Source organism: Dromiciops gliroides, chromosome 2 (genome assembly GCF_019393635.1).
Source record: "Dromiciops gliroides isolate mDroGli1 chromosome 2, mDroGli1.pri, whole genome shotgun sequence".
Lineage (NCBI taxonomy): Eukaryota > Metazoa > Chordata > Mammalia > Microbiotheria > Microbiotheriidae > Dromiciops > Dromiciops gliroides.
In genome coordinates, this window is record NC_057862.1 from 120596336 (window position 1) to 120884693 (window position 288358).

General features: G+C 39.1%; 2 protein-coding genes and 1 non-coding gene across 3 annotated transcripts in view; 2 read left to right on the forward strand and 1 right to left on the reverse strand.

The window, feature by feature from the left end:
• Window positions 1-5820: 5820 nt before the first annotated feature.
• On the forward strand, window positions 5821-224862 carry RASGRF1 (Ras protein specific guanine nucleotide releasing factor 1). Its single transcript, XM_043981671.1, has 27 exons — window positions 5821-6284; window positions 66657-66763; window positions 82940-83087; window positions 97331-97423; window positions 100761-101014; window positions 122735-122814; window positions 126402-126595; window positions 128118-128227; window positions 136578-136696; window positions 140135-140295; window positions 144232-144295; window positions 148321-148457; window positions 158940-159022; window positions 167488-167736; window positions 173216-173586; window positions 179544-179669; window positions 181486-181656; window positions 186812-186918; window positions 187520-187632; window positions 190912-190972; window positions 196908-197011; window positions 199848-199932; window positions 203334-203531; window positions 210338-210417; window positions 215596-215713; window positions 217110-217178; window positions 221290-224862. Exons 1-27 carry the CDS (start codon window positions 6009-6011, stop codon window positions 221380-221382), a joined length of 3771 nt encoding a protein of 1256 aa, XP_043837606.1. The 5' UTR covers window positions 5821-6008; the 3' UTR covers window positions 221383-224862.
• On the forward strand, window positions 58613-58719 carry LOC122744817. The gene has a single exon (XR_006355160.1). It is a non-coding gene; the product is annotated as a U6 spliceosomal RNA (small nuclear RNA).
• Window positions 224863-278237: 53375 nt separating the features above from the next.
• The window catches only part of LOC122744463 (pro-cathepsin H-like), a 13949-nt gene continuing 3828 nt past the window's right edge, over window positions 278238-288358 (reverse strand). Inside the window, exons 4-6 of the mRNA XM_043989962.1 lie at window positions 286212-286321; window positions 282901-282995; window positions 278238-278869 (exon numbers count right to left, since the gene is read on the reverse strand). Of these exons, the coding sequence (XP_043845897.1) occupies window positions 282942-282995; window positions 286212-286321 (164 nt within the window). The 3' untranslated portion in view covers window positions 278238-278869; window positions 282901-282941. The remainder of the gene's footprint in view (window positions 278870-282900; window positions 282996-286211; window positions 286322-288358) is intronic.

The following is a 288358-nucleotide window of genomic DNA, read 5'->3' on the forward strand; positions in this document are numbered from 1 at the left end:
TTGCATTACAACATAGGGACCAAAACTTAAATTGGATGTCTCAGGAAGCCTCTTGCCTATATCAGCCTGGCAAATCTTAGGGATGCAGATTGCACTAGGTAAAACACTTTCCTAAACTAAGATTTAAGTCATATTTAAAGTCATGCTAGGGAACTTGGGTTTTCCCACTGTGACCCAATCTGTCCAGAAGCTTGCTCCCTTACAGCCCTAAGCCTATTCTCTAATATTAATCACCACACCATAATTATTTCTAACCTTTTTCCTTTCTCTTGTGCATACTTTCTTCAGAAGAGGTTTGCCTAGAAGATACCCAGAATGAATTTGCACACTTCAATAGAACTTTGAGGAGCCTTTGGTGGCTAGTCCATATATGTTTTATCTTGTGCTCAAGGTTGTGCTCAAGATTGAAATTAATCTTTGTCACAAGGACAGATGCATGATAGATGCTTCACCACAATTCCTTCCCAATAAATATTAACATTAGCTGGACCCAGAAAGCCCCCTTATATCTTAAAATAATCCATCTTCCAGCCAATGATCCTCTTCTCATATTTTTGTCAAAGAAATCCTCTAGAATAGCATACAAATTTGGGGCAGCTAGGTGGCACAGTAGATAGAGCACCGGTCCTGGAGTCAGGAGGACCTGAGTTCAAATCTGACCTCAGACACTTGACACTTATTAGCTGTGTGACTCTGGGCAAATCACTTAAGCCTCATTGCCCTGCAAAAAAAATACAAATGCCTCTGTTTTGGTGCAAAACTGGTTTCAGACTACCTTTCCAGGACTATCACACGTTATTCTCTTCATGCACTCTATAGTCTAGCTATAATGGCCTATTGGCTGCTTCCATGTATGCAACACTCTATTAGAATTCCCAAAATCAGATCCAGTGCTATCTCTTACACAAGCCTAATCTTGATCCCAGCAGCAGTTAATGATCTCCCCCCAGAAATCATTTGGTATTTACTTAGTATATAATTTTATATTTATTCACTTATGTTTGTGTGGCTCCTAACTAATGTAAACTCCTCAAGGACATAAACTATTTAATTTTGATCTTCACCTCCTCAGACCCTAGCACAGAGCCTGGCACACAGTAGGTATTTAACAAATACTTGTTGAATGAATAAATGGTGAAAATATAAATCCTTCACATAAAAATGTTGTGGAAGGCAGAATGGTAGAATGGAGAAGAGAGCTGGCTTCTGAGTCAGGAAGGTCTAAATTCAAGTCCAGGCTCTTCCACAAACTGGGTGTGTAACCCTGGACAAGTCCTTTAACCTTTGAGTTCACTTCCTCACATAGTATCATCTAATAGAGTATTAAGGTAGTAGACTATAAATATGGTCTTTCCATTATAGCTAAGAAGACACCAAATCTGTTGTCATTTATGTCTATTTATTATCCCTTTGTCCCCTTATCTTCAAATGTTCCTAGAATTATCTGATTTAGCTAGTTCTCATGCAAGCTTTTCACAGGGTTATTTTGCCTTCCAATGACTTTTTTGTTTTGACAAGTAATATTCCTCATAATTTTCCATCATCCTGTAAAATTTTGAAAATCAGCATGTACTCCAAGCCAATGATATCCTTGGCTGCTGTGTCCATTCTCAGGGAGGAAATTTGGAGCAGAAAATTTGTTTCTGTATGAATTTTGTAACCTTTGGCATTTTTAAATAATTTTTTCAGGTACAAGAGTTTACCACTCTATGTACCAATACTTTTGTTTTCATATTTTAAAATGAATAAGCCTAAATTAATTGGGTAATGACTTGATTTCTTCTTGAGTAATGATTTGATTTCTACCACTAAGATCTGGGGAGTCATAGGAAATAGCTACTCTTAGACATCACCCAAAACAAGCTTCCCAAGAGCCTAAAAACAGTGAGATACTATTTAGAGTGAAGAAGATACTTCAAAAATTCATTTCTGATTCCTTTTTGAAATATCTAATGACAGGAACACATACCTTTCAACCTGGACATTCACATCTATTAACTTCCTCATAATGCTAATGAAACTCAAGAGGCAAAGATATTTCAGAAAAGATCAATCAATGTGTTTTTAAAAATATTCAAGCATTGGGGCAGCTAGATGGTGCAGTGGTTAAAGCGCTGGGCCTGGATTCAGGAGTACCTGAGTTCAAATCCAGCCTCAGACACTTAACACTTACTAGCTGTGTGACCCTGGGCAAGTCACTTAACCCCCATTGCCCCACAAAAAAAAAATATTCAAGCATTTGACTATTGTATGTGATGCTAATGACAGCCATATTAGACTACTACCTTGGAATTCACATTTACTCAAAGTATATAAAACATGTATTCAGTCAATACAGATGTTTGCAACAAGACTGAGGCGACTTGCAAGAACAATTTAATCCTATACCCCTAGACTTGATTTCATTGAAAGGGACCAAGTAAAAACAGAAAATTGCCCCCAAATTTTTCTGTAAATGGAATGTTTGGAGTAAAGTGACACCTCTTTTCTTCTGCCTATGGATATTGTAGAGAGACCTCTATGTGAAAATTCGACTTTTTGTCAAACCCTGATTGCTCAACATCAAACTGATAAGATAATACTGTTTTTCTTTTTTTTTAATGTTAACCCTACAGACTATAACCTATGGTATTAGAATGATATTAACTGAACCTAGAGTTCAGGAAAGAAGTTTTGGGGAAAACACTCTGCATTTAATTTTTTGAAAGAGAAAAACTAACTTTCTGCTCTAGAAAGTATAGTATTAAATCTCATTTTAATTGTCCAAAGATTTTTTTAATGTCATGTTATTATCCAAATGCTTTAAATTTTGGGTTTTGCTATTAATTTGAGCAGTATTGGATAGAAATTTTGTAAATAATACTAGAATAAGTTTGTATATATCCAAATAGGAAATAGCAAGGTATATGAATTCTAGACCTCCTTTTGAAGCAGCACAAGGCTGTAAAATATGGAGCAAATTTTGTCTGGCAACATTCTGGTTCCAGCTGACTAGAAGTCCCTAACTCATAAAGAAAAAGAAATGTGCGGGCAGCTAGGTGGCACAGTGGATAGAGCACTGGCCCCAGATTCAGGAGGACCTGAGCTCAAATCCATTCTCAGACACTTGACACTTACTAGCTGTGTGACCCTAGGCAAGTCACTTCACCCCAATTGCCTCACACAAAAAGAAGAAGAAGAAGAAAAAGAAATGTGAAGTATGGTTCTCTGGCCTAAAGTTTACTTATGCTAGGAGAAATGCGACATCTTGCTACCAACTTATTTGTGCCTCAGGAATTATTATAGTTTCTTATTGGATTTTCATTCTTCTCTGAAACTTCCCTACTACACATAACACACTCTGATAGAAAAAGATTATGATACAGTGTAAAGAACATTAGATGTGTAGTCAGGAGACATCAGTTTGAATACTGGCTCTGTCACTTTTGAGTTATCATCTGCTCCTATGACTTGTGGGACATTTGACAAGTCATGTAACCCCTTTGTGCCTCAGGTCTTCATCTGTAAAAGAAGAACGAGAACTATTTTATGACCTGCCTCACAGAGCTATCATGAAAAAAGTATTTTATAAACATTAAAGCACTCTAAAAATGTGATTTCTAATTCAAAAGCTAGGCTTCTAAATACTCCTTCTTCTGAATAAAAACATGAGAGAAGGAAAATCTGGTTCAGAGTTAAGGATAGTTGCATAAAATTTAGACATGGAAGGAACATTAAAGAGCAACAAGTCTAATCTTGTTTTAGAGATGAGGAAACTGAGTACCAAAGAAGTTTTGGCTTGGCCATGATCACATGCAAAATAAGTATCTGAGTCAGGATTTGAACTCAAGTCCTCTGTATTCAAATGTAATGGCCAAGGAAGTATTGTTTAAACTTCTTCCCCGTTCACATCTTTTAACATCTTTAGTTAAATAAAAATCTTTGACATCTGAGGCACAGAATTGGAGCTTAGACCCGCTAATGGCCTTAGAGAGTACTATAGCAGTGGCATTCTAGTGTATTAGAATGGACAATGAGCAGAAAAAATCATGAAGAGGTTATAACTTTTTCTTTTTAAAAATCCCTTAGAATTTGTCTCATATCCTGGAGCTTTTTGGATCAGATTCTGGTATTACTTTAGAAAGAAAAGTGATTTATATGCCTCTTGTATGTGTACTTCCATTAAGGATAGTGGATGAATTTCTATGGATTCCTATGGATTCCCCAATTATACCCAGGGGGAAATGAAGCTTCATGGTGGGTGGGGGGGACAGAGAAAGAGAAAGGAGCAGTGAGGAGAGACAAGGCAGAGATCAATTCAACCCAGAAATAGTTTCCTTTGGATGGCAATGAGGCAGCCTCCCTTGACTGCAAATAAACCTTGGTCTTTTTGCAACTGATCTGTGAAAATCTGCCTTTCTCGCCAAAGGGAGATCTGCTGCAGAACTACTGTCGCACGTTGTTATTTCTCTGTGTGTGCAGCATGCGGGAAATGTGACGTTCTCTGATAAATTCCTTGTAACTGTGTAGGCGAGGGGATCTAAAAATAAAGAGGGAATATCTATCATTAAGGTATCATTGCGCCATTCCTGCTATTTGAAGTCTAACATATTCCCTGAGCCTTCTGCTTTTTAAGCCTCCTTTCGGCATTTCGGGTGGGTATTTGCAGAAACTCACAGCAGTGGCTCCCAAGCCAGACCTCAGTGTGATTGTAAGGATGAGCTAGCTAATTATGGCAACATTAAAAAAAGGAAAGCCAGCCACTCTAGTGGGCTCCTTGCTTTTCTCAGGTCACTGATGGAGCTATGAATAGGAATTGTCTAAAGAACTGCTGCGACCCTCACCCCCTCACCCTAGTGGATTAGGTGATACCTCTTTTCCTCACATAAATATTGAGGTCCAAAAGACCATTTGAGCTATTTTTTCACACATACCCCCTTCACCTTGAATTTTAAAAAGTACTGGGGAAAAAAACACACGAACCTTGAAGGAAAGAATAAAAACAGAAACTTAACATAAGTGCACTGTGAGCATTGGTCAGGCGCAGAAATATTAAAGTAAAAATTACTCCCAAGGCTGATTATTGAATGGGATTCCATATAGTCCAGTAGTTATGAATTTGAATTTCTTTTTAAATACCCTTTGTAAATTGAGGGGGTGGGGGATGGAGGAGATTATATCTATATACACACATATACATATGCATATATATATATACATACATATGCATATACACATATGCATATACACATATGCATATATACATACATACACATACACATATACCTATACCTATACCTATACCTATACCTATACCTATACCTATACCTATACCTATACCTATACCTATACCTATACATATACATATACATATACATATACATATACATATACATATACATATACATATACATATACACCCAGCTGCTTTTTAATGCATCTCCTTTCTTTACTGTAGAGGCGGTGTGCGTGTGTCTGTCCGTGGTACTGAAACTGGCTCTTCGAGGGATCCACATCACATGACTCTCCCCTTGGCTGGATCCAAAGCTCTAGAATCTATCAGATTTTCCAACCGACTGGAAAGCCTAAGGCAAATTCTCCATTGAACGTGGCTCTGCGGAAGAAATGCTTTGGCTGGGAATATCACATCTGGATTCAGGAAGCTGAGGCAAAGCATTATATCTTGGATTGTAAATATTGGGGTAGGAGAAAAGAAAAGAAGAAAGAAAGGAAAGAGAAGAGAAAGGAGAAAAGAGAAAGGAGGAGAGAGGAGAAAGAAAAGAGAACAGAGAACAGAGGAGAGAGGAGAGGAGAGGAGAGGGGAAGAGAGGGGAGAGAGAGAGGAGAGAGGGAGAGAGGGAGAGAGAGAGAGAGAGAGAGAGAGAGAGAGAGAGAGAGAGAGAGAGAGAGAGAGAGAGAGAGAGGGAGGCGCGGATGGTTAGGCTCCTGCTTGTCAGGTAGTGAGTGTTTTCCTGGGTCCTAGTCTGAGAAAATGTAAGAATCCAGGATCTTGTTGGCTTCCAAACACAATGCAGAAAGGAATACGGTTGAATGATGGTCATGTAACCTACCTGGGGCTGTTGGCAAAGAAAGATGGCACAAGAAGAGGTTATCTGAGCAAGAGAAGCTCAGATAACACAAAATGGCAAACGAAGTGGTTCGCTTTGCTGCAAAACCTTCTCTTCTACTTTGAGAATGACTCCAGTTCCAGACCCTCGGGATTGTACCTGTTGGAGGGCTGCGTGTGTGACCGGGCACCATCTCCCAAGCCATCCCTCTCAGGAAAGGAATCACTGGAGAAACAGGTATAGGAACTCAGGGGTGCAGGGCAGGAGGGGGATGCGGAAAGAGTGGGGATGCGTACCTCTGTGAGGGACCTGAGGGGCTGGCAGTTCCGGAGCACTAGAGCGATTCCATACATATACAAACACGCGCGTCTAATATTACAGGGGCAAAGGTTTCTTTCAAGCGAGGAGGAGCGCCTAAAGCACTTTAACTTTAGCCCCCCTCCCCCAATCGATTGGCTGAAGAAGGCAAGAATCTTCCTCACCTGCCCTACAGCCAGGGAGAAGACAGGTGTTGACTTCTCCACTGGTTCGGGAGGGAAAGAAGTGACACAGGGGTGATACTGCAGGGGACCTCCTAGTCTCTGAGAGGAAAATATTTCTATACCGACTTTTCCTCTCATCCCCCATAACACCGCTGCTAGCGGAGTTAGAAGTGATTTGAAGGGTGGGAGAGGAGAAAGAGCGAAGAAGAGAGGTTAATTTCGCCCCCCCCCCCCTCTTTCCCGGAGCGCAGGAGAGCGGAAGCTGGAAATGCCGAATCTGGACTGTGCCTCTTGCGCAGAGGACTGAGCCTAGAATAGTGCTATTCCCCTCGCCTCCGCTCTCCCACCCCCACCCCCCAATGATACTGCAGCCCAGGTCGGCTGGGCTCCCTAGCCCTCCCAGGCACAGCCCATGATGAAAGGAAGTGCGGGAGAGAGGAGGTGGGCTGGGAGAGGTGGCTGGGGGAGGGGGAGTCCTGGGGAACAGAGAAGGCATCTGATCTAGACGTGGGACTCCGTGCATCCCATGTGTTATATGAAGGGAGCTTTCCCGCCCCTCAGTAAGCTTAAGCAGAAACAAGACTGGGCTACAATAATAGTTCCGGGCAAGGAGTCGGTCTGTAAGGGCCGTTACCCAGAGATGAGCTTTCAAGTCACTAACGCAGCTTGCTAAGGCTAAGCCGCTGAAGCTGGCTCCGCAGGGGGTTCGAGGGTCAGTCCTTTAGGTCCAGGGAAGTTAGGGTGAGCAGTGGACAGTAGCTATCTCCCACCCCCACCTCCATCCTCTGTCTCTCTTCCTACTGAGAAATCAGCGGGCTTTAATTAGTCAGCTCCTTGCTACCCGACAGTGCCCTCAGATGGACAACGCGCCAAAGAAGCTCTGCTGCAGCGGAACCTGCCCGCCGCGGGCACCAACCCCTCCTCCTGCTACCGCTACCGCTACCGCTGCCGCTGCCGCGGCTGCCCTTGCTTTCCCTGAGCTGCATGGTTAATGGACACCACCAGGGCGGGGGATCCGGCGCGAGCGCTCCAGTGGAGCGCGCCAGGCCAAGGGGAGACTCGAACCCTGCACGCACGCGCGCACACACACACACACACACACACACACACACACACACACACACACACACACACACACACACACACCCCTTCCCTTTCTCTTGGCTTCCCCTAGCCACCCCAATTACTCATCCTCTGTCCTCAGTCCTTTATTTGCTAGTAACCTCCCGAAGCTTCAGTTATGGGGGTTGGGTCAGGTTCTATGCAACTGACTGCAAGCACCCCTGCCCTGAAAAACACATCGTGGCTGAAGGTGATTGCTCCTTTCATGTCTCAGATTCACTGGATCATTCCATCATCTGAGTTCTTTCCCCACCTCCGCCTCTGGTTCGTTGACAGGTTATAAGAGAATTCATTATGAGTGTCTAGTTTCCTTGGGACCCCATGTGTTGTTGTTGTTTTCTCCTGGAGCCCTCCCCCCCCCCGCCCTCCGTGGGTATGCCAGTAGGTGATAATTACTCCCTATTCGGACTCAGATGGGGTTAGAGTGAATATCGTGAGGCGGAGGAGAATTCTTTACTTTTACTTCGAGGTGCTATCTGGATCTCTAAAACTATTGGTGTTAGTATTAAATGGTGGGAGGGAGAATGCCAATGAATATTTTTACCCACTCAGTGGATAAGAAATCTCCTCCAATATACACCAGTCTATTGTGTGAATTGATTTGCCTCACAATTAGAAGCTGGAAGGACCCTTAAAGATGACCATTTTCACAAGATAAGACAGTAGCTTGGCATATTGGAAATAGGAATGGAGTTGCTCTCAGTATAAAGTTCAGATCTAGACCTGTGTGGGCTTGGGTAAGTCACTGAACTCTTTGAGCTGCATCTAAAAAATGAGGGAGTTGGACGAAATTAGAGTCCCTTCCAGTTCTAAACGAAGTTAATCTTTATTCTTCCAAATTTATCAACTGAGGCCCAGAAAAGTGAGGTGACTTGGTCTGTGTCACTTAGAAATAATGGTGGAATTGCTCTTAACTGTCTGTCCACTGCTCCAGTCTGGTGTTATTTCCACTAAATCCCACTGATTTGAGCTTAAAAATAGGTGATTCCCCCTTCCCCCCCCAAAAAAAAAGTCCATTCGAAAAGCTTGGTGGTGTTTGTCAAGTATAATGAAGTATCAGGCTGCCTAGAAGGACTTGCTCACTTGATAAGGTTGTGAAAGGAACTGAAAACTAGGAAGGCCTTAAGATATAGCTTTAAAAGATCACTAAAGGGGCAGCTAGGTGTTGCAGTGGATAGAGCAGGGGCCCTGGAGTCAGGAGGACCTAAGTTCAAATCCGGACTCAGACACTGGACACTTACTAGCTGTGTGACACTGGACAAGTCACTTAATCCCAATTGCCTCACAAAAAAAAAAAGCACTAAATTTGGAACTAGGGAAACTGAGTTGAAATACCTGATCTGCCATAAACACTATTGTACCTTAGTTTCCTCATCAGTAAAATTTTATTGTATGATCTCCAAGGTTCTTTCCAGTTCTAGGCCCTATAATTCTATGATCCTAGGATCCTAGACATTGCATATACTTGGATTGTGGTGCCAAAGTACACCTTATTTGCCTCATTAAAGTGCTGGATACTGTTTCTGAAGACATAGTGGAGCAAGACTGGGGTGAATGTACTTATCTCAGAGTGAAACCACAACTGGGGACTTGTGGAATTATCTGTCCTCAGGGAAGACTTGTCAGACACCTGTGGATTGGTCTAGATAGATGAATTCACTCCAAATATCCCAGATCCATGTCCCATAATATCAGGCACTTCTGATTAACCCAAGACAAATGCAGAATGGAAAGCAGGGAAAATGCATGCTGATTGCTTCAAATTGAGCTAAAACCATGATGGTCAAAGACTACAGAGAACTGACTACCTGAAATCTGTTTCCTCCTCAGTAATTTTCCCTGAAAACAAGGCCATGTTAGTCCTTGCCCCTCAATCCCTGTTGCTTACAAGACACTACTCATACTGCTACCTTGGTTTTTAAACCTTCATTTGAATGATAGCCATATAACCTACCTGGGACTGTTAGCAAAGACAAATTTTACAAGAAAAGACCATTTAAACCAGAGGAGTTCAGACAACACAAAATGGAAAATGGAGTGGTTTGCTTTGCTGCAAAATGTGTTCTACTATGAAAATAACCCCGGCTATTTCAATCTTATGCCTCCTGTTAAAAAAACCAAATTGGATTGACTATTTGCAAACCAAATTGCATTCAACAAACATTTATTAAGTACTTACTGTGTATAAGGCACTGTATTAGAGAGGCAGAGACAAAGTCCCTGCCCTCAAGGAGCTAATATTCTCCTCCAATTATCTCTTAGATGATAAATTGACACACAGTTCATCAAGGTGATGCTTAGTCCAGGATATTTAGACCTGGATTTTCCCTCAGTAGGGATGGTCCTCTGTGACAACCTGAAATGTGACACTGTGGCTTTTCAAGAAATTAATAAACAACACTAGTAGAAGAAAATGTAATCCTGAATTGCCATAGAATTCTGAACAAAGAGAGATTGATCATAATCTAACAAAAATCAGTTCAAATTAATACCAAAGGCAGCCTTGAAAGGGGAAAAGTCACAGGGAAAAAAGGGAAAAGCAGTCCCACCCCTCTGCTTTGGTGATTATTTATTACATGAGCCTACCAGTAGGTTCAGTACCAGCTCGCAATGCTGCTCTCCCCATCCTCCAGCCTACCCCTACTGGCTGCCTCTCTCTGTCTTTGTCACTGGGCTCTGGTCCCAAAGCATGGGACCCAAGGCAATCACTGCATAGAGCATTCTCTAGGGACAGTTCTGCTATTAGTGTTCAACTCTCTTTAATGTATTAAACAATAATTCTGAGGTCCCAAAGGGAAAGTTAATTATTCAGTGAAATGAATAACTCAAGCCAGGCAACTAGCATGGAATACTGATTTCACTGGTTTCGCTCTTTATGTGCCTCCAAGGAGGGTGTAGGCCAATGTATAAGAAAATATGTGGGGGCAGCTAGGTGGCTCAGTGGATAGAGCACTGGCCCTGGAGTCAGGAGTACCTGAGTTCAAATCCAGCCTCAGACACTTAACACTTACTAGCTATGTGACCCTGGGCAAATCACTTAACCCCCAATTGCCTCACTAAAAAAGAAAAAAAGTGGCCTGGGAAATTTGAGACACTTATTTGTATGCCTGTATTAGACATAATCATATCTTTGAAATATATTTTTGCATGCAATGCTTTCTTTTTCTCATGTGCAGTTACTTCATCTTGTTTCTGTATTTCTTCCTAAAAAATATCTACTTGTTCCCCTTCCTCATCAGCCTACATAACCTGAAGAGTAGAGACACCAAGTAACTAGGCTACAAATTGACCTTTAACACCACTTCCTGCCACCATATTTGTGACTGCCCAACTTACTCTTTAAAAAAATTTATTTTCAAGTGGTATATAGAATTTACAATCTCAACCTCAAAAGTATAAAAATGATAAAGAGGAGAAAACAATCAACAGAGAGGCTTAAATCTATTGGAGAAAAACAAATGCAAGCTGATGTCATTCTACATAAGAAATTCATGAAAAGTTACATTTAAATCAATCATTTACAAATGGAATAATATTTTAAATACACATCAGGAACTTGCTGTTGGAAGGAATCTTGTGGTGAGACCTTTTGTAAAGCAAAGAATGGTTCTGGTAAGTGAATAATCATTGGAGGTAATAGGGATGGAGCCTATACAACTGTAACAAAAGATAGAGCATTCAACCTACTATGTACTTTTCGGTAACATTTTCTAGCTGTGAAAGGAAGTGTGTGTGTGTGTGTGTGTGTGTGTGTGTGTGTGTGTTTCTGTGTGTCTGTGTGTGTTGAATGGAAAATCCTACCTATAATCAAAGGAATTCAAGTTATGCTAAATATTTTGTTGCTCAGTCAAGTCTGACTCTTCCTGACCCCATTTGGGGTTTTCTTGACAAAGATACTAGAGTGGTTTGCTATTTTCTTCTCCAGCTCATTTTACAAACAAAGAAACTGAAGCAAATAGTATTGAGTGATTTGCCCAGGGTCACACAGTTAGTAAATATCTGAGGCCAGATTTGAATTCAAGATGAGTCTTTCTAACTCCAGATCCAGCACTCTATCCACTGTGCCATTTGGCTGCCCCTTGCTAAACATAAATGTCTTCAACTATGAATAAGGAGGCAGTGGAGACCTTTGAAATATTAGTTCCAGCCAATAATACTAGCATAACCTTACAAGTAGTAAGTACAAGTAGTACCAGATTTTTTTATCATTTCTGTAATAGCCTCCTAAGCTCCTGACTCCATTCACTTCCTGATCTGATCCAGCCTTCATATTAATGCTAAAACAATCTTATGTATAGGTCTGGTCATGTCACCTCTCTGCTCAAAAAACTTCAATAACTCCCTATTACTTACCAAGAAATATTCAAATTCCTTTTCCTGGCATTCCAAGCCCTACCTTTCCAACTTCATTTCATATTACTGCCATTCAGGTTATCAATGTTCTACTCTACTCTCTACCTTCTGACCATATGCTACACTCTCCCACTTCCATGCCTTTACTCATGCTATTTCCCTTGGAGTTCCTGCTATCCTTTTTGCCTGCTGAATTCTTACTCATCTTTTAAAGACAAACTCAAATGTCACCTCCTCCATGAAACTTTCTATGATCTCCCTAGTCATTAATTACTTTCTCCCTTGGATCTCATATAGCACTTTATTTTACAATTATTGAATGAAGTTATCACATGATATTAGGTATTGAAGCTATTTTGTGTTTGTGTTTTATTGCTTTCCCAGACTGTCAGCTTCATGAGAACAGATATTACTATCATGTAAACTATGAATCAATCCCAGTACACATCACAGTGCTCTACAGACAGTAGCACTTTTTAAAAAAAAAATGAATGGATGAATGCATATTATTTCCTCCCTAGATTAATTGAGGGGAGAAGGCATTAACAATAGATGAAACTATGGATAAATTGTTCCTTTTAAGTGTACCCTTTATTTCTGGAAGTTCAGGAGCTTGTATATTTTGAATACCAAAAATCTTAGGGATAAGAGCACTCAATAGTACATCCTACCTTCTGTCTAATGCCATTTCTCCCCAGGTTTGTGGGAGTGTCGAGCTTCTGCCTAAATCAACCTTCAGGCCTCTTTTTCATGCAAGCAGCCAAGAACAGAATTCAGCCCACTGATGTTTATTAAATAGCATCTAAGATACAAAGATGAAAGATACTCTAAGTACATTGCCAATGTCAAAATGTTTTCATGAAGGTTTTTGTCAGAATCAACTAGTTATGATCACAGAGTTTTTAGAGTTAAAAGAGGTATTAAAAGTGACAAATGGGGCAGTTAGATGGCGCAGTGGATAGAACACTGGCCTTGGAGTCAGGAGTACCTGAGTTCAAATCCAGCCTCAGACACTTAACACTTACTAGCTGTGTGACCCTGGGCACGTCACTTAACCCCAGTTGCTTCACTAAAAAAAAAAGTGACAAACACCACCTGCTAACTTTACAGATGAGACTGAGACCAGTAAGGATAAGGGACATACATAGGGTAATAAATGTTAGTACCAGAGCTGGGTCTAGAATTTGACTTTCTTGCCCAGAGCCATTAAAAGGCCAGGAAAACCAAAACTTTTTCTCCAAGGCAATAGGAGCAGATGAAGGCTTTTAGCAGTAGAGATACAACAGAGCTTAACACTTAGCCAAAATAGTTAATATATAGAAAGCACATAGGCTCTCTGAGCTTCTTCCCTACCTTGCCCTGATCCCACCCCTGCCCCCCAAAGGTCTCTATTTCTCCCACCATGAAGTAGCTTCCATCAATCCCCAAATGAGCAAATACTTTGTGCCATTTACTCCTAGTTTGTAGTAATTGACATAAGTGAAAAAATTTTATATACCTTTGCTCTCATAGAAGAGAAAGGAGGCATTTCAATGTAATAGGGAAAGCCTTGTTTTAGCTCTGTGACCCTGGGCAAATCATTTAACCCAGTTTTCCTCAGTTTTCTAATCTGTAAAATAAACTGAAGACAGAACTGGCGAACCAGTCCAACCAGTATCTTTGCCAAGAAAACTACAAAAACAGGGTCATGAAGAGTTGGACATTACTGAAAAGCAACTAATAAGAGCAAAAGCAGTGAGAGACTCTAGTTGGAGTCCTGGCTCTGTCATTTATTTACTATGTGACTTTGGATGCATATTTTCTCTCCTCTAAACCTCAATTTACATTTCTCTAAACTGGGAGGGGGAGAGAATGAGGGAAAAAGAGCTTGGACTATACCTTTCAATTCTAAATAAGTTTGGTTGATAGAATCAATGTGAAAACAATGGCATTTTTAAGGTGCTTGCATAAATCTGATCCCTTGGTTTATTAAGTCCTTGGTATTATTTGGGGGATACCAGTGAACCACTGGTCAACAAGATCACACCACAGTTAGAACCACAGGATTAAATTCAATTTCATAGGTTCAGTCTCCAAAATCAATAGAAATAAAAGTTGAAACATTAGATCGTAAGCAAGTTCCATGTCACAGAAACTGAATTTATACACAACAGCTGGATAAAGTGGTTTTTGGCTGAATCATTTTTCTGCAATCTCATCAAATCTTTTCTTCAGAACTGATCATATTGCCACTGAATTGCTTGGAACTAGAAAACAGCATTCCTCCATCCTATTTGGAATATATTGGTAGTCAGGAAATTCATAGATTTCCAGTCCATATTGACACTATTGACATCAACCTGATTATATTTTCCTCTTATAATGTTGTCTACATTAGGGACATGTTCAAATTGAACTAAGTTTTGGAAAGTAAAAATGGTTCCTAAGGCCAAATAGGACTTTAACACATTTTTAATCTTCTGGCAGTTTTTCAAAGGAGATGACATCTGAGAGTCCTTGATGAAGTTAAGGTTTATAGAAATAAGAAATAAGTAAATGTTCTCTACACGGGGCAAGGGGGCAGGAAGCAGTATGCGAATGAATAGGGTAGAAGTTGGGGAGGGGATGAAATGCCAAGATGGGGAACAGTAGTCCAATCTGGCTGAAATGTATAGTATTTGGAGGGGAGAAATGTGAAATAAAGCTAGACAGATAGACTGAAGCCATACTGTGCAGGCCTCCCCTTAAATGCCAGGCTGAATAGATTGATTTTAGTTTAATCAGGGAATCTTAATCTGATATGTCTGAACTTTTTTTAAACAATATATCTATTTTGGTAACGATTTCAATGTAATTGGTTTCCTTTATAATCCTATTTATTTGTGCATTTAAAAACATTATTCTGAGCAAGCATTAATAGGCTTCACCAGACTGCCAAAGGGATCCAGGACACACACACACACACACACACACACACACACACACACACACACACTTTAAAAACCCCTGATCTAAAAGGAATAGGGAGTCACTAAAATGTATTTGGGCAAGTGGCATGGTACAGAACTCAGCAGCTGAGTGGCGGATGTAGCAGAAAGGAGAGAGAATGGAATGAGGAAGAAATGAAAGGATATTAAAGAAGTGTCACCAATAGAAGTTGCAATGAGAAAATGTAGATTTAATGGAAAGAAAAACTTTCTGGTAATTGGTGTTATCTGAAAATGAAATAGACTGCTTTAGGAGATAGTGGGTTCCCCCTATTGATGTATTTAGGATTCTTTACTTAGATAGGAGTTTGACTAGATCACTCCTAATATGACTACCAGACCAGCATTCTATCCACTGCATCACCTTGCTTCCTATTTCCCAACAAAAATAGAGAAGTTTTAAGAAGAGTTTAAAAGATCAGCAGCTCTATTTTGGACATGTTAATTTTAATATGCCAACAAGACATCCAGGTAGAGATGTTCAACAGACAATTGGCTATGTGTGCCTAGAGTTCAGAACAGAAATAGGGACTATTTATAAATAAGATTTGGTAGTAATCTGTCCATGGGTAGATAGGTGGTGCAGTGAGTAGAGCACTGAGCCTTGAGTCAGAAAGGCCTGAGTTCAAATTTGACCCCAGACACTTTACTTCCTCTGTGACCCTAGGCAAATCACTTAACCTCTGTTTGCCTCAGTTTCCCCATATGTAAAAATAAACCGAAAAAGAAAATGGCAAACCACTCTAGTATCTTTGCCTAGAAAACCCCAAATGAGGTCACAACCAAACACAACTGAAACAACTGAACAACAACAACAAAGTCATCTGTCTAGAAATGACATTTATGTGTATGAAATGAGATGACTAAGGAAGATAGTAAAATAGAAAATAGAAAAGAACCAAGGACAGAGCCTGTGGACTTACATGGACTTACCATATCTGTGGGGTAGGAGAAAGATTATAAACCAGTAAGCTTTTAAAAAGGTGTTAAAACAAATATTAGAAAGAGGGAGGGAAAAGTAGTCTCATAGTAGGCAAGGGAAGAGAGAGTATCTGGAAGAAGGGTTTGTCAATGGTGTCAAGAGCTGCAGAGAGGTCAAGAAGAACAAAGACAGAGAAAAGACCATTATATTTAGCAGTTAAGAGATTGTTGGTAACCTCAGGAAGAGCAATTTCAGTCGAGTGGTATGATTGGAAGTCTGATAGTAAAGAGTTGAGAAGTGAGTGGGTGGTGAAGAAGTGGAATGAATGAGTATAGCTGGCTCTTTCTAGGAGCCTGGTAAAGAAATGGAGGAGAGATGAGGAATGATATCTTGAAAGGTTCTCATGAATGGAAAATAATTTTTTTAAATGAATGAAACTTGGAATGTTTTTAGACACTAATTTAAGAAAAAGTCAAAAGGGGGAAATTGAAGATGGAAAGGCAGGAATCGCCTAGAAGAGATGGAAGGGGAGGAAATCAGGGACACAGGTAGATGGATTCTTAACAAGACCATGAGGTAAAGAACAAAAATGCCAAAACAAGTACAATCTACTAGTTGGCTGATCATTCATGGGAATAAGAATTTAACCATGACAAAGACACCATCGGGGTCTTTTAGCTTCTTTGTCACTTCAATCTCAATTACCTAGAAATTGAGCAGTCCTGTCTAGAAAAATCTCTGAGGTCATCTCATATTTAATCAGTTACTAGGTCCTACTTATTTCATAGCCACAATATCTCTTGCATACTATCCCTCCTCTTCCTTCTCACTCCCACCATATTAGTAAAGTCTTTCATTTCCACCCACTTTAACTACTGTACTTGCCTCTTGCTTCTATTCTCCCTTCAACACCACAATTTAAAACCCATCCTCATACCCTTCCAGAACAGTCTGCTTTATGGCTAAATATGGTTGTCATTCTTTGAACATGCTTGATCCTTCAGTAGGATGTCCAATTCTTTGAGGGTCTGGACTTTGACATTTATATTCTCAATATCTCTCATGGTTCCTGGCACACAGAAAGCGCCTAATAAATACTTGATAATTGCTCAGTTACTCAGAAATCCAGTGGCTCCCTCTTGCTTCCTGAGTAAAATCTGAATTTGTATGCCTAGCATTGCAGATCCTACCCAATCTGACACAATTCCACCTAGCTTTATGTCATATTACTCTCCTTTGGGCATTTTCTATTCTAGCCAAACAGGAAAACAAGAAATACCCTGTACTCTGTATCATGTGAAATTATGTATTAGAGCTGTCTGTGTTTTATACCCCTACAGGAGGGCAAGAATACTGATCAACATGGTTCTCTGCACACAATCGGTACCACAGTGAAAGAAGCCCTGGGGTTCAATTCAGGAAGACTTGAGTTAAAATCTGGCCTCAAGTACTTACTAACTATGGGACCTCAGGGAAGTCACTTAATCTTTCTGCCTCGGTTTCCTCAACCATAAAATAGGGATAATAATGGCACCAACCTCCCAGGGTTGTTGTGTACAGGTAATATTTGTAAAAAGCATTTACCACAGTGCCATGGTAAGTGCTTAATAAAACTATATATTCCCTTAAATATTTCTTCTATTATAGCATAACACCCCCTTTGGGGCTACTTTCCTAATTCCCACTTCTACTGGCTGACTAGATCCTCAGAGGGCATTTGCTATTTCTACCTAAAACCCTAAAGGTCTGAGTTTTTATACTGTCCTTAACAAGTCCCCACCAGTATGTTTCCCATTGATAATCAGCCAGTAGTCTCAATTAGCTTTTAAAAAGGAGTATTTACTAAGTAAGTATAGAAGAATAATTATTACAAAACATTTCTCTCAAACACGGGGGAGATGGAGCACTTTGTGGACATATATAGTCCCTCAAGAGATAGGTCTAAAAATGGTAGTGAGACACCTGTGTAGAGATTACATGTTGCAAAGGAATAGCTTACATTTCCTGGTTTCAAGAAGTCCCTTTCTTCTTTGTTGAGTCCTAATAAGGTTTCATAGCTCTCTGATAGACAATGAGTGCTTTTGTAGGGTCCATAGTTGGGATTTCTCTTTAATGAAAGTGGTCATGATCACTGAAATTGCTACCTTCTTCAGGTGACATCTTTCTAAAATCATCCACAGGCACTACCTCTGTCATTGGCTTTTACCTTTCTGGCAGCCACTCTTCCTAGCTACAACAGGAATTACTACTGATTCCAGTAGCTAGTGGGACCTCTGACAGGATCTTAGGATCTCTTGAACTCTGATGATCGGGGGGGGGGGGGGGATGTGTTGAGGAGGAGAGAAAGAAAAACTCTCTCATCTCCCCAAGAAATTCCCTCTCCAAGACTTGACTAGACTCCATTTACCACTAGACTAGCCTTCTGTTGGACTTTATGATTCTAAATTTGCTTGCTATTTTATATATAAACGCAGGGCTATGTCTGATTCTCTCAATTAATAAAATTTTTCCTATGTAGTGTCATCTTTCTTTAACCAATCACCAGAGCATTTTTCCCCTCTCAAATAGATTAAGAACTTGTTCACACTTACTCTGTCCTTTTGATTAACTGATTGAACTGTCTGGGACTTCCTTGTTCTTTCTTTGTATCCGACTCTTCATGACCCCATTTGGGGTTTTCTTGGCAAAGATACGGGAGTTATTTGCCATTTCCCTCTCCAGCTCATTTTACAGCTGATGAAACTGAGTCAAATAGGATTAAGTGACTTCTTCAGGGTAGCACAGCTAGTATCTAAAGCCAGATTTGAACTCAGGAAGAGGAGTCTTCCTGACTCCAGGCCCAGCACTGTAGCTGTCCCACCTGGGACCTCTGGGAATAGATTAATTGGGTTGCAACCCTATACACGCCCTTACAATTGTATGATACTGTTTTGGAACCAGTTAAATTTTTATTGCAAGGATTTTGCCTCAGAAATTGGTAAATGCTACAATGCAGGGCTTGATTTATCACTTTGCTGATTGTTTAGACTGAGTGTTGAAAAAGTGTTAATGAAGTAGATTAAACTTAAAAGTTTGTCCAGTGGAGAGCTGGTTGTCAAACATTCACCAGAACATCACTGGATACGAGCCAGAAATTATGGAATCCATAAGAAAGAGGTCTTTTGTGACCCAGTAATGCTTCCATTCCCCCCTCTTTTAAATTTTCATTAATTTAGAGCTGGGATGGACCCTCAGAGATCACCTAGGCCAGTGAATGCCCTCATTTTGTAGATGAATAAACCAAGACCCAGAGAAGGTAAATAATTTGCCCCAAAATTACATAAGTCATCACCATTAAGTTGACAACAGGAAAGTCAAGTCATCTCTATTACCTAGCCAAATTCAATCAGGTTGCTTAATCTTTCTAAGATTTCATTTCCTCAACTATAATGGGATTCAAATCCTGATCCAAAGTCCATCTCCAGTAGTCTTTCCACTAGTTTCCAGGCTACTTCCTTATAATTATGAAATATATTGATTCTATAGCATCACTTTGATGACATTCAAGCTATTCACCCAGAAAATTAAGGGAAAATAAACGTATTGGCCAAATTGGTAGTGAAACAATATTGGTGATTCACCTTGACTACAACATGGGCACAGAAATAACCAGAAGCTCCTATTACACTTCCTTTTGCATAGTGGTAAGTTGTCAGCCAGTCACACTGGCCTGTTTTTTTCCAGTCATATATTTTATTTGAACACACCAAACTATATCAATCATATATTTGATTTAAACACATTATGTCCACTCACTAGCACATGTATATAACTATAGCTATAACAACAGCAATAACAAGCTTCTTCCAGTGCTTGTCTTATTTTTTTTAAAAGCTGGTTTTCTGGTGATTAGATTTATCTGGATTTAGCTAATGGTGGCGACTGAACCAAATTAGGGGGACTAATCTTCCTTTAATATAACCTTTCAGGAGAATTCTCTTGGGGCATTCATTAGGCTTGCTATCATGTCATCTGGAGTACAGACAAACTAAGTGGAGAGTGAGTTATACTAAAGATGAAAATACCTCAGTTTCATTGCCATAATGGAGTTAGATTTTGTGTTTTAGTCCCAACCCTACCATTTCCTAGTTGCGGAACCTTGGACCAGTCACCTAACTTCTCCTGGCGACATTTTCCCCATCTGTAAATAGAAGGGATTGGACTAGATGACTGCTAAGGATCCCTCCAGATTTGACATTTAAGATCCTCTTACTTCTAGTTTTGTCTCAAAATGTTTGAGACATTTGTACGACATCTCTGTGTCTGAATCTCCCCATTTGTCCAACGACTACATATTTCCTCTAGCTATTTCAAGGAATAATGTCAGGCTTAATGGCCTGACTTCTATAAAGTGCTTGGAGATTATTAGGAGAAAAAAAAAGACATGAGGTTTTCTTGTAGACTCATTTATCTCCCACATTCTCTGTTCCCAATTTACACATACACACATGAATCATAGAATTTTAGAGTTGTAATATAGAATCATAAGATATCTGCGCTGGAAGGGACATTTAAAGATCACACAGTCCAAAGCTAAGAGTATCAAAGGATCATCCATTTAGGCCTGAAAAGGACCTCTCATTCTTTTTTTAAATCTTAATAGTGTTTTTTTCCAGTTACATGTAAAGATAGTTTTCAACATTTGTTTTTATAAGATTTTGAGCTCCAATTTTTTCTCCCTCCCTCCTTTCCTTCCCCCTACAAGACATCAACCAATCTGATACAGGTTATATATGTACAATCATGTTAAACATATTTCTACATTAGTCATGTTATGAAAGAAAAATCAAAATGAAAGGGAAAAATTTCAAGAAAGAAAAAAAAAGTGAAAATAGTATGGTTCAATCTGTATTCAGATTCCACAGTTCTTTTTCTGGAAGTGGGATAGCATATCCCACTGGATTGTTGTATTTCTAGAAGAGTTAAGTCTATCACAGCTGATCATCACACAATATTGCTGTTACTGTGTACAATGTTCTCCTGGTTCTGCTCATTTCACTAGGCATCAGTCTACTTAAGTCTTCCCAGGTTTTTCTGAAATCTCCCTACACATCCTTTCTTATAGCACAAAAGTATTCCATTACATTAATATACTGCAACTCATTCAGCCATTTCCCCAATTGATGGGCATCCCCTCAATTTCCAATTCTTTGCTACCACAAAAAGAGCTGATATAAATAATTTTATACATGTGGATCCTTTTCCCTTTTTTATGATCTCTTTAGGATACAGACCTAATAATGGTATTGCTGGGGATCTCTCTTTACAAATGAGGAAACAGATTCAGAGGGGGTGAAGTCACTTGGTGAGCAAGGAGCAGAGTCAAGACTAGAATCCAATTCTTCTGACTCTTATTATAATGTTTATTTCATTACAAAAGTCTTTCATTAAATTCACTTGATAAGCATTTATTAAATGCTTGCTTTGTGTCAGATGCTGTGTGAGGCTCTCCAGGAGAATACAACAACAATGAAAGAAACTTTGCCCTCAAAGAGCTTACATTTCAATAAGGGGGAAAAATCACAAACACAAATAAGTACATATAGGTCCCAATTAGTGTAAATAATGAATCCTGTGAAGTGGCCACATGAATTCAAATTCTCACTCTTTGAAGTTACAATTATGGAAAATATAGGAATTGGTTCCAACCTAATGGAAATAGGCAGGGTGAATTGGAAATATTTGATCATTATTTGGTCACTTCTTGGAATTTATTATTCACACTAATTGGTACCTAGCTGTACTGTAAATAGATGTGCAAATATATGTGTGTATGAATTAAATACTAACTGACCTCATAACAATTACTAATCAGAGTTTTAGAGGATTCGTGATGAAACAGGCTACCCACCTCCAGATAAAATAATGTACTCAGAGTGCAGAATGAATCATAATTTTTTTCTGGATGTGGCCAATGCTAGAGTTTGTTTTGCTTGAATTTGGCTATACATGTTTATAACAGGGGGTTGGTTTTTATTGCTTTCACAGTTGTGGGAGGGAATGGAAGAAAAGGTGAATCTTTATTTGAAAAAAATTTAACTTAAAATGTTACTAATTGAAATATTTATTTAAATTTTAATTTCAAAAATTTTAAGCCCTCTGTCCTAGAGGGTTATTAAGAGTAGGATAAGGGGGGCAGCTAGATGGTGCAGTGGATAGAGCACTGGCCCTAGAGCCAGGAGTACCTGAGTTCAAATCCGGCCTCAGACAGTTAACACTTACTAGCTGTGTGACCCTGGGCAAGTCACTTAACCCCAATTGCCTCACTTAAAAAAAAAAAGAAGAAGAAGAAGAAAAGGAGATTTAAAATGCTGGAAAATCAAGTCTCAAAGAGGAGTATAATCCATAAAAGCTGGAGGGAAAGACTCAAAGAAAAAAAAAGAGTAGGATAAGGGGGCAGCTTGGTGGCACAGTGGATAAAGCACTGGCCTTGGATTCAGGAGGACCTGAGTTCAAATCCAACCTCAGACACTTGACACTTAGTAGCTGTATGACACTGGGCAAATCACTTAACCCTCATTGCCCCACCAAAAAAAAAAAACATCCTAAGCCTGGGATTCTTTATAATACATTACATTGTCATAAAACAACTTTCATGAGCATCAAAAGATTCTTGACCTCAAGAGGACTCCCTGGGAAACAGGAGTGGCCAGCTGAAGCAGATGCCCTTGCCCCAAAACAACTCACAGTATTATAACTGAGGAGAAAAAATTAAAAGGAAGGTGACTCTCAATGGAGCTGCTAGTGATGGCACATGGAACACGCCCTGAGAGAGACTATATTTAGATGCAGTCCTTGTCAGGCTTCACCTCAGGCACTTCATACTTCAAAAGTGATATTCAGTAAATTGTCATGGAGAGTGTGTAATGTGAAGTACCTGAGCCAGTGGAGTTCCTCTCAAATTAACAGGAAAAATACTTCAAAGCCAAGAACACAATGGTGATGTAGAAGTTGAATTTGGCATGGCATACCATGATCAGTAGTGTCCAGGTCTTTCCAGATGCCATCATCACCACCAGGGCAGAACTACAGGATCCTCCCTCTCTCCTCACAGGTTAGCCAAGTAGTGTCCCAATCTCAATCTCCCTTCTTCTCTGACACTGATTCATGGCTCATAGTCTTTCATTCAATAATCATTTATTAAGAAACATGACACAGCAGATAGAGATCTGACTTTGGAACTAAGAAGATCTAAGTTGAAGTCCTAATTCTGACACATACTGCCTGTGTGACCCAAGACAAATGACAACTCTCTGAGACTATAAATTGCACACACGATGCCAATCTGCATTGGTATAGTGAGTTCCCTCATCCAGGCATTCCCTATACCCATGAAATCACAGATCCAGTCCCTATCTCTTATGTCTACTGTGTGCAAAGCACACTGCCAAACACTGGAGAGATACTAGTATGGTGGTAGTGATGACTTTTGATAATATAAAATATTAAAGAATAATAGCAAGATATCAATTTGTCATAGGACCATATCTATTAGAATTCAATTAAGAAGATGATAAGGGCTACTAGGTGGCACAGTGGTACAATTCCTGTCCCATACTTGCAGTGTATAATCTGCCCCTTCCTATCAGTTGTTACAGCTTTTTAACCCAGCCCAGCTGCTGCAGGCTACATTTGTTTTGTTACCCCAGTTAACCTCTTGAAACCCAGGCTCCTTCTGGATATTACAGAAACCAATTTGCTCCCATTGTGTGTCCTTCCCTACCCAACATTTCCTATTATTGTTCCTTTCACAGGGTACAAGTCTAAGCCATAATGATGGGTTGCAAGTGCCTTTATGTTCACCACTAAAATTGAATGAGATTTCACAAGATCTCGCCTCTATGTCTTTCTCCTTCTTAAGCCTGAGTTTGGTGGGCAAAGTGGAGAGGAGCTGGGATGTTAATGAGAAAGAACTAGGCTTCCTTTGCTTCCTGCCAGCTATGTCTTCTTCCTCTGACAGCTCAGAGCTTCATCTTATACACCTTGCCATAAAATGGAGATTTTTTTGTACTAATATGACAGTCTCTTTCTACTCTTGACCCATATTTAAGGCAAATAGATATTTGGGCAGTTGGCTATAATTTTTAGTCCCTCATCAAGTAATTTTTAAGAACCTGCTATGTGCAATGTACCATACCTATCTCTGGGGAAAATGTAAGGCTAAATGATACAGTTTTGCCTTCGTTCAAGGAACTTACAAAATATCAGACAATAGAAGACATAAAAGATACGTATAATACAAATTAGAACCTGATGCATAAGGAAAGGCAACAAATGTTGACTAGATGATAGAGTACCAGCCTTGCAGTCTGCAAGATTCAAATTCTGTCTCTGACACATGGCAGCTTTTGTTACCATAGACTTCTCCCAAACCCTAGCCTCTTCCCAACATTGCTGAGGGTATTACCATCCTCCCAATCACCCAGGCTTCCAACCTTCTCACTCACACATCATACATCCAATCCCTTGCAAGATCTTGTGCTTTCTACCTTCACATCTCTTCTATATATCCCTTTCCCTCCACTCACACAATCATGGCCACATCACCTCTCTACTTGCTAATTGCAATAACCTCCTAGTTGGTGTCCCTGATGCAACTATCTCCCCACTCAAGCCCATCCTCCACTCGTATGACAGGAATTTTCTTAAAGCATAAACCTGACCATGTCATTCCTCTACTCAATAAATTTCTGTGTTTCCAAGATAAAACACAAAATCTTTTACTTGGCATTTAAAGTTCTTTAAAACTTGACCCCTTTTCACCTTTCCAGTCTTTTTATACTTCACTCTCATCCATACACTCAATGATGTCATTAGGATCTCAGCTAATTGCAAATAGAAATAATTTCATTCTTTATATTTGTATTCCTACTACTTAGCATGGGGTACCTGGAACAAAGTAGGTGCTTAACAAACTACTGGGTGAATGATTGATTGATCCAGGTATACTGACTTATTTGCTGTTAAACACACACATACACCACTCCATCTCTAGACTGTGCCTTTGCACTGGATATCTCCTAAATTTAGAATGCTAAGTCTACAAGTTTCCCTAATTCTGTAATTCACAAGAACAAACCCCCAACTCTCAAATAGTTTTAGAAAGAAATTTATTATGTACTTTGGTAATTAGGTAGTTTGAGTCAGAAATGAAGTGATTCTTCCCAGTGTAAAGTTGCTATCTGAAAGGGGCTAAAATTCTAGCTAGACTGTCTAAAAATCTGAGTGGTCGCCATAAATTATAAGCTTTAGCAAGAGTTTAGACTTTTAAGTATTTATTAAGGAGCATAATAATTTGGTGAGGAGAGAGAAAGAGGCCAAGATTCCTTCATCTATCTATCTCAGGGAGCCAGCGTCTCCACTTCACTCAAACCGAGGTCCCAAGGAAAAAGAGAGATTGCTCACTCCTTCCCCCTCCCAGAAGCATCTTCTCCAACCAGAAACAGGGCCGCCCACAGACACACAGCTCCAAGCTAATTGGCTGGTAGCTTTGATTGACAGTATCCATGAACAAACATCACTTCCTGATGCCAAGGCCACATGGCCGTGTCATCAGGCCAGAGATCACAAAATGTTCCTCCCATCAGGGGGCGTTATTGCAACTCTCACACCAGATTCTCAAGATTGACATTATACAGGATTTTACCAAATTTTCTTACACAGAAACCCCACATATCCCATGTATACAGTTAAATAATTTTCCCAAGAGGGCAGCCTGACAGCAAGGTAGTTTGAATTAGAAATGAGTAACCATAACCCAAAGCAGAGGCTTGGAGTTGACCCCCTCAGGAGTTCCTGGGTATGGTAACCAAGAATGCATTGGGTGGATCTGTGGAGAAGGGAAATAAGAAATATCTTGTAGTCATCTCTGGCATTCCTAAAGAGTTACTGGTGTTATGGGACATTAAGGGTGGAGAAAATCTTTAATCACATAAGGTTGGATTTAAACAGTTTAATTTTTTTTCCAAACAGTATAATAGATCATTTTTCCCATACTTCCTTGAATTGTCAGATCCAACCCCATTCTCTCTCATTCCTGCTTCTCCCCAGTCCTTTCCATCTTAGATTGCCTTCTGTTTAAACTGTAAAAGTCTTGTAAGTACATAGTTATTTTCACATTGTCTCTCACATTAAAATGTGAGCAGCCTAAAGATGGAGATCTTGGTCTTGCCTTTCTTTGTAGCAACAGTATTTATTTAGCATAGTTCCTGGCACATAGTGAGAGCTCCTTGACTGATTTACTTCTCAATTGACTTTTTTGTGTTTGTTTGTTTGTTTTGTGAGGCAATTGGGGTTAAGTGACTTGTCCAGGGTCACACAGCTAGTAAGTATTAAGTGTCTGAGGTCGGATTTGAACTCAGGTCCTCCTGACTCCAGGGCCGGTGCTCTATCCACTGCACCACCTAGCTGCCCCTGTCAATTGACTCTTGGTGCCTCGAGCAATTCTTTTTTTTTTCTTTTTTGGGGGGTGGGGCGGGAGGCCGCAGAGCTCAGAGCCAAGGGGCAAGAGCAGAGAGAGAGAGTGAGCAATTCTAAAAATACTTTACAAAGGTATCACCAGTCTGCTTCCACAGAGGCACTTCCCCACATGAAATCACAGGCCCAGACACCTCAAAATAAAAGCATGTAAAAGGAACATGTAGATTCTTTCACAGCTATATCTTATTATGATTTCAAAACCATATTTTTGGCTATTTTGATTTTATGTTACCATCACATCTAAATGTTACTCATAAAAGACAACCTTATCACAAGAAGCAAAGTTAAGCAAAACAAAATGACATATTCCTCAGGTCTGATAGCATCTGCCTCATTCCATACCCATAGTTGATCAACTCTCTACAGAGGAGAGGACGATACATTTTATTATCAGTCATATAGAACCAAGACTGATCATTGATTTGACTGGAATTCTGGTGTCTTTTATGCTATTAATCTAATATGCAACTTCTAGAATACTGGAAATAATGCTCATTATAGAAATGGTAAATGACATCTTTTTCCTCCATTCATTCATTCAGTATTTACTAAGTGACTATTTTATTCGAAGGTCTATACTAGGCACTTGGGATAAAATGCAGAATGAAAGAGTTCTCACTATCAAAGAGCTTACAACCCTTTTTTGAGGGAAATAATATGTACATAGAAAAATAAATGTAAAATACATGCAAAGTAATTTCTGGAAGGAAAGACACTAGCAACTGGGGGAATCAAGAGAGCTTTTTGAAGGCAGCAGCACTTGACCTGAGTCTTAAAGGAATCTAGGGATTCTATGAGGTGTAAATGAGGAGAGAATACATTTCAGGCATAGAGGCAATCAGCAAAAAGACACAAATGGGAGATAGAATGGCATTTATAACGAAAGTAAGCATATCAGTTTGACTGGATCACAGAGTGAGAGAAAAAGAAGTACAGTAAGCTGGTAAATGTAGGTTAGAACCAAATTATGAAAGACTTTAAAAGCCAAAGGGAGGCATTTGTATTTTATCCAATAGGCAAAGGTGGAGCTGCTGGAGTTTTTTGAGGAGAGGTGACACTCCCAGATCTGTGCTTTAGGAATGTCACTTTGAGAAAGAAGAGACTGAATCCTGAGAGCCCTAGTAACCAAGGCAAGAGGGGACAACAAAAGCCTGAAAAGGGGCAGTGGCTGTGGGAATAGAAAGAAGAGCATAAATCTAAGATACATTGTGGAAATAGATTCAAGAAGACTTGGCAACTGGTTGCACCTTGATTTTCCAATTAAGATAACTAACTTAAATCTTCTTGATCCAAAGGAACAGAAGTTTTCAGTCACTGAGTAAATTTTGGTGTTTTATGGCCAGCAAGAAAATCTTCCCCCAGAGTCCTGAGGTATCTGATTCAAAGCCCATTTGCATGGGACTCTCTAAATTGGAGAAAATCCAATACTCAGTGCCTGTATGAAGGATGGAGTTGAAGTGGTCTTGGTAGAGGAGAGATCTGTTCTTCTGGTTTCCAGCTTCCATAGAGAGAAGGGAGACATAAACTCTATAAAGAAGCTAACATCTGGAGAAGCCAGCACCTAAAGTATGTTGGCTCCTTCCCAGCATCTTTTACTTCCTTCAGGAATCTGAAAAGAATTTGAAAGCATGTGTCTTCTCTCTCTCTCTCTCTCTTTCTGGAAGTTGGAAACCAGCAGAAGAGATCTCTTTCATCCCAAGCTCATGTCAACTCTGTCCCTCATACAGGTATGGAATATTGAATTTCCACCTATGAGAAGAGTCCTTTGCAAATGGCTTTGGATTACACAAGTGTACTACTTAGCATAGTTACATGTAAATTGCTTTGTTTATCTAAATATTTCTTGGACTTTTGGCCAAACTCAAGATAGTGGAAAAATAGTTGGAAAATAGTGAAATCACATGCACCAAAGTCTCAGAACTTGTCTAGCCTTTGATATGTCCATGTATATAACAAGATAACTGTTTATCCCCTACCCATCCACCCACACATCTGGTTTTCAAGTGGTCCAGCCATCTATCCATTTGCCTTTCAAATGAGATAAGTGTTTTTCAAATATTATTTCATTCTCTTCCATACCACTCTGACAAAACAATGTGTTAGGGCCTTCTGATGCTGAAATCTTGTGATTTTGTGCCATACCCCAAGACTATTCAGATTGTTTCCTTTAAGTATTCTGGGAAATGAAACCTAGGGCAGAAATTCTAGTGCAAGCACCTATTGAAAATTCTGACTTTTTTACTAGACACTTACTAGCTATGTGACCCTGGGCAAACCACTTAACCCTGTTTGCCTCAGTTCCTTCATCTATAAAATGAGCTGGAGAAGGAAATGGCAAAATACTCCAGTATCTTTGCCAAGAAAACCCCAAATGGGATCAAGAAGAGTCAGATGCAACTAAAAAATGACTGAACAGAACAGAATAGATGAAAGAGCCCTAGAAATTTTCAAATGGACCCTCCTCTCTTTTTATAACAAGGGTTCTTAACATACATATATATACACATATGCATACACATATGTATACATATATACAAATGTGTGTATATATATATATAAATAACTATTTCAATATAATTGTTTTCCTTTGTAGCCCTATGTGTTTTATTTTATATATTTAAAAATGTTATTTGGAGCCAGGATCCATAGATACCACGAGATTGCGAGAGGAATCCTTGACATAAAACATGGTTAAGAATTCCTGCTTAAGAATTTTCTTTTTTTTATGGATGTGGAAAAAAATTATAAAATTTATTTTTAGATAATTCTAAAGTGGAACAACCCTAGAACAGCAAAATCATTGCTAAATCTTTAACTAGGATGGGTCAGACCCATAGTCTGTCTCTTGCTACTGAGAGACCTGTTTGAGGAAACATAACAGTTGCCTTCCAGATCAGCCTATCAAGGACAGAGAATGATTCCTTTTCCACAACCATCTCTCTCTCTCTCTCTCTCTCTCTCTCTCTCTCTCACACACACACACACACACACACACACACACACACAAACACACACCATGTCTAATTTTTCCTTAATAACATACCCTACTTCAATCATTCCTGAATTTGTCTAATTGTTATTGTCTCACTAAATCTGTCAACCTTTTCCTTCCCAATTTAATCAGCCAGATGCCTGGTGAGTGTTTCATGCCTAAGGGAGGGATTTAAAACAGGGCTTTAGTTCCCTTATCTCCCCAAGCTCAGCAATTGAGACTGTTTGCTATAAGGTATCATAGCAACAACCAAAACAGCTGCAGCACAGGTGTGATGTTTTGCCATCATTTCATAAATTTAATTTTACAGTTTCAACCTTTAAAAGGAAAGGTTTCAGGTCTCAAAAGCAAAAAACAAATAGGACCACTAAACCTGCAATTTAGGAACAGTGCCACCAGGTGGCAGGAAGATGCCATGATACAAAACCACAAAATCTGTTTTTTGTCTGCTATTCAGCTGGTAGGTCTCTATTTAATTCCTGGTGGATTTATAACCATCAATTTTCCACTCATTTGTCAAAAATATAATTTTTATTAAATGATTTTATCTTGAATGCCATTAGGTAATCATTTTAATATATTTAAAGTAAATTTTTATAGACATCAATGTTTACAAAGCAGGATGCTATATTGACAAGAGCACTGGGCTTAGGATCCATAGTTCTGGTCTCAACTTTCCCACAAACTCATTGTGTGACCTTAAAGACTTCTTCAATCTGGGCCTCAGTTTTCTTATCTAGTGCAGTTCCTTGCTTGTAATAAAACCTTAATTAGGCTCAACTTGAACTGAAATCTATAAAATGAGATCATTAGGCAAGATGATCTTTGAGGTCCCTTCTAGCTCTGATATCTTATGATTCTTCCTTTCTTGTTAACACTTAACGTTCTCTTTGGTAATTCAATCTGAGTCTTGGGCTACAGTCTAGAACTTCTCTTGGAGGCTTAATCTCACTAGCTGAGGGTATAAAGATATTTTCTCTGTGTGTGTGTGTCACGGGGACATCATTTGTGCATCCCATTCTACCCTCAGATTCCCTTTTTCTTTTTTCTATGCCCAAGTAGAAGAGAAAGTGAAGAAGAACAAAACAACCTTTAGCAGAGTTACCACTGGGCACATAAAAATCTTTCCCCAATTGGAAAGAGTAGAAGAAACAACTGTACCTTGTCCTTTTCATCCTCAGGGCAGAACTGGCTATTTTGCATCTCACTCTAATGTTAAACACAAATTCTCACCAACTGATCTCCTATAGCAACTCTTTGGTGATGGCTGACCTATATTCATTAAAGGCTTCATTTAAAGGAACTGTATCATCTACACAAAGGGGATACAGAGAGGCAGCATGGTGTAGTGGCTAGAAGGCAGATCTCACAGTGAGGAAGACTCACTATTCAACTCTGATCTCCGACTTATACTGGCTGTGTTATCTGAGGAAGCCACTTAACTTCTCAGTATGCCCCCAAGAAACTCTCTAAGACTATAAGTGTCAATCTGCATTGGCAAAAGGAGTTTCCTTATCTGGGTGATCCCTATAACAAGGAAATCCCATGTCTAGACCAGGAGGAGAAATCTCATACATATACTAGAACATTTTTAAGAAAATCTCATGCCCAGACCAGAACATTTTTAAGGGATTTTGAATAGACTTTTAAGTTGTTTTTATTACAATGGGACAAGGAAGCAACGAACCCAGAGATTGAATCCACAGAATCAAGGACCTTGGATCTAGACTTTGATCTCTTTTATCAGCTAATTCCTTCCCACTTTTAGAAGACTTTCATAATCAGGGTTGTACAAGTCTTACTGGGGATCATGTAGTTCCCTTGGGGTCCAAGAGAGAACCTAGTCCTACTTCTGACACCATTAGTTTATACCCAACCTTTGTTTTCCTACTCATAGCAGTAAAGATATAAAATAAGGACCTTTGAGATGACCTCATCCAACTTTATTATTTTACTGATAGGAAAACTGAGGCCCAGAGAGGTTAAATGACTTTCCCAAGGTCAGACAGCAAAGTTGGGAGTAGGTCCTCATATTCCAAAACTGTCCCTCTATCCATTGTGCTATATGGCCTCCTCTCTTTACCCAAACATTTGTCCTTCCCACTAAAACTAGGTAGTTTTCTCTAATCCCCAGATTCAGTGAATGACATACTGCTCCCTGGAAGGATAAACTAGATCTTTTGGCATTTGAGTTAGGAGACCTGGGATTGAATCTTAGCTCCAACATGAATTATTTGTATAACATAGGAAAGTCATTTAAATCTACTGAACCTCATTTTCCTCACTGGTCAAATGGAGACAATAATTCCTGGGCTACATACCTACCTCATAAGATTACTATGAATATCACACTTTGTAAATCTTAAAGTGTTTTATAAATGTGAAGTAGTAGGAGGAGGAGCAAGGAAAGAAGAAGGAATTATGGTTGGTCCTTAAATAACAGCTTCTAATTCACTGGCTTTCAAGTCGAGTCTTGGTTCGTTTTACCCCACCCATGTGACACAAAAGCATAAAGTCAAATATGAAAGATAGTTCAAAAGACAAAACATCCTAACTTTTATTTCAAACCATATAACATTACATTTTCACCAAATCAACTAAAATTAATATAATTTAGCATAAAATATTTAATATAAAATTTAATTTAATATAAAATATTTATTAATTACTTACTGAGAAAGTTGCAAAGAAGAAATGACATAGACCTTACCTTCAAAAAGTTTAGAATATATCAAAGGCTAGGAAACAACATGCATGATAACAAATCAAAAGCCACAACCCAGGAGTTAAATAGCAATATGAGACACCATTGCATCTTGTGACCCAAGAAATATCAAAAGGCAGCACATGTTGAGTGATACAGGCAATAAATACCATAGTATAAATTCTGAGAAGGCAAAAATCTCCCTTTGGGTTGAGATGATTCAGGAAGGCTCTGTAGAAAAAGACAGAGTCAAACTTGGCTTTTAAGGACAGGTAGGATTTAAGATTTTTCTCAAACAGCAATTTCCAAACTTCAATTTTCTACCCCACTGGCTATCAAACTAAAATCCATATCCTTCCAATTTGGGACACCTGGATGTCTGCCAAACCCCGGCTTCTATAATGTTTTACAATGACCTTGCATTTACTCGAAATTCAAAGTAACTCCTTACTTGGATTCTATTTCTACTCTATAATCACCTCTATCCTAGAACCCTTTTTGTAAGATTCTTATTTATTAGCTTTCCTGATCTATATATTACACTACTTTAAATAAGAGGAAATAGTCAGCTGTGGCAAAAGCAGCAGAGAGGTGAAGGAGAATGAGGATTTTTAAGAAGTCTTTGATTTGGTCATTAAAAAGTAATAAGGGAGAGAAAGAGTAGACTGAGTAGAACTGTGGAAGCAGAAGCAAAGGATTAAGCAAAGAATGGATAGTCAGGATGTGAGGCCCTCAGCTGAAGAGGACTTTTTTAAAGTATTTAGCAGTGAAAGAGTAGAGGATGATGGTGAATTTAGCTGAATGGGCTAGAAAACTCAAAGGAAGGCTGGGGTAGGGATGGAGGGGGTTAGGAAAACTTGAATATGTTCATATCCATATGGGAAGGTGACAGCAGAAAGGGAGATGGATTGTATATGTGAACGAGCAATAGAGAAGCATCCTTCCTAAAGCATAGGGGAGAGAATGGGATCAAGTACTAAACAGAAGTCTTAGTAAGGAATAGGTATGCCTCTTATGTTTTCCAAGTAAAAAAGGAGAGAATGAATGATGCTCAAAAATCCGCAGTCATGGAGGAGAGGCAACTGGGAGAATTCATATTAGATTGCCTCAGTCTTTGAGTGTAAGCCCCTTGAGGACAGAGGACCTATATCATTTTTTAAATCTCTATCCCTAGTATCTAGCACAGTGCCTTCCACAAAGTAGGTATTTAATAAATACTGAGTTAAATTGAATTTCCTCCCTGAAATAGGAGGTAACATAATCCGCTATTGTATCAGGATGGGTTGGGGATAAGGACAGCAATTGGGAAGGGGATAGTGATGGGGATGGGGGAGAAAAGAAAAGAGTTGGAGCATGCTATGGTAAATGAGTTAAGGAATCAATTAAGTATTGAATAGCAGTTTTGTTGAATTCCAGAGAGGGAGCAATTGAGATTATGCAACATAAATTTGTGGGTGAAATCATCCCAGTCTCATTATTTTCTGCATCAGCACTCAATAGCACTGGAGCAGGAAAAGAGAAACTGGATGGAGAGAGGTGGGAGGAAGAGCTATTCAGAGATAAGGATTTTCAAGTTGGAAATAGTAAAAACTCAGAGGGGCAAAAAATTCTGGAAGGGTCCTGAATGAAACATCAGAGAAGCAAACCATGGGGACCAAGGCTGAATGCAAATATAGGTGGATTCTGCATAAAAAAACAAGTGGGTCAGAAGAACAGAGGTAAAAAGGGCAAGTCAATCTTGTCTCTTTTATTAGCTTGTAAGCTCCTCAGTGGCAGAGTTGACATATTCTACCTTATTTGTACTGTGCACACAGTGAGTACTCAATAAACACTGATCAAGTTTAATCACCAGAAATAAGCCATATGTAAATGCTTAATAAATTGCTTTTACCCTAATTATTATATGCTATGTGACACTGATGATGATTGTCCTGCTCCTCCCGATCCCCACACACCCTTTTCTTTCCCACAAAGTTGAGAAGGGAAGGGTAGGGGACAGAACCAATGAAGCCTAACATGTGCCCAAGGTTAGGAGGCTGGGTTCTCTGCCAGTATAATGGGCAAGGTCATTAAAAGAGTAAATAAACCAGCAAGGGATAAAGCAGGCATGATCCTCCATACAAAGCCAGGGAAAGCCAGGCTGTCAAACAATACAAAACCAGGACCTGGGCCAAAATGGAAGACTAGAAGGTGTAATATGGTGGCATACTAAATACAGGTGTCAAGAAAGGAGAAGCTGTTAGAGATCACAAACCATGGGTCAAAAAACTAAAGTAGGCAAAGAAGGAACACAGAATATCTCTGAGGGGCCTGCTACAGGCAGTGTCCTTGCATGGTAAAGCCCAGAGCATGCTAGTTAGCCCCACCCTCCATACTCCATTCTATCTCTACAGCTGAAGGTAATGCAGTCATAGGCTTACTCACTCTAGTCTCAAGTCAAAAGATGATGCCAAGGTCATCTCAGCATGGTTAGTACAGTAGAAATAGCCCCAGGGTATGAAGTCAGTGCAAATCTTACTTCTACTACTTATCCATTTCCTCAACTATAAAATGAAGGTGGGGTCAAACCAGATGCTCTCTGAGGTCTCCTTGAGTTTTAATTTCCATAATCTGTTTTTTTCTCTGCTCCACCATACCCATGATTCCATAGCCTCTAAAACCTTGCCAGTAGCAGCCCCTTTCCTCATTCCTCCTTTGAATAAGAGGGTATCTGTTGGAATTAGCCACCTTAATCTAGCCATGCAGATTGGTACAGGCCTATAGGCCTAGGACTCTAAGAAAATCAGAAGGCTAAAAATGATTTAGCTCTGAGACAGAAAGAAATGTTTACAAGAATTCTACCTGTGATGCCCATAGCCTTCCCGTCCTTCAGGATGAGGCTGGAACACATCGCTGGGACATCAGTATATGTGAGAAGGCCTAGAGAACATTTTGTGCTCTATTGACTACAGCTGCTGCCTGAAAAAATATTTTGAGACTTATTTCAAGGCTCGTTAGTCCCAAATCTTCCCTTTGAGTCTAAAGAATTAGTGTCATTTGTTTTTTGGACACTTGCCTACTGTAATGAGACTTCAAAAGTACCAACTCTTCCTATAAAGGTCAATCAAATATAGTCTACCTCTGTTGTCTGCCTGGGTATTGTCTATTATTTGGATCATGGCAGGGAAAAGGAAGGAAAGGGGAACCCTCTACTTTTTTGGGGGGGCAATGAGGGTTAAGTGATTTGCCCAGGGTCACTCAGCTAGTAAGTGTCAAGTGTCTGAGGCCGGATTTGAACTCAGGTCCTCCTGAATCCAGGGCCGGTGCTTTATCCACTGCACCACCTAGGTGCCCCAACCCTCTACTTTCAATCTGAGGTTAGTATGATATGTCAGAAATAAGAAACAGGAGACCTAAGTTTGAAGCCCAGCTCTGACATTTATAAACTGTGTGCCTTTGTGCAAGTCATACGTGAACTCTCTGGACTACTCTTTGAGCTTCCTTGTCCAAAAAAATGGAGATAATAATGCTTTGGGAGGTGATGCCATGGCTTGCAGTGAATTGGATTTAAATGAGAGAGAGAGTTGTGCATAGTCACCAACCTCACTCTTTCCTCCAGAGCCATCTGGGTCTAGTGGCAAGATATGTATCAGGACAACTGGAGATGGACCTGGATGTTTAAAACAGTTGTAGTTAAGTGACTTGCCCAGGGTCACACAACCAGTAAGTGAGGTAAGATTTGAACTCAGATCATCCCAACTTCAGGGCTAGTGCTCTATCCACTATGCCACCTTGCTGCCCATATTGGGAGAGAGGGTCTAAGAAAAGCAAGCTGTCCATAACAGATGACTACAGTTTCATGTACGATCTTCTTTTTCTGTTCTATAAGGAATATTACAATGCCTATTTGGGAGGTATTTGTTAAGTTCTGAATAAAAATACATTTTTAAAAGGAAAGTTAAGCTGCAAAAAGGATTGTCATCTTTATTTCTATTCTCCACATCTTATATCCCTACTCTATCAAACAATTATAATATTGATGATAATGGTGATGGTCATGATGGTCATGATGATGGTCATAATAGTCATGTTCATATTGGCCAGAGCCTTCCCCTTCTCCATCACTCGAGCTTTTGATATCCTCCAGGTAATAACTGAAGGTCCCTCTGCCTGCTTCAGCTTAGCTTTGACAGTGCCTCATATTCCAAATTTATGCTATTCTATAGACAGTACTCTTAAGATAATAGCTTATATTTCTGTAGTAAATTCCAGTTTACCAAAGCCTCGTGTAGTGGGTGACAGAGATGGGCCTTGAAGGCATTCTAAGCGATGGAGTTGATGTAATACAAATTAACATATGATAAATGAATGAGCAGATTATAAAATGTTATGAGATAGAGAGCTGATGGTTAAATCAGTTTGTCCTAAATCCACTGGTCCTAGCATAACCCTTGTCTCCATGTGCCAACTACTACCATTACTCTTCTTCCTCTGATCCTTACTCAATGATCTCTTGCCTGATAGAGTCTGTTCTACAATATCATTCTTTTAAGGAAAAGCATTATTATCATCCTTAGAGAATCCATTTCTCTTCAGGAAAAACTTCAGATTTGTTTTAAAGCTTTAATTGTACATCTGTTCTTTTCCTTCCCCTGTGGACTCAGTGGACTCAGGTACTCCCTCCTCCACTTCAGATCCCCTTTTTCCTATTAAAGCCTCATTTCTGTTTCCTTTAGGAACACTCTATTTGTGTCTAACAACCTTGAGTGTGTAGAGACACTTTTAAAGTCCCTTTGCCTTCTCTTTCCAGGAGAGAGATGTTTACATGATCATTTGGCTGTGGAAGAAATACAAATATCACAAAGATACAAGTCATTGCACAATTTCCCCTGTTCTGTATAATAGTCCAAAATTTCAGTATTGTTGTCATGGTATTTTTTTTCAGTTTCTCTAGGTATTTAAAGCTCACTTGGTATTTAGGGATTTACAAAAGCACCTGGTTAAACCTTTTTTTTGTAATAAACATTTTTATTACAAGTTTTGAGTTCCAAATTCTATCCCTCCTTCTCTCCTCGCTCTCCCTTCCCCTCTCCCTTAGGTGGTAAGCCATCAGATGTAGGTTATACACGTACAATTATGTAAAATGTTACCACATTAGTCATTTTGTATAAGAAAATTTTAATGAAAGAAAAAATTAAGGAATGAAAGTGAAAATAGCCTGCTTCAGTCTGTGTTCAATCAATATCAGTTCTTTCTTTGGAGGTGGATAGGATGCTTTATCATTAGTTCTTTGGGATTGTCTTGGATCATTGTGTTGCTGAGAATAGTTAAGTTATTCATAGCTCTTCATCCAACAATATTGTTGTCTTTATGCACAACATTCTCCTGGTTCTGCTCACTTCACTATACATTAGTTCATACACATCTTTCCAGGTCTTACTGAAATCATCCTGCTTGTCATTTCTTATAGCATTACATATTCCATTACAATCATATACCACAGCTTGCTCAGCCATTCCTGAATTGATGGGCATTCCTTTGATTTCCAATTCTTAGCCACCCCAAAAAGAGCTGCTATAATTTTTTTTGTATAAATAGGTCTTTTGGTTAAAACTTTTATAGGTGGGACAGCTAGGTGGTGCAGTGGATGGAGCACTGGCCCTGGAGTCAGGAGTACCTGGGTTCAGGTCCGGCCTCAGACACTTGGCACTTACTGGCTGTGTGACCCTGGGCAAGTCACTTGACCCCAATTGCCTCACTAAAAAAAAAAAAAAAAACTTTTATAGGTAACTATCACATTGTAATAACTTGACAACACCATTCAACTTCCTTTTCTTAGTCTCAACCATTTCACAGCCACACCCATCTCTCCTTCAGCCTTTCAACAACCTCCTTTTTTTTTTTTTTACCAATTTGCCTTATCCATCTATTCACTCTACCAATTCAGTTTCCCTTCTAATTGTTTCACTTGCCTTTTCTAATTTGCCCTACCTTGTCTTGTCAACTACCTTCTTCTTCATAAGTGACTTCAGCTTCTACTTCTAGTCCTTAATCTTCCTTAATCCTTTTATATACTCCTTAATTATCCTTGATCCTGTTTTTCTTTCAGTCTGGAAGTAGAATCTGGGCTGTTGTCTAGGCCTGGAAATTGTTCTCTGAATTTTCCTCCATTATCCCAATTTTTGCCAAATTTCTACCCCTCAACATCAACCTCTGACTTATTTCATAGGCCCAAACTTCTCCAAGTTATCTATAAGATTTTCTTCTCATTTGGCCCAAGTATTTGTACTCCTTCTCTCAGAACCATTTCCAAAGAAAATAGAAATAGAATTTTTAAAATATGGGGGAAGGTTAAGGAGGCAGCCTATGAGTATCTCTTCCTCACTGAGCCCTGGCTTATATGAGTAACCTTTGCATGTCAATCTGCCTAGGGCAGCAATGTGGTAGAGGGAAAGGTGTTGACTCTAGAACTAGAGGACTTGGGTTCAAATCCTGTCTCTGATATTGCTGGTATGATCTTAAACAAGTCACTTACTCTCCAAGGGCTCAGCTTCCTCATCTATAAAATGAGGAGAATAGAATGCTGGCCCTGGAATCAGGAGGACATAAGTTCAAATCCAGCCTCAGATACTTACTACTTGTGTTACCCTGGGCAAGTCACTTAACACCATTTGCCTCTGTTTCCTCATCTGTAAAATGAGCTGGAGAAGGAAATGGTAAACTACTCCAGTATCTTTACCAAGAAAACTTCAAATGGGGTCACAGAATCAGACACGACTAATTGACAAAACAAAAAAATAAATTAAATTAGTTTAGGCCCATCATAGGGGGTAAACCAGCAATTTTAATATTAGTCCAAGAAAAGGATAATTAGGAATGCAATTTCTCATCCCAAGGAAGTCATAATTTGTCTCCCCAAAACATCTAGAAATTATTTGCAGATTACCTTCCATTTTCAACTATTGGCACCACTGCTCTATTCTTTTCATGGGAATAATCAAGAAATATACATTAAGTAAAGCAAATATAGATGAATTCAGTAAAATGCCCCCAGTGGATTCCTCACAGACTATTGACAGATCTCAAAAAACCCACATTGCTTGCAATATCAAAATCCATTAGGCATCCAATGATCCAATATTCAGAAGAGACTTTTAAAAATGCTGGAACGAAAGATAGAAAACCCAACAGTTTAGCTAATGAGAAAGATTTACTAAGAAAAGTGTCCATGAATATATTTCAGAAAGACTAAGACATACCTCCACATGCATGTCTAAGCTCTACAATATCCCACAGTTATTTCACTCTGTTTATAAAGAAAACAAGAGATCATAATAGATGTAAATTTGTGTGTAGCCACATAAGCAGAAGAAATATCATCATGTTCTTTATACAGTTCTAGGAAGCACAGTGAAAGAAGGGTAGCTGAAATTTGTTTGTGGCCTCATGACAAAGAAATCCTCCCTAACCTCATCTTATGCAAGTGGTTGGGAGGTAGAGAGGAGATATGTGGAGGTTGTAGCTTCCAGAAATGATTCTTAACTGAAAGAAGAAAAAAAATGGGAGAGAAGGAAACATAACCTTTTTACCCTTCTATGCCCAGGAGAGCATCTTGCACCTTCCCAAATCCCCATCCCAAGTTAAAAATCAAACCGACTTTATTTATCTGGGCTAAATCCCTCCTACCCCCATCACACTGAACCTCAGATTATAGATACACCACAACCCTTCCAATCCATTTCCTTATCATTAGCAGTGGTTCGCAGATGGTGGAGCAAGACTCCCAATTTCAATGCTGTGAATAAAAGCTTTAATTGCTAAAGATAAATATCTGTTGGACAGAGAAGAAACAAGGTGGGAGTATCAAGGAGATCACAGTGAGTGCAGTCATCAGGCGTCATCATTTCTGTTTGGTGGCAAACAGCCCTGACCTGTGAGCTATGTGACTGGAATGAGCTAATCTTCATCTCCCCAGGACCTTTCTCTTGTAAACCCTCCTTCCCCAAACCAAACCTTCATGATCGGCTGAGATGCCAAAGAAAAAACCAAAATATGGAGCAGTCATCTGATGGTAGCATCAGCTGGAAGATGAAGGACAGAAAATTGTAGCATCTAGAGGCAGAAGGGACCTCACAGGCTATCTGGTCCAACTCCTCTCTCTTTTTTCTTTTTTTTTTTTTTTTGCAGGGCAATGGGGGTTAAGTGACTTGCCCAGGGTCACACAGCTAGTAAGTGTCAAGTGTCTGAGGCTGGATTTGAACTCAGGTACTCCTGAATTCAGGGCCGGTGCTTTATCCACTGCACCACCTAGCCTCCCCCCAACTCCTCTCTTGCATAAATGAGGAAACTGAGGCCCAAGGAGGAAACTGAGGCCTAAAGCCATATAGGTATTAAGTGTCAGAGACAGAATTTGAACAGCTCCTCTAACTTCCACTGTACCACAGTGGAGTTTTGTTTTACTATATTTTGCTTTTTATAGAGGTTGATCTGGGGCTGGTTATGTAGCAATCCCTAGCTCACATACACACATGCACAATCTATGGCTTCTTAGGTCCTCTCATTTTCTTCCCTGAGTCTTGCTCTAAACTGCTTGGAAATAATGACTATGCCTGTACCACAGAAATAGCGAGAGCCCAGGTGAGACAGTGTTTTCCATAAGCTAAGATGGCTGAAAGATGCCAGTCTAAAGTTAACACTCTATCGCTCATGTCTTGGGGCCTTTTTATAAACTCTACATAAATTCATTAAATTGGTGTTTTTTTCTGTGTCATGGAGCAGGCTCCTTCCCCAGCATTCATTCCCATCATGGTGGATTCTGCCATTTGAGTGTTAGGTATGGAAACAGAATACAAGAGTCAGACTCCCAAGCTCATGGAGTAGATCCAGAGACCAGACAGCAGGAAAGTCAACAGTCAAGTGATCAATTGTTCATGAAATTAGGAAGCCCAGGTTAACCAAGGAAGTGAGGAAACTAGGAATACAAAGAAGAACAGACTTGCAGTCTGGAATCTAGGCTATCTAAGGAAGTAGCCAGGGAACTTACAAGGTAGAGTCAAGGACTGACGGTGAAGGCCAACAGCCAAAGGATTGTCTGAACTGGGAGTTGAAGCTCTAAAAAGAACTATACTTGAATGTTTTGACACCTTCTGAAATCCTTCTGTAACCTTGGATACTGAGGTATCCCAGCTCCACCCACCCATTTAGAACACTCACCCCCTTCACATCAACACACATATATCCAATGTTAATTGACTGAGTCAGAGGCCAGGACTATGCCCTCAATTTTTATTGTGGACTCCAGAGTCTGGTCCGCAAAAGCTCAGTCTACGAGTGACATCCAAAAACAAAAAATAAGTACATAGGTAGCATGTTTGGAAATTATTTTCTTTTACATGATAATTTTTGGTATTAAGTCTTGGTTTTTGATCCAGACCTACAAGTTTTTAGGTGCCGGTGATTCCTTCCACCAATGCAGACCCACAACTGATAGCCTTATAAAACTGCCTGAGAACATGGAAACGTTTACAGTTTGCTCAAGGTCATACATCCAGTGAGTGCTAGAGGCAAAATTTAAATAGAGCCCTGACTCTAAGGCCAGCTCTCTACCCACTTTATCAAGAAATTTAAAAGGCCAGAAGTTTATTAACCACATAGATCATTAATAGATTAGAGATCATGACTACAGTTATCCCTTCCACATAAAGACTATCCTCATTGAGGTTTCATTATATGGAGGATTAGCGTAAGAAATTAAATGGGAATTTGGAGGGAGTTTTGCGGAAGCTGCAAGCAACATTTGAAGGCCAGCAGATGACACAGAAAAAGTTTAGAAACACAGAAATGCATAAAATATATGCATAATATTAAATAATATCAACATACTTTATCTTTCAATACCATAATAATTCAGACCATCTCTGGCACGGAGGGAGAGCTAAAAAATTTTTGTAGATTTTCCAGACTTGTGGGAGCACCAGGTCCCTAACTCCCGTGATATGGAAGAAGAGAGGGGGAGGAAGGAAAAGAAAAAAGAAGGGAAGGGGAGGGGAGGGAAAAGGAAAGAAATATCCCTGCCCTCAAGGTGCTAGCAATCTAATATGAAGCCAGGAACTTTACCCTCAGACTTGTCTTAGCACTCCTTATCCTGTACACTGAGCCATCACTGGCACTACTTGACCGACTCTGACTCTGACTCTCTCTCTCGCTCTCTCTTATACACAATAAACTAATTCATTCACCTTACTATTTTTCTCCTCACACTCACAGTCCCATTCTCCACAGCAATTCAGTTCTCCTGTATAACCTCTTTTCACATATGCCTTCCCTAAGTTGCACACCCAAGGGCTTATGTCTACCATTCCTGCCTTTTCTAAGACCAGTTTCAAATATATGTCTTGATACTTCCTAAAAAAAACTATCGGGGGAGGAAAGGAATTAGCTGTTGGGGCATCTGTGTACCTTTTTAGCCTTGGGCTCACAGCTGAACCACCTTTCAAATTCTATCAGAGTTGAGTAGGAAAACTGGGTAAAAGAGCAGAGATTCCTAGTAGGAGGGCAGTGCCTAATTAAGAAGTTAAATGTAAGGAACCCCAAGAAAATGACCACTTCTCTGTCTCAACTTATCATGAAAATGTAATGTGATCAGGGACAGGGTCTGCCATCTCCCTCCCTAACTCAGTAGGAACATTCAGACTGTGGGCTCAAACCAGTATGTTCCTCCATAGCAACAGCAAAAACAACCCATTTCTATGCAGGGATAGAGTGTAAGCAGGTTTCTTACTATAAATACAGATATAGACATCGTGGTACTCTTTGATAGACTGGTGATGATAATAATAGCTAGCATTTATAAAACGATGCTAAAAAATTACACTTTAAGGTTTGCAAAGCATATTACAAATATTTTCTCATTTGGTCTTCAGAATAACCTTAGGAGGGTAAGTAATTTTATCATCCCCATTTTACAGGTAAAGAAATTGAGACAGATACAGGTGAAGGGACTTGCCCAGGGTCACAGAGATAGTGTTTGAAGTCACATTTGAACTCAGGTCTCCCTGTCTCTAGATCTGTGTCACCCAGCTACCTCTAAGTATGCAGTTGTATACTTTAAAAAAAAACAACATAGAAATAAATAGATGTCTACACCTGTTCTCTGGTTAGAAGATTTCATTAAAGGTACCCAGACAGACTCCAACTTCTCTCCCCAGTTTGGGGAAGCACATGGTGAGGCAGAGAAGATAGTAGCCTTAAGAGGGGAATATTATTCACCAAGTAACTGAGGAAGCCAACCAGAGCCAAGAGAAGAAAGAAGAGTAATTGAAGTGAGTTACAAGTGATTGCCCCATGATTCTAGCCAGTGAAGGTACTAATACCTGATCCACTTAAAGAGACAAGAGGGTACTTATCACTAATGATGAGTGTAAGACTAGACATCATTCTGTTGCCTCTGGACAGGGTGAGTTTAGCAGTGGAACAAGAAAGGAAACCTTTTTACCTGCCTTTAATGCAAACGGCCGGAGTAGTTTCTGGAGAACCAACCAATCAATCAGCAGGTATTTATTAAGTACCTACTATGTACCAGGCACTAAGCCAGGCTGCTAGATGCTGAGGACACAAGCATAAATAATGAAACAAACCCTTATATTCTCATGGAGAGAAAACAAGTGCATACATAAAGGCCAATAAATAAAAATGAATGTGATATATTTAAATACAATGTTGTCTTGGAGGAAGGGCCCTAGCAGTTGGGAAGGGCAGGGAATAGGGAGAGGTGGTGAAGAAAGGCTTATGCAAAAGACCCATCCTATATGTTTTGTGTGCCCTGCCTGTGAGCTGACCTAATGGGTAGGAAACCTATAATGCATTTATGTCCCTCCCCTATTCCCAGGCAGTTACAGGTACTATGGCTACATTTGGTACCCATTCTAGAGAAGGGGGTCCACTCAACAGAAGGGAAAGTCTGTGATGACACTGATGATGATACAGATACATCCTAGGCTAAATAACTAAAATCAAAGACTCCATCCCTTTAGGAGCATGCCTGAGTGTCCCAGTTAGAACAATTGAAATACATACTCAAAAGGCCTCATAATAAGGCAACCCCTCTGAATCGACACCAAGGACAGTGCTACTCCACACGTGCTCAAATATTTGATTGGAATAGATTTGGAAGAACAGAATAAGGGACGAACTTCCCCTCAAGATATGTGAGTGACCCACAGTATTTCCTCTTTAACAATGCCAAGGCCACATGCAAAAGGAATGGGTAGGATAGAAGTGGAAGACCAATAAAGGTCAGAATTCCTTTTTTTTCAGTCACCTGCTAGTTGTTTTATAGAACTCACAGTTGACATCTGTCATTTAGAAATTTTTAGGCAGAGCCACATATAAACAAGATGATGGTGATAATGGTGGTAGCGATGGTGATGATGGTGATCATGTATTTGTCCCCCTTTCATTCTTTTCTAATTTGTCCCCAATTACCAGAGGTAGTTAGGTGGCATAGTGGATAAAGTATTGGAATCAAGAAGAACCAAGTCCAAATCTAGCCTCTGTCACTTATTAGCTGTGTAACCCTGGGCAAGTCACTTAAATCCTATTTGCCTCAGTTCCTTCATCTATAAAATGGGGACAATAGTAGTACCAATCTCCCAGGGTTGTTGTAAGGATGAAATGAGATATTTGTAAAGTACTCTTCAAATCTTAAAGTGCTATACAAATGTGAATTAGTAGTAATAGTAGTAGTAGTATTATCATCAACATCATGATGACCATTATTATTGCCACACAGATTTATCCTGCCTGACTAAGCTTGTTGATTTCAGAAAAGGATGCACTAGCATTAAGGCAGAAGCTATATTGAACCCAAAAGCAGCTGCAGAGTATAAAGGCTGCTAAGGAAGAGCAAGGGACTATTACAAATAGAACCTTTTCCTCTATTTTTTCCAATATATTGTTGAGGCAATGACAGCCTCAACAGAACCAGACTTCTTTTTTTCTCTTAAGTCTCATTTTCACAGAGCAGAAGAATTGCATTGGGATATTCTAAAGAGAACAGATTTATCTTTTAACTATTCTCCCCCAAAACTGCATTTTGGTGAGCAATTTTTTCCACTTAATAGTATTTTATTTTTCCCAATTCCATGTAAAGATAGTTTTCAACATTCATTTTTGTAAGATTTTGAGTTCCAAATTCTCCTACCTCCTTCCCTTCCCCCCTCCCCAAGACAGCAAGTAATCTGATATAGGTAATACAGTACAATCATGTTAAACATATTTTCAACATGTCATGCTGTAAATGAAAAATCAGAACAAAAGGGAAAACCCACAAGAAAGAAAAAAAAAACAAAAGTAAAAATAGTATGCCTCTATCTGCATTCAGACTCCAGAGTTCTTCTCTAGATGTAGAAAACATTTCCAATCAGGAGTCTTTTGCAATTGCCTTGGATCATTGTCTTGCTGAGAAGAGCTAAGTCTATCATAAGTAACAAATAAGTGATCATCACGCAATGTTGCTGTTGCTGTGTATAATTTTCTCCTGGTTCTGCTCACTTCACTTAACATCAGTTCATGTAAGTCTTTCCAGGTTTTTCTGAAATCTGCCTGATCCTCATTTCTTATAGCACAATAGTCTTCCATTGCATCCATATACCACAATTTGTTCAGCCATTCCCAAATTGATGGGCATCCCTTCAATTTCCAGTTGTTTCGGGTGAGCAATTCTGGTTTTTTTGGTGAGGTAATTGGGGTTAAGTGACTTGCCCAGGGTCACACAGATAGTAAGTGTCAAGTGTCTGAGGCCACATTTGAACTCAGGTCCTCCTGAATCCACGGCCAGTGCTCTATTCACTGCACCACCTAGCTGCCCTGTTGGTGAGTAATTCTTAAGAGAACTTCAACTTCAATATTTATTAGGCAACTAAATGTCTAAGAAACTTTGCTATGCCCAAGGAATACAAAGATTTTTTAAAAAATGAAACTGACCCTGCCCTCAAAGATCTTATTCCTCTGTTAAAGGGAACTTGAATGGCTTTTGTAGTTTTCCTGAAGCTTAATTCCTTCCCTCTGGCATTACTCCTCAATTTACCCATTCTTTATCTTCTACATAGTTGTTGGAATATTGTCTCTCCTATTAAACTGAGCTTTTTGAGAGCAGGTGCTATCTTTCTTATTTTTCTTGGTATCCTCAGCTCTTAGCCCAGTGTCTGCCACATAATTAATACCCGTTGACAAGTTGACTGATGTTGAATACTGTAAGAGAGAATTTGTTAAGTGTCAAGCAAAAAGTTTAATATTAAATTTTCCTTACGTATTTTTTATATCCATTAACAGACCTGGAAAGGAACATCACCTAGTTCAAACCCTTCATCTTACAGATGATGAAACTAGAACACTAAGAAGCAAAGCGATTTTCTAAGATAACAGTGGATCAAGGGATAGAGCTGAGATTGGGAGCCAGGTCTTCCAAATTCACGTTCAGTGCTCCTTCCAACAGTCCAGTACTTTTGTTGACTCCTCTTTATAACAGGCCCATATTGCATTTGCATCTTTCTTCCAGAACATTGCTCCTGGCACTTCCACTTTTTTCTGACTTCCCAAACCATTTTGCACAGGTCAAGCTATGTCAAGAAGCAATTTGGTGGGGGCAGCTAGGTGGTGCAGTGGATAAAGCACTGGCCCAGCCTCAGACACTTGACACTAGCTGTGTGACCCAGGGCAAGTCACTTAACCCTCATTGCCCCACAAAAAATTTTAAAAATTAAAAAATAAAAAGAAGCAACTTGGTGTAGTGGAGGACTTCTTAGCTTTGTGTCATGGAACCTTTTGGTATTTGGTAAAGACCCCTCCTCAGAAAAAATGTTTTTAAATAATTGAATAAAATTCTAAATTTCAGTGAAAGTTTAACAAAAATAAAGATTTATTTTTCCCATCCAACTTCCCAGACCCCATGAAATCTATCCATGATCCCAAAAGGTTAAGAACCCCTTTCTACTCCATCTCTTGTTTCTGGATATTTTTCTCTGGCTGTGCCCCATGTCTGAAGTACTCTTCTTCCTCATCTCTGCTTCCTGGCTTTCCTGGCCTCCTTCAAGTCCCAACCAAAATCCCACCTTCTAACCAAAGCCTTCCCAAATCCTTCTCAATTCTCATGCTTTCCCTCTGTTAATTATTTCCTACTTGGCCTGTATATGGCTGGTTGGTCCATATTGATGTGCTCATTGTCATCCCATTCATGAGGGACAATCTTTTGCCTTTCTTCATAATCCCAGTGCTTGGCACATTGCGGGGCACATAGTAGTAGGTGCTTAAAAATGTTTATTGGCTGACCAAACCTTATAAAAAGATTGACCATGGATGGTATTGGTTTAAAAATGCTGAATTGATTTCAGGAGTTATTATTTCTTACAGAGCTTCAACCAGGAACTATGATGATATTAGTAAAGGAAGCAGGCAAATGATGACTTACATTACATTATGAAGTCCTGTCTATATCACATTAGAGTATCACAAAAAGGTTGTGACATAAGTAGCCTAAATATTACCATGTTACAGATAAGGAAATTGAGGCTCAGAAAGGTAAAATATGCAGCAGAGCCAAAAATAAAATCCAGGTCTTCTGACATTATTATTATTATTATTATTATTATTATTATTACAGCATGCATATAGTACTTTAAGGCTTCTTGCTGTTGTTCATCCTTCATTGTTGAAGAGAACTAATGATATCAGGAGGGTGATATCTTGACTTGCAAGTGAATTGGATTTTAGCGAGACAGGGCAATGCAAAGTCACCAGCCTCATTCTGTCCTCCAGAGCCATAGGACTCCAGTGGCAAGTCATAGCTCAGGATAACTGGCTTACAAAACATTTAACAAATATTATCTCATTGATCCTCAGAACAACCCTGGGAAGGAAGTGTTATTATTATTTCTTTTTAACAAATGGGGAAACTGAGGCAGATAGGTTTAGTGGTTTGCCCCAGTTCTTTTGTTTTTGTTTTTGTTTTTTGGTGAGGCAATTGGGGTTAAGTGGCTTGCCCAGGGCCACACAGCTAGTAAGTGTTAAGTGTCTGAAACCGGATTTGAACTCAGGTCCTCCTGAATCCAGGGCTAGTGCTTCTAAAGCTGAACCACCTAGCTGCCCCCTTGCCCCAGGTCTTACCAGTATCAAAGGCTGAATCTGAACTGAGGTCTTCCTGACTTCTAAATCCAACTTTCTGTCCACTATGCCACCTCCCTGCTTCTCTCTGCTTCCTCATGTCACCTCTCAGTAGTAATCTCATAACCAACTACTGCCTCTATTCTCCCCTCTTCAGAGCTTGCTGAGGTTTTCATGAAAGAAGACACCAAATTCATCTAATTGAATCATTCCTTACTCTACTCGGTGACATTTTTTTTGGAGAGGGAGTCTCATCTTTCCTAGGCTGGAAGTACAGTGACCACTGGTAAAGTTGACCCCACTACTGATCAGTCAGAGAGCTTTGACATTCTTTATTTCTGACCTGGGTTGGTTTGTCCCTCCTTAGGCTACCTTCATGAAGATCCCCTGAATCCAAGGGCTCATCCTACTGGTGTTGGCCCCAATGCAGACAACTGACCCACATAGCTCAGACCTCCCAAACTGAAATCATTCTAGCCATGTTATTTATGGTATCAAATAACAGCTTGCATTTGTCTATTATTTTGAGATTGCAAAGTGATATATGTATACATATGTATATAAATACAGATAGAGAAAGGATATATGTGCGTATATGTATACATATATACATATATAGAGAGAAAGAGAGGGAGAGAGGGGGCAGGGGGGAGGGAGAAAGAGAGAAAAAACAATTACTACACTGGCTGCCACTACCTGGGAGCCAGGTTTCTTACCTTTCACACCTCCCACAGGGTTCTTCAATACCTTTAAAAAGTGTATCTAATTTCTACCAATGGTTCATCTTCACTGATTGTGTTCCCCTAAATTTAGAGGTTCCTAGTTCCATTTAACCAATAACAGTCAGATTAGCCTTTACAAAGTAATATTTATTTTAAAAATATAGCAAGAAAAAACACAAACAATTCCCCTCCAATACCTGGTTGGGGGGAGGGGCACATAATTGATCCTCTATTTCTTCAGTCTCTGGGGAAAAGAGAGAGATTAGGTTCTCAGTTAACCCAATTACTATAAAGGATAATCCCATCAAATTCCTAGTCCAAGACCCCTGCCAGGAGTTTCCCAAGATCCTCACTTCTCAGGGCTTCCATAATGGGCTGGCAGCAACATCTGCCCTAAAAGCCTTGTTCCAAGGTCCCCACTGGCTCAAGGTCCCAGATCCAGGGCATACACACTCTGAACCCAGAACTGAAAAGGACAAATGAAACATGCCAAAATCCCAGGTCCATTTCTTGGGACCAAAAAGCCTAAAGTGGTGGGGAGAAGGGAAAGGTTTATCTCACGGTACCTATGCTTTGGAAGAATTGACCTCTGCCCCCTGGACACCTCAAAAAAAGAGAGTGAGAGTGTCCTAATCTGGAAGTTTTAAAGATGCAATTCATTGCAGCTACTTGGCCAATGGGCTGCTCTTATCCACACGGTAGGGAAAAACAGAATGTCTTCTCCAAGAAACAAGTCTCTATCATCTCCTACGTGGTTGCCTCAATCTTAGGTGGTCTGGAGAGGAACAAACTCCAGATTAGAGGGGGGGTAGATGATATAGGTGTGTGTATATGTATGTATATGTGTGTATGTTAGCTATTATTATTGATCAAGAAGTAGGTAGATAACATTTATATATCACTTATTATGCACCAGGCCCTGTGCTAAGCACTTTACATTTATTATCTCATTTGATCCTCACAACAGCCCTGAGAGGTAGGTACTATCATCCCCATTTTTCAGTTGAAGAATCTGAGGCAGACAGAAGTGATATGGCTTGCCCAAGGTGACACAGCTAGAACTTGTCTGAATCTTGATTTGAACTCAGGTCTTCCTAACTCCAGGCTGAGCACTCTATCCACTGTACCATCCGACTGCTTTAGTAATTGAGCCTCCAAGAAGAACAGGTCCAATGAGCTCTGCTGAGTGATCTGCCCAGCAGCAACACTGAACCCAGGGGGAGAAGCATGAGTATACCACAAAAAAAGGAAAAGGGCATTGGGTACAGCAGTGCCAGAGGTGAGGTACCTTGGCACCATATATATTTTCTACGTCTATCCCCTTTACTAGAATAGCCTATGCGTGTACCCCCTTCCCACTGATACTCTGTGTAACTGTGGGAGAGTGCACCCCAGATTTATGGGCAGAATATTTTGTTCGCATTGTCTTTATGTCATCTCAATAAATTGCTTTGAGCTACTTGTGTCTATTGGCTGACAATTAAAGGCAAGCACACTAAAGAAGGCTGGTCATCTATAGGTTTCAGTGTATTGTCATAAACGGTTGATATTGATGGGTCTGTGGAGAAGGATCTAGGTAGAAGAAATGCTATTGTTTCTCTCAAGGAACAGGATTATGGACCAGATCTATGATTTCATCAGCATAGGAAACTCACAGATGAAAAGATTTCCTCTACCAAGGGAAGTTATCTTCTCTGTTACTTACGATTCTAGAGCTACCTAGATCACTGAGAAGTTAAGTGACTTACCTAGGATCAAGCATCCAATGTGTTAGAGTGAGGATTTGAACCCAGTTCTTCCTAGTTAAGGTTCTCTTTGCATTATGCTGCATTGCCTATCTTATTTCTCTCAACATTACTAAAACACATGTTGTGGTTGAGACTTTGGAGAAAAGGATGCTACTGACATTTGTTATCAGCATTTTAGCTAACCCTAAACAGTCATTTAAAAGTATTCTTCTTTCCAAACCTTCCCAGAGCCATTTCTCTATCCCTCCCCCACTCTCCTGCACCCTCCTACATAGCTTTGCTCGATTTGTTTGGCACATCTCTCTTTTCTCCTGGCCCTTTAACAGATGAGGATTGGTTTCTGTTGCCCCCATTACATCTGCCAAATTCTCCAACTCCCCCTCCTGTGTGTTCCTTTGACTGGAAGTGTTTCTATGGTTTCCACCCTAGAATGGAAGGGATGTTAGCACTGGGAAGGACCTCAGCATCAACTAGCCCAAACCTCACATTTCCAAATGAAGAAACTGTCAACCAAACAGATAAAGGAACTAGCCCAACATCATATAGTTCATGAGCAGAGCTGGGATTATAACCCAGGATTCTCCTCTATCCTAGGCCTGCATCCATGCTAATCATTGTTGCTGCCTCTCTCCAAACAAATCATATATCTCTTTCTTTTTTGCGTGAGGCAATTGGGGTTAAGTGACTTGCCCAGGGTCACACAGTCAGTAAGTGTCAAATGTCTGAGGCTGGATTTGAACTCAGGTCCTCCTGACTCCAGAGCCGGTGCTCTATCCACTGCACCACCTAGCTGCCCCCATGTATCTCTTTCTTGACAAAATCCAACCCAAATCTGTCAAGCTAAAATTCAAAGTCTACCATCTGATTTCCAAGCTTCACTTATCCCACTATTCTTCTTATCATACTCCACACTCTAGCCATCTAGGACCATCACACCCTGATGTTTCCTAACTCTTAAATCCAGTATTTTCACAGAGAATTACTTCTTTCATCCTCCGATGAATCTGGGATATCATAAATGTGGGTATTCCTTTTAGTCATACAGGTCACACTTCATACATGGCACCCAAGGTGTTGAGGGTCTTCTTCCAGATCTCCTGACATAGCACAATCACTTGGCTTCCTTGTTTGTCAAATGAGTGAATGGGAGTGAGAATCATCTCAAGAGTCCTTTTGAACGTTCAATCCCTGATTCTATAATCATAGTACCTGCTATGTTTGCCCTTTCTAGACAAGCTGATCAATGCTGCGGTTAAAGTCATAAGAGATTAGAAATGACTACCAAGAAAGACTGCCAGTTACAACCCCACTATTCCTGAAGTGGCTGGCTGGTCCCCAACCTCTGCTTTCTCTCCTGTGAGGTATGTCGCAGACCCCATCAATATCCACCCTTTATGACAATCCTCAGGACTCTGTCCCAATGCTAAGGCAGCCTGGTTCTCATGGTTGACCACCCCTGTCATAGCCTAAACCCTCTTTGAACTGACAAAAGGATTCTTATTCAGAAATATAGTGCACTAGATACACTCAGAAGTCTCTCTTTCCAACTCTGAGAATCTAGGATTCTGGGAAGTGGAGAAATGCCTTTAAATGTTCAGGGTAGTTATGGTCCTGAAGTAATTTCTTATTCTTTTCACACCATTCCAGAATATTTTCCTCTTTCTCCCCACCCTTTCTTGACTTGATTCCCTATCTGTGCTTGTGATGAAGCCAGTTAATTTGCCTGTTCTGTTATAAAGGATATGGTTAATTTAAACTCTGTATCTAAAGCAATTTCTAAAGAAGCCAGTTGCTAAGTGGTTGCTAGGGCAAGCTGGCAGGGGCTATTCATTCATTCAATCCTATATAGATTAAGGGAAACAGAAGAGGGAGAAGGTTGTTTATTTCACGTCTAGAGAGATGAAATAAGATTTTATAGAGCACAAGTCGCATATGGCTGGGAGGACCCTAGACCACAAATGTATAATGTTGCCCTATACCAGCTGGATTGAGGGCAGTGTTTGTGCCTCAGGAGAGTCAAATTAGAAGTGGAACAGAGCAAACCCAGAACATAGGTAGAGGAAAAATGAAATAACTGATGGGAGGGAGGGAAAGAAGGAAAAGAGAGGGAGGCAGCAAAAAGATTTTGCTGCCTCAAAAAGGACGAAGGCCTTCTTTCTCATGATTATCTTGGGTAAGCAGTAAAAATGACTACATTCCACTAGGAAGTATTATAGTCAAGCTATCCGAAGGGTTTTGACCACAAAGTAAAACAAGGTGAATCTACAGGGAATCACAGGATCGTTGAATGTCAGAGCTGAAACCCAAAGAATGTATTATTTTCCCAAGGTCCCATAATCACAGAAAAGCAGAACAAGGATTCAAACATAGGTCTTCTAACTGAATCTCATGCTCTTTCTACTATGTAACATTAAAAAGACATATTCCAGCATCTTCATCAAAAGGTCACATTTTTGTTCAAAGGCATGATATAGGAAAGCATGGTAAATTGCTAATCTTCCTATAAGCCTAAAATGCCAGGAACTACCCTTTGAAAAATACCTGGTAAGGGCACAGGTATGTCAGGGAAAGTGCCTAAAAGATTAATTAACCCCACATGTACTGAAACTCCACATCTATGCACTTATCATATAATATCCCATATTATAATTATTTCTATATGTAACATATACAGAATATGGTGCTTAAATGTTTAACACCTAGCTCTCTGGGTAGGGAAAAATGTATTCAGGACATACTTTTAAGTTTAATGGGAATTGCTAACATTTTTCCATTACTCTCTTAACTCTAGACCCTCAGCAACAACAAAATCAATCCCTGATTTGTAACATTTGCAAATTGCCAAGATGTAAATATTCACACTGAAAATTTAACAATCGGCTCTCCTGGTTCCAACACAGTCCTGAATATGACCTTCCTAGGCTATAAGATTCATAAGGACAGAAATCAAAACTTTGAATATTACCCAACATCTCATACAGTTTTCTGCATTAAAAAAAATAATAACTAGCATTTCCATAGTACTTTAAGGTTTATAAAGTGCTATAGAATTTGCAAATTACCTTTGCCAAAATGATTAGTTTTATTGAATTGAATCTAATACACAATTTTTCTTGCTCTTCTAAAATGCTAATGATCCCCCTTCTTAATTTTACCTAAAAACCTATTTACTGGTTAACATTATGCCCCTGCATAATTCTATCCATAGTATTTAATATATAGTCATTGAATGCCAAATATATAAAGAGAAGGGGACAAGTATTTATTAAGTGCCTACTTTGTCATAGACACTGTGCTAAGCACTTAGAAATATTGTCTCATCTCATCCTCACAACAATCCTGGGAGGTAGGTGCTATTATCATTGCCATTTTACAGTCGGGGAAAGTAAAGCAAAGGTTAAGTGACTTGCCCAGAGTCACATAGCTAGTAATTATCTGAGGCCAGATTTGAACTTGAGATTTCCTGACCTCAGGTTTGGGGTTCTATCAACTACACCACCTAGCTGTCTCTAAGACAAAATATTTGGGAAGAAAAAAAGACATATTATTTTCTTTATATCAAAGTGAATTTTTGTATTCATAGGAAAATCTATCTAGAAACTATGTGATGGTGCAGTGGTGATGGTGGTGATGATGATGACGGTACTGGAACTGGTGGTGGTTGAGTTGTTTTACTTGTGTCCAACTCTTCCTGACCCCATTTGGGGTTTTCTTGGCAAGGACACTGGAGTGGTTTGCCTTTTCATTTTCTAACTCATTTTACAGATAAAGAAACAAAGACAAACAGGGTTAATTTTCTTGCCCATGGTCATACAGCTATAAAGTGTGGAGTCTGAGTGAATAGCACATTGGAATTGGAATCAGGAAGACCTGGGTTCAATTGTCCCCACAAATACTAGTTGCATAAACCTGAGCAAATCACTTTAAACCTCAGTTTTGTCATCTATAAAATCATACAGAGATAAAAATAAGACCTACCTCCTAGGACTGTTATAAGGATAAAATAAACTAATGCCAATAAAACATTTTGCAAATTGTAAGGGACAACATAAATGTCTGCTATTATTCTTTTCTTTTTTTTTTTTTTTTTTGGTGAGGCAGTTGGGTTTAAGTGACTTGCCTAGGGTCACACAGCTAGTAAGTGTCAAGTATCTGAGGCTGGATTTGAACTCAGGTCGTCCTGAATCCAGGGCAGGTGCTATATACACTGTGCCACCTAGCTGCCCCTGCTATTATTCTTATTAGTGTTGGCACTACTCAGTTATAGAGAGTTCTAGGAAACATGTTCCACTCTAATGCATCCAAAAGAAAATAGTCTATGTCTTAATTAATTGATTTTTCAACTGGCCTCTTAGCAGGGTGAAAACCCAAGCCCTTTCTTCCCATAGATGTCTGGAGGGAGAGAAATCATAAGAGCTTCCTCTCCCTCTTCCCATCGGTCCTTAACCTCAAGCTTGATGTACTGTTGTGACCTCAGAGAACTGCTTGCCAAGTATTGTTATCTTGCTGAGTCATGTCTCTGTAACTGAACCTCCTCCTCCTCCTCTCTGTGTCTCTTCAAAGGAATTTTTTTCTCCCTCTGCTAAATCTGTTCTATAGCTTTCTTTTGAATCCCATTTGTTAATGAGCAATCTGTACCCTTCACACACGTACACTTTCTCTCAGTCTCTCCTCCCTCACTCTAGCTCTCTCATGATTTCTTTCACTCTCTTCTCTCCCCTCTGCCGTATGAGTTAATACCTCACTTTCCTTCCTTTCTTCTTGGATTTTACCCTTGTTTCTAATTCTCACCAGGGGAGCTAGGTGGCACAGTAGATAGAGTGCTAGGTCTGGAGTCAGGAAAACCTGAGTTCAAATCCAGCCTCAGACACTTACTAGCCATGTGACCCTGGACAAGTCACTTAACCCTGTTTGCCTCAGTTTCCTCAACTGTAAAATGAGCTGGAGGAAAAAAATGGCAAACCACTCTAGTATCTTTGCCAAGAAAACACTAAATGGGGTCATGAAGAGTCAGTAATGACTGAAATGACTGAACAACAACAAGAAGTTGTCACTATTGTTGTAATTGTGGCCCATTGCCTCATGGGAGAAAATATACAGTTATGGATCTGGAGTCCTCAAATAGTATCTCTGGCACCTACTATCCTTGTGACCTTGAAGAAGTCACTTCATTTCCTTTGGGCTGAGTTTCTTCAACTGTAAAATAAGGGGAGTTGGATAAGATGGTCTCAGAGGCTCCCTTCTAACTCTAGAGCTTTGGTCCTACCAAGAGATGGGAATTCTTGAAAAGAGGTAGATAGCAACTCTGCCCAAGGGTCTGGGCAGCCTTGCATGAGTGAGGGAGAAGCCTCCAGGCAAAAGCGAGCTCAGGCTTTCAATTTATGATACTGGTTCTCATCGGAAGACTATAACCAACTTCATCTGGATACCACTACTCACCAGCTTTGCTTCATTTTAAATATATTCATACCCAAATGAAACAGAGAAACTGAAACACAGAGAAAGAGATGCAGAGAGATGGGGGAATACAAAGAAAAGAGTGGAAGAGAGAATAAGAAATAAAAGAGAGAGGAGGAAAAAGGAGAATAAAGAGGAGAGAGAGAGGGGAGTGGGGAAGGGGAGAGACTGAGAGGGAAGAGAAAGGGAGAAGAGAGAGAAGAAAAAGGGCACTTCATAGCTGAAGAAAGGAAAGGTACAGAATGTTCAGGGACTTTCCAAGGGTCACAGAGTGGATAAAGTGGTGTTTAGTCTAATTCTCAGTCCATAACTATGTTCAATCATCTTCTGCTCCCGAAGCTTTGGAGTTAGTGGAAACTGGAGAGTGCTTCGCCCGTCCTCAGATCTCCTGAGTATTATTGCTCAACAGCTGATGGCTTCAAATCAGAACAGATTTGTTCCACCACTTGAAAGTTGGCTTCCTCTCCAAAAGGGTGGGTGAAATGATGTATGTAATTCTCAGGGAACTTAGGGTCTTTTTGTTTTTCAGGACAGAAACATTCAGTGTCTTTTAGAGCTGGTAAAAATGCCTTTTTCCTCTAATAAAGCTGTGCTCTCCTCACCATTCTTGGAGCTTGCCTATGACCTGCATCTGAATCAATTATTAATAGATAGAGGCACCATTTGTAAAGTAAGATAGGGGTGGGGAGGAGGAAGTCATAATGTAATGGAAAGAAAATTAGCCTGGATGTCAGGAAACCCAAGTTATAGTTTTAGCTCTACTTTTTAAGCTATACTTTTCATAGGCAGTTCTCAACTATAAAAACAAGGATGCTGGATTGGATAACATCTTTGTTTAGGCAAGACTTATGATTTATTGGGTATTGAGAGCTCCCAATGAAGAAATTCCTCCCAATGGAGACAAATATTTACTCTGTAATTTATAGAATTTTCTAGGGGTACAGAGAGGGTAAAGGATCTACCCCCCAGTCACACAATGTATGATACTGACTCAAAATAACTCATTTCATTATCTCTATAAATGAACAGAAGTGAGATTGAACCCAGGTCTTCCTGATGCCTAGGTCAGTTCTTTATTCACTAAGCCACCCTGACTCATAGACTAGATAACTCTTTTAGCTCTAAGATTTTCCAGGGATTCTGTACTTGAAGGCCGATTCCTCTGATCATATTTTTGCCAGAACTATTTTAAGATCTCAAATTGAGAAATCACATGAAAAGCCAATTTGGACCTAATTAAAAAATCATAGATTTAGAACTAGAAAGGACCTTAAAGATTAATTTGTCTATCCCCTTTATTTTACAAATTAGGAAACTAAGTCCTAGACTAGAAGTTAAATGACTTACCTAAATTTAAGTAGTAAGGCAGAATCAGAGTTCAAAAACAGAACACCAAATTCAGTGTTCTTTATGTTGTAACATGCTGCCCCACTAAAGTGAAGAACGCCAAAATATTACCATCCTTGTTTAAGGCTGAACATGCTTAGAACCTGCAGGTATCATAGAAATAAAGATAGAAGGAATCTCAAAAGTCATCTAGTCTGACTCTCTCATTCTATAGGTGAAGTTAACAGGGTAGGTAGATTAGGCCAGGGGAGGGACATATAAGACCAGGGTCCAAGTATATAGGCTAGGTTGCTCCACCTGCTTTAGAGAAGAATCTTGCTTTGGAGTGGGGAGAAAAGAGAGAATAGAAATTAGAGGCATGGAAGAAAGAACATTAGATTTGGCATCAGAAGACGTAGGTTCTGAGTTCCAACCCTTCTGCTCACTATCAGTATAATTTGGGGCAATTCATTTAACCTCTCTAGGCCTCAGTTATCTCCTCTAGAAAATGTGGAGGTTAGATTTGTTCATTTTGTTCAGTCATGTCTAACTCTTCATGACTCCGTGGACCATAGCACTTCAGGCCCTTCTATACTACACTATCTCTCAAAGTCTGTCCAAGTTCATGTTCATTGTTTCCATGATAATAACTATCCTTCTCATCCTCTGCTATCCCTTTTTCCTTTTGCCTTCTATTTTCCCCAATATTAGGGTCTTTTCCAAAAAGTCCTGTCTTATTATGGAGCCAAAGTATTTAAGTTTAGGCTTCAGTATTTGACCTACCAGTGGATATCCTAAAGTAATTTCTTTAAGTATTGACTGATTTTTATCTCTTTCCTGTCCAAGGGATTCTCAAAAGCCTTTTCCAGCACCACAATTTGAAAGCATCAATTGAAGCTCAACCTTCTTTATAGTCCAACTCTCACAGCAATACATTGCCACTGGAAAAAATACTAGCCTTGACTATATGGACCTTTGTTGGCAAGGTGATGTCTCTGCATTTTAGTATGCTGTCCAGTTTTTTCACAGCTTTTCTTCCAAGAAGCAAGTGGCTTTTAACTTCATAGCTACAATCACTGCCTGCGATGATCTTTGAGGCCAAGAATACAAAATCTGGTGCTTGCTTCGGCAGCACATATACTCAAATTGAAATGATACAGAGAAGATTAGCATGGCCCCTGTGCAAGGATGACACACAAATTCGTGAAGAATACAAAATCTGACACTGCTTCCATCTCTTCACCCTCTATTTGCCAAGAAATGATGGGACCAGTTGTCAAGATTTTAGGTTTTTTATATTAAATTCCATACCAGTTCCTCTCCTCTTTCACCCTCATCAAGAGGCTGCTTAATTCCTCTTCACTTTCTGCCATCACAGTGGCATCATCTGCATACCTGAGATTGTTGGTATTTTCCCAACAACCTTAATTCCAGCTTTTGATTTATCCAGCCTGACATTTTTCATGATGTACTCTGAATATAAGTTAAATATATAAGGTGACAATACACAGACTTGTCTTACTCCTTTTCCAATCTTAAAACAATCAGTTGTTCCATGTTTGGTTCTAACTGGTTTTTTTTGGCCCACATACAGCTTCCTCAGGAGAAAAGTAAAATTATCTGTTACTCTCATCTCTTTGAGGACTTGCCACACTTCGTTGTGATGCACACAGTCAAAAGCTTTAATGTAGTCATTGAAGCAGAAGGAGACTTTTTTCCTGAAACTTCCTTGGTTTCTTCATAATCCAGTGAATGCTGACAATTTGGTCTCTAGTTCCTCTGCCTCTTTAAGAACCAGCCTGTTCTTCGAGTAATTCTTGATTTACATATTGCTGGAGTCTAATTTGCAGAATCTTAAGCATAACCTTGTTGGCATGTGAAATGAGCACAATTGTTTTGTAATTTGAACATTCCTTGGCATTGCCCTTCTTTAGGATTGGAACATAAACTGATCTTTTCTGATCCAGATTTCTAAGACTCCTTCCAGCTCCAAAACCTAAGAGTAAGTAGGTCTATAAAGTGGGACCCCAACAGGAGGAAATAGGATTCTGAGTTGACAAGGTCAAAAGAGAACATCTAAGCAAATGAAAGACAACCTAAACTTAGTAATTACCTAGCTTAGAATACCCATGGGGTGTGACTATATGAAGACTGGACAAAACCAAGTACAACTTTTGACTCATAATGTTTGCCTAGAAGTCCAAATTGCAGAATCCTACAAACTTACTTTTCTGGTATTTACAATAGGTTCCTAAAAGGAGAATTTGAAGATGCATATATTTGTCAGTTTTAACACTTCTCCCCACCCTTGCCATTTTCTTTTCTCTGTTCCGCCATCTTCTATGAGGGTAATGTGCTAGGAGTTGGGTTCATGATGAAGTTGTTGCATAGTAGAACTGTTCAGGAGATGGAAAATATTGACATTTTCCTCCCTATTCCCAAAAATCATGCAGAGGATAAGTTCTTTCCCCAACCCTGAAGTTTTGGGAAGCCTTATTTCTAAATAATGGATCAGAATCAAGTTTGACAACTATGATCTTTGATGTTAGGGAAAGTGGGGAAGGGGGTGAGGAGGTAGGTTGAGAAGGGGAATGTCATTTAATGGCTATGTTTAGGCTTCATGGAATTCCCTTCTTCTTTCATTTTGTTCTGCTTGATGAGGTAATGTTTCCTAGAGAAAGTATGTTTGAGAGGGTGCTATGATACAGGATGAAAGTATTTCATGAAATACAAGGTAGTCTTTCTTCAAAGAGAGAACACACAGGGAAAAAAAGTCACAGAGTCATAAAAATGTCTGATCAGAAATAGCCTTAGAGATCATCTAGTCTATCTCATTTTGAACATGAGAACAATGAGGATCATGTTAAAGATCACATGACTAAGAAGAACAGTCAGGGGGAGCAGAAGGAATTGAAATAATAATAGCAATAACTAGCATTTACGTAGATTACGTGATTTAAAGTTCACAAAGTTCTTTATAAACATTATCTTATTTTATGAGCAAAACAACCCGGGGAAATAGGTGCTATTATCATGCTCTTTCTACAGAGGAGGAAACTGAGGCATAAAGGCTAAGTGACTCTCCCAGGGCCACTAAGCTAATAAGTGTATGAGTTTAGATTTGAACTCTGATCTTCCTAAATACAAGTCCAATACTCTATCCACTGTACCACACATTGTGCTAGACACTAGGGGCAACTCAGCATTTTCCCAGTGACTTATGGTAGAATCAGTACTTTTTATACACTGTAGGGAGGGAGCAACTGTTGCCCTGGAAACTCTGTCTAGTGGCCCGGCCTCAAGGGAATTTACCCAGACTGCATCAGAGTTCATCCTACTTGATCTGGAATGAAATTTTGGTTTACATGGGGGCATAGTAACTAACCATAACCCAATTACACATCAGCAGCCATTCTATTACCTCGAGACCTTTCAAAGATGAGGACAAGCAGAAATTAGTCAGACACCTGCAAACTGTTGGAGTTTGCAGAGACGGGGTTTTTTTATGTTGCTTCTTTGCCAAGCAGAGGAACTAATAGTCAACTGTGAATACTCCCATTGTTTCCTTATTAGTTCAGTTATTCTGTGTTGTATTTGACATTTCATTACACAGCCCCAGTTATCTGTTTCCTAGGAAACAATCGAAAGACACATGAACAGTAGAAAAACAACCCAAACGCACACACTGGCTTCCACTGTGACTGACAATTAACATGAATACAGTAAATGTCAACAGGAGCTAAATATAGTTTACACACAGTATCCTAGGCTGATGTTGATTGGTGCCTGGGTGCTGAACCATCATGATACAGGGAAGGATTTCTCTGGGCCTTACAATGTAGTCCCAAACCTAAGCTTCAGTTCTATTCTTGTAAGAATGTACTCTGCTAGATCAGAAGCTCCCTGAGGACAGGAAACAGTCTTATCTGAACTTTGCATATTGCCTAGCATCTAGCCCAGTGTTCTGCATATAGGCATTTCATATATGCTTACTGAGTAAAGGACAAAATGGGGGGAGGGGGAGCCAATTGGACAGGTTTGTAGAACTCAATCAGGAACCTGTTTCTTTTCCTCTCTCACTCAGCTATACCCATTAAAGTTCCCTGCCTTCCTTCACTAAAAAAAGAGAAGAAAAATGCATCATTGATCCAGCATTGGTCCATTGATCCATCATTGAAGCATCATACAAATCAATAATGAGCCAAAGAATTGAGGACATTAGAACTGAGAGGGACTTTACAAACCACTTACTTCAAACTCCTCATTTTATAGATTTAAAAAATTTTTTATAGATTTAATAGATTTTAAAAAAACTGATGTCCAGAGAGGAGCGAATTTAATTCCATAAAAATTGTTACTATATGTAAAGTACTGGGCTAGTCACTGGGGATACAAAGGCAAAAAAGAATTTCTGTTTACATTGTGATTGGGGGGAAGGAGGAGATGGAATACTTATAAATATTGGTCCACAAAAGGTAATTTGTGAGGGGGAAAAAACAAATGAACCTAAATATTTAGGAGAAATCGGGTTTGCTCATAGATGTTATCTAAGTTGGGTCTTAAAGAAATCTAAAGAGAAGAGATGAGGAGGATTTCAGGTATTCAGGATAACTTGTCCAAGGGCAAAAAGGTTGGAGATGGAATGTTAAGTTCAGGGATAAGCAAGCTAGCCAGTAGGGAAGAGCAAGCAGGGTAATTTGGCTGCAATCTAGACTGTATGAAAGGAAGCAATTAGTAACAGAAAGACTGGAGTCAGATTGTGAAGAATGTTGAAAGCCAAGCTGAAGAGGTTGTATATTCTCATAGAAGCAAAGGAAAGCCATTGAAGATACTTAACAGGGGTGTGAAATGGTTAGACCTGTGCTTAAAGAAAATTCTTTTAGCAGCTATGTGGAGGCTAGATCTAACAGGGAAGAGACCCAAAGTAGGAAGACTGATTAGAAGTCATTGCCATAATTCAAGCAAAAAATGATGAGGGATTGAACTATGGTGGGGGCTATTTTAATTATATTCAATTCAATAAACATTTATTAAATGCCAACAATCTGCCAAACATTGTGCTAAGTGCAATGGAAAGGAAAGAGATGTTAAATGGCATTGTAGAGGTACAATTGACAAGGCTTGGCAACCACCACAGTCACACAATTAGTTCATAGGATTTTAGGGAAGAGGGGGAAGGAGGTGAGGGAAACCTACCCCTGTGATCTCATCTAGTGTGGTAAACTCCCAGTGTGGAAGTTCCCTCTACCAATGCAGACTGGCAATGCCTTTGTAACCAACCCATTGTCTTAGAGACTTGTCTGGGACATTAAGAGGTTAAGTGGGGCAGCTAGGTGGCACAGTGGATAAAGCACCAGCCCTGGTTCAGGAGGACCTGAGTTCAAATCCGACCTCAGACACTTGACACTTACTAGCTGTGTGACCCTGGGTAAGTCACTTAACCCTCATTGCCCCACAAAAAAAATAAAAAAGGTTAAATGACTTGCCTAATGACCTAACTAGTGTGTATCAAGGACAGGACTTGAACCCAGGTCTTCTTGACCCCCAAATCAGACCTCTATTTACCATTCAAGGCCAGGATACTTCCCTACATAAACTCAGAGGAACATAGATTTCAAGTTGGAAAGATCAGAATCCACATCTCCCAACTCCCAGTACTCCACTATTCCACACTGTTTCTATGGACATTAAACATCCCAGTAATTAAAAGCAGCAAGTTACATATGAAACATTCTCCTTTTTACATGGTATACCCATAAAATGAAGACATTAACTGCTAGTAATTGCGAATTCTGAAATACTGTTCTAGCTACAGGCAGAGTATAATTAAAGAGGGAGGGAGAAGCATTGAACTAGAAATGAAGTCTCAGGTTCTAGTCCAATGTATGTTAATTTCCATAATAATGTTTGCTGCTCCCTACTTTACAAGGAAGAGGTAACATTAGGGAAACTGCTTCAAACTCCTTTAAGTTCATAGTAATACAATAAAGCCTCAGTTAATTGGCACTCAATGAACTGGAGCCCTCTGCTAACAGGAATTGTTGGTCTGTGTCAGAATTTAGTAGAATAATAATGATGGTAACAAATGACATTTGTAAAGCATATTGAAACACTCTTGTTTGAGCCTCACAACAATCCTGTAAAGTAAGTAGTATAGATATTATCACTCCCATCTCACAAGATGAGGAAACTGAGTCTGAGAGCAGTTAAGTGACTTCTCTATGGTCACAGAGCCAGGAAGTATTACATGCAGGATTTGAACCCTCTTCCTCACTCCAGGTCCAACACTCTTAATTACTACACCATTCTGTCTCAAAGCAAAAGATAAGAAATCAAGTTCACCACCAAAAACTGGTTTAGAAAAACACTCAGGGACAGCTAGATGGCGCAGTGGATAGAGCACCAGCCCTAGAGTCAGGAGTACCTGAGTTCAAATCTGGCCTCAGACACTTAACACTTACTAACTGTGTGACCCTGGGCAAGTCACTTAACCCCAATTGCCCCACTAAAAATTAAAAAAAAGAAAAACACTCAGGGTACAGAAAGACATTTTCTGCCTAATACCTTCCATTTTCTACAGCACTTGGAAGCATCCAAGTAATGTAGATATCTATCTTCCTTGGTCTCATTTTAACCCTTCTACTGTCAACCACTTCCAAGTATTACAACTTCAACCAAAAGAAAACTATGAAGAAGATTTAAAGGAAATAACTGCAGATGAACAGGATTGGACAAAGGACCCATTAACCAATCACCCCTGAATCCCAAGGATAGAACCACTAGGCAGACCCAAGAGTTGAAAATAGGTAACTGAAAAGCAGTCGCCACCATTTTAGCAAATAGCAATAGCTTAACCAAGAGGGCTAGACAGACAACATGGAGGAGTAGAAGGAAGACTTGCTGGCTTTAAATATCTAGGCCCTAATTTACCAATGATATTTTATATGTACATGTGGGCATATGCACAATAATTTGAGGAGGAGGGAGACAGCATTAAGGAAGGAGGAAAGGAACAAGCATTTATTAAGTGCATACTTTGTACAAGGCACTATTAAGTGTTTTATTAATATTATCTCGTATAATTCACACAACTACCTCTTGGGGTATTATATTATGCATTTTACAATTGAAGAAACTGAGGCAGATGGAGATTAAGTCACTTGCCCAGGGTCACACAGCTAGTAAGTATCTGACTTCACATTTGAACTTAGGTCTTTCTGACTACAGACCCAATGTTCTATCTACTTTATCTCTTAGCCATGAACCACTGAAGAGATAAGAGATAGCAAATAAATTGAGCCTTAAAGGAAATTAGAGATTCTAACAGGTGTAGATAAGGAGGGAATCCATCTGAATCCAATCAACATTTAAGTGCCTACTATGTGCCAGTCACTGTACTAAGTGGTTGGAATACAGTTAAAAAGAAAAACAGTTCCTGCCCTCAAGGAGCTTACAATCTACAGGGAAAGACAACACATAAAAGGAGACAGGAAAGCACTGGGGGGCAGGTGGAGGAAACATGGGGCACCTGGGGTAGGGGCATCTTGTTCCATGGAGTTGAAACCAGGCAGAACAGCAGATGAAAACTGGAGTGAACTAAGAGTCCAGTTCCTTTCCTCTATAAAGGAAGATACTGGCAGGAGTTTAGTACTCCTTCCTCCAGTCAGAGGGAAAAGGAGGCTGAAGGAGGTGGTGTCAATCAAGGCTTGAGTTAGCAGTATGGTGACAAATTTAGAAGTGATGAGTTTATCTATGCCCAAAAGGCTATAAAACTGTGCATACCCTTTGATCCAGAAATACCACTTCTAGGATTATATCCCAAAGACATCTGAAAAGACAGGGAGAGGAAGATCTATTTATACAAAAATATTTATAGTTTCTCTTTTGGGGGAAGCTAAGAATTGGAAATCATAGGAATGCCCATCAGTTGGGGAATGACTAAACAAGCTGTGGTATAAGCTTGTGATAGGATATTATTGTGCTATAAGAAATGATAAGCAGCATGATTTCAGAAAGGCCTGAAAAGACTTACATGAACTGATGTATAGTGAAGTAAGCAGAACCAGGAGAAAGTTGTTCATAGTGACATCAATATTGTTCAGTGAAGAACTGTGAATGACAACTATTCTCGGCAACACAATGATCCAAGACAATCCCAAAGGACTAATGATATTGATGGAACACAGACTGAAGCAGGCTATTTTTCACTTTCTTTCATTTTTTTCTTTTATTCAAGTTTTCTTATATAAAATTAATAATATGGTAATATTTTACATAATTGCATATGTATAACCTCTGATTGCTTACTTCCACAGAGAGAGTGGAAGAGGGAGGGAGGGATAGAATTTGGAACTCAAATTTTTAAATAAAAATGCTTATTAAACTTTAAAAAAAATAAAGAAATGATAAATTTATCCTGGGATGGATATTTTATTCCTTGAGGTTGAGACAAACCAGAGCAACAGGTGCAAAATAGAGTGCTTTTAGGTATGAGAAATGCCACTGTGGCATTGCCACCTCAGCAAAAGTATGGAGCCAAGCTTGGTGAATGACACATAGTCCAGGAAAGTAGAGTCTACAAAGGTTGTGTAGAGCTAGACTGTGGAGAGCTTTAAATGCCAAGTTGAGGAGTATGTGTTTTATCTTAGAGGCAAGAGAACTCCTACGGTAAAAGAGTAATGGCCCTTCTATTCTTCTGCAAAGTGCCTAGCACAGCAAGGCAAGGGAATGAGCAAACACTCTATGATGAAGATACAGACAATGAAAAGAAGCTAGTTTATAATTAAGTCAAATTTCCAAAATGGAATCCTCCCCACTATAGCTCCCTCCTTTGTTTCCACCATTATACTCTTTTTGAAACATTTGACAGCATTCCCAACCTGCTTGTTTGCAATTTGTTGGTAAGTGTGGCTTTGTGGGTTCTGTTTCCCTCTCACAATGTGTCCTAAGCATCAGTTCCATTACATTTTACAAAACAAGTCCCAAGCAAGAGTTTTAAACTGACAAATAAAACAGAATTCAAATGATCATGCATAATGGATGGGGGCTTAGATAATGTGGCAGTGAGTTCTTTATAAATAGATAGATTGAGAGATAAATAGAAATGCTACTCATGAGGGTAACCAGGTAATCATAAGATCTTTTTATTTCATTTTAACAGCATTATTTCACAGTTAACTTCAACCATGAGAATCAGAAAACCCTAGAGTTGAGAACAGAAGATGCTAAAGACTGTGATGAATGGGTAGCCGCGATAACTCATGCAAGGTAAGCCAAGGAGGATGGAATACTTCTTCCTATCTAGTGATATACGAACTGTCACTGCTCTTCAATATGAAACTGATTTCTTGTCCTTATTGTGCTGTTCATAGAGGGAGTATGCTGTAATGGGCAGAAGGTATGCCTGGAGTCAGAAAGACCTAGGGTCAGTCCCTGCTTCTGACTGCATATTAGTATATAACCACAGACAAATTGTAAACTCTCTGTGCTTCAGGTAACTATCAGGATATTTTGTAGGGACGTCGACTCTTCCTAGACAACTCTACTAGAACCAGTAGGAGAGAAGGCTTGGGGGATGGGGGTGGAAGGATGCTAGCCTAGGACTATAGGTACAAGGATATAAGGCATCCTCTTGAACCTCCCTCTTCCATTCCAGTTTTTTGTGGGAGTTCTCTCTGTCTACCTTCTCCCTCCTCCTCATCCTTTCTTGTCTGTAAAGAAAATTTCTAATAAATTCCTTCCTTGGATTTCCTAATGTCAGTGACTTTCTGTATATTTTATATAAATGAGCCCTTAGACATGTAAATTAGAGTGATGACAAGGATATGCAAGGACACAATTGTATGAAGGGAGGTAGCTAGTTAGTCAGTCAATAAACATTTACTAAGCACCGCACCTACTATGTACCTATCCCTATGCTAAGTTCTGTGGATACAAAGAAAGGCCAAAAAATAGTCCCTGCTCTGAAGGAGTTTACAGTCTAATGGGGATATAACATGAAAGCAATTATGTATAAACAAGATATATACAGTATAAACTGAACTAATCAATGGAGCGAAGCTACTAGAGTTGAGGACTTAAGAAAGACTTCTCATGGAAGGAGGGGTTTCATGGCTAAGATTTGAAGGGAGCCAGGAAGTGAAGAGGAAAAGACAAGGAGAGAGAGTATCCCAAATATGGGGGACAGTGAATGAAAACGTCCAGTCTAAAGATAGAGAGTCTTGTTCGAGAAACAGCAAGGAGGTTAGTGTCACTGGATGGCAAAGGTGTGAGAAGACTAGAAAGGTAGGAAGGAGCCAGTTTGTGAAGGACTTTGAATGTCCCAAAAAGGATTTTATATTTAATCCTGTAGAGCAGGGCTTCTTAAACCTTTTTCCACTCATACCCCTTTTCTCCCAAGAAATTTTTATGTGACTCCATGGATATAGGCATATAAAATAGGTATACATAACCTTTTACTTTTGCCAAATCTTTCATGACCCTCACATCCAACTATATGACCCTATATGGGGTTGTGACCCACAGTTTAAGAATCTTTGCTGTAGATGATAGGGAACCCCTGGAATGTATTAAATAGGGGAGTGACATACTCAGAACTCCACTTTAAGATTAATTTGACAACTGAATGAAGAATGGACTGAAATAGGGAGGGAGGCCAACCAACAGGCTATTGCAATAGTCCAGGCTTGAGGTAATGAAGGCTTGTATCAAGATGGGGGCAGTGTCTGGTTTTGAAATCAGAAGATTTGGGTTCAAATCTCAGATCTGAAACTTATTCATGTAACCTTGGGTTTGACTTATAGGGTCAGAGGACATGGGTTCTAGCCCCAGCCCTGACAATAACCTCAGGAACTGGTAAATCACTATTTGGGCCTTAATTTTCTCCTCTTTAAAATGAGCACTTAGATTAGATAATCTCTAAGGTACAAATGAGAGGTTAGTGAAAGATAGGTTATTTAAAGGTAATGGCTAACATTTAGACAATCCCTTTTATGGCTTACAGAGAGTTTCATAACATTTTTCTCATTTGATGTTTGTGGTAAGTTGCCTAGCACATAGTAGGTACTTGATAGGATTGATTGATTGATTATATGGATTTTCATCCCCCTTTTACATATTAAGAAAGAAATTCAGAGAATCTAAGTAACTTATCCAAAGTAATACAAGCAGTTAATGGCAGGGAAAATGGGAACCCAGCTTCTAAAACTAATTCCAATGGTCTTACCAGACTGGAGAACCCACTGGAAAACTCAGGGGAGTATTACTGTGCTATAAGAAATGATGAGGTTGATGATCTTAGGAAAAATGAATAGACTTGCACAAAATAATGAAGAGAGCCAGGAACAGAAATAAGAGAAGGTGGTATATAGTAATATCAATATTGTTTTAAGAATAACTTAGAGCCAATAAGTCATTTTGACTATTATAATTACCCAAATTAACCACAAAAGACCTATGAAGGAAGATGCTATCTGCATACAGAGAAAGAACTGATAAATAAAAGTATGCGTAGAATGATTTTACATATGTATACATATTTTTGCCTAATGAGACTCATGTCTATAGTAGAGGGGGAAGGGGAAAAAGAAATTTATATGATATCTTTTAAAGGAATAGCAAGTTGTACATAATAGATATGCAGTTTCATGTACAATCATCTTTTTATCATACTATGTTATAGAAATGCTTAATTTATTCCATAAATTTAAAATAAAGAAAAAAATTTAAAGAAAACTCAGGGGAATGATAAGGCTTTGGTATTGTTTGCCTAGGTCATAGAAAGAACTGAAGAAAATAAAAGGGGCCTCATTTCTCAATGGCCTATGTTACTTATAAAAAACTCTAGGGAGGAAAACAGACAACGGGTATTGGCAGAAGAGACTAGAGAGGCTTCTCAGAAAACAAGAAGGGACCTGGTTAAATAACATGAGTGTCCAGTACTGAGGCATCTTTAAGTGAAACAACTCTTGAGTAGAACAAAGTTGGAGTCTGCTCTCTGTGCCTGTGATTAATTACCAGCCTACATACAGTCTCTTCCTTCATAAGTCCTCATGCCTTTAGCAAAGGAATTTTGTGGCACTCAAGATTGATGATCTAATGAGTATGTTATAAATGGTGACTTACTACTGAAAAAGAGGGAACAGAAAGTTCAGATTTAATATTTAGAATAATAGTTCCCAGCTATGGGGAGTAGTATACTTTCTGATGCCTTTGTTCTATTTGCCCCTAAAGATACCATACACGAGCAAAAATTTTGTTATGATTACATTATTTTAAAAGCCTTCCTTTTAACAAAGTTTTATTTGCCCACAGAAAGCATGCTTTGCTTCTCTGTTTAGAAACAATTCTGTAACATAAAGAAGCTTGAAAAATAAATGCTTTTTTGGTGCCTTCCCTTGAAAGACCTTACCTTTAAAGTGAAGGAATTGTACATTTATGAATTAAATGGTAAGAAAAACTCGAGTTCTTTTATCCTGACATCGAATGGCAATGACCCATCAACTCCCTTCCCCATCTCAAACATACCAACCTACCTAACAAGTCTTACCTAAATTCCTAAGCTCTCTACAAGAACAAAGCTTCAGCTTTAAAAGATCCAGGAATTGGGAAAAGGCAAAGGCCAGGAGGGTTGTCAGAAAGGAAAAGAGGGAAAGCTTTCTCTTCCAGATTCAGAAGACTTATTTTCACTTGCCAGTTCTTTAGATAAACTTTCAATGAATCAATCAGTCATTATTCCAGACACTGGTCTGGGCACAAGGGTACATAAACACAGTCCCTGTCCTGAAGGAATTTGCATTCTGCTAAGGGAATAGAAAAGGCACCGAGCAGGGCTGCCAGGGAAGGAAACTTTGACTTAAGCAGTCACAGGAATTTTAAGTGGAACATAGGCCAGCCAATTGTCCTGGCCTTTCTAAGATGATGATGTGGGTGGTGGTAATGATGGTGATGATAATGATAACTAACATTTGCACAAGGCAAATTTTTGTGAAATGCTTTACAACTATTATCTCATTTTATCTTCGCAACAATCCTGGATCCTATAATTATCTCCATTTTACAGATGAAGAAATTGAGTCAGTCAGAAGTTGTGACTTGCCCCAGGTCAGATAACTAATAAATGCCTGAGATGGAATTGAACTCTGGTCTATCCTAACTCCATGTGCAGTGCTCTGTGTACTGCACCACCTAGCTACTTCTAGGGGTTGTATCAATTTGGTTATTAAAAGGAAGAAAAGAGGAGGTAGGAGGAAGTAGTTTCTGCGCAGGATGGTAGGTATTAAGAGCCCAACACCAACCAGGAATGCCTTGGTGTCCTGGTAGTTGGCTGGATGGTCTGGGACCAGCTAGCTATAGAAGGCTGAGGTAAAGCTTGATTCATTCCCTCTGATCCCAGACAGGGAATTGTTTCCAAGGGAAAAAACCCAAACTGAATAGATTAATTGGGTAGGGGCGGGGGTGAATAGGAAGCAAAGTCTGTGAAGTTCTAAATTAGGGATCACTGTTCCTGATAGGAAAGGGAGACAGGACTGATGACAAGACACCTGTGCTGGCTAGGCTGTGGCACTCTGGTGGATGAACTAGAAGCCTAAATGTTCAGCACCTGTCATCTAGGAATTTGGATGAAAATTATGTGGATGGCCCATGGAGTTTATTACATAGGATTTGGGCCTTTCTACCTGAAAGAGAATAAAAATGAATTCCATTTGCTAAGTTGTAAAACTGTCAGTATTTCCATAATATCCCCTTGAAGTTGACTAAAGATACTCTGGGAATGGGTCAGAAATATTTACCAAAACACTGGAAGGATGGACTATTTGGCACAGTTATCCTTTTTGGAAGTGGCCAGCTTCCTATGAAAACAAGGGGAAGATCTCACAGATTCATCTCAGCCTCAAATTACCCAGCAAAATGTAAAGTCTTTGAAGGGAGGGGTTATGTTTTATTTCATCTTTATATCTCCATTACCTAAGTAGTACTTTTTACAAAGTAGGTATTTTATAAATAAATGCATCAATAATCATGTATTAAGATCTGACTATGGACCAAGCACTGGGGATACAAAGACAAAAACAAAACATTTTAAATCCTGAGTTCAAATCTAGCCAAAGGTACTTATTGTCTATGTGACCCTCAATGAGTCATTTAACCACTGTCTGCCTCAGTTACCTCATCTGCAAATTGGGGATAATAAGAGCACCTATCTCCCAAGGTTGCTGTGAGGATCAAATGAGATGTTTATAAAGCACTTTACAAACTTTAAAGAGCTATAAAAATGCTAGGTAAGTGGAGAAATAGTCCCTGCCCTCAAGGAGCTTACATTCAAACATGGGGATGCCCATGTATAGTTATATATAAAATGCATTCAAAACAGATGCAAGATAATCTGGGGAGGAGAGGACAAGAGGAATGGCTATCAGCTGAGAAGACCATGCAAATGTTAGTACTTGAGCCAAATATTGAAAGAAATTATGGGTTTCAAGAGGAGGGTGAGGAGGGAAAGCATTCAAGGAAGAAAGGAAATAAAGGTTTGTGGGTGATTGTTGAATGAGTAAATGAATAATATATGATGTCATATTAAGTCAAGTTAGTCCACCTCCCTGGCCCTCAATTTCTTCGTCTATAAAATGAGAGAATCTGAGGTCCCTTTCAATTTTATGATTCTTTGTTAGAACCAGAAAGGACCTTATAGATAATATAGGACTATAGAATTTAGAGCTGGAATTCAATTCCAAGTTTATTAAATATCTATTATGTAAAAAGCCCTGGAAAGGGTCTTAGAAATTTATAGAGTCTAACATCTTCATTTTACACAGGAAGAAATCAAGGCCACAGAGAAGTGAAATTTTTTGCCATAATAACTGAGTTGGGACTAGAATCCAGACCTCCTGGCTCCTAGTCAAGTGTACTGATCACTAGACCAAAGACCATCTCCCATGACTATGGGAGAAGTGCCAGAAGGAAGGGCAATGGAAGAGCCCCCATGGGATGTCTGGAACAAAGGCAATCATTATGTGCATGGACAAGGACAGAAAGTAGGAGCTGTTTGTACTGTAAAAGCAGGTCCCGAGTGTAATAAGAAACTCCAATCCCAAATCAATACAGAAGCCATAAAACCAGTCTGTAGCCCATGTGTCCTCGAGCCTTGAGCGACACATTTGCAAACTGGCTCTCTTGGGTTCTCTTAATTTATAGTTATGAATACATGCCCAGGAATAGCCCTAAACACATTATTCAGCTTTAGAATTCCTTCTTTTTAAGTTTTACTGATGCCTCTTGTTTCTACAGTATAGCCACTTCCCAATAAAATTCCCTACTTTGAACTCACTCTCGTAACAACAAAAGCAGTGAAATAAAAACAACTGACTGCATTTGGCTGTATATGCCATATTCCATACCTAAAGCTCTCCACTTCTTTACCAAGAGGAAATACAGCCTTGAGATTTTTATATTTTCTCCTTTGAATTCCCAGAAAAAAATTATGTTGATAAATAAGATCTTTATCCAAATAAACCAACAAACATATAATTAATCATTTCTGATTGGTGCCCTCAAACTAAGAACTGTGGGCTTGGATGCAAAATGAGGTGCAAGATTCATTAGCATCCCACTGTCAGTCCAGCTGAGCCTTTCTTTGCTACCTTCAGCAACTTAGTAGTCACTCAAGTGCTACAGTAGGTAACAAGAGGAGGCTATTGCATCTTTAGGTGCCAATGTTATAGAAAAATAAATTATTGGAACTGGAAGGGACCTCAGAAATAATTCATTTGGTCCAACTCCTTCATTTTACAGGCAAGGAAACTGAGTCCCAGAGAAGTAATAAGTGACTTTGTGCAAGTTAGTCATTGGTAGAGTTTGGACTTGAACCCAGCTCCTCAAACCAAGTTCTTCCCATTCTTTCTTAACCTTTCACTAACCCCAGTGCAACCACACAGATCACCCCGCCTTTTCCAAGAGGCCACAAGATGAGAACCAAGAAGCAATTTCTTGCTTAGTTATGCCTGGGCTAGGAAAGTATGAAAGACAATCAAGAACAAACTAATCAAATTACATGGTAAGGATAGCATGTGTAAATGCCTATTTCTATGACACTAATGACAATAATAGAGACAGCACTGATGGTTTGCCCAGGCACTGAAAAGAACACAGTGTTTGAATGGTCTCTCATCAAGTATTTACAGTACTTATTGGGAAGACTGTGTCTCTACATAAAAATGCCTCTGAGGTCATTCATGAGATCCCCAATATTATTCATGTCTAGGCAACACATTTTCAGAAGGGTATTACCAAGTAGTACATTCAAAAGAAGACCAGGACAGTAAGAGTACCTGAAACATTGTTGTAGAAGAAATTATTAAAGGAACTGAGGAAGAAAATGTTTGGTGACTTGACAGGGATCTTCCAACTATTTGAAGGGCATTATATGATAGAAGGCTTAAACTTATTTTATGTGACCCAAAAGGAAAGAAAGAACCAGAGCCAACAGGTGGAAATCATAAGGATGGAAATTTTGGTTCAATATAAGGAATGGCTTCTTAAAAATTAGAGCTGGAGTAGCCAGGTGGCACAGTGGATGGAGCACCGACCCTGGAGTCAGGAGGGCTTGAGTTCAAATCCAGCCTCATACACTTGACACTTACTAGCTGTGTTAACCTGGGCAAGTCACTTAACCCCAACTGCCTCACCAAAAAAAAAGACAGGAAGATAGGGAGAAAGAAAGAGAAAGAGAGAGAGAGAGAGAGAGAGACAGGGAGGGAGGGAGGGAAGGAGGGACGGAGGGAGGGAGGAAGGAAGGAAGGAAGGAAGGAAGGAAGGAAGGAAGGAAGGAAGGAAGGAAGGAAGGAAGGAAGGAAGGAAGGAAGGAAGGAAGGAAGGAAGGAAGGAAGGAAGGAAGGAAGGAAGGAAGAATGAGTCAGAGCTGAAAAATGGAATCAATCAACAAGCATTTATTAAGCATCTGGGATCATTGACCTAGACCAGAAAGAACTTTAAAGGCCATCTAATCTAACCCCTCATTTTACAGATGAGGAAACTGAGTCTCAAGAAGGTTAAGTGACATGCACAGGTTACATAGGTAGACAATATCAACAGATGTGAAGCCTGGTCCTCCCGCTCTATAGCCAGAGTTCTTCCTACTATATTACTTGTGTGCTAGTCACTATGTTACAAGCTGGATCTTGAAGAAGTACAACAAACAGTAAGACAGACCCTGACCTTAAGCAGTTTACATTGTGCTGGAAGGCTACAAATTCACATATAAGCAAACACAAGTTATAAACAAAATGAATACAAAGTAAAGGGACACTAACAATTTCTGCAGGAGGTAGTGAGTTCCCAGTAATTGGGGCTATTCAAGCAGAAGCTGGATGATTTCTGTGTCACCAATGTTGTAGAAGGCATTCATGTGGGGCAGCTAGGTGGCACAGTGGATAGAGCACTGGCTCTGGATTCAGGAGGACCTGAGTTCAGATCTAACCCCAGACATATGACACTTACTAGCTGTGTGACCCTGGGCAAGTCACTTAACCCTCATTGCCCTGTCCCCGCAAAAAAAATAAAATTTAATTTTAAAAAAAGGGCATTCATGATCTGGGTAGGGATTCTCCTCAATGACCTCCAAGGTCCCTTCCCACTCTAGGATTTTGTGACCCAAAAAACTGAATTTGGTGATTGTTTTTCATGGTGACAGCCCTTTAGTAGTGAAATACACTTCTGTCTGAACAGCAAGGAAGAACAATGATCAAGTTAATTCAGGTGACAATTCAATTTAATTGTTTGTTTGTTTAGCTAATAGGCTGTGCCTTCATTATAGTCCATTAGTGGTCATTAATAAAAGAAATAAAACTACATTTGAATTTCACACCAGGAAGTCAAACCCAGACTGTAGTTTCTCATATATAACACCTTTGGTCAGGACTTAAAACATTATTTAAAGCAATTAGCTATTAGCATTGGAAATTAAGAATGAATAGAAAGAAAAGACATGAATTTCCTGATTGTTATTTCCTGTTCTGAGCAGATGCTGTTTACCTTTTAAAGTCTGTTTGCAGCAGGAAAGAATTCATCCACACATATATATGCTCAGACACTATATTTTTTCCACCAGGAAAAAAAAACAAAAAAACATGCTTTCAGAAAAGATGCTGTTACTTTAAGCTTTTGATGTAACTAGCATATTGTCATTAGAATAATAAAACTTCCCAATTGGAAGGGGTCTTAGAAATCAATTAATCCTGTCCTCTCATTTTACAGATAAGGAAACTGACATCCAAAGTAGTTAAATTGTCTAAGTTTAGTTAGGTGATAGAACAGTTGGGATTAGAACCCACATTTCCTGACCCTTGGTCCAGTGAGCTTTCTATCATGTTGTGATTCCTTTACAAGCAAAAATGGATAACCTATATAGCCCAGCATCCCAAGCTTTGGGTGTACATGAGCTGAATCCAATCTAGGGGACAGTCTCCCAAAACAACTCTTTCCTAATATTATCCCCACCCAGAATTGTCATTGAGAAAATCTTAAAATATAGCTTTATCATTCATATCTATATCTCCACAGTTGTGGTTAAAAAGGATCCCTAGCTCTGTGAAACACTTACGGTAATAATGAATTAATTGAGTAGAGGATAAACCTTAATTTTCACAAAGAAAATGCAAAAATCACAAAAAGGATTCATAGACATCAATAAACAATCAACACAATTCTCCCCTCCTGGGAAAGGGGAATAAGCATTAAAGTCGCACCTGCTTTGTGCTGGGCACTGACTGTGCTAAACCCTTTTACAAATATTATTTCATTTGATCCCAATAGCAACCCTGCAAAATAAGAGCAATTACTAATCTCATTTTACAGATGAGTAAACTGAGGCAACCAGAGGCTAAGTCCACACAGCTAGTAAATGCCTGAGGCTAAGTGGTGCAGTGGTTAAAGCACCAGCCCTGGATTCGGGAGGACCTGAGTTCAAATTTGGCCTCAGACACTTGACACTTACTAGCTGTGTGACCTTGGACAAGTCACTTAACCCTCATTGCCCTGCCCCCCCAAATTAAATTAAATTAATTTTTTTTTAATGTCTGAGGATAGATTTCAATTCAGGTCTGTCTTCCTGACTCCAGACTTAGCATCCTATCCATTGCACCACTGGCTGCCTCTGGAGAGTCCCTCCTTTCTCCAGATACCTAGAGTCCCCCTAGAGTGCTTAGCACTATCCTTTGGTTTGGAATCTCCTGAAAGGAGGAAATGAACCTGGGGTTGTTTTGACATTCCAGTGATACTCCACTTTCATCCCTAAGAAATCATGCAGGCATCCAGCCTTGGTATTACCTTGAAGATCTGGACTCTCCTTTTCCCCAGCTGGAAGAAAAATGATTTTGAGATTGCTACAAAAGAAATCCCTTCTCCATCAAATCTACAACATCTAATTAATTCATAGAGAGAGGAATACAAAGTCAAGGTATTTTATTCTTCTTTGTAATAGCTTTAGTCCTTTGCTGTTCCTCCCAGGTCTGGGGGACATGTGCAAGATCATCTTTCTTCAACTAACCAGGAACTCCCCTTTGCTCTCAAGAAGACTGTATCCCAGAACTCGAACTCTACTGGGCTTGTCATTAAAGCATTCTCAAGGCTAGACCTACCTGGGAACTCATCTTTCTCTTGCTAGAAGGCTAGACTCTGGATTAACAATTATGGGGTAAATATTCCCTCCTCTATACAGGAGACTGGAGTTCAGGAATTCTCAATGTTTCTTAGGAAATCTTAAGATCAAGAGCTGTCTTCTTAGGGCTAAGGTGAGCAAGAGTAATATACATGCAACTCCCATTTACCTCTGCCCCAAGGCAGACACCTTTGTAGCTCCTAGAGAAGAAATCTGACCCTGACCCCAAAACCCAGGTCTAGTCTTAGGTTTTTTGCTCTCTCAAGACATCTCCGGAGAAGAGAGGAAAGAAGGAGAAAGAGGGAGCGAGAGGGAGGCCAAACAGGCAAAAAAGCAAAAGATCCAGCAAGTCTGTTGACTCCTCATAGGCCCTACAAAAGAAAAGCTCCTCTTAGTACAATTCATCCAACAATTCACTAACAATAAGAAACCTTCAACAGGAACAAAGTGTTACGTCCACAGCTTCCACAGGGAAATGACATCAAAGTCCCAGAAGAAAGTTCATCACCTGATAATTTAATTATGGGGTTTTTTTTAAATTTGGTTTTGTTTTGGGGTTTGGGTTTTTTGGGTTTTTGCGGGGCAATTGAGGTTAAGTGACTTGCCCAGGATCACACAGCTAGTAAGTGTTAAGTGTCTGAGGCCGGATTTGAACTCAGGTCCTTCTGAAGCCAGGGCCAGTGCTAATTTAATTATGTTAACCACAGAACTTCCCTGATCAACCCCCAATAAATGTCATGATCTTCATAAATTTTCATGTATGGGGGTTAGAATGAGATGAGGGGTTAATTTTGAAAATAATGTTTGTCTAATATTTAGCAGCATTTCCTTTGCAAATAAAGAAAAAGTACTTTGGTAAGAAATTAAGGATTAGCCTAATTTTCAGCAACAAAAGTTTAAAGTTCCTTTTCCCTCAAATAGTATTTTATAATGAGTACTAGTATATGTTGAACTACTTTTAAAAAATATAGCACACTGGGGGGCAGCTAGGTGGCACAGTGGATAAAGCACCAGCCCTGGATTCAGGAGGACTTGAGTTAAAATCTGGCCTCAGACACTTGACACCCACTAGCTGTGTGACCCTGGGCAAGTCACTTAACCCTCATTGCCCCCCCCACACACACACACACACAAAATATAGCACACTGTTGATTTTCCTTCCGGATCCAATTTTTTAAAAACTGGTGTTATACCCTCTCCTACCTCTGCCTTTAGTCATGCTGTTTCCTTCCACAACAAATTCTCCTGCTCTCCTCTCTGCCTTACTCATTCTTTAAGCCTTATCTTACGATGCCTCCAACAAGAAGTCTTCCCTGTCAATTTCAGTCCATGCTTAATGCCACCTTTCTCTAACTGATTTTGTACCTCTTGTCTATACCACATAACTTTGTAGTCCAAAATTTTATTCTCTAACTGTTCATACTGAACAATAAAATGCTTTATTCAATTCTATCTTTTTACTGATTAATATGAGATATGTCTTTTCTCTGCAACCAATGTCTAAGTTCCTTGTAGTTAGGGTCTATGTCTGAAATTTCTTGTAATTCCATCTTCCTACCTAACAGAGTCCTGCAAGCACAGGTTAAACTCAGGAAATACTGCTAGATTGATTAATAATATATTCTCATAATGAAAGCATGTCTGCATTTATCTTGAGAGGTGTTAGCTCCACTAGATCAAAAGTTCTTCATCTTTTTTTCTGTAATTGACCCCTTTGGCAGACTAGTATAGACCCCTTCTCAGAATAATATATTGTAAATTCGTAACACAAAATATATGGGATTACAAAGGAAACCAGTTATATTGAAATACAGTTGTCAAAATAGTTTTCAAAGATAAGTTCATGAATCTAGGATAATAATCTTTGCTTGAGATGGTCTGTCTGTAAGCTCCTTGAAGCCAAGAGTAATGTTTTATTCAGCTTCCTATGCTTCTCAGTACCTAGTAGAAGGCTCCATAGCAGATACTCCAAAAATGTTTGTTAAATTGAATGTTATTGTTTAATTGACTATATAGTACAATAGAAAGATCACCAGCCCGGAATTAGAAGACCTGGATTTGAACCTCACCCCTGAAATATGGCCTGAGGCAAATCAATTGACCACCTTGGGCCTGTTTTCTCATTTATAAAATGAAGGGGTTCGACTAGTTGGCCTTCTAACTCCAGATATATAATTATACAAAAGAGAGATGATCTCTTTCTGAGAACCAAGCAGTCATAGGACTAGACTATTCTAGAGGCCATTCTAGAAGCCATTAACAGTTTCTCCTTAGAAAATTTGGTAATTCCCCACTTTTCAAACATACTAAAGTGAAATTCTATAATGCAGAGAAAGCTTGGGAGCTGTCATCTTTCCACTACTCCTCTTTTCATTCCCTATATGTCAGGTTAGACTCATTCCTCTTGGCCCCAGATAGTAAATCCAAGGAGCAACTGGCATACCTCACAGAGAGGCATATTTTTCTCAATGTTAGGGGTTTAAAAAAGACTCATAATTAGCACTACTTATTTTTTTTTTTGCAGAGCAGTAGGGGTTAAGTGGCTTGCCCAAGGTCACACAGCTAGTAAGTGTAAAGTGTCTGAGACCGGATTTGAACTCAGGTCCTCCTGAATCCAGGAGGTGCTTTATCTACTGCACCACCTAGCTGCCCCCCAATTAGCATTACTTTAAAAATGGGATTTGGACATGTTAAGTTTGAGGTTTCAACAGGACATCAAAATATTTATTGAGTTCAGTCTGTATTCAGCAGAATATTAGAAAGGTGGTATTACAAAATGTTTAAAATACAGACATTAACTACAAGACACTTATAAGTCAGTTGGAGAGACTTATATCCATGAAATTGTGGGTTGCCTCTGGAAGTAAAATATTCCCCATCTCTGCTCATTTCCAAATCTGAGCTAGATGATCATTTTTCAGGATTATGATAGAACAAAGGTTTCAAACACAAAGTCCCAACACTCCTGGATGTCGCCCAAACAAGACTAAAATGTAATTGGAAAATAGTTAACAAAATAAATAAAAAATACAATAAGATACAGATAAGATTACATTTTAAAGCAAAATCAATCTATGACCCTTTGAGGGGGCAGGGGGAGGCAATTGGGGTTAAGTGACTTGCCCAGGGTCACATAGCTAGTAAGTGTCAAGGGTCTGAGGCTGGATTTGAACTCAGGTCCTCTTGAATTCAGGTCCGGTGCTCTATCCACTGTGCAACCTAGCTGCCCCTAATTTATGACCCTTAAGAAATCTTATCCATGATTTACTGGCCATGTTTCTATTTGAATTTAACACCACTATTGTAAAGAAGAATAGGAATAAAGAATAAATAAATAGGAATAAAGAATAGGAATTCAGTTATATGTTGAACATGGTGGCATCTGAGTTCCTTTCAAATTATAGAAGTCTGTGATTCTGTGATTCTGTGACCCAGATGTCCATGAAATCCTTTGGATTCTCCCTTCAAAATCTTTGTTTTCCACCTCATTCCCCTTGTTATCACCCCAGTCCAGACTTTGTCACTTCACACAGAATTCAGATTACTGTGGCAACCTTTTAGCTGTCTTCCTTTATTATAGTCTCTCTCTCTGTCTAGCCTATCCTCTACATGACTGTTAAACTAATCTTCCTTAAATACCATCTTCACCATGTCACTACTCTGCTCCGAGACCTTCGGTGACTTTTTCAACCACCATTATTTGACATAATGGAAAGCATGCTTCGATTGGGAGTCAAGAGACCTGGGTTCTAGTCCTGACTCTACCAATAACTGACAGTGTGGACCTTTAGGCAAGTCATTTTGATTTTTTAGTCCTCAATTTCCTCAAGTACAAAGTGAGGAAGTTCAAACTAGTCCCAACCAATCTTATGAATTCCAAATGCCAACTTTCTGCTGGAAATCCTACCTTGGATGTCCCATTGGCCTCTCAACCTTAACATGTCCAAAAGGAAGTTCATCATCTTTCCCACTAACCCCACCCTCTTCCAAACTTCCCCTCTTTACTGTCATGGGCACCACCGTCCTCCCAGTTGCCCAGATTCATAATCTCATATTAACATTCTCCATCACACCAACCTCTCCCACCAAAGAATTCTCAAGTCTCATTAGTCCTGCCTCCACAATATCTCTCAAATCTGTCCATTCAGGTCATTTGTACATCCATCACCTTAGTTCAGGTCCTTAACACCTCGCAGCACCTATTGCAATACCATCCTTATTGCACAAGAGGTCTGATCCTACACAAAGGATCTGGGCTCAAATCCCAGCTTTGCTACTTGTTACCCATGTGACCTTGGATGAGTCCCTTAACTTTTCTGAGCCTCAGTCTTATCATATGTTAGAAAGTGTTGAACTAAATGGCTTCTAAGGTCTCCTCCAGCCCTGCTTCTAGTCCCTTTACGCTACCATCCATCTTCTAAAATGTCACCAAAATAATCTTTTCTTCCTGGGTCAGTTAATTCTTTACGGTATATATTATATTAATTAATTAATGCTTACTGCCAAAATGGGTGCAATAGCAATTAATATATACGTAGCAATAATTTTAGAAAACCCAGTTTAGCACTCATAATTTTTAAAATGCAGTCTAATTTGGGCAGCTGGGTGGCGCAGTGGATAAAGCACCAGCCCTGTATTCAGGAGGACCTGAGTTCAAATCTGGCCTCAGACACTTGATACTTATTAGCTGTGTGACCCTGGGCAAGTCACTTAACCCTCATTGCCCTGCAAAAAAAAATGCAGTCTAATTTAATCAGTTTCAAGAATCTCAATAATCTAGCCCCTTATTGCCTACCCAACCTTATTCACAACTGCTCCCCAACACGGATCCTTCATTCAGGATACTTGCATTACTGGCTTTTGAATTTACCATGATCACACATATCCTCCTACACATCTTTGCTTATATTGTTTCCTACACCTAAAATATCCTATCTCTTAATCACCCATACAATTTCTACCCATCCATTGTGGTTCAGACTAAGTCCCACTTCTGCAAAGCCTTCCTTGACCACTCCAGCTCTCATCTCCTACTTCTCAGATCTCCTACCTTTGTAATTTATACCATTAAATTATCATTTAATTATATGCTGTCTTTCTCCCTTAACTTTATGTGTGTTACTCTAAACTCTTCAATGTGTTTGCATCTGCCATTGTGCATAGAACAGTGCTGAGGGGCAGCTAGGTGATACAGTGGATAAAGCACTGGTCCTGGAGTTGGGAGGAACTGAATTCAAATCTCACCTCTGACACTTACTAGCTGTGTGACCCTGGGCAAGTCACTTAATCCCAATTGCCTTAAACATCTGAGGCCACCTCCAGTCATCCTGATGTATATCTTGCCACTGGATTTAGATGGGTCTGGAGGAGAGACTTGAAGTTGGTGACCTTGCACAGCCCTCTCTCACTTAAATCCAATTTAGTGCAAGTTGGTATCACCCTGATGTCATAGTTCTCTTCAAGAATGATGGACAGGGGTAGCTAGGTGGCACAGTAGATAAAGCACTGGCCTTGGATTCAGGAGGACCTGAGTTCAAATCTGGCCTCAGACACTTGACACTTACTAGCTGTGTGACCCTGGGCAAGTCACTTAACCCCAATTGCCTCACCAAAATAAAAAAAATGAAGGACAAACAACAACAAACAGTGCTGAACACAAAAAAAGTGTTCAAAAATTCTTGGCTGCTGATTGTTTGGTTGATTGGTTAAGGGGAAAGAGGGAGGATCATGAAGAGTATAGGCAGCATTTTTTTAAATGAAGACATATTTGAAACGCTCATGTCTCTGCATAGTTACAGGAACCTGGCCACAGAGCATGAAGCTTTAATGCAGAAGTATCTCCATTTACTTCAAATTGTGGAAACAGAGAAAACAGTTGCCAAACAGCTGCGACAACAGATCGAAGATGGGGAGATTGAGATTGAACGGCTGAAATCAGAGGTAACCACATTCAGCATGCCATTCTAATCATAATCAGATCAAAGAATGATCTGGTTTCATTTCATCTTTAAGTTACTTTATTTTCATGGACATACAAATCATTGAAATGATTAGGTAATCTCTAATCCATCTTTTTCAGCCTCGTTCAGGAAAACCTTCACCAGAGCTTCTAAGACTCTAATAATATTGGCTTTGAATTTCAGGTCCTTTTATTCCCCATTCCTTCCCTGATGAACATGAAAATGAGCTAACTGACCAGAAGACAGAAAGCAGGAAAAGGAAGGGAACCTGAGAGCACTACATGAACCTCAATCTGGATGATTGAGAAATGAATATTAAAATGACTCTTTGGGCAGGGATGGGTGGAGGTGGTGAGTCTAATCATAGAAAATGAGAGTCGGGGGGCAGCTAGGTGGCACAATGGATAGAGCACCAGCCCTGGAGTCAGGAGGACCTGAGTTCAAGTCTAGCCTCAGACACTTGACACTTACTAGCTATGTGACCTTGGGCAAGTCACTTAACCCTCATTGCTCAACCAAAAAAGAAAATGAGAATCATCTGGAATTCCCAGCAAAAAAAAACTTATAAAGAGACCAAATATTAATTATATTTGCTAGGAGTGAGGGAAGGGAGAAGGGAAAAAAATGGATTGGAAGAAGAGTATGGAGTGCCAAGGACATAAACATATGGAAAAATCAACATGACAGATAACTGTTCAGAAGATTTAATCAGCTGACTACATTTTATATTGTTGTCGCTGCTGTTGAGTCATTTCTGTCATGTCCAACTATTCATGACCCCATTTGGGATTTTCTTGGCAAAGATACTGGAGTGGTTTGTCATTTCCCTCTCCAGCCAATTCTACAGACGAGGAAACATTTTGTGTTATCTAGCCTTTATTAGGAATAATATTAGCTTATAATTGTACAGTGCTTTATGGTTGCAAAGTAATTTATATGCTTTTTCATTGGGCCAAATCTGATTCAGAATGTTTAACGTTTAATGTTTAATATTACAGCTGAAAGACAATGAGGCATAGTAAACAAAGGATCTGCCTTGGAATAAGGAAAAGCTGGGGTCAGTTCCTGCTTATTCCACATACCTGGGCACATCATATAATACTTCCTAAGAAGGCATATTGGTAAAAAGAAGTCTCTTCATTGGAGGTTCTCTCCTAATGAAATCACAGGTTTAGTCTTCATTATTATAGTATTAAATTTCACAACCAGATAATTTCATATAATATAGCGGAAAGAGAAAATTGGACTTTATTTTAAAACTTGCCTCAGAAACTTACTAGCTAGGTGACCCTGGGAAAATTATTTAGCCTTTCTCTGTCCCTCAGTTTCCCCATATATGAAACAATTCATCTATCATCTTAAAATCTTATGAAGGCCCAGGTTTGGCTAATGACTAACTTGGTGGATATTTTACCTCCCCCATCTGAACTTCAGTTTCATGACAGCAGAGGCTGTATTTGTACCCTGAGAGTTTAGCACAGTGCTTCTTACATAATACTAAATGCTTTTTGATTCATTCATTCATCTGTAAAATGAAGCTAAAATATTTTTACTGCCTAACATGGGTTTCTTTTAAAAATAAAATAAGAGGTTGCCATAGTCCTCTATAAATTGTAAAATACTATAAATTGGGGGGGGGCAGCTGAGTGGTGAAGTGGATAAAGCACCAGCCCTGGATTCAGGAGGACCTGAGTTCAAATCTGACCTTAGATACTTGACACTACCTATGTGACCCTGGTCAAGTCACTTAACCCTCATTGCCCTGAAAAAAAAAAATACCATAAATTGTCAGCTATTGTTTACCCATGGAATTTTAATTTTTTCATGGTTTCTAGTGATTTTTTAAATGACTTATCCATTCATGGTTTTCATTTTCCACCTTCATGGTCCTTTTTTTAAAATACTCTTATACCTTGTCTCTAACACAAGGTGAACAAATTGAAGAAAATATCCAGAGAAGAATCTCCTCCTGATGGCTAGACTTCTTTTTTAGCCCTGGAAAAGTGACTTGCCTAAGGTCACACACAAATGTAACTGAATCGGGCCTTACATGTAGGTTTTCTGACTCCATGTCCAATGTTGTTCCCCCCTACAACACATTGATTCTGGTGATACTCTTAAGCAATGCTTTAAATGGCTAATCATATCCTCAAGGTCAAAGTAAAAAATCTTGAGAGCAGCTTTCTCACTATGATATTTATCTCCAACCAATGTAGCTAGGCTTCAGGCAACAGAGGAGAGTGGTGGCAACTGCTTAGTTCCACCAGTCCTCAGAATACACGCTACTGTAAGCTGAAAATTGCTAAACCAAATGGAAAGAGACAAATGAGCAGATGCCATTCAGAATCCATACACTCCATGTAGTATTCAGGGTTGAATATAGCCTGTTTAAAAATAGGAGACTGTTTAATGAAGAGCAGTCTTCCAGCTGTGTGGGCTCAGCATGCTATACATAGCTCCCTTTATTTTAAGGATCTTCTCAGCAGCCTGTATCTCCAATAGCTTAGCCCTTCCTCTCTAAGAAAAAAAATGGATCAAATTTGGTAGGTGTGGGAAATGACATCGAACTTGATGATATGGAGATAACTGTGGTCAGGAAAGTCTCAAGGGTAGCAGATTAATACTGATCAGGCAATCAAAACAAAAAAATCTTATTGTCATACATGGAATCATAGAGGGAATTATAAAAGGGATGAGTGAGAAAATTGAGGCCCATACAGTGCCAAAGGGTATACTCGCTAGCCAATTAATGACAGAGCTAGGGCTAGAACATAGGACCATAGATTCAGAGCTGGAAAGAATTGTAAAGGACATCTAATCCAACCACCTAACTTTTATGACTATAGAAACCAGGAACCAGAGTAGTTAAGTGACTTTCCTAAGGTCACACAAGCAACAAAGGCACAATAAGGAGAAGGAAACATAGACACAAATAACAATAATACAAGTTAATGGTCTGAGTGGTCTCATGAATTCAAGGAAAGGATCATTTCTAGCTGGGGGCAAGTGAGTATGACCAGGGAAAGTTAAATGGAGGAAGCTGTCCCTGATCCAGATCTTGAAGGGAAGGAGGTCAATAGGTGGATATTTAGGGAAATGAGTTCTTTTCAAACTCATGAGATGATGTGGAGAAAGGTACAGAAATAGAAAAAAGGCAAAATGATGTCAATAGTAGGTGGTCTAGTTTAGCTGGAGTTCAAAGAGAAATTTTTATCTAGGAGAAACACCAATGACCAATGACCAATGCTGTAGAACATACTAGAAAGTATGGGTATGAAAATATAGATGAATCCATTCAATTTGAGATCTCTAATGACTAGCTATTGCAATTTACAGAATTGGAAGTCATCCTGGAGAGAACTAGGGAAAAGGATGTAGTGAAGAAAAAAATAAAGAAGTCTATATACCACACTCCATAAGTAAGACAGACAAAGGCTAAATGACTTCTCAGGATCATATAACTACCAAGCATATGATGTAGAATTATGACCAGTGGTATGTGAGTAAATGTTTAACAATCAGCTGAGTAAAAGGGGGAGAAATGTATGCATTATTGACATTTTTACTTTCCTAAGTCTAGACAGTCAACAAGACAATAAATCAAGTCCAGATTTGTAGCATTTGCCAGTTTCTGAAGTATAAAAGCTCACACTGAAAATTTAACAACCAGCTCTCACAAGCCAGTTAGAATTGTTTCTAGCACATTCCTGACTGTAAACCTAATGCTCTATTCACTCCATTGCCTAGCTGCCAGCCTGGTGGTCTCTTTGTGGTTGGAAGAATTGTGTCCCATATATTCATACTAGAAAACTCAAGTCATTCCTTATTATTTTAAGATTCAGAGCAGCTAGGTAGCACAGTGGATAGAACACCAGCCCTGGAGTCAGGAGGACCTGAGTTCAAATTCATCCTCAGACACTAGCTGTATGGCCCTGGGCAAGTCTGATTAACTGATTGCCTCCAAAAAGAACAACAACAAAAAGAGTCAAAAAGTCCTTTGACCCTCTGGTACCTATCTTCATTTCCAAGTCAGCAAAGAATATTCTTAGCCTCCATTTAAGGTCATCTCTAAGAGCACTTCCAGTTCAAAACCAGAGAGGTAGAATTATAGCATGGTGCCATGTATCTTCTCATTCTGATAACCCATTTTAGTACTGCAAGGCTGAATTAACAGATAGATAGACAGCCACTATCCTTTTTGGGGAAGCTGAGGTCAGAAACAAATAGTTATGGTTGGCTTAAATTTATATAGGATGGGGGCAGCTAAGTGGCACAGTGAATAAAGCACCGGCCCTGGATTCAGGAGGACCTGAGTTCAAATCCAGGTTCAGACACTTGACACTTACTAGCTGTGTGACCCTGGGCAAGTCACTTAACCCTCATTGCCCAACCAAAAAAAATTACATAGGATGGAGAGAAATTGATGAGAGGGGATTTTAAAATGAAAAATAAAATTAACCACATAATAGATGAAGGGATCAAGAAGGCAGGTGAAAAATTGGCAACATGGTTGACTCAGATAATGAAAGAAAAGGTAGCAGGAAGTTAAATTAAATCTTTCTCATGAAACAAACTGTTTGCAGAAACAACATGAAATGAGGTGCTTTTTAAGCAAGAGAATTTCAGAGAATTCAGGTAAAAACCCAACTCTCCAAAGGTTGTTCATAGTCTCTAGGGTAGACTGAATTCATAGCCTAATGTTTTCTCAAGACAAGGTATCCTCAAGTGTACCTATCCAAATGGGGAAACACTTTCATAATAATCTCTTGCATTAAGAACTCTATATTAATATGGAAAATGCACTTCCAGACAAAAAGCAATTCTACAACTCATTTTCAAAGGCTTATGAAACTTTCAAAACTGACTTTAAATTAGATCTGACAGAATATAACAAGTGACAGGGGATACATTGAAGATGACCAGAAACTGGGAAGCAGAAAATAAGAGGTTGAATTAAATCAGACACTGGTAACCTGTGTCTGTCTTTGGTGGAGGTGCTGACTTTCTATAAACTATTGCAGAAAGAAATTGACATGGGTGGGGGGCAGCTAAGTGGAGCAGTGGATAAAGCACCAGCCCTGGATTCAGGAGGACCTGAGTTCAAATCTGGCCTCAGACACTTGACACTTACTAGCTGTGTGACCCTGGGCAAGTCACTTAACCCTCATTGCCCCCCCCCCACACACACACACACACTCAGAGAGAGAAGCACCCCTCTCTGCTCACTGGTAATCACTGCTCACCACCACTCTATGCAAGAGTCAGCAGCATCATGGCAGGCAATTAGAAAGAGTACTCAAGAAGAAAAAGAAGAGTAGGGAAAGAAAAAGAAATTGTCTTCAAAGAGGGTGCACCTTGTGAGAAGATGACAGAACAGGAAAACATGGCAGAGAAAGTTCAATAGGTAAAGGGTAACTTTGATCTGTGGGTATTTAAGAACTCATTGAGTAAAGAGTTATGTAGAGAATTGTGCAATTACCGCAAATATCTTCTTTCTGCTCCACTGTAACAGTAGTGTGTGCAGCTACCCACACTATGTAGGGAGCTTAACACTTCTCACCTGGGTGTATAGTCACTTATTCACTCTCTAGTTGGCTTATTCATTCCAACCTATTCTCACTCTAACAGGTCTAAATTCCCAGAGAAAGACCACCACCAGGTGATTACACTAAAGTTCTCTCAGGGTCCTAAGACTAACCCTGTTGAGAGAAAATACACTCACCTACTCTTTACCCTAGCAATTGAGCTCCTACTGATGCATTCCTATTTATACAACTAGCCAGTCATAATATAATGCAGCCAAACACTGTGTGAAATTCACACAGCTATCCATTCACAATTATGACAGATTTAGATCTTAAAAAATAGAAATTTACTTAGCAAAGAGGCAAAGGAAATAGCAACACTGTACGTAGTCATACTTTGAAGTGAATAGATAAATAACATTCATCAGAATCAATATATAAACCTACCCCTCTCCCACCAATGTACTCAATATAAGTGGGGGAGACTGGACAAACATTTTTAGGAACCTAGCAAAAAAGCACATGAGGAGGGGGATGGGGAATCTGTGTGGTTGGGAGTAATTCACAACTCTGAAGTGCAAGTTTTGATATCATTAGTCTATTCAAGAACATGTGCACCATATAAAATTGTTTTTCAGTTTATTACTTCTCTGTTGGTCTTTATTGCTCTTCAGCTAAACAAATCCTCTTCTCTTCAATCCTTGAAGGAAGCATTTACAATTCTTTCAAATTGGAAAGCACCCTTAAAAGGGCATTTAAAAAGTGTTATCTCAATGTAAATAACTGTTCTCTTAAACCTGAAGAACTCCAGAACTCATCAGACCAGACCAGCCAGTTATTCACTCACCTGGATGCTATATTGTCCAATCAGAACAGGGCTCACAGCAACATAGCTCAAGTTCATGCTTTAGAAAGGGCAAACAAATCTAGTTGGCTCACCAAGACACAAGGCAGCAATAAATCCTGTCTTTCCCTCTGCTTTTCCTTCTCAAGGGAAAGGTGGACATAGAGAACAACAGGGACATAAGAGAAATTTCAAATCTCTCCAATTTTAGGAGGCTGAAGGTCTAAGCCAATTAAATTAATCCTCTCTCTCACCAATCAGGAAAGCTTAACTAAAACCTTATGTCAGCTAACTGCTTCTAGCTGCCAACATCTCAGCAGCACAACTTTTCAGCCACCAGCTGAAAAGTCTCTACTACAGATTCTTCTTATCAACAGCCTCTTATAGCTAGACTAGCTTAAATGATAGACTCCTGGTTCTCAGTAACTGATCTTTCCCTTAAAAAGGGAACTCAGCGGGGCAGCTGGGCGGGGCAGCTAGGTGGCACAGTGGATAAAGCACTGGCCCTGGATTCAGGAAGACCTGAGTTCAAATACAGTCTCAGACACTTGACACTAGCTTGTGACCTTGGGCAAGTCATTTAAACCTCATTGCCCTCCCCCCCAAAAAAAGTAGTCACTCAGGGGCAGCTAGGTGGTGCAGGGGATAAAGCATCAGCCCTGGATTCAGGAGGACCTGAGTTCAAATCCAGCCTCAGACACTTGACACTTAATAGCTGTGTGACCCTGGGCAAGTCACTTAACCCTCATTATACTGTCAAAAAAGGAGTCCCTCATCAAATTTCCCCTATGAAATCATCAGTCCTTTTAAAATCATATCTCAGTCTCCAAATGCTTATATGATTTCTCTCTCTTCTTTAAAGTTTTTATGACCTGTGAGTCATAAAACAGTTCCATACAAATGAGCTGAGAGACCATAATGCCCTACACTTTTAAAGTCTTACACATGTCACTCCAACCCAACTTTTGTGACTTTGTGTCTCTTTGACTTACTTTATTTTACTTTTTAATAAATAAAAGGTTTTTTTTCTTTTGCCTCTTGAAACCATCAGACAGTTCACATATAAGCAGGGCATAATTCTATATGCCATTCACAAGGTGATTTCTCTTTATGTTTATGTCTCAGTTCATTTTCCAACCAAAATTGCCCAAATCCCAACTAAAAACTGTTTCTTCAAGCACATTTTAGTAGGTTGTATTAAACTGTTCTTTTCCTACTCCTTTTAGGTGTTGAAATGTTTGTCTATAGCAGGAGCAACCTTCCAAATCCTTTGACAATTGATATAATTCTTTTTTTTTTTACATAAAATACTTTTCCCCCTGTCTTTTTTTTTCTGTTTGTCAAATCTTTATTGGGTAATTGGGGAAAGGTAGGCAGGGTCCAGCTTAGTCCTTCCTCATGGCAGCCAGGACGTTGCTGAGCTCCTCTCTCTTTCTCTTGGCTCAGATGTGAGTTCCCAACCTTTTTAACAATCCCATGGCCCACTTCTCATAAGGAGAAAACCCACACACCTCTCGGATCATATCTCTCACAGACTTGGTGTGTTTGGTCAGGCGCCCATGGCGGCAGCAGTGTCATGGCTTCGAAACAGTTTTGATAACTTTGTGAGGCCCATGGTCATGGGGTAGCAGATGGCCATGGCTTGCAGCATGATTGTAGCCTCAAGGCTCCCCCTGTCTTTTAGACCTAAGCTGCTCCATTTAAATAGAATAGTATCTAAAAGGGACAACAAATCAAAACTGTATTTGAGGTTATACCCACCTCCTGGAGGTAAAGTTCAAAAAGAACACTGTATTAAAATTCAGGAGACCAGTAATCTCATTGTAATTGCCTCACTAACTTGTTTTCAGACCTCGGGTCAGAACAAATGGACAGCAAGGTGGCACAGTGGATATAGCATGTGTCTAGAGTCAAGGAGGACCTAAATTCAAATCTGGTCTCAGAGACTTGCCGTGTGACCCTGGGCAAGTCACTTCACCCTGTTTGCCTCAGTTTCCTCCTCTGCAAAATGAGCTGGAGAAGGAAATGGCCAACCACTCCAGTATCTTTGCAATAAAACCCCAAATGTGGTCACAGAGAGTTGGATATGACTGAACAACAATAAATCAATTCAACAAGCATTTATTAAGCAGTGTCTTTTCCTCAACTGTTAAATCAAGAAGTTGATCTAGGTGGGTTCTAAGGTCCTTTTTAGCTCTCACATTTTGCTACATTTATATTCAATTCAACAAGCATTTCTTATATTCCTTCTGTATGCCAGGCACTGTGCTGGGTGCTAATATAAAGACAAAAATAAAGTATCTGTCCTCAAGGAGCCTGACATCTACTGAAAAGGAAAGGGATAAAGATAAGTAAATACAAAAGACATACACAGTAAATGCAAAGTAATGAGAAGTGGAAAGAGAATATTCCAGGCATGGTATACAGCTTGTGCAAAATCACAGAGTCAGAAAACAGATTGCCGTGCAAGTAGGTCAGTTTGGTTGGAACATAGTAATGTGAAATCTGTATAAAAATATATGTTGGAACCAGGTTGCAAAGGGCTTTAAATGCCAAACAACCAAACAGAGGAGTTGGCATTTTATCCTAGGAGCAGTTGAAGTTTTTTGGCAAGGGGCATGACATGAGCAAATCTGTGCTCTAGGAATGCAACTGGCCCCCTGGGTGGAAGATGGATTGGAGAAAGCCAAGAAGAGAGGTGGGAGGATCATTTAGGAGACTAATGCAATATACTGTGTTAGAGGTAACAAACAAGGTGGAGGCCTAGCTATTTTCTCCAATACTCACAAACTCACAAACCTACCCAAAATAAGAATTATGCATAAAAATGAAGCAACTGAAGCTGTCTCCATGGGCCAAAATGTCGAGAACTTGACCAAGGTGACAACCTGATCAACTAAGAGAAGAAAAGGGTAATCCCTTGTCCCCAACACACTCACTCAGAACTCTCTTCCCCCAAGAATTCCCTTTTCTATGAGGGCAGGAAAATCCAAACCACAAGTTTGTGCTCCAGGATCCATTCATATATTTACTCACTGCTGCTGCAGTTTTTGACAACGAATACTGACCCTGCCCTTACCCAACCATTCTATAGTAATAAGCAGCAAAACTCATCTCTGCATACCTATCCCTTCAGTGCTCTTGCTGAGGCAGCAGGAGGAGAAAAGCCAGACATGTGATGTCTAGGGCAGCAGCACACTGGAACAGTGCTCAGTCAAAAGACTAACAATCAGAAATAATTGGGAATGGTGCCAGCATATATGTGAGCTACAACATGCCTGAAGTAAAAGAGACTGGTATCCAGGTGGGGTAATTTCTTTCCTCCTAGAAGTTACTTGGAGCAGAGACTAAGGCCAGTGAAAAGTGAATTCCCCAAGTGGGAAAAGAATGAGATAGCTTTGAGGTATCACTTCTGGGGACCAGCCATCAAAATGGGAAGAGTCAGAAAATGAGCAATAGGAAAATAAAAGAAAAAAGGACTGAAATTACCAGAGTTCTCAGGAAGAATAAAACCATTGCAAAGCCTCAAACACAAGCAATAAGACAACAAGGGAAGATGTTATTCTTGGCCTATACAACCCTTGACCATAAAAATAACAATTTACATTTATATAATGCTTTATAGATAAATTTTACACACATCTCATTTAAACCTCAAAAATAATCCTGGGGAGTAAACAGGACAGAAATTATCCCTATTTCACAGATAACTAACTTTCCCAAAGCTACACAACTAATAAGTGGCAAAATTAGAACCCAGGTCTCCCAACTTTAGGTCCAGAGCTCTTTCCATTATACCACCTTGGCTCTTATACCAATGGGGTTTCATTATACCTGATTCCTCTTGATGCACTAACATAACTTGTTCACCCAATCTGATATTGAATATGATTTTTAAAAAGGAAAAAATATTATTCTAACTGCTTTGCTTGTGCATTTATCAAAGAAGCTACCCTTACTGCATCCATGTTTCACCAGTAATCGCAGCTGAGTACATGTCTTAAAATTCCCATCTCCAAAAAGGGAGGCAAATGTGTTAAATATATCATATGATTCTTTCATCCCCTGCCCCTCTCTCATCCCAACCCTATCTTTTTTTTTTTTTTTTGGTGAGGCAATTGGGGTTAAGTGACTTGCCCAGGATCACATAGCTAGTAAGTGTCAAGTGTCTGAGGCCAGATTTGAACTCAGGTTCTCCTGACTCCAGGGTCGGTGCTCTATCCACTGTGCCACCTAGCTGCCCCATCCCAACCCTATCTTTTGACTAACACTTTTATTTTTAACTATTTTGTGTATTTTTGCTTTGTCTTCCTAACAAGTTTGTAACTTGAGCTCCATGAAGGCAAGCACTTAGAATTATTTTACATTCTGCATAGCTCCCTGCATACTACAAAGTATTTGGTAACTTTTCTGCTCCCATGCTGTTTGCTGCAAAATGTAGAATTTAAGTTTCTTGAGGGTAGGAATTCTTAGCATAGTGCCTTGCACACAATAGTTATTTTTCATATTTTGTTCATTTGAATAGAATTATTCACACCTTTCCTTAAATCAGGAAGGTCTTCCTTCTACCTTCTGTCTCTATCTCTGCCTATTAAAATCTTACCCATTGGGGCAGCTAGATGGCGCAGTGGATAGAGCACCGGCCCTGGAGCCAGGAGTACCTGAGTTCAAATCCGGCCTCAGACACTTAAAACTTACTAGCTGTGTGACCCTAGGCAAGTCACTTAACCCCAACTGCCTCACTAAAAAAAAAAAAAAAAAAAAAAAAAATCTTACCCATTTTTCAAGGTTCATCTTCCTTGATTCTACCACAACTGGAAATGATCCCTCCCTTCTCAAAATTCTCATATTGTCTTCTTTGCATGTATTATGGATTTACCACTTTCTGTTTTGTATAATAATAATGCCATAACATAGACATAGAAGATAAAGAACTTGTATTGAGATAATGATGCACTAGTGAATGTTTAACAACAGGCTTTTGGGAGGGAGTGATATTGACAATACACCTTTAAATTTAATCTACATTATTAACCTTATCTCCACCATTTTCTTACATCTAATCTAAACAATCAACAAAACATTAATTCAAGATCTGATTTGTAGCGTTTGTTGATTTCCAAGGTTTACCCTATATGAAATGATTCCAGCTCATCCTTTCCAGGAAGACCTGGGTTCAAGCCCCATATCTGATATACAGGCTGTGAGACTTTAGGCAAGTCACTTAACTTCTCAATATTCTATAGTAACTCTCAAAGACTCAAAGTTGCACAAAAGGTACAGAAAAGGTGCTGAGCTGCATCAGTAGAAGTTCCTGATCTAGTAATCCCTGATACCAATGAGACCACAAATCTAGTCCCTATTCCTATTATGTGTGATAGTTATTCACATATTATCCCCTACAGATATTTGTAAGTTCCTATAGGACAAGACCATATTTTACTTATCTTTGTATTTCCTACCACCTGGCACACATACCTTTAATATGTTTCTTGAATTAAATGAATAGTATTACCAATAAAACTTATTATATTGAATTTACAGAAAGAGGAACTGACTCATTGATCTTTATGTAGCATATCAGCTTATCCCCAAAAATCCTTCACCTGAGTGCAAAACTAATGGACCAGATCTCTAACATATTTGTTCTTTGAATATTCTTTACACAGAATTCAGAATATCCAAAAATAGCTATGGTTCTCAGTTTGACATAAACCTGGGCACGGTTGCTTATTTTGTCTTCCAGATGTTTACTAGACTGGCTATACTAAGCCAAATGACTCAGGGCCAAAGAAAACTGAGGGAATTCAACATTTTATTGATGGGTCAAATGTTGATTCCCATGCTTGTATTGTTTCCTTAGAATCATGGTATCGGAGTGATGATATAGTACCCACCCTGCAAAAACCAAAACAAAACAAAAAGAATCATGATATCATGGGGAAAGCAGTGAATAAGTTCCTTTTTCAAGCTGAAAGACTTGCTTTATAGTCTTGAATATGCCACTTAGAAAAGATCCAACCATTCTGGAGAGCAATTTAGAACTATGCCCAAAGGGTTATAGAACTGTGCATGCCCTTTGATCCAGCAATAGCACTGCCAGGTTTATATCCCAAAGACATCCCCAAAAAGAGAAAAAAAATTTTTGTACAACAATATTTCTAGCAGCTCTTTTTGTGGTGGTTAAGAATTGGAAATCAAAGGAATGCCCATCAATTGGGGAATGGCTAAACAAACTGTGGTATATAATGGTCATGGAATATTATTGTGCTATAAGAAATGACAAGCCAGATGATTTCACAAAGCCCTGAAAAGACATGTATGAAATGATGTATTGTGAAGTGAGTAGAACCAAGAGAACATTGTACACAGAGACAGCAATATTGTTTGATGAAGAGCTGTGAATGACTTGACCGTTCTCAACAATACTATGATCCAAGACAACTCCAAAGGACTATTGATGAAACATACTATCCACCTTCAAAGAAAGAACTGATATGGATTGGAACACACTGAAGCATGCTATTTTTCACTTTCATTTTTTCTTTTAATCAAGTTTTCTTGTACGAAATGACAAATTTGGCAATGTCTTACATAATCATGCATGTATAACCCATATCTGATTGTTTGCCACATCAGGGAGGGGGAGGGGAGGGAGGGAAAGAGGGATAAAAATTGGAACCCCAAACTGTAAATAAAAAAGTTTATTATTAAAAAAAATAATATGCCACTTAGCTTTGTGACCTAGGGCAAGTCATTTCCCTGACCAAGGCCCCAGTTTCCAAAAATGAGGGGAGTTAGGGGCAGCTAGGTGGCGCAGTGGATAGAGCACCGGCCCTGAAGTCAGGAGGACCTGAGTTCAAATCCAGCCTCAGACACTTGACACTTACTAGCTGTGTGACCCTGGGCAAGTCACTTAACCCCAACTGCCTCACAAAAAAAATGAGGGGAGTTAGGCTAGATTGGGGTTCTTCACCTTTTGTATATCATGGGCTCCTTTAGCAATCTGGTGAAGCCTATGGGCCCCTTCTCACAGGAATATTTTTAAATTCTTAAAATAAATCATATAAGATTACAAAGGAAACCATGTGCTAAGGAAAATAAAGATAGATTTTTTTCCCATCCAAGCTCATGAACTCCCTAAAATCTCATCACAAAATCCTTTGGGAGTCTGAGCACCCAAGGTTAAAAGCCCCTGGAGTAAGTGATCTATAAGATCCTTTCCAGTCCTAAATCCATAATCCTTACACCTAAAGGTGAATCTATCTGGATCTAATGCCCATGCTTTAAAAGCTATGAAAATTAAGAGATTGTTATTATTAGCAAAAATAATATCTAGCATTCATGTAATGATTTAAGGATTACAAAGCACTTTACATATGTTATCTCATTTGAGAATCACAACTTTGTGAAGTAAGTACTGTTTGCCCAGGGTCATACAGCTAATAGGTTTCTGAGGTCAGGTTAGAAGTCTTCCCAACTACATGTTTTCCACTCTGTCAACTGGACCACCTGCCTGCCTCTGAGTGACTTAAGTCGCTTATCTAAAGTGACCCAGAAAATTAATGTAATGAGAATCTTGATCACCTGACTCCCATGACCGATTACATCTTTCTATCACATCATTACATAATTGAGGACTTTGGGGGCAACTGATACACAATGTTATCAGTCGTGTCATTATGATGACCATAGAAAATTATAGGAAGGGCAGGTAAAAATACTGGAGACCAGAAAGAAAACTTTTACAAGCCTGAAAATCTGGGGTATTAATCTGAGCCAGCTTCTTTGATGACTATACTAATGTCCTTATTAATCACTGATTTCGTGTTCTGTTTTGTTTTGTTTTTGTAGATTGCTTCCTTGCTCAAGGACAATGACCGAATTCAATCAACCCAAACTGTCACACCCAATGATGAAGACAGTGACATCAAGAAAATCAAAAAGGTTTATGCAGTTTTTCTTTATTTTTAACATCTTTTGAAGCTTACAATCCCAGTAGTGCCTAGAGTCCTCTCATCCCCTAGTGCCTTATTACATCTCCAGAGACGCACCTCTCCCCTCCAGGAAAACAAAAAACATATACTCTCATCTCTTTCAAAATTCTCCCTTTGGGGGCAGCTAGGTGGCACAATGGAGAAAGCACTGGCCCTGGATTCAGGAGGACGTAAGTTCAAATCCAGCCTCAGACACTTGACACTTACTAGCTGTGTGACACCAGACAAGTCACTTAACCCCTCATTGCCCCACCCAAAATGCTCCCTTTGGTTCCCAGCAGTTGGATAAGTTTTCAAAAACCATAAAATCATAGAAGCAGAATCATACCTTGCATTTCTTTTTTATTAATACATATTACACTTCTCTTCACCTCCAACCCAATTTTTAAAAAATACAACCTTGGGGCAGCTAGATGGCGCAGTGGATAGAGCACTGGCCCTGGAATCAGGAGTACCTGAGTTCAAATCCGGCCTCAGACACTTAACACTTAACTAGCTGTGTGACCCTGGGCAAGTCACTTAACCCCAATTGCCTCACTAAAAGAAAAAAAAATACAACCTTCATAACAAATAAGCACATCAAATAACATGTTTGACATATCCAAAAACATATATCTTACTCTGTACCTTGAATCCATCCTCTTTCAGTCAGGATTTGGGTAGTTTATAAAGTGCTTTCCTCACAAGTCAATAGTACAATCATCATTAACCACAGTTTTACAGATAAAAAAAATTTAATTGACTTCCCCAGGAGCATACAGGAATAAGTGGCTGACCTAGGATTCAAATGTAGGTCTTCTGACAAATCCATTGTTCCCTGATGTTATGTTCCTCTTTGAGAATGAAGGACAAACAACAACAAATTTCTCCATCACAGTCATTACCAGCTTTAAGAGGCAGCTAGGTGGCACAGTGGATAGAGCACTAGCCCTGAAGTTGGGAGGATCTGAGTTCAAATCTTACCTCAGACATTTACTAACTGTGTAACACTGGGCTAGTCACCCCCAAACATCTGGAGCCATCTCCAGTCATCCTGATATCTAGATATTTTAGATAGATAGATAGATAGATAGATAGATAGATAGATAGATAGATAGATAGATAGATAGATAGATAGATAGATAGATAGATAGATAGATAGATATTGCCCCACTGGACCCAGATGGCTCTGGAGGAGAAAGTAAAGTTGGTGACCTTGCACAGCCCTCCCTCACTTAAATCCAATTCAATGAAAGTCATGACACCACCCCAATGTCATGGTACTCTTTGAGAATGAAGGAAAAACAACAACAAGCCAGCCTTAGAGATTATCTAACACAATCCTCTCATTTAACTATTGAGGAAACTGAGGCTCAAGAAGTAAAGTGACTAGTCTAGGATCAAACAGCTAACTTCTTTTATACAAACCACATTTCACTCTGATTGAGTTGGTGTGACACTGATACATGATAGACTCAGAAAAGAATAGAGTCAGTAAATCCTCAAAACAAGAGAGTATTTCTTTACCCGATGACTGAGGGAATTTTTTTCCAATTGTCTCCTGGCATTTTTTCTACTTTGGAATGGGTGAAATGAGGAAGTGTACCAGTGATGAGCCCATAGAGATTTAGAGCCCATCGGTATTTTAGAGTATTATCATAGTAGTATGGAAAAGTGGAAAGAACCCTAGGTTTAGAGACAGGTAACCATTGTTCAAATCTCATCTCTGACAATTTTACTACCTGTCGTATCTGAAGCAAGTCATTTAACTTCTCTGGGCCTCAGTTTCCTTATCTATAAAATGAAGGAGTTGGACAAGAGGGTCTCTGAGGTCCTTTCTGGCTCTAATGATTATAGGAATATTCCTGAACTGCTTTTTAGAGGTCTTTTCCATACTGGGAAAAATATACTCCTTTGGAGAGGTCAGAGTACATATTCGTCCATATACTAGAACTGAGAGGAATTTCAGTAATGTCGCTGCGATGTTTTCATTTTACAGATGGAAGGAAATCTAAGTCCAGAGACAGGTGAAGTGACTTGGCTGAGGTTGTTCAGTGAACTAGTGGCAGTTATCATTCAGTCATTTTTGAGCAGTGTCATCACCCTATTTGGGGCTTTCTTGGCAAAGATACTGGAGTAATTTGCCATTTTCTTCTCCAGCTCATTTTACGGATGAAGAAAATGAGGCAAACAAGGTGAAGTGACTTGCCCAGGGTCACATAGCTAGTAAAGTGTCTGAGGCCAGATTTGAACTGAGGAAGAGGCATCTCCCTTCCTCTAGGTCCAGCACTGAGTGAAAGAGCTAAGGCTAAAAATCTAGCTGCTCTGATTCTTAGTGCAGGATTCTTTCTGCTTTGCCACCGAAGTATATAAAAACAGGGGTGGGTAGGGGGTGCGGGGTAGACATTCTTCAAACGTTCCTGTATATGAATTAATTTTTTCCCTGGTTCTTGCTAAAATTAGCCGGCAGAAAGGAATCAGACGACAGACATCTGAGTTAAATATTCCTGCTCATTTCCCTGTAGAATCAGTAAGCAGAAGTTCAAGATATGCATGTACTCAATTTCATCTGAGGAGTCCCACGGATGAGATTAAGGCAATCTGCCTCATCTATTCTAATTGGATAAATCCTCATCATCATGATGAATATTAATTACAATCTTCTGGGTCTTTGAGACTCTCACCCTATTTTTCACTACTCCCCTTCAAATGCTTCTTGTTGCAGTCAGAATGGGCCACCCCCCAATCTTATTCTACATATCCATGTCTGCTACATATTCCCTTTTCAACTCCACCTGTTTAAAACAATTTTGGTCAAGGAAGTCCTAGCTCTGGTGCCCTCTTCCTCCATGATGCCTTCTCTGATTCCCTTGTCCAAAAGTGGTGTCTTCTACCTCAAATATTCCTCAGTCTGGATCTTTCTTTTCTCCCATCACAGTCTATCATACTTATCATACTTGTCCTAATTTATCATACTTATCTGTGTATATGTTGTACCTCCTTTATTAGATTATAAATTCCTTAAGAGTGGAGACTCATTTTTTGCGGGGAGGGGGGACAATGAGGGTTAAGTGACTTGCCCAGGGTCACACCACTAGTGTCAAGTGTCCGAGGCCAGTGCTCTATCCACCGCACCACCTAGCTGTCATTTTTTTTTAATTTTTGTTGTTGTTTTTTTAAATTCTCAGCACCCAGCAGAATGCCTGCATGTATTTGGCACTGAATGTTTGTTGAGTGAACAAAATGTAGTGCCATCTTTCTATATACATAATAGAGTAGGGAAAAAAATAAAACCTTCTTTTTCACAGGTGCAAAGCTTTTTGCGGGGCTGGCTCTGCCGGAGAAAATGGAAGACCATTATTCAGGATTATATCCGGTCACCTCATGCTGACAGCATGCGGAAAAGAAACCAAGTGGTATTTAGCATGCTCGAGGCAGAAGCTGAATATGTCCAGCAACTGCACATCTTAGTCAATAACTTCCTCCGTCCCTTGAGGATGGCTGCCAGCTCCAAAAAGCCTCCTATTACCCATGATGATGTCAGCAGCATCTTCCTAAATAGGTGAGTGTTCTTTTTGGAGGGAGAAGCTTTCAGCAAAGAGCTCCTGGTTTTTTTCCAACCAACAACTGCAGTAAAATGGTAGGCATTCAGAGGACTTTGCTGAAATATGCTTTTTCACTACAGAATTTTTTTTAAAATAAAGAGTTGGTTAAAGCAGAGAGATCATATAAACAAGGTTACCAGTAAGAGGGAGGACCGCTTGAGCTAATCAGGAAAACAAATCATTTAATTAGCTAACATTGAATACAAACAACTAGGAATGGCTCCTATCTATTTGTGAAAGTCTAACGCTATGCCCTATGTGTATTTAGAAATAATAAAACTGTGTTGATCAAATATTCCATAATTCAGGCTTTTCAGTTCAAACTGACCCTTCTTAAAGTTATGAATTATTGTTCCATCATACTGCATGATCATGGTTCTTCCCCTACCTGCCTGTTTCCCCTCCATCTCCTTCCATTACTGCTATTCTGTCTCCCAGTAAATATGAGGGCACTCCAAGATCTGCCCTCGGCCCTCTTCTCTCCTCTCTCCACACTCTCACTTGGTGATTTCATCAACTCCAATAGCTTCAATTATTACCTTCATACAGATCACTTTAAAATTTGTATCTCCAGCATAACCTTCAGCACCACATTTCCAATTATCTTGTTGTACATTTCTACCTGAATATTCCAGTCTAAAACTAACCAACTCATCTTCTTCCCTTTACTTAACTCTTCTACTTTGTTTCTATCTATTTAATGGTACTTATCATATACTACTTTGTATTATACTTATTCTATAGATGGCTTATGTCTCATATTAAATGATAAGCACTCTGAGTTAAATATTCATCTTTGTATACCCCACAGTGCCTATAACAGGACCTTTTATATATGACAGTCAATGAATTTTTGTGTGAATGAATGAACAAATCCATACCATGCCTATAGATAGGATTTCAATACAGTGGGATCTCATGAGAGTGTACCACTACTATTTGGTGTGGGTGCAAAGCAAGGGGAGATAGGAGAAAGGAGAAAAATATGCCTGAATATAGTTATGCATATGTATATACAGCTATGTATGTACTGTAATGGTGCTCTTCCAATATATTTTCATAAAGTTTCATGAGTGATGACATATGCTCTGAAAGGCATTGGCAAAGTCAAATTTGTTGGAGCGTCTTACTAAAGGTAAAACACTCAGGTGGCCACCACGTAAGGCTCAACCCACTTCAAACAGCCAGAAATCACAAAGAAGGGCATTGTACCCAGTCAATACCACAGTGCAGACCAAGCTGACTAATGATTGTCATCCAAGTACCTAGGATGCCCACAGCAGCAGTGAGGAACTGCTCTCCCTGGCAAAGGGAGATATTTTAGGACCAGAAAAATCTGATATATGATCATCATATACATACATATACATACACACACATGTGTGCATACATATAATATACATATGCACTTATATATACATAAACATACTTATATATACACAAACATATTTCTATATACATACACTGTGTTCCTATATATGTATATTTATATCTACTTATATATTTCTATATACATACATATACACATACATGCATATATACATATGTGTCTATACACACACACTAAGCTGACTCCTGTCCTGTTCCCACCAGCATGAACCTGAACATGCTTCAGAAAATCAGTACAGTTCACATATCAACCTGTAGGATAAGTTGACGAAGAAATAAAGGAAACAAGCACCCTTCATATTATAACACAATAATGTAATGTAATGCTACAAAAATTGATTAAGTGCATAATTTGTATAGGAGCCGGGTACAGTACTAAGTTTGACTAAGATGTAGTTCTAAGGAGTTTATTATCAAATAGGAGGAAGGACGAATATGAAAACGGCATAAACCACACATTACAAAATGAATGTTTCAGAGAGCTACAAAATAAAGGGGTGCGTGAAATCTGTAGGGGAAGGCCAGGACTAACCAGGGGAATCAGGTAAAGAATTCTAGAGGAGAAAGTGTCTGAGCTGAACTTTATATGATGGAAAGGAATTCCAACGAATAAAAAAGTAGAGGATGATACCCAAGTATAATGAGGAGCCTGACCAAAGGCTAGAAGACAGGAGAGAGTAGGACACATTCAACAGAATGTTATCTGGTTTGGTTGAAGCATTAAATGAATGGAAGGAAATCATATGAGATAAGACTGATAAAGTCGGAGGGGTTGCCAGGTTAGGAAGAGCTATGAATATCAAGTTGAGTTGAAACTTTACTTGGTAGTTTACTCTTTAGCTTTTTGCACAAACCTGGATTTAGTAAGATTTTAAAGGATTTGGATGCTATAGGAAAAAATGTAAAAGGCAGGTAAATAAAGGGTGAAAAAGAAAAGGACTATGAAATTGGAAACTTCTTGGTATGTGTTTTTTTTTCCTTTAGAGTATTGCTTTACCTAACCAAAGATGAAATACCTTTGATGTTCAGGCAGGACAAAGGGTAAACTAATTTTAAGTTGGCATATGGTGAATGGGCTCTTCTCTAATCTTAGCCTTTATTCAGAGAAAACTTCCTTTAGGAAATCCAGATGGATTTAAGAACAGTCAGTTTCACCTTGGACTTTTCTTCCCAACCTGTTATAAAAAGTTACATATGGCTTTTGTCTAGTCTCAGAGATCTCCAGGAAAGGGGTTCCAGGTCCTTTCCTCACAAGCTGTGGGCCAGATTCAGTAAAGAAATAAGAAGGTGTAGTGTTCTGGGCTCAAATAGGTCAGATTAGTAGTATTTCCTAAATGCTGCTTTGTCATGGTTCAGTTCTCAAAGTGCTACTTGTCACTACAGGGAGTGGGAGGTGAAGGGGGCAATCAGCCAAGAGTTATAAGTTCCTTCAGAGTCATCCCCATAAGAGCACAGAGAGTGAGGAAATCTAAAAGAATAGGCCTGGGGGGTCATACCATGACCCTGTTTTTGGTAGCTCCACATTCATATCTAGCTGTTCTATCCTCCACCTCATTAACACTTTCCCTCTCCCATCATCATTCATTTTCCTCCTTAAATAACTTTATTTATGCCTTTCTAAACACCAAAATTATTTTCCCCATATATCCCCCATTGAAACCCCTCTTGCAATTAAGAAATGTATAAAGCAAAACCCAACTCATAAAGCAAATGCCTCTGAAAATATATGCAACATTCTTCATCCACCTCTTAGCAAGAGGGAAGAGGCATGTTTTCTCCTCTTTTCTCTGGAGCCAAAATGGGTTGTTGAACTTCATCTGAATTCAACAGGATTTTAGTACTGTTTTTGTTTATATCACGGTAGTAATTGTGCATTCTCTTGGTTCCATTTGTTACATACTCTGTATCAGTTTATACAAGTCTTCTATGATTATCTGAATTCCTTACAGTTGTCATTTTTACGTGCAATACCATTCCATTCTATTTCTATGCTATGGTGTGTTTAGTCATGTTCCACTCATTGGGTTTTGTTTATAGTTTTTTGTTTCCACAGAAAAGTGCTGTAATGAATGGTGTTATATATGGGACCATTCTTTTTGTTTATTAACGTCCTTAGGTCATATGCCCAGTGTGGGATAGATGAGTTAAAGGGCATGAACAGTTTTGTGACTTTTCTTACATAATTCTAAAGCTGATTTTATACCACATTTTATACCACATTAGGAAAATAGTCATTATAATTAACCATTTAAACATCAAAAACCATGCAATTATATCAACAGTTAGGGAATCATTCCATAAAATACAGCATCCATTTATTTGAAAAACCCAAAAGAACAGAGGCAAGGAGATATTATCATTTCATTTTGATAGTAGACAGCCGATACACACCAGCTTCCTCATTCCTGAATCAATCCCTTTTTTTCCTGTTATGTTGTAGGGTCTACTTAATTTGGGACATCTATAGATCTCTTCTGTACCAGACTAGAGTACACATGATACCACTCTAATTAGAGCATCCAACAGATAGTCCCCAAAGTCCTTAGTTTATCCTGGCATTTTTAGGGTCTCTTGGACAGGGTCTAAGAATTCTCTATGGTGCAGAAGAAGAAAGATCCCTGGGAGACTCAAGAAACCCAAGTTCTAACCTGAGGTCTACCACAAATTCTGCCATTTGACTTCTCTGGACCTCAGGGTCACATTATAAAAAGGAGTAAGACAAGATGATAACAAAGGCCCTTTCCCATTCTGATGGTCAATAATTTAAACATAAGAACCACAAGGAACCTGAAAATCCAGCTAATTATTAAGACTCATTTTTGTACCCATAGTTCAATTCCCCTTCCATTTCCCATATAAGATAATAGAAAGTACTTTTGCTGCAGGGCCAAGGAATCTGCCATGTTTGTTCATTTGTGCATAAGATATAGTAACATATTTCATAGATATACATACATGTATGTGTATTTATACACATGTATGTGTATACATGTGTGTATATAGTATACACATGGACATGTGTGTATGTGTATATTGTATATTGTGTATGTGTGTATATTGTATATGTATGTGTGTATATATATATATACATATATGTTTACATATATTCTACCTCGAAGATATATAGAAACACCTCTGACTCTGTCAAGGATGAATATCTTGTGTAATGCTTGCCCCAGTCCCAAGACAAAGAAAATTTACACTATAGTCACACATGTGTGGTAACATTCTCTGTCTTTGTGTGCCTAAAGAAACTAAGAGGGTGAGAACTATTGTGCCTAGTTAACATCATAGACAGCTTGTGAATAGAACTTCTCATGGGAACCAAGGATTTTCCCAATATGGTAGTATTACTGAAAGCTCCCTCTGTCAGTATCAAAATTCCCAATCAGGATAAGATTTGACAAGCATTTATTAAGCGCCCGTTATATGCCAGGAACAATGAATGAATGAATGAATGAATGAATGTGCAAAGTACTCTGCTGAGGACTGGGGATATGAAAGGAGCTCTCATTCTAATGGGGGAGACAACCCATATAGAAGTTTCAGCTGCAAGTCAGATGGAAAAATCTCATGGCCAATGATCAAAGAGGGAAAGCAGATGTAATGCCTTCTTTTTCACGTTATTTTCACTGACAAGATGAGATCATTTCTGATGTTGAACCATTTGGCAGTGCCAAGGACTTTTGTGGCAAGAACTTTTTTTTCTAGGTCTTTAGTAGATGCAGCTGAAGTACCTGTAGGAGCAATTGCCAGGCTTCTTCACCATAGGATGACATCTGAGAGCACTAGGCTGGAAGCATTGTGATTCCCGAAGCTCTCGGGTCAGGGTCCTGGGCTGCTCCTATCAGAGTCTGTGGGGGATGGTGATCAAGTTCATCGTGGTGGTGGTGGTGGTGGTTTGTCTTGTCTGGCACAGGCTGCCTCCTGTCTCTCCCTCAGATTGTCTTGCTGCTTCAGCTCATCTGGATTACCTGTGTGTGCCGGACACTGTTGTGTGTGGCAGTTGGTTGGTAGTTGGTAGGAATGGCTGGCCCTTTCTCCACAGGAGTTGTTTCCCCAAATGATGGCTGTGATGATGGCTGTGAGGGTTGAGCTACAATCAGGACCTGTGGTTAGGGGATGCTGTCCCTTCCCAGGGCTCCTATGCCTATCTGCCTGTTGGTGGCAGCACTACATGAGAGGCATATAAAGTCAAAAATGAAAGTCTCTGCCCTCAAGCCACTTACATGTGGGTACAGCAGGGGACAAGGGGAAAAAAAACATATACAGAGGTAAGTATAAGCTAAGTAAAAAGTAAATACATATCCAAGGCCATCTCCAGTTGTCCTGATATATATCAGGGGCAGCTAGGTGGTGCAGTGGATAAAGCCCTGGATCCTGGAGGATCTGAGTTCAAATCCGACCTCAGACACTTGACATTTACTAACTATGTGACCCTGGGCAAGTACCTTAACCCTCATTGCCCTGAAAAAAAAGTAAATACAAAGTAATTTTGGAGTGGGATGTTGGAGAACATTTACAACTGGTGCAAACAGGAAAGACTTTGTGTGAGGAGTAATTCATGAGCTGAGCCTCCCAGCATTCCAAGGATTCTACGAGGCAGAGGTGATAAAGGAGAGCATTCCAGTGATGAGGAACAGTCTGCCCAAAGCCAAGGAAGAAGAAAAGGATATGTCAAATACAGGGATCAGTAAATTGACTCAGATGACTAGAGCATAAGAGGGTGATAGGATAGGAAGTAATATAAATCAGCCTAGAAAGCTGGGTTGGAACCAGGTTGTGAAGGGCTTAAAATGTCAAACAAAGGAGCGTGTATTCTATCATAGAGACAATAGGTAGCCACAGAAGCTTCTTAAGGAGAGGAATAACACTTTTTAAAACTCTAATTGTTGTTTTTCTTAACCACATTGAGGCAAAATTTAACTCTTTGCAACTTCTCCCCTATAAGCAGAACACCCCCTCCCCAAAATCATGGCTTCACAGCCAACCAGTCCTACAAGAGTACACCAAATATCCCCTATGAGGAGTTGTTCCTACCTTCACCATAATAAGGGTCACTCTACCCCCCACTCCCAGCATGGGATCTGATTCAGACCAGAAAATATAAGGAGACTGCTAAATCTCCTGCTCCTGGCTGCTTTCCTTTAGTTACTTCTCCTTTCATCCAGAGAGTGCTGTTTCTGTTGCTATGGTTACAGATCTCCTCTCTAATACTGAAGTTGCCAGGCCTGGCTTTAATTTATGGACAAACAGACTTCCTACAGGGCATTGCAGGCTAATGGAGAGAACCCTGGACTAAGAATTAACAGAAGTGATTTCTATTTCTAGCCCTGCTGCCTATTTGCTATGGGGCCTTCCTTGGTTAAAAGAGTTAACCTTTCTGGGTCTGTCTCCCGATCTCTAGAATGGGAATAAGAATTCCTATTTCTGTGCCTGCATGAGGTGTCGAAAGATGAATGTTACAATGTCTATAAACTCTCTGATCTCTGCAGGAAAAGATATTAACCTAATTTAATGCTATTGGCCTCATTGAATATAATCTGGCTTTCACAATCACCTGCCCAAATCTTCTAGATTGGTTAGCCCAATTTACAAAGATGTAAAAGGTAAAGCAAAAAAAAAAAAATCCAAACCTAAGGAAGGTTCAAAAACCAATGAAAACACAAAATTACCTCTTCTCTCCTTCTCTTGATACCATCACTTGTAGCTAAGGACACAAAATTGAGCCCTGACTAATGAGTCGAAATGTTTTGTTTCTCTTTAATGTGTGATATCAGAACTATGTTTATCACTTCAGTAATCGGGCCCTGGGCCAAGTTACAAATATTGATCATACCTTGTATTCCTCAAGAAAACAACTTCATAAGGAACCCTGGTGGCATCTACAGGATGAATCTGTGGCCAAACCAAAGAAGAAGAATTGTACCACAGGCCTTAAAGGAGTAGTTTAGATGTTCTCCTAGTAATCAATGAAGTGGGTTAACTTAGGAAGCCAACCCTTGGGTCTTTGTGATGGACTGTGTTGAGGGCAGAGTTTGAGTGTTCAATGGCAGTGTTAGACATAAAGCCATTAATGGTATGTTGGAGGGTGAGAGAGAATGTGGTCTGTTATATTTGAGAAGTATTACATTCAAGGGTGGGTTCCTGGACAATTGGAGGGGACGTTGGAGTATAACCTCATCATTGTAGTATTGGAATCGGCCTTAGAGTAGACCAAAATTTGTGGGAATATGGAGTAGTGAAGGAGGGCAGCTTGTGAAGACAGGCACCCCCAGACTTTGCATCCAGCCAACAAGATGGAACCCATAATGACTCCTCCCCCCTACCCCTAGAACAATTGTAGGCATCTTGGGACAATGATAAAGGAGTTCTGACAGATGGTACTTCTGAGTGGCAGGTTTCTGATCCCCACCAGTCTCCACTTTGCATCCAGCCAACAAGATGGAACCCATAATGACTCCTCCCCCCTACCCCTAGAACAATAGTAGGCATCTTGGGACAATGATAAAGGAGTTCTGACAGATGGTACTTCTGAGTGGCAGGTTTCTGATCCCCACCAGTCTCCACGTGGGAAAAGAGATCACCCCTAGTAGGCCAGTGGTGGAGGGAGGAGTGCAAGTGAACCTAGAGCCAGGACACTAGAAAGTAAACGGATACTGCAAATTGCTTGAGGCAGAGTTGCCTTGATCCTTACCGGGAGGCCAATTGTGCCAGTGGAACTCCATGGAACTGTCTGGGGAGAAACTTCCTAGGGTGAGACTTTTTAAGCGTCCGAGATTTCTATGAGAAAGGCTAGTTTAAGAGCAAGATGAAGGCGAAACTTCGTGGTCAGACACTACTCTTTCCTTCCACTTGCCTTTGAAAAATGTGAACAGACACACAGGCCCCTGGCTGTTCTCCCAATTGGCCACAAAACGAGTCCATGTCCACCTTGAAAGTGGTCAGGGATGTTGTCCTTGATGGCTTTGGGGAGGCTATATTCATGGAGACTGTGCTACACAATAGATGTCGGTCAGGTATTCTCTACACAGGAGGGTAGACTGCTGGGATTAGGTTTCAAAGGGTAATATTTAACTGACTACCCCTACTGGAGGTGTAAAATGGTTTACAACCCACTTTCATATTTTCACTCCGAGTTCAGTCTAAAATAACCACATTCAGAAACCTTTGCCTCTCTTCTCTGCCAGCATTATTTCATACAGATACATAAATGTTCAAAGTAGAAAAGCGCTTCAGAAGCTGCCTAGTCCAACCTATGCCTGAGCAAGAATTCTCTCTACAATATACCTGGAAGGCAGTCATTGAACTTCTGATTGAAGACACTGAGTGAGAGAGAACCTACTTTCTCAAGGCAGCTTATTCCAGTTTTGAAGAGTTCTCATCACTGGGAAGTTTCATCCTTGTTGCCATTGTTGTTCAGGCATTTTAGTTGTGTCTGACTCTTTGTGACCCCATTTGGGGCTTTCTTGGCAAAGGTAGTGTAGTGATTTGTCTTTTCCTTCTCCAGCTCATTTACAGATGTGGAAATTGAGGCAAACAGGGTTAAGTGACTTGCCCAGGGTCGCACAGTGACCTGAAGTGTCTGAAGTCAGATTCAAACTCAGAAAAAGGAGTCTTCTTGACCCCAGGCCCAGCACTCTGTGCATTGAGCCACCTAGTGGTCCATTTAGTCCTTACATCTATCTTAAATCTGCCTTTCTGTGACTTTCTCCCCATTGCCCTCCATTCTTTCCTTCTTGGTCCCAAATCTAATCCTCTGTCCACTTGACAGGGCTTCAGGTACTTAAAGGCAGCTATCATATAAGCCCAAAGTCTTCATTTCTCCAGGCTGTCCCAAGCCTGGAATCAGGAAGACTCATCTTCCTGAGTTCAAATCCAAACTCAGATATTTACTAGTTGTGTGACTCTGAGCAAGTCACTTCACCCTGTCTGCTTTGTTTTCCTCTACTGTAAAATAAACTGAAAAAGGAAATGGCAAACCACTCCAGTATCTTTGCCAAGAAAATCCCAAATGGGGTCACAAAGAGTCAAACATGACTGAACAACAAGAAAGGCTCTTCATTATCCTGGTTGGCCTCCTTCAACTTATCTGTGCCTTTTCTAAAACATGGTGCCCAGAACCAAACAAAATATTTCAAATGTGGTCTGGTTAGGGCAGATTACAGTGTGATTATCACCTCCCTCTTTCTAAATACTATAGCTAGGTCCCAATTAGTATGAATATCAATCCCCTGAAGTAGAAGCATTATTTGAATTTGCATTCTATATTTCTACTGAGCTATAGCTAATTATCATATTTTACCTTATTATGTCTTCAAATAGTGCAAAGTTAAATACATGTGACCATCTCAGGAGATTCATTATCTGTACTAATGGGGACTTAGCTGTATTCTTCTCTCAATGCAGCATAAGATTGCATTGGCTTCTCAAGTTGCCATATTGCCCTGTTCATTCAACCTGGCAGTTCACTAAGGCTACCAGATCTTTCAGACAAACTCCAACCAGATGAACTAGCCATGCCTTCTTGCCTTCCCTATTTTGTGCTTATCAAGTTGATTTTTATCCTAATTATGAGACAAATTCTATAGTTATCTTTATTATATTTTATCCTATTAAAGACTACTGAGGTATTCTTCTATCTTGATTCTTCAAAACAGTGTATTTATTAGCTTTCTTTTCTCTCTCTTCCAACTTTGTGTCATATATACATTTAATGTAAATTTTCATCTATGGTTTCATTAAAGTCATTGATAAAAAATATTAAATAATTCAGGACTAAGAACCCATCTTGAGCATTCCACTAGTGACCTCCTTCTAAGTTTGACATGGAACCATTTCTGTTATCTTCTAGCCTACATTTCTCCATCTTATTCATAAACATAACATGAGGTATTGTATCAAATGCTTAGTTAAAATCTAAGCAAACTTAATGCAGAAATATGTTTAATGTTTTATATATATATATATATATATATATATATATATATATATATATATATATATAACCTATATCAGATTACCTGCTGTCTAGGGGAGTGGGGAAGGGAGAGGAGGGAGAAAAATTTGAAATTGGAAATCTTATCTAAACAAATGTTGAAAACTAAAATAAATAAATTTTTTAATTTAAAAAAGTAAAAAAAAAAATCTAAGCAAACTATATTTAAGCATTCCCTTGATCTAACAGTCTAGTGACTGTATCTTGAGAAAGGCATACAGACACTATGGCATCTTTGTGTCCTTTTCCATCCTTCACCATTCATTAACCCTTCCTTTAAATAATACATTCTAGAATTTCACACCAAATTGAAGTCAAGCTTACTGAGATATAATTTACAAACTCCATTCTCCTTCCAGAATGGAGTACTGCACCAAGAGTCAGGAATACCCAAGTTCAAATCTGGCCTCAGAAACTTACTAGCTGTGTAACCTTGAGCAAGTTACTTAACTGCCTCAATCTGCCTCAGTCTTCTTATCTGTAAAATTAGGGTAATAATAACACCCACTTCCCAAAGCTGTTGTAAGGATAAAATGTAAAGCACTTTGCAAATCTTAAATATATGTTAGTTATTACTATCCTTTTTATTTTTTTAATTGGTACTTTTGCCCTTCCCTAGTCCTAAAACATCCCATTCCCTATGACCAATCAATAAACAAGCACTGTTCTAAGGGCTGGCGATACAAGAAAGAACAGTCCCTGTCCTCAAGAAGCATACATTCTAATGTGGGAGACAATAAATGTGTGTATATACATACATACACATATACACACACATATATATACCCATTTACATAATATACAATGTATATACACATACTGTTTCCCCCATTATAATGTGTCTATTTATGTGTGTATGTATACACATATGTGTATCTGTGTGTATGTAAATATAAATATATATCAACACATGCAAAATAAATGCAGGGCAGATGGCACCAAGAAGGGTACTAGCAGCTAGGGAGATAAGGGATGGTCTCAAGCAGGAGGTAGCATAATCCAAGTCTTAAGAAAGCCAGGTTATGAACTGGAAATCAAAGGGATGCCCAACAACTGGGGAATGGGAAAAAAGCTGTGGTATATGATTGTAGTGGAATATTATTGTTTTATAAGAAATGACAAGCAGAATGATTTCAGAAAAACCTGAAAAGAGTTATATGAACTGATGTATAGTGAAGTAAGCAGAACCAGAACATTGTACACAGTAACAGCAATATTGTTTGATGAAAAACTGTGAATGATTCAGCTATTCTCAGCAATAAAATGATCCAAGACAATACCAAAGGACTAATGATAAAGCATTCCATCCACCTCCAGAGAAATATATTGATAGAAAACAGACCAAAGCATGCTATTTTTCACTTTCTTTCATTTTTTCCTTTTATTTGAGTCTTCTTGTACAAAATGACTGATATGGAAATGTTTTACATTATTTCAAAAGAAGAAAGAAAGAAAGCCAGAAATCCTTTCAAATATCACAGAAAACAGCTTAACAAACATACCAGGCAGTACTTTCACATTCCCAGGCTAAAATTTCTCAAATCTCATAACCAAATTCATCAAGGTGTGCTCTTACTATCTCCCTACCTACTTGGTATTTCAATTTTATTAGCCATTTTTGTTCTATTCTTTCCCATCCAGAGATGGTTCTACTTGGTAGGAAAAAAAAGAAGCAAAGTTGTGCAATTAAAACTTAACTAAGTTCTAGGCTAATTGAATGCTAAATTATAAATAACTCATATTAGCTGTGTAAAAATGGCCTGCACTAATCACCTTAAAGTCTAAAAGCAAGTTATGGTCAATCTCTAATTATAGTGATAACTAAGACATTAAACAGTAGAATTAGAGTCCAAAAATCTATGCACAGCCTAGAAAGAAATTTAACAGTGATAAACTCCTGCATTTAGGTTTGAATATTCAATTATACAAATGAAGAATGAAAGAGATTTGACTTAAATAGCCATTTGTAAGTTTTTTAAATATAGGTAGTTAATTTAGCTGTAAACTCAATACATTTCAGTAATATAATGTGGCTATCCCAAAATACTATTTACTAGACTTAAGCTTTGTTAACAAGGTATAGTATCCAGAAAATATGAGACAATAACTCTTCTGTACTTCACACTGGCCAGACCTCATCTGGAGAATTGTGTTCTGTTCTAGGCATCATATTTTGAAAGGAATTGACAACCTAGATCATGTCCAAGATGGTTAAGGAACTGGAAACCATGGGTTTTTCTCGGAAACACCTGAGGACAAACCCAGGGCCAATGAATAGAAATTATAAGAAATGGATAGTGCAGGGTCAGCTAGGTGGCACAGTGGATGAAGCACCGGCCCTGGAGTTGGGAGGACCTGAGTTCAAATCTAGCCTCGGACACTTGACACTTACTAGCTGTGTGACCCTGGACAAGTCACTTAACCCCCATTGCCCTGCAAAAAAAAAAAAAAGAATGGCTAATGCAGTTTGAACTTTCCAACAATCTGAGCTTCCCCCAAATGAATTAAGACTTACTGAGGTGATCAAAGCTCTATCACTGGAAGGGCAGAGGATAGATCATCTTGCATCAATTATTTTAAAGAAACCTGGGAAGGCTAACATGAACTAATGCAAAGTGAAGTAAGCAGAACTGGGAGAACATTGTACACAATATTAGCAACATTGTACAATGATCAAATACGCACAATTTTACCTCTTCTCAATAATCCAATAAGCTAAGCCAACTCCAGAGGTCTCATAATGGGAAATGTTATCCACATCCAGTGAAAGAACTGATGGAGTCTGAATGCAAATTGAAGCATACTGTTTTTACTTTGGTTTTTTGGTGGTTCTTTTCTTTTGCCCTTTTTCCTCTTTTACATCATCACTAATATGAAAATATGTTCTACATGATTGCGCATATATAACCTGTGTTAAATTACTTACTGTCCTAGGGATGGGGTGGTAAGGGAGGGAGGGAGATAATTTGGAACTAATTTTTTTAAAAATGAATGTTAAAAATTGTCTTTACACGTAATTGGAAGAGATCCCTGTATGTGGTAGAAGTTTGAACTAAAAAATGCCAAAAGTTCCAACCAACTCTACAATGCAATTCTCTGATTTGATTTAAATTAAGTGAATTTAAATCACTACACTGAGAAAAACATTCAATTTCATCATTTTAACCAACAAAAGTGTGTTTATCTGACATAGTATAGAAGACAGAGAGCCAATCTTGAGTCAATATGACCAGGGGGCAAGTCTCTGCCTCTGACACATGATGGCAGTGTGGCCTTGCACAGGACACATTTGCAGAGTCAGGGCTAAGCTGTCACTGGTAGAGTTCCCTCATACTTAATTCCTTCCTTTGATGAAGTCACAGATATGGTTTCAAAATAAAAAGTACAAGGGACTAGAGATCCAAAAATAAAACTAAAAAATAGCCCCTTCCCTCAAGTAGCTTATAAACCTGTTGGAGATATGCTCATTATACTGGGCTAGCCTGGTCCTCCTACAGCAGACACCATCTTTGGGCAGCACTATACACAAAGTCTTGAGATTAGTAGAACCTGACAGAGCTTGTATCTCACTAGCATTTCCTTTGAGAATCAGGGGTCCAAGCCATGGTGTACCATCAGAGTAAGATCTTCAGGAAGCTTTAACATTGTGGAAATTACAGTTATCTCCAGCTTCATACATTTAAAGAATCATAAAATTTAGCCCCAGAAAGGACCCTAATGATCACATAATCCAGAGATGTCAAACATGCAACCCAGAACACTTCTGGGGGCTGTCCAAACCATATTAAAATGTAATTGGGAGGGGCAGCTAGGTGGCGCAGTGGATAGAGCATCGGCCCTGGAGTCAGGAGGACCTGAGTTCAAATCCAGCCTCAGACACTTAACACTTACTAGCTGTGTGACCCTGGGCAAGTCACTTAACCCCAACTGCCTCAAAAAAAGAAAATGTAATTGGGAGGGGGCAGCTAGGTGACACAGTGGATAAAACACCAGCCCTGGATTCAGGAGGACCTGAGTTCAGGTCCAGCCCCAGACACTTGACACTTACTAGCTGTGTGACCTTGGGCAAGTCACTCAACCCTCATTGCCCCACCAAAAACAAAAAACAAAAAAATGTAATTGGGAAATATTTAACAAAATAGATCAAATTTAAATGGAATATAAATATTTTCAGTATATGGTTTTTTAAGTCAATATGTGACCAGCAGAGATCTTTATGTACAGTTTAGAGACTACCATTTCTATTTTAGTTTGAGATCAGTGATCTAACCCAACCCCCATTTTACTGATGAGAAAACTGAGTTCCACAGAGATGAGTGACATACTCAAAATCATGGGTTACTCATTTTTTTTTCTAAATGTATTTCCAGAATGTATTTTACCACAAATAAAAGTTCATTTAAATCCCCCAAATTTAGCAACTTGAAATGTTTAAATTTTTTATTAAATATATTCATTCTGGGGCAACTAAGTAGTGGAGTGGATAAAGCACTGGCCCTGGATTCAGGAGGACCTGAGTTCAAAGCCGGCCTCAGACACTTGACACTTAACTAGCTGTGGGACCCTGGGCAAGTCACTTAACTCTCATTGCCCTGCAAAAAAAACAAACAAACAAACAAACATATTCATTCCCCTTTCTCTCCCTCCACATACACACACACACACAAACTTCTATCTCCTCATCCTTAGAGGATAACCAAAGAAACTGGATGCCTGGCAGGGGTGTGGTGAACCTAGACTGTTTGGACAAGCTGGGCAAATCACTAGTGACCAAAATAAGCACAAAAATGGCACAGGCTTTAGAAGTCCTTGGCAGTGTCCCATGGATGTGCATGCTGGGCTGCACCAATGATTAGTGAGATCAACACTTAGTAACCTGTTTGACCTCAGACAAGCAATTTAACCTCTCTATGCCTCACTATTCCCAGCTTCAAAATAGACATAAAAATACCTGCTCTACCTATCTCAAAGCAATAAGATGGAGAGATAGAACTGAATGTGCTTTTAAAGGATAAATGCTACATAAATAAAAGAGTCAGTAGAAGAAAAAAACAGATCATGAGTCAGGAAATCTGGGAGAAAAGAAGGAGGAGGTAGTCACTAGTGTCATATTTTGTACCCTGCAATTTTTTTTTTGGTGGGGCAATGGGGGTTAAGTGACTTGCCTAGGGTCACACAGCTAGTAAGTGTCAAGTGTCTGAGGCTGGATTTGAACTCAGCTACTCCTGAATCCAGGGCCAGTGCTTTATCCACTGTGCCACCTAGCTGCCCCACTAGTGTCATATTTTGGAGAGGCTTTTCTCCCTGTTTCCCATAGTAATTAATTCTTGGTTCTGACACTTAACTAGTTCTGTGATTTTATGCAAGTCACATCATTTCTCTAGACCTCAGCTAGCTTATCTGTGAAATGCAGGGATTTGAATTCTTCATAAGAGGTCCTCTTAGTGTTGACATACTTACTATAAAGTGTGATCACTAATAATGTGACCAACAATAACTTCCCAAAGTGAGCTCCCATGGAGTGGGCTCTAGTGATCCTTGGAGAAGAAATGCAGCTTCTTCCCTACAAATAATAATTATTAAAGAGGGGAATTGGAGACTCTGATGATGCCTCTAAGGCCAATAGCAAAAAGTAGTAAAACATAACCACCTGCTCTCAACAGAGGATGAAAAAGAGTATTTCTTGTATTCTAGTCCTTGCTGTAACAAGGGTGAAGTCAAAGCCCCAGAGGCCTACAGCTCTTAATAAAAATAACAGCATGCTATTAAGTAAAAATGTGTTAGCTAATTACTAGTACCCTGACACAAGCCACAGTAGTCATATGGGCATTTAGAATTAAGTAGGCTGACAAGTCTTATTAAAAACAAATTGCTAAGATGGTCCACAGGCGAAGGCCGAGCAAAATAATTAAATACCAAATTGTTCCTTTTTCTTGCTAAAAATAGAAGAACAATTTGAATTTTTGTTTCATTTTGCCCTAAGTGTCAAAGTAGTAGATCACCTTGCTGCCAGTATTCTTCATTCCCAGTGCTTGTGACTACAATAGTTAAACAGCACTAGACTTGGAAGCAACAGACCTGGGTTCAAGTCCTTGGTTCTACCACTTACGAAATGACCTTAGGGAAAACAATTTGCTTCTCTGAGGTTCAGTTTCAACATCTGTGCATCTGGGTCATTACAAGTCGTCCTGAATTTTGTCTTGCCACTGGACTTTGATGAGACTGGAAGAGAGGATGAGGCTGATGACTTGGTGCTATTCTGCTTCACTTAAATCCAATTCATGTGCAAGTCAACACATCCCCCATCTTTGAAAATGAAGGACCAAAAACAACAGCAACAATAAGATGAGACTAACATTTGTATTATCTGGTTCACAGAATTGTTATGAAGAAAATGTCTTGTAATTTATAAAGCGTTGTATAAATATTATTAAGCTCTAGATGTGAACTAGTATTCAAAATACTAATAACATTATGAGCCAAGAGTATGGTGGATATATGGCACTGGACTTAGAATTTAAAAGATCAGGGTTCAAATTCTGTCACAGATACCAGCCGAGTAACCTTAGGCAAGTCATTTAACCTCTCCTGGCCTCAGCTCCCTCATCTGTAAAATGAGGGAGCTAGATCCAATGACCTGTCAGGCCTCTTGAGCTCTAAATCTATGATCAGATCAGAAAGACCAAAAGCAGGCAGTCAGGCAAAACGCATTTAGTAAGGGCTTACTAAGAGCCATGGGCTGTGCCAAGTACTGGAAAATCAAGTACAAGCAAGACTAAAGATAATCCCTGCCCTCAAGGATCTTGCATTCTAATGGCAGAAGACAACACATAAAAAGAGAGCTGAAATGGATGAGAGGGTGGTATGGCCTTCATAGAGGCCTTGTGGCTAAGTTTGAATAATCAGAGAAGACTGGTCTGGAACCCTTCCCCAAAATGAAGGTTCCAGGAAAAATTCGCCCATCAGAAAAGGGACCCACAGGAGCAGAGTTAGACAGCTGAGGTATGATGGCTAAGTCTGAACTATTGGGGGTGAGTGGTATAGGACCCTTCTCTAAAATGGAGATTATGAGAAGAACTCAGCAATGGGAGAAGGACCCTTTTAGTACAGAGCCAGAAGGCAGTTGAGCCATGGTGACTAAATCCAAACAAAATGTAACATTGTTAATAACTGACACCTCTATAAAAATAATGCTAATTCATATTTATAGAGAGCTTACTATTTAGTACTTAATAAATGCTTGTGATAGGTTGGTTCATGTATTATCCCTATTATGTAATTATTATATAAATATGAATTGTTATCTTAATAACAATGCACTTTTAAATGTTTTTTATCTGAATCTGTGATTTCATTGGTGTGGGGATAATTCTGGTATGAAAATTCTTCCAATATAAATTAGCAGTTCGTGTATAATATCGTCTTAGAGCATTGTTTGTGAAATTGAAAGATTGTCATTTACCCAGGACTACTCAACTCATTTTGTGTCATAGGTAGGAATTGAAGTCCTAACTTCCTAACTCCAAAACCACCTCTCTATCCACTGTGACACACTGCTTCTTAACAATGTGAATTATTAATATCAGTAGTGGTTTTAATAATATCAATAAGTATTAGTAATACTGATTCACATTTATGTGAGTAAATGACCATATGATCAGCAAAGACTGTGTTTCTCTCCCACTCCCAGCCCCACAAGGTACCAATTTCCTGGCATCTACTAAACTAAAAAGGATTTGAGCCTAGATTTGGTATAAAAATAATGATAAATAATTCCTAAAATTTTACTGAAGAGTAGAATCCAATCTGGTAAAGAACTCATTTTGACAGTCTCCTTTAAAACATTTAATTCTTTACTGAATAATATGCATCTATGTAGATGTAGGTCCTAGGGTCAAAGATCAGCCAACAAGACTTTAATAACAATGCATTGGAATAAGATCCTAATTTCTTTCTTGGCATTCAGTCTCTTGGCATCTTTTTCTAGTCCTGAACAGGTGCCAAACTGATATACCAAAGCACAGGTCTTATTCCTCCATTCAAGAAGTTTCCATGGCTCCCTATTACTTCTATGAAACGATTCAAACTCCTCTCTGTGTTCTATCAATATCAGTTCTTTGTTTGGAGGTGGATAGTATGCTTCACTAATAGTCCTTTGGGATTGTTTTGGATCAATATATTGCTGAGAATAGTTAAGTCATTCACAGTTCTTCATTGAACAATATTGCTGTCTCTATGCACAACATTCTCTTGGTTCTGCTCGCTTCACTATACATAAGTTCATACAGGTCTTCCCAGGTCTTTCTGAAATCATCCTGCTTGAAATTTCTTATAACACAATAATATTCCATCACAATCATATAGCACAGCTTGTTTAGCCATTTCCCAATTGATAGGCATTCCTTCAATTTCCAATTCTAAGCCACTACCAAAAAAGCTGCTATATTGTTGTACAGATTGTTTATTTACTCTTTTTTGGGACGTCTTTGGGATATAATCCTGGCAGTAATATTGCTGGATCAAAGGGCATGCCCTCAAACTCCTCTCTGGCATTTAAAGTCCTTCATAATCTGCCTGTTCTCCATCTTTCCTGGCTACTCCCTCTCACACACTCTACACCTCAGCCAAACTGACCTACTCGTTCCCAGAACATGACTTGCTATCTCTTGCCTCCAAGCTTTGTAAAGGCTGTCCTGTCCCCTCTGCTAAGAATGCTCTTCCTCCTCACATCTCCCACATGGAATCCCTAAGTCCCTTTAATATTCAACTGAAGGGCTATCTCCTTCTAGAGGCCTTTTCTGGTTTCTCCGCTTCTTAATGCCTTTCTCTTAAATAACTTGGGATTATTTTCATATATACCCTATATTTATTTATCTGTGGATCTATAGTATTTCCCCAGTAGAATGTAAACTCCTAGTGGTCAGGGATTTGATTTGGTCTTTATATCTCCAACAAATAGTATAGTGCCCAGCACATAGTAGAGTCTAGGTAAGTGCTTGTTGACTGACTGATTCTGGGATTGATTGAAAAACAGCCCAGTGTGAACAAATACATGATATAGCCTTCAGCAGGTCAGTAGGTTAGAAGAACAACTCCTACAGAAATAGTCATCATAATCTTCAGTAACCATATCCAAAAGCAGCCTAGAACACAACTACAATAATGCCTTCTTCCTTACACCTTCTGCTTTGGGTCTGTGTCCTCAAATGAGTACCTAATCAAAACTCCAAGTACTCTGGTATTAGGGACATACTGGGGCATCACTTCATCATCAACAAACATTGAACAAGCACCCACTATGTTCAAGGTGCTGCACTAATGGACTTGGGAAGGTACACCATCATCATCATCACCAGCATCACTACCACCATCACCATTATTATCATCACCATCACATCATCATTATCCGCATCACCACCACCACCACCACTGTCATCATAGCTACCATTAACATTGAGCTTAAAGTTTACAAAGTGCGGGGCACCTAGGTGGCGCAGTGGATAGAGCACCGGCCCTGGAGTCAGGAGTACCTGAGTTCAAATCCGGCCTCAGATGCTTAACACTTACTAGCTGTGTGACCCTGGGCAAGTCACTTAACCCCAATTGCCTCACTAAAAAAAAAAAAAGTTTACAAAGTGTTTTACATATATTATCTCATTTCAGCCTTATACCAACCCCAAAAGTAGGTACTATTATTACTCCCATCTTGCAGTGAGAAAACTAAAACTCAAAGATGTCACTTGCCCATTGTTGAACAGCTAGTAAGTGTCTGAGGCAGCATCTGAACTCAGGGTTTCCTGATTCAAAGGCCAAGTTCTATCCGCTATGTCACCTAGAAATATTAAACACAGCTCTTACTCTCAGAGAGCTTATAGTCTCACAAATAGATGGTCTTTGAGGGTTTTGTGATTAGTTATGCCTATGGCTATGCTGTAATGGAGTTGGATACCACAATCGCTCACCCCAAAGGTGAGCGTCTGTGGGTGCTATATCTATAGTTTGTCTCAAAGGACTTCTGAAGCCTCTAAACGGTTCTTAAAAAAAGAGGAGGGATCCAAATTCTACTAAATCCTATGCTATAGAAAAGACTCTAATCATGAGGTTTCAGTGACTTCTTAGTGTCTCGTCAAAAGAATCACTTTAGGGGGAAGCTAGGTGGTATAGTGGATAAAGCACTGGTCCTGGAGTCAGGAGGACCTCAGTTCAAATACAGCCTCAGACACTTGACACTTACTAGCTGTGTGACCCCAGGCAAGTCACTTAACCCTAATTGCCCCACACACAAAAAAAGGATCACTTTAAGGGACAGAAGAGCTCTGGAGGCAGTGATGTGTAATAGAAAAAAATAGACCTGGAATCAAGAAAGAATTGGGTTAGAATCCCAGTTCTGACACCACTCAGCTGTTTGAAACCAAGCCAGGTCATTAATCTCTCTAAACTTCAATGTTGTCATCTGTAAACTGGGGATAAAAAATACTTGCCCTGCCTACCTCAGGGTTGTTGCAGTGAAGGTATTTTGTAAGCCTCCAAGTGCCAGAATGTGAGTTGTTGTTATTCCTTTTCCCTCCTTATAGATGAGAATAAGCAAACACTGGTTCTTAGCATACATAAATCGTTCATATAAATGAACAAAGGCTCAGATTTTTAAAAATTAGATGAGGCCCAAAGGATGTTAGGCGGTAGCCAACCCACAAAGGGCAGTAACCCCAGCTGCCTATTACTGATTCCTTCCTGTCACCTTTACAAAGCAGCTTGGGAAGGCACATTGGGTGCATGTGAAACAAACAGAGGTTAATGTTCTTGCTAGCAGCTGATAATGCATGGGGTACGGAAGGAGAGAGTGGGTGTACAAGGAGAGAGGGTGGAGTTGCCAAGGAGGACGGGGGCAGTACAAATAGGGGCAGCTGGTGAACATGTTCTTCAGTTCAGAGATTTATGAACATCCAGCAATAAACGCTGTGGTACCAAGAATTCTGGGTAACTGAAAATGAAAATATCTGTTCCACGAGAGGAGTTTAGGAAAGAAGAAATAAGTTGTTTTAGATGTGAAGGTGATCAGGGCATGTTTGCTGTTCTGTCTCTCCTTCCCAGAAAAAAATAAATAAATACTATCAGAAAGAGCCCTTCCCCAGCTAACTTTCCCCTAGAGAGTCCTCTGAAAGACAGGGATTTTTTTTCTTTCTTTTTTCTTTTCTGTGCTCTGGGGATCACATCAAAGAACAGAAAATATGTCTTTGCTTTGTTCTGCTTCCAGTGGAAACCCACCTTAATCATGTGCTTTATTTTTCAGTGAAACAATCATGTTCTTGCATCAGATTTTTTACCAAGGCCTCAAAGCCCGGATATCTAGCTGGCCAACATTAGTGCTTGGTGAGTAACGATGAACATTTGGAAATTAGGCATTTGACTAATTTCATAACATTCTTCATTAAAGGCCACATTTCAGAGGGCCTATTGGCCCTGCCTTTGCAGGCCTGACTGGCTTTCACCTCACATGATTACACACACCACCAAGTAGAATTCCCTCTGGTAAATGTTCTGATGTGTCATCTGGACTCGTGGCTGAAATGAGTTAGTTTTTAATACCAAGCGAATTACCCCAGTGAGGTTTGAGAGGCTTTATTGTTGTTCTTAATTCAAAGACTAGTTTGAAGTGATTAAACTATATATATATATATAAGCTACTTCAAAGCTAAACCTTTTTCTAGTTAAATATTTGGTGTTTCTTTAAAAAAGAAAAGAAAACTCCAAAATAGTAAGGGAACAAGTGAATGAGTGGCCACAATGTACATATACCTCTGCAGCAGGGTTGGACTATAAACTAAAGGACAGATGTTCCTGCCTTCTGAAATTCACAAGCAGATAAATCCAGGACTGGACTGAATCACAGAGCCTGAAGAAATTTCAGAGATTATCCAGCTCACCTCACTCCACCACCACCACCCTCATTTTATAGATAAGGAAACTGAACATGGTTAAAGGTAAAGCAACCTTTAAGGTCATACAGGTAGTAAGCATATAGCAGAATTGAGACTTTTAAACCCAGTTCTACTGACTCTAAACCCAGTATTTTTTCCATTAAACCACACTTTCTTTCTCCCCATACAACATACTGACTCAATAAGCTGGAGCTTTTTTGACATCCCCAAAGAGGCAAAGACTTATCAGTACATGCCGCCAAAACAGCTGGATATGAATCAAAGTCCACTGCTGTTAGAGAAGGGAAAAGGGTCATCTAACAGTGAGCTCAATCACAAGGCAGCTAACATCTGAGAAGTCACATATCCTCAAAAATTGATTATGCAGAATCTAGGAACAAAGGCAGGGACTGCTGAGTGTCAGCAGTCATGCCAGTCTTTGCAATTCATTTTAATAGCATGCTGCCACCATTTTAAGTAAGAAAACATATCCCTAAGCCATGCCACCCCCATACCTTTAATGTGCCATGGCAGGGTGGGGGGCGGGGAGGAGTACGGTGCAGGAGGAGTGGTAGGCAAATAGTTCTAGAATACCAAGCCATTTTAGTACCAAACGTCTTTGTATCTTCTCAAAGGTGTTGACTATGGATTCCTAAGAAAGTTTCTTACTACTTTCGATTCTCTTTTTCAACTCGTATTTTTTTTAGCATCCTAGCTACTTAAGTTTCCATTATCTCCCTCTTTTAACTTGCATGAGGGAGGAACTTCCAGGTTAGTGGTAGGGACAAGAGGTGTAGAAAGGCATCTAGTACAGGGGAAAGCCATGGTGCAGTAGATAGAGTACCAGGCCTGGAGTCAGGAAGACCTGAGTTCAAATCCAGCCTCAGACACTTACTAGCTGTATGACCCTGGGCAAGTCACTTAACCTTATTTGCCTCACTTTCCTCATCTGTAAAATGAACTGAAGAAGAAAATGGCGAACCATTCTAGTATCTTGGCCAAGAAAACCCCAAATGGGGCCTTGAAGAGTTGGATACAACTGAAGAAAAACACAGGGGAAAGAGCATTTGCTCTGAAGTGAGAGGAACAGAGTTCAAATTCTGCCTTTGTCACCTTCTACCTGTTGGTTATTAGACAAGTCATTTAACCTGTCTATGTCATAGTTTCCTAATCTGTCAAATGAGGGGAATGGACCCATTTGGCCTCTAAGGCCCCTGCCAGTCCTAACCCTATGATATTACCATGTTGTATCAGGCTATTCTCTTTTTTTCCTCCTTCCCACCCACAAGGAAGAACACAAAACATCTTTATACTTGGAAAACTTGGAAATGCAGAGATCTTTTTTTTCCCCCAGAGAGTAATTTTTTTCTAAAAGAAGAAAGAACTTCTCCCTAAGAGCTAAAGGCTAGGTGCTATCCAGATGTTGCTTGAATATTACATCCAATAGCACTTCTTTGCAAAGTTGAGGTTGTCCCTGGCAACCCACTACTTTGGCAAGCTATCAATGATAGAAGTTGCCTTCTCTTTCCAAGCTTCAAGTTGCAGGTTCAAACTCATGTTAGGACAAAACTTCCTCCCCACCCCGCTTCACCCCAACAAAACATTTGAAAAAGAACTAAGCAAAACTTTAATGGATAGATTTAAAAGAATTTCACAAGAATCCCAGAGTGGCTGATCACATGGAGTTTCAGGCACATTAAAGCTATAAACAGGCAAGCTGAGAAGTAGGAACAAGGCATGGTTAAACATGTTTGTCTGAAACATGTCTAAACATGTTTGTCATTGGGTAAATTTGTTTGTATGAAAAAGATCTAGGGGTTTTAACAGAATTCAAGCTTAATAAGTGTTAATAATGTGATGAGGCAACCAGAAAAGCTATTGTGATTTTGGGCTGCATTGGAAGACATAGCTTCCAGATGCCAATCTCTCTCTATTCTGCCATTGTCAGACTTCATCTGGAATATTGTTTTGTATTTTGAGAACCATAGTTTAAGAAGGATTCTGATAAGCTGGAGAACTTTCTGAGGAGGGCTACCAGGATAGGCAAGAGCTTTGAGTCCAGGCCAGAAGATGACTGAAGGAACTGAGCATTTGGGGCCTGTAGATGAGAAGACCCAGGGACACAGGAAAGCTGTCTTCAGTTGTGGGAAGGTGGTCATGAAGAAGACTGATTAGACTTCTTGTGTTGGGTTCCAGAAGGCAGAAACAGGAGCAATGAGTAAAAGGTGTAAGGAAGCCATAATTTAGATTTGATCTCAGGAAGAACTTCCTAACAGTTAGAACTATTTAAATGGTATGGGCTGCCTTGAGAGTGGGTGGGCTCTTCCTCCTTGGTGGCCTTCAGACAGAAGTGGAATGGCTCACTTGTCAAGTGTGTGGAAGTAGAGATTCCTTTTAGAGACGGGTTTGAGGCAATGGCCTCTGAGGTCCCTTCTGACTCTTCAGTTCTGTGATTCCACAAACTATCTGAGTGATCATGAACAAATCATTTCAACTCTCTGGGTCTTAGTTTCCTCATCTGTAAAATATGAAGATTGCACTAGATCAACACTTCTCAAATTTTGTAGTCTTAGGGCCTTTTAATGCTTTAAAAAATTATTGAGGATCCCAAAAAGCTTTTGTTTTATGGGTAATATCTACTGGTGTTCACCACAACAGAAATTAAAACATCTTAGTATTTTTATGAAATTCTGACCTCACAGACCGCCCCAAAAGGGTCTCATGGACCCCCAACAGTCTCTGGACCACACATTGAGAACCACTCCACTGGCTGATGACCAAGGTCCCTTCCTGCTTTTAAATACTGTGATTATAATATGCCTTTAATTTGGAACTTCTGAAGAAGGTTGTGATTTATTTGGCCGTGGAGAGAAAGATGTTTCAGAGCTAATGCTCCAAGTTTTAGTTCCATAAGAAGCCCCCACACAAAATAAATGGGTAATCTTGGCAAGTCCTAGAATCAAAAAAGGATAAATGCTTGAAACAGAAAAGAGAACAACTGAACCAAATCATGAGTTTCATTCTACCTATTTCTTCCAGCTGACCTATTTGACATACTGCTGCCTATGCTGAATATCTACCAGGAGTTTGTGAGAAACCATCAATACAGCTTGCAGATCCTAGCTCACTGCAAACAGAACAGGGACTTTGACAAACTCCTAAAGCATTATGAGGCAAAGCCAGATTGTGAAGAGAGAACTCTGGAGACCTTTCTCACTTATCCTATGTTTCAGGTACTGTGGTCTTTTAGGATACACAATAAGGGATTGTCCTTAAAGGGGGAAAAAATTCAGTAAAGCTCTCATTCTTTAGTAATATAGAGCTGATTTATCTTTGTATCCCTTGTGCCCAGAATTTAAAGGATGCTGAATGAATGAATGTGTATAAAGAAGGAATCAGTAACAAAACTAATTAAATATTAATAAATCTAATTATGGTACAATAGGGACTCCCTGAGTTATGAACACCAGACCTATGCCTGAAAACAAGCATACCAACAGCTAGCTGCTCCAGTTACCCATCCTAAGACTATTCTTACCCAAACTCACTTTACATAGCAACCAGGTGGTCTTTTTACAATTGCACCATCTGATGGCTCTTTCTCCATTGAATGTCCATTCTCTCTCTCCCTCCCTCCCTTCCCATCCCTCTCCTCTCCTCTCCTCTTCTCCTTCTCTCTCTCTCTCTCTCTCTCTCTCTCTCTCCAATGTTTCTCAAAGGATATGCTTCAGTATATTAATATGCCATGAGTGTGCTGCAAAATTTTGGATGTGATGTTATTGAAGAGTTTTGAAATTATCATTGTGTTTAAAAATAAATTTTACTTAACCAGCAATAAATTTCGTTTAATATAATTTACTGACTCAGCATACATAGTATGTTATTAGAGTATTCACCAAACAAAACTTGCCTATCACATATATGCACTGATCTCAAAACACAACACAGACCTTGATCTGGCAAACAACAAAAACAGCTGCACTCACTGAATAGAAATTACACCAATCTCGGGGCTCTTCCATAGAATTGCTACATTAAACATTCAGTGTGCTGTGATTTCTCACAGCCGATAATACTGTTCCATGAGCAAAAAATAATTCTGAAAACCACTGCTCTTGAGACTCCAAGAAGGTCTTGATCTACCTATTCCTCTTCCTCTAGTTAAATCTGCTTTTCCTCAAGTCCAATTCAGTTTTTATCACTTTCCTGCTTTAATTACCAGATTGTTTTCTGCTCATTTTCATTTTTAAAAAGTCTAATATTTACATAAATGATAACATTGTTTTGGGGGGTAAATGTTCCCTGAGTTCCAAATAAGGAAAACAACTTGGTAACACAAAGCTTTTGTAAATCAGGGACTGCCAATGGAACAGTCTCAGTTTTTCAGTCCCTTCTCTTAGTAGCATGTTTTATTTTGGTTTTAGAAAAGGGGCCCAAACAGAGGATTGCTCTTAAAAGCAAACCTGGTGCCAATTTCCTTCTAACAGTTAGAACCATGCAACAATGATACAATCTGTCTTGATAGATAGTGAGCTCCCCACCCCCCATCACTTAAAGTAACCCAACTGCCTCTCAGGGATGTTGTAGATGAGATTGCTGCAATTGCTCAATGACCTCCAATACCTCTTCGGCTCTAAAGAGTCTTTGATTCTATGGTTACTCCCTGGGACCCTAACTCCTTTCAGAGCCTCAACTAATATGTCTGTGATTGCCCCGCAGCCAGGCTACCCTTCTTTGACTGTCTACTCTTTGTAGATTCCCAGGTATATTCTGACATTACATGAACTTCTGGCACACACACCCCATGAGCATGTGGAGCGCAACAGTTTGGATTATGCAAAATCAAAACTAGAGGAATTGTCCAGGTAAGAAGTCTCTACTCTTGTCTTACCATAGTCCCAAATAGTAGTAGTCAGGGGTTCTTAATGTGAGGTTCAGGAACTTATTTGTTTCAATATTTAGACAACTGAATTTTTCCTTTCTCGTCTTATATATTTTATTTTATGCATTTGAAAGACATTCTGATAAGGCATAGGTTTATCAAGCTGCCAAAAGGTTCCAGCACACACATACACAAAGATTAAGAATCTTTTCTAGAGGATGCTGAATCTGAGTCAATCAGTAGTTACTAAATGCCTTTAGGGTATATAACCTTATATTCTATGTACAGGAAGAAATTGAGTGACCAACTGGAGTTGCCGTGGTCTAGGCTTCCAGGTTCAGAAAATCATTCCTGGCAATTTGCCAAAACTGACCAGAATCATTTACAGAACAGTTCCAATTAATTAAATAATAATGGTGGATTCCATTCAGTTCAAGAAACAGTAATTAAACACCTACTCTATTCCAGGAGGCATGTGCAAAACAAAAGGGATATAGAGACCAAAAAAAAAAAAAAAGGGAAAACAGTTCCCACTCTCAAAGAACTTATGCTGTGCTGAAGGAAAACAACAGGTACCATTAAATACAAATCAGTGAATAAATACAAAATAAATGCAAGGTCTAGACAATCAGGAAAGATCTCATGTAGGAGTTGGCCTGTGAGCTCAGTGTTGAAGGGAGGTAAGGATTCTCCAAACTGGAGGTGAGGAGGGGAAACATTTTAGGCAAGGAGAAGTGGGATATGGATTTATCTGGAAAAAAGCAAATAGGTCAATTTGGCTAGAAATAGAATATATAACAGGGCAGCTAGGTGGCACTGTGGATAGAGCACTGGGCCTGGAGCCAGGAAGATACCTCCTGAATTCAAATCCAGGCTCAGACACTTATTCACTGTGTGACCCTGGGCAAGTGACTTAACCCTGTTTGTCTCACTTTCCTCATCTATAAAATGGGTTGGAGAAAGAAATGGCAAATCACTCCAGTATCTTTGCAGAGAAAACCCCAAATAAGGTCAGAAAGGGGCACGATTGAAAAACTGAACGATGACAAAAGAATATATAACAAGGAATATTGTGATGAATGATGCATGAGGGAAAAATTCCTTTCTTGTAGTCAGAATACTTGGGATTGCTATCAAAGGTACCCCTTTCACTAAATTAAGGTACATGGGAAACTGAATCGAACAGAAAGTTGATTGTTGAATGTTGAATCAGAGCAAGGGAGCTAGATAGTTGAAAAGAAAATTTCACCCAATCTTATAGAACCTAGAGTCACACCTGCTCCATTATGGAGCACTCTCCTCCTGTGACAAGATATCCTTCTCCTACTTACCTCTTGGCTTTGTTTCTGGCAGTGCCCATGCAGGCCACCATTCTTCTGACATGACAAAATTCCTTCAGCAATGGTAAAATGATCGTTAGATCCCAGAACTCCCCTCCACACTCTCTCAGCCTGACTCATTTTAGACAAGTAACATGCACTTCTAGAATGGGTGATCGATTGGGTTAGGGTTACAGACTGTGGACTTTAAACAGAGACAAGTGTATTGGTCCGACTGAGAATCAAATTGTCAACCTTGGCTCTTAAGTGTGGCTCTTTGATGAAGCTGAAGTTCTTCCATTATTTAACTGTGTGACCTTGGTATACCACCACTTAGAAGCACAAAGTCACAATGTTAGAATTGGGAAGAACCTGAGAGATTATCTCACCCAACCTCGTTATTTCAAAGATGAGAAAATCAAGGCCCAGGGAATAAAATCAGCTTGCCCAAAGTCACAACTAAACTAGTTGGCTGGCTGGTGACAAAGCCTAGAATAGTAAACAGGTCTCCCAATTGCCAGCCCATAGCTATGTTAATTTCCTACATTATTGTCAAAGGAAGGTAGTAATAATAACTATTATGTCCATTCCTCTCTCCTTCTCAGTAATAATATAATGCATAAGGAGACATTAGCTAAGCTAGGGGAAAAAAACAGCTACACAGATTGTTGTTTTTATTGTTATTCCTTTAAACCTTCCAAGGAGATGTAATTTTATCCATGTGGGCACTTTCCTCCTACAATGTAGATTACGACTGTCCTATGTCACAGAAGACAATCTTTGATCTTTGGGAGGGCTGAGGCCAAAAGAGTTAGGTGGCACAGTGGATAGAGCACTGGCCCTGGAGTCAGGAGGACCTGACATTTACTGGCTGTGTGGCCCTGAGCAAGTCACTTAACTCCAATTACCTTAAACATCCGGGGCCATCTCTGTCATCCTGATCTATATCTTGCCACTAGAACTAGATGGCTCTGGAGGAGAGAGAGGTTGGTGACCTTGAACAGCCTTTCCTCACTTATATCCACTTCAGCGATGTCACTGTCCTCTTCCAGAACATGGCCAAAAGAGCTAATCACTTGGTAACCCATCTTCTGATGCTGAGCCTCTCTTAATTTGACTAAACCGGTCCTTGGACAATAGGCTCATAAAGGCCTTTGGAACTTGGAAGATTCTGCTAGAGATTATGGTCTGCCAACATAGTATTTCAGGATTAGGCCACAAAGATGCATCACAGGAAGAATTTGGTGAAGGAGCATCATCACCATCATCATTATATGAAAATGGCAAGAAGAAGAAGAAAGAAGAAGAAGAAGTGACACATAGGTTTTCAAAGCATGTTTCATGCATTATGAGATAATATTTATAAAGCATTTATCAAAGTGCCTGGCACATAGTAGATGCTTAATAAATACTCATTTAGAAATTATCTCATTTGATCCTAATAATAACCTGGTAAGTTATATCCATTTTATAGATGAGGAGAATAAAGTTAAGCTCAGAGAAATTAAATGACTTGACCAGCATCACACAGCTAGGAAGGACCTGAGGTTGGGAATGAATTTCAGTTAAAGTAGTTTCAGTTCTTTGAAAGAAAGGGGTTGGGGGCAGCTAGATGGCACAGTGGATAAAGCACCAGCCCTGGATTCAGGAGAACCTGAGTTCAAATCTGACTTCAGACACTTGACACTAGCTGTGTGACCCTGGGCAAGTCACTTAACCCTCATTGCCCTGCAAAAGAAAGAAAGAAAGAAAGAAAGAAAGAAAGAAAGAAAGAAAGAAAGAAAGAAAGAAAGAAAGAAAGAAAGAAAGAAAGAAAGAAAGAAAGAAAGAAAGAAAGAAAGAAAGAAGAAAGAAAGAAAGAAAGAGGTAAATACAAACTATAACTCCCTTCCTCTGAGAAAAATCTCACCAAGAACTTAGGGAGTGTTAAGGGCTAAAATTCTAGCTAAACTGTCTAAAATATCTAATGAGTGGTCGCCAATAAATTATAAGCTTTAGCAAGAGTTAGACTTTTAAGCATTTATTAAGGAGAATAAGAATTTGGTAAAGAGAGAGAGAAAGGCCTAGATTCCTATCTATTAAAGGGAGAGCACATTTCTAGCTCCCCTCTCCACCAGCGTCTTCAGGAAAAAGAGCGAGACCTCCTTCCTCCTCCCACTAGCCCGCGTCACTTCCTGACGCCAAAGAAAAGACTCCTGGTCTTGCCCTCAAAGACCTTCGCTTCATGGGCGGAACTCTTCTACAGTAAGTCTCCAGCAGGTGGCATCATTCCAATCGTTACAGGAGGTCATGACGGCCTTAGTCTGATAAAAAAGATGGATTTGAGCTGTGTGTTGTTATTTAGTCATTTCAGTCATGTAGGACTCTGTGACCCCCATTTGGGGTTTTCTTAGCAAAGATACTGGAGCAGGTTGCCATTTCCTTCTCCAGCCCATTTTATTGATGAGGAAACTGAGGCAAATAAGGTTAAGTGACTTGCCCAAGATCTCGCAGCTAGTAAGTGTCTAAGGCTGGATTTGAACTCAGGAAGATGAGTCTTCCTGACTCCAGGCCCAGCACTCTAACCACTGTACCACCTAGCTGCCCATTTGAGCTTTGTACAGATAACACAGAGCCTGATTAGTGTTGAGACTTGAGACTAAACTTGAGGGATGCATATAAAATTTGGATGTCTATTGAAAGTTTGGAATCAAATTGAGCAGTGAAAAGAGGAGAATGGAATGAAAGTAGGTCTGAAAACCCTGGTTCAAATATTACCTTAGGCACTTCCCAACTCCTGATCTAAGGCCTCTTGCCACACTGCTTCCATTATGTTGAACACATCACATACACACCAATAAGCAAAACTACTGTCTCCATTAGCATATTATTATATCACTGGAAAAAAAGGACAAATCACTTCATTTCTCCTGACCTCCATTTCTTCCATTTGAAAAGTTTACACATCCAAATAAATGTTGTCTGGGGCAGCTAGGTGGCACAGTGGATAAAGCACTGGCCCTGGATTCAAGAAGGACTTGAGTTCAAATATGACCTCAGACACTTGACACTTACTAGCTATATGACCCTGGGCAAGTCACTTAACCCTCATTGTCAGTACAGGGGCATGGGGAACCTTGACAAACTGGAGCAAGTGCAGAGAAGGACAACCAGGATAGTGAAAAGACTGGAGCTCATGCCATTCAAGGGCCAATTTCAGAGAATTGAGGATGTTTACCCTGCAGAAGAGAAGATATAGCTGCGAGTATCTGAAGTCCTGCCATGTAGACGAGGTATTAGATGTGCTCTGCTTAGTCTGAGCAGGCAGAACTAGAATAAATGGGTGGGAGTTACAGAGAAGCAGATTTAGGTTCTCGGAAAGGCAATGCTTCCTAATAATTAGAGCTGACCCAAAGCAAACCAGGCTGCCTACAGAGGTAATAGGTTTCCCTTCCCTGGAGTTGTTCAAACAGATTTTCGAGGACCATTTGTCAGGGATGCTGTAGGAGGCTATACAGGCACAGAATAGATGAAGTGGCTCCAAGGCCCCTTCCCACCGTGAGATTCTTCGATGCCACCCTCCCCATGAAAGATATCCGGTGAAATACACTACTGGCTCAGAAGGCACTTTCAAAAGAGGTATCTGAAAAGCAATGTCAATATCTTTGGAATAAATGTACAACCTCCCAAGGGGATTACTTGGATCAATTTTTCACTTAGGGAAAAAAGAAAAGCATTCTGGTGGGTTTGTCTAAAAATTAGTCTAATCGTGTCATTGTGCATAAGCCAAGATGAATGTATAATTCCTAATTTAGGATGTCATCTTTTTCTTTCCAATTAGTAAAATGTCTAACTTGACTAAATCTTTCACTGTTAGTCACCATGCCCAACCCCATGTGCTACAGCAGACCAAGATGGTCATATGGACTAAAAGTCGGGAAAAACAAAGTGAAGCCCTCCTCAGACCATATGCTTTTAGCCATCTGCTGAAAAGATCATCTTTCTTGAGGCAGCATGGTTCAGTGGAAAGGGTTCAGAACTTTCCTGATGAACTTGGAGTCATGGGATCTGAGTTCAAATCCCAATCCTGTCACTTACTAGCCGAGTGACTTTGGGCAAGTTGTTTTACACCTCAGGGTGTTCATCTGAAAAAAGAGGGGGCTGGACTACTTGGTCTCTGATACCTCTTCTAACTCATGATACTGTAATATGAGATCACTTTGGGGGGAAGTTACTAAAGAGAAGGGACTGCAGATTTTCAAACAAACAAAAGAAGGCATATTGGGTAGATAGTCTATGCTAAGCATAGCACAGTACCTTACAGAGCTGGCCCAAGGTCAAAACATAAAGTAATTAGACTTCCAGAGCCTTGAACTCCCCCCATAAGGAACATTCCTCCTATCTCCATGGTAAATCCCATCCCCTGGCCTTCCCTATCAAAACCCATAATCAAGAAAGGATTTGTTAGTTGTATGACCTTCTCCCTCCCTTCTGGGTCTCATTTTCCTCATCTGTCAAATGAGGGGGCTGAACTAATTGGTCTCGGAGGTGTTTACAACTCTAAAAGATTCTTGGCTGGACTCATTTACACTTAAGTATAAATGGTTGGTAAGGCTTAATGTGCACTTTCAAGCATCATTAAGCAGGTGGGGTGGCTTGGGGACAAGCGGAGGGGTGAATTTTCTAGGACCCTGAAACCACCCATTCCTCAAGTTTCTGCAGGACACTTGGAATCCAAATATGGGGTCCCAGAAAAGATGTTGCCTCTAGCAGCTGTTCAAAGCAGCTGGAGGAAGCCACCTTGTGGAACAAAGGAGAAACTGCAGCTGTCAACAGCAGGGTGCTAATGCACCTATTTTCAGCTGCGGCATCTGTCTCTGTGACTGGCGTTTGTGACTAGCTCCCCAGGCTGTGCAGCTGTCAGCTCCAGGAAATCTAAATCAGTCTGCTCCGGAGCCGGCTGCCTTTACAGGAGCTCAAGAAAGAAATGGGGCTGAAAGTGAGACTCTTGCCACAGGATTTCTGATGCAATCGCTCTGTCTCTCTGCAGCAAAGAGACTGCACCAAATTATCTGGCTCCCCTCGGGGGAATCCTTTAGACTTCTGAATCTGTAACTAGTCGCCGCAGTCCATTAAATCTGGCAGATAAGCTAACCCAAATGTCTACCAGGTCGAGAGGGATTTTTACTTCTGAAAATGGATCTCTCCTCACGCATCTCCTTTGACAGGATCTTGTAGTGAGCTGACCATAGCATCCCGGGATAGGCCTACCCTCTGAGAGCAAGCAGGCATTTTTCCCACTTAGCCTGGGAGAGGGGGGGAGAGGAACTGGGTCCTTTTTCTACTTTAATTTGAATCCTTTAAATATTCTTGATTTTGTTGGGGATGGGGGTGGGAGCAATAGTTAAGGAGGAAGAAGGAGATTTTAGAGGTGAGAAAGGGAGAAATGATCCATGCAAAACTGTAAAGCAGACCAAGTTGTGGTAGAAATAGTAGTGGTGACCCTTGGGCAAATCATCACACCACGGTTTCCTCATCTGTGAAATGGGAACTGGAACAAGATTTCTAAAACCCTGTCCAGCTTTAACATTCTGTAACTTCTGTTTGCCTTCAAATCCCTCATTCTCCCCCTCTTAAAACCACCTCAGGCATTAGGCATACACCCTCTGCCCTGTTCATCTCTTTCTAAAGCAAACATGACTTGATAAAAACAGAAATGAATTCACATTATTTGGGACTTAATACCTTCCCCTTTCCAAAATTATTGGCATTTCTTTAAAAGGATACCCACAAGGGCAGCTAGGTGGCACAGTGGATAGAGCACGGGCCCTGGATTCAGAAAGACCTGAGTTCAAATTTGACCTCAGACAATTAACACTTACTAGCTGTGTGACCTGGGCAAATCACTTAACCCCAATTGCCTCACAAAAAAAAAAAAAAAGGATACCCACAGAAGGACATGGTAGAATTATCAGTATTGTAGAATCATGGATTCAGAGCTTGAATGGACTTCAGGGGTTCACCCTCTCATCAGTCGGGGAAAGAATATTGGCCAAAAAATTTAGATTATATTCCATAGGAAAAGAGTAATTGAAAACTTTCAATCAACAGGGTAACACAATTTTTAAAAACAGCCCTGAACAATTCAACTGACAGTCTTGTTTAGGATTTCAGAATAAGAAAAGGATTGTGTAGGGGGAAAAGTGAAGGCCGAGAGACCACTATCACAATAGGTCATGAAAGTCTGAACTAGATGGTCACAGTGGGAATTGAGATAAGAAAATGGATTGGATATATAATATTTACAAATCAATATAAGGTCAATTCTAAACATCTCACCGATATTCCTGTCTCTTTGAGAGGGTCTCTCTTTTTCTCAAATGTCTTTTTGAAGGTTATTGCAACACCCGCAGGGAGGAGACATTTTTGCTAAGGGGATTGGCTTAGCACCCCGCCACTAGTACCACATAGGCCGCCATGAAATGTAGCATCAACTCTACTGAAAACCACACACACACTTAAAAACTATGTATTTCTCTCCCCCTCACTATATACGATTCTTTATTCCCAAAACTTTTTTTTTTAGGATCATACCTTCAAGAACTTAACACAATGTTAGAGATCATCTCATCCAACCACTCATTTTATTTTATTTATTTATTTTTAGTGAGGCAATTGGGGTTAAGTGACTTGCCCAGGGTCACACAGCCAGTAAGTGTTAAGTGTCTGAGGCCGGATTTGAACCCAGGTACTCCTGACTCCAGGGCCGGTGTTCTATCCACTGTGCCACCTAGCTGCCCCCCAACCACTCATTTTAAAGATAAGGAAACTGAGTCCCAAGGTAACAGCTACTAAGGGGCAGAGCTGGAATTTGAAGCTAGTTCCTCTGCGTTATTTCTGCTACACCAGGATGCATTTGAAGATTTCCTAGGTTTTGCTGTTTGCGTTTCTTGCCCAGTCAAAGACACAGTGTTATATCCTCCTAAGAAAATGAGGACACCCTTGGGTTGACTGCTCTCTCTTCTGTTTCTAAAGAATAATGCACGACGAAGTGAGTGAAACTGAGAACATTCGGAAAAACCTGGCAATTGAAAGAATGATCATAGAAGGGTGTGAAATTCTCCTGGACACCAGCCAAACTTTTGTGAGACAAGGTATAGCACACATACATATGACATGCTCCTATCACGTGGATAAACCAACAGTTTGTTTTGCCACGATACATCAAAACCTTTTCTTGTGTTTTTCTATCATTATGGGCATAAAATTGCAGTACTATGTATATATATATATATATATATATATATATATATATATATATATATATATATATATATATGTGTGTGTGTGTGTGTGTGTGTGTGTGTGTGCGTGTGTGTGTATATATATATATATATATGTACATATATATATATATATATATATACCATTTTCACAGTTTCCTTCTCTCCAGATGTAAACATAATTATATACAGATGGCCTCAGTTACTCTATTGTGTGATATAGTAAACATTGGTGCTTTCATGTTTGTTTGATTTTTTAACACAAAGGATATCAATTTCATGTAACTGATTTAATCTCAGACATCCTAGATACTAGAGACAGAAAATAGCTCTTGAACCATTTCTTCTTACATCTGCTTAGAAAGTATCTCCTAACGACCAAACCAATATTAACCCATACACTTTATTCTCACTGGTGGGAAGCTTTTCCAGCCACTCAAATCTTCAAGATCTCTTGAAGAGAAAAAGACAAGGTGGAGAAGGGCAGTGTCAAAGATGTGTCTTCACAGAGTAGAAGGACAGAGATCCTTTTCCCCTTTATCTGAGGTGACTGAAGATCACACTGAAGGTGTCAATCACATGTTTAAGGATCAGAGATATATACAGAATCCCTTCACCTAGAAACAGCAAGTTGATGACCTGGCCAAAGTGGTTTTGACCCATGACCATGTCCCAAATGGATTGTGTGCAGAAACAAGTACTTTTACAAGTGGTCCAAGAATATGTGTCATTTAAGGCACGTGCTGAGAGATTACCACAGTCTTTTATAACAACCTTGGGCAGCAGATCTCACTGTAGGCTGCCCTCTGTTACACCCACTGTTATTTCTCATTTATATTTTTCCTGCCCGTTGCTTTCTCAGTCAGATAGGAAATAGTCTATGCAAAGGTATAGCCAGCCTGCTCTTGTCTCCCTGGGGAAGCTGATCCCCAGTGGCTTAGCTCTGAAGTGATAGGATGGGGTAGGCATGTGTGGAGGTAGGAAAGCATCCCTGCCACATGCTCAAGAATATTGTGTGTAGGCAGGGCAGGGGCTTCCCAGGGAGAGGCACCTGCCACCCTGGAGAGCTTGCTCCATGCCAGCAGGCCCTCTCTATAGCATCAGAAGCTGAATTTGTCGATGTTTCCTCCTTCCTAGTCACTAATTTGGTTCTATCCAAAGATAGAAAGATGATACATACATACATGCATGCGTGCATAAATATGAATATATATACATAAATAGATGATATATACATATATAGATATAAATACATAAATTATACATACATAGATATATAAATGAAAGATACATGCATATATACAGAGGCATATAGATAAATAGATGATAGATAGGTACGTGATATAGATACGTTGATGATAGATAGATAGATAGATAGATAGATAGATAGATAGATAGATAGATAGATAGATAGATAGATAGATGGAACGTTAATAAGTGTACTAGGCACCGTGCTAAGTACAATCCAGGCCCAGATCTACAGAGAGGCCCAAGTAGCCTTACTCTAGTTTCTGTTATCTGGATTGGGCTGAAATCTTCTCTACACTGGAGAACCCCAACTCTCCAGTGCAGCCATGTTGCTGCAAGGGTCAGATTATGGGAAAGCAAACTTAAGAGTTTCTGGTGAAAACCTAGACTTCCTTAGGGTAGAACAGTGTTTACACTTCCTGTCTGCATCTCAGAATCAATTCAGCTCTAATGTTAAGGGAATAGAATGTCCAACACCCTGAAGTCTAACTTCTTTGAGCTATCTTCATGTAGAACAATTCTCTTTGAAAAAATTTCTGTTGCTCTATACAATTGACATTTTCCTGTTAAAAAAATGTTTCTGCCCTCTCTTCCTGCCAAATTCATGATTTCAGAATTTCACATGCCTCCCAAATGCATATATACAGTTCAATTCGTCAAACATTTATCAGGTACATATTACAAGTCATGGTTGGTGTTAGGCACTAGGGATACAAAGATTGACGTGGGCCAAGAGAACTATAATATATGGCAGAACATGATAAGCACCCAAAAGAGGTACAAAATGCTATAGGAGTTAGAGGAGGGAAGGATGACTTCTCACTAGAGTGATCAAAGAAGACCTTGCAGAGAAGATAGCATTTCATCTGGATCCTGAAAAATGGGTAGGAAAAAAGAGGGAAGGGAACAAGCATTTATATAGTGCCTACTTTGTGCCAGCCATTGTATTAGGTGCTTTTTATAACTATTATCTCATTTGGGTAGAAAACAGAGCCAGGAGGTGGGGGGTGGGAATGGGGAAAGGCCGTTTCAAGCAGAGGGAGTCACACATATAAGGGCACAGCAAGTAGTCTCACTTGATTCTATCAGTCAGTAAATATGCATTAATTAAGTGCTTATTATATTCCAGATACAAAGGCAAAAATAAACCCCTGTACTGAAGGAGTTTACATTCTAATGAGGGAAGCAACATGTAAATAACTAGATATATACAAGATAGAGACAGAATAGATGAAATTTAATCCGAGAGGGGAAAGTACTAGCAGCTAGGGAAACCAGGAAAGGCCTCCTACAGAAGGTTCAACTTGAGCTGAGTCTTGAAGGAAGCCAGGCAAACCAAGAGTCAGTGATAGGGGGAAAGAATATTCCAGGCTGGGGGATAGCCAGCCTAGAGAAGCTGCAAGGCTAGCAGAGTGAGATCACAGAGTGTGTGGAGGGGTGTCAAGTATAAGACTGGAAAGGTAGGAAGGGTCCCGGTTTACAAAGAGCATTAGATGCTAAACAGAGGAATTTAGATTTGATCCTAGAGGTAATAGAGAGCCAGAGTATCTCAATGATGAGGTCATACCTCACTTCTCCCTTGAGCATGGTTGGCTGGTCTATACCTCAGAGCAAGGTGTTACATCCACGGCATGTCCTTTCAGGATGGGAAAAGTCCTTACTGTGTGAGAGGGCCCTCTTTTTCTGTGGCCTGTTTGGGCTTTCTTCTGCCCTCATGCTCTCTTGCCCAACCCTGTTCCTTTCTTACATTCTCCTTGAAGGTTGTGAATTAATTGACTAAAAAACTGGTAACCCCCCCTTCTAATAGTCAGAACTTTGGAATAAAAAAGGCATTCTAAATATACAATACTCTCCTGGGGAGATCTGTAGGAAGTACCGGGAGATTCTCAGCTTCCTGCTGGAGGTATTATAAAAGTGGAATTTCTTCTGCTGGAAAACAGAACTATTTTTCCCATGACCACTCTCTCAAAATCTAATCCCATATGTTTGCCATAAAAAATAGTCTCAGAGTAGGCAGGATGATGCTAAAGGAATCGCAACGCATTTCTCTTCTCTTAATAGGTTCCCTCATCCAGGTGCCTATGTCTGAAAAAGGAAAAATCACAAGGGGCCGCCTGGGGTCACTGTCCTTAAAGAAAGAGGGAGAGAGACAATGCTTTCTGTTTTCTAAGCACTTGATTATCTGCACTAGAGGCTCTGGTGGGAAGCTGCATTTGACAAAGGTAAGACTGAGGGGGGTGGGAGCTGGAAGCTGAGAGGTGGGATCTGTCTCACCTGAAGGACTCAATACCAAAGAGAACACAAGCAGGGATGTGCCTGATAACATCAATACCATAACATTCCCGAGGTTAGATCAAATGAAGACTGAACGGAAGCTTCACCCACACAGACAGCGCATCCTGTTCCAATCTTCCTGAACAGCTAGCCTCCTGATTGAGCTTCTATTTGGGAGGATAAGAGAAACGATAGGAGCAATCATTCGGGAACTGCTATAGTGGATTTTAAAATAAGGACATGGGGTGTGTGTCATGAATCATTGCTGTGTATGTACAGGCCAGAGCTGCCCAGAATAAGTCAGTGATAGAACAGGAATCTATCTACTGAATCAATAGCTTTATGAGAAATAGGTCCCTCTTCTAGGTTCTTTCTTCATGCCTGGTGCAATATTGGAATAGACCCATATTACTCTTATCTTTCTTCCAAGAGATCCATCCCTATACCTGCTTAATTCCTGCTCTCTGAAGGAATTTTTTTCTAACGAGGCTCCAGAGAAAATGTGGGATTTAATGGTGTTGCCCGGCCCTTCCTTCTTGTATGTTGTGTCACCTGATTCCTCTTCCATCTCTCTCTTTTTAGCAATGTAACTGCTTGTCTGAACTTTCCATCAGCCTCAGGCCATCCAGTAATGATTTGGGCTGCTCCAGTGCCTTTGCTGGCTGGCTTGAGGCTGATTGACAACTCCAACAGCCAGTGGAGGATGCAAGATATGCAGTCCTACTAGAGGACAAGCATGGGGGATGGGGCAGGAGTCCAGCTAGATCTGGGTGTCAGCAATGAAGAACAAGAATGAATATGAGGTGTCAGGAGAGGTCTGTGCTGTGACCCTATACACTTTCCCCAAGAATTCTGCTCCATTTTATTTAACCTGTTATTTAATTCTACTTTTACAAGCCTGAGGGTTTGGGGTTTTTTTGGTGAATAAATAGCCATACCACAAAACTATCTTTTGACTCAAGAGAAAATTCCCTCTCTCTTTTGTTTGACAGTGAAATGACAAATTTTCACTGGCACACCTTGGTCAAAAACTTTACTAGAAGGATAGAAAGCTGTTTAATTGGATTTCATTTTTAAACACAACACAATCTCCAGTCCCTTCCTTGGGCTTCCACTTGGGGAATAAGAAGGTTGGCTTAATTGAGCCAGAATCTCAGTGGAGCAGCTCATTACTGTCACTAAATTACTGGTCTGAAATATCATGCATTATATGGCAGAGAGCCATTGGTTCGAGCAACTAACTACAGGGATTTTGCTGCTCATATTAATTTATGAACAAATTAGCTTATTAGTTGCATGAGGGAAATTAACAATTTCCAAATATCAAATTATCTATTTTCAACAAATCTGAGCATGAAATGAACATCAAGGAAATTTTTCATGGTTTATTGGCTTTTGAATTTTAATTACTTAAGATCTGTCATGGATGTTACACAGAAGTTTCCTCCATTGGGAGGAAGGTTGTATGAGGTGACCCCTAAGATCCCTTCCTACTTGGAGTCTATAATTCCATAATTTTTCTTGGCTATTTCTTAAAATACAGTAGAGCCTCTACTGCATATGACAAGGCTCATTATTACTTGGCTTTCTACATAAAAGTCAATCTCTAGCTCCCTAAATGTAATAGCTTATTAAAATAAGCCTTTCAGAAGTAAGTAGGAATGAAAATCTTAAATTTTTTAAAAATTGCAAAGATGAAAATATAATAATAATAATAAATAACCATAATAGCAGGCATTGGTGTGACACTTCAAGGTTCAAAAAGCACTTCATATATCCATTTGAACCTTGCAACACCCCTGTGAAGTAAATACTACTGGCGATATCTCCATTTTATAAATGGAATAGAAGATAATGGAATGGAAAAGGATTCATTAAGTGCTTATTATTACCCAAAGACTGTGCTTAGTGCTGGGAATACAAATTTAAAAGTAAGCCAGGCTCTGCTCTCAAAGAACTCACATTCTAATGGGAGAAAACAACACACAGGAGAGTTAAGCAGCATGATTGATGGAAAGGCTTGGTGGTCCTTAGGAAGTTGGACTAGAAGTGTGGTAGGAAGGATTCCATCCTCTTTGGTCTAACTTCAAGTGAGCAAACTGAGGTTCAGAGAGTCTGTGACTTGCCCAAGATCACACAACTAGTAAGTATGTAAGGTAGGATCTAAACTCAGGTCTTTTTTTTCTTTTTGGTGGGGCAATGAGGGTTAAGTGACTTGCCTAGGGTCACACACCTAGTAAATGTCAAGTGTCTGAGGCTGGGTTTGAACTCAGGTCCTCCTGAATCCAGGGCTGGTGCTTTATCCACTGCGCCACCTAGCTGCCTCCTAAACTCAAGTCTCATAATTTTATGAGCAGTGTGCTATTAATTACAGCGCTCTCTCGCTCTCTCTGTGTCTCTGTCTCTGTCTCTGTCTCTCCATATATATGTATATGTACATATACATACATACATATGTATGTGTATACTTCTCTCTTATAACATGGAAAGCCTGTGACATGAGTGATACTTTTTTTTGACACTGGCATTTAAAAAAGAATTGTTAGCTGCAAAAATTCTACTCTGATACTTCAGCATGTCTTAGAAGTAATAATTTGTCTTCAAAGTCTACACCAGCAAAGCATATATACTCTGTCAGATGTTACCAAACTAAAAAAGCTTAAAGTTTGTCCTCAATTTGATCTGAATTATTGTGAATAATTAATCCCATGAACTAGTCACATATATTTGAATTCACACTATTTGAATAACTATATAAACTATGGACATTGCTTCCAAACCAATGGAAATATACCATTTGAAATCAAATTATGAGGCCACTTTAGGGGGATTCGTTATTTGCACTAATTAGGGCATAGCTATACCTGTCACCCAAGAACCAACCTAGCTAAATACAGAGAGCCTCATGATGAAAAGACTGACCATCAAGTAGTTATTTGGGGAGAAGGAAGCACAGCAACTCATGAACTGATTTACTGGACTAAGTATGGCAGTATTTCCATCTGAATAGGTGGTGAACAGGTGTAAGGCATATCCATATTGATGAAAACTTGGGTTTTCTAAAGTAGAAAGGGAAATTTAGTCATAGAGCTGCAAGGGACTTCAAAACCTATCAGCAGCAGCCTAGACTTGTATATGTAAACATGACACAGGACCCTCTTTACTTGGTTTCAGTATGTATCACATTTCTGTTTTAGTTATTGTCGAAATTAGTTTTATTTGTTTAAATCTATTAAATGGTGGATCTATAAAGATACAAGCTATTAGGATAATATCATAAGGTAAGCAACTGAAAGAAAACTGGGAGATCATCTAGTTCAACCACGTATTTTAGGCATAAGGAAAGCAACACTCAGAGGAAGAGAAGTGATCTTTCCAATATCACAAAACTAGTTAGGGTCAATTAAGTGGTGCAATGGATAGAGCACTTTCCCTGGAGTCAAGAGGACCTGAGTTCAAATCTCATCTGAGACACTTACTAGCTGTGTGACCCTGGGCAAGTCACTTAACCCCAATTGCCAATCTCCGGTCATCCTGATATATATCTTGCTACTGGACCCATATGGTTCTGGAGGAGAAAGTGAGGTTAATGACTTTGCACAGCCCTCCCTCACTTAAATCCAATTCAGTGCAACTCATGACATCACCCTAATGTCATGGTCCTGTTTGAGAACAAAGGACAAATAACAGCAACAGTTGGGGATGTGCTCGTGGCTTCAACTCAGATTTCCAAAATCCTCATTCAGCATCAGTTTTACTACATCATACTACCTCAGATACAAGATGCAAAAGGCATTTCACCAGATATTCCCCCAAAAAATTGAAAACTAGAAAATGACATATTGAAACTCAAGATTCAAATTAATCCACATGCTGTTTTTCAGAATGGAGTGATCTCACTCATTGATTGTACCTTGATGGAAGAACAAGAAAGTACAGATGAGGAAAGTAAGTATTTCACATTTCTTCCAAAATAACTAACCTCACAGTTTATAGCCCAAGATAGGAGGCTGCTCAGTTTGAAGCAGGTAATGGTTTTTGGTGTCTATAGAACAAAAAAAGTTGAAAAGCACACCTCTCCCTGGCAGTAGAAGCCTAAATTTAGAGCTGGAAATGAGTTGAGGGATCATGCAGCTCAGACCCCCATATTTTACAGGTTAAGTGACCTGCCCAAGGTCATTAGGGTCAGAGTTAAGATTGGAACTTAGATTCTGACTCCTCTGCACACAGCGACTTACCATATAGAGACAGAGATCTAATTTGTTTAAAAAGTGATCCAGGCTCTCTATCATAACAGTGATCAAAGGGATCAAAGAACTCAAGACACTGTTATCTATTCCAAATAAAATATAAAATCCTGAAACGCATGAACTATTTCTTTTTTTTTCATTGTACCCCAGTGCTTAAAACACAGTAGATGTCTAATAAATGTCTAATAAATTCAATTTAATTTGAAGGGACAGAAAGAATAAATATTCTTACCTCTCTTCCCCTCTTTTTTACAGATTAGGAAATGGAGGTACAGTACCTAGGTCCCAAGTTTGTCTTCCTGCATCCTAAATTAGTTTGGAGGGACCCAGATCATATATAACCATGGTCATGTGCCCATAATCCCAAGTCACAGAGAGGGAGTTAATGCTGACCCTCTTAGCTATGGTGAAAAGCCTTCCAGGAAATTTCTATTCTCCCTTCCCCAGCTGGTGAAGTCCTAGCTAAAAACTCCATCAGAAGGAAGCACAGATAATACAGGACCTCCCCTAGATTAGAACATTGCAGTTTGAAAAGAGGAGCTCAGGCAGGCAAGGTAGGGCTACACCTTATGTCCATCAAGGGTATTAGTCTTATTAGTGTATTCATAGATGCGGTACTTTAATTTCTGCAGTTCCTTCCCCAAAGCAACTCCCATTGGAGTTCACGCTATTCTTTCATTTGTTTTAATAGCCAAAGTGTTCATAGCAATTTCTAGATTCATAAACATGAATTCCTTAGCTTCTGTGTCTATCACTTCATATGAGCCAGTGCTTCTTTCTGGACATCTTCTAATGAAGAGGGAGGATATGCCAAAAGGAATCTATTTGGACTTTGTGGAAATTGTGGCACAGAAATGGGAGCTTTTGTTTTCCTAAATGTCCTAGTCTTTTAGAGAAAGTGGAACCAAATGTCAGTCAAGGAATGTTCGTTCTTCTTATAAAACCAAAGGCTGCTAAGAGTACAGTCCATTGTCATCTTGCCCTGGGCATGTAACCACAGATTACTACACAGTTCATTACCATCTTTTAGACTTGTTGTATTTGAATTCAGAGGATGGAACTAGGAGTCATTGGTAAAGTTACAAATAGGTCAGTTTGAGATTAAAATCAACAAAAAATTCCTAACAAAGCTATCCAAAAATGGAATGAGCTACCTTGGGGGCAGCTAGGTGGTGCAGTGGATAGAGCACTGGCCCTGGAGGCAGGAGCACCTGAGTTCAAATCTGGACTCAGACACTTGACACTTACTAGCTGTGTGACCCTGGGCAAGTCACTTACCCCAATTGCCTCCCCCACCCCACCCCCCCAAAAAACACAAAGAATTCAGAAGAAAAAGAAAAGAAAAGAAGAAGAGGCTGGGTGATTATATTTTAAGAATGTCATAGTAAAGATTTTCAGATGGGGGCTAAACTAGGTGACCATTGAGACTACTTCCAACTCTAAATCCTGCAATTCTGGGATTTTACTGAATGCAGTTTTTGTGTTATAGAGATGAAAGCTAGACCTGGGATTTCACTGGTATAAGTAATTCCCAGGTGAGAAAATTCCTTCTACTAAAACAAATCAACACCTCCTTTAAAACTTATAATCATAGAGAGTTGGCTAAAGCACTGAGAAATTAGCACAGAGCTCTGTGCTCAGGGTCACAGAATCAGGATGTGTCAAAGGTGGTACTTGAACCCAGATCTTCCTGGCTTTGAGACCAGTTCTCTATCCTGTACAACACTGTGCCTCTTGTTTGTGATATGAACACTGTTTCTCTATACTCTGGACATAGCTATCACAACATTTATGTGCTTGTATAAGAAATAGTCTCTCAATCCACAGTCTCTCCACAATCTTTAACCTTCCTGCCAATTTGATGTGGAGCAAGTTGCTTTACCACTCAAATGGTTTGAAGGGAGGTATGTTACACTAGAAGGGCAAGTGGGTGGTACAGCAGATAGATCACTAGGCCTAGAATAAGGAAAACCTGAGTTCAAATCCAGCCTCAGACACTTACTAGCTGTGTGACCCTGGGCAAGTCACTTAAACCTGTTTGCCTCAGTTTCATCTGTAAAAAAATGATTTGGAGAAGGAAATGGCAAACCACTCCATTATCTTTGCCAAGAAAACCTCAAATGGCATCACAAAGAGTCAGACGTATCTGAAAAATTACTAAACAACACTGACATGCATTGGTGAAGAGATTTCCCAAACTAGGATCTCTATATACCAATGGAATCATGGTATCCAGATGAAAACCAAAAAAAAAAGTTCCCCCTTCTTAGAATGGAAGAATGGAAGAACTGAAAGAGACTTACATGAAACCTTCTGGTCCGACCTCTTCCTTTCATAAATAAGGAAGTTGAAGCCCAGAAAGATAAAATGACTGCCCAAGATCACCCAGCTGGTGAGTGGTGGAGCCAATACTAGAACCCAAGGTCTCCTGCCATCATTATGTACTAGACAAAATAATAATGGTCCCTTTTGTGATGCCTTCATCTCACGAAGCTGGGCACTCAAGAATGTAGGAATAGTTTCAGGTATTTAATAAGATAAGAATGCTGTGGATTTAGTTTCCCTTCAAAGAGCTTGAAATTTTACAACATTCCAGACAAAACCACAAAAAAGCAGACATTCTGACATCTATCAAACTGCCCTTTGGTTTCGGAGGAAGCATTTAAGGCTTAAGGAGGGAGGGCAGATGAGGCAAAGGGAGGTGTGTATATGTGTGTGAAGAAGGGAAACAGGGAGATAAAGAAATAGAGACAGATGTGAGAGGAGAGATGAAGGAGGAAAAGACATGGGTGGGGAGATAAGGGAGAAAGAAAACAAGTGACAGAAACTGAGAGGAGAGAAAGGGCAGGGAGTGAGAGAGAAAAGAAGACCAGAGAAGAGAAGGGAAAGAGGAAGGAAAGACAAAGGAAGGCAGAGAAAAAATGAGAGAGGGGAAAAGATGAGAGACAAAGAGAAAGTGGAGGAGATGGGGGAGAAAGACAGAAAGAGAAAAAGAAATAGAAGGAAAGAGACAGAGATAGAGAGACAGAAAGAGAACTGTAAATAAAATGAACAAATTCAAAACAAATTTCCAAGTTCTGGATGGCCTTTACACAAATGTACAGGCCAAGATCCTGGTCACACTTCCCAGGGTACACCATTTCATCTCCACACTTTATATGCCTTTTCACGGGTAGACTCCCAGGCCTGGAATGTGCTTCCTCTTCATCTCTGTCTCACAGAATTCTTGCCTTTCTTCAAAGACCAATTAGGTGCCCCTCTTGTAGTAGTCCTTTGCTGCTCTCCCCCAATTGTTAGTTCTCCTTCCCATTTGAAAATGGTTTATGTGTATTACTTGGTATATATCTTCTATTTACTTATGTGCATGATGTATATAACAATAAAATATAAGCTGCAAGGTAGTTTTTCTCTTTGTATCCTAGCACCTAGCACAGCACCTTACACATAAGAGATACTTAATATATTTGTTGAGTTGAATTGAATAGATTTGATTTTATTGATTTTATTTGCCCCTTTCCTGCCTGTAAAATAAGTGATTCCCCAACTTAGAGATGACTCAGGAAAAATAATAAGTAGTCATACTTGCTATAAAACTGCTGTGTACAATGTTTAAGCTAATGTATCTAAAATTTTAGTTGTTATGTTATTTAAAAAAGCATTCTAGCAAAGAGAGGAGGGAAAGAAAATATGTTCTTTAAGAATGATCTCTTTTGAATTCTAAAGATAAAACCTCTGGACAAGATATAGATCATTTGGATTTTAAGATTGTGGTGGAGCCTAAAGATTCTCCATCTTTCACTGTCATCCTTGTGGCCTCCTCCAGACAAGAGAAAGCTGCCTGGACAAGTGACATTAGTCAGGTAAGAAGAAATCTGAGCAGAAAGTGTAACTTCCTCTGAAGGGCTCAAGGATTTGGTTTTCCTGGATGTGGATAATGGGAGGGTTTTACCAATTTACCCTGTAGCTAATTGCAAAAAGTGGAAGAGCAAACAATGTCTAACAGGGCAGATAGAGATGGAAATATTGACAAGCTCTGTGGATCCTCATGAAGAGATAAGCTCCCCTATCCTATATGTATACATGAAATATTAACCAATGGAAACCCTTCCTAAGAGAAAACAATCAAGCAAAATAACCGAAAATATGAATTCCCAATAATGGAGGCAAATTAGTCTGAACAAGTTACTTAAAGGATCAAAAAATCTATCATGAAACTCAAGAAGCCCCCAACATAAACTACCTGAAGATACAATTTAGCCTTGGAGGCAGGTAGGTGGTTCAGTGGATACAGGGCTGAGCTTGGAATCAGGAAGACCTGAGTTTAACTCCAGCCTCAGACACTTACTAGCTGTATGATCCTGAGCAAGTCATTTAACCTCTGTTTGCCTTAATACACTGGAGAAGGAAATGGCCAACCACTCTAGTATCTTTGGAAGAAAATCCCATAGATGGCATTGGTTGTTCTTTGGTCCATGAGATCATGAAGAAACAGATAGGACTGAACTACTGAATAAGAAGGATTTAGCTGTAGTCTTAAGAATTTACCAAATTAAAGTATAATTTAGAAAAACTGGAACTTTTATGTCATACAAAATTCCTGACAAAATATTGAGTCATTTATTCATCAGAATGAACCAGCATTTTCGAAATAGACTCTAAACCACATACAACTAGAGCTAGAAGATTGTGTGGAAGCTAAATCTGAAAAGATGTGGAACAGATGTAACAACTACCTGAGAAGCCCTGCCAGATTTGATTCACAAAAGGGTCAATTGACTTTGCTTAGTTCAGTGCCACAGAAGGCATCTCTATTCCTTAAGAAATGTATGCTCTCAAGAGAGACCAGGCAGGAAAGTATGGATGGATTGATGCAAATCCATCACCACTATTGTAAAAACAACCCAAAGCATAAGCCTTTTGGGTCAGTGTTACTAATTAATCAAGAAACATTAAGGCCTACTATGTTCCAAAAAGAACATTATCACATTTACTTGAGAAGATAAAGAGTTAATCATTATTTGAAGGATCACACATTCCTGAAAGGCTAGAGAGGAAAAAAATGAATGACTTTGTTAAGCAAGGTAGGTTATTATTAAAGCATTCTATTCAAATTTGTACCTGGCTGCCTGCCTGGTGGCCTACCTGCCATTAAGTGTTACAGACATCTGGTGGAATTTATCCAGTTGGTGTTGATATAGATGACACCCTTGTAGCTGCATAGCAACATATTTAAAAGAAGCCAGATTCCCACAGAGAAAAAACAGAGTTCAGGACCAGAAGTCAATGTGGTTGTCAGTTCTATACTTATAGTGCCTTACATGTAGCAGTTGCTTAAACAAATAAATGTTTGTTAAATTGAATTCTCAATTTCCTCTTGGGAGTTGGGGACAGATTAAGGAAGATGGGAAAGGATGTTGGGAAAAGAGAGACAGTTGAAGTATTTGATTAGCTAAACTATAGTTATAATATCCTTGTATAAATTGCTATATATCTACATCTATATAGAGATTTAGACACAGACAAATTTATGCATATATATATATGTAAAAAATATGACCCATATGTGGCTTTATAGATGATATATTCACCCATTTCATGCAGAGTGTAAGTTCCTTGAGGATAGGGAGGTTTGGGTTGGGGATGGGTTCTGTCCCCAGAACCTAGTACAGTACACATAGTAGATACTTAATAAGTGTTTATTAAATTCAACTTTTAGTTGCTGCAAACTTAACTGGGAATTCTATGAACTGTCAGCCTGACAAATTTTCAAGCATTTAGCAGTAGCAATTGACTTTACAGTAATCCTCTCAGAGTAACCAAAACCTAAAACCTTTGCCATTTTGCCACCTGATTTTAAATAGCTAGTTCCTAAATTCTAGCCATTAACCCTTTCCCTTACTCATATACAAGTGAGAGCCAATGAGTCAAAATTCTACATTACAGTAATTGTAAATTGTAAAACAGAGCTTAGAAACGCTAATAAATATGAACAGTTGTTCAAATTTCTTTGTGTCCATTCTGTGGTGGAGCCAAGAACAGCATGTGTTTATAAGGAAACATATCTGGCCAATGTTATTGAACCACCTCCTCCTGGTACCTGAGCCTGACTCTCTGCCTGTAGGTGTATCTCCCTAGGAAGCTATAGATTTGTCCTTTCAAGCCTGCTTAGTATTTTTGTTAGACCTCTTAATTTGGATCATTAGATACTAATGAGTAAAGTCAGATAAGAGAATCAATCCCCATAAAAGGAAAAAATTCTTCCAGGATAGGAATGTAAATGTGATTCCAAAAAAAAAAGTTTTATTCCTAGCATTTATTTAATCTTGTCTATGTTGTTGATTTTAAATGTTGATACTTTGATGAATCCCTTATCCTAATCTTGTGAGTGTGCTCCCTCTATCAACACAGATTAGAACTCATTTACATTTCTACCATATTCTTATTCCTCCTATAAACCAAAGTCTACTGACCTCCTAAATGTCATCTAGAGTGCCAAGCATTCCATTCAGCATAGAACACTATGATACACAGAGTAGTAGTACATTAAAACCTGGAGCACTTAATGGGATGGTTGAGTAGGCATTTCCTATTCTCCTCAGTTTCCATTTTCCACTCAACTCCCTCAAGGCTCATGTCTTCTAGAAAGCCAAGTCATGCCTTGGGCTCATTCTCCTGCAAGAGTTCTTCTCTAGGTCTTTCAGATGCCAGATCCATTACTCTATCCACTGTATCACTAAGATGCTTAATATTGCTACTAATAATAATACTAATAGTGTTAATATGATGCTTTAAGATTTGCAAAGAGCTTTGTGTATATTAATTCATTTAAGCTTTATCTTTCCCCTGACCCAGTATCCATGAGGTATAATAAAAAGAGCATTCACAAAAGGGTCAATTAACTCTGCTTAGTGCAGTGCCACAGAAGGCACCTCTATTTCTTTTTCTTTTCTTTTCTTTTTTTTATTTTGGTTGGGGCAATAAGGGTTAAGTGACTTGCCCAAAGTCACACAGCTAGTAAGTGTCAAGTGTCTGAGACCAGATTTGAGCTCAAGTCCTCCTGAATCCAGGGCCGGTGCTTTATCCGCTGTGCCACCTTCTCTATTTCTTAACAAATGTATGCTCTCATGAGGCCAAGCAGGAAAATCCTGGTGGATTGGTACAAATCCATCACCACTACTGTAAAAACAACCCAAAGCATAAGCCTTTTGGGTCAATATCACTAATTAATCAAGAAGCATTAAGCCCTACTGTGTTTCAGAAAGCACATTATTAGATTTGCTCTTAATTCCTATGTGTACTTGGGCAACTCATTTAATCTTTCTTTTCTTTTCTTTTTTTGGTGAGGCAGTTGGGGTTAAGTGACTTGCCCAGAGTCACACAGCTAGTATGTGTCAAGTGTCTGAGGTCGGATTTGAACTCAGGTCCTCCTGAATCCAGGGCCGGCAACTCTATCCACTGTGCCACCCAGCTGCCCCTCATTTAATCTTTCTAAACCTCAGTTTCCTCATTGGTAAAATAAAAAGGTTAATCTAGATGCTATCTAAGGCCCCTTCCATCTCTAAATCCCATGTATCCAGGAACATTTGGTCCAGACAAGCTCTCAGTCTGGACTGCGTAGCACCAGTTATCCCTCACCAGCCTGAGGCTGTTCTGGATACAAATAGTACCCAGGATGTCATTACAATATGTTACCTCTCCCAAATTATTAAGCACATTGAGTTACAGCCAAGCTGACCAATATGCTTTTCCAATGACTCTAGCTTATTAAGTGTTTCAAATTACTGTCTAATCAATTCAGCTGTCATGTACCCCAGACAAATTCAATTGATGACCAATCAGTGGTGATTGACCCTATTGGCCAAATATGCTCTATTACAATATCTAATGTCTTTGGGTTCTTAGTCTCCTAGATCTGCTCTGAGAAAAAAATAGAGAGATAGAGATAGATAGATATCGAGAGAAAGAAAGAGAGAGAGAGAGAGAGAGAGAGAGAGAGAGAGAGAGAGAGAGAGAGAGAGAGAGAGAGAGAGAGAGAGAGAGATTGAGACATTTATCTCTATCTATCTCTATCTCTATATTTTTTCTCAGGGCAGTACTAGGAAACTTAGAACCCAATGACATTAGATATTGTAATAGAACATGTTTGGCCAATATGGTCAACTGCCATCTGTACCAGCATAAGACATTTTCTACCTCCCGCTGCCAGCCCATTATCCCAGCTGGGATGGGGAGGATCTCTATTGCAAAGAAAAGCAACCCTCCCTTCGACTGGAAGCCTTCTATCTTCTGCTGGGTCTCTCCTTTAAAGGCAAAGGAGTAAGAGTAACATCCTCCACTCAATGATGAACATTCTCACACCTAGTCACACCTAGGCATACTCTTCACATCCCAGTGATTCTGAACACCTATAGATCATCATCCAAACCCCTCTCCACACCCCATTCCACTTGATTCCTCATTCCCATCCACCCCAGCCCTACCAATCCCAAAATTTCATTCTAACTCCACCCAACCCATTCACAGTGCCCTCTGTTCCATAGTCAACAAACTTCCCTTCATCTTTTTTTTTTTTTTTGGTAAGGCAATTGGGGTTAAGTGACTTGCCCAGGGTCACACAGCTAGTAAGTGTTAAGTGTCTGAAGCCGGATTTGAACTCAGGTACTCCTGAATCCAGGGCCGGTGCTTTATCCACTGCGCCACCTAGCCACCCCTTTTTTAAATTTTTTTTAAACTTCCCTTCATCTTAAACTTTTCCTCTCCCGTTCCTTCCATCTGCTAGCTATTACTAAAACCTGGCTTTCCCTTGATGACATAGCTTCCCTAGCCACCCCTTCCAGTACTGGATATACCTTCTCTCATTCTCCCTCAACTCATTGGTCAAGGCAGGGGAGTTGGAATACTCTTTGCTGCCCTTGATTCATCTCCAAGTTCTTTCCCTTCCTCCATCATTCAGTAAATTCTCTCCCTTTGATGTCCATGCTATTTATATCTACTACCTAATCAAAATCTTGGTAGCTGTGGTCTACAAACCCCAAGGTCACTCCCCTTCCTTCCTCAATAAGTGTGATACCTGGCTTACAATTTCTCTGTCTTTCCCAATTCCTGCCCTCATCATTGGAAACTTCAACATACATATTGATTCTCCCTAAAATACCCTCACCACTCAGTTCTTCAGCCTACTCATTTCCCATGAGCTACTCCTCCACCCAGCCTCAGTCATACCCACCCACAAATATACCACCTCCATATTCAGGAATTCTGAAATCCTTTTATTCCACCATAATCCATTGGCTTTTCACCCTCTGCCTTCTCTTCCATCATCCTATTCTTCATTTGCACTGTGACTCTAATCCCTTGACCCCTCAGTTCTCTCTTAGGCCATCTCCTCTGTACTAGCTACTCTTTCCTCTTCTCCCCATCTTGACTCCTTGGTAAACCAATTCAACCCTATACTGTCTTCCTCCACTGAATCTCTTGCCCCCTTAACATATTACCAATTACATTCAGACAAGCTTCAATCCTGGATCACTCCCACCCTTTGTTGTCTTTACACCTACATAAGTGCTTCTGAATAAAGGTGGAGAAAAATCACACAACCATTCTGACTGGGTACAATATAAATTTATGTTACATAACCTCAACTGGGCCTTCACAGCTGCTACATAATTCTACTATACCTCTCTTATCAACTCACTATCTCACTATTCACAACAACTTTTCCAAAACCTTTTCATCCCTCCTCAAACTTCTCATGGCTCCCCCTCCCCAACTCTCACAACTGAGAATCTTGCCTCATATTTTACAGGGAGAAAAATTAAGCCATTCATTCTGAGCTCCTCTTTTCCCCTCTTCCTTGTCTCCTATCACTCAAGTGCTTTCTATGGCTTTCTCCTCCTTCACTCCTGTTTCACATGATGAAGCGGCCTTACTCCTTACAGAGGCCAACCCTGCTATTTGTTCAAGTGATCTTATTCCATCCTATATCCTTCAAGAGATTGACCCTTCCATCATCCCCACTCTTTTACTTGTTTTCAATCTCTCCCTCTCTACTGATTCATTTCCCACTGCCTACAAACATGCCCATGTCTCCCCTATCCTGAAAAAACCCCTCATTTGATCCTTCCATCCCTGCTAATTATCTTCCTACATCTCTTCTGCACTTTTTAGCTAAACTCCTTGAAAAGGCTGTCTACAATAGGTGCCTCCACTTTCTCTCCTCTCACTCTCTTCTTAACAGCCTGAAATCTGATTTCTGATAATATCATTCTATGGAAATTGCTCTTTCTAAAGTTATTAATGACCTCTTAGTTACCAAATCCAAAAGCCTTTTCTCAATCCTTATCCTCCTCAGTCCTTTTCTCTCTCAGCCTTTGACACTGTTGATCACTCTCTTCTCGTTAATACTCTCTTCTCTCAAGATGTTCAGGTCCCATTCTCTCCTGGTTTTCCTCCTACCTCTCTGATCACTCCTTCTCTGTCTCCTTTACTAAATCCTCATACATATCACACCCTCTCACTGTAGGTGTCCCTCAAGGTTCTGTCTTGGGCCCTCTTCTCTCCTCCCTCTATACTACTTCCCTCATCAGTTCTTATGGATTTAATAACTATCTCTGTGCTGAAGATTCTCAAATCTACCTATCCTGCCCCAATCTCTCTGCTGACCTCCAATTTCACATTTCCAGCTGCCTTTAAGACATATCAAACTGGATGTCCAGTAGACATCTTAAACTCAGTATGTCCAAACTGAACTCATTATCTTTCCCCCTAAACTCTCCCCTCCTCCTATCTTCCCTATGACTACAAAAGGCAACACCATCCTCCCAGTCCCTCAGGTTCACAACCTAGGAGTCATCCTGGATTCCTCATTGTCTCTCTCTCACACACACACCCCTACCCCATATCAAAGCTATTGCCAAAGCCTGCCCATTTCCCCTTTGCATCATCTCTTGAATATAGCCCCATTCTCTCCTCTGACACCACCACCACTCTACTGTGGGCTCTGATCACCTCACTCCTTGATCACAAGAGCTGACTGGTGGGTTTGCCTGCCTCGAGTCTCTCCCCATTCCAATCCATTCTCCATTTAGCCGCTAAAGTAATTTTCCTAAAACACAGGTCTGATCTTGTCACCCTCCTGCCCAACAAACTCCAATGGCTTCCTATTGCCCTAGGAGCAAATACACAGTGTTCTATTTGGCATTCAAAAGCCTTCATAATCTACCCCCTCCTATCTTTCCATTCTTCTTAGCCCTTACTCCCCTACACTTACTCTTTTTTTTTTTTCAGTAAGGCAATTGGGGTTAAGTGACTTGCCCAGGGTCACACAGCTAGTAAGTGTCAAGTGTCTGAGGCCGGATTTGAACTCAGGTCCTCCTGAATCCAGGGCCAGTGCTCTATCCACTGCGCCATCTAGCTGCCCCCCTACACTTACTCTTCAATCCAGTGACACTGGCTTCCTGGCTGCTCTATGAACAAGACACTCTACCTCTTGGTCCTGCATATCTTCTCTGGCTGTCCCCCATGCCTGGAATGTTCTCCCTCCCCAACGCCAACTACTGACCTCCATGGCTTCCTCTAAGTCCCAACTAAAATTCTATCTTCTACAGGAGGTCTTTTCCTCCTGTAGAAGGTCTAACCTCCTCTTAATTCCAGGTCTTTCCTTCTTTTAATTATTTCCTATTTAGGGCAGCTGGGTAAGGACCTGAGTTCAAATCCAGCCTCAGACACTTGACACTTACTAGCTGTGTGATCCTGGGCAAGTTACTTAACCCTCATTGCCCTATTGCCCTGACCCCCCCAAAAAAACAAACAAACAAATTATTTCCTATTTATCCTGTGTATAGCTTGCTTTGTATATATTTATCTATGTTGTCTCCCCATTACACTGTAAACTTCTTGAGGGGAGGAACTGTCTTTTTAACCTCTTTTCATATCCCCAGCACTTAGCACAGAGTCTGGCACAAAGCAAGAGCTTAATAAATGTTTATGGATAAAGTGAGAAATCTCAAAAGACTCCTTTGCAGCATCTGATGGAATCATAGACTGTTAGAAGTAAAAGAGGCGGGGCAGCTAGGTGGCACAGTAGATAGAGCACTGGCCCTGGAGCCAGGAGTACCTGAGTTCAAATCTGGCCTCAGACACTTAACACTTACTAGCTGTGTGACCCTGGGCAAGTCACTTAACCCCAATTGCCTCACTAAAAAAAGAAGAAGAAGAAGAAGAAGAAGAAGAAGAAGAAGAAGAAGAAGAAGAAGAAGAAGAAGAAGAAGAAGTAGCAGAGGCTTTCAAATACATTTAGTTCAGTTGCCCAAAGTAATTTACGAGACTGGGGAGTGGGGGGGAATGAGGAAACTGAGGACCAGGGAAGGGAGGTTAGTATCAAAGAAGCAAGAATGTGCAATTTCCATTTTGCTCTGCTGATTTTAAGCACTGAGCCCTTAAAACCTAGCTAAGTAAATTCTGTTTTTCAGTTACTCATGAACAAGTGAGCACCAAGGTGAGTTAGATACAGAGCTGAGGAAATCCTAAGATACTGGATTCCCGGTTCAGGGTTCTTTCCATGACACCAGGCTGATTCTATGTTGATTATTCATATCACTGCTTGATTCAAACTTTTGGAACTAGATAAGGACCTTGGCTAGTCTCACTCTCTTTTCTTTTTTAACCTTGTGAGGCCATAATGTCTTTTTTAACAATGAGAGAACTTGAAAAGTCTTTGATTCTGTAGTCAACTCTTATTTTTCGAATACTGTTTAAAATAAGTAAGTCAAAAGGTAAGGCTTACAAAATCTTCCCTATAAAGACTTTTTTTGCCATGCATTTGATTTACATTTTGCCTATGTTCATTGAATTGTGACGTATATGAACAAAGGTTAACTTTGCACATTCCAATAATTAAAATCTTCATAATTCTTTCTAATATTACTAATATCTCTTCTCATTGCCCTTTCTTCCACAGTTTAAAAATAATCTGTATACTTTTAATCTTTTCAATCCTTTAACTTTCCCTTTATTTATTCCCTTTCACACTTCCTACAATATGTTCCAAAACTTTTCTTCTCTCCTCAAACCACTTCTATCTCTCCCATTAATCCAAAGGCTCTTAACCTTTTTTGTGTGTCATGGATCCTTTTGGTAGTATAGTAAAGCATATAAGCCCTTACATACCTATTATTACTAACATTCATAATTGAAGGAAATATTAAATTTTAAGTTAAAGATCCTTCAAAATGAAGATGTCATTTTTCAAACAACACTTCCAAAAGAGAATTCATTATGTCTGCCCCTAAACATACCTTTTCCTAACTTCTCTATTTCTGTCAAGGATATCACTACCCTTCTAGTTTATCACCCAGGTTTGCTAATTTGTAGTAATTCTCAACTCTTTACTCTCACTTACCCTCTCTATTCAGTCAGTTACAAAGTCTTATAAATTCTACCTCCATGATATCTCTCACATCTGTCCCTTTGTCTCTACTCACATGGCTACAGTCATAGTTTCAGCTCTCATCACTTTTTACATGGATATTAAAAGCCTTCTAACTGATTTCCATGATTGCATTCTGTCCCTTTCCAATCCAAATAACTAGCAAATTGATATTTCTAAAGCATAAGTCTGATCATGTCATTCCCTTGTCCAAGATACTTCAATGTTTCCCTTTTACCTATAGGATAAAATAAAAATTCCTCAATTTGGCATTTAAAGCTCTTTAGTCTGGCTTCTTACTTCCTCAACAGACTGATTTCACATTATTCCTCTCATATCACTGTGTTCCAAGCAAACTGGCCTATTTGCTTCCCCTCGTATATAGCATTCTATCTCCCACCTTTGCCCAAGATGTCCCCTTAGGCCTGTAATCTACTCACTCTTCACCTCTACTTCTTAGAATTCCTCCATCCTGGGGCAGCTAGTGGATAAAGCATCAGCCCTGAATTCAGGAGGACCCGAGTTCAAATCCACCCTCAGACACTTGACACTTTCTAGCTGTGTGACCCTGGGCAAGTCACTTAACCCCAATTGCCTCACTAAAAAAAAAAAAAAAAAAAAAGAGTCCCTATGGTGCCATCTACTGCACAAAATTCTTGCTGATACCCCCAGTGGTTTGTGTCCTCCCATCTCTCCCCTAAATTACCTTGCACTTACTTTGTATTTATTTGTGTACATATTGTACCCTCAGTAGAAGGTAAGATCCTTGAGGGCAGGGAGGTGGGTTTTTTTAATGTCCCCATTTCTTAGCACAGTACCTTGAACTTAATAGATGCTTAATAAATGCTTGTTGAATTTAATTGATCATTTGGTTAGAAAAGTATTTGATATGTAACACTTTATTCTCTGTTTCTAGTGTGTAGATAATATTAGATGCAATGGCCTCATGATGAATGCATTTGAAGAAAATTCCAAAGTCACTGTCCCTCAAATGATCAAGTAAGTGATTTTTTTAATTACCAGAATTTTCTGAGACAACATTTAAGAAAGTGGTTAAGAATCTAACCATAGGCACTGAGAACCAAACCATTCATTAGTACATGGGTGAGTTTTATAGAGTTCAAAAGTTCCCTTGGGTTTCAACTTCTGTACTTTGCTTCAGTTTCATCATAATTAAACACAAATAGACTTTAGTTAGAAAAATTTCTACCTTTCCAGTTTCTGAAGACATGGTATTTGGAATGTAGGCTATGTTTTCCAGGACCCATAGAAAACCATATCAGAAACCTATAGGAAGCTCAAGAATAATAAATAAATAATAAAATGAATGAATGAATGAATGAATCACAGTTTCCACCCAGCATACTTAAATACTTCTCATTCTCTGTAATCACCTTCCATGCCCACATATGGTCTTAGTCACCCATGACAAGCAAGAACCATAAAATAGGCACCAGGGACCCACCCAAGGAAAAAGATCACGGGCTGGTGCTCCTATCTTGAATTAACTTCCCTGGATTCTTGACCTCTGTTTTCTTTGACTTTTTGATGATTTTTTTTTCTGCCTTAACAATCTTCTGACTCCCAGAATTTCCATTTGCTCCTGACCAAATAAGCTATTCATTTATTACTCAGTCTGGTTCCCAGATTCAGAATTTGCTTTATATCCCTAGCCCATTAATCTCAGACCCTGATATTTGTCCAGATCATTTTCAGGTTTGTCAACCATGAGAATAGCCATAACCTGCTGTCTTTCATACAAAACAACTAGTATCTGACACCATATTATGAACATAAAAACTTTGTTGAACCAAGTGTGGGTAAAAATGAACCTTGCCCCCTCCTCACTTTCCAGTCTGAGGAAAGATCAGGATCAAATGCCAAGTGAAGGCTCACATCAATTTTTATTTTTAATCACTTAAGTCCTTCATATAGTCTAGTTATTTTGGTATCTAAAGTCCATACAATGAACTTCTTTCTAGGCAAGATACATTATAATATGGTCCTTCTAATGTCTTATGCAGGTCCAATGAAAGACACATATTATAGAAAATTCTACGCTCTGGTGGTTTGCATTCTAGTAAGGTTCCAGATTATGTGAGTATAAGCATTTGGCCAAGCATAGTTCTACAGATTAACCTAATTTAGTGGGCCAAGGACCTAAAAGAAATATGGGCTATGTAACAATTGGAATGATGCCACCTGCTGGAGACTTACTGTAGAAAAGTTCCGCCATGAAAGGAAGGTCTTTGAGGGCAAGAACATGCATCTTTTCTTTGGCGTCAGGAAGTGACGTTTGTTAGCGGGAGGAAGAAGGAAGAGCTGGGCGTTCTGACTGGGGCATTTCCTGAGGACTCTGGCGGAGAAGGGAGCTAGAAATGCGCTCTCCCTTTAATAGATAGGAATCTAGGCCTTTCTCTCTCTCTTTACCAAATTCTTATTCTCCTTAATAAATGCTCAAAAGCTTAACTCTTGCTAAAGCTTATAATTTATTGGCGACCACTCATTAGATATTTTAGACAGACTAGCTAGAATTTTAGCCCTTAACAGTTACTAGAAAGTATTTTTTAACAACAACAACAATAACAAAAACCCATTACCTCACTGAAAATTTATTTTTTCTACTACTGCTTATTCTCTTCAAAATAACATGGTTAAAGTTCCACTAATAATGACTACTAACAAAGTCTGTTAGTAAATTTATGGACTCATGAGGTTGTTGTTTTTTAATTTTCTATAAGACTGAGCTAGAGATTTCCTCAGCTTTGTAGAAGGCACAGCTTTGAGGGCATCTTAAGACATTGGACTAAGTAATTTCTAAATTCCTCCAACTCTGAGATTACTGGCCCTTCACAAATGTTAATTTATCTCTCAAATGCCGGCTGACTTTTTACAAAGGCAGCCTTCAGAAATAAAAATATGCATTGTTCAACTATTAGTGATGTCTGATTATAATTTGATAATAACATAGTGATTGTTAGTGGAATCTACTAATTTTTATAAGTATTACATGGCCCAGTGGGTCTAATGGCAGCATGAGTAGCAAGACACCCCATGAATCAAAGAAATATAAAATCATCCATGAAAAAGAACAAGTCCTAAAGTCATGATTCTGATTGGAAGACAAAAAATGACTGTATAATGCTATAAAGTAGAGGAGAGAGTCTGATTGACACCAGGGTGCATGAGTCCTTGATTAATTTGACGTTTCCCAATCAACTTGATAGGAAACCAATACCACACCAAAGGGTAAGGACTTTTATCTAGCAACATCTTAAAAACATCTCCCAAGGAAGCAGACATGTGGCTGACACTCCTAAGAGGAAATAGGAAACTTTTTTTCTAATTTTTTAATTTCTTCTAACTGCCTCCAAAATGACTGAGAATTAGGGTTGGAAGAGCAGTTTATCCCCCATGGTCTCCGAAAGTAAGTTGATTGCCTCTTTGTCTGTGTCTGTGTCTGCTTCAATCTCTCTCTCTCTCTCTCCATATATATATATATATATATATATATATATATATATATATATATATATATATATATATACACACACACATACATATATACATACATGTATATACATATGTGTGTATTTCTGTCATTCTATATATATACATATATACACATATACATATATATATATATATATCTGTCTGTGTGTGTCTGTTTTTCCTTGAATCCCAATTCTTGAACTCCCAAACTTAGGGCTACCCAGTAGGAAACTCTCAAGGCTGGGCAACCCAGGAAATTTCCCTTCTTTGGATAGAAAGATAGATTCCAAAATCACAATGGTGGGGCAGCTAGGTGGTGCAGTGGATAGAGCACTGGCCCTGGAGTCAGGAGGACCTGAGTTCAAGTCCAGCCTCAGACACTTGACACTTACTAGCTGTGTGACCCTGGGCAAGTCACTTAACCCCAATTGCCTCACCAAAAAAAAAAAATCACAATGGCTAGGAAATTCAGAATTCCCCCTCCTTTACATAGAAGGTTAGGGTTCAGGAACTATGTCCTTGAACTCCTCTCTAAGACTATGTAGAAGCACACATCCTCTATTGCCATGTGATTCTGCCACAAATCAATATCATCTGCTTCTGGGTGGAGGGTGGAAAAAATACACCACCCTTCCACCCCCACTCCAAATTAAGGGGTCAGTCTTCTGTGTCCCTGTCTGGAATTTCACAAGAGAGAGAGAGAGAGAGAGAGAAGAAATGAAAATAAAGAAATGCAATCAGATCACTTTTATAGGGTATAGTCTGTTCTTCCCACAGGGTCTGCCCCTGCCTTATTCTCATTCACCCACATCTTGGAAGCATCTGCAGTTAATGAGAACCAATCAGGGAAGTTCCCCCCTGTCCTCCCAGCATGATGCCAGTGCTCATGCCTACCTCCATAAGATGTGCCCTTTGGATGCTTTCAGACAAAGATCCATGCTCTTGGGAAACTCATAAAATTGATCGAGAATTCCCCTGCTCAAACACCATTATACTTATAAAAGAAGAAAGTAGAAGCACCAGCCAAAGGGTAATATGGCTTTGTCTTTGCACTGTGAACTGAGGTATAGTGCCATAAGCCTCAGGTCTCATGAAGCATTTGACCAGAATCTCCCTAACAAATAAAGATACCCCATTGCCTAATTTGTGGGACTTCAAGGAGATGCTAATCCTGGCTTCTTTCCACAGAAGGCCCCTCTTCTTCCCAAAACCTGCTCTGGGAGTAAAAGTAGGGGAAGAGGAGTGAGCTTTGAAACACAAAAGATTACCTCGGCAATCTGAAAGAGCCCAAGCCATACCTGAGAGAAAATTCCAGCACCTAATCTCAGTCCTCAGGAAAAGGGAAAGATCCATAAAATCACAACATGTTTGGAGTTCATGGGAATTTCAAAGATCATCTAGTGTTGAAGTTTTTTTTAACCTGGAATCCATGGACCACCAAGGGGTCTTTGGATAGATGTCAGGTGGTGGGTGAACTTAGATGGGGGGAAAAATCACACTTTTATTTTGTCTCCTCAGTGAAATTTAGCATTTCTTTCCATTATGAATGTAGGCAAAAAACATAAACCTGAGGAGAGATCCACAAGCTTCACCAGGGTGCATGACCCAAACAAAAGTTTAAGGACCTCTGATCTAGTTTAACCACACCATATTATAGAGGAGTAAACTTAGGTCTAGAGAAATGAAAGTCACAAGACACAGAACCAACATTAGACCCCAAGTCTCCCGACTGCCCCCACACACACACTCCAGCACACAGAAGACTAAGGAAGGAGAATTCTCCTCTGAATTTCAATGTTTTAAGTACTTCTCACAGCCCTTCTGAAGCAAAAGTAAATCCCCCTTTCTTGAACAGAAACCACTAGAAAAGCAATCCACAGAGTCTGCATCACTAAGTTATAAAATATTTAATAGGACTAAGAAGAGAAATACAAACACTCATTTGTAATTATGAATTTCTTACATAATCATCATCTAATCTCCCAAATTTCCAAACTCCACGTTAAAAGCAACATTAAATAGTGCAATAAAATCTTTGGGCACGATTCCAGGATTTGGGAAGAAAGGACCCTTTCCGTCCAATACTGTCTGTCCCCCCACCCCCCCCACTCCCCACCATGCCTGTGTGATTCCTGAGTCCTACAACTTCTCCAAGCTCCCATTTCTTCCTTAGGTAGAAAAAAAAGAGGGGTGGTAAGGGGAAGGAAGAAAGGGGAGATTAGGTATACTAGGTACTCTTTAAAGGCCCTTCCAGCCTCAACATTCTACTTGCTGAGAGCTAATGTGGTCTAACCTCAGAGTTGGAAGAACCTGGCTTCAGTCTTGCCTTTACTGTATACTAGCTGTATGACCACAGGCATTTAAACCTCTCAGGGCCCCAGGCAACTGTCTAAGACTGTAATCTACCCACGAGGTGCAAACCTGAACGGGAAAAGGAAGCTCTTCACCACAAGCTTCTTACACTAATTAAATTATAGACCTTTTTTTAAAAAGTACTATATTTTATCTCTGGGTACCTTGAAACTCTTCCAACCTATTCCTCTCACACTCTAACCCTCACATGAGCCTGATTCAGACAAGAAATACACCAGAGAGGATTTTCTTGGTAACTCTTTTGTTACTTATGTCTAACTATGGGTAAAATTCTATGTCCTAATTTGTGAGATCTCCAGGTAATCCAGCTTCTCTCCACAGATGGTCCCTTACTCCCCCCACTTCTTCCCAAATCCTGTCCTGGGAATAGGGAAGAGAGGAAGGAAAGGGAGACCGATCTTGTATTTTGTCCATGAGAGTATAATGTCCTTTCAGACTGCAATCTACCTTGGTCAGACTTGTGACATCCAGACTTTAGTGTTCTCTTATAAGCACGACATTAAGAAAGATATTGCCACAGATTAGTGCCAGGAGTGGTTGAAAAAAACTGGGGTTGATAAGACTGGTGAAAAGAAAATGTATATCTAGGGCAAACACACACACACATCTGTTTGACCCTCAAAACAGTCACCCCCAGGTTAAAGGTATTGATTGTTTCTTTACACTTAGAAAGAACATGATCACTGTCTTTTAAGTATTTCATTCTGTCAACTAGATGGAACTGGCTTCTGGCCTGTGAATGACCAGAGCTGAACAGAGCAGGCTAGAGGCAGGAGAGTCAAGAATCAAAGAGAAGTTTTATTTTCAGAGTGAGGAAAAAGGCTTGCAAACAAGGAGGAGCTAGAGACGCATGTGCCAGGGCCCCTGCCTCTAGTGGGGGGGACCCAAGGTATTTGGGGGAGATCTCAATACTTATACTAGAGGCTGCCCAGTGAGTTGTAGCCCTGACAATGAAGGAGCAGCAAGCGTGGGACAAGTTTAATTCACTGCAGGACTTTTCAAGTTTGACCTATTCTTGTCCAGCTCAGAAAACACCTGGTGAATTGTGCGGTTTTGCTGGCAGGTCAGATCATCCAGAGGGTTATGGCAAAGGATTTTTGTCTTGTCAAGTTCAGGACATGGCTTTCTTGCCGGGTCTTAGCTCTGAAAAACAGGGGGTCTAAGTTTTATTTTGTCAATTCATTCAGCAAGCATTTTCTTTTATTGGCCAAACTTTGTGCTAGGTGTTGGAAATGAAAAGACAAAGTGAAAGTCTCTGCCATCAACTTGAACAAAAATAAGTAAATACAAAATATAGAAATGGGATAAAGATTATATGTGCATATGCATGTGTGTATGTATATGTATATGTGTATGTATGTGTGTATACATGTATATATGGGGCCTCTAGACGACTTGGTGGATAGAGCACTGATCCCATAGTCAGGAAGATCTAAGGTCAAATCCAGCCTCAGACACTGACCAGCTATATGACTTTGGGCAAGTCACTTAACCTCTATTTGCCTATGAAACAGCAAGGTGGTTCAGTGGATAGAGTGCTTGGCCTGGAGTCAGGAAGACCTAAATTCAAATCCAGCCTCAAACACTTATATGAAGCTGGGCAAGTTACCTCTCTTTATCTTAAGCCACTAGAGAAAGAAATGGTAAATCACTAAAGTACCTTTGCCAAGAAAATCCCATAGAGAATATAGTTCAAGGGGTCACGAAGAGTCAGGCATAACTAAACAACTGAATAAGTATGTATGTATGTATACATGGATGTGTTTACACACATGTATGTGGATACATGTATCCCTGGGAGTACATAACTCCCATAGCTGCGAGTTTCATAGTTAGAGAGACAGATGTGTATAAATATATATAGAGAGAGATATATATATACATCTATTAATAGATATACATATATAAAACTCCCAGGTAAAGAAACTCCCTCTACCAATTGTGGTAGCTACTTTCTATGCAACTTCTCATCTTAGACAGGTGCCTATAGAAAGATTAAGTGATTTTCCCAGCCATTATGTATCAGGAGAGGAACTTGAATTCAGTTCTCCTAGGCTCTGAGACTGGCTTTCACTGCACCATGCAGCCTGCAAAATATAAATCAAATTGGGGCAGCTAGGTGGCACAGTGGATAGAGCACTGACCCTGGATTCAGGAGGACCTGAGTTAAAATCAGGCTTCAGACACTTGACACTTACTAGCTGTGTGACCCTGGGCAAGTGACTTAACCCCAATTGCCTCACCAAAAATAAATAAATAAATAATCAAGTACAAAGTAATTTGGAAAGGTTGCCATATAGAAAAGGAAATAAGCGTATTTTGAGTTGACCAGATGGCATAAAAGAGATTTCAGGATTGAGCAGGAGATAGAGGATGACCTCTGAAGCCCTTCCCAACCCTAATATTCTATAATCCCTTGACATTTCAATATTCCTGGAACTGATGGGCTAGAACAGGACTTCTATACAAAATTTATCTTGGAGAACCAGAATTTACCACTTATGGGACTACCAAATGAGAAAGGTTTTTCATGCTATAAGCACGAACATTCCCATGTATCCAGTACAGAAAGGGAATAAGTAAAGCTGAAATAAGAAAAGAAAAATTGGGTCTCCCATATAAGCCCAAACTGGTCTATTCATTGTCCCTCAAACACACCTGTTCTTGCTTCCATTCTTGTGTTCATGTGATCCCACTGAGACAAAATATCCTCCATTTCTTCTTGGCTTAAACAAATCCTATAAAGCTAGGAGTCATCGCCTCAATGGAAATTCTTATAGCTGCTCTAGTTCTACATTCCTCATTGAATCATAAAGTCGCAGACTATTCAAGCTGCAAGATCTTCGGAGATCATTTACTCCAACTCCATCATTTCACAGATGAGGAAAATCACCCAAGACTCGGTAGCAGGACAAAAACTAGAAACCAAGTCTTTGATTTTCCAGACCAATGATTTTTTTACTATACTGCATAGAGCTAGTTCAGCAACAGCAGTATTAAAATATAGTCAGTATGGAAGTAATATTTTAAACAGAATAAATGTTTTTAATATAACTGTTTTAACATTATGGTCTCATCTTGTTTACCTTGTCTTCTTATGACTAACATATTATCTGTTCATGTGTACGTATCTTGTCCCCCCACCTAGGGTGAAGGCAAGGATTAGGTCATATTTTTTTGTATCCCTCTTAGCACCCAGCACATCCTTGGTATTCAATATATTTTATGAAAATGGAAGCAAATACAAAACCATCTTGGCCATCAGCAGCTCTCCAAAGGAATGAGAGGTGTTCCACATAACTTCCTTAAAGTGAGCCACTCACCTACTTTAACTGAGTGAATTCTTCAAATGAGGAAAAATAAATTCTGATTTATTTCCTCTTAATACTTATACCACTTAAGGGAGGAACAGCTGGGGTGAAAGAAAAAGTGGGAGGGCTACTTTGAGTTTAGTGTTTTGCTCTTTTACAAGGTTAATGTATAATTCAAGGAAACCCTGACTCATGAGACTCTTCCCTTTATCCCTTCATCTTTCTAAAACTGCCCATGTTGTCTAAGTGAGGCTTGAGGTCACATTCTCTCTCTGTCTTTCCCTACAGGTCAGATGCCTCCCTGTATTGTGATGATGTCGACATCAGATTCAGCAAAACCATGAACTCCTGTAAAGTCCTGCAGATCCGCTATGCTAGCGTGGGGCGACTTCTGGAAAGGCTCACAGACCTGAGGTTCCTGAGCATAGATTTCCTCAACACATTCTTGCATTCCTACCGGGTGTTCACAACAGCTGTGGTGGTTCTGGATAAGCTCATCACGATTTATAAGAAACCTATCAGTGCAATACCTGCAAGGTAAGGCTAGAGAGGTCAATGTTTACACCTCTGGATCCATGGCCATTGTTACCAGCTACTAGGACTCAACCATAGCCCATCCTTCCAAATCTGGATGATGAGTATATACTAATCTCTTTCATTGGTAGCTTCATTTCTGCTTTGATTCATGCGTCACCCTGTCAATTTTAATGCCAGTAGACCCTCTGGGTTTTATATTAATTATATTTTTTAAATCATGAGATTCCATTAGTATGTGTTACATAATTTTTAAAATCAGGGATCAACAAAAGATGAATGAAACTTATTTTTTCCTTTATGATCATAGGTTTAGGGTTGAAAGTTCACTTAAAGATCATCTAGTCTAAACCCTTCATTCTATGAGTGGTATGCAGCAGAAAAGAATTTAAACCTGTCTTCCAAATCCAGTGGATCAACTTTTAGAGTTAAATTAATAATTTTTATGAGGACCCAGAATTCCTTTTTTCTCATAAGTCAGAGACCCACAGAGTTAGAAGGAATTGTAGCATCACTGATCTAGAGAAAGAATGGACTTCCAAGGTCAGATGGTTCAACCTCCTCATTTTATAGATGAGGAACTCAAAACCCAGGGAAGTTAAATGACTTGCCCAAGCTCACACAGGTAGTAAGTGTTAGAGGCAGGACTTGAACCCAGGTCAAGGAATCTGGGTTTTCCTCCAATGTTTTCCACTGTACCACATCGCTCACCGAGGTCATCATTCCCCAAAATTGGTCCTTTTAGAACTAATGAGGAAACCAGTAGCCTAGCTTTTCATTAGCCTGAAGACATTTTTATTATGTGTTTTAGCAGTGTCAATCAATCAATAAGCATTTATTAAGCACTTACTATGTGCCAGGTGCTGTGCCCCACTGATTATGCAGTTTGCCCATGATCAGAAAGCCAGGATCATAGTGATGTCAGACCCTATGCTAGGACCCTGATCACTCCAAATACAATGTTCTTGATATAAAACAAATGGGTAGAAAGATTGACTTAATCATATCTTGTTCTAGAAATTGCTTTTCTGACATTCTAAGATTGAAGCCAGGCAAGTGAAAAGATCACTAAAACAAAACCTATACTTAAGTAAATAAAAAACTAGTAAAGGTCCCAGAGAACAGATAATGAAACATACCTCCACCTTCATGAGAAAAGGGATGGGACCTAGTAGGACAAAATATTTTATACATTGTCAGAAGCTGTCACTGTATCTGATTTTTTACCTAATTGGGTTTTGGTTTTTTTGTCACAAGGAAGGGTTCAATCTGGAAGGGCGGGGTAGAGTGAAATACCAATAGGGGCTGGGCCTGTGATTTCATAGGTAATTCTCAGGTAAGGAAACTCATTCTACCAATTCAGGTCAGCACATTCTCTGAAATTTATCAGTTTTGAGAGTTGCCTAGAGCACTAAGAGGTTAAGTGATTTGCCTGGGTCACACATCCAGAATAAGGTACAGGAATGACTTGGACTTAGGTCTTCTTGGCTTTGAGGCTGATTCTCTATCCCCTGTGCCATGCTCCCTTTCATAGAGTGAAATAACCATGACATAAAGATAGAAAAAATCAACAAAAAAAATTTCCTATAGCCAGATTTCTTTTAAGCCTTGGAATCTTTGCACTGGGTTCGTCTACAGAGCTACTCTAAGCAAAATGTGTATACTTAGATACCAGGGCCTTGCTAAAATACAAAGAAAAAGAGTGTGAAATTTAATATAACATGAGTCCTACATAAGGACTATGTTAAAATTTAATCTTAGCTGGACATGATGACACACACCTGTAATACCTACTCCTTCAAACCCCCTGCTACTGAGAAGGCCGAGGCTGGTATATCTCTCGAGCCTAGGCGTTGTAAGCTTCAATGGGCTATGGCTAAGTTCAACCAGTGTCAATACTAGGTTGAGTATTAATATGGTGAGCCTCTTGGAGTAGGAGGGTATAGCCACTGTGTTGCCTAAGGAAGGGTAAATCTGCCAAGGTCAGAAATAGAGCTGGTCAAAGCTCCCAGGATCAGAGTGGTATCAGGTCTATATATCTAGTCTGAATAAAATAGGGAAACCTAGTCTTCATTTGTTTTTCATTTAAAAACATTGTCAAGTGTAATCTTCACTGGAATGGAGCTCCTGTTGGCCTATTAAAATTGGGATGCCCAGGAACCTAGCCTGCAGTCAGATTTCCCAGCTATATAATGCCTTTTTGGCTGAGCTAGGACTTAGGAATACAACAATAAAGAACTTTCTTATTGTACTCATAGGAGGTAAGAGAATGGCAAAAATACTCATAAAGAGGAATAAAGATGGAACATTCTATTTGTCTGCCTCTATTTACCCCCATGATCATGCCTGCTATATCCATACCTCCCACTATCACTTCTTCATGCACCACATAGTCAGTGCCCAAGCTCTCTCTTCTGTTTCCCTTTCTAATGAACCCTACCCAATAAAAAAAATTACTGACCTCAATACCTTTACTTGAATACTTTGGAAATGGTCGTTTCTCAAGTGAAGCATGTTTTCAACTAAAGATTTCACTTGGCAGAAGTTGTGTCAGACAAGGAGAAAAAGATTCTTAAGTGCTTTCTTTTACATGCTAGGTTGCACCTCCATAGGGCAGCTAATACATTATCTTGTGGAACCCCACTCCATCTGACAAGTGTCAGGAAATGAAATTTCAACTACCCAAGCAAAACTTGACAAAGAAACACTTCTTCCACCTCAGCAGCCCCTAGAAACATCCTCACTGTGTACCCTGCAAGGAAGGGAGTGACTCCTTCTCTCAGGCTTCAAGAGAGCAGAAGCAGTTTGAATAACAACCATTAAACCCAAAGTGGTCCTAAATCTCTCTTGGCTTCATATTTACATTGCATGACTGGAAGTATGGGCCATTGGGAGAACAAAGATGCATGGGCTTTTAAACCTCTTCTCCCACTTCCTATCCTCCCTCAACTACCCCCACTCTCCACATGACCTCTTGGTCCCAGGCCCAAAGCCCAAAAGAAGACATTGGAGAGATGGGAAGGGTGTATATGATAAGTGTTGGAAGATATAGTCAATAGAGATATAATAGGTTCAGGGTCTGTGTGTGCAGACCCCCATTGGTCAAAGAGAACAATTAGTTTGTTAGTTATGGCAATGTGCAAGATGACAACTTGCAAAGATAGAGACATTATGCTAGGCGAATTATGAGATTATGTAAGAAAAGTGAAGAGACTAAAGGAGACATGGATGTTCCATAAGTGTTTCCAGTCTGTTCAACACATTTTGAAGTAGAGTCTTTTCGATTGGCTGCAGAGGCTTTCAAAAAGGCTTGTATGGTGCATGTGCAAGACTCCTATCACATAGGTAAATTTGACCAGACAGTTCAGGCCAAGCCTGTACAATGCTATACAATTGGTGAGAGGTCTGATCTCTCAATACTTCAGTGATCAGTTTATCTGAAGGTAAGCAGAGCCTGGTAAAATTCACACTACTAATACTAACACAAGATTAGATTGGTTGAACTAGAAAGCTGCTTTAATAGTTTGTAATAAGAAATAGTGATAATAATTTGTAATGAAAATTATAGCACTGAAAATAAAAAGAAAATTATAGCACTGACTGACCAATATTTGTGTTGGTCAATCAGTGCTTTCTGTTCCTCGTAGGTAAACCTACTTTTGAACTCAAAATGAGATCAGAAGATTGCTTTACTAAATATTTAATTATCTCAACTGTAAAATGAAAAGATTTGGCTAAACATTACTCAACAAATACTGATTTATGAAGTGTCTATTATGGACCAGGCACTATTGGGTGCTGGAAATACAGTTCCAAAAATTATATAACTCACACTCTCAAAGAGCTTCCATTCTGTCAGAGAAACAACAAGTACATATATGAGCAAAGACAGAATAAATGCAAAGCAGTTAAACATAAGATAATTAGGGAGAAAGGCAAAAGGGGATCAGGAAAAACTATGTGTAGAAAGTTAGGGAGTCTGGAGGGCAGCTAGGTGGCACAGTGCATAAAACATCAGCCCTGAATTCAAGAGGACCTGAGTTCAAATCCAACCTCAGACACTAGACACTTACTAGCTGTGTGAATCTAGGCAACCCTCAATGCAAAAACAAAAATAAAAACAACAAAAAAAAGAAAGTTAGGGAGTCTACAAAGTAGAAATAAGAAGAAAGGCATGTGGGCAAACCTATACAAAGGCACAGAAATAAATGAAAGAACGTTGAGGGGGCAGCTAGGTGGCAGAGTGGATAAAGCACAGGCCCTGGATTCAGGAGGACCTGATTTCAAACCCGGCCTCAGACACTTGACACTTACTAGCTGTGTTACCCTGGGCAAGTCACTTAACCCTCATTGCCCCGCCAAAAAAAGAAAGAATGTTGAATGTGAGGAACACAGAGAAGGCCAGTATTACTAGGCTATAGGGTATAGAAGAGGACATGGGAAAAGACAGATTGGGAACAAGTTTTAAAGAGCTTAAAATGCCAGACAGAGGAGTGCACATTTTATCCTAGAGACAATTGGAAACCATTGGAGCTTATTGAGTAGAGAACTGTGCTTTTAAGAAAAAAAGTCATTTGGGGAGCTATATGGAGGATGGACTGGAGTGGGAAAAGAGAAGGCAAGAAGAACAAGTCATAAACCATCACAATAGTCTAGGGGAGAGGCGATGAAGGCCTGAACTAAGGTGACGGCTATTCGAGTAGAGAGACAAGAACCTAAGTGAGAGATACTGTGACGATAGAAACATGATCTGATAACAGATTATATGTGGGGTGACTGTGAGGGAAGAGTTGAGAATGCCTCTGATGTTGTGAGTCTGACGAGGAGGTTGAAGGTACCCTTGACAATAATTTTAAAGAAAGGAGAATTTGAGGGGAAAGATAACCAATTCTGTTTTGGACATGCTGAGTTTGTGATACCTGTGGGACATCTAGTTCGTGATATCCAAAATCGGCCAGTGATGTGAGATTCAAGCTCCTGAGAGAATGAGATTGGATACGTGGATCTGGGACTCATTTGAACAGAGGTGATAATTAAACCTTTTGGAGTTGATGGGGTCACTGAAAGAGAGTTTACATAGAGAGGCACCAGGGGTTATACAGAGAGTGAAGAAGTGCCTTGGTGTACATTCACAGTAAAGGAGTGTGATATGAATCATGATCCAGCAAAGGAGACCTAATAAAGAGGGAGGCATCAGATAGGTGCAAGGAGAACCAGGAAGGAGTAGCGTTATAAAAAGCCAGAGAAGAGGTCCCAATCTCTGAACTTCTCTGAGTCCCAATTTCCTCATCTATGAAATGATCATATTAATGCTCACACTGCCTTGCAGAGTTGTTGTAAGGCACATGCTTAATGATAGGATATATGGATATGAGCTATTGGCAAGGAATATGTGGCTTTTGGGAGCCAAAACAAAAGAATAGAAAAAAAGAATCTGACATTCTTTATGGCAGAAAGAGAATAAGTTTTTGTTTCCCAACAGGTCACTGGAGCTCTTATTTGCCAGCGGCCAAAACAACAAGCTTCTGTATGGTGAACCTCCTAAGTCCCCAAGAGCTAATCGCAAGTTCTCCTCCCCACCACCTCTGTCCATTACCAAGTCATCTTCACCAAGTAGAAGAAGAAAGCTTTCCTTAAACATCCCCATCATCACTGGAGGGAAGGCCTTGGATCTGGCTGCTTTAAGCTGTTCTTCAAATGGCTATGCAAGCATGTATTCTTCTATGTCACCCTTTAGTAAGACCACGCTGGACATCAGCAAATTATATGTATCCAGTAACTTTCCGAATAAGATACCTGATGAAGGTGAAGGTACAGCTGAAAAAATAGAAGACTCAAGTCCCAACAAACAAAGTAAGTTGTTTGTTGTTGTTGCTGTTGTTGTTTTAAGAGACTAGGTCTGGAGGGGCAGCTAGGTGGCACAGTGGATAGAGCACCAGCCCTGGAGTCAGGAGGACCTGAGATCAAATCCGGCCTCAGATGCTTGACACTCACTAGCTGTGTGACCCTGGGCAAGTCACTTAACCCCAATTGCCTCACCAAAAATAAATAAATAAATAAATAAATAAATAAATAAATAAATAAATAAATAAATAAATAAATAAATAAGTAAGTAAGTAAATAAATAAATAAATAAATAAATAAATAAATAAATAAATAAATAAATAAATAAATAAATAAATAAATAAATAGAAAGAGACTAGGTCTGCCTATCTCACCCAGGCTGGAAATTCAGGAGCTTATTCATTGGCCCAATCCCATTACTGTTTGACCTATTTCCTACCTGGCCTGGTTCACCCATCCTTGGGAACCTGGTGGGACTATCATATTTCTGAACATAATTTAGACACTTGGTTGGCATAGCCCTATACAGCTCAGCACTTCAAGGTTCAGGAGATCCACCAGTCTCAGCCTCCCTAGAACCAGGGTTTCCAGGCATATACCACCATATCCAGCTGCACAGTGGTTAGGTATCATAACCTGAATCATAAACAAAACCATGATCTGAGCAGAGATCAAGAACAGATAGAGTTGTGAGTTTCAGAAGAAATATGTAGGATTCATCTTAAAAGTGGAATCCAAAAAAGTACAGGTTGCGTGGACTTAACCAAAAGATTCAGTCAATCCAATTTACAATAAGCAGGGCACAAGTAAGAAGGACTGATATTTGGAAGAATTCTGCCCCTCTCAGGGCAGTCTTCATGAGTCAAAGCTGACCTTAGAATAGCCAAATCTTTTGGTCCCAATCCAATTTTCCCTCATTCTTGTAGACTTAATCAGTGTCATTTTGCTTCAGCAATCCATAAATTTCAACCACATTGGACTTCCCAAACATAATCATAAAACTGACAAACAGAAAACAATTTGTGGGTGAAGAAGAAAGATGTAGGTGAGAGGCGTGGGGGAGGCAAAGAGCATGTATTATGTAAAAGAATCGGGGGAAGCCACCAACAGCAGTGGCACTGAGAACCATGAGTGACGAGAGAAAGCAGATGAATCATAGTACAGAGCTTTGCGGAGGCCAGAAGGCAGATCTACCCCCACAGGGTTGGTATTATACAACATGACTAAATAAGGAATTAAAGGAAATTGACCACAAATAGGTATCCTTGGGGAAATAGAAAGCCAAACACATCACTATCCATCTGCAGCGTGCCCTGTTTTTCCCCACTATAACTAAATGGGTACATGGTTTTAAACCAAAGTAAAAATAAGTTTTCCATATATATCAGCAGAGTTCACTGTCAGAGATTTGCCTAAGCACTGGGAGACTCCCGGAAGCTAACCTAGAAGTCATTTAATGGCATCTCAGTTCTAGGTTCTGTCTCAGAACTCTCTTCTGCTTGCCCATATGACTCACTATTCAAATTGAAAGACCACTACCCAGTTCAACCAAAAATAACTGGTACCTTATTATACTATACCCCCCTCCCAAATTGAGTCATAACATAAAGCATGACACCAATAACAATTAGGGGTTTTAAAAAAGATATTTCTTGTCTAAATTGCTAATAGGCATTCCCTTTTGTTTCTGATATCTGGGTCTATAATTGAAACAGAGGTCTTGAACCAAAGATAACCAAGTTATCTGCTTTATGTGATATTTCTCTTAAGACAAGGTCATTTGGAGAAATCATCCTCTAGGTCAGCCCTATGTGATGATTAAAAATATGATAGACGTAGTTTCTGGGTAATTTAATCATTTTACTAATAGACCATCAAGTTATTAATAAAAGGAGGTCTATTGGCTGTCTCTCTTAGACCAAAGACCCCTAATAGCAGTGGTTCCTCAGTTTATATACCTGTCTAACTGTAGGAGGTCCATCACATAGCAATAAAATCCAATTGCTTAATAACAATCAAACCTAATCGGTTGACATGATTGGAAGTGGGTTATATTAAAATGAAGTCCAGGAGCAGCTAGGTGGCGCAGTGGATAAAGCACCGGCCCTGGATTCAAGAGGACCTGAGTTCAAATCCAGCCTCAGATACTTGACATTTACTAGCTGTGTGACCCTGGGCAAGTCACTTAACCCTCATTGTTCTGAAAAAAAGAAAGGAAGGAAGGAAGGAAGGAAGAAAGGAAGGAAGGAAGGAAGGAAGGAAGGAAGGAAGGAAGGAAGGAAGGAAGGAAGGAAGGAAGGAAGGAAGGAAGGAAGGAAGGAAGGAAGGAAGGAAGGAAGAAATGAGATAAGGAGAAAAACATAGGGTCACCATGCACAATTGTTCTCATTTAATTCAAAAAACATTCATTAAGGGGGCAGCTAGGTGGTGCAGTGGATAAAGCATCGGCCCTGGATTCAGGAGGATCTGAGTTCAAAGCCAGCCTCAGACACACTTACTAGTTGTGTGACCTTGGGCAAGTCACTTAACCCTCATTGCCCCACAAAAAAAAAAAAAAACAATTCTAAAAAAACATTCATTAAGTTTCTGCTTTGTGTAAGGCATTACATTGGGCTCCATAGATAGAAGGACAAAAATGAAAAATAGTCCTTATTCTCAAGGGGTTTACATTCTACTGAGAAGTAAATTAATTTGAGTCTAGCCCTTTACCTGTGGCCTTGAAAAAAATAGGCCTAACAAAAGTCAGGCAGAAGACCTAAAGAAACTACTACATTATGAATCTCCTTTCTCTATTATCTTTGTTCTCTTTGTGGGTTGTCTTTCATTCATTCATTCAGTATCCTACTGAAGTCAAAAAATTCTGAGTGTGTTTACTGCAAATATACTTTTATAGCCTACTGACTTAAGAATGCAAATGACTAGGATAAAAAATATTTGGGGGGTCAAATTTGTCTTTTCCTTGAAAAAATTATTTATAATGTTTTACGACATTCTAATAACTGTATATGGTAGCATTCAATTCAGCATAAGCCTACTATATGCAAGGCACTGTTCTAGGTACTAGGGAATACAAAGACACAAAGTTAATAATTCCTGCCATCAAGGCATTCTACTAGGAAGAATACTATATGTACCCAGACAAGTATAGCATAAGGAAGGCATGATGCAGGAGTAAATGAAAGATCCAGATAAGGTATTCTAGGAATATTTACAGGAGCACTTTTAGCTGGGGGAATCTGGGAGGGCTTACACATAGGAGGTAGCACCTGAGCTATGAGCACCTTGAAAAAAAGACAAGAATTCTGAAAGGTTGAGATGAGGAGCAAGTGGATTCCAGGCATGGAAAAAAATCATACTATGTGAAGTCAACAGAGGCAAACAATTGTCTGTTGAGTACGGAAAACATCTAGTAGTCTAGTTCTGTTCAGAAAACAGGAAATGTTTTGATAGCAATGGAAACCCAGCTTCTGAACATGGACTCCAAGAAAACTATCTGCCCTAGGGACAAAACATAACAGAAGTTTAATAGCAATGAAAATTCAAAGAGCAGTACATTGTTTGCACTCATTGACAAGGTTCTTATCTGAACCCATCTGGATTCTTTTCTAGCACCATAACTTATTTCCTTCATGTTTCTCAGGAAATAATATTCCTGCCCCAACAGATGTTAGATAGATGTTATAGATAGATAGATAGACAGACAAAGCATTTATTAAGTATTTGCTATATGCAAGTCATTATGCTAAATTCTGAAGATATAGATACAAGCAAGGAAGCAAGCCAGTTCCTGCCCTCAAGAAGCTTACATTCTAATGAGGAAAAACAACACATAAAATAGAGTGGGAAAGGGAGGTGAGGCATCTGGTACAGAGGTGAAAAAGAAATTGAGAGAGTGGAGATAAGAGTGAGAAACTAAAATCAGATGAGTTATGAGTTGCCCATTTCAAATATTTTCAAACCAATTACCAATAAATGGTCAAGATGTCTCAATTTTGCCCAGTTATTACATTTAGGAATTTATTTCTTATGGATAGTTATTGTTTTTATATTTTAAAAAAATGAAGAGGGGCTCTCAGGATATTTTACTCAGAAGACCAAGGAATTTAAATTTATCACGTTTGATTCAATTCAGTCATTTTAACAACCAAAATACCATACCCTTACAACACTAACTAACGGAATCAACCCTAAAATCAGTGACACCAAATCAGGATGCCTAGATTAAAGTAGTTCCTGTAAAGACTTTTGAACAAATAGTATAAATGATTATAATTTGTTATAACGGCTATGAAAAGTAGCCTGAAAATTAATTAGACCAGACATTTAAAAAATCATTTGGGCAAGTAAAAATTCTGTTTTAATTTTCATACAACACTTCCAGCTACATGTCTTCAGGGTACTAAAATCCCCTTACAAGACCATATGATTCTAGGCCTCTTCTAATACATTACTTAGTTCACTAGACCAGAAATTCCCAAGCTTTCTTGGTTCATATCACCTTAGACTTAAGAGTCTTGGTCATTTGGGGGGGTGTGGCAGGGAGCAGGGCAATGAGGGTTAAGTGACTTGCCCAGGGTCATACAGCTAGTAAGTGTCAAGTCCTCTACGGCGGAATTTGAGAGGTCTTCCTGAATCCAGGGCTGATGCTTTATCCACTGCGCCACCTAGCTGCCCTTCTTGGTCATTTTTCACTGTGCCCTAGACCCAGTGAAATACCTAACAATTCTGTTCATTAAATAGGTTGAAATTTTTCAATAGCCCACAGCACCCCTATGAGTTCTCTGGATTGTGAACAGTTTAGGAACCACAGTATTAGACCATTCTTAATTCTTTCTATTTTGAGGCCCCAGATTCTGAATAACATCCATGAGCATAAGCTCAAGACCATTGTGTAGGCTGGGAGCAGGCAGAGCAACAGGAAAGCTCCCCCCAGCCCACTACATGCTGCACTTCTGCTTTAATTATTCTTGATAACTAGGTGCTAATCACTTTTGCTTCTACATCACTGAAGGATTGCATGTGCTTTCAGCACCCTCTATATTCCACATCCTGGTTCAAAATTCTAGTCAGTTGGGGCAGCTAGGTGGCACAGTGGATAGAGCACCAGCCCTGGAGTCAGGAGTACCTGAGTTCAAATACAACCTCAGACACTTAACACTTACTAGCTGTGTGACCCTGGGCAAGTCACTTAACCCCAATTGCCTCACTTAAAAAAAATTCTAATCAGTCACTGCATCCTAGTTATGATTCTAATACCTACTATGGTGAATGAACCACATACGTAGTAGATGATTTGTGGTGGGTTTTTCTTAAAAGTCAGTCACCATGGTAACTATCCACAAAATTATGGCTATTAATTGTTCAGATACAATGTACAGAATCACTAAAAGGGAGGCAAGAATTTCATCTGATAGAAGACATAATATTAATTCTCCTGGAATGATTATAGATGATAGAAAATTTAAATTTTATGACTTTTCAAGCTACAGGAATAAATTTGCTTTTCTGAAAGGAAGAGACCCACTTTGTGGGTCATGAAGATACCCTGAGTACACTGCAACAGGCTTGGTTTCTTGATCCCTCAAGCTATGTATCTTCCATATTCCTGGACTAGATACCCACTTCCCAGTGTATACCTTAAAGGTCAGTCATCATGCCACACGTACTTTTGAAAAAGTACAAGTGCTAGGGGCTATTTAAAATTTTCAACTTATTTACTGAATAGAACTGTTAGGTATTTCATTGGGTCTAAGGCACAGTGAAAAAAATGACCAAGACTCTTACTTCTAAGGTGCTATGAATCAAGAAAGCTTGGGAATTTCTGGTCTGGTGAACTAAGGTGCATTAGAAGAGGCCTAGAATCATATGGTATTGTAAGGGGAGGTCAGTACCCTTAAGATATGTAGCTGGAAATGTTGTATGAAAATTAAAACAACAAAAAAAACCATTCTTTTGTTTTCTCCTAGGCTCAGAAGTCTCAGTAAGAGAGGAGTCTGATAACGATCAAAACCAGAGTGATGATGCAGACACAGAGACTTCACCAACTAAGTCTCCAACTACTCCAAAATCGATCAAAAGCAAAAATGCTTCAGGTATCATTTGCTGCAAGTCAAAAATGAAAATACATTTGAAATGGTTCAATTAAATTAATAGATGGTGAGATTTTATTAGCAATAAAATTAGGGCTTCTTTATTCTTTGTTTATCTGCTAATGAAGGAGTTGGACTGCTTGGCCTCTGGCGCCTTTCATCTCCAAATTTATAATCCTATGATCATTGATGTTTTAAGACTGGATTCATGAAGGCAATTGCCATCCCGTGATGCCACTGTGAAAGACAATATTTGGTCATCCTACTGTAATATTTCTTGTATTTTTACAAGTGTAAAATCATAAATCTAATCCATCCTGGGCAAATGAACAAGTTTGCCCAATGTTAGAGATCCCAAATGATGTTAAACAGTGTCATAGGTTGAAAAGAACTTTGAGAAGTCCTCTAGACTATTGTTTATAAAATTCACAATACTTTGTGGGTCATGAAGGTACCCTAAATACATTGCAACAGGCTTGGTTTCTTGGTTCCTCAACCTATGTAGCTGCCATATTCCTGGACTGGATACCCAGTGTCCAGTCTGTACCCTAAAGGTCGGTCATCAATCATGTCACATGTACTTTTGAAAAAGTACAAGGAAACAGAGTCATTAAGGTTGGCAGGGACAGGGCAGAGGATAACTAAAAAACCTTTTCAAGCTGCAATATGAATTTCCAAAATATAAAATCATTCCCAAGAGGAAAAGAAGATTGTATAAAATGGAACTTCATAAATAAACTATAAAAGATTCATGTCAAAGTCACTGGTATTTTGGACAGAAAGAGTGAGTTGATTTACAGTACCTAAAGGGGCTTATTTTCCAAGTGTCATAGTGAAAGGGTTATACTTTAAAATGTGACAGGGTTAGCCTACAGCTTCCCAAAGTAAGAATTCCAGATTTAGAACTAGAAGGTACCTTAAAGATCTTATCTAGTTTAACTCCCTCACTTTACATCTGAAGAAACTGAGCCCAAGAGAAGCCATCACTTGAATGAGTTCACATAACCAGTTACTGACATAAATAAGATTCAAAGCCCAGTCTTCTGATTTCAAAACCTGCCTTCTTTCCACTACACCATATTGAACAATCACATCACCATAAAATATTCATGAAGAACTGATTCTGCAATAATTCTGGCTGGCTCAGGTCTTTCCATCCACCTGCATCTACCACTTTTGCACCCCCAGGTATTCCTATACATTTAAAGGTGGATTTCGCAACAGAAAATATTGAGAAACAATATTATATCCTCTCCTACCTTCAAATAAGGGTCTATCATACCCACCCCAGAGCCATATTAAGTCTAAAAAAAAAGAAAGTCAGATAAGTGATTAAAAGACATCTTCATAAATATCTTTCTATTGCATAAGAGTGACAGCCAATCATTTTACATCTCTTCTAATGCAAGAACAAAAGGGAATGGATTTATTTTACTGTGATAGTAACTGAATTTATACCTTTAAAATCCCCAACTAAAGACTATATTATTCCCCATAAAGACTGTATTAGGAAGATTAAAAGGTGCCTTTCCCAATTATAAGTCTCTAATCTTAAAAGAAACACCCAGATAACCAGACTGTCTTAGATACCACATCATACTGTATTGACTTTTGAAGCTGTTCCCAGGCCTGACATAGTTTTCTCAAAGCTAAAGGGTAAAGGGGCTACTTTTGACCCTTTTCAGTAAAATGACCAGACCCTAGAATATTAAAGCTGGCAGGGACCATATAATCCGACCCACTCATTTTGCAGATGTGGAAACTAGACCAAAGAGTTAAAGGTGAACTAATGGTTTGCTTTGTTCTTTCTCACCACCAGAATTTTCACTATTTTCTTATAATAATGGAGTTGTGATGACTTCTTGTCGAGAACTGGACAATAACCGGAGTGCCCTCTCAGCTGCCTCAGCTTTTGCCATAGCAACTGCTGGAGCCAATGAGGGCACACCGAACAAAGAGAAGTACAGAAGGATGTCATTAGCAAGTGCAGGTATGTGGGATCATTTTCAGAGTCCTCTGGTAAATCAATCTCTCCAGGTTCAACTCCCCACAGATCCCCAAACCATATGATAATCCTATGACAGAGGTTTGGTCCCTCCTTAACATCATCTCCAAGTCCCACCAAAGGCTAAGAGTCTCAAAGACAAGAGAGTTTCTAAGAAGAGAGGGTGTAGTCAAAGGGTGGCCAAGGGGAAGAGTACATTTGGAAGTATTACCTTAAGGGTACTTAGGGAACAGCCTGAGATTTTTTTCTCCTTGTAAGGCCATCATCTTCAACAAAAATAAGCTGACCAAGAAAGAGTAAGTTCCCTTCCCTTCATAGACAAAAACAATATTCAGGTCTCTGGACAGTTTGTCCAATGTATGAACCTTAAACTTGGAAAGCCATGGTCTTTTTCTGTCAACTTGCGGTTTTCTTTGAAAGGGCCCCAGAGGGAGGGGGGCACAGTCCTTGATGCCATCACCATGCATCAAGAGCTCATGAGCCCTAGCACAAAGGTTAGTGTGTATAATAGGTACTTAATAAATGTCTGCTGAGTTGACTCAAAACTAGCTTTCTGAAAAGTCTAGTAATATAGGAAGCCTTGGGCCCAGCTTAAACCCAAGGCTTAGGTGACAGATATGTCTAAAGGAAGCAGTTTATACTTTCAAGTTCAAACCACAATGTGGCAATCATGTCACAGCTGGGTTAGATTTGAAGGCCATCTCTCTACTACTACATATACCAGCACTTATCTCAGTATTCTAAGGAGCACTTATTTTTTCAGAATAGTTGTAGTGACCCTCTCCAAGCTTAGTTCTCTTGGTCCGCTGATGACAGATGTCACAGGCCAAACTCAAAGCTTTGATAGCTAGCAAGGATCTGTCAGAGCATGCCCTCTGTGACATGGCTTTGGAGAATCTGAGAGGACCCCTTGAACTGAATGGAGATGAATCTCCATAGCCTGGTGAGCCATCAGATTAGTATTTTAGTGGGAAGAGACATGAATACAACTAATTAAAATTTTATAAAATAATATTAATCGGTTTTCTTTGTTTTGTTATTTAGTTATTTTGATTCATGTCTGATTCTTCATGGGCAGCGAGGTGGCGAAGTGGATAGAGCACTGGCCCTGGAATCAGGAGGACCTGAGTTCAAATCCAGCCTCGGACATTTGACACTTGCTAGCTATGAAACCCTGGGCAAGTCACTTAACCCTGATTTCCTCAAACCTCTGGGACCACCTCCAATCATCCTGATGTATAGATTGCCACTGGACCCAGATGTCTTTGGAAGAGAGAGTGAGACTGGTGACTTTGCACAGCCCTCCCTCACTTAAATCCAATTCCCTGTAAGTCATGACATCACCTCCTGATGTCGTGGTTCTCTTCAAAAACAAAGGACAAACAACAACAACAACAACTCTTTGTGACCCCATTTGGAGGTTTTTATCAAAGATACTGGAGTGATTTGCAATTTCCTTTTCCAGCTCATTTTACAGATGAAGAAATTGAGACAAACAGGGTTAAGTGACTTGTTCAGGGTCACATAGCTAATAAGTATCTGAGCCCACATTTGAACTCAGGTCTTCCTGATTCCATGTCTGGTACTCTATCCACTGTAAACGACCAATGAACTAGCCAAGTGTTTGTTTGAAGGAACTGGACAATGTTAGTGTTGGGTTGGGTTTTTTTGTGGGGGGAGGTCATGGAGGCCAGGGGAAAAGCACTAGCAAGAAGAGGGTTGACATTGTATAGAAAGTCCAAATGGTGTCCATGGAGAAAATCTTCACACTACCTTTAAGCATGGAGAAGATGGAAGAAAGGAGACCTCAAGAGTTCAGGAGAAGAAAAATGTATCCAGAGAGAAAAAGTGAAAGCACTATCTCTGTCTGAAGTTTCCCAGAGTCGAAGTGCTTTTCTACTGTTTCACTGCCTCAACTTTTTCTCTCTCCAGGCCACTTCATTTTTACCTCAGTTGCATAATAGAAAATGAAACCTTCACATGCAGGTGGAGGGCAATATGAATAGGAGGAAAGAGGAGAGTTTGTGGTCCAGGAGATGGTTGGTCATGTACTCAGAACAAGAAATAACAAAAAATGAAAACTCAGGAAAGTTTTGTACTGATATTTACAAACTATTAAAAGATCCAAAGCATATTCGCCCTAATTCATTTCAATTAGGGAGAATGCAGAAGATTTAGATAAGAATCACACAGGCCTGAGAAGGTATGCCTCAAGCTGTCCCTGTATGCATTAGCCTACTAAAATGTATGTGTCCATCCTTGTATATCTGTTATATATTTTATCATTTTAGAAAACATTCCAACTGTAGCCATAGGAGAGAGAAGCTACCTATCCCAAAAGGCCATGCTGAAGGTGATCTTTGTATGGAAAGACATTATTTGTGTATCTTTCTGAGCATGCTTTTGGTTTCCCCAGTTACCTCTCCCCTCTGCTACATTTCATACTTTGATCTCATCAGTGGGAGTCCAAGTAAAAAGTACAATTGGATTTGCAACCAAGTCCTCTACCTCCAAATCCAGTGTTCTTCCCACAACACCATGCTGCTCCTTCATCTCCTTAACTTTTCCTGTGGGAATTACTAAGTCAATCGCTTTTCAGTGGTCATGGAACTCAGTGAAAGGAACTTGTGGCATTTCAGTGAAATTCATTTAGAGGAAATATCTATTCATTTGGAAAATGTGTAAGGTCTTCTCTGTAGCAGCGGTGACCATCTTTAGATGTCAAAAATCTCCATATTTTAAACCTTTATTATAGCTGTGAATACCTTTGGAGAGTATTTTTCTCCATGTTTTATATTTACTTAATACTACAAGAGAACTGTGGGATAGAGTTATTTCTGCAGTTATATGTATCAAAGAATCTTATATGATCTTAATGGGAAACGCCTTGTTGGGGAAAAAAAGGTCACTAACACTATATTTTGTTTTACAAGTGGTGCATTGTTTTTGTTTTGTCTTAGTCATCAAAATACAATCAACAGCAACATTTTGTACTCTCCACATTTTTTCAGTACATTTTGTGGCTGTGAAGAGAAACTGTGCTGTCATCTAGGAAATCATCTAAGAAAGTCTATACACATTCCTTTCTCCTATTTTCATCAAGGAATCCTTTGCTATATGCATAGAACACTCATAAATACTTTATAAAGATGAGGAAGTAGATATATGACTCAATAGCTACTAATGTGTACTTGCTCACATTTTTAGTACTCAAGGGCCTAAATTTTTCCACTGTTTTTCATTCTCCCACTATGTCTTGTATATAGTAGGGGACTAATCACTCTATGTTGAATTGTGAATTTTGCAATATTTCTTTTAGATATCCTGAAAATCGATCCATAAGTATCACCTTCATATTGTGCTTCATTTTTATATATTTAATTGGTTCATCCACTTTTTCCCACCTCATTTTCTTGAACTCTATTTCTGCTTTCTATTATAGCATACCAGGTACAATGATGATAAGAGTCTAAATCTGTCCATTCCATTCTCAATGATAAGACTAGATCACCATAGAAATGCTGGCATAATTCCTTCATTTCACCTCTATTTGTTGTATTTCCACTTTTATCTAGAATTTCTCTAGGGATGACCTAATTTAGTTTTCTATTAGTTAAACTCTAAGAAAGGTGATTATCAGAATAAATTCTTTCCTTTTATTCATTTCCTATTTTTCAAAGTTAGCCCTTTATTTAAATAGGTCAAGTTGGACTTGTCATATTTGAATGCAATATTCTCTCATCTTTAGCCTTTTTCCTAATTTTATGTTAATTTTTGCCTTTACTTTGACAAGGTGATGATTTGATTACAGTCAGCTGATTCTGAAGTACTCCCAAGTCAGTCATCTATCATTGTTGACTATTAAGATATGATTACTTTTATTTTCTTCTATAATTTTTTTCAGTAATCAGTACCTTTTAGCTCTCTTCCCAAAGAGAGTATTCATGACATATAATCATGCAGACTTTGAATAATGTATCATCTTTTGGCCTCTTTCATATCTTAATACTGAGCCATATTTTCCAATATATTTTTGCCATCTTCCCCTGTGCCTGCCTTCTCACTGAAGTCACCAAGTATCTAGATATGTGTTAACTTGATTTGGAGACTTTTATCAAGTTCTTTGTATATTTCCTCTAGTCTTCATTCTCTGTGACAGCTGCTGGCACATAAATTGCAATTATCTTCATGGGTTCCCTTGCCTTCATGAATGCAAGGTGAGAGGAACAGATGTTCCATGAAATAATGTTTATTGTTACCCTTGGATGCACAAAGTGAAACCAATTCTATCAACTTCTTTGTTCTTCTCTCCAAGAAGAAACTGTGAGCCATCCTTCCATTTAAAAGCAATTTCTTCATGTCTTCTGGTTGCATTCATAAGAAAAATGTAATTTAGTATATTTAGGGATGCACCATCTCAGTGGGCATTGTACAAGGTTCTCACAAAGTTCTAAGACTTTTTTGGTGTTTGAGTACCAAATGTAAGTGATCTAAAAACTGTGATTCTTCTGCCTGGTTTTCTACAGAAATGAGAGGACTTTCCAAAGCATTAAGAACCATTTTTTATGCTTTCATGGCCAGACAACTCATTACCTATTTGCCAACCTGTGGGTGATGAACTCTTTGATACTTAGCTACAGTGGGTCCTATAGGAGCAACCAGAGTCTGTTGGCAGGTCTATTATACTCAAGGCTTTTCCAGCTTGATAGCACCTGCCAAAGCTTGCATCCCATGGGCACATACCTTGAGAGACTAGGGTCATCTCAAAACCATAATGATGTTACTAGAGTAGTACCTTGTTGAGGAACCATTATAAACCTGAGGGAAATTCTTTTACCCTAACAGAAGAACCTGAGTGTATGAAATGGTCATTGGGTGGACACACCAGAGTATGTTGACTGTTCTAACTGCTCAGGGCTCTCAAAATGCCTATTTAGCGTAAAAATCACAGAATAGACTTAGAAAGCCACAGAGGTGGTAGAAACAGATTGGAAGTATCATCTAAATCTAAGCACCAGGAATATGGTGTTAGATTCAAGATGTGGGCTGAGTTGTTGTCCGCCACCTCCATTTCCAACTTTATCCATCAAAAACATCTTAAAATAATTTTTCTCCACTCTATTGGTCACCAACATTTTAGGTTTCCCCCCTGACCAAAGGAATGGAGATAAAGAATTTGTGATAAGGAGAGCTGCAACCAACCGAGTATTGAATGTCCTTCGACACTGGGTCTCAAAGCATTCTCAGGTAAGCCTTTTTCTTCCATGAAGCCAAAATGCTTAGTGATGTGCTGAGGCCAGGTTACAGCTGGGAAGAATTAAGCATCATCAAGTAATCAGACATTATCTGAAATATTTGTCAACAGATCTACATCAAACAATCTATGACCATCAGTATTAAAGAAAGGGACATGAGAATTTGATGGTTTTATTTTTGTTTAGGAAAAAGGAGTATAATAAGAAAAATAAACAATTGCAATTATAGAAAATAACAAGGCCAAACCATGTTTCTACTGACCCCACACCTGTAGCAGTAGTGAAGAGAGAGTTTTCTCCTTCTTAGAGCCCCAGAGGGTAGGGCTAGAAGGCAAGTGTTGTACAAAGCAATAATTATTTGGTATTTCATTTATACTGTGCACCTCTTATAAGAAATAAGAATATGATTTCTATGTCTTCTTCCCCATTAATCCAATAGCATTAGTGATGGATCTACAAAGAAAGACCAGGAGTCTTCCCTGTCCTATGCAATAACCAGTAGATGACATTTCTACCTTTCCTTCATGCTATAATTTTGTATTCCAATTAATCCTATTTTTTTAATAATTTTTCACTTTAAATATTCTTGGCAGGATTTTGAAACCAACGATGAACTAAAATTTAAAGTTATTAGCTTTCTGGAAGAAGTCATTCATGACCCTGAACTTTTGACCCAAGAAAGAAAAGCAGCTGCCAATATTATAAGGTAACATTTTATGAGCCCACTTTAGCAGGTCCCTGAGCACTTTTGAGTTCAAGATTCTGGACTCCTGTTTCAGATGAAACAGGTGAAGAGCCCTTTTCTAGAACTAAGAATGTTTTTGTGGTTGGTACACATATTTCTGCTAGCCTGAAGATGGGTCTCCATTGGATTCAAGTTGGTGGGGGGGGGGGGGTCTTGAGGATCTGAATTCCACTTGGGTGAGTAGCCATCCATTAGCATCTTCATATCTATATGAGATATGCTCTGTGCTCCTGGCCTGAGAGGGTTACCATGGCCCTTCTTTATTCCTTCACATTTATCAGTTCTCTCCCATAATCACAGAATCTCAAGGTTGGAAAGAATTTCAGAGTCCAACCCACACCTGGACAAGAATCCTTCTATAAAATCCCCAACAAGCAGTCATCAATCCTTTGCCTACAGACATCTAGTGAACCTCCTAAGGCCATGTATTTTACTTTTGGATAGCTCCAGTTCTTCTTTTCAATGTAGGGAGATTTTAGATTTTCTCTAGAAAGAAAGATTTGTTTCAATTGAGTCATTTAAGCCAATATCTGGGTGACTTATAGGAAATATTAGTTCAATTCCATCATTGTCCAGGTGTCTTTCCTCCATAATTATAATTATCATTAAAGGAAATATAAATTTAAATGGTCACAAGGGCAAGTTTTTAAATTGCAATGAAAGGAAATCAGTTAAAGAAACATCTTTCTGGAAACTTCTGGAAGCTAAAGGTCAGAGAAGACCTTTAAGAGATGAAAGTAAAGTCATAATTAACCATGATAGTGGATTGCTCATTTTCTCTTTCTAAAGTTGGAATAGATACATTAACCTTTCATTTCTCCTTTTTTCAACCTTGAATCAACTCTACACAGTAACAATTCATGGGGCCTTTCCTCCACAGCATTCCAATACACAATTCTTAACTTACCAAAGAAACCATTGTAGCTCAAATTGTCAACAGGATGCTAAAAAAAATAGCTCTGTTTCCTCAGTATTTATTCAATGTTGAGAGAGACAGAATCAGAGAGACAGAGACAGGGAGAGAGAGGAGAAGAGAGGAGAAGGAGGGAGTGAGGAGTAGAAAAGACAGGAGAAGAGAGAGAGAAAAGGGGAAGCAAAGGCTCCTTAACTACTATTACTTCTTTTCACTTCTACATTTCTTCAACAACTGGTCTCTGTCAAGAGGTTTCATTTCCTCACCACTCATTCTCCTCTATCTGGCATCTGCCTCCAACACTCTACTGAAACTATTCTTTCCAAAGTTACTAAATCTTCTAATCTCCAACTCTAATAGTCATTTTTCAGTCCTCATTCTCCATGACTTCTCCATGGCATTGTATAGTATTAAATGCCTCCTTCTTCTTAAACCTTAAAACTCATTTGGTTTCCATTACACCAAAATATTCTTGCTCTCCTCCTACTTTTCTGACCCATCTTGTCTCTCTTACTGGTTCCTCTTCCTCCTCTTTATCCCTAATTATGAATTTAACTGTAAGTTTAATCTTTGACTTTCTCTTCTTATTTACCTACTTCACAATATCATTGTGAGGTAAGTCCTTCAACGACTAAGGCATTATACTATTATTATGAGTATACTTGCTTCTTTCATGGTTTCAACTACCTCCTCTATGATAATTACTCCTAAACCTGTATCTCCAACAGCAAACATTCAACTGACGTATTCCCAACTAACTACCTACAGCATATTTCCACATGTTCAATCATCTCAAACTTAGTGTTTGAAACCTAATTCATCATTGTCCTCCCCACTCAAATTCCATTCCCAACTTCTCCATTTCTAACAATAGCCACGGAATTCTTCAAAGCTAGAAACCTTCATAATCCCAGCCAATCACTTACTACTGTACTAAGTGGCACAGTGGATAGAGTGCTGGGTCTGTAGATAGGAAGCCCTGAGTTAAATTCCAGTTTCAGATACTTACTAGCTGTGTGACCCTGGACAAGTCATTTAACCTTTCTGTGCCTCGGTTTCATCATTTGTAAAATGGGGATAATAATAGCACCTGCTTCCCAGGGTTATTTTGAGGATCAAATAAAATAATACTCATAAAATGCTTAACACAGTGCCTGGCACATAGCAGGCACTTAAATGTTTATTACTTCCTGCCCACTTCCCTTTATTTCTTTTTTTGGTGAGGCAGTTGGGGTTAAGTGACTTGCCTAGGGTCACACAGCTAGTAAGTGTCTGAGGCCAGATTTGAACTCAGGCCCTCCTGACTCCAGGGCCAGTGCTCTATCCACTGTGCCACCTAGCTGCCCTCCCTTCCCTTTTAATTCTCTCTCGTTGTCTTTAGATGCTTCTCTGCCTCTTCATTTCCATTGTCACCATCCTAGTCCAAACTTTCATCATCTTATACCTGATTTACTGTTCCCATCTCCTAACCATTTTCCTTCCAGTCTCCATCCCCTCCTCCTCCAATGCATGTATATTGCACATTGCTACCTGGGAAACCTTTCCAAAACACCATTTTAATCATGTCACTATCATGCTCAAAAACACACATTGACTCCCTTTTGCCTGTTGAATGAAGTCCCAAGTCTTCTGCCCAACTTTCAAGTCTCTCCCTTATCTGATGACATCATTATCTGTCCAACCTTATTCCCCTTTCCTTCACATACAGTCTAGTCCCCTATTTTCCCTTTAAGGGTTTGGTTTTTTTCCCCTCTTTCTAAAACATTCTCCCAATTCTTCTCTGCCTATCTCAATCCTAACTATTCTTCAAAACCCACCTCTTCCATGAAAATTCCAGCAATCACAATTTCCTTTCTCTAAAATTCACTCGTGCCATTTTATAGCAGAATTTAGTGCTTTATTGGGGGCAGCTAGGTGATGCAGTGGACAGAGCACTGGCCCTGGATTCAGGAGGACCTGAGTTCAAATCCGGCCTCAGACACTTAACACTTACTAGCTGTGTGACCCTGGGCAAGTCACTTAACCCTAATTGCCTCAGCAAAAAAAAAAAAAAAAAAAAAAAAAAAAAGAATTTAGTGCTTTACTGAAGTCTATATTACTTTACTACTTGTTTTACATGTTTGTTTATTCTATTTATGTAGATTATGAACCCTGTGGACAGAAGCCATATTTTAGACTTCTTTTGCACAATGCTAAGCCCACCCTTGGGTGCTCAATAAATATTTGCTTTTATTTATTTGATTGGCTGATTGATTGATTAGAAGAAGATAGCTTTTCTAAAAGTACCTCATAATCATCTGGTTTCATTTTACTTTTTCATACCCTAGGACTTTGACACAGGAAGACCCAGGGGACAACCAGATTACACTGGAGGAGATCGTACAGATGGTAAATCCTCTTTTTGTAATAAATTGATACTGCTCGGAAGTTTCCCTTCACCTTCCTCTATGTCTTCTTTTACCCACCCCAATTTCCCCATAATAATTCTGGAGTTGGACCTCAGTGTTAGGAGACAGACCCAGGCTTAGGCATAATTACAAAATAAGAAATTTATCTTCCACAAATGTACTATTTCCACCTCCTCTTTCTTTTTCCCTTCCTCCCCTTTCAGCAACCCTTTACTACTCGGAAGGCCAGTGCTCTTGTGTTGTTCCCATCTGGCCTGTCAGGAAGAAAAGAAATCTTATAAATCCTGTTATTACTCCTGAGAACTGGAATAGGGAGAGCGTAATGCTTAACCCAAAGGAATGAATTACTAATGATAAGATTTTAGATCTCAGTAGGAGAGATTATTTTGAGAAATTCTTTAACTATTTTCTACCTATAGTTTATGATAATCTGTCTCAGATTAAATCACTAGGCAACTATCTAGCCTAGTTCACTCACGTCCAACTCTTCACATCCTCATTGGGGATTTTTCTTGGCAAAGATACTGGAGTAGTTTGCCATTTCCTTCTACAGCTCATTTTACAGATGAGGAAACTGAGACAAACAGGGTTAAGTGTCTTAGCCATGGTCACACAGCTAGTAAGTATCAGAGGCCAGATTTGAACTCAGGAAGAGGAGTCTTTCTGACTTCAAGTCCAGTGCTCTATTCATTGCACTACCTGGCTGTCCTTTTCCTAGAAATAGAATTTATCAATAGGACAGATAATAAATCAGTAGGAAGCATGAAGAGTTGGGCCCAATTGAACTCCATTTTCCAAGATGGCAAAATTATCTTGTCTATTAAAGCTAGTTACTATAAGGATATATAATTTGTCATGTTATACATGGATCTAGCCCCCTCCATCTTTCCTCTCCTCACTTCTATTTTGCCACAAACAATCCCAATGGTACAATGCTAAACAATGGTACTATGCTAAACAGTTTCCCTGAGACTCTAAACTGTATTGGAGTGTACTTGACAGGTTATTTTAACACAAACCAGACACATGAACCATATTGTGCTCATTCACCCCTGCCCTAGCCAAGATTATAAGTTTTAAGTTCCAAATCTGTTTTGCCTTATATTTTTTTTTGAGATTGGGGCTCCCTTCTCACCCAGAGTAGGAGTACAGCAACCACTCTATCCCAATTCTGATTGGTACACTACCTTTGCCCAGCTCTGTTTTCCCTACCTGAATCTGGTTTTTCCCCTCCTTAGGAAATCTAGTGACTCTCCTGCTCTCTGGGACTTGCCATACCCAATAATTCTTCTTAGTCTAGAAAGGAAACTTCTATATATCCAGGGTCAGGACTGAGAAAATAAAAACATTCTGTTCCATCTGGGCTTGGGAAAAGGTACAAAGTTTTCCCCCCAGTAGCCAAAAGGCCAATTTTTAAGACATTCCAATATGAGAATTTAAGTCTGAGACTCAGCTTTACCTCATCATATTCAACTCTGACAAGAAATCACCATTGATTTTGCAGCCAAGCCCCCTACACTTGTAGCAGAAGATTTACCCTGAATGTGTTACCCCCTCAGTTTTAAAAAGCTTCTTGTTCCTATTGGTCTGCTAGAACAGAATGTTTGCCAGAGGTCATGATGCTTCAATGGTCACTAAAGCAGTGTTCACTCAAGAAAGTAACAGAAATTCCCATAATTTGAGTCCATAAATAATCTGTTGGGATAGGATCGAATTTTGAGATTACCTCTTAAATTCTGTTTTTCCCTCATCAGTTTGCATAAATTAACTCTCACCGAGTCTTAAAATCATCTTTCTTTACAACTATCATAAATGAATTAGAAATTACCATTGAAATGCAATAGAATTACTTAAAGATAGCATAAATTCTTCCTCATTAAATAAGAGGAGGTTCTTGCCTCTTTTTAAAGATAACCTCCTTCCCTCAGAACACTCACAAATAAGGTTTCTTTTATTTGTGAGTTGGGGTCCCCTATTCATATTCATATCCACATCTCAGTTCTCTAAAGGCAGATCACAAGAGAGTCAACCTACTGTACAATCTTTATGACTGACCAGAGCATTTGCTTTGCACCTCTGCTTCCCCTCCTTTCTTCTCCACCTGATGACCTGCTTCAGCTGACTTAGGACAGAGGACCCTATGAAACCAAGGGGCCACTTAGAACTCTCTCCTGTTTTATGGCTTCATCTGCCTCAGTCTTAAATACTCTTTTGTTTTGAATAGCATCATTACTTCTTCTTCAGTTTTGTCTTTTGATAGTTTCCCAAGCCACCTGTCTGAGGAGATGGGTTTTAGTAATGTAGTATGTGGGGACTACAATGAGCTGTTTGTTTCATTTTCAGTAGCTCTGGGGTTGGACCAGATATGTTGTTTGAATAATGGTAGAAGAGGCTTCCAATAATCCAGACTTGACATTTGAATTATTACCCCCTACATCCTACACCCAGTCATTAGTCATCACATTACCTAACTAATTTCAGGACATTTTATACAACCTTTAGAAAAGTTGGACAGAACCAAACAATAATCATGGTCAACAGCATTCATCCTCACAACTGCCCTATATGAGCACTAGGGGCATTCAAGATATGTTAAGTACAAAAAATTGAAGTCTAACTCCATTACTGTTATTAACTGGCCTTTTTAAAATATGGTATCATCTATCCTGTACACAGCACCTTTTGGTAACCAGTAATTCCATGTTAAAGAACAGTCACTATCCATTTGTGAGATTGTTAGTATTTGTCTATACAATAAATATGAAAGGCAGTGTCTATAGTGAGTGGATAAACAGCCAGTCTTACAGTCAAACTTCAATTCAAATCTCCACCTCTGAAAACTATAAGTCTGGGACAAAGGTGAGGAATGGGGAGGGGCGTTGTTGGAACAGGACAGGACTCTTATCTATACCTGTGTTTATAACCTTGTCTATACCTGTGCCAACTGTGACAAATAAAAAACCCAAGAGACAGAGTTTCTGGGTAATTAATAATCAATGTATTGGGGGCAGCTAGGTGGTGCAGTGGATAGAGCACCATCCCTGGAGTCAGGAGTACCTGAGTTCAAATCCGGCCTCAGACACTTGACACTTGCTAGCTGTGTGACCCTGGGCAAGTCACTTAATCCCCATTGCCCCGTAAAAAAAAAATCAATGTAATAATTAGGCTAGTTAATAATCAATAAATTGATAGTCAGTAGTTTCTCTCAGGAACCAAAGACCCCAAATGGAGATTCTGAATGCCTTAAATATTTAAGGAATCCCCCCCCCCCAAACAGGAGGAATCAACCTTGATTGGTGGACATTTAAATAAGATGGTGGGCTAAAAATCTTCAACTCCTGCTGAGAACATGGCTTGATCGTGAGACTTAGCCACCTCCAGCAATCTGGACAGGGGAATCCATCTCCACTCAGACCACTCTGGTCAGTTTTCTCCTTCAGGAGTTGGGTCACCCTAAATCCCAATGGAGGGATACAATTTGATAAGGGCAAGAATGCACCTAGACTGGATTCTATTTACACTCTAAACAGAAGTAAGGTCTCCTAGTTGGGTATGGTCCTGCCTAAGATGGAGGAGGATGTATCCTGAGGACAAGAGCAATCTCCTCCATCAGCCATGTCCTTCAGAGACTTCCTGACTGACAAACAGGGGTTGGTCTCTGAATGAGGAAATAGATTAAATAAAAACTTTATCCTAATTCAATAATTGGTTGTTAATATAATAGGGAAATAATAATTTCCCTCACTACCTAATGACACCAAACTGTTTTTAGCAGAAACAAACACAGTCACGCTAGTTATTTGCTGTCACCTAGATCAAAAAGCAGTTTGACTATATTTTTCATCTTTAATAAATATAGGTGGGACATAGGTACCATGGACATTAAAGGAATAAGTACAAAATAAAGCTACTATACAATGCCTGTGTCTTAAACCAAACAGTGAATACTGTTTGGAAAGTATGAATAACTGTGAGAGGTGCTCAGTTTATGGACAAACAAGCTTTTTCCCCAGGTGGGGAAAAAGGCAATGGAGCTGAACAATACCTTCTTTTACAACCATTGTGTGGGAAAGGAACTGGGAAGTCAGAAGACTGATTCTGGTCCTGATTCTGCCATGAACTCACTATGAAGTCATTTTTCATCATTCTCAGCCTCAGTTTTCTCATCTGTAAAATAATGTGATTGGACTTGGTAATATCTAAGGACTCTTTCTGTTCTAATTTGTTTCTGATACATCTAGGTAGTGGTATAATTGAGAGGGAATGCATAAGAATATAATGAAGATTCTGAGCCCTTCGTTATGCAAATAATTTTAGATAATTTAGTCAATAACAATACAATTTGCAATCACAGGTTAAACAGTTTTCATTCCCAAAGCTATTTCTGTGTGATTTAGACATCTGAAAGGAATTGACTAAAAAAAGTTTACTTTCTTATGGAAGAGATATTTTAGAATTTTATGTTGATTTCTCTGTGCTGGATCTCATTCATCACATTGACTAATCCCACACAGAGTCCAGGCCAAAGAGGGTTCCCTGTAGATGTTCCTGATTGCAGATGGCATTTTTTCTGATTGCACCAAGACTCAGAACATTGCAGAGCCTCCTAAAAGATAGCTTGTATGTGAACCACTCAAAGGAGTTTGGCCTATTCATCCACTCTGGAAAGATTAAGAGGATGAACGTTGCCTATAGCCCACATTTCATGATGCATTTAGATGAACCCTAGGGGCAGCTAGATGATGTAGTGGGTAGAGCACTGGGCCTGGAGTCAAGAAGACCCAAATTGAAATCTGGCCTCAGACTTTTTTACTGGCTGTGTGATCCTGGGCAAGTCATTTAACCTTTTTTTTAACCTCCTTTTCTCAATGAGGACAGTGGGGGGGGGGGCGGGATTTAGGATGATAATCACATATAACTCCCAGGGTTATTATGAGGACCAAATGAGATAATATCTGTAAAGCACTTAGCACAGTGGCTAGCACATAGTAGGTGTTATCAAAATGTTAGCTGTTGTTTCTTGTTATTGTTGTCATCATCATCACGCAGAAGGACACTGAGCTGGACCTAGAGTTGAACAGGAAGAGGAGAGAGGGCTAGATTGCTTTTAGGAAATTGAAAAATCTTTTACTGACCCCAAGTTTCTCATGGAAGCAAAGGCCCATCTTTTTAAAAATTAACATTTTAGGGGCAGCTAGATGGCACAGTGGATAAAACACTGGTCCTAGATTCAGGAGGACCTGAGTTCAAATTCAGAAAGAAAGAAAGAAAGAAAGAAAGAAAGAAAGAAAGAAAGAAAGAAAGAAAGAAAGAAAGAAGAAAGAGAAGGAAGGAAGGAAGGAAGGAAGGAAGGAAGGAAGGAAGGAAGGAAGGAAGGAAGGAAGGAAGGAAGGAAGGAAGGAAGGAAGGAAGGAAGGAAGGAAGGAAGGAAGGAAGGAAGGAAGGAAGGAAGAAAAGAATAAGGACTAGAAAAGAGAAATCTTTCCACCTGAGCCTCAATATCATTGCTTCTTCATTTTTATCATTTTGTCTGGAATCACTTAAAAATATTACTTTATGAATCCATTTTAATTTGAATCTAGAAAGGGAGTTAAGTACAGGTAGAAAAAGGTATTTTTAGGTAAGGTCTTGATGGATTGAAATACATTTTTAAATTAAATCTCATTTGTGTCTTTACCCACCAAGGGTATATCACCCAAATCCTTTCCCCATTTACCCACCAAAGAAAAGTAATTCCCTATGTGAGTCCTTCAAATACTTAAGGACAGCTATCATTTTGCCCTCCTCAAGATGTTCCCCAACTATCAATGAATGGTCTTTGTAAAAAATCGCATCCAGAACTGAACACAATATGCCTTATATGTCAAAATGCCTTATATGTCATTGCATTAAACTGACCGTTGACTTTCATTTAGGCTGAAGGAGTGAAAGCAGAACCCTTTGAAAACCACTCTGCTTTGGAAATAGCTGAACAGCTGACTCTACTAGACCACCTGGTCTTTAAGAAGATTCCATATGAGTAAGTAGCTATAATTTTCCTTGGGAGTGCTTTTGTTCCCCTTTCACATGTTGGTTTTGGAAGTTTTCCAGTGAATATAAAGAAATACAAGATCAATTTTCTAAAGCAACAGAAAGACATTCCATTGTGATTTTTAAAAATTATACATGCTATAGCTTAAAAATAGAAATATTGGGGGAGCTCTGACTTCTACCAAACTTACCAAAAGTTCACACACACACACACACATACACATTTACTGCTTGTCTCCTTTCCCCAAATGATTACTACTCCTTCTTATATCTATACTTCCCCCACCCTAGATTCCTGGATTCTAGGTGTTGAGTGAGGGGTGGGACAATTTGTGGGGATTCCCATCCCCATCCCCACAGTTTGAGGTGGTTTTCCACTAGCAGGAAATGGAAGGTAATAGCAAGTGGCCCGCCCAGAGATATTCTATAGCCATCCTCCATGGTCCAAGCATTTGCTACCAATTGTTACAAAGGGCATTTTTCTCAACACCTCTACCTTTCAGCTGTTCCCTCAGAGGGCTAATGCTCTAAATCTCTGAACCTGGTTCTACTGTTTCAATAACTGCTAAGATCAGAGAAGTAAAGCAAGGTTTAGCTGTTGTCAGACAGAGCCCTCACATCTCATAGTTGACAGCATAAACCCCATATTCCAAACCCAGAATCATAGAAAGTCTCTAAACTGGCCAAACTATATTGTACACCAGTGATGTCAAACTCAAATAGAAATGGGGGGAGGGGGGCAGCACTGAGCCATACTGTAGATTGCATATTGGCTAAGTATTAAAATGTAATAGTATTCATGTTTTATTATACTTTTATTTGTTTTGTTAAATATTTCCCAATTACATTTTAATCTGGTTCGGATAGCACTCTGTGCCACAAGCAGTCTATGCATCAGGTATATTTGACAATTGCTCTATACTATCCACTCACCACCTTTCCAACAAATGAGTAGCCTGTGGCCCTTTTGATGCAATGTATCTACACTCCAGAGATTTCACAGACATAAGGAAGCAGAAAAACATGGGTTTTCTTAACTATTTCCTATCTAGTTTCAATCTTAGACATATTATGTGGTAACTCCTATCCGCTTGTCTTCTTTACGGAGAGAAAACATTTTTCATCCAGGTCTCATTTGTGATGGTCTTTCTTACCCATATCGAGTTGGCCTGGTGATTCCAATGCCCAATACAGAACCACTAATTCTAGACTCCCTTAACTAATAGTTATGTCCCAAGAAAGGAAACAAACACAAAAAGTGTGTATGTGAACCAATCTGAGGTAAATCTAGTAGAAATAGCGGGAACCCCAAAATAGTTCTAACCCTAAACTATGAGATGTATAATTATCCTGACAAACCACATCACTCTTTTCAGCTCACAGCTGGAATGCATGTTATTGAATTTCTTGAAAAGTAAACATTGATATAGCTTAAGGAAGGCCCTACCCTTCTAAATTTAATTATAAGGAATTTTAAGGAATCAAAAAGATAAGTTCCTTGATATGAGGGTAAAGTATTAAACTGTTTATTCTGTTATTAGCATAAAGTTAAGGTTTGGAAATTTAGTTGTGGTTTTTTCTAGTTTGGGGGGTATTTTAGTTTCCGTTAGTTTGGGGAATTTTTTGTTTAATATGGGTCAGGATTCTTTGATCTTTTCTATAACATGTAATTTTTTTTTGGTCTAAACCAGAATTCATTAGTGAAGGGAACTTATCCACCAATGAAGGTCATCAACTTGTGCAATTTATAATTGTAAAGAGTCATCTGGTACACAGAGAAGATTAGTAGTGTCTTGCCCTGGGTTAGACAACCATTGTGTTTCAGAGGGACTTAAGGGCAGGTCCTCTTGAACTCTTTGCTAGGAGCACTGCCTCTCACAGATGCCTTTTTTAAAGAAGAGTTTTATCTTCCTTCCTCACTCAGCAAAGTCTTTTAGGAAACACTAATTTGATTCCACAGAGATTATAGTATGAGGTGGATTCAAATGAGATAATGTATTTTTTAAAAAACCACTTTGCAAACCTTAAAATACTATATTGTGGGGCAGCTAGGTGGCACAGTAGATAGAGAACTGGCCCTGGAGTCAAGAGTACCTGAGTTCAAATTCGGCCTCAGACACTTACTAGCTGTGTGACCCTGGGCTAGTCACTTAACCCTCATTGCCCAAAAGAAAGAAAGAAAGGAAGGAAGAAGATGTATTGAAGAAGTTAAAGATTATCTACTTAAGGGATATAAGACAACTGTTTGTATTTTCAAAACTTACCATGAAGACAAATCAGGCATGACTTGAGTTCTTAAATAGGATTAGGGCCTGGAAATTAGAAGACACAGATGGCACTTCTGGCCCTACTTTTCTGAGCCCCTCAGTTTCTTCATCTATACAATGGCTGCCATGAAGGCCCCTTCCAACTATAATATTCTAGGCTCTTCTGTGAAGTTATTCATCTAATTGACTTTATATGCTTATTTTACTTAGGAATTTATTTTATTCCCATTTTCCTATTTTGATTTAACAGATGATCACAGTACTCTGTGCCCCAGGCTCCCGGGTAAACAAATAGCTATTTGGCTAGGCTGATGTCAAATGTAAACTTTATCTACAAGAAAACACCAAATATGGGGTCTGAAACAGCACTGGGCATTTCTGCATAGGAAAATATGGGTTTCAAGGAAATCCCAAGGAGCCATGTTTAATTATAAGCAGTGCTGTACTTTCCCTTTATGTTGTATATATATGTGTGTCTAGGCTGTCTATGTATGCAGTCACCAAGTTCAGTATGAGCAAATGTCATTTATCCTTAACCTTTATCTTTGTCATTCTCAGAGAGTTTTTTGGACAAGGCTGGATGAAGGTTGAGAAGAATGAAAGGACTCCTTACATCATGAAAACCACCAAGCATTTTAACGATGTAAGTATAGGATTGGTGGCAACTCTCTACTCTGTGTTCTCCTTTCTTATAAACCTATGTTTTTTGTTAGAAATTTGACTGGGAGTTTCCTTTGGAGTTTCCTCCCAAATCCTTAAAATTAATGAAGCAAAGATTTATGCCTCCTTTGTCCATCTACATTGAATCCAGAAAGTGTGGCCCTATTGGCTATGTTACATCACTTAAAACAGTTGGCTAAAGGTAAAGTAATAGAAGTCCCATAATCGATTGACCTATTATGTCATTAGAAAGATTCAACTTTAGAAAATGTCAGATTTTTTTCTTCCCATATACACACTTCTGTGTAATTTTGGGGGGTCAGGACAATGAGGGTTAAGTGACTTGCCCAGGGTCACACAGCTAGTAAGTGTCAAGTGTCTGAGGTTGGATTTGAACTCAAGTCCTCCTGAATCCAGGGCCAGTGCTTTATCCACTACACCACTTAACTGCCCCCCATATACACACTTCTAAGAAATCTTGGCCTCCTGGAATTTATATTACAAAAGTAAGATCTCTAGGTAAATATTTAAAACATCAAAAATTTCTTTAACAATTTGGAAGGAAGAAAACAAGTATTTATTAAGCATTTACTATGTGCCAGGCACTGGCTAAACAGGTAAAGTGCTAAACACTTTACAACTATTATCTCCTTTAATACTCACAACAACCCTAAGAGGTAGGTGCTATTAATATCTCCATTTTAGAGTTAAGGAAACTGAGGCAGACAGAAGTTAAGTGAATAGTGTCTAAGGTTAGATTTGAACTCAGATCTTCCTGATTCTGGGCCTAGTACTCCACCACTGAACCACCCAACTGCCTCATCTGATTACATAAGAAAAGCTTAGGTTCAATTCCTTGGCAGGTACAATGGACAGAAAAATAAGATGCTATATCAAGTACTTTTTTGACATGACAAAGAGTTAAACATTTTTATAGTATGTAGAAGTTTTCTCCATTTTTTCCATTCTGCTTGCTTGACACTGCTAAATGAATGAATGAATGAATGAATGAATGAATGAATGAATGAATGAATGAATGAAGCATTTATTAAGTGCTTGTTGTGTGCAAAGCACTGTGCTAAATGCTAGAGATACAAACAGAAACTTCTCAAGGAGGTCACATTCTAATGAGGAGACAACACATTTGGAAGGTTTCAGCTGCAAGTCAGAAGGGAAAGTCTCACACAAAGCAGATGTTAGTTCCTCCTCCTTAATGTCATTATTAAATATCACTATTCCCAGGGTTCTTGGGTTCAGCATCCTGGGCTGAACCCAAACGAGTCTTGGGGAAGATAGCAATCAAGCTTGTCATAGCAGTTTGACTAGCACCTGCTGTCTCCTCTCTCCTTCAGGGTACCTTGCCATTTCAGCTAAGCTGGCTTACCTGTCCTGTGTGTGGCACTGGGTTGCCATTTGGTAGGGTAGGCATTGATTTCCTGTAATATGGCTATGAAGGCTAGCCTGAAAGCATGCATGTTGATCTGAGGGAACTGCTACTCAAGGATTCCTATGTTTTTCTATCTGCCTGTTGTTAGTAGTTGGTCAGCAATTGTTATTGGTGGTGATGAAAAAGATGGGGCTCCTCTCCACAATGATTTCCTTCCTCATTGATGGCTGTGAGGGCTGGGCTTTTAGCAGGTCTCGTGGCTGAAGACTCTTGGGTCTTGTGCTGAAGCAAGCAAGATCTGAAGGAAGATGGTATTCAAGGTGGTGATGATAGTTTGACTTGCTTAGCATTTTCTGCCTCCTGCTTCTCCAGGGTTCCTTGCTGAGTCAGTCAGGTTGGCTTTCCTATCCAGAAAGTAAATAAGGACGTATTATAAAGACTTTTCACCCCTTCATACCTGTCCATACTTCAATTTCCACCAATGTCTATACAGTGAAGCCAAAAGCATATGCATGTGATTTCATTGATGGCACTGGACCATAAGATCCATTCTCCATTAACATATGGCGGGTTTTTTGTTTGTTTGTTTTTTTGGTGAGGCAATTGGGGTTAAGTGACTTGCCCAGGGCCACGCAGCTAGTAAGTGTCAAGTGTCTGAGGCTGGATTTGAACTCAGGTCCTCCTAACTCCAGTGCTGGTGCTTTATCCACTGCAACACCTAGCTGCCCCTCCATTAACATGAAACATGCAAAAACTAGAACTGCCTTCATTCAGAGGTGCCAGATGCCAGAGTTCACAATGGCTCTGTTGCATTGAGTCTTCATTTTACTGATAAGAAATCCCTTCAAAAAGGTGTTTCAGGAAAAATAAGTCACTGATGATGAGAACCAGGAGCTACCATCAACACTGCTCTTGTTATATCAATATATAAATGTCAGTAATAGAAACACACTGGTTATTGGAGTGGCCATTCCTTGACCTCTGAAATAGAAAATGGTTTATTTCCTGTAGCTCCCTCCCCAAGGAGCCATGTTTAATAATAAGCAGGGCTGTATTTTTCCCTTTACTTGGTGCCTACATATGCAGCCTCCAATTCGGCTAGCACCCAGTATTGTCACCATCCACAACAAAGAATCTCATATTTGGAAGAAGCTTCAGAAGTTGTCTAATCCAACTCATGCCTGAAAAGGAATCCCTTCCATAGAAGATGTGATCATTGTTCATCCACCCTCTTTTTGAAGACCTCCAGTGAGGGAAGATCTCTGACTCTTAAAGGCAGCCCATTCTACTTTGGGACAGTTCTAATTGTTTGGAACTTTTTTTCCTTATCAAATTTAAATCTACCTCTCTAAAACTTCCACCTACTGTTTCATTTCTGGGGGGCCAAGCAGAAAAGTCTAATCCCTATTCTATACATATACCTTTCAGATGCTTAAAGATAGTCATCACATCCCCACATTTTACCATGAGTTTAAAAAAAGATAGCTTGGGATGATCATACAAAACAATTCCTCATTTTTTCAAATTTTCTTTTTAGAAATTCCCCTGGTATTTTTAAGTGCTTGTTTACTGACAAACTAATTGATAAATATGAAAGTGGAGAAATTTAAAGCAAAATTATTGACAGCTCATTTAAAACATTAGAAAAACATTTTTTGCCATGTCAATGGGAAAAAACAATTTAATTATAAAAAATTTAAATTACACAAAACTGGTATTGTAGGAAGAATAATGGACTGAGTAAGAGACAAAAGATTCGGGGTCTAGTCTCAGGTCTGCTACTTATTTGCTAGAGGAGCTCAGGGAAATCATTTAATCTGTGTGGCCACAGTTTTCTCAACTGCCAAGTGAGGAAGATGGACTAGAATGATCTTTAAAGATCCCTTTCAGCTCCACAAACTTAAAATTATAAGAAATTTTTATCTCTTTTACTTTATTGAAATGATACTTCTGGGTTTGTTTGCTTGTTTGTTTGTTTGTTTGTTTGTTTCCCAAAGATCAGTAACCTGATAGCTTCAGAAATCCTCCGAAGTGAGGATGTCAATGCCCGAGTTAGTGCCATTGAAAAGTGGGTGGCAGTGGCTGACATCTGCCGATGCCTACACAATTACAATGCTGTGCTAGAAATCACCTCCTCCATGAACCGCAGCGCAATCTTCAGACTGAAGAAAACATGGCTGAAAGTCTCCAAACAGGTATGATGAGGTTGTTCTATTATCTTTGCAGAGTTGGATTTAATGGTAATGACAGAAGTCTAAAGCTCTGTACATTATTTGCTATGTAATTTTGAATATAGGCCTACCCCAAATATAAGCTACTTCCCAAAAATGAGATTTACATTAAAGGGAAAATAACATACAGGTTTATAGACCATCATAGACTATCCTCAAGTCAGATTTAGACAATATTGGAAGAAGTGATAGCTACTGAATAGCAATAGCATTATGTCTTTGTAAACCAAGAAGAAAGAGGCAATTTTGTAGGAGAAAACAATTTATTCATGTGAAATGAAATATCATTTCCTAGACATAAAGTGACAACTCCCTGGAATTAGTACCTGAGACAGGTGTCACCTGAAATAAGTAATACAGTTCATACAGATGAGCACTTGACTTCCCCTGATATTTTATTTCCCATAGGTCTGCCCATTCTGCTAACACTACAACATTTATACAGTGCCACTAAATAAATTATTTTTCCCAACATGCCTCTAAAGTGAGATGATAGTATAACAATTTTTCTGCTACATAAGACAATGCATTGAGAATGGAAGGAATTTCTGGAGGGTAACATACCAGATCAGCAAGAGCTGGTGCTAGATTCTAAATATCATTTATTTAGATCTTTAGTTTCCTCTCCTAATTCATCTTTGCAACAAAGGACTTTGCCCTGAACCTAGGGTGAACTTTTCTAGGAGTTAGATGGGAGTCAAACTGCAGTGATCCTTTGAGATTCCAAACTCTATTAATAAACTATTAACCAGGGACAGCCAATGGTAAGGTTTCTTTGATAGCCACTTGGTAAAGGACTTAAATTCAGGGAGGATTTTTATTCACTTAGGTCACAAATATTAAATCTACCTTCAGTGTAAAGAATTTGAACCAGAATTTCCAATGAAAAGGGGCACTGAAAGAGGACTGTCCTTAAAATCTGAAAGACTCTAGTTCTGCCTCTGCCACACATGGGTGATATGGCCTTGGATAAGTCACTTAACCTTTTAGTGCTCCCCAGGCAACTTTGTAAAACTAAGTTGCCAGTCTGTATCAGCAGAGGACATTCCTTACTGGTATCTCCCTTATACCAATGAAATCACAAGTCTGGCTTAAAAAAAGAAATGCATGGATAGATAGATAGATAGATAGATAGATAGATAGATAGATAGATAGATAGATAGATAGATAGATAGATAGATTAGATAGATAGATTAGATAGATATGTATGTATGAATTATTACATAAATACATTACAGATATACACATATGTGGAATCTATATGCATATCTATATGTATATATAAGGAAGTGGGACCTGGGGAAGAAAACTGCCCATATTATGAAGGTGTTACCTTGGCTATTTCAGCTCATTCATGTGCCTTTAATAAATGATAACTTTCAGCACATGGAAGTGACTTGTGTAAATGAATGTATATTTCCAAAATGAGCAGTTTAATGCCATCCCTATGGGAAGATCAGTCCCATTAACAACTAAAACTCTATCATATATTTGCCTATATTGTTTCTTTGGTCAGAGGGAAGGAAGAACAATTCATTTTCCCTGTAGGACGCTTTATTGAGGTCATTTGGTTGAAACAAAAATAGCTATATCATTTCTAAGACTTTTTCTTCATATCTACCAGGTATGAAAGGCTGGTAGTGGTCCTCACCACTGTACAGGTGAGGATGCTGAGAGATATAAAGCAAGTTACAATTTCTAAGGGCAAAAAACTTAAGGTAGAATTCATGGCCCCTTGGTTTCTGATCCAATGTTCTATTTTCACAAATACACTGTGCCACACCATAATGAAACACTATAGGAGTCAAAATAACTCACCTTGACAAGGCATTTTAATGTTTACAAAAACACTTTCCTCATAACAATGGGTTAGGTAGTATAAGTATCACATTTTTCAGATAAGGAAACCGAGGTTCTTACTGATTAAGTGACTTGCCCATGATCACACAGCCAGTGTCTGAGGTAGGATTTGAACATAGGTCTCCTAATTCCAGGTTAGGCCAGCATACAGCCCACTATGCTACACTGTCTCATCAAACTCATGCTATTACAATTCTACTACATACCATTTATTAACAATTGCCTTTGAATCACAGTGAGGTGAATGTTACTGCCTTTTGAAACATTGGGAAGTCATGGTACAGAAATATTATATTTGAGGATTTTTGGTTGAGTAGCTCTGCAAGATCAAGAATGATAAAGCCTGAAATTTCTTCCGTTCCTAGCTCAAAAAGTTCTGACTCCTTTTAATGAATGACAGAAGGTGCTATCTATGGGATCTGTCATTGTTCTCAGCTTGAGTTTTACCCATGGGATCAGAATGTTATTCTTAAAGTTAGCCACCATGACCCAGGTGACTATACTGCAAGTTGGCCAAATAATGTAACCCCCAGCATTACTTGAAGTGGGACTTCAAGAACATTTCAAGGCATTTAGACCTTACTACAAAGAACTAAAAACCTCATCGACTCAGCATTGTTCTTATTCTAGTATCTTGATGTCTTCCATTCTCTTTGAATATTGCAGTTGGAAATTAAACAAATTTCAGTGACCATAGCTGCTACACTTCTGCATGAAGTACGTGCTGGGGCCTCATTACCGGAAACTTGTCCTGGACTTCTGTAGTTAGTTAGGGCCTGAAATTGAATCCAGCCCACTACTTCAAGGTAGAATGGATCACTTTAGGATTTTGCAGTCCTTTGGTTTGAAGTGGAACATGTGCCTCCAGAATATCAGATGTCAGTATATCTCCACGTTGGGTCTCTAGATAAGGCAACATGCTGCCCAAGTAGCAGAATGGGATACTACCTCATCACTAAGGTTTGCCAAAGACTTGTGGATACACTCTTGCCTCTTTCTAGTTAGGTGTTCTTCAAAGTTAACAGAGTCTGCAGCAATCTGCCAACACTGAAAAAAAATCATCCGTTATCAGCTTCAGGTCTTTTGTGGGTAATCCTCTGTCAAAGCTAAACCAATCATATGTAATATTTCTAAATCATTCTCTCTAGGATTTGAAGGGGATAGGTTTGATGGCAACCTGTCAAAGTCAATAAATTTCCTAGAGGATCTGAAAAATAGACACTAACGATAGCATATATCTTCATTTTATCCTTTAGCACATAGGTGCATAGAAAAGATAAGGCCTGGATATATAGTAGGCTAAGTCCTAGAAAAAATTGTGAGTAAGCCAAAGTTATCTCAGGAAGAACAGCCTCCTTTTCTTTCCCACTTTTCTCCTATTTCCTGCCCTAAATCCACCTTGGTGTCTCTCATAGTCTAGATCCCCTTCTTCCTATCAAAACTTGATCTAAGGAAGGCTTTATAAGTTGATTAATACTGAGGAACAAGTGACTGATACGGTTAAATATCTCTTGTGTCCTGGAAAGAGAAGGGGAGAGGATATCATCTCTGATAGCGGACACATCTGTGTAAACCAAGTGAAGAGATTCTAACTGTAGAATTTCAGAGATCAGATAAGTAGAGTGTGGAGTAGGAAGACAGAGTTTCTTATTCCTTGAAATCATGCCATGAAGGAGGTTCCCTCTTATTTACTCCTGATTCCCCATGTGCCCTGAATCTCTTTCCCTATAATACTCTGATGCCTACAAGCTAGCACAATTACCAAAATGGTTAGTGGACAAAACTCTTTTGGTTTAACCAAAAGGGAGAAGACTGGGGTCCCGCTGCCAAATGTTTTCAACTCCTTCAGGTTACTTTGGAGCATCTAAGGACAATCAGTAGCCTTCATTTACAAAAATAGGTCCATTTGTTGGGTACTACATAAATGTGCATGAACTGTTAGGTTAAAAATTTGTGACTCGCTTGCAGAACTGTATTATCTCGACATGGCCTATGTCTAAATGGAGCAATTATGGATTACCCCATTTATATAGTGCCTACTATGTGCCAAGAACTGTGCTAAGCACTTTTATTTTTATGAATATTTTCTCATTTGACACTTGTAACAACAACCCTTGGAAGTGGGTACCATTATTATTCCCACTCATAGATGAAGAAAATGAGGCGGAGGTTAAACCCAAGGTCACGTAGCTATTAAGTGTTTGAGGCCATATTTGAACTTAGGTCTTCCTAACTCCAAACCCAGCACACTATCTACTGCCCTACCCAGCTACCTGTTAATTAGAGTTTCTCACCCTGGCCCAGAAGAAATAAAGAAAGCAAAATGCTACCAGTACCAATATAACTAACTCCTCTGGTTTCTAATAATAATAATAACTAGCATTTATATAACACTTAAAAATTTGTAAAGCACTTTACAATTATTGTCTCGTTTTATCTTCTCAACCACCCTGCGAAGTAGGTGCTACTATTAGTCCCATTTTACAAATGAGGAAACTGAGGCAAATGTAAATCTAGTGACTTGCCAGGATCACAGTTAGTATATGTTTGAAGCTGGATTTGAACTCAAGTCTTCCTGACTCCAAGCCCAGCACTCTACCTACCACACTACCTAGCTAATCTCTGGGCAGAAGAATGTGTGAAATTATTGTGAATCCAGAGAATACTGTCCACATCCTCCCAAAATGCAAGTTGGTAGTAATGATGCTGTTCCAACAGTTTTCTTGTACTTGCCATGTTCAAACCAGATCATCCGTGGGTGGTGGCTTGCAATTCTTGGAGTATTCACATATTAATAAAGAATTTTACAACCAAGAAACCAAATCGAGTCAAAAGAAAGGCAAAATCCTATGTAGATGCCAGCCATGGGAAGTAGATACCTACCCTAAAGTCACCAGGATCTGTGTGAATTCCTGAGTTTGTATCCTATCCAGATCAAAGAAGACAGCTAGGAAGAAAGTAGGTATTCAGGGGAGAGAAAATTTTTGGTTAATTCACTGACCACTTTTCCTGGATAGGACTAGAATATTGATTTTATTAAAACATGAATTTATACCTACATCGGAAGCCTTCTTCCAAAATGTGAATATACCAGAACCAATGGCATAGCTAGAAATCAAAAATCAGATTAAGTATTCACAGCCCCCTTTTCCTCTTCCCTTTTGATACAAAGGAAGAAAAAAGACAGCTACTGGCAGGAAGCATCTCCATTATGCTGATTTTAGCATGTTTTCCATTGCTTTCTTCCCTTTCTCTGTGCAGGCCAGAACCATAGGAATAATACTATATTTTTCAGAAAAGGTAACAAATTTAAAGGGGCTAGATAACACTGTCAATGTTCCTTACTAGTTTGGGGCTACACCTTATCATGGGATATTATACTTGGAAAGGAAGCTAGTTCAGATCTTCTTTAAGATCTTCCCTTCATCTTTGTGAAACAGCTAAATGACAGGGTCTCCTAATTCCTTCACCACTGAAGAATTACCATGAAGCTGCATTGATTTCCACTTCAACTAGACCTTGAAATCAGATTGTAATTTCCTGTGGGAAGATTTTTCCAATAAAGACTTGGGCTAAATCTCAGTGTGCAGCCAACCAGAGCCAATGTCCTTGTGAGACACAAGAGACCACACTGAAATTTCCTAAGCTGAAGAATGTTGCTGGACTGCTATTTGTGTTATTATTTAGCTTGTAACTTTTCGGTCTGAAACCTATAATTTGGGGCCTGGAAGGGATCTTGGAGATTATTTTGGAATCCACCCCCCTCGTTTTTCAGGTGAGGTGACTGAGCAATTCAGTGACAGTAATTGAAGCTTAAAGCCATGTAACTCTAATGTCCTTATTTTACAGATGAAGAAACTAAGACCCAGAAAGATTAACTTGCAGGCCAAAGTCTCACAACTAGCAGAACTGGGATTCAAAACCTACATTTTCTAACTCCAAATCCAGTTCTCTTTCCACTATAACATGCTAATCACACAGTTAATTAGCAGCAGAGAAAGAACTATATTCCATTTCTTCTTTTCACTGAACTACACACATTTGAAAGAACCACATAACCTCAGAATGTTAAGAGATCGAAGGTTCTCAAGAGAACATCTAATCCTAATCTCTCATTTCACAGCTGAGAAAACTGTGTTCCAAATGGAGAAGTGATTTGCCTACTAGCACAAAACTGAGATGTGGTAAAATTGGGACTCAAATCCAAGGCTTCTAACTCTCAGCAGGCCCTCTGGTGTCTGTTTGTAGAGTCAGGCACTTGTCATTTCTTTGGAGCCTAATCCGTGGGCTTGGCCAGATTCTATTATTTGTTATATGACTGAAAGCATTGCATTGGAGTTTAGTTTTCTTTTCAAATTTCCTTCAAGACTTTTTCCTTCTTGGGTAATCATTTCTAGTACAGTCCTTTTCTTAAAGTAGCAGTATTTAAATGGTAGAACTATGTAAAAGTGACTCATCTTTTAGGAATAGTCAAGAAAAAGACCAGATAAGGAGAAGAGGAATACACAGCGATAAGATAAGGAGACATAAAAATCAGCAGTTCTCTATGCATCTATTTAAATTAATCTCAGATTTAAAATAGCAGAATTATCAAAAACCATCTGAACCCTAGTACTATATAGAGCCTATTCTGAGAACCAAATTTTAACCCCACTCATACATAGTCAACCCAAATTTCTTTTAGTGAGATATATGTGTGTATGCATGTAAAAGAAGACAGTTTCACAGGTTCCAAACATCTAAAAAGGTCTAAGACTAGGTCATATCCTCCCACGCAAACACACACAACAAAATGGTTGGTTTTTTTTCTCTGCTTTAGCAAGGACATGAAGTTGGAGGAAGTGCAAAGCAACTTGTTTCCGACATTTTAAATGTGTTGTTTGCTAGTAAATGCTTCTAATTCCTTCTAGACAAAAGCTTTGATTGATAAACTCCAAAAACTTGTGTCATCAGAGGGCAGATTTAAGAATCTGAGAGAAGCTCTGAAAAAGTAAGTGTGTCATTTTGTGATTCTTACTTTTCTAAAAAATGAAAAAGGCCATTGCAGACTAAACTTTTCCCAAAAAAAAAAAAATTTAACGAAAAGAAGTCTGCTTGCCATTATTTATGTTACAAGTATATTGGAAGTAAATGAATAACACTTGGTTAAGAACACAACATTAAACCATAATTATGGCCTAGGATTTGCTAAATAATATTTTTATTGTTCAATAAAGACAGGATGGTCAGTTTGCAGTTTTCATCACCTCTTTCCAGAAGAGGAGACAGAGGAACAAAAAGGGAGAGAGCTATACCTAAGGTCACACAGCAAGCAACTGTAAGAGCTAGGATTAGAGCTCAGAAACACTAATATGTTCAATTAACTGAGCAGTTGTCTTAACTTGGTGACTCAGTTGACTGAAAGGGGAAAAAGAGTATAAAGCCTGTTATGTTTCTAAAGTTGGGTTTCCAGGTATCCAAGTTGGTACAAATGACTTTGGCTTAACCTCAACTATCATTATGCCAAACAACAGAGGACAATTTGCAGGTAGCACTTTGTATATCTGCCATGTTTGGCATTTTACAATAAAACCAAGAAAGCACACCCAGTGGTCACTATAAAGAGGAGACACAGAGTCTCCATCAAATTCTGTTAGAACTCCTAAAGAGACAGTCTGGTCATTGACTGTGCATTCTCATTGTGACTATATTAAACTCTGTCCCAAGTAAATGTGACATGCTGAATTTGTTATTTTCAGTAAGTGTTGCCTCCACCACTCATCAATCAAGTGCTTTCTTTGGGTAATTCCATTTGGTCTCTGTATTGACTTCCATTTCCCATACAGTCACACTGTCTGTTGAATAATCACCTGTTCATTGAATAGCATTAGAACTGTGAATGTGCTTCCTTAGACACCTTTGAAGCAATGCCATACTCAATGTCCTATCAGAGCACATTTGTGCTGCCCATCCTGCCCTTCTACCTGAAAGCTTATTGTTCAAAACACTTGCTATGGTGTCCCCAGCAACTTTTTCATTTGCTCACCCTCAAGACTGAGCTCAGAGACCAGTTGGTGACTTTAGCCCTTTAATAATCAGGGTAGGGAAGTCAAATGGAAGAAGGGCTGATGAATTTCCTTTCCTGACTCCAAGAGCCTCCTCCTGCTCTTCTTGTGTCTTCCTGCTGTCCTTAAGTCTGTCTTTCACCAGCTCAATGTATCATTGGCTTGATCATCCCCAATTTTATGTCCTTTGGCAGATGTTCTATCCATCTGTGCTGTTAAATCTTCTCTTCAGTCATGGTTCCTGGGAGACATCACAATATTTTTTTCCTTCTCCATGGGTCAGTGCTTTGCCTTGGGCTCTCATATTATTCATTCACAAACTTGTCTGTCTTGCAGAGAAGCCTCTTCACCGCAGCTTCATCCACCTTTATCTCCTTTCCTGTTTAGTATCCTGCCGCATTTGCCTCCTCAGTTTCTCATTTTGTGCCACAATGCCTTATCCTGGCTGGTTTCCGCCTTTCCGATTAAATTAGCAATTATCTCTTTCCTGTTCTCTCAAGCTCACCAAGGCAGAGATTGTGATTCTACCTTTTTTTTTCCTCTTCAAAAAGGGAATGTTTGGTTCCAGGCTTTTAATATTCTTAGAAATGAAACTCTAGAAGTCAAGCTCATTATAAAAATAATAGTCTTAGCCTTGTGGTATTGCTCTATGTAAATTAAAAGAAAATAATAATAGAACATTAATACTAATAGCACTTTTCCCCTCAAGAATTTGTATTTTAATACTTATCTTATCTTTTGCATGTATCAATACAAAGTAGAACTGGGCAGATATTTCTGTTCTAAGAGGGGGTTGGGGGGAGAAGAAAGGATGCGGGGCACAGAGAGATTGAGTGTCTTGCCAAATATCTCATGGTTGAAGACTAGAATACAGGCCTCCTGACTCTTCATAGAGTGTTCTATCTAAACTGCTGCCTAAACTTCTGTTATGATTCTTTCTACCTGCAGTGGATAAGCACTCCTTTATCAGCAAAATAATAAAAATCCTGCCATTAATGGAATGATTGAGCATGAAAGTTTTATAATGAGAATAAATTCTCAGCTCTAGATTACCACCTAAAATTCAGTGAGGATTTTTTTCCCAAATTTCTTCTCATTTGTACCTCTCTCAGAATGTCTAATACTCCAGGCAGATTTGTTTCTTTTGCATTCCCATGTTCTTTCATAGTATATATTGTAAGAGTCAGTTTTAGGGCCTATATAGATTTTTTTTAAATGTATAATTTCCAAGAGATTCACCCTCTGCCTAAGAGCCCTTCCATGATCACTCTCCCCAGTGACCAAATCCTTTCCAAAACATATCAGAATTTTAAATTTAATTCAATATCAATGCATATGCTTCATGGAACACCTTCAAGGTACCAGTGTGTCAGTGATTCATCTACCTTCAGTTGCTCCCAAGCACTCCAGCAACCCCTCGGCAGTCATGTATGTGTTTCAGCATTTTTAATTGATTATGTATCTATTCTATATGTTATTTATAATTGTGTGTGTCCTTGTATATGTTTTTCTCCTGTTTTCCTAGTTATAATGTAACCTGCTGAGGACTGTTCTTCATTGTCTTGTAATACCTCACAGTCTCCAGCAGAGGGTTTGGAATACAACTGGAACTCAAAACAGTTTGATGGTATAGGAGACCTGGCAAATTCCTGTTTCCATCCTATTACCACATCTGGATATTGTCCCCAAAACAGCAAAACAGCTCTCCCAAATATTAATCCAGGTGTTATTTTGCTCCTGGTTACACATGACCACATCATGCCCTTGGTCCTGCTTCATGATTTTCTAACACACAAGTGGATAGAGGACCCTGTGTGACCTTCAGAGAGATTCTACAATTTCTAATCATTCATATTCAGTCTGGACTCGTTTTACCTTCTGATCTTTCTTTAATCTGAGAGTTGTGGGCAGCAAAATAAAAGAAATACTCTACTGAAATTTCAGGATTTATTACGACTGAGAAATGGGAGGTAGGGATTGGCAGTTTAAGATCTTCTAGAAAAGCACTTTCAGGCATATCTTTCTTTGCTACTCTTCAAATCCTCCCTCTAAGTATTACTGGGGCAAAATTCTTCTCCAAGCACTCATGTGTTCTGTTTATTTCTGTTTTGGAGCCAAAAGCAGAGACAGAGAACTACCGAAATGAGTGAGATACCTCACATTTACATAGCACTTGGAGGCTTATATTGTGATTTATATACAGTGATTATAGAATTTTAGAGCTAAAAGAGACCTTAGAAATCATTTAGTCATTTGATCACATGGTAAGATGGAAAAAGCACTGATATGGAAGCAAAGGATTTGGGTTAAAACCCTACTACTTACAAACCTGTGTGACTTTGGGCAAGTCACTTAATTTCTCTGGGCCTCAGTTTCCTTATCTGTAAAATTGGGGGAGTCAAAATAGATTATTTCCAAAGTCTTTTCCAATTGAATATTCTATAATTCTCCTTCCCAGATAAAGGAACTGAGTTCTAGAGAAGTGAAAGAACTTGCCCAAGGTTGTACAGACAAAACTAGGACCAGAAGCCAAGTCTCTTGGCTCCTCATCCAGTGAGCTTTCCACTCAATTACTACCTCCACTACTGCCTGCCTCTCTCTCATGATGAGCCAGAAAATCTACTTTTGAGTGGCCCTTGGCAAGCTATGCAATTGACAGGAAAATGGTCTTAATGAAAGGGTAAAGTTAGCAGGGGTAAACTGGTAACGAGTCTAGACTGTATTATATGTAATTGTATGTGTGATGTTTCCATTGTACTTTGCTTCTTTTCAGTTTCTCTCCACAAGTGCTCCACACTGTGCTGAATGAATAGGATTCAAATCACTTTTTAAAACTGGAGAAGTGCCTCCTTCTTCCCATTAGCCTGTGTGTTTGCCTCTTTACTATCCCCTGGGGATCTTATTGTACATCCTAATTATTATTTTCTCTCCAATCGTCTGTGTCATGTTGTGCTTTGGCTGCCATTACGCTAAGCCTTGGTTTGTATGCTGTTGACAAGAAGGATACAGGGTGCTTGCAGGAGTTCTATTGAATAAACATTTAACAATATAGTGAGAGTCTAAAAATAAACAAAGTTTCCATCATCATAATAGTATCTTTCTATTCCCCCAGGATACATAGATAGATATAGATGATAGATAAATAGATGATGCATAGATGATTGGTTGATAGATGTATATAGATGATAAATAAATAGATGAAACATAGATGAATTCTCTGAAGAGTTCAAAAACAGCAAAACAAGAAAATGTACTATATACAACCTTAGGTGAAAAACACGGAGCTCTGATGGTGTGGGGAGATTTTCAAGAAGCAATAAAAGATACCACCCCTACCACCAGTAATGGAGAAGACCAAAAAATAAAAATATGTATTTCTAGCAACACAAAATTGCTATAACAAAGTCATACACATGACAAAATACACTTACCCATATGTAAATAAATAGGAATGGAAGATTCCAAAGGGATTTGGGGAATGGAGTATGGTTAGTCAGGTAAGGCTGATCTGGAAGGATTTGGTTTTTAAAAAAAGTGAGTCTTTGGTGGAGTTTTGATTGAGGGAAGGGAAATCTGAATAGAAAAAGTGCAATGGTTAATGATGAAGAAGCAGGAAGAAAAAAGGAAACAGAGAAACGTTTGCTTACTAGATCAATAAAAGCAGGTCTGGGTACAGTAGGAAACAATTTGAGATAAAAGAAAAGCAATTTTTAGAATATCTAATTGAAATTGTCAAATTCTAAGAAGGGCCTTACTAACATCATGTAACTAATTCTCATCTCCACTAAAGCAGATTATGTGAGGAAGTTTTTCCTATTTTTCTGATGAAAAAACTGAGGCTTCTATGATGAAAGAGATTTTCCTCAGGTTACTCAGTGGGCCAATAGATGTCAAACCCTAAATTTGAAGCCTCCAAATACTTGATTCTATATACCAGAGTTTATACAGATTATCTCTGGTTCCTAAAAAAAAAAAAAAAAAAAGCAGAGATGAATAAACCTAATGACATTAATTTAAAAGAGAGAACACAAAATGCATGAAATTCACACATAGCCAAAGGGGGATTGTATTTGTGTGTGTGTGTGTGTTAATGAAAAACCATTTTTATACCATTTGCTTTTAAGTTGTGACCCACCTTGTGTTCCATATCTTGGAATGTACCTCACTGATTTGGCATTTATAGAAGAAGGAACACCCAATTATACAGAGGATGGCCTGGTAAACTTCTCCAAAATGAGAATGGTGAGTTTCCAATGTTTATCTGTAAGGGAAGTAAAGAGCTAGTGGGGATGTGTTGATTCTAGAAGGGGGATATGCCTCCTGTCCTTTTACTGAGTAACATGCAGCTTACTGAGATGAACAACTCCCAAATGGTCACCAGTGGTGGGGGAGGAAGGGTTGAGTCGTAAATGGTTGGTCACAGAGTCAGGAAAAGATGAGCAAAGCCTCCTAAATCTATGGCCAATAATTTCAGAAAAAAAAGCCCTATCTGTCATGTATGGCCAATTGCTACCTATTTTCAACAAGACCATATGTCACTATAGTTCAGCAAAAACAAAAAACAAAAAAGCATAGGGCATGATCTTCTACAAGGATACCCCAGTTGCAGAAAGAAAACTTCACAAGCAAAGACTCATCAGCTATTCAAAACTGATCTCCATACAATTTAGTAATTCATTGATTCAATATGACAAAAGATATTTCTTCACCTTTGGGAATGATCAGTTCTAATTTTGACTAATTTAATCTGTCAGAAGGACAAAGTAGAGTTTACTGTTCTGTAACTACCATCTTTAAAACCTACAAAAAACATTCTATTCAATTCAACAAACATTTATTCAATAGCATACCATATGTAAGGCACTATGGGATTGGGCATAAACCAAAGATAAAATGAAAGTCCCTACCCTCAAGGAGATTGTATTCTATTTGGAGAAAATAATATATGAGCAGCTAAATATATGTAAACATAAACAAAATAAACACACAGCAATTTGGGGAGGAAGAAATACTTCTAACAACAGGGGAGATCAGAAAATCCCTTTTCACACCCTATCACACCCCTAACTGTTGTTTGGGAATGTAATATACTATTAATGTACTATGAACATATACTTTATGCAAATCAGTGTTTAAATGAATAGTTGATACCTAGTATCTCCAAAATATACTATAGCCATAGGATATTATTTCAGCAATAACTGAATATAACCTATATAATATCCTATCAAGCTCATTAAAATCAAGTTTTTGTCTCTACATAGACCATTAACATACTTACATCAATTTAACAAGTAATTTCCCTCAGAAGCAAGCTACAAGTCCAAAAACACCATAACCTGATATAATCTTCAAAGAAGAGAAATGAATTTCAAATACTTTGGGGGGGGGGACAATGAGGGTCGAGTGACTTGCCCAGGGTCACACAGCTAGTAAGTGTCAAGTGTCTGAGACCGGATTTGAACTCAGTTCCTGCTGAATCCAGGCCCCATGCTTTATCTACTGCACCACCTAGCTGCCCTCAAATACTTTTGTGTTATATATACTGACACCCAACTCAGCTGTTGAATTCCATTTAATTTTTCTTCACTAACATAGCAAAAGGTCTTTTTCAAAAATTCTTTTTGCTGTTATACAGATATCCCATATCATCAGAGAGATCCGTCAATTTCAACAAACAGCCTACAAAATAGAACACCAAGCAAAGGTATGTTTTAAGGACTTGCAGTTGGGGGTGAGGGAGAAGGGGAAAATTGCTAACATGATATGGTGACTAGAAGGACAGTCTTGGATTCAAAAGGATTTGAGTTCATCTTTCCCCTGACAAGTACCAGTTATGTTATAATGAGCGAGTCATAAACCTTTCAATGTCCCAGACAACTAAACCTGGAAGTTACAAGTGATCAGTGTTCCGTGTGTGTGTGTGTGTGTGTGTGTGTGTGTGTATATTTGTATATGTATATGTGTGTATATATTCATATATGAGGAAAATGTATATGGAAAACATTATATATATATATGTTATCTTTAAAGTCACACCTTAGTCTTAACAATTTCAAAAGTCAATTGCCATATAGAACAATAAACTGTAACATCAATGAAAATAAGCCCTGGCCTAAGCTCAGATAGCATCAGGCCTAAAACAAACAAACAACAACAACAACAACAACAACAAAAACTGACAGGAAACCAACCCATAAGAACATTCTAAAATGTCTTGTTTTTCCAATTTGATTTTGTCTGTATTCTACTTTTAAGATAAATGAACAGGTGATAAGGAAAAAGTTTAATAGGTTTTACTCAAAAGTACCATTTCTGTGGTCAGTGCTATTTCACCCTTTCCAACAGAATGATAATTCACTTCCACAAGCATTTATTAAGTACCTACTGGGAGCCAGGCACTGTGCTATACACTGAAAATACAAACACGAAAAGAAAATGGGCTCTAGCCTTGGTAGTGAGGGGATGCAACTTGTAGAGATAAAAAAATATATATATATATATATATATATATATATATATACACAAGTTAACTACAAAACAATAATATTGGGTCAGGGGAGGAGTGGGTGGAGATTCATAACTGGGGCAATGAGGTAAGGCCTCTTGTAAGAGGTGACAGTTGAGCACAGCGGGATTTGAACTCAGGTTCTCCTGAATCCAGGGCCAGTGCTCTATCCACTGCACCACCTAGCTGCCCCCTTCACCTGTATTTCTGCTAGATTTTGGTTCTCTTTGGAGCTTTTTATATAAATACTTTAATTTTTTTGAATAATTGGATGAATTTAAATTGTCTGAGTGACCCCCCCCCACAATTACATTAGAAATTCATAGAAATTCATGCAGAGTCACTAGCTAATGTTTCTAAGAACTCATGGATAGTAAAAGTCCCTGAAAAGAGAGAAATATAAAACCAATCTTTTTAAAGGATAAAAATGGATAAGACCATATGGATATGACCATAGATCTATCATTTACTTGAATTAAAAGAAAATTATTTGTCTCCAAAACAATGATATAACCAAAAGGTTTGTTAGTCCCATTTTTTATTCCTTCATATCTTTTATGTGCCTATATTCTACCCTTCACAGGGACTGGTACTTCAAAATTTCCCATTTACCTAGGCTATGTGAACAGCAGGTCACATCTAACAGAACTCACTAAACCTTTCATAGGATCATAACATTGTACAGATATAGGAGATCGTTGAGTCAAAAAGCCCTCATTTTACAGATAAAGGCAAGAAAAGGTTTTTTTAAGTTAAAAAGAAAAGTTGTGCATAATCCCACAGCCAGTTAATGGCAGAACCAGGACTAGAATCCAGGACACTTTGCAGTATACCAGATTGCCAGCTTCAAATTAATATTAGTTCCTAAAACTTACCATCGGTGGCACTGTTCTATTCATCTAGGGCTTGTAACATTGGCATTTGAGTACCTCTCATACTGTCATCCATCCTATCCAACCAGTCAACACAGCTGTTAGTAGAAGAGATGGTGACTGAAGAATATTGCTAGACTAGTTAGAATTCTTCATAAACATGCCTAGAAAAAACAGGTCTCTGAATAATATCTAGTGGAAAGAACTATGAGCTTTTTTTGAGGGGCAATGAGGGTTAAGTGACTTGCCCAGATTCACACAGCTAGTAAGTGTCAAGTGTCTGAGGCTGGATTTGAACTCAGGTCCTCCTGAATCCAGGACCAGTGCTTTTTCCACAGTGCCACCTAGCTGCCCTCAATAAGCCTTTCTAAGAAAGCCCTGATTCCTTAAAGTTGGCTCCTTAGTGAAGTCCCAGGAACGTGGCTTGGAATTTTCTCCCTGTTCCATCCTCTAGCGTTTCTATCCCTCTCTAAAGGCAGGGATCTTATAGTCAGAGAAAGGTCTCCTCTGCCCTTCTTCAAGTTTTATGGAACCTGTGTTCTAAAACTCCATCCTCCCACAAACTCCACAAAGTTGCTAGATACAGATGTGCTGCTTTTTATGAGCTGGAATTGGAGGTGGGCTCTTTAACCTTAATTTGTACAGCTGTGTTTTTCCTCATTTCCACTGGAAAAAAAATGGAATTAATTGTATTCCAAATGCTCTCTGTTTTTTAATATCTCTACATGCAATTTTCAGCAGTCTGGAACTCCTGGTGCCATGGGAGAGGGGGCAGTGGGGTCTGGGGGAAAGAAGACATGAGCATTCAAACATGACACTTCTGGGACTTTCTTGACACCACAAATGCCACTTTTGCCAATGCAGTCTCTCAGACTGTGGGAGGATATTGAGATGATTGTCATGTGGGGAGGCTTCTACTTTCAAGGCTAAAGGAGAGCTTTTGTTTTGGTTTGGTTTGGTTTGGGTTTTTGTGGGACAATGAGGGGTAAGTGACTTTCCCAGGGTCACACAGCTAGTAAGTATCAAGTGTCTGAGGCTGGATTTGAACTCAGGTCTTCCTGAATCCAGGGCTGGTGCTTTATCCACTGCACCACCTAGCTGTCCCCTAAAGGAGAGTTTTTATAGAATTTGTTTTTATCAAACCATTACCGCTCACCTGACAGACAAGTTCCATTTGGACAAGAGCCAATGTGAATGGGCCCTACCTCATCATGTTTAGCAGAGTCCCTCTGAAAGGAAAGGGTTCCATTAGCAAATAGCCAACAAGCATTTTTATTATATTAATATTTAATCTATTAATTCATAATATTGATAATAATAGCTACTATTTATGTAGTGTTTACTGTGTGCCAGATATCACATGAAGCATTTATTATAATTATTATCTCATTTAATCTTCACAACAACCCTAGGAGGTAGGTGCTATCACAGTTCAGAAAACAGGGGCAGAGAATTAAGTGACTTGCCCAGGATCATATACAATAAGTGTCTGAGGCTGGATTTGAACTTAGGTCTTCCTGACTCTAGACCCAGCACTCTCTCCACTGCTCCACAGGCACTGTGCTAAGCACTAAGGATAAAAAGAAAGGCAAAAACATGGTCCCTGCCACCTATTTCTGGCATATTGCCCATAAAAGGTGTCAGCACTGTGAAAAAGGAGTGAAGACCAACATCAGTGAAAATATTTGACCTTGACCAAAGGAAAGAGCAAGCCAGAAATTGATGGAGTTTGCTTTATGTTCTTTTTTAGTGGAGCATAAGTAGGTAATAAGAACAGTTTCTATTGTATGAGGATAAGATGAAAATATTTTAAAATAAGGAAGAGGGACTAATAGAAAAGGGGCTATTGAGCTATTAGCTACAATGCTCCCACCAGAAAATTCACAACCTCCCTACAAGAAAGGAAGGAAGGAAGGAAGGAAATTTGAGGCTAATTGAGGAGAGTTTGGAACTGTTTGAGGGTCAAAAGCTCCATTCCTCAGTCTCCAGAGCTAATCCCATTATGTCACATTTATCTCAAGAAAAGGCAACTTTTCAAACTACCCTAGAAACATTTCTTTAAAGAAAAATGTCATGAAGGACCTAAGACCTTAAACTTCTAAATCCCTTTAAAATATACAGACTTCAGAATTGGCACCAAAATGTTCTTTTCCATCCTCATCCTCCTGTAATTAAATTTACTTTTCTTTGAGCATCAGCACTTAAACTCTAAATCATAGGATCTGAAGAAAGGTTTTCCAAAGTCTATATTGAGTAAAATTTATTTTTTCCTATTTTGTTTGATTATTAGTATTATAACAGTATTGCCTCCTCCTGAGTTTTTTTTTTCACAGAAAATGTGTAGTATTTCTGCTGTATTGTGGGTTTTAATAGGCTTTTGTGGGCTGGCCTTCAAACCTAACCACCCCAGTTAGAGGATTGCTATTTCATTTTTTCAGGTAACACAATATTTACTGGACCAATCTTTTGTAATGGATGAAGAAAGCCTTTATGAATCCTCTCTACGAATAGAACCCAAATTACCAACCTGAAGAGCAGACCAGGGAACCACAGCTAAAGTGTATACATTCTATATGATAATGTACATACTTGTTTTGTTTCTCTTGGACAGCCTAGATTTTCTTCTCAGTATGTGCTTCTCAAATGAAATAAAATCATCGTCATTCTTAGATTATTACAGTAGGACTGGAATACAAATTTCTGCATTGTTTAAGATTTCACAACCCAACCCTGTTTCCTGCAGTGCCTATTTCTTTTGAACACCTGTATTATTCTGTTCTTTTATTCTCATGCTTTCTCCTCAAAAGAGGAAAAATGAACCAATGTAAGAAGCCCTGCGCACCAATAATTGCTTCCTTTTTCCCCAGCCCAGATCCCTGTGGTTCTGATGGGTTAGCAATTGAGGCGCTTACCAGCATATTTTACATAGTTGTTATAAATGGGGAAAACACACACATGCATATATACATGCCTTTTGAAGTCAAGTCATTTTAATATATATATATATATATGTATATATATATATACATATATTCCTGCTGGCAGTGAAGTAATTTCAAAAGCAAATTTCTGCAAAAAAAAAAAAAATTAAAACCCACTGTTATAAAGAATTCCCATCACTAAATAATCTTGATGGAACAGAGTAGTTTAAGCTAGAATTCATCACACTTTAAGAAGACCGCTATCTTGTCTGACACCATATCATTCATTGTTCTATTAATATAAGACAGCATGAATCACAGTTTAAATAAACTGAATGAGGTTCTATACCTTTGTGAGGAAAACTACCTTCAGTGTAACTTATTACAATCCATGATTTTTGTAGATTGCTGCCCAGAGTTCATTTATAGTAAGGAATACATACACACACACACACAAAATGTAACTTTTAATATTTCACCTACATAACAGTCATTACAGGCTTATGTTGAGATGCTATAAATCTGTATACCTTGTGATAATCAGTACCATAATGTAGAATTAGAGAAATAATTACCCAGTGTTTTTATTGCATATACTGTAATCCTGTCTAAATATCTTCTAGCAGGAATATAGTAATGTAGTGCTTATTCTGTGAATACTACCATGTATTTTTTTACATTGTACAGTATATAAAACACAGTTGAACTTCAAAGTGGCAGGCATGTTCCACTAAAGCAAACAGAAGACTTTTGCTGTAAGCAATACCTAGCGGTATGAGAATTCTATTTCAAGTCCTAAAATATTTCAACTTACAGCTTGTTTGAAAAAAGCAAAATTTCCATTTTTGTAAAACTATATGTTTCCTGATTACCTCTTGCTAATAAATCTATTCTATCTCAGGGTGAACAATGAGTTTAGACGCGTTTATCCTGGATTTTTTCTTTCCCATTCAATTCAGCTCAATCTTTCTTTAACACCTTCTATGAGCCTGGCGACATACAAGGTATTGTGAGGTATACCAAGCATAGAACATTGTCCCTTCTCTGAAAGAGTTATCAGTCTTGCCGGGGAAATGAGACATACACAAATAATAAATAAATAACAAACAGGGAGAGTAGAGATGTGTGTCTGCTGTGAGCCAGAGTGGTTGATACCTTGTTTTCTTCCTAAGTGTTAGCTACCCTCCTAAGAGATAAGCAGATACTGGTAGCTAGGCAGAGAAGAGGGATCAGGTTGGCTTATAAGTAGTCATCCTTGGAACTCAGGCAAATAAAAACAGAAAACAGACAATCTGGCAATCGAATTAGGAACCTAAAGTACTATTACTGTACCAAGAGCCCAGGAAATATGGACACCAAGAGAACTGTTGCAATAACCTGTAAGGTATTCATTTGTTTAAATTCATTCATCCAACAGATATTTGTTGAAAGCATACTATGAGCAAGGTGCTGTCCCAGGTGTCCAGGGGGTCAAGAGAGGTACGAAGAACACATTCCATACCCTCAATGACCCCTCAGAACAGCAGCGAAGTAAGACATTTATACAAGCAAATTTAATAAAAGAAAGCCTGTGGGGGCAGCTAGAATGTGCAGTAGATAAAGCACCAACCCTAGATTCAGGAGGACTTAAGTTCAGGTCTAGCCCCAGGCACTTGACACTTACTAGCTGTGTGACCCTGGGCAAATCACTTAACCCCCATTGCCCTGAAAAAAATAAATAAATAAAAAGAATAAAAGGAAGCCTGTGATAAGATCCAGATATATGATGGTCAGTCAGTGAACAAAAATTTGTCAGGTGCTTAGTATGTGACAGGTACTATGCTAAGCACTTGGCAATACAAAGAAAGGTGGAAAAAAAAACCAGTCCCTGCCTTCAAGGAGAATACATTCTATGGGGAGGGACAACATGTAAATAACTAGTATATAAAAGGTATATATACAGCAGACAAAGGTATACCAAACTTTTCTAACTAAGGTGATCAACAATTAAATCTAATATAAGCTGATCTCCCTAATAAAGGTAAAAGGACTTCTTTTTCAATTCTCTTTGCTATAGCATATTTAAAAGTATTAATGGTCTTAAAATAGGTTAGAAGGAATAATCCAGGAAGGAAGCCAGAAAGAAAAGGATTCAAAGAGAAATAGAAAGAAATTAGTGTAAAGAAGTAGATAACATTAACAAAAATATTGTATTCAGACCACAGGCAAGAGATAATCTGACAGTATTCTTCCCTGGTCAGACCACATCTAAAGGATTTGTATCCTTTTCTGGCCACTGTACTTTAAAAGGAATATTGACCAACTAGTGGATATCTGGAAAACAGTGACAAAAAAAATAATGTGGGGTCTAAAAATCATAAAATATAAGGAACGATTGAAGAAAATGGTTTAGCCTGGAGAAGAGAAATCTAAGGGGAGACATGATGTTATCTTCAAATATTTAAAAGGATGTCACATGAAAGATGAGGTAGATTTTGTTCTTTGTTTCTCTAAATTAATAAGACTAGTGGCAGGAAGTTACATAAAGCAGGTATCAGTTCACTATAAATATCCTTTGACTAAGAGCCAATCCCTAATAGATAAGTGATAAAAATTATATGAACCAAGTTTTCAAAAGAACTGCAAACCATCAGCAAGCATATAAAAATTGCTCCAAAAAACTAATAAAAGAAATGAAAATTAAACAATTCTGATATTTCACCTGTCACCCATTGAACTGGCAGTTGATTAAAGAGAAAGAAAAATAGTCAATGTTGGAGGAGCAGTGGAAAGATAGGCAGACTACTTAGCTGTTGGTGGAGTTGTGAATTGATCCAACAGGTCTGGAAAACAATTTGGAATTATACAAGGAAAGTTACTAAACTGTTCATACCTTTTTGACCCAGCAATACCACTTTTGGACATGTATCCTCAAGGAGGTCATTGACAAAATGGTCCCATGAAAACATTTATATTTTGTACTAGCAAAAAAAAAAAAAAAAAAAAACCTAGAAACAATGTGGCTAACCATCACTTTGAAAAAAGTTGGAGAAACTGTACTAATCTAATATATGAAGGAATGTGGGAATGTAGTGAAACATTATTGTGCCACAAGATATGAAAAATATGAGGAATTCAGAAAAAACATGAGACTTATATGAAGTGATGCAGAGCAAAGAAACTGGAACTAGGAGAACAATTTACCCAATTATTACAATAATGTAAATGAAAACAACACTAACAGGTAGCTGGAGTCAGTTTAATTCAGTTATCATTATTGGTTCCAGAGAACAGATGATGTAACATGCCTTCCTTCTCTTGGTAGAGTGTGGGGAGACTATGAAAGTCAGATGTTGAAAACCCTGACAGAGGGGTCACTATGTCAGCGTTTTTTCTTAACATTTTCTTTGTTACAAAGGAGCATTTCATTGTGTGCATATGTGAAAGGAGGGTTGTATTGGGAAATGATTGTGGTGTAAAAACAAAAAACAAAAAAACAAAAGCTATCAATAAAACTTTTTAAAAAGAAGAATGTTCTACTAATTAGAGCTAACAATATAGATCAAGCTACCTCATGCAGCAGTGAGTTCTCTAGCAACTGAAAGGAAGCAGAGGTTGGTTGACCATCTGTCAGGGGTGCTATACAAGGGGTCCCTATACTGAGTAATTAGACTAGAAGATCTTTAGGATCCCTACCAAAAAGTTGAGCAGAATATTTTATAGAATAAACCATATCTAAACATGCTTTACATGCTAACCATGTTTTAATCATTAGAATGTTCATCTGTCCACAAGTCTAGGGGCTGGAGTAAGCGGCCCAGGCTACCAACGTTGTATCAGGGCTTTGGAGGGAAAGTGTCATATGCACCTATTAGGGGAATGTGGGAGGAGTCTTTTGTCAACATAATCCAGAAGTGAGAACAGACTAAAAATCTTTCTTTCCAGGTATGCAGTAATATTAGGATAGTATAAGACTCCCCCTCTATCTCTGTATTTCAGAAAGTAATCCCTTGTCATTTGAATAATATTGCACCGCTACCCCAGGGAAAATCACAGTGAATTGAGAGCGACAGAGATGCCAAAATGCCTATGAATCTCTGAGAATCACTAATATAGACAGATGTACCATCCAAGTGAAGGAAAGAGAAGATCAGAATGAAAAACTATTGGGTCAGTATGATATTAGAGAGAGACCCTACCTGTAAGGTATAAGGAGGTATGTTCCTGACCCCGAAAACTTCTTATTGTGAGGGTTTGGCCTATATGAAGTACAATACAAGAGAAGACTTTTTTAAAAAGAGACATCCAAAGATGTGGTTTTAAGCTCTGATGCAGATGGACAGGGATTTTGGAGTTGGAAAGCTAATTCCCTGGGAAAAGGAATAACTTCTGGGAGTTAAGAAAAACTTCAAGAGGTATGAGTTGCAAACCTAATGAAGCAGGATGGTAGAAAAGACTGCAGATCTGAAACTATAACAAGGAACAGCAACCAGAAACATCTGCTGAGAAATATCAGATGCATGAAGTTCAGGGAAAGCAACATTATACAACCAGAGAACACCAATGCAGATAAGAAACCTCTGGCTACATCCCTCTGAAACTATCCCAGGGCATTATTGTAAATGACTGAGACTTTAAAGGGTTTTGGAGGAGAGTTACTCACTGGCAGGTATCGTTATTTCCTAGAGGATCTAATATGAGTGTAATTTGTTCCCCTGAATTAAGTTGTTCATGTTTTGAGCCTTGTGAACCTCTGTGCTTATAAGGGGTGATAATGAATATCCCTCCAGGTTGAAGCGGGTTGGAACACTGAAGTTCTCAAATTATCTGGAAGAGCACAAAGAGCCACTAAAGTGAGAAGGCTTCCCAGGTATAACTGAACCTTTTGAATCAACCTTTGAATCCATGAAATAAGGATTATAGACATACTCAAAGAATATCTTCCCTTGGATCTTGCCTTCAAATTAACATCACTAAACCAAAACTTAATTTCTTTCCCCAAAAAATGTTTATTTTCTTACTTCTCTTTTTCAATAAGTGGTACAATCCAGTCACCTGTGTTTGAAACCTGGCTATTATCTTGGATTTTTCTTTCTTTCTTTCTCTTTCTTTCTTTCTTTCTTTCTTTCTTTTTTCTTTTGGTAGGGCAATGAGGGTTAAGTGACTTTCCCAGGGTCACACAGCTAGTAAGTGCCAAGTGTCTGAGGCCAGATTTGAACTCAGGTCCTCCCGAATTCAGGGCCAGTGCTCTATCCACGGTGCCACCTAGCTTCCCCCTATTATCTTGGACTTTTCACTCTACCTCCCTTCACATTCATTCTGTTATTTCTATCTCTCTAATATATCTCATCCCTTTCTACTTCTTTCTATTCTTACTTCTAGGATCCTGTTCCAGATGCTTATTACACCAACTTTCAGGCTATTGCAAAAACTTCTAATCAGGCTTCTCACCTTTACATTGATCAATCCTTCACTAGTGCTACAGATAAATCTTTAAAAAAATTTTATTTTCATATCCATATTCTCTGCCTCATCTCACACACAACCCTCCCAGTGAGAAAGCAAGACAAACAAAGGCCTATTCCATGTATGTATAATCATACAAAACAAATTCCCACATTAATCATGTCCAAAAAAATTTATTTCTCAGTCTGTACTCTGAGTTTATCTCATCTCAATCAGAGGTGGGTGACCTATTTCATCGAGTCTTCTGGAACTGTGATTAGTTATTGTGTGGATCAGAGTTTCTGACTCTTTCAAAGTTGTCTTATGATATTGTTATTATATAATTTGTTCCCTGGAATCTGCTCGCATTACTCTGAATCAGTTCATTCAAGTCTTCCCACGTTTCCTCTGAAAATATCTCCTTCATAAATTAAATTAGCACAATAATATTCCATCACATTCATACATCATAACTTGTATAACTGATCCCCAGTTGGTGAGCACACACCAAGTTTCCAGTTCTTCAGCAGATCGATCCTTCTTATGTAGGATTTCTATGAAGATTACAGAGTGAGATTGGAAAGGAAGAAGGCTTTTCATGAACCACATCTAAAATGACAAAAGAGACTGAAAAAATTGCTAAAAATTTTTAATAAGAAAATTTAAAGTCACCCCCCCAAAAAAAAAAAGCAAACCATAGAATAGCTTTGATATTTCAACATATCTATGATCTCATCAATGTGGACCATTATTCTAATAGTGGAGATCAGTGGTATCAAACTCAAAGAGAAACAGGGACCACTGACCTAAACATAAGGATCCCTGAATGTCACATATTAATTTACTTTAAAAGGTAATCTAATCTATATTGTATTGTATTTTATTTATTTTGTTAAATATTTTCCAATTACATTTTAATGTGGTTTGGGCTTTACTTGGAAGGGAAATCAGGGGTCGGTGCATTTCTACATCTCTGATGTACCTCATAACCCCACCATCCTTTTGAATCCTATGTGACTCTTGTTCATGTTCTCCCACAAATCTTCCACCAGGAGTTCCTCCAACATACTAAGGGCCTTTCTCCAGGTTCCTTAACATCACTGGGCATCACATAGGCTATACTCCTTGTTATCCCTGCTTCTAACTCTCTATACACAACATACCCACATCCTTTTCTGGTCATACATCTCTTTAAAAATATCTTTTCCACTGAATCTTATTAGCAATTCTTTGTTGGCAATGTGATGCAGCATACACATCCTCATGAAGCAACTTTTCATAACCCTTTTTTGTTTCTTTGTTTTGTTGTTTTGTTTTGTTTTGGGGGTTTTTTGGTGGGGCAATGGGGGTTAAGTGACTTGCCCAGGGTTACAGAGCTAGTAAGTGTCAAGTGTCTGAGGCCAGATTTGAACTCAGGTACTCCTGAATCCAGGGCTGGTGCTTTATCCACTGTACCACCTAGCTGTCCCCTCATTATCCTTTTAATAACTCATAATTTTTATTCTTCTGATACAATTTTTTTAAAATTACAGACTAAGAAAAACATAATCAAGGCACCAGAAAACATGCATATTGAATATGAGCAGAAGTAATACCAGAGCCAAACTCACAATTTTTGCACCTGAGGCAAATGCTACCAAATATTCCCTCAAATCAGTTTTATTAGACAAATTCAAGTGGAGACAGAATATCTTGTGACAGCATAAAAATACTTCTGGAAAGACTGTAGCAGCAGGGATAGAGGAAACACAGAAGTGTTGGGCCACCCAAGAATGGGAGCATGCCACCCATTCCTATTATGTGCTGAGTTCAGTTTTATCTATACTGCCTGAAGTACTGCAAGTACTATGTCACCCACTATATTTCAGCACCCTAGGGCAAAATCCTTATTGTCTTGCCCTGCTTAGAATTCTGACTGCATCAGAAACAATGCAAGAAGTCCTGAGTTATATTCTCAATTGGATAATAATTACACTCAAAGAATTAAAAGATGAATTTCTGCAGAAGTTTTTTTTATCACAAAAGAAATTAAGCTAAGAACTGAATGCACCTGCAAAATTCTAGAAAGAATTAAAGGAAGAAATTAAATCCAGGAAGGAGACAATGAGGAAAACAGCATAGAAAAACACAATAGGCACAACCAAAAATAGGATTAATGTAATGTAGGAGAGATGGTGGATAATGCTCAGATAATAACTCAACCTGAAAAAGATATGTAAGCAATGAAGATAAGTGGAACAGATTTGGAGGTCAAATCAAAGAGAGGAAATACCAGAAATATTAGAGTTCCAGAAAATATTTTTGAAAAGAAGATAAAAAAAATTTTAATGTCAAGAATGTTTCCAAGAACTTTGAAAAAGAAAAAAAGTGACAACGTGCAAATTAAAATATTCTGCATCACTCCAACAAGGAGGAAATTAAAGCCAAGCACACCACCATCACACTTTAAACTCACCATTTCCTCCAAACAACTTTCCTTTTCCTTTGTGTCACTAACAATCCTTACCCCCTTAGGCCTCACCCAGAACTTGATTTGTAATTTTCTTAGGCTCTCCTCATATATTTGCAGCAAGTGCTCAGATATTTGCCCCTTCCAGTCCATTTATGCTCTGAGTAATTAGAAAAAACATAGGCTGTCAGAGAGAGGGGACAGGAGACAAGGAGAGAATGAGAAGAGAGAGGGAGAAAGGGAAACAGAGAGAGGGAAAGAGAGAAAAAGACAGAGCCCGAAAGGCAGAAATAGAGATTTAGAAAGGCAAAGACAAAGAGACAGAAAAATACAGTGAAACAAAGGTTCCTTCCACTATTTTCCACATTCGACATTTGACCAACAGGAAAATAGAAAGGACTGAACCAAGACAGGACTTGTCTGTACTGTACTGTACTGTTTGTTACAGGATTGTACAAAGGAGTCTTCGATCTCAGAACTCTAAGTGATTCTGGAGATTTAGAGAATCACACAATATCAGAGTTTGAAGGAACTTTAGGAACTATCCAATCCAATCCATACCTGAATCCCTTCTCTATCGTTTACCCAAAAAATGGTCATCCAGCCTTTGCTTAAACATCTCCTCTGAGACAGAACCTATGCCTTCACAAGGTACCCCAAGAAGGTGTCCTCTGCCTTTTGGATAGATCAGATTGTTAGGAAGTTTGGATACATCTCTGGGACTAATGGTTGCTTATTCCAGAACTTCTATCTTGTTTTCTTCCTTTTAATAAAAGTTCCACTGTAAAGTTGTGAACTGCATGCTTGCAAGATAGGAGTAGGTCTCAGTATACTAAGGAACAAAATGTATACATTTTCCCAGGTTCCCTGGGTATAGGTTATAAGTCAAGAGACTGGGAAAAGCCCCCAGAGTGTACCTGGGTCCTGTATGTCATGTTTTTCTACTTTAGCTCTTTGTGTATATGTCATATTTCCTTACTAAGACTGTAAACTCCATAAGAACTGGCACCATGTCTTATCTAATCTTTGTACATTCCCCAGAATTTAAAACACTATTCTGTACATAGTAGATGAATAATAAATGTTTATTGGAGTTTATTGCTAAGGTTGGTATTTCTTTTCAAAGCCATGCTAGATATTAACTGAATCAACACATGAATAGTGGTTTGGAATACAATATAAAGGTATGGTCACACCAAAAATCTCAGGGCAGTGGAGCCCCTTAGCACTATGAATGTTGGAGACCTATCCTTGTTCTCTTGGATGTGGTGTCTTAGCAAGACACTACAGTATCAGAGCCACCTAGATATTCTGCACCATAGGTAATAGAACCAGGATTGGCTGCCTCACATTTTGAAAAGAATAAAGGTTCTAATTCCTGGAGTTTTTTATACAAAGTGCCATTAGCCAGCAAACTATGATGTTTGAACTTGAACTTCAATGAGACAATTGAGTCAAACATTTTGCTGACACAACAAATCAAAATTCCTAATAATGAATCATGACCAAAAATAAGAAGCAAACTGCCCCTCCCCCAAAAGCAGGAGTTCATTACCTTAACTGAAGGTCAATCCTTTTACCACAACCCAAAGTTTAAAGGGCCAGGTGTCCTCTTTAGTTTAGCCTAAGAATCATAGTACCTCATTTTTTTTTCTGTATCCCTTCCTCAATCATGACTAAAGGCAGTGCATTAGAGTGGAAAGAACATTGGAAAACCTAAGGCTCATTTCCCATTTTTAACATTCACCAGCTTTGTGACCATGAGCAATTTACCTCTCTGAAAGTCCATTTCCTAATCTGTGAAATGGGAATGAGAATATATAAAACTGTTTAAAAGAGGCCCATTAGAAGTTAACTATCACAGATTCCAGAAGTATGACTTTCCCTCCTAGTTAGTGTAGGAGGAGAATATAAAGTAAGAAATACAATGGATAGTATATTTAGAGCTGGAAGTGACAAAGGAAAACTTAGACTCCCCTGTTTTCCAGAGCTAAGGTTCAGCAAGCAAGCTGCACCTTGAGCTTCGCAGGGCAACAATCCTTTGCCATCCATCTCTGCATGATCTCACCCTCTGGGCTAGTTACACAATTCACCAGGTGTTCTCTGATCAAAGACAAACACTGCACCAAGTTGGAATGTCCTGCAGTGAATCAAACTTTTCACATGCTTGCTGCTCCCTCATTATTAGGGCTACAACTCGCTGAGCAGTCACTAGTGTAAGTATTGAGATCTCCCCACACTGCCTCAGACCTCCCCCCACTAGGGGTGGAGCCCCGGCACATGTGTCTATAGCTCCTCCTTGCTTTTAAGCCTTTTTCCTCATTTTGAAAATGAAGCTTCTCTCCATTCCTGACTCACCTGGGTCTGGCCTGCTCTTTTTGGCTCTGGACATTCACAGGTTAGAGAGCAGTTCAAATCCGGTTGTCAGAAGAGACCTTATGGCCAATCCCTTCATTTTACAGATGAGAAAACTGAGGCACAGACTCTTGACACTGACAGATTTCTTTCCTTATAAAGACAAGTAGGTAAGGGTCTTTCTCCAGTCTGATAAAGGGAGCATTACATTCCTGACTCATAAAAAAGGATAAGGTGTAAGATTCTGAGCTCTAAGCCAAAAAAAGACAGGAGATAGACTACTTCTCCCCTTACAAAGAAGAGGCATCAAACAAGATGAGAACTCCAACTAAAGCCAAAAGCTGGAAGCAGACTATTCCACAAGAAATTCTATAACCCTGTGCCCCATGGAGCAAAACCTACAGTGACAGTGAAACCAATGGAGCAATTCCTAAAACGACAACATGTTGACCAAAAAGTGATATGTGATACCAGCAGGGAGCAGGCCCAGCAGAAGCAGAATGACAACCAGAAGACACTGGCAGCTTTGCAATAATGTTAGGACTCCAAGAAACTATCAGCTTTCAGGTTTCCAGTGAGTCCCTCAAAACTTACCTAATAAGTGTTCGACCATGTGTTTACTTTTCCTAGCCTTATAGAGGACACAATTAGGTCAAAGTACTATGATAGACATTTATCAAAATATCACAGTAAGAAAAGTTGTGATACTAGGTCTTATTCCGGTAGCTATGAGGTCACTCAACAAATATTTATTAAGCAGCACCTACTCTTTCCAGGGCATTATGCTAGTCAGTGGGGACACAAAGGCAAAAACAGAATAGCCTCTATGCTCAAGAAGCTTATCATTCTACTGGGAAGACAAACTGGTAATCAAAAGAGGACAGTACAAAAGATCATTGAAGAGGCAAAGAGCAATTATAGGCAAAGGAATCAGGAAGGATTCGCAGGTGAACCTTAATGGAAAATATGATTATGAAAGGAAGAAAACAGAAGGGAGCATTTGGGGGCATGGGAGAATAACCTGTGCAAATAAATATACAGTAGGAGGAGATGCAGCATTTTTTTTTCAAATAAACAACTAGTAATAGAGTTTGGTTTGAAAGTAGAGTTCATGAAAGGGACTAAAATTAAATAAGACTGGAAGGATATGTGGAAGTCAGAAAAATAAGGGCCTTCAATGCCAAACTAGGGAGTTTGTTAGTCAATGGTACCAAACCCAAGTAGATATGGGGGCCACTAAAAAGTACATACACATCCCTGCAGGTTACATATTGACTTAGAAAACCACATATTAATATGTTTGGTGTTTTCATTTATTTTGTTAAATATTTCTCAATTACATTTTAATCTTGTTCTGGCTACTCTTGAGAGTATTATGAACCACATATAGCGGGGGGGGGGGGAAGGGAGGGGGGCTTCATATTTGACACCTCTGCTTTACTTAAAGGGGAATCATTGAAGGTTTTTAAGAAGGGGAGTAACATAGTAAGACCTTTACTTTAGGAAGTAGAAACTGTAAGGAAGAGGATGGCTTGGAGAGGTGAGAAACTGAAGGCAGGAAGAAGCCAACTTAGAGGCCAATAACAATAGTCCAGTCAAAAGGTGATGTTGGCCTGAGATAGGCTATGTGAGTGAAGAAAAGTTAGTATATGAGATATTATGAAGGTAGAATTGAAAATATTTGGTAATTGACTGGATAAGGGAATTGAGAGAGAAGAACTTCATGGATGTCTCTGAGATTATCAACTTTAGGTGATTGGAAGTATGATGATATCCTCTGCAGAAAAAAAGGAAAGTTTGAAGGAGGAGGCTTTTGAGAAGGTGGGGAGAGGGGTGTTATTAACAAATTCCATTATGGACATGATAAGTTTGAGGTGTTTGTGGGTCTCTCCAAGAGGAAATTTCAATAATCAGTTGATGATTCATGGCTGAATAAATGAAAAAATGAAATGGCTTTTACTAAACACTCTTGAGGAACAAAAGGGGGGAATGTGGTAAAAAGTTTTAACAGTTGGTTAGATAATGGAGAGATGCCAGGTTTTTTTTAGGACCACCCTTTTGAGGAGGAGACCAACAGCATGAGCTACGCACACCAGTCCACCTGCGACACACGCCAGATTGCCTGCTGAGCACTCGACTTCCGGGGTGCGAGCTTAAAAGGCAAGGAGAGAACGGAAGTGGGGCCTTTTTTCCTGCTCTGCTGGTCTCCTGACTGCGCTGCACAGACGGTCTCTCTCTCCCCAAAGGTGGCCTTCTCTTTTGGTGAGTTTTATACAGAATATAGACTAAGCTTAGACTTAAGACGATTTGTATTGTGTTTCTACTTTCCTATCCTTCTACTCAACATCACCTTGTGACTACCATACAATAAAAGCTCTAACTAGAAAACCAGAAGCTTCTTCCATTTACTAGTCTGGGAGATAAATTAAGAGAAAGGTTAAAGAGGGGAGATTTATGATCTAATATCCAATTTTAAATCTCACAACACTAAGGACCAGACAATGTGCTAAGTTCTGGGATACAAATTTTAAAAGCAAGACAATCCTTGCTCTCAAAGACCTTATATTCTAAACTGATTGGAGTTCAACTTTGTATCTCTACTCACTACCCACCTTCAACCTGGGGTTTTGCACACATCAGTTACTTAATAAAAACTTATTGATTTGTATTGAATCTTCTTGAATATTTTAAGGAATGCTTATTGCCTTTTTATCTCTCATGTTACATTTAATAAAAATTCTGTTTCCTTGAAAAAAACGGAGTGATTTGCAACTGTAGAAATGCAGATCAAAGGTTCTCAGTTCAGCCTTGCCCCAAGTTGGGAGGAGGAGGAGAGAAAAGAGCATCTAAAGAAGCACAAAAGACAAATTGACCTGAGGGAATACCTAGGCTAGGTGGATAAAGTTGTGGGTCTGGCTCACAATGGAGCAAAAATGTCCCTGAGACTTTGAGCTATTTCTCAAGAGTTCTTATCATTCCTCTGGAAAGAAGAAATTGAACAGCACCTGCAGTTCATCAAAGAACCAGAAGATGGTAGCATAGTAAAGAAAGCAATCCGGGAGATGACATCAATACTGTGGTGAAGCAGGAAGCAGCCTCAAAAGTACAGAGGTTTTCCAGTGGGGATATAGCACTATGATTGGGTTGCCCGGGCTAGATAGTGTACAATGTATATAGGAAGATTTTCCTTGTTATTTGTCTTATGTTTCTGTTTAATTAAATGGCTTTGAACTTGAGTTAATGAGTTCTCTGACTTTTTTTTTAAGCATCAGAGTCTCATAAACTGTGGCATTGTTTTGTTCTTGGTTTTTTGTTTTTTTATAGATGCACTGAAAAAAATTAAGTTTACTTTTCCAAGCTTGTATCTGAATGAAGCTTAGTTAATACACAAATTTGTTTGCAAAAATGTAGTCTCTACCTGACTCATCCACTCCTCCCTTACTGTTTCTTTCTTTAATTTCCTAAGCTTTTTTCCTACCAACTCTCACCTATTCTCTTTATTCATTTTTTTCTTTATTCATCTATTCTTCTATCTTCTTCCTGCTGCCTACTGTTTCATCTTCTTTGAAGTCTTATACACATGCACATATATTAAAGTGAAACAATGGTAGATGTTACCTGTTTTTTGTTTAGTTTTAACTTGCCCATCTCAACAGAAATCAATAATCCATTTGGCTTATAATTAAATGGAAATGGAACAATGTCTTATTAGTGCTGGGTATTAGCATCTTGGAAAGCTTTCGCAGTCCAAAAATATAATAGGACCACTAGTTTTCCAAGAAAGGGAAACAAATGGAAAGTTTTCCCTGAACAAGAAATTCAGAGCAATTCCCAGGATTCAATTATCATCTATATGCAGATAATGCCTAAATCTATATCTCTAACCCTTATCTCCCTTATAAATTCCAGTCCAATATTACCAACAAACCTTCTTGAAATGCCCACATAAATAACTCAGACGTCTCAAATTCAACATGTCCAATATAAAATTCATTATATTTCCCCAAAATCTATTCCTTCTCCAAATTTCCTTTTTTTACTCAACTAATCAATAAACATTTATAAAATGCCTACTATATGTCAAGCACAGGGCATCTAGATGGCACAGTGGATAGAGTGACAGGCCTGGAGACAGGAAGACTCATTTTCCTGGGTTCTAAATTGGCCAAATACACTTATTAACTGTGTGATCCTGGGCAAGTCACTTACCACTGTTTGCCTCAGTTTTCTCATCTGTAAAATGAGCTGGAGAAAATGGCAAACCACTCCAGTATCTTTGCCAAAAAAAACTCCAAATGGGATCACAAAGAGTCAGACTTGACTGAAACAACTGAAAAACAACATGTGCCAAGACCTATGCCACTGGGAATACAAAAAAAAAAAAAAGAAGAAGAAGAAGAAAGAAAGAAAAGGCAAAAGACAGTCCCTGCCCTCAAATAGCTTCCCTTCTAATGGGAAAATACAAAATTCAAAAGAAAGTTGAAAAACAGGTGGTATGGGAGAGAAGGTGTGCCTCTGAAGGGAACATGATGGAGAGGTCCAGAAGAGTCAGCCAGGTGGGAAATGAAGAAATGACTAGTCGGGACTCCCTTCTTAAATGAAGACTCTGGGAGGAACTCTCAGGTTTACCCACTCTGATCAGAGGGAAGGAGTGGAAAGGGAAAGGGAAAATGAATAAGCATTTATATAGGGCCTACTATGTGCCAGGCACTGGACTAAGCAAGGGTCCTGGGGCAAAGAACTGATGAGTTCTACGGCTGAAGTTATCTTACAAGATGAAGAGTTCCCTGGGGCATGATGGAAGAGTTCAGAAGAGTGCAGTCACTTAGGAAATGCATATTGACAATATCACCATCCTTTGAATCAAACAGGTTTGTAAAAAGAGTTATTCTTGACTCTACTCTCCTTCAACCCCTATATCCAATCAGTAAGTTTTATTCATCTTCAATGACATCTCTCATTCACACACAACATTCTCTCCATAAACTACCTCTACCCTGGTTCAGTTCCTCATCACCCCCATCTGGATTGTTATAATAACCACTGATTTATTTTCCTTGTCTCCAGTCACTTCTATCTTTAAGTCGTCCTCCAAACAAGTATGATTGATATTCCTAAAATACAGATTTGACCATATCATCCCAAGCTCAAAAATCTTAAGTAGTTTCCTTTTGCCGGTAGGATAAATTTCAAACTTGGGGTGAGGGGGGGGCAGCTAGGTGGCACAGTGGATAAAGCACCGACCCTGCATTCAGGAGGACCTGAGTTCAAATCCGACCTCAGACGCTTGACACTTACTAGCTGTATGAGCCTAGGCAAGTCACTTAACCCTCACTGCCCTACCAAAAAAAAAAAGACCTGAGTTCAAACTCCTTAGCCTATCATTTAAAGCTAAAACTCTTCAAAATTTGATTCCCACATTCTTTTACAAGCTTATTTAAAATAATCTCCTCTAGCACTGTCCATTTCACTCAAATTGGTTTACCAACTGTTTTTCCAGACATAATATTTTATAATCCATCTCTATGTGTTTGCACCACTGGTTTCCCAAGCCTACAGTGGGCTCTCTCTTTTTTTGGCAGAATCTCTAGCTCACTTCAAAACACAGCTCAGGTAACACCTTCAACACAAGGCCTTTCCTGATTAGCCAAATTATTAGCATTCTTTAATTCTTGAAATTTCTTTCCATATATTTTGCATTTACTTGCATATGTACATGTTGTACCCTCTCCCCAACCCCCAAATAGATTTTCAGTTTCTTGAGGTCAGGGGTTATTTTATTTTTATTTTGTATTACCAACATTTAGCACAGCACTTTGGACATAGTAAATGCTTAATAACTGTTTATTGAATTGAGTTGAAATGGCCACATACTGAGTTTTCAATCACATTCAAGGCATCTTGAGGTATAAAAATTCAATAAAGCATAATCTATTTTCAGAGAGCATGCTTTCTACTAGGAGTAGATTTGGCATGAACATGTTGTTCAGTCATTTCAGTCATGTTCAACTCCTTGTGACTCCATTTGGAGTTTTCTTGGCAAAGATACTAGAGTGGTTTTGCCATTTCCTTCTCCAGTTCATTTTACAGATGAGAAAACTGAGACAAACAGGTGAAGTGACTTGCTCCAGTTCACACACAGCCAATAAATGTCTGAGGCCCCATTTGAAATTAGTTCTTCTTGAGTCTGGGCCTGGTGTTCTATGCACTGCATCAGCTAGCTGTCCCTTAGGTAAGAATAATACAAAGTAGGGAGTAATAAAGTAAAGAAGAGATCTAGCCAAAGCATTCTGGGAAAATTTGAGGAGGGAGTGATCATTTTCTGCTGAGAGAACCAGAGGAAGAGAATCAAAGTAGAAAAACTGAAGAAGCTGGAGCACTGTATCTAAAACTTAAAGAAAGAGGAGTATTCTAAAAGGTAGAGATGAGGAGAGAACACATTCCCAGGATGAGGAATAGTCCGCCTAAATATATGGAGATAGGAGGCAATAAGTAATAGCTACTAGTCCAGCTGGTTGGAACATGGAGTACATGATAAACAATCTGAAATAAAACTGTAGAGGAAGATTGGAGCTAGACAGTGACAGGCTTTAAATACCTACCTAAAGAATCTTTCCAATTTACATAGTAAGGAGCCACTGAACTTTTTTGAGCAAGAAGCCAGCATGATGAGACCTGTGCCTCAGCAAGTAGTATGGTAGATGGATTGGCAAGGAGACTACAGGTAAAGAAACCAGCTAAAAAATCTTGATATTACTTATTTCTTTTAGTCTCTAAGCTAAGTGATCATAGAGACTAAAAGAAACATGTAATATGAAGATTTAATAGTAATATCTGACATTTATAAAGTGCTTTAAAGTTTACAAATAATTTTTTTATCAGACCTAGTGAAGAACTCCCTCAACCAATACAACTCAGCACCTTCTCTACAAGTTCAAGTTTTAAAGAGTTGACTGTGTCATTGAGAGGTTAAATGACTTGTCCAGGTTTGCACTAATATCTGTCAGAGGTCCCACTTGAATCCAGATCTTCCTGATTCCAATATGCCATATCAGTCAATCAATCAATTAATGCTTAATATTTATTAAACATCTACTATGTGCCAGGTACTGTGCTAAGCATCTCTTTCAATATACAACTCAGAAATGAGTCAAATTTATGGTTTTTTTTTAAAAAGTCATTCCCCAATTGATAAATGGGCAAAGGATATGAACAAGCAGTTTTCAGACAAAGAAATTAAGCTATCTATAGTCATATGAAAAAAAAATGCTCTAAAATGCTTTAAATCGCCATTGATTTAAAAAATGCAAGTTAAAACAACTCTGAGGAACCACCTCACACCTATGTGGGAAAACTAGGACATTAATCCACTGTTAGTGGAGTTGCAGATGGATCCAACCCTTCTGGAGAGCAATTTGGAACTATTCCCAAAGGGCTATAAAACTACACGTACCCTTTGATCCAGCAATACCACTGCTAGGTTTATATCCCAAAGACATTCCAAAAAAGAGAGAAAGACCTATTTGTGCAAATATATTTATAACAGCTCTTCTTGTGGTGGCTAAGAATTGGAAATCAAAGGAATGCCCATCAATTCAGGAATGGCTAAACGAGCTGTGGTATATGATTGTATGGCAATATTATTGTGCTTTAAGATATGACTAACAGGATGATTTCAGAAAGACCTAGAAAGACTTTTATGAACTGATGTATAGTGAAGTGAACAGAACCAGGAGAATGTTGTGCACAGTGACAGCAACAATGTGTGATGAAGAATTGTGAATGACTTAACTATTCTCAGCAATACAATGATCCAAGACAATCTCAAAGGATTAATGATGAAGCATCCTATACACCTCCAAAAAAAAGAACTGATATTGATGGAACAAAGACTGAAACATGCTATTTTTCTTTATTTCTTTCATTTTTTCTTTTGAGTTTTCTTCTATAAAATAACTAATATGGTAATGTTTTATATAGCTAATATGGTAATTGCTGCTTCAGGGAGTGGGGGACGGGAAGGAGGGAAGGAAGGTTAGAATTTGGAACTCAAAACTTTGTATAAAAATGTTTATATCAAAAAATAGTTTGGGAAAATGCACGTTGTATTGAACAATTTCTATACTACATGAATAAGTTGTTCTTTAACGGTTTAAAAAAATATATACAACTCTCTAGATATACATTATTACTTAACTACTCTCAGCAATGCAATGATCCAAGACAATCTCAAGGGATTAATGAGGAAGCTTACTATACACCCCCATGGAAAGAACTGATGAAAAGAACACTTGTGGGTTGTACATATATAACCTGGTTTCGATCTTGTAGAGAGGGAAGGAAAGGAAGGGACGGAGGGAGAAAAATTTGTAACTCTAAATCTTCTGAAAATGAATGTTGAAAACTACCCTTACATGTAACTGGAAAAAATAAAATAAATGTTTGTTGCCAAAAAAAGAAAAATAAAAAAATAAAATAGATAAACATTATTTCTGTAACCCATTCCCACATATTTCCCCCTTATGTATTTGAATTATTATTTTCCCTCTGGGTCTTGGGGTGATAATTATTATGGATCAAAGAGATTTATGATGGTCCTTCTCTTTCTGTCCTTCTTTCTGTCCTTCCCCTTTTCTGGGACTCTTGGAGAAGCTCACACTTTCAACAAGCAAGAAACCATTTAAAAGGACAGAGAAATGACAAAATTTAACTACAGGGACATAGGTCTATAATTCATCTTTCTGTCCATCTCCCTTTTTGTTAGTCACTTATTAAGAATTTATTAAGTGCGAGAAAACAGTAAAAAAAAAAAACTTCAGATTGAGGAATTGTTAAAGAGGAAAAAAGTGCTAACTATATGTGGGGGATTATGCTAAATGCTGGAATGGGGCAGAGTCAAGATAGTGAAGCAAAGGGTCACAACTGCTAGACCTATCCCAAAACTTCTCCTATAAAATGACCATAGAAAATACCAAATCAAATTCTGAGAGAAAAAGTCACAGTGAGTCATTTTTCTAGCCTAGAGCAGTTTAGAAAGACAGAAAGAGAGCTGTGGACATTGGAGTGGGAACTGACCAGAGCAGAGTGCACTAATTATGGGTCTTAGAGACAGCAGCTGTAGCAGGAGCAGGGGCATTAGGTGTGTCCAATGCACAGGAATGATGAGGGGATAGAACACCTAGTCAGAAAGAAATTCCAGAGGACCTCTGTCCTACTATTAGGTACAGGATTGGGTGCCATTTGATAGCTCTGTAACTTATTACCCAATACCAGAGGACAGAGGAGAGGTTGCAGTTTTGAGAGAGTAAGGGCCTTTCTTGAGTTGGGACCAGAGTGCAGATCAGTGAAGAATTCCCTCAACAAATGTAGCTCAGCACTTTCTCTACAAGTTCAAGTTTTAGAGAGGTGACTGGGCCATTGAGAGGGTGATTTTCCCAGGGTTGTACCTATATGTGTCAGAGGTCCCATTTGAGCCCAGACTTTTCCCTGGATGACACCACTTTGAAAGCATTGAAAACCAACAGGCCCCCAGATCAAGCTACAGAAGCTCAAGTTATGGAAAGAGAAATAACAGCTTGGTAAAAGATGCACAAAAATACTGAAGAAAATAACTCCAAAAAAAATCAAAATTGGCCAGATGTTAAAAGAAGTACAAAACCCCAATGAAGAAAATAATACCTTAAAAATTAGAATTGGTCAAGTGGAAACTAATGACTCCATGAGGCATCAAGAAACAATAAAACAATAAAAACACTGAAAAAAATAAAAGGCTGAGATTTAAAAAAAAAAAAAAAGAGGCTAAAGTATGCCCCTGCTGTCAAGAAACTCACATTCTAAGGGAGGAAACAACATCTAAACAAATACATACACACAAGATAGATACAGTGTAAATGGACAGTCATCTCAGAGGAAACGCTTCTTATTTGCTGGGAACATGCTGGGAACAGGGAAGAACAGCTGGCTTTAGGATTAGAGACTTGTGTAGTGGTGACCACAGACTGGCTAGGCTCAGGGCTCTATCTATGTTGGCCAAACCAAAGGAAAAAGAGTTGAAGCTATCACTACCCTTCTCCCCAGCTACTTGCTTGCTATGGCAAAGAGTCAAATTATCTGGGTACCTGCCCCTCATTCCTTAATGGGTAACTAATAATTACCCTTATTTAAGTCATCTAGACTAACCCCACTGCCTTCTCCCACTTATGACAGGATAATCTCCTAATGCCATATCAGCTCATTGTCTAAAATTCTATACAAGTTTGATCCCTGAGCGACTTTGGGACTTAGATTAGAATGTGAAGATTTTTGCTCATCCAAGCCACTCAACCTGTTTGTGGATCTGAACTCAGTGGTAGAGAGCACTCTGTCCCCATCCAATGGCTGCCATACTTGTATAGCAATGTCATTTTTCGGCAAAAGTTCCTCTTTCTTTCACCCTGCATAAGGATAAAGGACAAGAGTTCTGTCAATAATAAAAACAATAATAAAACAAGGAACAAGTCCAGGTAAGCATAGAAATGATAACTTTGAAAGAAAGAGAGATAAGGCAAACAGGACATTTTTAGGTTAAAGGTTAACCTAGTTTATTCTTAGTAGGAGTATGTAAAATTGTTGAAATAGTCAGTTCTATTATTGATGAAACAGACACAATTTATGCACACAAACTGACACAATTTAGCACAATATAGTGGTATTTTTTTCTTTTGGGGGGTGGGGGGGGAGAGAAAGAAAAATTCTAGAACTTAATCTGACATGATATTTCATGAAAACCTCCTGAGGAGATTCAATATGGTACTACCAAGAATAATAGAAGAAAGAGAAACCCCAGAGAGAGACTCAAGAAACCTAAGGAGAAAAACACATACAGATGGAAGATGAAGATGAAAAATTGGCAACCATCTAGCAATAAAAAATAAGTACCCGAAGTTCCATTTATCACTAGAAGAGATTGTGCAGTTTTGCTGAACTAGCATCTATTTTTAAATCTATTTTGAGCAGTTTATTCTGCATTTTGACCCAGAAATATCTTCCTTTGTTTTATGCCAATGAGAAAAAGCCTATTTTTCTCATGAGAGCTTCTCTAAACCTATTTCCCTTAAAGAGATTGTGAAACAATGACCACAAAAACATAAAGGAAAACAATATCAAAAGATGACAGGATCCTGATCGGTGGCATTGACCAAGTGGGACTTCAGAGGACTTATGATGAAATATATCTTTATCCTCTCAGCAGATATGGTGGACCATAGGTGTATAATGAGGCACATGTGGTCAGATATGACCAGAGTGTCATTTGTTTTGCTTAACTAGACTTCTAGGTGGTAGCTACCCTCAAACTCAAAGAGCCTTCATTCTAATTGCTGTAATTGATCTTTGCTGTCTATAACACCAGAGGTGGGAAACCAATTAGATGTTCTGAGTGAAAGCACAACCTACTCTATCAAATACTTAGTCCTTTACCCACTACTACTGGACCTTATAGGGTGGGGCTGACCTGTGTCCTCAACTGAAGAACTGAGAAAGTGATTTTGAAGAATTTGGCATGACCTGAGGGCAACTTTTTCATGTGGATTATCCTCTTGCTAGACCCATAGATTATCATGTCTAAATCTAGGATGCTGTGTAAGCCATCTTCTTGGGAGATCCAATTTTATCTTGGTCTCTTCAGGTAGCTGTGATCCTAGCTCTATCCTTTACCCTTTCTTCCCTTGATTCCACACTTTTCCGGTCCCTACTTGTCTCAAGTTAAAACACAAGGCCTGGGGCAGCTAGGTGGCGCAGTGGATAGAGTACCTGCCCTGGATTCAGGAGGACCTGAATTCAAATCCGACCTCAGACACTTGATACCTACTAGCTGTGTGACCTTGGGCAAGTCACTTAACCCCAATTGCCTCACCAAAAAAAACCCCACAAGGCCTTCCCTTGTGTAGATTTTATGGCTAAGTAAGAGGACTGTTGCTTTTAGCATTATTGGTCATCTCTAAGTCTCCCCAAAAACAGCTATAACAGACTGAGACCTTAGAGTTTAATCCTTGATATTCTGATATGTATAGGGGAGCTGAGAGGGTTTTTTAGAGACATGAGTCAGGTTCCCCATTTCAGGGAAAACCCTGATTGGAAGCAAAGTGAGTCATAAATGTTGGTATGTAAGAGAGGCACCCAAAATTGAATTCAATCCTGTCTATCTGAGGTCAAGCCCTGATAAATATGTTGCATAATAATACAACACTTGGGCAATTACTTAATACATTAGTTCTGTGGGCCAGCATAATACAAGGGCAAGGCTAATAATGGTTTGGAACATAAATAAGTCAGGTTTCTCATCACTGGGAAGTAATGCTATATCTATAAACCTATGAATTCAATACCTTATAGTTATAATTTACATTTAAAATACATTCCTAGTGAAAGGAATTATATAAATGTTTTATGACTATATATTGTTTCTCCTCCTGAAAGCATTTTAAAATGAATGCATACATAGATTATTTAAATCCATAATTTCATGCTGTCAGTATCTCATCATCTACACAGCTAAGTGCTTCCCAGGTTTTAAAATCTCTATCTCTTGGTTTAAACCAAGATCATAAGTTTCCATTTTAAAGCCAGAAAGGATCTTAGAGGTCATCTAATCCAAATTCCTCAAAGTATGGATGAGGACACTGAGATCCAAAGAGAGAAGTAACTTGCCCAGTTTAAGCAGTTTAAGCAGTAGCACTGGAATTCAAACCCAGTTCTGCTGATTCCAATACTCTTTGCACTTCACACACTGCCTTCCCAGTGTCTCAAAATGAGCTTGTCTGAGTTTTTTGTCCTAACAGTCAAATTCTGCAGGTTGTACAAACATAGCCAGAGTCCAATGAGTGGTTTTTCACACCAGGCCAGTGAGGGATAAGACAGCAAGAACTCTGGCTCAAGTCAGGTAATGGGGCAGAAGCCGGGAAATTGAGAAAAAAGAAACTGAGGAGCAGAGGAGGTTTTAATGAATGTTGACACTAAACAAACAAAAACAGAAATTTTCATCTCTTTAAGTCTTTAGCTGGATATTTTCTGACTTAAAGTTGCCCACATTGCTGTTCTAAGGATCAAGGTCTTTTAAATGTACACTTGGGGTCCCCAGAGTACAAATTGAAAGATGTTGGTTGGGGCAGCTAGGTGGGGAGGTCCCCGAATCATTCCAACCTCCTGTCCTTTATATATTATCTGATTTATTTATAAATATATTATAATTGTAAAATATATTATTTATATATATATCTTTATATATTATGCCCATTTGGCAATTTGCAATCCCTTTTCTACCTCCCTTTAACCCCTACAAAGTTACATGCAAACAACTCTGATCCTTGTAAATGTTACAAGATATTCCTAGCAAGAAGAGGAGTGGTACTCACAGAGCTGAGTTCTCTTGTTCATATCTACATTGTTTCCTCTTCTAGCTTTTCCTGTTACCAAGACTCAAAGGGTATTTTAGCACATCTGGCTCAACAAAGAAAGGTGGGTCATAGAGTAATAAAAACTCCCCAAAAAAAGTCTAAAAAGATGTAAACATGAAAATGATAATAGGGTCAGAAAGAATAAAGGAAAGAACATCTTTACACCTATTTGACAACACAAATATAATGCTTTGGGGTTTTATAATACACTTGCCATATTGTGAGATAGGTAGCTCAAGTATTATTATCTGTATTTTAGAGATAAGGCAATAAAAGATAAAAGGGAAGTTGAATAACTTGCCCAAAGTCACACAGCTGATAAGCATATGAGCTAGAACTGAAACCCAGGTCTTCTGGTTTCAAATCCCTTGTCCTCTGCACCAATTCAAGATGCTTACTAAACTTGACTATCTTAAACTTTTTATAATCTGTTTTGTGTTCTTTTCCTTGTTAATTGTGTATAAGCAAGAGTATGACAGGAGGGTTCAATCCCTCTTGCACCCAGGCTCCCAAGAGTACTTTTTGGCTCATTTGTCACCATGGACAGCTCTTTATTCTTCCTTCCTTCCTTCCTTCCTTTCTTTCTTTCTTTCTTTCCATTTACCTATTGCTAACAAATCACTTAGACCTCCCATGCCCCAAAGGAGCTAAGCTAGGGACCATGCAGCCTCCTCCTCACCCAGGCCATTTTCAATCCTTTCCACCACCCCTGTTTCCCACCTAAGAACAAGAATTGAATATTGAAATAGCATGTTAATTGATTGCTCAATTATTGCATTTACTACAAAATAAGTGCAAATGAAATTGGATTGAAAGACATTTATAAATATTTATATGCTGAGGTGATCTACTGGGATATAAGTACAAACTAGTGAGATAGACCCTGCTTTCAAGGAGCTTACATTCTTATGAGAGTGCACCACACTTAAAAAGAGTTGTTACTGGGGAGCAGATAGGTGGTGGAATGGGTAAAGCACAGGCCCTGGATTCAGGAGGACCTGAGTTCAAGTCTGGCCTCAGACACTTGACATTTACTAGCTGTGTGACCCTGGGCAAGTCACTTAACCCTCATTGCCCTGCAAAAAAAAAGAAAAGAAAAGAAAGGAGTCATTATTGTTGTTGTTCATCCTTTGTTCTTGAAGAGGACCCCAGGATTACATCAGAATGGCAATGTCTTGACTTGGGTGTGAATTGGATTTAGTTAAGGCAGAGCTGCCAACATCATCAGTCTCATTCTCTCCTCCGGAGTCTTAAAAATCCAGTGGTAAAACAAAAGTCAAGATGACTGGTGATGACCCAGGATGCAATGGCCTTGGCCTTTCTAAATTAAGGTTTTTCTCAGTTCTCAATTTGTCTGAGTTGACATCCATTCAATGACTAAGGGCTGGGTAAGAATAGCGACAAAAGATGGCCTATCACAAAAATATCAAAAATATCAATCTAGAAGGGGAAGACCCTCAGAATTTCTGGCAGGAACAGAAAATAATTGCTATTTACACTCATTCTCAGCCATCAAAACCTAAACAATGAACCACAGAGGCTTGGACTGGGTGCTATTATTGGTCGTTCAATGAAAGTCAGTGTGACCTGAGTTTAAAGACATAACTCCATTTGAAACACAATGAATGAGCTTTTTAAAAACCTGATTTTTCAGAGCTATATTTCAAGATGTCATAAATGAAAACTGCACAGGACAAAAAGTAAATTGTCCCAGATTTTTAAAAATAATAATAACTACTCATTTATTTGTTTTTAAATCTAGCTCCTAACTTAAAATATCTTATAAGGAATACACAACCAAAAATTCTATCCCTATGGACAGAGCACCCAAATGTAAAGGTATGATGCCCCAAGTGGAGAGAGGGGAAACATGTGGTGAAGAAAGAAGAAAGGAGGAGAAGGATGAAGAGGAGAAGTTTATTGGGGGGAGGAAGAAGAGGAGAAGGAGAAGAAAGAGAAGGAGAAGGAAAAGAAGAAGGAAAAGGAGGAGGAGGAGGAAAGGAAGAAGGAGGAGGAGAAGGAGAAGGAGAAGGAGAAGGAGAAGGAGAAGGAGAAGGAGAAGGAGAAGGAGAAGAAGAAGAAGAAGAAGAAGAAGAAGAAGAAGAAGAAGAAGAAGAAGAAGGAGAAGAAGAAGACAACCAAAATGTTCAACAGCATAGTACATCAGATTCATGATGGTTTGTGAATAACAATTTGAATGGAAGATCATAACAGTCCAGGTGTGAAGTGATAAGGCCCTGTGAAAAGGTCCTGGCAGTGTCAGTAGAGAAGAGAAAGTGTATATAAAATATATTATGAAAGTGACCTTGCTAGAAATCTAAAGGAAAGAATGGATACCACCCCAAAGGATCCAAGTTGGTTTTCCTTAGTTCTTCTTATAACACAGAATGGGAAACTCCTCCTGATTCAACCACCAATCAACTTTTACATAACACACACACACACACACACACACATACAGAGTCAAGATGAACAATATAGCATTTCTTCGCCAACTCAACAAAATGCACATCCTTAAAAGGGGGACCAAAGTACACATCCCACAAAAAGAGGCCAGAGCACTGTCTAGCTCCAGGAGAGGTAGTAGTAGGAAATTAAGGGATTCCACTGATCAACCCATTATATCTATTTGATTCATCAAACTCATCTAGCTCATTAGAATTCCAAAGGACCTTAGCTATCATCTAGTCTATGCCTCATTTTATAGAGGAAGTGTCTTAGCTACAAAGAGGTGATGTGACTTGTCTAATATCACCCATATGCAGCATGGTCTGAGGCAGAGCTAGGACTCAAAGTCTTGCAACTCTCAATCCAGGCCTCTTTCCACAACAATACACACCCTCTTGATTTATACCCATTTTATAGAGCGTGGAAAATAATTTTACTTAAATTATTATCATGGTTTATCACTATGCCTTTGCTTTTATGACATATTGCTGATCCTGTATATGTCCCCAAACCTATGAATTTATTTGATACTATACCCTTGCTTAGGAACACACCACCAATTATAATTCATTTCAATCCAACACTTACTGAGTGCTTACAATATGCAAGGAACATTGTTCCTATGAGTAAACAGGATGTACTTTATGACACAGTTTCCATGAATATATTGCAGTGAGAAGCAGCAACTGCACATATTATACATTCTGCTTTGTTTCCAAAGGCTTGCTTGGACTGGAATAGAAATGCATCAAGAAGCATATTCACATTAATCCTCTAATCACCATTTCTTTATCCATCTTTCCCCTTAAATAAAAAAGCAAGGTAGAGAGATGTTACTCATTTTACAGATGAGAAAACTGAGGCCTGAAGAGAAGAAGTAACTTGCCCAAGGTCACTCTAAAAATTAAACCAATGTCAGGAATTTGAATTGTGTTTTTCAAAAGGCTTTTACACCACTTTATTCTTTTTTCTTTTTAATTTTTCTCAATTACATGTAAAGATATTTTTTGAGTTCCAAATTTTTCTTCCACCCTCCCTTCCCTCTCCTCTCCAGAGGCCAGCAGGTAATTTGATATAGCTTATACATTACAATCATGTTAAACAGGGGCAACTAGGTGGCACAGTGGATAAAGCACCAGCCCTGGGTTCAGGAGGACCTAAGTTCAAATCCAGCCTCAGACACTTGACACTTATTAGCTGTATGACCCTGGGCAAGTCACTTAACCCTCATTGCCCCACAAAACAAAACAAAGCAAAAACAATAATGTTTAACATATTTCCACATTAATCATAAGAAAAGGAAAAAATTCAAGAAAGAATAAACAAGAACAATAACAAAAAAGCAACAACAAAAGTGAAAATAGTATGCTTCAGTCTGCATTCAGACTCCAAAGTTCTTTTTCTAAGTGTGGAGAACATTTTCCACCATAAATCATTTGGTATTATCTTGGATCATTGTATGGCTGAGAAGAGTTAAGTCTGTCAAGTTGATCTTGGAAAAATCTTGTTGATATTGTGTAAAATGTTCTCTTGGTTCTGCTCATTTCACTCAGCATCAACTCATGTAAGTCTTTCCAGGTTTTTCTGAAATCCATCTGCTTATCATTTCTTACAGCACAATAGTGTTCCATTACATTCATATACCACAACTTGTTTAGCCATTCCCTAATTGATGGGCATCCCCTTAATTTACAATTCTTTTCTACCACAAAAAGAGCAGCTATAAATATTTTTGTACATGTGGGTCCTTTTCCCTTTTTTATGAACTCTTTGGGATATAGACCAAGCAGTGGTACTACTTGAATCAAAAGGTATGCACAGTGTTAAAGCCTTTTGGGCATGGTTCCAAATTGCTCTCCAGAATGGTTGGATCACAGCTCCAACAGGGCATTAGTGTTCCAATTTTCCCACGTCTTCTCCAACATTTATCATTTTTCTTTTTTTTCATATTATCTGATTGGATAGGTTGAGGTGGTACCTCAGAGTAGTTTTAATTTGCATTTCTCTGTAGATAGTTTTAATTTCATCATCTGAAAACTGCCTGTTCAGATCCTTTTACCATTTCTCAATTGGGGAACATGCTTTATTCTTAAAAGAAGCTTGTAAGAGCCAGCTAGGTGGCACAGTGGATGGAGCACCATCCACATTTGGCCAATGCCAAAGGCCCCAGCTCAAAGGTATTGATTTGGACTGATTGGATTGACTGAGATTGACTGACTTGGCTGATTAACTCACTTAAAGTTAATTCAATTGAAGTCACAACTGCCTGGCCCTCAGTAGGGTGTGTTCTCATAGACTATGGACTCTGACCTCAACACAGGACTACCCTCAAGTCTAGTAAACCAATGGATTTGGGTGATGTTAGCCAATTAGCTTGAAGCAGTGTGGAAGGACCACCTCTCCTTGGGATGCAGAGGAAGCTTCCACTCTCAGTTTGTCTCTAGAATAGGCTGATGGTGGAGAAATTGAGGAAGAACCAGGGGAGACTGGAACACTAGGTTAGATAAGCCTTTTCTTAACTTTCTGACCCAGGTGTTCTCTTTTTTTCTAATAAATGCTTAATGCCCAAAAACTGGTGCTAAAGCTTTTAATTTATAAGTAAACCCTAGCTAGCTTTCCCTACACTTGGTACAGGAATAAGGTGACCACACATTAAATTTTATTCATAACAGTAGTGTGATGGGTAAAACTAAATGTGTGCTTGCCTTATTCCTGTCCCCAGTGTGGAGAAAGCTAGCTAGGATTTACTTATAAATTAGAAGCTTCAGCAACAGTTTAGGCATTAAGCATTTATTAAAGTATTTTAGAGGTTAGCAAAGAGAGAACATGTGTCTCTGAAAGAATAGGAAAGCCTAGCTAAGATCTATGGGAGAAAGAGGAGAAAAAGCTGCCTCCACCCAGCTGACCCACACCACCAAGAAAGAGTTCCTTTGTCTCTGCAAGTGGAAGCTCCCTGTGGGTCAGGAAGAAGAGGCGGACCCCATACACTGCTCCAAGATAATTGGCTGGTAGCATTCAAGTCCATTGATTGATGTGACTTGAAGGCAGTCCATGAACAGAATGTGCCTATGTCAGAGTTCAGATCCTCTGACAGGAACAAGGTTTTGTAAGGTAACTTCCAGATGCTGGATTGACCTTAGAAAGGTCAACCCATGCTCTCTCAGCAGGGGAATGCCCCTGGTAATAATAGTCTCACAGTCATAAGAGAAGATGACATTAAATGACTTGTTCAAGCGCTTTCTACTGCTAATTAGAAACAGAATGAGATCCAGAACCCAGTTCAGAGTTCTTTCCACTCAAGCAAGCTGCATAGCTCACAGCGTGATATCTTTAGAGGCAGCTGGCTATGTGTTGCAGTGGTTGGACCACTGAGCCTGAAGTCAGGAAGATGAGTTCAAACCCAACCTCAAAAACTTACTGGCTGTGTGACCCTGGGCAAGTCACTTAACCACTGATCCTCAGGTTCCTCATTTGTAAAATGGGGGTAAAAATAGTCCCTACCTCCCAGGGTTGTTGTGAGTATCAAATTAGATGAGATATGTAAAGTACTTAGCACAGTGTCTGACACATAATAGCAGGCACTTAATAAATTTGCTTATTCCCTTTCCTTCCTCTTTTGGGCTCAGCTTAACTTCTTAAACATTAAAAAGTAGACAATTGTGCCTAAGTATCACATATTGTATTGATTTCCAGCTTAAATGGTTGTTAGCAGTATACGAGTAAATATTCTGTAACTGAGGGTGAGCTAAGGACAAGTAGGAGTAGAAAGAAAAGAGAGGAAGAGGGATGTCCCTTTGGTCCATGACTTAGCTTGCTGTTTTACTAAGAATATTGAAGACATGAAAAAAATGAAAAAAAAAGAAAGAATATTGAAGACATGTACCATGAGCTCTCTTACTCCCCCTCCTCCAGTCTTCAAGTTCCTGACACTTTCCTAACATCATTATGTATGTTCTCCTCCTTTCCTCTGATCATGGCAGAAGATGTATGCTTACAGCTCATTAAAGTTTTTCTCCCTACCTCTACTGTTAATGTCATTCCCTCCTACCTCTTCCAGGACCTTCTTCCTCATGCAATTTCATGCATCTTTAATCTCCTTCTACTGATTTGTTCCCATCTGCTTCCCAAAATGCACAGGTATAAGAGAGGAGAAGAAGAAGAAGAAGAAGGAGGAGGAGGAGGAGGAGGAGAAGGAGAAAGGAAGGAAGGAAGGAAGGAAGGAAGGAAGGAAGGAAGGAAGGAAGGAAGGAAGGAAGGAAGGAAGGAAGGAAGGAAGGAGGAAGGAAGGTAGAGAAAAAGCAACCACAAAGGATCATAGATTTAGAGGTCAGCTAAACCTGTCATAACTTATAGATAAAGAAACTGAGGCCCAGGAAGGTGAAGTGGCTTGTCTTGGTTCACACAGGTATTCAATAGCAAACTCAAGATTTGAACCTAGATCCTCCAACTCCAAAGACAATTTTTTTTCACTTGTATCACACTGACTTCCTGTGACCTTGCTACCCATTTAGCTACCATTCCATCTCCTTCCTCCTCTTCACTAGGAAACCATATGAAAAAAAAAAAGTTCTCTCTGCTTTTGTCTCTACTTCCTCACAACCCACTGTCTCCCTAATTCCCTGACAATCTGACTTCTGCCATAATCAATTTTCTTATGCTTATTGTTACATTACTCCTCTGCTCGATAATTTTTAGGGGATCCCTATTACTTACTGAGAAAAGTTCTAAGTCCTTTGCCTTACATGTTAAGAAACATATATAATTTCATAGGAGCCTTTGACAATAGATCATGATGCATAGCTAGAAATCCACCACGCTTGGCCTAAGAAAATAGGATGGTCCCTGCTACATAGTCAAGTTTTTCCTTATGTGAGGTACTTCCCCTTTCTATGTAGACATTTTGGTTGCTGAAGAGAACAGAAAAACCCCTTTATGTAAAAAATACTGATGAAATCAGCTGGAGAAAATATATAGCCTCTCAGCTAAAATGTTGTGGAGAGACAGAAGGTTCTGAGGAACTAAGAGAAAAGTACTCCTCAGATAAATGTACTGAACGAATCTGTTTTAAGACAGAATACTGAATTATAGGCAGCTGTAGTATACTATGGTCCAACAGAGACCTAGGAGCATGATGTTGTTGTTCAGTCTTTCGGTCTGTCTGACTTTTTTTTACCTCATTTGGATTTTTCTTGGCATTGATACTGGGTGGTTTTCTATTTCCTTCTCCAGCTTTTTTTTTACAGATGAGGAAACTGAGGAAAACAGGGTTAAGTGACTTTCCCAGGGTCACAGAGCAAGTAAGTGTCTGAGGCTGGATTTGAACTCAGCCTTCCTGACTCCAAGATTGGTGCTCTATACACTATGTCACCTAGCTGTCCCCTCCTCCCTCCAAGCACATAGTATGCACTTAATAAAGACTAATTGACTGATTCATATATTGCTATTTCAGAGGGGTTTTTTTTTGTTTTTGTGGGGGGTTGCAGGTCAATGAGGGTTAAGTGACTTGCCCAAGGTCACACAGCTAGTAAGTGTCAAGTGTCTGAGGCCAGATTTGAACTCAGGTCCTCCTGAATCCAGGGCCAGTGCTTTATCCACTGCACCACCTAGCTACTCCCTCAGAGTTTTGATAGAAACAAAAGATAAATGATAATCATACAACTGTTTGGAGACTATGGGAAGAGGACTTAAAGACTCTTGGGGTTATACCTAGTAGAAAGGTGGAATTTTCACATCAAGATAAGACAATTTTCACACAAGCGTGTGGGTTGAGAGTTTTTGTACTTGGAGTGACAGTCAGTATACGGAGAGAGAATAGTCATAGAAGTAGAAAGTCATTTTGGCATGAGAATGATGCAGTGTGTTTACAGGACAGAATGATGGAGCAGCGTTCCAAGGAGAGTGGAATGAGAATAAATAAGGCCTGTATGAGAGGGATTTCTGTGAGTATATAGAGGGAGCCTCTGAGTGGTAAGGCAAATGTGCAGCTGAAGAGTTGTACACTCTGTACCAGAACCCAAGGAGTGTTGGGGAGGAGTGTCTTGTGTCACTTCCCCTCCCATCAGTGATATATATTAGCGGGACAAAAATAATGATGAAGTTATAAAATCAGACTTAATTACATATAACACAATCACCTGGAACAGAACAAACAGAAAACTGAGTGTTTTCTGAAATGGGTGAAAGAAGATACAGAATGAACATTAGTGGGGAGTTCACATGTGCCTGACAATGAGTAACAATAGATTAACATGGAAGAAAATGATGCCCTTGATTTCCATGATGAAGCAATTCTTAATGAACACCCTTCTCTAATTTCCCTTGGCAACTGCTCCAATTGCAAGTGAACAGCCGTGAAGTCAGAGAAGAGAGGAAAAGATGAGGATGCCTAAGGTGAATGGATTTGTGTCTGCAGTTTGTACCATATAATCATGAACTTACTCTGGAATAATAACCTCACTATTATTATGCATATTTCTTTAGGCATTTCATATATATCTGATAACTACAAATTTACTGAGAACTGACTAATTACCCACCCATTTCCCCTACCCATGGGTGAATTGCCTGGGGGTGACCAGTCTTTGTCAATTCCAGACTCTTGATTCATATATGGACCTTTCCCCAAGCAAAATGATCCCCCACCTTAATTCCTGGACTTTATTTTATTATGTAAAAGGGTCCACCTATGTTAAATAGCTTCTATTTAGAGTTAAGTAGCTTCTATACTTAACTCAGGAGCAGTTCTATAGTTTATTTTGTTAAAGGTTCATTTACATTAAGTAGTTAGTAGTTTCTGTACATGACTCTACTATATCTCAGAGATACAGTTCCTCTGTCCCAATGAAAGACCTTATTTTCTCCTTGATTGTTTCCTTAATTTACAGGTTAACATATCATAGTGATGTAGGAGGCAAAAAAGGGGGTTAACAAAAAAATCTAAGACCCAAGCTCTAATTTAGATATGAGCTCTAAAAGGGATTCAGCCCCTAGTAAGTGGGTAACTTAAGATTTGGGAAACAAGTCAGGGCCTAGGTTCTCTTACCCACATTAATCACCACCCATAACAAAAACATAAAGAGGCAGGTCAGAGAGACTTTAACCATAACAATGATACATTGACAGGGTATAGAAATTTAAACTGATAAATGAATATATTTTTAAACTAGCCATGGGAATCAAAAAGTAACATGTACTCCTAGGAATATTATAGCCAAATTCCAGAACTCTCAGGTCAAGGAGAAAATATTGCAAGCTGCCAAAAAGAAAGAATTCAAGTACTGTGGAGCCCCAGTCAGGATAGTACAAGATCTAGCAGCTTCTACATTAAAGGACCGGAGGGCATGGAATATGATATTCCAGAGGGCAAAGGAATTGGGATTACAACCAAGAATCACCTACCCAGAAAAACTCATAATAATCTTTCAGAGGAAAAAATGGGACTTTAATGAAAAAGAGGACGTCCAGATATTTGTGATGAAAAGGCCTGAACTGAATGGCAAATTTGGCTTTCAAATACAAGACCCTAGAGAACTATAAAAAATTGGAATTGGGGGACATACCTGGGGTCATACAGTGGGTGACTGTCTTGTGTCTAAGGCTGGGTTTTGGCTGGGATCCCCCTGGGTCCAGGGGGGATGCTTTGTCCACTGTGTCACCTAGCTGCCCCATGATGACATCTTTAGGGTTAAATTGAGGGGTGAGGGGAATGCACTGGGGGAGGGGGAAGGGCAGAGGTGAAATCCTACATGAAAGAAACAGGAAAAGGCTTATGGAGCGGGGGAAGAGATGGGAGAGGAGCAGGGCAGTAAATGAATTTTACACTCATCAGAAAAGGCTCAAAGACCTTAAACTCATCAGAGTTCCCTCAAGGAGGGACTAACATACACATACCCAACTGGGTGGAGTAAACTATTTAATCTGGGCAGTAAATGAGCCTAACACTCATCAGAATTGGCCCAAAGACCTCAATCTCATTAGAATTGGCTCAAGGAGGGAATAATGTACACACTCAATTGGGTGGAGTAGTCTCTCTAACCCTGCAGGAAAATAGGAGGGGAAGGGCATAAAGAGAGAGGGGGCAAAAAAGAAGGGCAGAGTGGGGGAGGGGACAGACAGAAGCAAATCCCTTTTGAAGAGTGATAGGATGAAAGAAGATAGATAATAGAATAAATATCATGGGGAAGGGAATAGGATGGAAGGGAAACAGTTAACAATAGAAATCATGAAAAAGAGAAAAGGAGGGGGGAAATTGCACAAAAAATATTTATAGCAACTCTTGGTGGAGGCTAAGAATCGAGAATCAAGGGAATGTCCATCAATTGAGGAATGATGGAAAAAGCTGTGCTATATGACTGGAGTGGAATGGTCTTGTGCTACAGGAAATGACAAACAGGATGATCCCCGAAAAACCTGTAAAGACTAATGAACATAGATGTATAGTGAAGTGAACAGAGCTGGGAGGACATTGTGTGTAGTGACAGCAGTATTGTTCAATGAGCAATTGTGAATGACTTAACTACTCTCAGCAATGCAATGATCCAAGACAATCCCAAGGAACTAATGAGGAAGCTTATTATGCACCCCATAGAAAGAACTGAAAAAAATACATTTGTGGATTGTACATATATAACCTGGTTTTGATCTTGTGGAGGGGGGAGGAAAGGGAGGGAGGGAGGGAGAAAAATTTGGAACTCTAAATCTTATGAAAATGAACATTGAAAACTACCCTTACATGTAACTGGAAAAAATAAAATAAATGTTTGTTGCTAAAAAAACAAACAAACAAACAAAAATCTGTGATAATCCAAATTAAAAATGGAGCCACACCCTGTTAGCAGAGTTTGGCCAAATTCTTTACATGTAGGTCACAAAAGCCTTGGGACAGAAAAAGCCAGCATATTTTATTTTAACTTGTTATCTGATAAGTTTCGAATGTAGGGGAGGAAGTTAGAAGGGGAATCAATCAGCACTACATATCTTTCACAAAGGTATTATATGAATTTATAAATGATACATTTTCTTTTATAAATGCAGACTGTCTCAGTTTACCTTTCTGTAATACAGCTTACCTCCCAGGGTTGTGAGGATCACATGGTTGTAAAGTGCTTAGCATAGGGAAAATGTTATATTAATGAATCTCTGTGTAAAGTATAGAGCAAAAGCACATGTAATTAAATTAAGAACACCTGATGATTGGTAATTAATTGGGGTTGTTTCAAGCTTTAAATATATATATATATATATTTAAATATATACATATATTTAAATATATATATTTATATTCCTAAGGTTTTAAGGTATTATGTGTTTCTAAAATTTTCTTGTAGTATATAATTTGCTAAAACAATTGTATTAGCTATGGTGAAAAAGAAATTTCTACCTCCCTTCTTTCCCTCTATTGTAATAGGTTTTTTGCACCTCTTCATATGATGTAATTCACAGTGGACAAAGTGGAAGGTTGTTATTGCAATATTGAATTGATTGGTTATTATAGTAATACTAAAGTATCTAAATAACTAGTAAGGTGTTTTGACCTGAATTTATTGATATTAAGCAATAGTTAAATTAGTGTCTAATTTGATATTTATAAGATATAATAGTAAACATTGGTAACTTATGAATTGTCTTATATCACCTTAATAGGAAATAGGAGTCTACCTACCCATGATTGTTATTTGGAATTAGAACATGTATAGGAACACATGTAAAGTAGTTGAGTCATCTCAAAGATTTAAAGGAATTCTGAGGGCAGTACCCTCTGTGGTTGAGTGAGACATTTTCTAGTTTGTTCCCAGTATGCAATTTTGGATTGTTTACACACATTTCAACCATTGCTTCTTATTGAACATCTCAAGGCTGATTCGTTTGTGTAGTGCTAACTCAGGGATGAAAAATTTAACATGGGTACAAGCATAGTTAATGCTTGCTACATAAGGTATGTGATCCTTGAGAAGTGAGTTCACTTTTAGTACTGATTATTGGAACTTGCTATTTAAGACATTATAGGACTATTCTGAGTCTAACTCTAGTTATGACCACAAGGAATGTTGAGTTATATGAACCATGATGCCAGCAACCCTACGGGGTTTCTACATATATGCACTGCAGGTGGAGTTCTCTTGGGAAAGGCTGGGAGACCAACTTTTTGGCTGAGGTAGGGTCTCCTGACCTCATTTCCCCAAATATTAAACTCTCCTACCTGGCTGATTTTAAGCCTGGCACATTGCATTGATGGTCTGCAGAACTTCTGCCTGGAATGGAAATGGAGTATTATTCCCTGAGAGCTTTGACCCACTTCTTTTATGGCCAATTCCTATAATCATGTCATTTGATCAGCATGAACACAACACTGGCTCTTCATCCCTAGGTTACTACTATAATATCTGGGTAAGATGCAGGTATAAGACTCAAGCTATTTGATCTGGAAATTCTAGTCTCTTTTTTAGAATCTAAACATCTAAAGTACATAGGCATCTAACTTTGCCATCAGTCTGTTATTGGTTAAGCATTTAAAACTGAATCAGAAATATCTCAAACTAGTTTTGAAGAAAAGAATTTTAATGCAACCAGTTTTATGCAACCAGTTTTCTTAGAAGGGGTAACTTTTAGAATATTTTGTTACAACTATGGAGAGATCAACTTTAAGCTTATTATGTAATGTGGAAATAATACCTGTCTGTGAAGCATGTCCTATTATACAAACATGGTTTATTGTGGACAACTTATTTGACATGCACTGTTTTGAAATTAATTGCTTAAATATCATCCTAAGTCCTTTACTACAATTGAAGTTAACTTGCTAACTTTTGTGTAAGTTCACTTGTGGTCCTCTTCTTACAAAATAATATTAATAATAAATAAATATTCTGTAACCTAAGTTTATGTGAGGATTAGATCTTAAACAATTGAGTAGGGGAAAGCTAGGTGGTGCAGTAGATAAAGCACTAGCCCTGGATTCAAGAGGACCTGAGTTCAAATCTGGCCTTAGACACTTACTAGCTGTGTGACCCTGGGCAAGTCACTTAACCCTCATTGCCCCACACACAAAAAATAATAACAATAATACCTGAAAATTCAAAAGTAATTTATCTTTTCTATTCTCTACAATGGTTTAAGGCTTATGTCTTAATGGTTTAAGGTTAATGCCTTGCTGTCTTTTTTTTTTATGTAAAAATCCCAAATTGGTTTATAGAGTCAGACATGACTGAAACAACACAACAACAACAAAAACTTATCTATGTCCATTGGGAATTAATTTCTATAGTTAACATGACATTTTTAATTTTATTCATGAATGATATAAATATTCAGAGGACAGGAGATGTATACAGAAAGGGACTGAAGCGTATATTAATGTGCTCTGCAAAGCCAGAAATGGATAATCTAGCCATTTATTTTAGATATGTTAATCTTTCCCAACTGAACTATTTATATTGTAAAACTTATACTGTTTTAATCACTAAAAATTCCTGTGTGGTTTCATATTTGAATAATATTCCATAGCACAGTGTCTAATTAAACAAGGTAACTTTTAGTTAAGAAATGAGAACTAACATTATTCACCATATACCATGAATACCATAAGAGGCTTCTTACAGAAATCGGCTCAAGTAAAGGCATGAACTACTTTCTTAAGTACTGTTGGTCAGATTGACAGGAATCTGACCTGATGGACAGATAACTAGAAACAAGTGATATGAAAGAATAGGAAAGTCTAGAAAAGCAAGCCCTGGGGTCCCTGGATCTGGTCCCAAAACTTTTCCTTAATTGTTTTTCTATGTGACAAGAAAGGGTTCGGCTAAGCCAAGATGGTGGAAAGTATCCAGCAAATCGCATGAGCTCTCTTTCTGTTCCCTCAAAAAGGACATTAAATCAAGCCTCTAAATGGATGAAACTACAGAACCTGCAAAGAGACAGAGAGACACAGTCTTCCAACCAGAGATAATTTAAAAGACTTCAGGAAAGGTCGGTCTCACTTGGGCAAAAGGGAGGCTCAGCTCACTGCAGCGTAGCACACGGGAGAGGGTCAGGGCAAGTCAGCAGGAAGCTGTGGACCACAGCCGAGCAACTGAGGCCCTTGGATCCTGGCACAACAAGCTGGTGGCACAGCAGAACAGTGGCGAAACACACCTGCACCAGCTGAGAGGGCAGGTTGCTAGCTGGAGGGACACCCATAGGACAGGGGCCAAAAGGCCTACTGATTCCAGCACGCTCTGACAGGAAGTCCAGGGCCAGGTCCACTGATCCCAGCACACTCTGACAGGAAGTCCAGGGCGGTGAAAAATCTATAAGCCATAGAGGCCTTAGTGTAGAGAGCCAGTGACACAGCCCCTATATCCCAGCACAAGAAGCTTGAAACAGGGACCTGGTGCACCCAGAGGAGACCTCAACTTTAAAAAAAAAATTTAAATAAAAAAATATATAAGCTGCACTATGAGTAAGAAACAAAAAAGAGCCCTCACCATTGAGAACTTCCGTGTTGAGAGGGAAGAGGCAAACACAAATTCAGATGAGGACAATACTCCCAAATTGCCTACATGTGAAGCCTCAAGAGGGAAGATGAATTGGTCTCAAGAACAAAAAGCCTTCTGGGAGGAGCTCAAAAAGTATTTTAAAAATAAATTGAGAGAAATGAAAGTAACACAAGAAAATTATGAAAAAAGAATCAGCAGCTTGGAAAAGGAAGCATAAAGATTGACTGAAGAAAACAATTCCTTAAAAAATTCATCTGGCCAAATGGAAAAAAAAGGTACATAATCTCACTGAAGAAAACAGTGACTTAAAAATTAAAATCGGACAGTTGGAAGATAATGAATCCATGAGACACCAGGAATCAGTCAAGCAAAATCAAAAGAATGAAAAAAATAGAAGAAAATGTGAAATACCTCATTGGAAAGACAACTGATCTGGAAAACAGATCCAGGAGAGACAATTTGAGAATCATTGGACTGCATGAAAGCCATTATCAGAAAAAGAGTCTAGACACCATATTCCAGGAAATTATTAAGGAGAACTGCCCTGATATTATAGAATCATAGGATAAAAGTGTCATTGAAAGAATCCACCAATCACCTCCTGAAAGAGGCCCAAAAAAGGAAAACTCCAAGGAATATTGTAGCCAAATTCCAGAATTATCAGGTGAAGGAGAAAATACTCAAAGAAGCCAGAAAGAAGCAATTTAAATATCATGGAGCCACGGTCAGGATTTCTCAGGATCTAGCAGCTTCAACGTTAAAGGATGACAAGGCTTGGAATAGGATATTCTGGAAGACAAAGGAGCTTGGACTGTAGCCAAGAATCTATTACCCAGCAAAACTGAACATTCTCTTTCAGGGAAAAAGATGGACATTCAATGACACTGGGGATTTTCAAGGTTTCCTGAGGAAAAGACCAGAACTGAATAGAAAATTCAATCTTAACATACAAGATTCAAGAGAAGTTTAAAAAGGTAAACAGGGGGGAAAAAAGTTATTCAATTAGGTTAAAATGCTTACATCCCTACACGGGAAGATAATACTTATAACTCTTGAGAATTATAAATGTATTTGGGCAGACAGAAGGATTATAAACAGAGGGTATAAATATAAATTGTCTCTGATGTGATAACATAAAGGAAATTAAGGGGTTAAAAGGGAGTTTATAGGGAGAAGAAGAAAGGGGAGGTGGAATGGGGTGAATTACATCATATGAAGAGGTGGAAAGAAGGGAGGAGTGAACATTGTATCACCCCTACTCTCATTAGATTTGATTCAAAGAGGGAATAACATATATGTTCATTTGGATAAAGAAACTTAGCTTATTCTTTAGGGAAATAAAAGGGGAAGGGGAAGGGGAAGGAGGGGACTGATAGAAGGAAAGGCAAAAGCAAGGGAGAAAAGGGTAAAGAAAAGGGAGGGGGGATGGGGCAGCTAGGTGGTGTAGTAGATAGAGCACCGGCCCTGGAGTCAGGAGTACCTGAGTTCAAATCCAGCCTCAGACACTTAACACCTACTAGCTGTGTGACCCTGGGCAAGTCACTTAACCCCAATTGCCTCACTAAAAAAAAAGGGGGGGTGGTGGTAAAAAGGGAGGGCAAATTGGGGGAGGCAGGAGTAAGAAGCAAAACGTTGGTGAGGAGAATTAGGGTAAAAGAAGGGGGGAAGTACAAAGGGGGTAAATAGAATGGAGGGGAATAGTTAGTAATAATAACTGTGAATGTGAATGGGATGAACTCTGCTATAAAATAGAAGCAAACGGCAGAGTGGATTAAAAACCAGAATCCTACAATATGCTATTTACAAGAAACACATTTGAAGCAGAGAGATACACACAAAGTAAAGGTAAAAGGCTGGAGCAGAATATATTATGCTTCAGCTAAAGTAAAAAAATCAGGGGTAGCAATCCTTATCTCAGACAAAGCACAGGCAAAAATAGATCTCATTAAAAGAGATAAGGAAGGAAACTACATCTTGCTAAAAGGCACTATAGATAATGAAGCAATATCAATATTAAATAGGTATTCACCAAGTGGTATAGCATCCAAATTCTTAGAGGAGAAGTTAAATGAGTTACAAAAGGAATTAGACAGTATTACTATACTAGTGGGGGATCTGAATCTTCCCCTCTCAGAATTAGATAAATCTAGCCAAAAAATAAATAAGAAAGAAGTGAAAGAGGTGAATAGAATACTAAAAAGTTAGACATGATAGATGTCTGGAGAAAATTGAATGGGGATAGAAAGGAATATACCTTTTTCTCAACAGTACATGGCACATTTTCAAAAGTTGACCATGTATTAGGGCACAAAAACATCATAGTCAAATGTAGAAAGGCAGAAATAGTAAATGCATCTTTCTCAGATCATGATGCAATAAAAATTACATGTAAGAAAGAGCCATGGAAAAGTAGACTGAAAATCAATTGGAAACTAAATAATTTCATTCTAAAGAATGAATGGCTCAAACAACAAATCATAGAAACAATCAATAACTTTATCCAAGAAAATGACAATAATGAGACAACATACCAAAATCTATGGAATGCAGCCAAAGCAGCGCTTAGGGGAAAATTTATAGCTCTAACTGCTTACATGAATAAAAAAGAGAAAGAGGAGATCAATGAATTGGGCATGCAACTTAAAAAGCTAGAAAGAGAACAAATTAGAAATCCCCAATTAGATACTAAACTAGAAATCCTGAAAATTAAAGGAGAAATTAATAAAATTCAAAGCAAGAAAAATATAGAATTAATCAATAAAACTAAGAGCTGGTTTTATGAAAAAAACAATAAAATAGATAAAATATTAGTTAATTTTATTTTTAAAAAAAGAAAGAAGAAAACCAAATTACCAGTATCAAAAATGAAAGGGGTGATGTTACCACCAATGAAGTGGAAATTAAATCAATAATTAGGAATCATTTTGCCCAACTGTATGCCAATAAATTTGACAATCTTAATGAAATGGATAAATATTTACAAAAATACAAACTGCCCAGGTTAACTGAAGAGGAAATAAAATCCTTAAGTAAGCCCATATTAGAAAAGGAAATCGAACAAGCCATTACTAACTCCCCAAGAAAAAATCCCCAGGGCCAGATGGGCTTACAGGTGAATTCTACCAAACATTTAAAGAACAATTAATTCCAATATTATACAAATTATTTGGAAAAATAGGTGAAGGAGTTCTACCAAATTCATTTTATGATACAAATATGGTGGTGATACCAAAACCAGGCAGAGCAAAAACAGAGAAAGAAAATTATAGACCAATTTCCCTAATGAATATTGATACTAAAATCTTGAATAAGATATTAGCAAGGAGATTACAGCAAGTGATCACCAGGATAATATACTATGACCAGGTGGGATTTATACCAGGAATGCAGGACTGATTCAACATTAGGAAAACCATCAACATAATCAACCACATCAATAAGAAAACTAACCAAAATCATATGATTATCTCAATAGATGCAGAGAAAGCTTTTGACAAAATACAGCACCCATTCCTAATAAAAACATTAGAGAGTTTAGGAATAGGTGGAGCTTTCCTTAAAATAGTAAGCAGTATCTACCTAAAACCATCTGCAAGCATTATATGTAATGGAGATAAGTAAGAGACCTTCCCAAAGTGGAAATTTATTTTTATTTGAGGACCCTACCTTTAGGCTGAGATTAGAAAGCCTTAGGCCCTCAGGGTCTCTTCTGTGTGGGAGGTGTTGGTGTCCCTCCCCCTCAGCTTCAGCTGAGCCAAAAAGCCCTGTGGGCTGTACAAGACGCCAGGTCAGACAGCTGGGGGGAAAAAGCCCCCAGCTCCCTCTGCCCTGAGCAGAGCTATCCAAGAGATCCTGGGCTTGTCCAGGCCAGGCTCTGGCATAGCCTGTGCTGAGGCACGTGAGGCTGTAATGCACACCCCCACCACCACCAGCTGCAGCCCTGGCTGGCAGATTAGCTTGGTCTGTGGGGGCGCAGGAAGCCCCGAGATTTGAGTGGAGAGAAGAAAAGGTATATATAGACCTGGGAGTTAGACAGGAAGGAGGGCAGATGAGAGACGGGGGCTACAAGGACGCAGGAGAAGGCTAAAGGACTAGGAGCAAGGAGGAAAGGCTGGCAGACAAGATTAGAGGGGCAACAAAAGAGAGGCTGAAGGGCAGACTGATGAAGCAGACAGACAGAAGGTCGGTGAGAGAGAAACACAGGGGTTCAGCGGTGGCAGTAAGGAGAGGAAAGTTAGAAGCAAGGGGATTTACTAAGTGAAAGGGGCTCAGAGTTAGAATAAAGGACCTGAGTGCCCTAAGGCAAGAGGAGGCTAAGGCCCTTATTGTATTAAAGAAGTTCCAGACCCAGCAAGTGGGAAAGAGACACAGTGGAAAGAGACGCACCGCAATGCATTCAGGTTGTACGTTTTATTTCCCTGTATTCTTAATTTTAAATAGTATCTCATAAATAAACTCTGCTTTGATTATTTAGTTAAAAGGCTTCTTAATATTTTGCTTATCAATTTGGGAGTGGAGCAGTGTGGTGGAACTTTATAAAAGGCGCACATTAAATTAACAGCAGTCAGATAGCCAAACAGTCAAAAGTCCCCAGATTAGTCCTCCAGTCAGATTAGCCCCCAAATTAGCCCAAGTCATCAAAAATATCCTACATTTGAATGGCGACCCAGATGGGACTTAAGTCCCAATTATAATTTCTCTAAGCTTATAATTTTTCATAAGTCCAATTATATAATTTTTAGACTAGATTATATTGTTAATAATTAATTTTTTACACCAATAAGATTGGGGTGAAACAGGGATGTCCATTATCCCCTCTATTATTCAATATTGTACGAGAAATGTTAGCGTTAGCAATAAGAGAAGAAAAAGGAATTAAAGGAATTAGAATAGGCAAGGAGAAAACAAAACTATCACTCTTTGCAGATGGTATGATGGTATACTTAAAGAATCCTAGAGAATCAACTCAAAAATTACTTGAAACAATTAACAACTTTAGCAAAGTAGCAGGATATAAAATAAATCCACATAAATCATCAGCATTTCTATACATGACCAACAAAGTCCAGCAGCAAGAGATAGAAAGAGAAATTCCATTTAAAGTAACAGTAGATAATATAAAATACTTGGGAGTCCACTTGCCAAGACAAACCCAGGAACTCTATGAACACAATTACCAAACACTTTTCACACAAATCAAATCAGATCTAAATAATTGGAAAGATATGAATTGCTCATGGATAGTCAGAGCTAATATAGTAAAAATGACAATTCTACCTAAATTAATTTACTTATTCAGCATCATACCAATCAGACTATCTAAAAATTATTTTATAGAGCTAGAAAAAATAATAACAAAATTCATCTGGAAAAACAAAAAATCAAGAATATCAAGGGAAATAATGAAAAAAATTCACAGGAAGGTAGGTTAGCAGTACCAAACCTGGAGCTTTACTATAAAGCGGCAGTCATCAAAACTATCTGGTACTGGCTAAGAAATAGAGTGAAGGATCAACAGAATAGGCTAGGCAAAGAGACACAGTAGTAAATGACATTAGTAATGTAGTGTTTGATAAACCCAAAGACTTCAGCTTCTGGGATAGGAATTCAGTATTTGACAAAAACTACTGGGAAAACTGGAAGATAGTGTGGCAGAAATTAGGCATAGACCAACATCTTACACCTTATACTAAAATAAGGTCAAAATGGGTATATGATTTAGACATAAGAGGTAATATCATAGGTAAATTAGGAGAGGAAGGAATAGTCTTCCTTTCAGATCTTTGGAAAGGAGAATGGTTTATGACCAAACAAAAGATAGAGAATATTATGAAATGCAAAATGGATGATTTTGATTACATTAAGTTAAAAAGGTTTTGCACAAATAGAAGCAATGCATCCAAAATTAAAAGGGATGCAGAAAGCTGGGAAACAATTTTTATGGCCAGTACTTCTGATAAAGGTCTCATTTCTAAAGTATATAGGGAACTAAATCAAATTTATAAGAACCCAAGTCATTCCCCAATTGAGAAATGGTCAAAGGATATGAACAGGCAGTTTTCTGATGAAGAAATTCCCATATGAAAAAATGCTCCAAATCACTATTGATTAGAGAGATGCAAATTAAAACAACTCTGAGGTACCACCTGACACCTATCAGATTGGCTAATATGACAAAAAAGGAAAATAATAAATGTTGGAGAAGCTGTGGGAAAATTGGAACACTAATGCATTGTTGGTGGAGCTGTGAACTGATCCAACCATTCTGGAGAGCAATCTGGAATTATGCCCAAAGGGCTATAAAGCTATGCATACCCTTTGACCCAGCAATATCACTTTTGGGTCTTTTTCCCAAAGAGATCATAAAAAAGGTAAAAGGACCCACATGTACAAAAATATTTATAGCTGCTCTTTTTGTGGTGGCAAGGAATTGGAAATTGAGGGGTTGCCCATCAATTGGGGAATGGCTGAACAAGTATATGAATGTAATGGGATTCTATTGTGCTATAAGAAACAACGAGCAAGAGGAGTTCAGAAAAACCTGGAAGGACTTGCATGAACTGATGATGAGTGAGATGAGATGATGTTTGTGCAGAAGAACATTGCACACAGTATCATCAACATGGTGTATTGATCTACTGTGATGGACTAGATTCTTCTCACTGATGCAATGGTACAGAAGAGTTCCAGGGGACTCATGATGGAAGGTGATCTCCAAATCCAGGGGGAAAAAAGAACTGTGGAGTATAGATGCTGATTGAACCATACTATTTCTTTTGTTTTTGGTGCTGTTGTTTTTCTATTTTGAGGTTTTTCCTCATTGCTCTGATTCTTCTCTTATAACATGACTAATGCAGAAATATGTTTAATGTTATAGATATAGATATATAACCTATATCAGATTGCCTGTTGTCTAGGGGAGGGGGGAGGGAGGGGAGGGAAGGAGAAAAATCTGAAACTGGAAAGCTTATATAAACAAATATTGAGTACTATCTTTACATGTAACTGGAAAAAAATAAAATACTTTTATCAGAAAAAAAAAGAAAGGGTTCTATGGAGTTTGGGGAATGTCAAGAAGGGGTCTGTGAGGTGATAAGAAAAAGGTATTGGGGCAGCTAGGTGGTGTGCAGCAGATAAAGCACTGGCCCTGGATTCAGGAGGACCTGAGTTCAAATATGACCTCGGACACTTGACACGTAAAAGCTGTGTGACCCTGGGCAAGTCACAACCCCAATTACCTGTCTCTCTCTCTCTCTCTCTCTCTCTCTCTCTCTCTCTCTCTCTCACACACACACACACACACACACACACACACACACACACACACACACACACACGCACACGCACACGCACACGCACGCACACGCACACACGCACACGGCATCAATAAAGTTTGATTCTAAGGTAGCAAATTCCTCAAGAGCCATCCAATCCCCTCCCAGCTGGGCTTCTGACACTCGAGATTTCACCACTATGCATCTGCTGCTTCTGACTCTCCAACGTCCCTCCCTCCACCACGCTGGCCCTTTCTTGCCTGTGAGTTCTTCTCTCATCCCCCATATTCACTAAGTTGCCAAGTCCTCTTGTTTCTATCTTTACAACATCTCTCATATACATTTCTCTTCTCTGACACTGTTACTAGCTCGCCCAGGCCCTTATTATCTCATGTCTGGACTATTGCAATAGCAAATACCTTAAATCTTTCCCCACCCCGGTCCCTCCTCCACTCAGCTGTCAAGTTGTTCTTCCTAAAGAGCAATTTTGACCATGTCACCTCCTCTTGCCAGTCAACTCTAATGTTTCCCTTGCCTCCCAGATCAAATATGAAATCCTTTGTTAGGCTTGTAAAGCCCTCCATAACCTGCTTCATTCTTACCTTTCCAATCCTTTTATTCTTTTTCTTTTCTTTTCTTTTCTTTTTTTTCAGGGCAATGAGGGTTAAGTAACTTGCCCAGGGTTACACAGCTTGTCTGTGTCAAGTGTCTAAGGCCGAATTTGAACTCAGGTCCTTCTGAATCCAGGGCTGGTGCTCTATCCACTGCGCCACCTAGCTGCCTCCTCCTTTTATTCTTGGCACACACACACACTTCCTAACTACCCCCACATAAAATATTATCCACTGACACTAGCCTCCTTGCTCTTCCTCAAACTAGAGACTCCATAAGCCAACTCCAGGCATTTTCACTTGTTGTCCCCCAAGCCTGGAACTCTCTCCTTCCTCACTTCTGACTCATAACTTCCCTGACTTTCCTCAAGTCTCAGCTAAAATCCCACTTTCTGCAAGAAGCTTTTCCTAATCTCCCTTGATTCTAGTGCCTTCCCTCTGTTAATTTTCTACAATTTATCTCTTACATATCTTGTTTGTACTTGGTTGTTTGCATGTTATCCCTCCATTAAACTGTAAGCTTCTTGAAAGTAAGGACTTTTTTCAGTTCTTTGAATTCCCAGCACTTACCACAGAGCCTGGCACTAAATTCACAAGCATTTACATCCTTGCCTATGAAATGGGTGTGAAATATGTTTGGGGGAATTCTTCAACTCCCAGGTCCTAAGATCCTCCTGGAGAGTAATTCCTCCCACCTTGGTTCATCTAATTAGAGGTCAATAAATGAAGAGGCCAGGCTAGAAGATAAAAAATGTAATTTGCATCAGCTGATGGCAGAACAACACTACAGCAAAGGAAGACACACACACACACACACACACACACACACACACACACACACACACACACACACACACACACACACACACACACACACACACACACGGTTTTACCCAGTCTTAGAATATCACTACATGTGGCAAAAGGAGCCTATCAGATGAGGCTGCTCAGCAATTTTCCTTATTTTGGAGATTTAGGAATAGGGATGAGATATTAGGTGATTTGAGGTAGAACTTGGGGTCTCAGGATGCCAAAGATCAGGTTTATTCCAGTGGGGTGTTTTTTCTGTAGTTAATCTTATCAGAATATCCAGGGGATACAGAAAATTTCTAAGAAAGTAAAGTACTATTTCAAGATAGAATAAATCAGGTTTTATCTCCTATTTGCCTGTATGGAAGAGAGTAGAATGCAGCAGAGGGTCTGTCTGTATTTACAGACCCCTATAGTTCTGTTTCCTTTGTCTCAAAGAAAACTCTTGTGCAAAATAAATGGTTTTGCCCCAAAACTAACAATACACAATTTATCTACTTCTACAGTTATAAATATCTTTCTTTACAACATAATTATGTTAAATAGCATCTTATATTAATTAGATTTAAATTTTTCATATTTGGCATTTTCATTTGGTTTTTTTTTTGTAAATAGCATTTTATTTTTCCAATTACCTGTAAAGATAATTTTCAACATTCATGTTGTAAGTTTTGAGTTTCAATTTTTTTCTCCCTCCTTCCCTCCTATCCTCCCTCCTCAAGACAGCAAGTAATCTGATATAGGTTATACATGTGCAATCATGGTAAACATATTTCCACATTAGTCATGTTGTGAAAGAAGAAACAACACAAATGGGAAAAGCCACGCACAAAAAAGTGAAAATAGTATGCTTCGCTCTGTATTCAGATTCCATAGCTCTTTCTCTGGATGTGGAGAGCATTTTCCATCATTAACTTTTTGGAATTGCCCTGAATCATTATATTGCTGAGAAGCAATAAATCTATAATAGTTGATCATTGCACAATGTTGCTAGTACTTTGTACAATGTTGTCATGATTCTGCTCACTTCACTCAGCACCAATTCACAAGAGGTTTTTCACAAAAGGTTCCAGGTTTTTCTGAAATATGTCTGCTCATCATTTCATATAGCACGATACTATTCCATTATTCATATACCACAACTTGTTTAGCCATTCCCCTATTGATGGGCATCCCTTCAATTCCCAATTTTTGCCACCAGAAAAAGCCCTGCTATAAATATTTTTGTACATGTAGGCCTTTTTTTTTTAATGATCTCTTTGTGAAACAGACCTAGCAGTGATATTGCTGGATCAAAAGGTTTGCACAGTTTTATAGCCCTTTAAGCAAATTGCTCTCCAGAATGGTTGGATCAGTTCACAACTGTACCAACAATGCATCACTATCCCAATTTTCCCACATCTCCAGCATTTATCATTTTCCTTTTCTGTCATATTAGCCAATGGGATAGGTGTGAGGTGATACCTCAGAGTTGTTTTCATTTGCATCTCTAGTCAATTTTCACTTTTTTTTTTTTTAGTGAGGCAATTGGGGTTAAGTGACTTGCCTAGGGTCACACAGCTAGTAAGTGTTAAGTGTCTGAGGCCGGATTTGAACTCAGGTACTCTTGACTCCAGAGCCGGTGCTCTATCCACTGCACCATCTAGCTGCCTCAATTTTCACTTATTTTTAAAGACATATTTACTTTTTGGTTTACTGGACTGTGATTTCACTGGTATAATTAGCTCCAGGTGAGAAACTTTCTCTACTAATGCAAATTTGTATCTGCTGTAGAACTTAGAGTTTTAGAGAATTGCTTGTAGCAATGAGAGGTTAAATGCCTTGCCCAAGACCATAAAGTCAGTATGTGACAAGGGTGAAACATATCCAGGTCTTCCTGACTCCAAGGAGAGTTCTCTATCCACACTACTTCTCATTTAAATTAGTTGAAATTCATAACTTTTGCTGCAATTTAATTTCTATTTTAATAAGCACGTACTGAGGAAACTCTTTACATGAGGAAAAACTGTGGGAAGAGTCCAAAATGAGGAATCAAGAGGCCTGGATGTAGTCCTAACTCTATGGCTTAGAAAATTTACCAGAAATATTGAAAAAGGACATATTGCAAATCAATAGAATTCAAATGAAATTGAAATGAGGATGAACCATGAATTCAACTCAGCTAGGCAATTCCTCGTCTAGCTTCAAGCCCAAAATAACAAGGAAATGATTTTACAATCAAGTCAAAAAGAAAAATATGACATATTAAAAGACATGAATTCAAATAAATTCAAATGGTAGAAAATGTTTCTTCAAGAATGAGAAATGACAAAAGGAACTGGGTTATAACATACTAAAAGTTAAGCATTTAAAGACTTCTCAAAATCAATTTCTCAGCAAAGCTAAGCATTCTTTTTGAACACAAAAGTTGGTCATTTTAAAAGCCACATAAATTTCATGGATTCATGGATGGGAAAGCCAAACTTAAAGCATCTTTTGCTATGCTATTTTTTATATATCAACAAGAACAAAGAGATGCATCATCAAGATAATTATAAAAAGCAATGGCAAATTTACAACTGTGATTAAGCAGTCACTACCTCAATGTAATCACCACAGAGGGATAACAAAATAAAAGTTGTTTTGATTAACTACTGCCACAAATGGGCTTGGAGGAGGGAAATGAAAGAGAAGAATAAGTTTATTATGGGTGTCACAGATAAAGAAAAAGAATATGGCACAGAAGGTAGAATCGGAAAAAGCAATCTTGGACCAAAAAAGAGTAAGCAAGTCAAATTCTTGCTTAATTTTATAGAACATGAACTGTAATTTGTGTGTGTTAGTGTTGAAAAAAATTAATACTAATGAAAGAAGAAAAAATATGTTCTTTTCTGGCAAAATGAGTAATTAACGAAGTATGATAAATGAAAATCCACTCTCAAGTTCCTCTAAACCAACACCATGCTGCAAGGGTTGGGGAAGGGCCCAGCCCCCCATCCATCATGGAACTTCCTAGCGAGAGAAGATGCATATGTTGCATATTTTACAAAGAAGAAGAGTGGAGTAGTCAGGGAGCTCCTCTTTTTTGGGGGGGGGGGGACAATGGGGGTTAAGTGACTTGCCCAGGGTCACACAGCTAGTCAAGTGTCTGAGGCCAGATTTGAACTCAGGTACTCCTGAATCCAGGGCCAGTGCTTTATCCACTGCGCCACCTAGCTGCCCCTCCTCTTTTTTTTTAAACTAATGCAATGGCATTTTCTTGGGGGTGGGGTAGAGAGAGAACACCAAAGGACCACCCAGGATTTGCTGAGTTGTTTCAAAATGCCCAAGTTGTTAAGCCCTGAAAAATGCCACATGTTGTCAACCCAGAAGCAGGCACTACAGTTCGGCAAGTGCTCCACTGGGTGGCTCCCACAGGCCCATCCACATGGATACCCCATGGAGTGCACTCCAATCAAATCCATGCTGCAGCTAGATCTTCATCTATGTTTCTTCCACTAACTAGATATCCCCCAGAGCTCTGTCCTGGGTCCTTTTCTTTCTATATTCTCTCATTTGGTGAACTCCTCAATACCCAGGAGAGTTCAATTATCATCTCTAAGTAGAAGATTCCCAGATCCATGTATACTGCCCTAATTTCTCTCCTGAGTTCCAGTCTTACATTATTACCTATTGGCTACTTCAGACTTGTCCTGGAGGGATCTCAAATTCATCATGTCCAAAACAATTCATTATTTTTCCCCAAAATCCTTAACCCCTTTCAAACTTGCCTACTACTTTCAAAGGTAACAACCTTCCTTCTAATCACCCATAAATCATTCATACACTGAGTTTTATCCTTTACTCATGACTCCCTCTCACCCCACATATTGAAACAGTTACCAAATATTGTCATTTCTTTCTCCTTAACATTTCTCAGATACATTCCCTTCTCTTCTTTCACACAGCTCCCATGCTAATTCAGTCCTTTATCATCTCTCAGCTGGACTATTTGCATTAGCTTCCTAATTGGTCTCCTTGACTTATCTATCCTACCCCCCCCCCCACATCTTCAATCTGTCCTCCACAGAGATGCCAAAGTGAATTTCCTAAGACACACATCCCTCTATTCCCCCTATCAAGAAACCCCATATGCTCCCTTATTGCCTCTAGAATCAAATATAAACTTCTTTTTTAGGCATTTAAATTTCCTCACAACCTGGCCCCTCCCTATCTTTCCAGCCTTCTTACACATTGCTCCCCTTCATGTACTCTTTTTTTTTTGGGGGGGGGGGTGGCAATGAGGGTTAAGTGACTTGCCCAGGGTCACACAGTTAGTACATGTCAAGTGTCTGAGGTCAGATTTGAACTCAGGTCCTCCTGAATCCAGGGCCAGTGCTTTATCCACTGCACCACCCAGCTGCTCCCACCCCTTCATGTACTCTTACATATTACTCTCTTCCAAGTAGTCAAATACTTGAAAGGTCTCTCTTACAGTTCTGGACCATGTTCTAGACTACTTGCTCTTCCTTACGCACAGTGCACCATCTCTCTGGACCTTTGCATTGGCTATTCCTCATGCTTGGAACTCTCTCCCTTTTCACATCCACCTTTTAGAATTCCTGACTTCCTCCAAGGCTCAGCTCTACACCGCCATCTGTATGAGGCCTCTCCTAATCTTGCCACCCTCCTCTCCCCACCCCCACTCCAGATGCTAGTGCCTTCCACTCTAAGGTTCCTTTCCAACTACTCTTTATGTATCTTATTATGACTATTTATTTACATACTGTCTCCCTCATCAGAATGTAAGGTAGTAGGGGGCAGCTAGGTGGCTCAGTGGATAAAGCATAGGCCCTGGATTCAGAAAGACCTGAGTTCAAATCTGGCCTCAGACACTTGACACTTACTACCTGTGTGACCCTGGGAAAGTCACTTAACCCTCATTGCTCTGCAAAAACAAACAAACAACAACAACAACAAAAAAGAATGTAAGGTAGTTGAAGACAGGGACTGTGTTGGTTTTTTCTTTGTATCTTCAGCACCTAGAACAGTGTCTGTCACATAGTATGTACTTAATAAATGCTTGTTGATTGACCAAAAACATCTTAACTGCCTAATTCTCATTAATTTCTACCCAGCCTAGCTTCATAAATAGTTACAAGTGTTGAAGAGCCAAAAGCTTTAGGGATGCTATCATCCTAGTAGGATCACATTTCTTGGAAGATAATCAGTCATACAAACTAGTATCACTTTGTCTTTATTAGTCAGAAACATCATCTACTCTAGAACCTAATGAGAGCTGCCATCCACATGGCAATATCCACATTACACTTTCTTCATTATTGCCTGTGATTAGAAGTAGCTAGATAACAAAGGACCCAAGACCCAAGGGTATGAGCCATGTTGTACAAATTGCATGCTTCCTCAAACATTAATCACCGGTTTCAATTTACAATAATTTACATTCATCGTGAGTTTAAAATGGTAATATTTTTATTGTATTTTACTGAAGTTTATATTCTCCAAACCACCTCTGCAGCATTTGCCTTTTGATAATTAATATAGTTTATATAGGCTGAGGGTATAATCTTGTTACAATGGATAGTTCTATATTCCAAAGAGTTCCAAGTGATTGATGGTTCATTTGTCATTGGACATAAAGGAATTTCAGTAAATACAAGAATATGGGTACTTCCTTTAAGTTTCTGGTAACACTCATTGCCCTACAATTTCTATCTTCAAATATAGTTAACTGAAATTCCAATACAAAACAACTTGAGTGCTCTTGGTAATTTTCTGACTTTCTGGCTTCAAGAACCTTTATTTCTAAAATCTTGAGCCACAATTTGTGTCCTCTTCTTTTGGTTTCAATAGTCACTGCAACCAAACTGTGTTGATTCTCTGAAGTTAACTAACTGGCATTTCTGCTGCTGTCTTTTCCTCCATTTCGTATCCCCTTTTGTCATACTAAGTCTTCTAATAAGCATTCCACTAAGTTCCATAGGCTAAAACTTAGGCTACTGACCAGTGAAACAAAAACACACTCCTCCCCAGAGATAATAGAACATTCAGAAGTAATATCAGTTATAACAGAAGTGCCTGCACTGTCCAATCAATGAATCAACAAGTGTTAAGTTCCTCTGGGATGCCTGGCACAGTGGTACTTAGTACCTAGGCACTACAGGTACAAATACAAAGAATTAAACAGTCTCTAATGTAAAATGTCCTAAGTGTGTCACCCATACAGCATGTTCATGCCTACTGGTCCCGGAAAGCACCCTTCATTCTGAGGAAGACAGCACATAGATATGAGATTGTGTGCAAAGATTAACTCTATGAATTTCCTGTCATTTTAACAGGAATGATGGAGCAAGGCACACACATTAGCCTCTTGCTGAGGGGCACGCATCTATATTATTTCATTTGTTCTTCACAACAACCTTATGAAGTGGGTTCTCCTGTTGTAATTACCCCCATTTTGTAAATGGGGAAACTTGGGCTCACAGAAGTTATGTTACATCCCCATGTTCACAAAACTAGTAAACATCAAAGACAGGATCCATACCCAGGTCTTTTCTTGTATCTAAGGCCAGCACTTGTTCTATTCAAATATGGTACTTTTCTCAATTATGCCTCAGCATTTCATGTTATTAACCATGTCCTGTAAATGAATGTATTTTCACTAACATTTCATATGTATGAATACATGAATATTAAATGTATTTATTAAATGCTTACTATGGGATACACCCTGAGGATACAAATATAAAAGAAAGAATAGTAATTGCCCTCCAGGAATTTATAGAGAGGAGAGGAGAGTTGCACCTAGGGAGGGGTACTTTGGTCCTAAAATAATGGGAAAGTGAGTGGAACCATGGAGAAGCAAATTGACATACTCCTTGCAGGAGAAAATGATGCCAAGGAGGCCTGAGTTCAAATCCTTCCTCAGATACTAGTTGTGTGTCAGTCAAGTATTTATTAAGCTCTTACTGTGTGTTGGGTACTGTACAATCACTTATAATACAAATAGAAGCAGAAAGTCCATGTCTTCATGGGAGGGCAAAACATAATGAGAGAAGACAACACATAAAAGGAAAAAGAGAGGGAAGGGAAATGGGAATGGGGAGGATAGTAAAGAAGACTTTTTCTACCCTGTTGAGATGAGATAGCAGAGAAGTCTAGAGAGAGATGAAGACAACTTTGACGTGGGCCTCCTCCTTAAGTTGGATGTTCTGGGAGGAACCAGACAATCATAAGGTTAGGCCACAGGGTTAGAGGGGATTTCTAATGTGAGGAGTCTTGGGGTGGAGTGAGCTTCCAAGGTGAAGAAGCACAGTAGAGAAAGTCCTATGGAAATTAGTCAGCAATGTAGCCAAGAGAGGGATGACTACCATCCCTTTGTGACCTTGAGCAGGTCACTTAACCCCTCTCTCTCAGCCTGCTGGTGGGTCTACCCACCTCAAGTCTCTCCCCACTTCAATCTATTCTCCTTTTAGCCACCAAAGTGACCACAGGTCCAATCTGGTCACATACTCACACCCCTTCTTGATAAACTCCAGTGGCTTTCTATTGCCTTCAGGAGGAAATACAGAATGCTCCATTTGTCATTCAAAATACTTCATAAGCTAGCCTCCTCCTACCTTTCTAGCCTTCTTACACCCTACTCCCCAGCTCATATTCTTTAATCCACCCACACTGACCTCCAGGCTGTTCCACAAACAAGACACTCCATTTCCCAGCTCTGGACATTTTCCCTGTCTGTTCCCCATGCCGGGAATGCTCTTCTTCCTCAGCTCTCACCATTGGCCTCTCTGGTTTCCTTTAAGTCCCAACTGAAATCCCACCTTCTACAGGAAGCCTTTCTTAACCTTGGTTCCAGTGCTCTCCCACTTTTAAATATTGCCTATTTGTACTATATATAGCTTATTTGTACATATTTGTTTGCATGTTTTCTCCCCGGTTAGTTTGTAAAGCTCCTTGAGGACAGAGACTGTCATTTGACTCTTTTTGTAGCCCCACCACTTAGCACAGTGCCTGGTACATAGTAGGGGCTTAATAAATGTTTATTGAATTGAATTGAATCCATCTGTGAAATGGGGATAATAACAGCACCTACTTCATAGAGTTGTTGTGAGGACCACATAAAAATAACATATGTAAAGTGCTTTGCAAACCTTAAAGCACCATGGCTAGAGAAACAGACAGACAGACAGAAAAAGACAGAGAGATGGAGAGAGGAGAGACAAAGACAGAGAGAGGAGAGAGAGACAGAGAAAGACAGAGACAAAGAGAGAAGAGAGAGACCGAGACAGAGAGAGACAGAGACAGAGAAAGAGAGATGTGAAGGGTGGCTCAGACTTTCCTGAAAAAAGGTTCCGAGAAAGGCAGGCACCTATCAGAAAGTAGCAAGGGCTGGGAGGAAGTTCTCCAGTGGGGTTTGGTCTCTGATGTAGGCAGCCTGACAGTTGTCAAGAAAGCTGTGATCTTTGTGGTCAGAGGTTAATGCTGGTTCTCCTTAATTATGCTACCTTTCTCAGCCATGCATCAAAATTGCATATTATTTACCAAGTCCTGTAAATGAATGTATTTTCATTAACATTTCATATGATATGATATAATAAGCATTTATTAAGTGTTTCCTATGTGTTATAGACTAGAGATACAATATCAAAGCAAGTATAGTAACTGTCCTCACAAGCTTACATTTCTAATGGGAGAAATAACACATAGGACAGTGGTATCTAAGAAGGGACACTTTGGTCCTCAAAATAATGGGATATTGGAATCAAAAAGGAGCAAGTTGACACACAGCCCATTCTGGAGTTAGTGGTGTCAAGAAGCCCCAAGTTAAAATCCTGCCTCACACATTTACTACCTATGGGCCAGTCAACAAGCTCTTATTAAGATCTTATGATGTGCTAGGCACTGTGCTGAACACTGGGAATAGAAATAAACAGAAAGAATGACAATAATTAAACCACATAAGAAGAAAAGTGAATGAGAGTGGACTGACAGACTCTTGATCAGGACTTGGAGGCTGTCTTAATACAGACTTGGGAAGGTTCAGAAGACCAAAATGTCAGTACAATGAAACATAGAACTCACAGTAAGACACTAAATCAAGCCAGTTTTATTGAGAGGAGATACTCACAAAATGGAGGGACTCTCAGGGAGGATGGGCAAAGGGAAGTCTGCTGGGATCCGAAATGGTGTTAGGTACTTTACTGGGATTGTAGAGGAAATGGAGACCTTGTCCCTCAATTTAGTAAAGGGGGGGAGGGGAGGGGGAGGATGAGCAGTGTTACAGCAAGAAGGGGTATTTATCCAAATCTAGCAGGAGAAGGCATCTGACTCTAGGAAGTAGTGCTCATTTAGGCTTGTGAAGGAACAGAAGGCTCCTTGGAAATTGGCAACTAGTTGATATTCAAAGTCCCAGGCAATGGAAAAAGGGGCTTTAGGTCTTTACTATGGCATACTCTGGGTACCTCAAGGATTTTGAGATTTCCAGGCTAGCAGAGTTGAGTGAGAAGGCTACTGGGGTCATTACAGAGAAAATAATTTTAAAGTCATTAGGATATTTTATACAGTGAAATGAATGAATTAAATGAAGGTAATTTACTAAAGTCAATTTAATTAACCATATTGGTTTTCAAGATTAATTTTTAACAAATGATATTTTTTAGAAACAGAAGTTTACAGATATATGTATAATCAGTTACATTCTTCATCTTGCATGCTCATTTTTCTTATCTTCTTATGGTCTTGTGGTGAACACTTAATAACAGCATAAAAAATGAAAGTTGCTTTTTCTTAACAGGCAGGAAATAACAGGTCATTGATGTGGGGATAACTTCTCATTGATCTGTTAGAGGAAAGATCAAACAAATCAAATAAGAAGCTATAACATGCAATAAAAACAGCTCTGACTTGACCTATTTAAACAAGCTATTGATGCAGGGAAATGAGAAATGGATAAAGAAATACATATCAACATAGACTGCCACCATTTCTAAAGGAAGTAAAATGTATATAAAACAGTTACCACAAGGCCAGAAGAACCTAGAAAGTTTGTCTCAGCCAGCAAATACTTGATCCTCTCCTATTTCACTCCAGAAAACTCTTCATCCTGGAAGCTCATGCCAACCCTGGAATTTATAGACTGGAAATACCCTCTGCCCCTCTGGTCTGGCCCTCTGAATGAATGATTCCTCCCAGAACCTCCATTTAAAGGTGTCCAGGCCAGCTATGTCTCATTCCTCTCCAGGCTTTACTTGGGAGTCTCTCTACCATACCCACACACCCATTAGAATATATATAGTTTCCATCACCCTTCAGTGAGAGTTCTGTGACTGGTGATTTTTCTAGTAATAGAAATGACACCAATAACAGTTTAAATGAATTTAATGAGGTTCAGGATGTCTGTGATGAAAATTGCGTAACTTCAACAATTAGTGACTTTGTAGATGATAGCTCAGTGTTCATCAAAAGTAGGGAACACAAAACATAAATTATAAGATTTCAGCAGGTTAATTATCACTGCTACCTTGTTAGAAAGCAAGGTGTTGGCATACCTTATGTTAATTGCTTCCATAATGTGGAATTAGAAAAATGATTACCAAATAATTTTAGTGCACACATTATACTTAATGCTTCAAGAATTTTTATTTTATCACTGAGGTTATGCCCTCAACTGCATGAGATCACATCCCACCTAAAAGTTGATAAACAGCCTTTGTGAGTCACTTGAGGGTCAACCATCTTGGTGTTGAACTTCTTCAAACTTAGTAATATTGGCTAACATACAGTGCGTTCAGGTTTGCAAAGAATTTTACATATATGATCTCATTTTTCCCCCTCACAACAACCTTAACAGGTAGGTATTATTATTATCCTCATTTGACAGATGAGAAAACTGAGGTAGGGAGGTTAAGTAACTTGCCCAGGGTCACACAGCTAACAAGTATCTGAAGAAGGGCATAACTCCTGAGTTCTATCCACTGGGCTGTATAGAGCTGGCTTGGTTGACAAATTTAGAGACCACTGCTGATCTGAGTCTAGAAGAAATTCCAAGTTGGTAGAACTTGACAGGATTTGTATTCTTCTGTATAGCTTCTGAAATCACAGGGTTATTTCCATACCACATCAGAGGAGGACTTTCCTGGATGCATATGTTCCAATCCTGTCTAGGTATTATCTGGGAGGAATGTGGCAAAGCAGTGCCTAACACACCCCTCAATCCCCACTAAAACACCTTCAGTGGTTTCCATATTAAGCTCTACAGCATAGCCGGCAAGGCTCTCTACAATCTAGCTCCAGCTTACTTTTTCAGCCTTGTCTTATAACCCTGCTCTTTATGAATACTGTATTCTATCTAAACTGGCTTGCTCATAGTCCCTCTCTCATGGGCTGCTCTTTCTAGTCTTCAAGTCTTTGCTCATCCCATCCCCCATTCCTGGAATGGACTTCCTCTGCTTTGATCACCTTCTCTACATAACCACTTCCTGTTATAGTCAATCCTCTCCTTTAAGTCCAAGCTCAGGTGCCACCCCCTATGAAGCTTCTCTGTATTCCACCAAAATGGAAGTTCTTTCTCAGTAATAGTATTCTCATTGCAATCCACACATACCTCTCTTTCATACTCATTTCCTAATTTGCATTAGTTACTTGTGGACAAGTCTTATCTATGTCCCATATTCTAAAGTCCTTGGGGATAGTGGTTGTGTCTTATTTCATCTTTGACTCCCCAGGCCCTAGCATGGTGTCTTGCACAATGATAATAAATAAATATCTGTTGAATTGAATTAAACTGATTTTATAAAATCAGAGAATCTGAGAGTCAGATAACCTTGGAGGTTGTCTACTCTAACTTCTCTAGAAAGGAATCTTTTTAGGATTGCTTCTTCTGTGAAACAATATAATTTGTATAACATACAAAACATATTCTTAGTTTAAATTGGGAAAAGTGTTTCACAAGATAAACTTTTTCTATATGAAATACTTATTGGTATCAGGATTCTATCTCAAATTCTAAAATACTTAGACCCTTAGATTTTGTGGAGAAGAAATACTTTTTAATTTTCAGGGTCAAAGATATTAATTTAGCAGTCAGTTACATTGAGGTGATAGCTGAAGTTCATGAAAAGGAACAAAGGTTCCAAGGGAGAAAATGTAAAGAGAAAATGAGAAGAAAACAAAAAATTAAGGAATATCCACCTTAAGGGGAACGCTATCTGTGTGATTCTGGGCAAGTCATTTAAAGTCTATCTACCTCAGTTTCCTCATCTGTAAAAATGGTGATGATAATAATAGCACCTACCTCCCAGGGTAGTTGGGGGGTCAAATAAAAGAACATCGATCAAGTGCTTTGCAAATGCTATTTATACTATTGCTTGGACAAAAGACTCAGTGAAATTATTACATCTTAGAAGAGCCTCTAAATTAATCTCTACCTCGATTTCTTCTTCATGATACAGGGTGATCTATGCTTCCTGACAAGAGCACAGGGCCTGAGTTTTAAAAACCAGTGTCTATGCACAAATCTATAGATGGTTTGTCCAACTGCATATCATATTCTGGACAAAAGACATTCTTAAATCATTTGATTTTTCTTGTATGGATTGTGGATGGGTAGGGAAATTCTTATATGGGATTATGTTCCTAATTCAGGAGGCTCTGCAATGTTCCAGGACTTGCTGGGACCAGCACAGTACCACTGAAAACAGAAGTACCTCACCATTTGTATTTCTCTTGGAACTAGGGCTAGACCTCCTCCACAATGGTGGCAAATCCCCCTTTTGTGAGCTTATGTTTCTCTGTCGTTTTTCTTGCTTGATAGTAATAACCAGAGTGCCACTGAACAATGTTATCTCTTGTTATTTTTCAAGAATCCAAAATGATTCTGACTTTTGAATGAGACACCCGGTTGAATGAAAGCTTTAAGGGAGTGTTTCCCTCTGCTGAATCAAATGTTTTTCAATTTGATTTTGTTTCTGAATTTAACAAATATCACAGAAAGAGAATATTTCCCCATGTACATTGGAATAGAAAAAGAGATGATTGTGTGTGAAGCTATGACTATTTTGTACTTGTTTTAAAAATACTAAATTCAGTGTTACTTTCAAAGGCGTCCTGCTTCTCTGTTTCTTTCTCAACTTCTTTCTGTTCTCTTTTGTACATTTTAATATATGCCAATGACCCTCTTTGCTTTCTGTTTTCCCTTTTGCTTTTTTAAATAGCCAACAAATAATCCCAGTGGGATCTTGTAATCTCTACACTTTCTAGTTAGTTGTCTGACTGTAAAAATGTCTGTTAGAGTATGTCATTGTGAAAGCTTGTCATTTCCTTCTCATACCATGGTCAAGGATACTCGATGCCTATGTAGACTATCCTCATAAAACTGGGGAGAGGTAGGAAATTCATGATATAAATCAATAGTTAATTTATAATCTCATACAAAATACAAAATTGATAATCTCATACAAAATTTGAAGAAATCCCTCCTCTTTAAATCATACTGGGCATTTTATGGAAGTCCCCTTTTTTTCTACAAAAATAAAATATAAAACTAGACTTTGAACATCTTGTAAGGAGGTATCCAGGAAAAAAGGGACAGGGCTGATGAGGAGATAATAGCTATTAAGAAAAAGAATCAGGAGGGTAATGATTTAATTGATGTTTTTATTGTTGTTCAGTTGTTTCAAGCTCTTCGTGACCCCATCTGGGGTTTTCTTGGCAAAGATACTCTAGTGGTTTGCCATTCCCTTCTCCAGCTCTTTTTTTTGGGGGGGGGGTGAGGCAATTGGGGTTAAGTGACTTGCCTAGTATCACACAGCTAGTAAGTTCCAGCTCATTTTTACAAATAATGAAACAGGCAAACAGGGTTAAGTGACTTACAGTTTCACGCAGCTATTAAGTGTCTAAGGCTGGATTTGAATTCAGGAGGATGAGTCTTCTTGGCTTGAATCTGCCACTCTATCCACTTCATCTGGCTGTAAAAGGAGTGATAAATAAACAATGGGGATAATAATATCTTTCCCTTTCTACATTCTAAGCAATGTTGAGCCTTGCTATCTATCCATTCTGCAATGCATGGTATGGGCTACTTGACATTTCTATTCACCTTATAGTGGAACTCTGCTATAAGTATAGCTTTCTCTAATTACAATATGAGGTCTTTGAGAGAAAGAACTGTTTTACTATTCTGTTTTTATTCCCAGCATTTAGCATTTACTGTGCTTAGCACAAAGTAAGCACTCATTACAAACTTTTCCATTCTAATGCTCCCAGGTTACAAGCCTGGGTGATTGGGAAGATAGTGGTACCACCAACAGAAATATAGAAGGTGGGGGAAAGGCAAGTTTGGGGAAGTTTATGAGTTTGATTTGTATGGGTTAAAAACCATCCCAGGTTGATATATGACAGGAACTAAGAAACTGATCAAGAATTGGAAATGCTTAGAAAATAATAAAGCTCAATTTAAAAAAAAAAAAAAGCTTGAAGAAAAATGAAGAGAAGATTATCAAAGGGAGCCAGGGCCAGGTAGTGTAGGGGATACTGGGCCTGGAGTCAGGATGATCTAAGTTTAAATCTGGACTCAGAAACTTACTAGCTATGTGACCCTGGGCAAGTCATTTCACCTCTGCCTCAGTTTCCTCAAATGTAAAATGGGGATAATAATAAGAGCACCTATCTCCCAGGGTTGTTGTGAGAATCAAATAAGAAAGCACTTAGCACAGTGTTCCTTGGTGAAGCAAGGTCAAGGGGTGAGATGGTGGAGGAAGAGATGGGAACGGAATTACAGATGGAGTGTTTGCTTTGGCAATAAGGAAAGCCACTTCAGACTGAAGGGAAGGATGGGAGCATGAATGAAGATATTAAAAGGTTAAGAGAAGTGAAAGAAGTTAAGTTCTTTTAAATGACCTTCATTTCAGCAGTGAAGGTGAGTGGTAATCTATGAGTGCAAGGAGTTGGGGGGTGGAGAGTAGAGGAATGGATTTAAGGTTCCAAGGAGAGAGGAAATAGCTTGGAATAGACATTGTGGGGAATATAGAAAGAGCCAATTAAAAATGGATGTGGGTGTCAATAGAGGTGAATAAAAGGATTGCTTTGCACCAGAGTGGGGTCTGTTAAGGTAAAAGCAGGTGACTAAGTAGACTTAGCCCAATTTTACCATTTCTTTTAAGAGCTACTTCATTTGGGGGCCTTACAGGTAAGAATTCAATTGATGTATATCACTGAGGCAGTAGGAGTGGAAACAGGTGGGAGTGGTCACATGGCTAGATTGCTTCACAGATAATTACTAAATGTAATTACTTCTTACTAAATGTAAGAAGACCTAAAGACAAGTTCAAGCATGTAGGTGGGAAATGCCTTGTGGAGAATTCATAGAAAAGCATGGAGAAGAATCACAAAGGATGAGAAGGCACACACAAGTGGGTTACAATCTGCACCAACGGAACAGACTCACTGAAACTGAGTAAATGCATTTTCTATTGGGTGACTCATGAATTCACCTCAGCAATCTCTTCTCCAAACTAATAAACATAGTGCTTTTTAAAAATAATATTTTATCCCCCCCAGTTACATGAAAAAAACATTTTTAACATTCATTGAGGTTTTTTTTAAAGTTTTGAGTTCCAAATTCTATCCCTCTTTTCCTCCCCTCATCCTTCCCTGTAAGCAATCTGAAATAGGTTATACATGGGCCATCATGTAAAACTTTCCCATATTAATCATTTTCTGCAAAAAGACTCAAGGAAGGAAAGAAGGAAGGAAGGTAGAGTATGCTTCAGTCTGTATCCTGACAACATTGGTTCTTTTTCTGGAAGCAGATAACACTTTTCATCACAAGTCCTTTGGAATTCTCTTGGATCATTGTACTGCTGAGAAGAACCAAGTCATTCACAGTTCCTCACCTAACAGTATTACTGTTGCTGTGTACAAAGTTCTCCTGGTTCTGCTCACGTCACTTAAGGTTCTCTCCCTGTTCCTGTAGCTCATGCTCTGGAGATATCCCCCCCCCCAAACTTCACTTCCACTGGAAGGTCAGGTCCCCATGAGGTGGCTGCTCCATCTCTCTCTCTCCTCAGGGATCTAGAGGTAGTTTTGAGGGGTTGGGAGTCGTTCTCTAATGCTGTATAGCTCATAAGCCCCCCAGAACTATGGGATCAATAGAGGACATTAGTTAGTGAGCAAGATTTAATTAGCTTCTGGAAAGAGGTACTTTACTAATGAGATATAATAGGAGGAACTGATACAAAATATCCCCCAAAAGTTTGTGACACACTCTCCTACTAAAATGACAAAGAGTATTGCAAAGAGTAACACAGATTTCCTACAGTCCTCAGAATAGTCTCCTTGTGCTTCTCTACCTTGCTCCTTGTAAAAGCACAGTGTGTCTAGTTTTTCCTCTATTCCTGGTGCTAATATTATATCAACTGTTCTGGGGATAATTCTAGGAGTAGGGAACTAAGAGGAAGTCCAAAATTCTCTGGCCCTCACAAGGTCATCCTCTCATCAAAGGGAGGAAGGAGAAGCCAAGGTGTTCTCCTATCTTCAAAATGATTCTTTCTCAGTAGCTTGGATAGAGGCTTCTACCATTGAACTGTCAGAAGTTTGAATGCTCAGGTTCCAAATTTCTGACTATTTTATGGATGACCCAATAGGTGTGAATAAGTTTCCTCAGCCAATATCAGTACACTTCCTGTGCAACATTACACTCTTTCATTCAACAGCTTTCAAAGACTTCTAAACTGATCAAGGACTTGTTGAATTTAATCTAAAGCCCATTATGGATTCAATGGAGATATCTTGGCCTTGATTCAACCTACTTTATTGATCATTCTCACCTGACAAAAGCATTAGGGCACAATTTCTTCTCATTTTAAGTGAGGTGAGAAGAATTCATCTAATCCACCCCCATTCTTACATTCCTGTTTCCCAACTGTCAACTGTGGTGCCTCTCTTCTGTTCCTTCTTTGACTCTAACACTTCCCTTAAGCTGTGATCAAACAAAATGTCCTTGGTGCCATGTGAGTTAAAATTTAAGACACAAGTCATAAGCCAAGTTCCCCTGGGATAAGCATGTGTTCCAACTTTTCTGACTCCCAGGAATGATTCTGAACAGAAGCCCATTTGAAGAGAGAGAAAATGGAAGAAAGATGAAAAGAGACAGACCATAACATAAAATAATTCAAATGGCTTACATTAAAAATCCTAGTTTTGTCAGAATGAACAGTATTTATTTGACGTGCTCTGTTAAGATAAGTATTTTTGAATTCATCATGGGTCATAGCTGAAAACTGGTTCAGTCCCACTGAAAGGAAGTTTCAAAAAAATTCAATTAAAAAATAGCAAAGAGGAAATAATAAAATCATTTATTCATATGACCTTTATTTCTTTCATAATTTTTTTCTGAATTTTTGAATCCTTTCCATTTTCTGTTACTTGTCCACTGAATTCTTTCAATTTGCATAAAAGTAACCTAGATTTACATTAGAGTGATTTGGTTTCTGGTCTTGCTACCATCCCTTATATATTTGGCACCTCTGCCCCCTTTTCCAAGCCATATTGACTCAAGAAAATTACCTCTGGTACTCCCTTGGGCTTAAATTGAAACAGCATAATCCTCCAGAGGATCTTGGCCCTCACAATAGGGAACTGATTCCAACAGTTTGGATAAGAACAAGCTAATGTTCTCCCAAGCTCCTAGTTCATTAACTCCCATGATCTCAGCCACACATGGTTATGATCATACATACACTTGATTTCACCAGCACCCATTTGTGTTCATCCTCCATTACTCAGATTTCTGAATTTCTTCTCCCTTGAGCACAAGCTCCTAAGCATATCTTTTACTCTATTTCATTCCTCCTAAACCTGTTTTTATTCCTCATCCCAATCTCTCAAGTCTCTCAAGTCCTACTTGTTTTGGCTTCACTCCCATCCTTTTGCAGTCTTGACCACAGAGTCAGTCAGTCAATGAACATTTATTAAGCACATGTGGCAAGCAGGGTGCTAAGAAATGGAGACAGAAAGGGCAAATTGATAGAGCAGGTCAACTATGCACTGCCCTCTATCTTGACTCCTCTGTCCCTTTCTCCTATCATTTCTCCTGCTTTGCCAAGTCCCATGCCTGGGTTTCTGCCATCACCTGCTTTCCCTGCTCTTAGTCATATGCTGCTGAGCATTACTGCAAGCAGCCATACAACTCTACTGATGGGACCACTGTAAGTGTATGTTATCTCAACTTGACTGGGTCCTCAGTGCTGCTGGGTAAACATTCCTCTGATTGACTCAATCACACTCCCCACAGGTCCTTGCAAATCTTCTCTTAAACTCCCTAACCCATCTTTCCCCAATCCCTTTCAGCACAGCACCTCCTGTTCACACTTTACTGAGAAAATAAATGCCTTTGAAGACAAGTTCTCTCCTCTCCCCTATTCTACATCTCAGAAAACCTCTCTATGTCATCCACCATTCTTCCTTTGCTCCAGTCTCTAAGGAAGAGGTGGCTTTGCTCTTTCCTAAGGCCAAACCCTCCAATTGTGCCCTTGATGCCCTCTCTCTTCTTCAACCTGCTGATTCTTTCCCCTCAGCCTAGAGGCATGCTGAGGTATCCCCATAGCTACAAAACCTGCACTTGACTAGCCACTCTCTCAGGCTATCTAGAGTCCCATATCAGTCTGTCAGTTTGTAGCCCAGCTCCCAGAAAAAGCTGTCTTCACTTCTTCACCTTCCACCCCCTTCTTTTAAGTTGCTTTTAGGAGCTAACACTGGAAAATGGTTCTGTCCAAGGCCATCTATGATCTCAATGACTAAATTGAATAATCTTTTCCCATTCCTCATCATTCTTGATTTCTTGGCAGGATTTGATTTTGTTGACCACTCCCTCCTCATCTCCTCACTTAGCTTTCCTGATATTACCCTCTCACAATTCTCCTTTTCAGTGTCCTTTGCTGGATTCACCAACCATGCTCTACTTCCTTAATTCTGCTTTCCCACAAGGCTTTGGATGGATTCTCTCATCAGTTTCTCTTGGCTCAGTTGTCATTTCTGTCTAGGTTATTCTCTTATCCACATGATCATATTAGTCTCTCTTGAGCTCTACTTCTCTATCACTAATTTCCTGCTGGACATTTTCTCTACCAGGATGTCCCAGTGTAACTGAAAATGTCTGGAAGGGAATTTATTATCTGCTCCACCTAAACCTGACCTTCCTCCAAATTTCTCTGTTTCTAGATAACCTGTTTTCTGATTTCAGAATCACCCTTGACTCTTCACACTCTTCTATCCAGTCACCAAGTTTTGTCAATTAATAATAATAATAATAATAATGGCTAACATTTCTGTA

What these genes read in the sequence shown, in the direction of transcription:
- RASGRF1 (XM_043981671.1), top strand. Translation starts at nt 6,009, where the DNA reads ATGCAGAAAGGAATACGGTTGAATGATGGTCATGTAACCTACCTGGGG. An exon ending in AGGAATCACTGGAGAAACAG is followed by an intron (nt 6,285 to 66,656) that starts GTATAGGAACTC and finishes TCATTTTAACAG; the next exon opens with CATTATTTCACAGTTAACTT. An exon ending in TCACTTATCCTATGTTTCAG is followed by an intron (nt 126,596 to 128,117) that starts GTACTGTGGTCT and finishes TACTCTTTGTAG; the next exon opens with ATTCCCAGGTATATTCTGAC.